General features: G+C 50.2%; 2 protein-coding genes across 2 annotated transcripts; one reads left to right on the top strand and one right to left on the bottom strand.

Annotated features, from left to right (window-relative positions):
* The first annotated feature begins 66,553 nt into the window (after positions 1-66,553).
* Positions 66,554-78,852, top strand: GNAT1 (G protein subunit alpha transducin 1). The gene is made up of 8 exons (XM_073354874.1): positions 66,554-66,659; positions 68,266-68,308; positions 68,827-68,968; positions 69,214-69,371; positions 70,448-70,576; positions 71,929-72,058; positions 73,026-73,179; positions 78,662-78,852. The coding sequence occupies exons 1-8, from the start codon at positions 66,554-66,556 to the stop codon at positions 78,850-78,852; spliced, it is 1,053 nt and encodes a 350-aa protein (XP_073210975.1).
* Positions 78,853-79,385: 533 nt separating this feature from the next.
* Positions 79,386-274,888, bottom strand: GNAI2 (G protein subunit alpha i2). The gene is made up of 9 exons (XM_073352601.1): positions 274,671-274,888; positions 167,336-167,378; positions 163,200-163,341; positions 158,973-159,133; positions 116,002-116,130; positions 100,180-100,309; positions 98,267-98,420; positions 82,237-82,461; positions 79,386-80,545 (listed from the first exon to the last, which is right to left on the bottom strand). The coding sequence occupies exons 1-8, from the start codon at positions 274,786-274,788 to the stop codon at positions 82,271-82,273; spliced, it is 1,068 nt and encodes a 355-aa protein (XP_073208702.1). The 5' UTR covers positions 274,789-274,888; the 3' UTR covers positions 79,386-80,545; positions 82,237-82,270.
* Positions 274,889-280,948: the final 6,060 nt, after the last annotated feature.

Here is a 280,948-nt window from a genome sequence, read left to right as displayed (position 1 = left end):
AATTGGTGGGGAGAGACCGAGCCTGGGGTTTAACCTGGCTCCCTTGCTCCCAGCCTGTGCTGTCCGGAGTCATCACTAGGGGCCAACCTCAGCCCTGGGTTGAGCAGGGGGTCCAGCTCCTGGGCTCACAGAGCTGCTGGCATGTTGCCCACACCACCCCAATAGTTCAGGCCAAGTCCGTGGCTGGTGCAAAGTAGCGTGGCGTCATGGCCTGCCGTGGGTATTGGTGGGGCTTCGCCCCTTCCCACCAGCTGAGGATCCGGCCCTGGCCCCTCCGGAGTCAGGTGCCCGTCCTCCCACTAGCGTGGCATGGTCCTCTTGCACATGGGCACTCCATGGCCACTAGTGGCTGTAGCGCTGCCCGCTGGGGAAATCCAGGCAGGCTGGAGCAGTGGAGCCAAGCAGGGCAGGAAATGCTACCCAGACAGCACACAGGGAGGTTACTCAGGCTCAGGGCAAGGGGGCTGGCCCAAGGGTTGGGGACACAAAGAGGACTAGGTACCAGTCTGGGAGAAGGCACCATTAGCCACCAGGGTCACTGCCCCATCCGAGCCACGATGTGTGGCTGCACACTAAGGAAGCCAGGGCAGTACTCACGGCACTAAGTGCTGATTCTCCCTGGGCAGGGGAGACTATAGCACGGAGATCAGCTCTCCCCAAGCAACTCCTGGCTTTCTGGGGCTTAGGTGGCAAGTATATGGGGCTATAGAAATTAGTGGCTAGCCCCATGGAGGTCTGTAATGAAAGCTAGGCAATACTATGGATAACTACCCATGATTTCAGATGAGAGAAGAACATGTGACAGGGTCATCATGCTGGGACACACTTCACCCTGCAATTCCACCACAGTCAGAGTGCCTGGGCGCCCTGGGGGCTGTGCCCATCTCTATTCACATGACAGGCATCCGAGAGTCATCCATTGGTTTTCCTCTGAGATAACAATGCCAGGTTCCTTACCCACACACACCCCTCATAGGGCTCAGCTCCCCCCAGCTGAGGGAGGGTGAGGGAGCAAAGCATCCTGGGGTCAGCTATGCAAATTCCAAAGCAGGAAATCAAGCCCTAAGAGCCCGCTCCCAGCTAGTTGAGACTCAAAAGGGTACACCATGGGCCATAGGGACAGCCAGGGAGAACTCACCCTTACCAGGCCAAGCCAGTGAGGCAGGAATTGTGCCCTTTGCTTCCCAATGCTGCTAATGCCCAGTGTTAACCACTTCCAAGCAGGCCACTCATGAGATTGAGTAGCCCACAGCTCATGTGGTGTTACTGACAGTTACCCGCTAGGGCCATGCCCCCCGTCCCCCACCCCATGGGACAGCTGCCTGTGCCGGTTCAGACCAAGCGCATCTGCTCTCTGGTGTAAATAGTTGTAAATGGCAAATGTAACGGAAGCGGAGCAGGCAGCAAGACTGAGCTCCAAGGCACATCACACCTGTACTGTGAACTTCCTGTGGCTGGGAACGAACTAATAAACAATGGCTTTGTTTATGGAGACGCTGCCTCTTCCTTGAACCTTCTCTCAGCCACGTTCTGTCTAGAAAGGCCTTGAGCTAGTGGGAGTTCTCTAGTGATCAGAGCAACCCATTGTCCAGCTGTGCCAGTGCACATGTAACCCACCGGCGCGCTGTGTTATGAGTCCCCCTCTAGTGGCTGCTCCCCTAGGAGGATAAGAGCCTACTACTGCTACTAATGCATGGAGTTGCTCCTTTAGCTAACATAATAGCAACCCAGGCTTTTAATGCTCACAGTTCGGGGTTTGATGTCCAGCAATGATTCTTAGCGGCCGAGGCGGGGTGGGTATATGTGGCCATGTGCCGTGCAGCCAGACACCACAGTCCTCAGCTAAGCACGTGTGTGGCATCAAGTGTAGCACTCAGGCGAGCCCGCTCCGAGCTCAGCAACCTAGAGGAGACAATTCACCACTCAGCCACTAGAGGGTAACAAACCCTGGAGCAGAGCCCATCCAATCCAGTAGAGGGCAGCAGCGGGTGTAATACACCTCAGACCCCAAGTCTAAACAGCTGGTTAGCACATATTTGTGCAGTGACACTGTGGGCAAACGCCAGTGAGAGGACTTCCTCCCCCCGCCCAACTGCTCTACATCAGACGGTGACACCCCAAGAGAGCTGCACAACCTGTCAGTAGTGGGCAGGGAGGCTTGGGAACTCAGAGCTGCTCCCAAGGCAAAGGGCTGGGCCAGCACCACACAGGTGGGCTTTTTCTGCATGCAAAAGAATTGCTTGGAAAAAAGCAGCTGCAAACAAAGCAAAACACTGCAAAACTCACAGCAGTTTCCTTTGTGAAAAGAATTCAAAATGAAAAATGTCAGACTTTGGGGGGACAGTCACTTTCGATTCATTGGGGACCGTTCACGGTTTGGTGCATATGAAATGCTCACACCATGGGCTGGGGCAGATGAGAAAATCAAAAACTCTGTCATTCCATTGAGATGGGGAAAGCACTTTTTGCTTCTCTCGCCCCACTTGTCTAGGCAGATGGGGGGGTCACCCAAATGCAAGGCCCTCTTTGACAATTATCGCATTGAAATTTTCATTTAATCCCCCCCACCAGGTAACAGCTAATGAAATTAAAACGTTCCTTTCTTCTGCTTTTTTCCCAAATGCTGAGTTCTGCACCAGTTCTAACACTGACCCTGATCTGGCGCATCTTGGTTCCGCTGGCACGGCCCAGGGGACGGGACTGAGGGGCCCGAAGCGGGGTCGCATGGGGCACACAAACCCTCAGGTGGAGAAGCCAAGGTCTACACCCTGGGCCATCGGCTAGCAGCCAGTGCTTCCTACGTAGTGCACCCCAATTTAATGCTGGGGACAAGGACTAACCCTGAGCCAGGGCAAGTGGGGGCCTGAGCCTGCTCCCCCCTTCCGCTCTGCCACCCCGGGCTAGTTCTGATTTTGTCAGGAGGGAGCTTGTAGGGAGCCAGGATGGCTCCCCTCCGAACCAGAGGGTAAAGAGCCACCCTTTCAGCCTGAGTGGGCGGGGCCAGGCCAAGCTTCCGCCAATCCCCGGAAGGGGAAGGGTGGGACAGGAAGTACAAAGGGCGGGGACCTCTGCCCAGCAAGGAGAGCACCAGGGAGGGAGAGAGACACAGGCTGCTCCCTCGCGATCCTGCTGCTGACCCAGGCGAAGCCCTGGGCAAGGAGGAGCCTGACCGGGAGGAAGGCCTGTAGCAACCAGGGCTGCCAGCCGCTGAATACCCAGAGGACCTGGAGGGGCCTGACTGCAGCCTGGGCCAGCGTGAGTCCGATACCGAGGGGGAGCGGGAGTGGCCCGCAGCGGAATACCCGGCGGAGATGGAGGGACCGGAGCGACCCGCCTGAGAGACCGGGTAGGAAGGAGCCCAGGGGCCGAACTGCACCGTGGGGTGGGTGTGTTTGGTCAGCGGGCACGGACGGCCCCGCTGACCCAGCGGCGGGACTTTAGCTTCCCTCCACTGTCAGGGCCCTGGGCTGGAAGGCAGTGGAGTTGGGTGGGCCTGCGTTCCCCGACCCCGCCCCCCCCGCCTGAGGGGCGCGCTACTGACTCGTCCCTGCACTCGTCCCTTCCCCGCTAATTCCCCAACGCCCGGAAGGTGTGGCTGAGGCCTGCCACGGAGACCATAGCTCTCCATCGCCCCTAGGGGCTCGGAGGACCAACCGACACCTGTCACAAGTGGTGGAGAATGTGGGCAGGCGATTCCAACCCCTGCCGAAAGGCGTTAGTGCGAGGGCACCTCTGAAGCTCCCCTACTGGAAAGATGGAGATGGAAAAGCTTATCAAGTTCCTGGCTGAGAGCCAGCAACAGCAGCAGCACCAACTCATGCAGCAGCTGGGCGCCCACCAGCAGCAGTTGCTTCAAACCCTGGGGGCCCAGCACCAGGAACAGCAAACCCAGTGTTTCCAGCAGCTTGCAACCCTGTGGTCGGGCCATGGTGGTGCTCAACCGGAGCGGGCAGCCACCCCAACCCCTCCCACCCCACCGATCCGCCTGGCCAAGATGGGGCCGGAGGATGACCCAGAAGCCTACCTAGTGACCTTTGAGCGGGTTGCCTCAGTGGCTGGTTGGGCGCCGGACCAATGAGCGACACTCCTCACCCCATATGTGACGGGGCTAGCCCAGAAGGCATACCGTGGGCTCCCAGATGATGAGGCCCGCATTTATGCTCGAGTGGAGGCAGCTATCTTGGATGCCTTCGACATTACCCCGGAAACCTTTCGGCGACGGTTTCGGGAAAAGGTCTACCTACCGGGCGCCAGACCCCGGGCGGTGGCCCAGGAACTGAAGGAGGTGGGTACCTGATGGCTCCAACCCGAGCGTCGAACTGCAGCTGAGGTGACGGAACAGGTCATCCTCGAACAATTCGTGCACATCCTCGCACCCCAGGGGAGGGCTTGGGTGTTACGGCACCGGCCACAAAGTCTGAGCTTGGCTGTCGCGAGGGGCCTGCGATGCCCGCACGCCCCTCGGCTTATGGAGGACTTTCTCGAGGCTGAGGCCCCGATAGGACTGGCCGCCTGCCCCCCAAACCCTGGACCCAATGCACAGAAACTTGAACGGAGGGGGCCCACCTCCCAAACCAACGCACCCCACCGTACCTGACGACCAGAAGGTGGCAGGACCGAGTTTTCCTGACGGCCTGAGTCAACACCACTCTCCGACCCTGGACGCTTAACCCGACCACCAGGCCCCGGCCCACTCTGCGGCCCCACTGGTGCCCCCACGCGGGTGGCACGCACAGAGGGACGACCTTGTTTCCGATGTGATGAGTATGGGCATCTGCAACGGGGCTGTCCTGCAATGGACTGCAACTTTGGCCTGGTGTGTGCCGGGGAGCGACGGGCCCGTCTGCCCTCCGTGGCCAAACTGACAGCTCCCATGGAAGTTGCCGGGGTCCCTGTGGTGGGTCTAGTCGATTCGGGCTGTGGGCAGACCCTTGTCTGCCAGGTGCTCTTCTCAGATACCAAGCGGACCGTCGGAAGTACGGATTCAGTGCATCCACGGAGATGTAAAATCATACCCCACGGTGCGGGTCTCATTGTGGCGCACGGAGTAACTCAGTTGATGAATGTGGCGGTGGCGTCATCCCTCACCTATCCAGTGATCCTGGGCCGTGACTGGCCAGACTTCATCGAGGTGCTCCAACCCCTACCCACCAAAGAGGCGTTCGGGGGAGCCCCGTCTGAGAAGAAGACAGGACCTGACTCGAGCTCCGACCCTGGAGCTGAACCAGGCCCCACCCCCGGCTGGGAAATGGCGGGTCCCCCTCCTGACCTGGTGGACTTTAGCCGAGATCAAAGGGAGGATCCTACGCTCCGGTTTGCCTATGAGCAGCTGGCCCGGGTGGATGGTGAGGTCGTGGAGGCGCAGCATGCCACCCAGTGGCCCAGGTTTGAACTCAACCACGAGCGGCTCTACCGCCTTGACCAAGACCCCCAGACCCAAGAGGTCCGGACCCAACTCGTGGTCCCCCGCATCCATCGTCGGGCTGTCCTGAAGCTTGCACATGACATCCCGGCTGCTGGCCATTTAGGGCAGGAAAAAATGGTGGCTAGGGTCCTGGCCAAGTTCTTCTGGCCCGGCATCCACCGTGAGGTGAAGGAGTATTGTGCGTTGTGCCTGGACTGCCAACATGCAGCCCCGGCCGGGGTACAGAAGGCCCCCCTGGTCCCATTACCAGTCGTAGGTGTGCCATTTGAGCGGGTAGCAATGGACCTGGTCAGGCCATTCCCAAAAAGCAAGGCAGGCCATCAATACATCCTCATCCTGACGGACTACGCCACCTGCTTCCCAGAGGCCATCCCCTTAAGAAGTATCACCGCCCGCACTATCGCTGCGGAGCTCGTGAAGATCTTTGCAAGGGTGGGCCTCCCACAGGAGATACTGATCAAGGGACTAACTTCACATCTAAGCTGTTCCGCCAGGTATGTGCCCTATTGGGGATTAAGAAATTGCAGACCTTGGTCTACCATCCCCAGACTGACGGATTGGTCGAGCGGTTCAACCGGACCCTGAAGGGGATGTTGCGGCGTTTCCCCACCCAGGACCTCTGCCAGCTGGACCAGCTGCTCCCTCCTTTACTACTGGTGATTCAAGAAGTCCCACAGGCGTCCACGAAGTTCTCCCCATTCGAGCTCCGATATGGGCGGTGATCTCTTGAGGGAGACTTGGGAACACAACCCATCCGCAACACAGGGTCTCTTGCAATATGTCTTACAACTGCAGGGGCGGCTGGCACGGGTGGGAGAACTTAAACACCGCCCAAAGAGCCCAGGAGCAACACTACAATCGGGGCGCCCAGGCTCGATCATTCGGGCCAGGGGACCGAGTACTCCTCCTGCTCCCCTCAGAGGAATCAAAGCTTTTTGCCTGCTGGCAGGGTCCGTATGAGGTCCTCCGCCAGGTCGGGCCGGTAACTTATGAGATTCGGCCACCTGGTCACCGTAAGGAAAAGCAGATTTATCATGTAAACCTCTTAAAACCTTGGCAGGACCGGGAAGGGCTCCTAGTGGCCCCATATCCCCCCGAACCGGAACTGGGGCCCCAACCACCCAAGGAGTCGGATAATGGTGAACCCCAGCTAGCAGAGACACTCACCGTCGAGCAGCGAGAACAGGCACTCTGCTTAGTGAGGGCATTCCCCAAGACGTTCACCACGAAACCCGGGCGGACTATGCTCACCTACCATGTGATCCAGACGGAACCCAGGGTGGTGGTCCGAGAGACAACCCGGCCATTGCCTAGGCAAATGCGGGAGGCCGTAGAGGAGGAAGTCCAGGCGATGTTGGAGCTGGGCGTCATTGAGCCCTCCCAGAGCGAGTGGCGGAGCCCCGTCGTCCTCATACCGAAGCCCGATGGGAGCCGGCGGTTTTGCATTGACTTCCAGAGGGTCAATGCCATATCAAAATTTGATGCCTATCCGATGCCCCACGTCAATGAGCTCCTCGACCAGCTCGGGGAGGCCTGTTATATTACCACTTTAGATCTCACCAAAGGGTACTGGCAGATCCCCTTGGATCCCAGGTCCAAGGAGAAGACCGCATTTGCCACCCCTTCAGGATTATACCATTTCACCTGGATGCCTTTCGGCCTACGTGGGGCCCTGGCAACCTTCCAGCATTTGATGGACCGGGTATTGCAACCGCACACGAAATACGCGGCGGCCTACCTGGACAATGTGGTCATCTATGGAAATAACTGGGAGGAACATCTTAACCAAGTAGGGGCAGTCCTCCGGGACCTCCGCGCAGCCGGGCTGACGGCCAACCCGAAAAAATGCCGAATCAGGCGGGAGGAAACCACTTACCTGGGGTACACCTTGGGCCGGGGACAGGTCCGCCCCCTCATCGGGAAGGTCCAAGCACTCCAGGAATGTCCGGTGCAGACCACGAAGAGGCAAGTACGTCAATTTTTGGGCTTAGCTGGTTATCGCCGGCAGTTTGTACCCCACTTCACAAGCATTACGGCCCCGCTAACGGAGCTCCTGACCAAGGACAGTCCCCGCTGGGTGCATTGGTCCAACGAGTGCAAAACGGCCTTTCGAACTATCAAAGAACAGCTGTGTAGCGATCCAATACTCTTCAGCCCCGACTTTCATCGTGACTTTACTGTCCAGACAGATGCCTCAGGCGTTGGGCTTGGGGCGGTCCTCTCGCAGGAGGTGGACGGGGAGGAACACCCGATTGTTTACTTCAGTCGGAAGTTGTTCCCCAGAGAACGGAACTACTCCGTCGTGGAGAAAGAGGCCCTAGCCATTAAGTGGGCAGTCGATGCTCTCCGCTACTACCACCTCGGGGCTCCCTTTATACTGGTTACGGACCATGCACCCCTGAAGTGGCTTAATAAGATGAAGGACAATAATGCCAGGCTGATGCGGTGGTATCTAGCTCTGCAGCCCTATGCCTTCACGATTCACCATCAGGCGGGACGAGACAATGGCAATGCAGATTTCCTATCCTGCCTCGGAGAAGGTGAGGACACCAGCTCCGAAGATCAGGAGCTGGATTTGAGGGGTGCGGTATGTAGGGAGCCAGGGTGGCTCCCCTCCGAACCAGAGGGTAAAGAGCCACCCTTTCAGCCTGAGTGGGCGGGGCCAGGCCAAGCTTCTGCCAATCCCCGGAAGGGGAAGGGTGGGACAGGAAGTACAAAGGGCGGGGACCTCTGCCCAGCGAGGAGAGCACCAGGGAGGGAGAGAGACACAGGCTGCTCCCTCGCGATCCTGCTGCTGACCTAGGCGAAGCCCTGGGCAAGGAGTCTGACCGGGAGGAAGACCTGTGGCAACCAGGGCTGCCAGCCGCTGAATACCCAGAGGACCTGGAGGGGCCTGACTGCAGCCTGGGCCAGCGTGAGTCCGATACCGAGGGGGAGCGGGAGTGGCCCGCAGCGGAATACCCGGCGGAGATGGAGGGACCGGAGCGACCCGCCTGAGAGACCGGGTAGGAAGGAGCCCAGGGGCCGAACTGCACCGTGGGGTGGGTGTGTTTGGTCAGCAGGCACGGACGGCCCCGCTGACCCAGCGGCGGGACTTTAGCTTCCCTCCACTGTCAGGGCCCTGGGCTGGAAGGCAGTGGAGTTGGGTGGGCCTGCGTTCCCCTACCCCGGCCCCCCCCGCCTGAGGGGCGCGCTACTGACTCGTGCCTGCACACCTTCCCTGCTAATTCCCCAATGCCCCGAAGGTGTGGCTGAGGCCTGCCACGGAGACCATAGCTCTCCATTGCCCCTAGGGGCTCGGAGGACCGACCGACACCTGTCACAGAGCTCTTACCCAAATCATCTCCCTGGCTGGAGCACACAGGCCCCGCAGACTCACTCTCCCCTCCGGCACAGGAAATCCAGTCAGTCTGGGACACTCATGGGTGGTTGGGCTGTCCCTGTGCTGCAGTGAGGTTTTTGGTCTCTGGGGCTGCTACTCAGCCTCTCACAACACCCCTATGTAATGTTTTAATGAATCTTGTCACGTATAGTATGAAGAAGTAGATGTAGAATGTTAAATATGTTAAATTTTCTTTTGATAATTGTTAATGGGTTTTTAATATGACATGATGTGGGTATATGTTGTTAATATGGTCCCGGATGTATCAGTTTGAATATTGTGGTTGCGGCAGAATTTTAGCAAGGGGGAATGTAAGAGGACTGTTGTCCCCTTACTAAAACTCAATGGGGGTGTTTTAGTTGGCTAGCTCCCAGTACCAAAAGGAAGCCCTGGCTGGGATGATTTAACTGGGAATTGGTCCTGCTTCGAGCAGGGGGTTGGACTAGATGACCTTCTGGGGTCCCTTCCAACCCTGATATTCTATGATTCTATGAAGGGGAAGGGTCAATGGGGAATCGGGACCCTGAGACTGACAGTCCCCAGGAACAATGGTGAGAGGCCAATGCTCCAGGTCAGCCTGAATGACAGGGCGGGCTGAGCTAAGGAGAAAGCAGGGTCCCGAGCTGAGCTGGGGAGCAGAGCCGTGCCAGATCCAGAGCGGCCAGAAAAGCAGCCCGGGAAGCAGGTCAGTGCTGGGAGCAGAGTCACAGAAGCAGCCCACAGAGCAGACCTGTCCTGGGAGCAGAGCTGCAGCAACCAGAGCCAGAGGGGTCCGAGAAGCCACCCAGGGAGCTGGAGACAGAGAAGCAGCCGTGCTGAGGCAGAGTAGAGCTGGAGCTGAGGCAGAGTAGAGCTGGAGCTGGAGCAGTCAGGAGCTGGGTGAGGTGAGCAGCTGGGAAGAGCGAAGGGGATCCTGGGCAGCAGGCCCAGCACCGGGAGACGCCTCCAGCCAAGACACCTGGCAAGCCAGACTTGGAGGGAGATTGTAATCCCGACAGGGCGGGGTGACACTGGGAAGAAGGGTCCTGCCACCTTGTGACGTTATTGACTTGAACTGATAGAACATTGTTGCAACCAAGGTCCTATAGCGGCATCAGATCTTGTATAAAGGGGTCAAATAAGGACTCCAAAAGGAGGTTATGGTTTGCTGGTTAGGATTATGCTATCTGTGTGCATGTATCATTTTTGTATTTAAAGATATAAGTATTGGCTCTATACTGCCTGTATTCCAAACTTATGCTATGCTTCTGGGTGACACCCCAGACAAGTTGGTGTCAGCTCTGCCTAGCCTGCTTGATGGCCCATTAAGGACCATCAGCTATACAACTGACCCATTGACCGAAGGCAGACACGCCTTGGGACTCAGCAAGGCACGCAGGGACCTGCCTATGGACAGAACGCTGAGGTTTTTCCAGGCCATGTGATGGACAGCTTGTCTTTGGGACACTGAAAGAAAGACCACCTGGTGAGAGAATATAAAAAGCTGCTGCAGCTCCTCCATCTTGTCTTCAATCCTGCTTCTTACCTGTGGAGGAACTTTGCTACACTGAAGCTCTGAACCAAGGACTGAAAGACCCATCCCAGCTGTGGATGTACTCCAGAGACTTGATTTGAACCTGCAGTTTATTCCACCACTGCTACAAGCCTGAACCAAGAACTTTGCCATTACTGTATGTAATTGATTCCATTTAACCAATTCTAGCTCTCATCTCTTTTTCCTTTTATGAATAAACCTTTAGAGTTTAGATTCTAAAGGATTGGCAACAGCATGATTTGTGGGTCAGATCTGATTTGTACATTGACATGGGTCTGGGGCTTGATCCTTTGGGATCAAAAGAACCTTTTTTCTTGGACTGGGGTATTTGTTTTCATAACCATTTGTCCCCATAACGAGGGGTACTGGTGGTGATACTGGGAAACTGGGGTGTCTAAGGGAATTGCTTGTGTGACTTGTGGTTAGCCAGTGGGGTAAAACCAAAGTCTTCTCTGTTTTGCTGGTTTGGTTTGCCTTGGTGTGCATAGAAATCCCAGCCTTGGGCTGTAACTGCCCTGCTTTAAGCAATTTCTCCTGAAATGGCACTCTCAGTTGGGTCCCGCCAGAACCAGCCTCGTTACAGTGTCGTAGTCATGCTTGGATCCACAGAACCAGGTCAATTAAACTTTGGGACAGAACCCCACGCTATCCAAATTTGCATTTTAGTATCGAGAGTTTGGTTGGTTAAAGAGCAGTTGCAATGGGTGAGCGAAGAGCATAATGAGGGCCTTGACAAAAAGGCCCTGGAAGATTGTGTTCAGAAAAGGGGATAAGCTTTAGAAAGAAAGCTACAAATCAAGAACTGAGAAATCTGTTAGTGGCCAGTGATCAGGAGGCAGGAGCACAGCCCTTACTTGAGGCTACAGAAGCTGCAGAAAAAATTAGAGTGCAAAAGGCAGCAAATAAACTGCAACTTGAGCATGAACAGAATCTAGCAGATCTTCAATTGCTAGAAAAACAAAAGAATGCTGAGTTCGAAAGAGAAGCCGCTGAGAGAAGAAAAAGCTCACAAGGGGTGTCTGGAGCTGCTGGCGGCTGAGGAGAAAGCTCAACAGGAGACTCACAAGATGGAACAGGAGACAGTCAAACTTTAGCTCCAAGTCATGGAAGAGCAGAGAAAGTCATCGCCACCTGGTACTCCACTTCCCCACCACCACGAGAGAAACTGGGAGAGGATGTTTCCCATTTACAATGATACTGAGGATATAGAGGAGTTTTTGTCTACCTTTGAACGCCTCTGCAATCTGTACTAGATCCCTGATGGTCAGCGAATGCCTGTCTTGCTGACCAGACTGACTGGAAAAGCCAGGGAGGTATTTAATGAACTGGGGGAACAAGAAGCCTCGGATTATGAGTGGTTTAAAGATTCTGTGTTGAGGCGGTTCAAGGTTACTCCCGATTCTTACAGAGTTAAGTTTAAAATGTCCAATGATTGTACTTTTGTAGAATGTGCTCACAGGCTGATGGGTTTTGTTAAAAAGTGACTTGTCTTGTGTGAGCAAAGGCCCATGGGAGTTTTGAAAAACTGCTGGAGTTAATAACTTTGGAACAGTTCTTGGACATTGTTCCTGAGCATGTGAGAGCAGGTGTGTGTGATAGGGACCCTGAGTCAGTCCTACGGGCTGCAGAGATTGCAGATGCCCATACCCAAAACAAGGCTCGGGAAGGGTATAAACCCCAGGGGGAAATTAATCACCATTCTCCCCAGTTCAAGAGGAGGGAAGGATTTAAAAGTAAACCTGGCCCTGACTCTTATAAAGGGGGCCTAGAGGGTAGGAACTCTCACTACAAGAATAAACAAGGTTGAATGCCATCACTGTGGTGTGCTGGGCCACATGAGACCAGATTGCCCAACCCTGAAGGGCAGCCCAAAACCAGCAACCCCAAATGCCATGGCAAATGCTAATCCTGTTATTATAAACTCACAGGCAAGCCACACAGAGCCCAGTGCTGGTGACCTGTGTGTAAATACTGTTTCTGTGGTCTTTGAAGAATTTGACCTTAAAGCTCATATTAAAGCTAAATATGGGAAAAATAATGCAGAGTTTATTAGCAGTGCAGAAGTGAATGGAGTAAGGTGTATAGCATGGAGGGACACCGCAGCAGATATTACTTTGGTTAAAGCAAGTCTTGTCAGGGAGGAAGATTACTGGCCAGATGAAAGTGTAACTGTTGTAGCCCTATCTGAGTATTTTGTCAGGGTGCCTTTGGCTAAAATCCACCTTAAATGGAAGGGATTTGAGGGCACCATGGTTGTGGGAGTGAAGAACACAATCCCTAAGGATTTTATGATTGGAAATGGTATTAAAGCTATGTTCAGTCAAGTTAACACAAACCAGGCACAGGAGAGGATTAATCCTGAACTTGTATCTATGGAGGGTTTTTCCAAAAATTTTGTCTGTGAATGAAGTTTCTGATTGTCTGTCTAATGTCTCAGAAGTGAATCTGGAATTAGGTCAAGCACAGAAAGATCTCATTGGTCAGGACAATGTTTCTCAGGAGCAGATTAAAGTGGATGGTCAGGTTGAAGCCCTAACTGAGGAAGGAAAGGGTAGATTTTTTTGATGGGTGATGGATTGTTGGCTAGTACAACTTATAAAAGTGAACCTGAAAAGCGTAACTGTGATTTGCCGGCAGTAGCTCAGGGTAGTGAGAAGAGCAGCAGTTTATCTGTGGGGAGTGGTAATGTGCCTGGGAAGGAAAGTCTGGATGAGCCTAGGCAGCCTTGTGAGCTGATGGCTTTGTCTAGTCAGGAGTTTGGGAAGGCAAGGATAGTGGAAGATGAGTGTCCCTATAACTTACCTGTTACCCATGTGGAGAAGTGTGACAGTGAAGGAAATGTGCCTGTAATGAGGCTGGTTCTGGCGGGACCCAACTGAGAGTGCCAATTCAGGACAAATTGCTTAAAGCAAGGCCGTTATAGACCAAGGCTGGGGTTTCTGTGCACACCAAGGCAAACCAAACCAGCAAAACAGAAGACTTTGGTTTTTCCCCACTGGCTAACCACAAGTCACACAAGCAATTCCCTTAGACACCCCAGTTTCCCAGTATCACCACCAGTGCCCCTCATTATGGGGACAAATGGTTATGAAAACAAATACCCCAGTCCAAGAAAAAAGGTTCTTTTGATCCCAAGGATCACACCCCAGACCCAGGTCAATGTACAAATCCAATCTTACCCAGAAATCATGCTGTTGCCAATCCTTTAGAATCTAAACTCTAAAGGTTTATTTGTAAAAGGAAAGAAATATAGATGAGAGCTAGAACTGGTTAAATGGAATCAATTACATACAGTAATGGCAAAGTTCTTGGTTCAGGCTTGTAGCAGTGATGGAATAAACTGCAGGTTCAAATCAAGTCTCTGGAGTACATCCACAGCTGGGATAGGTCTTTCAGTCCTTGGTTCAGAGCTTCAGTGTAGCAAAGTTCCTCCACAGGTAAGAAGCAGGATTGAAGACAAGATGGAGGAGCTGCAGCAGCTTTTTATATTCTCTCACCAGGTGGTCTTTCTTTCAGTGTCCCAAAGACAAGCTGTCCATCACATGGCCTGGAAAAACCTCAGAGTTCTGTCCATAGGCAGGTCCCTGCGTGCCTTGCTGAGTCCCAAGGCGTGTCTGCCTTCGGTCAATGGGTCAGTTGTATAGCTGTTGGTCCTTAATGGGCCATCAAGCAGGCTAGGCAGAGCTGACACCAACTTGTCTGGGGTGTCACCCAGAAGCATAGCATAAGTTTGAAATACAGACAGTATAGAACCAATACTTACAACTTTAAATACAAAAATGATACATGCAAACAGATAGCATAATCCTAACCAGCAAACCATAACCTCATCTTAGACACCTTATTTGACCCCCTTTATAGAAGATTTGGTGCCCCTACAGGACCTTGGTTACAACAATGTTCTATACGGTCCCAGTTCAAGTCAATAACGTCACACACCTAGAGCCTGAGAGTGTGTGGCCACCATCAGAGCAAGTGTCTGACCCCCAGCATCCCTGCAGAACAGCCAGGGCTGAGAAGAAGGCCTGGGACTTGTGAGGAATAGACTGAACTGCCCTTACTTTCCAGAGACGCTGGTTGTGATGTCCCCATGCCATAGAGCAGGGTGACGGGTTTTCCTTTAACCTTTCCCGTTTTTTCCTTATCTTTTTTAAATTGATTGCTGTTTAATAAATTGTATTTCTTTGAACTGTATGTAATGATCAGTGGGTCAGGGAAGCATCCAGTGCAGAGAGAGCACCCCAGAGTGGGGACACCCTAGCTCCTGCCCGAAGTGACCACAACAAGGTTGGGGGTCGAACCCCTCAGGAATCCTGGGCCCAGTCTTGTTGGGGTTATGAGGACTCTGCCACACAGAGTGGAAGGGGAGCCCTGGGGGTCAGAGGGGCCTCTGGGTAAAGGAAGTGGGAGTGAGGACTCAGATTCTTTCGCTAGCCCATTTCACCGTGTATAAGTCAGGAAAGTTCCCCACAATAGTGAGACCATTCCCCCACTTACACATGTCTGAGCCACTGTGTGGGGGGGTGTTCATGTTTCTCAGGCCTAGTTGCCCCCTTCCATCTCCACCACCCACAAACAAACTCTCCTTGTTCCCCCAGCTTCATACACCACCCCCCAGTCCCTCCCCAAGGTGGTGTGACAAAGCAGGGGGTTTTCTTGTTTGCAGTGGTTTGCATGCGGAGGACATGGGACTCAGTTTCCCTGTGTGTTATTGGTTTAACAAGGTGGTGGGAGAGGTGTTTGTTGTTACAGAGGGACAGCGAATGGAGAATGGATACCCCAGTGACAAGTGACCTGATGACCAGCCTGGAAAATGGATACCCCAGCGACTGTTGACCTGGTGACCGGGAGGCCCAGCTCGGGAGTCACAGCCGGTTCTGGCCAGTGGAAGGACAATGAGCTGAGGAGAGAGTGGACCCCCGAGAAGAGCTGTTGCACTGAAGGGGGTTCCTCCCAGGGACCGTACGGAGCCTAGAGAGAGCATGAGTCCTGTGAGTCCATGACAATATGGAAGCAGAGGCTGGTTTGTGGATGCTGATGGTTGGCTGCAAGCGCAGGCTCTTGGCAGTGAGTGGCTGCCAGCGATAAAATGAGGGAATTGAAGTAACCAGCGAGGAAATGGCCTATAGCAGGGGTGGGCAAACTTTTTGGCCCGAGGCCACATCGGGGAATAGAAATTGTTTGATTTCAGAGTAGCAGCCGTATTAGTCTGTATTCGCAAAAAGAAAAGGAGGACTTGTGGCACCTTAGAGACTAACCAATTTATTTGAGCATAAGCTTTCATGAGCTACAGCTCACTTCATCTGATGCATTCAGTGGAAAATACAGTGAGGAGATTTATATACACACACAACATGAAAAAATGGGTGTTATCCTACACACTGTAAGGAGAGTGATCACTTAAGATGAGCTATTACCAGCGGGGCAGGGAGAGAGAAAACCTTTTGTAGTGATAATCAAGGTGGGCCATTTCCAGCAGTTAACAGGAACGTCCGAGGAGCTGTGTGTGGGTTGGGGGAATAAACATAGGGAAAACTATTTATTTAAATCTCCTCACTGTATTTTCCACTGAATGCATCTGATGAAGTGAGCTGTAGCTCACGAAAGCTTATGCTCAAATAAATTGGTTAGTCTCTAAGGTGCCACTAGTACTCCTTTTCTTTTTGAGAAATTGTTTGGCGGGCCATGAATGCTCATATAATTGGGGTTGGAGTGCGGGAAGGCGTGCGGGCTGGGGATGAGGAGTTTGGGGTGTAAGAGGGTGCTCTGGGCTGGGACCGAGGGGTTTGGAGGGCAGGAGGGGGATCAGGGCTTGGGAAGGGGTGCAGGTTCCGGCCTGGGAGTGTGGAATCTGGGGTGGGCCTAGGTATGAGAGGTTTGGGGTGCAGGAGGATGCTCCGAGCTGGGATTGAGGGGTTTGGAGAGCAGGAGAGGGATCAGGGCTGGGGCAGGGGGTTGGGGCGTGGGGCATGTCCCTTCTCCAGCTCCAGTGCAGAGGCACGGCCAGGTGGCTCTGCACACTGCCCCATCCAATGCAGGCGTGGCCCCTGCAGCTCCCATTGGAGCACAGAGGAGCTGGAACGGGGCCATAATTTACCCACCCCTAGCCTATAACCAGCTACCTAAAAGGGACCTTGCACGTCTGCGCAGGGAGAGAGGGCTGAGCATTGGGAGGCTCACCAAGGAGCAGCTGATTTCCCAGCTGGTAGAGGGTGACCAGTGCAAGGAGCAAGTTCCAGATCCCAGCAGGGCTTCCGGGATGCCCGGAGAGCCTGGGAGTAGCCAGGGGGGCTATCGGTGTAGCAGCCAGGAGTCTATCAGACCTGACTCCCTGGTCAGCAGCTGGGATCCCACATCAGGTTTCTCCCCAGAGGAGCTGCAGAGACTGGAGCTGAAAGCGAAGGAGCTGGAGCTGGAGGAGCGGAGGCTGGCGGACCGTGCAGAACAGCAAAAGCATGAACTGGAGTTGGAGGAGAGGCAGGCCTAGAGGGCCTGCCAAGGGGTAAATGGAGAAGGATCCTGAGAGCCAGTTCTACGGGGAATCTGGACACCAAATTGTTGCCCCAGTTTAAGGGGGCAGGGTAGGGGGGGCTATTGATGCCTACCTCACATCCTTTGAGAAGCCTTGTGATCTGAACTAGACTGACCTCACAGACAGGCACCGCTGTCTACTCACTCCGGCTGGATCCCAAGGCCTAAGAGACATTCAACCAAATGGGTGGTATTTAGATGGGGACTATGACCTGTTCAAACAGGTTTTGCTGATGAAGTTTGAACTGACCCCCGAGGCGTACAGAAAACGATTCCAGGGTGTACGCAAGACCTCAGGTGTCACTTACAAGGAGGTCACCAACCTGCTGGGGGACTATCTCTGTAAGTGGGGGAAGGGCACAGGGGCCACTAGCACAGAGGCTGTGTGTAACCTGGTGGGGTTGGAGCAGCTGTATGACATCTGTCCTCCAGACCTTAAGATGTGGTTAGTGGACCCGAAGCCTAAAGATCTGTGCAGTGCGGGGGCACTGGCAGATGAGTTTGTGGACAGCAGATCGGGGGGAGGAGGGAGAGCCACGTCAGGGACTCAGAAGGAGAGTCACCCAGAGACTTCTCAAAGGTGGGACTCCAGGAAGCCAACTCAGGGGTTCCTGTGAAGGCCGGGGTGCGCTGACCCCTCTCCTGGGACTTGAGCAACCTGAAATGTAATTACTGTGGCCAAAAAGGACACACAGTGGCGCAGTGCCTGAAGATGAAGGAAATGGCAGCCAAAAAGAACTGAGAGGGGGCCCTGCTGGTCTAGGGGGCCACAGTCAGTAGGGCTGTGCCAGGGGGAGGGGACCACCAGGCCAGTAGGGGAAGGCGGGGCTCCAGCCCTGCAGTGCACACACTCAATTCACTGGGTGAGTGTGGGACAGAGCCCGGGGCACAATCACCACAACATCTCCATTGAGGTGGGGGGAAGGGGTTCTGGGGCACGGGCACAGAGGTGACACTGGCGCGGCCTGAGGTGGTAGACCCAGACCTGATAGTGCCCAATGCATACCTGACCCTGAGAGGGGTGTTTGGGCCCCCGTCAAGGTGCCTGTAGTGAGGATACATCTGAAATGGGTGGCTAAGGAAGGCCCTAAAGAGGTTGGGGTGCATGATCAGCTACCCTCGAAGATGCTAATGGGTAATGACTTGGGGGACTGTCCGGATGGCACTCAGAGCACCCTGGTCCTTACTCAGAGCCAGAGCCATTGAGGGACATCCTGTTCCCAATCCAGCAGTGTGGGACCTCCCAATGTGGGAGAGCAAAGCACTGAGGGTAGGGCTTGACAGTGCTGGGCCTGAGCCTCTGTCCCACGGTGGGGAAACCAAGGAACAGCCAGCCAGGACTGTGGCCCCAAACCCAGCAGCAGAATTCCAGACAGAGCTGCAGGAGGATCCATCCTTAAAGAAACTGAGGGCCCTTGCTGGCCACAGTGGTGCAGGACCCCTGCGGGAGCACCACTGGGAGATGTTCCTCTGGGAGAAGGGATTCCTGTACTGGGAATGGGCTGGCCCAGGGCAAACTGAACCTTGGAAAGCCAGGAAGCAGTTGGTGGTTCACCAGAGCTACCACTGCAGGTTGTTGTATTTGGCCCATGATATTCCCCTTTCGGGGCATCAGGGCATCCGGCGCACCAGGCAGAGGCTGCTGCAGAACTTTTACTGGCCCCGGGTCTTGGATGCAGTCCAACAGTATTGCAGGTCCTGTGACTCCTCCCAGAGGATGGGGAAGGCCTGGGATAAGTGTAAAGCAGCTCTGAGACCTTTGCCCATCATAGAGGAGCATTTTCAGAAGGTAGCTGTCATAAACATACAGCTACAGGTAGCATAAAATCCCTCCTTTACCTGTAAGGGTTTAAGAAGCTCAAATAACTAGTTGGCACCTGACCAGAAGGACCAATGGGCAAAGAAGATACTTTCAAATCTGGGATGGGGGGATGGGGAGAAGGTTTTGTTTGTGCTCTCTGTGTGTTCTCTCTTGAGACAAAGAGAGAGACCAAGCTGGTAATCCAGCTCCTACTGAAATGGTATATCTAAAATTACAGAAATTGTAATTAATAGCAAGGAAATGTGTTAGATTATCTTTTGTTTTAGCTTGTGAATTTTCCCTGTGCTAAGAGGGAGGTTTATTCCTGTTTTGTAACTTTAAAGTTACGTCTAGAGGGGAATCCTCTGTGTTTTAAATCTTTTTATTACCCTGTAAAATTACCTTCCATCCTGATTTTACAGAGGTGCTTCTTTTACTTTTTTTCTTTATAATAAAGTTCTGCTTTTAAGAACCTGATTGGTTTTTAGTGTCCTAAAAACCCAAGGGTCTGGTCTGTGCTCACCTTGTTTATCTATTTGGTTGGTATATTATTCTCAAGCCTCCCCAGGAAAGGGGGTGAAAGAGCTTGGGGGGATATTTTGAGAGGGATAGGGCTCCAAGTGGCCCCTCCCTGAATGTTTGTTTAAATCACTTGGTGGTGGCAGCAATACCATCCAAAGACAAGGAAAGGAATTTGTGCCTTGGGGAAGTTTTTAACCTAAGCTGATGGAATATAAGCTTAGGGTGTCTTTCATGTGGGTCTCCACATCTGTACCCCAGAGTTCAGAGTGGAGAGAGAACCCTGACAGTGGCTAGGGACATAGTGGGGCCCCTCAGCAAGGCAGCCCGGGCTGGAAAGAAAACTGATGATGGTATATTTCACTACACGAGGCGGTGCTCCGTCCTCGATCAAGGCAGACACCTTGGCAAATGCGCTGCTGACCATTTTCAGCAGAGTGAGGTTCCCCAAGGAGGTCCTTACAGACCAGGGGTCCAACTTCATATCAACCCTGCTCCAGTGCTTGTGGGAGAAGTGTGGGGCCTCCCACACTTGGGTCTCCGCATATCCCCCTGTCATAAATATAAAGTGAAGGGTAAACACCTTTAAAATCCCTCCTGGCCAGAGGAAAAATCCTTTCACCTGTAAAGCGTTAAGAAGCTAGGATACCCTCGCTGGCACCTGACCAAAATGACCAATGAGGAGACAAGATACTTTCAAAAGCTGGGAGGAGGGAGAAAAACACAGGGTCTGTATCTGTCTGTGTGATGGTTTTGCCGGGGACAGAACAGGAATGGAGTCTTAGAATTTAGTAAGTAATCTAGCTAGATATGCGTTAGATTATGATTTCTTGAAATGGCTGAGAAATTAAGCTGTGCTGAATGGAATGGATATTCCTGTTTTTCTGTCTTTTTGTAACTTAAGGTTTTGCCTAGAGGGATTCTCTGTTTTGAATCTAATTACCCTGTAAGGTATTTACCAGCCTGATTTTATAGAGATGATTCTTTTTACTGTTTCTTCGATTAAAATGTTTCTTTTCAAGAACTGAATGCTTTTTTCATTGTTCTTAAGATCCAAGGGTTTGGGTCTGTGGTCACCTATGCAAATTGGTAAGGATTTTTACCAAACCTTCCCCAGGAAGTGGGGTGCAAGGGTTGGGAGGATTTTGGGGGGAAAGACGTTTCCAAACAATGTTTTCCCAATAAACCCCGATAAATGTTTGGTGGTGGCAGCGAAAGTCCAAGAGCAAAAGGTAAAACAGTTTGTACCTTGGGGAAGTTTTAACCTAATCTGGTAAAAGTAAGCTTAGGAGGTTTTCATGTCAGGGTTCCTTCCCCACTCTGAACTCTAGGGTACAGATGTGGGGACCTGCATGAAAACCTCCTAAGCAAGATGGAATCTGCAGTCACATGGGCAAGTTACATGTCCATGCATGACTCAGTTTGCAGGCCAATGCCATCGTTCACATCTTAGTTTGAACATTCCCAGGAAAGCTCAGATGTGGATTGGCATATCCCAAAATCCTTTGTCAAGTAACTGTTTCTTGACTGGGCACTAACTTGCAAATTCCTTTCTCAAGAAGCTGACCAAATGCTTTACTAAGGGCATGGCTACACTTGCAAATGTGGAGCGCTTTGAGTTAAACCAACTTTTGTAGAGTGCAGTAGGGAAAGCGCTGCAGTCTGTCCACACTGACAGCTGCAAGCCCACTGGCATGGCCACAGTTGCAGCACTTGCAGCGGCACTGGGAGAGGTGCATTGTGGGCAGCTATCCCGCAGAGCACCTCTTCCCATTCTGTGGCTTGTGGGAAGGGGGTGAGAGGTGCAGGGCATTCTAGGTCCTGTCCCAACGCCCCGTGATGCATCGGTTCGCATCCCAGCAATCCCTCTGCTTCCGTCCACAATTGGTGCCATCTTTCAACGCTTTTTTGTACTGCGCACTCTGTCTTCCCTTTTGGTCTGAGGGAATGGAGCCCCAACTGCTGAGGAATATGCTGACGAGTCTCACCAGCACATCGCATTTGGCAGTCGAGTTACTCTTTATGATCCAAAGTGACAGTGTGGACTCCAATGATGATATCAACGCGGGTAACACATACAACATGAGTTTGCTTATGGCATTCACGGACATGCTCACCACCGTGGAACGGTGCTTTTGGGCTCAGGAAACAAGCACTGAGTGGTGGGATCACATCGTCGTGCAGGTCTGGGATGATGAGCAGTGGCTGCAGAACTTTCGGATGAGAAAAGCCACTTTCATGGGACTGTGTGAGGAGCTCGCCCCCACCCTGCAGCGCAAGGACATGAGATTGAGAGCTGCCCTGACGGTGGAGAAGCCGGTGACTATTGCAATCTGGAAGCTGGCAACTCCAGACAGCTAGCGATCGGTTGCTAACCAGTTTGGAGTGGGGAAGTCGACCACTGGAATCGTGTTGATGCAAGTTTGCAGGGCCATTAATCGCATCCCGCTCAGAATAACCGTGACTCTGGGTAACGTGCATGACATTGTAGCTGGCTTTGCACAAATGGGTTTCCCTAACTGCAGAGGGGCGCTAGATGGGACACATATTCTAATTCTGGCACCAGCCCACCTCGCCTCAGAGTATGTTAATCAGAAGGGCTATTGCTCTATGGTTCTCCAGGCGCTTGTGGATCACCGTGGGCATTTAATTGACATTAACACAGGCTGGCCTGGAAAGGTGCATGACACATGCATCTTTTGGAACACTGGCCTGTTCAGGAAGCTGCAAGCTGGGATTTTTTTCCCAGACCAGAAGATCACCATGGGGAAGTCAAAATACCCATTGTGATCCTTGGAACTATTTACAAATGAGGAGACCCACTTACCCTTTAATGCCATGGCTCATGAAACCCTACACAGGGTGCCTTGACAGCAGCAAGAAGTGGTTCAACAACAGCCTGAGCCAGTGCAGAATGACTGTGGAGTGTGCTTTTGGCTGTTTAAAGGGCCGCTGGTGCATCCTGTATGGGAAGCTGGACCTGGCCAATGACAACATCCCCGTGGTTATATCCGTGTGCTGTACCCTCCATAAAATTTGTGAAGGAAAGGGTGAAAGATTCACTCAGGCATGGAATTTGGAGGTTCAACACCTGGAGGCTGAATTTGAACAGCCAGAGAGCAGGGCTATTAGAGGGGCCCAGTGCGGGGCTGCAAGGATTAGGGATGGCTTGAGGGAGCAATTTGAGGCTGAAAGCCACCAGTAATGTCTGGTGCCCTGCACGGGAGTGAAGTGCAGTGGTTCCAATGTTAGGAATCTGTGTTTGCTATGTATTATACACTGACTTGCAGTGCCTGTTGTCTTCCTGGGCTAAGGTATCTTTTATGTTATGCAATAATAAAGAATGTTTTCAAAGCAAAAAAATCCATTTAATGAAAAGAAAATGCATTTATTGAAAAGAAACACAACTGCTTGGGAAACACAAAGGGCAAGGGGGTGGGGTGGAGAACAGTACAATCACAGGTTTGCATGTGTCCTGTTATCATACTCGGCCTTCCTGTTTGGCGTGCTGTGCAATGAGTGCTGCACTTCAGGATGGCTATACTGCATGGTGATGAGGGTTGACTGCAGTGGGTAAGGGTTGTAGTTTTCAGGGTTGAGTGGTGAAGCTACAGGTTCTGGAGGCAGCTAGTGGCAATAAGAACCTGGAGCTTGGGGAAAGTGGGTTGGAGGTGAAATTGGGGCACAAGGGAAAGAGTTTTGGGACAAGGGCTGCGGGGGAGCGGGGCAAGGCATGGTGGTGCTCCACCTGCATGGCTATGAGCGCCTGTGTCAGGGTTCCTTCCGCACTCTGAACTCTAGGGTACAGACGTGGGGACCCGCGTGAAGACCCCCTAAGCTTATTCTTACCAGCTTAGGTTAAAAACTTCCCCAAGGTACAAACTTTGCCTTGTCCTTGAACCCTATGCTGCCACCACCAAGCGATTTAAACAAAGAACAGGGAAAGAGACCACTTGGAGACGTCTTCCCCCAAAATATCCCCCCAAGCCCTACACACCTGCTTTTCTGGGGAGGCTTGAGAATAATATCCTAACCAATTGGTTACAAGATCATCAACGACCCAAACCCCTGGATCTTGGAGCAATGGAAAAATCAGTCAAGTTCTTAAAAGAAGGCTTTTATTTTAAAAAAAGAAAGGTAAAAATCATCTCTGTAAAATCAGGATGGAAAATACTTCACAGGGTATTCAGATTCAAAACACAGAGGATCCCCTCTGGGCAAAACCTTGAAGTTACAGAAAACAGGAATAAACCTCCCTCTTAACACAGGGAAAATTCACAGAAAACAAAAGATAAACTAATCCACCTTGCCTGGCTTACCTATACTGGTTGCAGTATTAGAGACTTGGATTAGGATGGGTTGGAGAAGATGGATTTCTGTCTGGCCTCTCTCAGTCCCAAGAGAGAACAACAATGTAAAAAAAGAGCACAAACAAAAGCCTTCCCGCCCTGCAAGATTTGGAAGTATCTTGTCCCCTTATTGGTCCTTTGAGGCAGGTGCCAGTCAGGTTATCTGAGCTTCTTAACCCTTTACAGGTAACAGGATGTTGCCTCTGGCCAGGAGGGATTTTATAGCACTGTATACAGAAAGGTGGTTACCCTTCTCTTTATATTTATGACAGCCTGGATCGAGTCTGCTTGGCGCTCCATGATGCTTATCAGCCACTCTGTGCTTTGGTGCCAGCGATCCGCATTCTGCTGGTGGACCCTCCTTTCACTCTCCTACCACTCCTGCACTTTTTGATTTTCATTAAGGGAGTGCTGCATGCCTTCATGCAGCATGTCCTCTTTGCTTCTACATGGCCTCTTCCTGATTCTTTGCAGCCTCTCAGCCAGTGATAACACGGATGGCTGAGATCTCAAGGTTGCATCTGTAAAGGAAAAATGCAACACTTAACAGAGGCAGCATTGTTCACACCAGACAGAGCAATGATCCCCCCCGTACTTAAGGAGGGCAAGTACAGTCTACACAATCACATATTTTGCCTGTCCCAAAGCAAGCGCACAGAACACCCGGGAGCCCCAAAATGGTGACAGGTTTCAGAGTGGTAGCCGTGTTAGTCTGTATCAGCAAAAAGAACGAGGCGTACTTGTGGCACCTTAGAGACTAATAAATTTATTTGGACCAAAGCTTATGCCCAAATAAATTTGTTAGTCTCTTAAGGTGCCACAAGTACTCCTTTTCTTTTTTCCAAAATGGTGATTGTTTCACAGCTGTACTATCCTATGGGTCTCTGTGCCTTGGAGAGAGCCAACAGCGGCAGGGGGCCCCTACACTGAACACTGTCCCCACATTTTCCACAGGAGTTCATCCTGGAAGATATCTCGCTGCTGAGAGTGACCTGGGAAGCAAGGGAGGGTCTTCTACTGCAATGCGGCTTCCACCCTGGCCCATATGCAGCTTGCCTGTGTGCAGCAATGGTCCCCCCACCCCTCACGGCACAGTGGCACAGACATGTTAGCCTTACTGGGACAAGGACCACAGTGGCTCTCCCACGAAACCTGCGCAAGCGCATTGCCCAAGTTCTGGATGAGACCTTTAAAGAGATCACTGAGGCTGATTACCGTGATGTGAGAGAGCACATCAACGCTCTATTCTGCATCTAGGCACGCATGCAGCCCTAACCCTCCTTGCCCCAAGAGCCTGCACTGAATAACTTCCTTCCCAAACTAAAAGCCATTTATCGGGAACCTCCTCTGGTGTTTGTCCTTCCCCAAGCACTGGCCGCTGCAACTGGCTACCTTCCTCCTGGCTGCATGCATCTAGGAATGCCGGGGTCTCTTCCTCCTCCTCAACACCCTCGCTCCCTCTTTGCTCCTCCTCCTCCTGCCTTGTTGCACTGGGTTCTGAAGTGTCCATGGTGGTACTCGGAGTGGAGGTGGGGTCGCCCCCAAGTATCACGTCCAGCTCTTTGTAAAAACCGCAGGTCACGGGGGCAGCACCGGAGTGGCAGTTTGCCTCACGGGCTTTGTGGTAGGCATTCTGCAGGTCCTTCACTTTAACCCTGCACTGCAGTGTGTCCTGGTCATGGCCCCTTTCCAGCATGGCCCTTGATATCTGCCTGAAGGTATCGTAATTCCTACGGCTAGAGCGCAGCTGGGACTGGACAGCTTCCTCCCCCCAAACACTGATGAGGTCCAGCACCTCGCCATTGCTCCATACTGGGGATTGCCTGGCGTGTGGCGGCATAGTCACTGGAAAGATTTGCTGAGAGCACTCCACGCCTGGCTGAGCAAACGGGAAGGGGATTTTCAAAATCCTCAGAGAATTTAAAGGGCGGGTCTGACGGTTGGTCACTTGAGGGCAGGGCAGTAGAGTTCAAAGTGATGACCAGAGTGGCTAGAATAGGCATTGTGGGACACTTCTGGAGGCCGATCAGAGTGCACTATAGGACCAGGGTGTCCACACAGGTGCCGGGGCGCTCCAGTGGGGGCGCATCAAACGTTATTCCACTCACCGAGGTGGAGTACCAGAAGCGCTCTAGCCGCGGAGTCAGAGCGCTCTATGTGCCTTGCCAGTGTGGATGCATCGTGAGTTAGAGCGCACTGGGCTGCTTTAATGCGCTCTAACTCACAAGTAGCCATGCCCTAAGGCTATTTCAGAATCAAAACACATTGAGATAGAAGTGTGAAGATGCTGGTTCTGGCAGGACTCAACCAAGAGTGCCAATTCAGGACCAATTTCTTCAAGCAGGGCAGTTACAGCCCGAGGCTGGGGGTTTTCCACCACTAAGGCAAACCAAACCAGCCAGCCAGAGAGGACTTCGGTCTCACTTCACTGGCTAACTGAAGCTTACAAGAAGTGGAAGGTTGGACATATGACCAGGGAAGAGTATAAAAATATTGCTCGGGCATGTAGGAATGAAATCAGGAGGGCCAAATCGCACCTGGAGCTGCAGCTAGCAAGAGATGTCAAGAGTAACAAGAAGGGTTTCTTCAGGTATGTTGGCAACAAGAAGAAAGCCAAGGGAAGTGTGGGCCCCTTACTGAATGAGGGAGGCAACCTAGTGACAGAGGATGTGGAAAAAGCTAATGTACTCAATGCTTTTTTTGCCTCTGTCTTCACTAACAAGGTCAGCTCCCAGACTGCTGCGCTGGGCATCACAAAATGGGGAAGAGATGGCCAGCCCTCTGTGGAGATAGAGGTGGTTAGGGACTATTTAGAAAAGCTGGACGTGCACAAGTCCATGGGGCCGGACGAGTTGCATCCGAGAGTGCTGAAGGAATTGGCGGCTGTGATTGCAGAGCCATTGGCCATTATCTTTGAAAACTCGTGGCGAACCGGGGAAGTCCCAGATGACTGGAAAAAGGCTAATGTAGTGCCAATCTTTAAAAAAGGGAAGGAGGAGGATCCTGGGAACTACAGGCCAGTCAGCCTCACCTCAGTCCCTGGAAAAATCATGGAGCAGGTCCTCAAAGAATCAATCCTGAAGCACTTGCATGAGAGGAAAGTGATCAGGAACAGCCAGCATGGATTCACCAAGGGAAGGTCATGCCTGACTAATCTAATCGCCTTTTATGATGAGATTACTGGTTCTGTGGATGAAGGGAAAGCAGTGGATGTATTGTTTCTTGACTTTAGCAAAGCTTTTGACACGGTCTCCCACAGTATTCTTGTCAGCAAGTTAAGGAAGTATGGGCTGGATGAATGCACTATAAGGTGGGTAGAAAGCTGGCTAGATTGTCAGGCTCAACGGGTAGTGATCAATGGCTCCATGTCTAGTTGGCAGCCGGTGTCAAGTGGAGTGCCCCAGGGGTCGGTCCTGGGGCCGGTTTTGTTCAATATCTTCATAAATGATCTGGAGGATGGTGTAGATTGCACTCTCAGCAAATTTGCGGATGATACTAAACTAGGAGGAGTGGTAGATACGCTGGAGTGGAGGGATAGGATACAGAAGGACCTAGACAAATTGGAGGATTGGGCCAAAAGAAATCTGATGAGGTTCAATAAGGATAAGTGCAGGGTCCTGCACTTAGGATGGAAGAATCCAATGCACCGCTACAGACTAGGGGCCAAATGGCTAGGCAGTGGTTCTGCGGAAAAGGACCTAGGGGTGACAGTGGATGAGAAGCTGGATATGAGTCAGCAGTGTGCCCTTGTTGCCAAGAAGGCCAATGGCATTTTGGGATGTATATGTAGGGGCATAGCGAGCAGATCGAGGGACGTGATCATTCCCCTCTATTCGACATTGGTGAGGCCTCATCTGGAGTACTGTGTCCAGTTTTGGGCTCCACACTACAAGAAGGATGTGGATAAATTGGAGAGAGTCCAGCGAAGGGCAACAAAAATGATTAGTGGTCTAGAACACATGACTTATGAGGAGAGGCTGAGGGAGCTGGGATTGTTTAGTCTGCAGAAGAGAAGAATGAGGGGGGATTTGATAGCTGCTTTCAACTACCTGAAAGGGGGTTCCAAAGAGGATGGCTCTAGACTGTTCTCAATGGTAGCAGATGACAGAACGAGGAGTAATGGTCTCAAGTTGCAGTGCGGGAGGTTTAGATTGGATATTAGGAAAAACTTTTTCACTATGAGGGTGGTGAAACACTGGAATGTGTTACCTAGGGAGGTGGTAGAATCTCCTTCCTTAGAGGTTTTTAAGGTCAGGCTTGACAAAGCCCTGGCTGGGATGATTTAACTGGGAATTGGTCCTGCTTCGAGCAGGGGGTTGGACTAGATGACCTTCTGGGGTCCCTTCCAACCCTGATATTCTATGATTCTATGATAACCACAAGTCACACAAGCAATTCCCTTAGACACCCCAGTTTCCCAATATCACCACCAGTGCCACTTGTTATGGGGACAAATGGTTATGAAAACGAATACCCCAGTCCAAGAAAAAAGGTTCTCCTGATCCCAAAGGATCAAGCCCCAGACCCAGGTCAATACACATATCAGATCTTACCCACAAATCATGCTGTTGCCAATCCTTTAGGATCTAAAATCTAAAGGTTTATTCATAAAAGGAAAAAGATATAGATGAGAGCTAGAATTGGCTAAATGGAATCAATTACATACAGTAATGGCAAAGTTCTTGGTTCAGGCTTATAGCAGTGATGGAATAAACTGCAGGTTCAAATCACATCTCTGGAGCACATCCACAGCTGAGATGGGTCATTCAGTCCTTGGTTCAAAGCTTCAGTGTAGCAAAGTCCCTCCAGAGGTAAGAAGCAGGACTGAAGACAAGGTGGAGATGAGGCATCAGCCTTTTATAGTCTTTTCCAGGTGTAAGAACACCTCTGTGTTCTTACTGTGGAAAATTACAGCAAAATGGAGTTTGGTGTCACATGGGCAAGTCCCTGCATACCTTGCTGAGTCACAAGGTGTATCTGCCTTCTCTCAATAGGTCAGTTGTATAGCTGATGGTCCTTAGTGGGCCCTCAAGCAGGCTGGGCAGAGATGACACCAACTTGTCTGGGGTGTCACCCAGAAGCATAGCACGAGTTTGAAATACAGACAGTATAGAGCCAATATTCATAACTTTAACTACAAAAATGATAGACAGCGTAATTATAACCAGCAAACCATAACCTTGTCTTAGACACCTTGTTCGACCCCCTTTATACAAGATTTGGTGCCACTATAGGACTTTGGTTGCAACGATGATCTATACGGTGACAGATTCTGTCAATAACGTCACGGCTGCGTCCACCTGGTCCACGGCCACGGTGGTGAACTTGTAGTGCACGTTGCTGCGCACGACCAGCGGCTGGCGGTGCACGGGGTACACGGCATGGTACATCAGCGGGTGCGTGCGCATGAAGTTGATCACCTCGTCTGGGTAATCCTTGGTCGACTTCATGGAAGGGGTGAAGGTGCCTCCCGGGCACTGAAACACAGAGCATACAGATGAGGCGCCAGCCCCACCTGCGGCCTGGCCTCACACCCCCCCCCCGCTCCTCCTCCAAGGCATGGCATCCCCCTCCCCACCTTGCGGCCCAGCTTCCCCCCTCTCCACCCTGGGTCACAGTCTTCCCCATCCCCACCCATGGCACGGCCTCCACCCTCTCCCCTGAAGCACAGCCCCCCACCCCATCGCATGGCATGGCCCCCACCCCACCCATCCTTAGGACAGCTCATGCCCTGGACACGCTGGCAGAACAATGTGCCCACTTTCCATTCCTGAAGGCATCGGCACACCCATCCTAAAGCCAGCATCAGGTGCCACGAGACCCCTAACCCATGGCAACCATCTCACGTGTGCCCACTTCGTGGGGACCCTCGGACGCCTCTGTTCCCCACCGCGCTACCCCTGTGCCCTGCCCCTGCCTCTGCCCAGGCCGGAGGTTGTGGTATAGGGGGAATCTCTCCCCTGGCAGAGCAGGCTGGGTGCCCTTGGTGCAGGGGCTGGCAGAGCCCTGGCATGATGCCAGCATGGGGCAGTGCTGGGCTGAGCTCCCCACACACTGATGCCCTCTCTCCACGCAGCAGGAGGCCAGGCAGCCACATGGCCAAGTTGCCCCTGGCCCTGCTGGGAAGAGGGGCTTGAGGCTGCCCAAGGCAGGGGGGGTCCAGGCAGGGGACCCCAGCCCACAAAGTGCTAGGCTGACAGAGGTGTTGGCACTGAGTGCACAATCTCATGGCCCTTCCCTCAGCCCCCCCAGTGCATCCTGCCATGGCCACAGCCTGTCTGCCACCCCCGGGTTCTCCTTGAGCCATGTGCCAGGCCTGGCTGGGGGATTCGCTCTAGGTGGAGCCTTTGAACATGGACCTGGGGGGGCGGGGGGGAGACATCACGTTATCTCTAGGGGGCACCTCTGTCAGATCCACCCTGAACCCACCCCACTCCCTGATCTGCTCGGGGACAACATGGCAGGGACCCCACTCAGTCAGACTGGGACAGCACCTTGAGCTTTCTGCTCATGTGGGGTCCAGAAACGTTCATCCCCAATGCATGTGAGGGGCCCGTGCCCAGGGCGCCAGGATCTCAGCCTGGCACGGGGGTCTCAGGGCACCACTAGCCGTGAAGGTGATGGCACAGCGATGCCTGGATATGTCCAGGGAACGGCCCCACACAGCTGCTTTGCCTGTGATCCTGGATCTCTGCAGAGGCAGATCCGGAGGGATCAAGGTCCTCAGCGGATGCCTGGCCTGGCTTCTCCCACTGGGACTGACTCAGTGATGCCTGCTAGCACACAGCAAGGCTGCCCGGGTGCTTACTGCACTGGTCTGGGGGCCAGGATACCTGGGTTTCATGCCAGGCTCTGCCACAGGACAGCACTGTGACCCTGAGCCAGTCACTACCCTCTCTGTGCCTCAGTTTCCCCATCTGTGAACTAGTGTGTGCCTCCCTGCTGGGGGTGGACTGATGCTTTCCAGGGCTCTGGATGACAATGGATGAATCCCCAGTCAGGCTGGGATCCCCTCCCCTGGGGCAGTGCAAGACCCCCCCAGACACCCCTGACCCCCTGCAGTGATCAGCTGGATGTGTGGGGCTGGTTTCTGTTGGAGGAAAGAGACCCCTTTGCGCCCACGAAGCCCCGGGGAGCGTGGGGCTAGATAGGGAGAGCCAGCCCCAGGCCCGTCCAAGATAGGGCAGAGCCCAGCATCACCCAGGCCAGCACCCGGTCCTGCAGGGTTCCTGAGGTGCGGGAGGGGAGCTGATAGAGGCGCAGGCAGGAAAGGGTGAGTCTCAGGCCATGGAGACCCTCCTGCCTGAGCTCAGACGGTGCGACGGAAGGCCAGGCCAGCCGGCCCTGGAGGGGGGCACCAGGGGGAGTGGGGAACAGGGCCCAATGGTGCACTGCTCTCACCTGGGGGGACCTGACCCCAAACCATCTCTGCCAGCGCCTGGATGGGCTTGACCCCAAACCATCTCTGCCCTGTGCTGGGACAGGCGTGACCCAGAACCCTCTCTGCCAGCGTTGGGACGGACCTGACCCTAAATCATCTCTGCTGGCGCCAGGACAGGCCTGACCCAGAATGCTCTGTCCCTGCCACAGAACAGGCCTGATCTAGAGAACCCTCTCTGCTCCACGCTGGGACAGGCCTGACACAGAGCCCTCTCTGCCGGCGCCGGGACTGGCCTGACCTAGATCCCTTTCCGCTGGTGCCAGGACAAGCCTGACGTAGAACCTTCTCTGACCATCTCGGGATGGGCCTGACCCCGAACCCTCTCTGCAGGTGCTGGGATGGGTCTGACCCACAACTCCCTCTGCCTGCGCCAGGACAGGCCTGACCCACAACCCTCTCTGCCTGTACTGAGATGGGCAGGGGATGCTGTGGGGGAGCTCCAGGCTACTCTGGCCACAGCCTCTCCTAGCAGGGTGTACTGTAAGAAGCCATGTGCATTCACGCTCCAGCACCCATGGTATGGAGCCTGCCTGGTGGGGCGCAATTTCCCCTTAGGGTGCAGAGCCCTGCACTACTGCATCCCACTGGCTCTGGACCTTGGCAGTGCTGGGGAGGTGGGGCATCTCAGTTTAACACTGCCTCTGTAGGGAGCTTCCCATTTCCCCTGTAACTCTTGTGTGAGGGGGGGACCCAAAGGAGCTAACATGCCTGGGAGAGTGAGGTGTCGGGAGTGTGACATTGCATTCCATATTCCTTATGAAAATATGCTTATGATATGAATATGACATAACTGTGAGATATGCTTTATGCCAGATGGCTCATGTGAGATATTGGAAAGATTATGATTTACTGAATGTGATTATCCAGTTTGTAAGCCTGTATCATTTCTGTACCTGAAGTTAGGAATATTGACTATGTATCTGTATTTCAGCTATGCTACTTTGGGTGACGCCCTCTGCTAACACTTCAGGTACAACAATGGAAAAGCCAGACTGGGCTGGTGGCCCATCAGCAAGGATCAGAAAAGGACCTAGGGGTTATAGTGGACGAGAAGCTGGATATCAGTCAACAGTGTGCCCTTGTTGCCAAGAAGGCCAATGGCATTTTGGGATGTATAAGTAGGGGCATTGCCAGCAGATCGATGGACTTGATCGTTCCCCTCTATTCGGCATTGGTGAGGCCTCATCTGGAGTACTGTGTCCAGTTCTGGGCCCCACACTACAAGAAGGATGTGGAAAAATTGGAAAGAGTCCAGTGGAGGGCAACAAAAATGATTAGGGGACTGGAACACATGATTTATGAGGAGAGGCTGAGGGAGCTGGGATTATTTAGTCTGAGGAAGAGAAGAATGAGGGGGGATTTGATAACTGCTTTCAACTACCTGAAAGGGGGTTCCAAAGAGGATGGATCTAGACTGTTCTCAGTGGTAGCTGATGACAGAACAAGGAGTAATGGTCTCAAGTTGCAGTGGGGGAGGTTTAGATTGGATATTAGGAAAACCTTTTTCACTAGGAGCGTGGTGGAGCACTTAGAAGTTTTTAAGGTCAGGCTTGACAAAGCCCTGGCTGGGATGATTTAGTTGGGGATTGGTCCTGCTTTGAGCAGGGGGTTGGACTAGATGACCTCCTGAGGTCCCTTCCAACCCTGATATTCTATGACTCTATGGTTCAAGGACAATACACCGTGAAGCCTTCCTGGATCCCAACAGGACGCTCCATACTGCCAATGACTCATGGATGCTGTAACCCTACAAAGTCAGCTGATCTTTTCCCCTGATACTAAACCGTTACCTGGGATTTCTTGTAACTTTCCACTGTAAGGGAGGGGCGGGGGGTCAAGTTTGGAAAACAAAGGATTCCCTCCTTATGTAAATCCTATTTAAGGGCGGGGAGGAAGGCAAACAGGACTGCCCAAGAAGAAAGACTGCAAAAGGAAAGGCAAGGGGGGAGTCCAGACTGAGACAGGAGTCCAGTCTGAAAAGGAATATAACTGGAACTCTGAACCACAGAAACTTTGCAAACTGCCTGTGACAATATCTATTTGTAACCAATTTCTTTAGTGAAACTAGCTTAGTTTGTGTGTTTGATTTCATTTGTTTAGTAATCTGCTTTGTTCTGTTTGTTACCCCTTTTACCACTTAATATCTGCCTTTTATAGTTAATAAAATTTGTTTTGTTTATTATTAAATCCAGTTTCTGTAATTTCTAACCTGGGGGATGAGAAGTTGTGCACACCTCTCTCCACATTGAGGGAGGGGGCGACTTTCATAATATACCTTTGGGTCTGCACTGCAAGGGAGGTGGACATCTGAGTGCTGGAGCAAGTCCCTTAACTGAGTCTTCCCAGAGCTGATCTGCAGCTGGGTATGGCCCTGGCTGTGTGTGTGTTAGAGGAGGTTTCAAAAGCCTGGCTCAGCAAGCCAGGTTAAAGGGGGCCCATGCTGGCAGAACAGGTCGACTCAGTGGTGTCTCAGCACATCAGGTGGCTTCCCAAGGGGCATAACCCTTCACAGGGAGCACAAATGCTTTGGTTATTTTCCCTTGGGAAATGATATCACTGAGCCCCCACTGCTGCCAGGTGTGGTTACGGTGGGAGCGCAGAGCAGCCAGCAGCTACTCCTCATTCCTGGACACATTCCTGACTGAAGGGAGGAGGGCTGTGGGGAAATCCCTCAGGGGCGTCTCTGGCACCGGCTGTGCCAATGGGCAGCAGATGTGCAAGGAAGGGTTGGGGTGCTACTGTGCTCCATCCATCCCTACCCAGCAGGACAGCCCTGTGGGGGTCACAGGCAGCCCAGCACAATCTCACACAGCCCAGAGGCTGCTGGGGGGCACACCGGGGAAGGGAAATGCCAAGAGAGCAGAAAGCCACCATGGTGCACTGAGCAAAGCTTGGCCAGACACTAGAACTGGGTCATGGTTTGCAGGGACTTGATCCCAGCCTAGTTCACACAATGCAACCAGCCCCGCATTTCCCTCCCCAGCCAGCCACCCTGACATACCTCCTGCGTTACTCTGTCCTCACAGCCCACAGTGCAATATTGACTCTGGCTCTCCAGGCAAGATGCTGAGCCCCCTCCAGTCCAAGGTTTGGTGCCGAATCATTCCATCAGCAGCTGTTTATTATTAACTGCATTCCCCGAGGGCCATTCATGGGACAAGGCATCTCCCCGCCTAGTGCAAAGTGCCAGTGAAGGCTCACTAGTGCATCTCACCAGCTTTGTATGGGACAGAACTGCACCTCCCAAACCCCATGCTCACCCCAGCACCCCTCTGTCCTCCTCAAGTAGTGGCTGGGGCACTGGAGGATGCCTACACTGCAATTAAAACCCCATGGCTAGCCCGTGCCAGCTGAGCTGGGCTAAAGGGTCGTTGAACTGCAATGTAGACATCCGGGCTCAGGCGGGAGCCAGGGTACTAGAACCCTGTGAGGTGGGAGGATCCCAAAGCTCGAATGTCTGCGCTACAATTAAACAGCCCCTTAACCTGAGCCTGGTGAGCCCAAGTCAGCTGGCACGTGCCAGCCCGTGTGGCCATACCCATCAAGGTTTTAAGAGGCCCCTACAGGCTGAGTTAACTGACAGGCTCCTCCAGTTCAGGCTGTGCTTTACTCTTGGGGTTCAATGACTCAGCCCAGCACTTGGTATGCTGGTCCCACCTATGGGCACACTGTCCTGCTCCACCAGGCATGCTGGTGACTGCCCATGACTGAGACACCAGCCTCCAATAGATGCACCACAGCATGGGACTGGGCCTGCTGGGCACAGATTGAGACCAGCACAACCTCATCCCCCTTGGCTCTGTGTGTGCTGGGAGCTCCAGGCAGCTGCAGAGGGGGTGATCACTGGGTGCTGTACTGGCAAACCACCAAGAGGTAAATGTGGACAGCTTCACAGCGTGGCTTTGCAGGGGTTGTGACACGGGATCTGGCAGGGACAGCTACATTTCCCTGGTGGGTTACAAGTGAGGCCCTTAGAAGAAGGCCATTGTGACAAAGTGGGAATGTGCTTAATGTTTCGGTTGAATACTGTGTGTGCCTCAGTTTCCCCTATGTGTTACTCAAGTATCTAGGAGGTAGGATGAGGGTCTGTGATCATTGCAGAGACCCCTCAAGTTAGGTGTGACTGCTAGCTGGCTGCCTGGTCACAGAGAATGGCCATCACCCTTTATCCTGGCACCTGATGGCTAGGGCCCGTTCTCTCTAGGATCCAGCCAGAGGCGCTGGAGAACAAAGTGAGAAGTGGAGGCCAGGTGACCTGCTTGTCTGGGAAAGAGACAAAGAATGAAGGAGGGGCCTCTGGGCGTGACTGAGGATGGGCTGCTAGAAGCCAGTCAGTCTCCTGGTTGGGACGCAGGGGGAGAGCCCAGGGCTCTAGGCTCTGGATCCCCCCACCCTTCCCCAAGATGGCCTTTGCTGTAACTTCCTGCTTACAAGCTTTGGTCTACACTGTGTTCCTGTCGACTAATAAACCTTCTGTTTTACACACTGGCTGAGAGTCATGGCTGACGGAGGAGTTGGGGGGGCATGTGCAGGTTGCTAGCATGTATGAGTAACAAAAGGGTCAAAAAACCATCGCAGGGATGTTGCAAATATTCCCCAAAAGCAGGCATTACAATCCAGGAAACTCAGAGTTAAGGTTGGTTGAGGCACCCAAAAGACTGATTTTCAAAACTAATGGGGATTGGGTGTTTGGATCCCTTTGAAAAGGACTCCCAGAGCGCTGGGGTCCCTGGGGCTCATTGGGAGGAGCGGGGGGGGAGAGGGGGACTGAATAGAAGCGGGCAACATTTTTGGCCAAATTTCTTTTGAGCCAAAAACACAAATGTGGCCAGACTGGAATATTTAGCAAATTCCTGTCAATTTTGACAATTTTGTCCTGGTGGAAAATAATTTTTTTAAGAAAAATCAAAATGTTTCAGTTTTCTGGTTTAGAAACCACGTTTCATTTCAAACCATCCTTTCATTGTGTGAAAAAGAGGAACCATGATGTGTAACAAAGGGCCAGACCTTGTGCTGGGACTGCCGGCTGCTGGAAGGAAATATTGCTCGTTTGACCATCACCTTTTCTCTTTTTTTCAATTTTCAATTTGTTAAAAATTAAAAAAAAAATCCCTTTGGGTTGGGCGTGGAACAACAAGGGGTTTTCCATGGTGTGGGGCTGCCAGCAAGCTAGGCCTTGCAGGCCGTCAGCCCCTCGGGCACCAGCCCTGTGGATACATGCAGTTGGCTGGAGGCTGTGGCTCTGTCTCACATTAGCCTGGCTCTGCGGAGGCTGCCCCCCTGACCCCGCTGGGCGACACTGGCCTGCCAGAGGAGGAGATTTGTGGCCACCTTGCTCTCTCTGGTGGCTGGATGTGGCACTGCCGGACAGAGAACTGAGCTCCCAGCCAGGACACCTGCTGCCTCCTAAGACGCACTCTGTGGGTCTGCCCCGGCATGGAGCAGGTACAGATCAAAGGGCTGTTTGTGAAGTTTCACTTGGCCATGCATCTTCCTGGGGGGTGGAGGAGTGTCATAGGGCGACACTGGCCCTTTCAGAGGGAGTAGGGACCGTGCTCCTGTGACTTGCCAGCTTACCCAAGGGGCACCTGGGCTTAGAGACCCAGTGAGTGAGTCTTTCGCAGGCTGGGCAGAGGCCCTGCCTCATTACAGCGAGTCCCCGGGCACCCACCTGCTGCCCAGCCTTCCGATCTGCCTTTGATCGCAAGTGAACTGAGTTCAGCAGCCCCTGCTAGGCACCCCTGTGTTCCACTGAGCGGAGGATGCCCCAGCCAGGCCTGCCATGTGGGGCAGCCCAAGCGAATGCTCCAGCCTTACCCACAGAGAGGCTGCTGGTGCTGATCCAGGACCCACATGCTCTACCCACATGAAGAGGGAGTCCCTCTCTCAGCATCCATCCAGCCCTGCCTACAGCCCAGTCTGGCCTCTCATGTATACTCCACCCCCATCCCAGCACCTTAAACAGTCCCGGGCCAGGAGATCTCAGCAGCCCACGCAAGCCAGGAGATCATTCATCACCCCCATGTGCACCCTGCTGGTAGAGCCGCAGACCTGTGCTTCCCCCCAGGTGGTGGTAAGTCCAAGCATGTCTCAGACGTGACGCAGGCTCACGCCATGGCTCTGGAGTTGCTGCTCTTCCCAGTCCCAGCTCCACAGACCCACCATGCACCTGCCACCATTCCTCCCCCTCTCTCCCCCCCAGCCATTCTCAGGGCTGTGCTTTCCAGTGGTGGTCGCAGTGGGCAATTAACCCTTTCGTCAACAGAGTCTCGGGCTCCATCTTCTGGGGCTCACACTGGCAATCAGCTTGGGGGACCCAGTGCACTTGCTCGTTTGTCCTTGGAGCACAACCATATGCTTCACCTCAGTCCCTGGAAAAATCATGAAGCAGGTCCTCAAAGAAACCATTTTGAAGCACTTGGAGGAGAGGAAGGTGATCAGGAACAGTCAACATGGATTCACCAAGGGCAAGTCATGCCTGACCAGCCTGATTGCCTTCTATGATGAGATAACTGGCTCTGTAGATATGGATAAAGAGGTGGATGTGATATATCTTGACTTTAGCAAAGCTTTTGATACGGTCTCCCACAATATTCTTGCCAGCAAGTTAAAGAAATATGGGCTGGATGAATGGACTATAAGGTGGATAGAAAGCTGGCTAGATTGTCAGGCTCAACGGGTAGTGGTCAACGGCTCAATGTTTAGTTGGCAGCCAGTATCAAGAGGAGTGCCCCAAGGGTCGGTCCTGGGGCCGGTTTTGTTTGCCATCTTTATTAATGATCTGGATGATGGGATGGATTGCACCCTCAGCATGTTCATGGATTACACTCAGCTGTGGGGAGAGGTAGATATGCTGGAGGGTAGGGAGAGGGTCCAGAGTGACCTAGACAAATTGGAGGATTGGGCCAAAAGAAATCTGATGAGGTTCAACAAGGAAAGTGCAGAGTCCTGCACTTAAGAACCCTGCACTTAGGACGGAAGAATCCCATGCACTGCTACAGGCTGGGGACTGACTGGCTAAGCAGCAGTTCTGCAGAAAAGGACCTAGGGGTTACAGTGGACGAGAAGCTGGATATGAGTCAACAGTATGCCCTTGTTGCCAAGAAGGCTAACAGCATTTTGGGCTGTATAAGTAGGAGCATTGCCAGCAGATTGAGGGATGGGATCGTTCCCCTCTATTCGGCATTGGTAAGGCCTCACCTGGAGTACTGTGTCCAGTTTGGGTTCCCACCCTATAAGAAGGATGTGGAAAAATTGGAAAGCGTCCAGTGGAGGGCAACAAAAATGATGAGGGGGCTCATCATCCTTAGAGGTTTTTAAGGCCCAGCTTGACAAAGCCCTGGCTGGGATGATTTAGATGGGGATTGGTCCTGCTTTGAGAAGGGGGTGGGACTAGATGACCTCCTGAGGTCCCTTCCTACCCTAATCATCTATGATTCTATGTAGTTTCCATGGGCCTTGGCTCCATATGGAGGATGAAGTGCACCTGAGGTCCCTTTCTCACATGATTCCCCACCCGCACTGTGTTTGTCTGTTTGGGCTGAGGCTGCATGCTCACACTAGGGAACAGATCGAGCTTGCTGGAGTTTCTGCCAGCCTCTTTCCCCTACCCGCTGGCCAGCAGATAGGTGTAAAGGGGACTTTACTTAACAAATGTAAGCAAGGTCAGGATGAGATCTACTGTGACATCTGGTGGAGAGTTGTGGCGGGTTGTGGAAAAGAACTTCAGGGGCTGATCTTATTTGCATAGGCACACCCACCCTGCCTAGATGGTCATTTTGGGGGCTGTGGGATCCCCAGTTTCTCTGTTATTTGGGCAGGAAGAATAAAGTGTTATTATCCTGATTATGTGAATCAAGTACAGTAGAACTGTACTTGGCCTTTTGTTATGATGGAGGGACTCGCCATCAACTAAGTAGCACTTGCTAGGCAAGGGACATGGGTTCCAAAACTTGGAATAAAGACAGGGATTGGGATCTTTCTTTCCTCCTTGGTATGGGTGTCTTTTAGGGGCCCTAAATGCTAATTGTTCTTCCTTTCTTCAATAATAGGGCTAATTTTGATTATACTAAGAGTCTGGTTGCAGAGCTGAGTTCACCTTGAGCTGCTGGGGCTCCCCTACTATAAGTTGAGATCACTGAGTACTGTGTTAAGTAGTAGGGGGTCTGAAGATATATTGGGAAGTCACTTGCAGGCTAGCTATTGGGGAGGAGCGGCTTGCAGCGAAGGCTGCAGCAGAAACCCACGGAGAGGCGGGGCAATTGGCCCTTGGAGTACGCAAGGTGCCCCTTTACTCTACCAGAGCCCTGAGACTGCACCAAGCCATGTCCTTTGGCTTGCCTTGCTGACGCAGCTTCCTTTGCGTTCTTGCTGTAGCTACCTGAATGACCTGGAGAGGATAGCCAGAGGGGACTACATTCCAACCCAGCAGGATGTACTGAGGACCAGGGTGAAGACCACGGGCGTTGTAGAGACTCACTTCAGGTTTAAGGATCTGCATTTCAAGTAAGTTGTAGCTGCAAGATATGCCAGCCCCTTCATTTCACCTCTCCTGGTGTCACTTGGGCTCATCCCATTCAACCTTAGCTTTCCCTAGGGAGACGGAAACCTGTCCTGCCAGCAAAGCAATTCTCTCAGCATGGTGCACCTGCAAATGCCTTAGCTTTTAACAAGGCAGTGCAGCCTCTGGGTCTGAGCATGCTCAGACCCAATCTTGAGCCTTGCAGACTTGAGCCAATGTGGGCTGTTGTATGCTGGGACTTGCAGCCCTTACGCGGGTCAGGCCTGAGAAGGCGTACAGCTTTAATTAGCTTCCTTATGTCAAAGGTGGGGCAACCCACTTGCTCTGGCAGGCTGCCTGCAAGAATACATCTTCACTGCACACTAAGCCCAGGTTCCACCCTTCCAGCCACACTCCTGCTAGGAGGTGGGTCAGAGCCCGAGTCCCGTCATTTTTGCAGTGTGAATGCGGCTCAAGCCTCAGCCCTGAGTCAGAAGGCCACGTAGTGCAGCGTGGATGCATTAGCACAGTGCAGTGTGGACACTCGAGCATGGGCTTGGAAACACTGAGCGCACAAACCCGAGTCCCCCAAACCCAGGTTTAGTGTGCTGTTGTAGACACAACATAGGTGCTGATAGTTTGGGCCGTGCTGTCTAATGTGTCTGTAGCTGAATCCTTGCCCAGCCTAACAGCCGGCCTGCTGGGAGCTAGGCTCGACTCGGCAACGCTGACTCTCACTGAGGAGTTCAGCCGGCCTGTGAGAACGTCCCCTCCATTTGTGTCCCGCTGCAACTGGCAGCCAGGCTGGAAAGTGAGGAGACATGTTGATCCCTCTCCCAGGGAGTCAAGTATCAGAGGGGTAGCCATGTTAGTCTGGATCTTTAAAAGCAGCAAAGAGTCCTGTAGCACCTTATAGACTAACAGACGTATTGGAGCATAAGCTTTTGTGGGTGAATACCCGCTTCGTCAGATGCATGTCCGATGAAGTGGGTATTCACCAATGAAAGCTTATGCTCCAATACGTGTGTTAGTCTATAAGGTGCCATAGGACTCTTTGCTGCTCTCCCAGGGAGGGAGCTTGTAATGTTGCCGTAGCCACAGTGGTGCAGTTAAGATCAGAACCAAGCCCTGTCCCCGTTTCCAGCTCCTGCCGTGTACCCTGGGCACCTGTTGGATTAGCTAATCAATGCTCCTGCTGTGCTGGCTGGAGAGGAGGGGAGGGGAGGCCAGGCTCAGCATGGGGCTGTGGCTCCGGTGACCCCCGGCCAAACTAATTCTTGAAATAAACAGCTGTAACATGTGTAAATTGGGAATAATACCTGCTGGGCAGGGTCAAGAGTTAATTTCCTGTTAGAGTGCTTTGAGATCCTCTGATGAATGGTGCTAGGGAAGGATAGCGTCAATAGCCGTGTCTTAGTGTCACTGGCTTGTAGGAGAGGAATTAGCACAGTGGAAACACACTGAACTACTCTGCCCTCCTAAATGTCTGTCTCCGTTTGCTCTAATGGAGGCTGAACGTGCTGTACCCTGGTGCGTGGTGTCTTGCAGGCAAATGAGTGGAAAACCGTTTGGTCTCAGCCGAGGCCACACATTGCAGAATCTTTCTAGAAGTTAGCACAGCTGTCTTTTCAGGGCTGGAATAGCTGGGGGGCTGCAGGTCAGGAGTGGGGAGCTTTGGCAGAGAGGGGATCTCAGATCTGGAATAGCAGGGGGCTGCAGGTCAGGACAAAAGTGCATTGGCACAGGGGTGTGAGAGCTGCGGGCAGGAGTGGGGGAGCGTGTCTATCCAGTGCACTTACTCTCTTTACTTCACAAGCACCAGACTGACCCACAGAATAGAGGTAGAAATAAGCATTGGCTTCCCATCTGTTGATACTTTATCATTCAGCTTTTAAATTTGTGGCTCCCCTAGCCAAATTTCTTCCCATTCCAAGAGGCTGTAGGGCAGCTAATCCCCGCCCAAGCACTGCGTGAGCATTAGCTGGGAAGGGGGGGATGCAGCTGCCAGGATGACAGCAGGGCTGAGGGTGGCTGCCTTAGCTCTTCACTAGCACTGCAGCGAGACTGGAAGGTTTTGGGGCCAGATGACAAAGCCCTGACTTATGAGAAGAGGCTGAGCGAACTGGGCTTGTTCAGTCTGCAGAAGAGAAGAGTGAGGGGGGGATTTGATAGCAGCCTTCAATTACCTGAAGGGGGTTCCAAAGGAGATGAAGCTTGGCTGTTCTCAATGGTGGCAGATGACAGAACAAGGAGCAATGGTCTCAAGTTGCAGTGGGGGAGGTCTAAGTTGGATATTAAGAAACACTATTTCATTAGGAGGGTGGTGAAGCACTAGAATGGGTTACCTAGGGAGGTGGTGGAATCTCCATTCTTAAAGGTTTTTAAGGCCCGGCTTGACAAAGCCTTGGCTGGGATGATTTATTTGGTGCTGGTCCTGCTTTGAGCAGGGTATTGAACTAGATGATCTCCTGAGGTCTCTTCCAACCCTAATCTTATATGATTCTATGATAATGGGCAGGCCCTCTCTGAGAGAGCAGGTTGCCATGGGCCAGAAGTCAGGTGAAGAGGCGGTGGCTAGAGGCCCAGGACTGGGATGGCAGGGGGAGGGGCTGTGGGTTGGGATTGAGAAGCGTGCCAAGGGTGAGGGTGCCAGGGCTGGGATGGCGAGGGGGAGGGGGGCTACAGGTTGGGATTGAGGAGCATGGATTCCTTCCCCAGTTTCCTCCTCTGGGCCCCCCTCTAAGACACATTTCTCTGTGCTCCCTAGGAAGGGTTCTATCTCTTGTTGTCTCTTGGCAAAACTCTGCCAGCTAACAACTGGGACAGTTTCCTTAATTACTGACAACACCTCTCCTGCCCCTGTGCCTGAGGGCATGTTGCCTTCTGCTGGAAAGAAGCTAGTCTCAGCCCCTCCCATGCTTGGAAGCCCCCTGCTTCCCTGTGTTACAGAGTCACAGCAATCCTCACTCACCTCAGTGGTTTCTGAGATTCCCTGCCCCTTCTCTGGGCTCTCCTCTGGGACACATTTCTCTCTGCTCCCTAGAGCCAGGTTTATCTCTGGTTCAGCTGTGACCTGCTGGCAGCTAACAACCTGGACTGGTCTCTCCCTGGCAGGCATTACCCTTTCCCTCAGGGGTCCCAGCATAACACTTCCTCCTGCTGAAGGCAAATGCTTTAACCTGAGCTACACGGAAAAAATCATTACCAAGAAGCAGGTCAACTAAGAGGTGTTTCATTACCCCCACAGTCAAAACACTTTCCAAACCTTCCCACACCACATGGATTTTAGCTAGTGGTATGAGGAATTTGCTTTCGCCCACCCCCACAATCTCTGCCATTTGGCCAGGCAACATAATGGCCTTTGGGACCCCACTCTACTTACCCAGAGAGATCTGGGCCCCTGTAACCCTCTGCCCCAAGTGCTCCCCGCCATGAATTTGGACAACCTTAATATGCTCAATATCTGGTTCTGCAGAGGCCTCACAAAACCAATATGATAGGTTTCAATTGCTTGGGGGGTTTCTGTGTTGAGGACAGCAGAACTAACCAGCTATTGGTTGTCTGCTTCCTCCTAGCACAGGGCATTTATTCCTCAGGTGATCAGTGGAATTACACTGATAGCACCTTTTGGGCTCTTCTGCTTTTACAGGAGATCTGGGATAGGAGTTACCAGTAGAGGGATGTTTTTGGGTAAGAGAATGTTTAAGCTCCCAACCCCCTTCTCTCTTCCCAGGGGCAAAATGGGATCCTCCTTTCCCACCAGTTCTAAACCCCTCTTCTGTGGCCTGCTCTCAATAGACGCTTGAGTCTGTTCAAAGGCATCAGCTAAAACAGCCATCTCATCCACAGACTTTACATCTTTGTCCCATAGACACTGCTTTACATCAGCCTTACACATGCTTAGGAAATGCTCTTGAGCAACAAGATCCAACATTCCCTCAGAACTTGCCACCTCTTTACCCCTCACCCATTTTCTTAACAAATCTTTCATTTTGTTTACATATTCCCCATTACTCATCCCAATAACCCTCTTAAGATTCCTAAATTTAGCTCTGTATGTTTCCGGGGCTAGTCTGAAAACTTCGCAAAACAGTATCTTTAAATTTACAATAGTCTAAAGCATCTCCAGTAGGCATTCCATTGAATACATTTTGAGCTTTACTAGTTAATTTCACAATCAGGGTAGGAACTCTCTTATCATCAGGGATTTCATGTATTACACACAGCCTTTCGAAGGTAGTCAGATACTCAGCAATGTCTTCCTCTTCACTGTATGCAGGACATAAGTGTTCCCATTTGTGGATTTTTGGAGTGATGGAAGTCGTTGGGGTCAGGGGGTTCTGGTTTTGCTTCTCTAGCAGGTCCAGTTGATGTTTTTGCTCTCTCTTTCTCCCCGCTCTCTCTTCTCTTTTTCTTCTCTCTCTTTCTCATTTTCTTCCATAGCCCTTTTGGGTGCAGCTTTCTTTTCTGCAACCTGCAGCCTAAAAAGCTCCAACTTCGCAATTGCTTCATTGCTTTCACTCATTTTCCTGCTTTTCTGTTCTGACTTCCCTTTCCTGAAATAAGCAAACAGAAAATAACAACACTGTGACTCCCCTCCTGACTGTTAGCCACTGCACTTAAGACTCACTTAAAATCATAAATATTAATGCTTAAAGTGTGAACCCCACTTGGAGTAATAAACTGTACAGACACCCTGCTCACTGCACCACTGTGACATTCCCCTCTGATGTCATCTGGACTGGTGATCTGCTTGGTCATTCCAATCCTTGACTCTGGGAGCCAGCCTTACCCTGCTCTGCTGTGAGAACCTCCACTCCTGGGCTGTTCTTGCACAGCCTCTGGCATGTAAGCTGCTCCTTGGATTGTGCAACCGAATGACACTAACCAATATTTCTGGTCCCAGACGCAACCCTAGGAACCTCCGTCTTGCAGTGTCCAGCGGGCATAACTGGACACTGCAAGCTTATATGAGTTTGTCAATTTAACAAAGAAATTGATATGTACCAGGCTTGTTATCCCAAGGGGAGTCTCTGACATGCTTCAAAGCAAACACACTGCTTCAGGTAGAATAAACAGATTTATTAACTACACAGATTTTAAGTGATTATAAATCAAAACATAACAAGAAGGATTTGGTCAAATGAAATAAAAGCGAACACATTCTAAGCTGATCTTAACACTTTCAGTGTCCTTACAAACTTTGATGCTTCTCACCACAGGCTGGCTGGTTGCCCTTCGGCAAGACTCTCCCCTTTGATCAGCGCTTCAGTCGCTTGGTGGTGGTGTCTGTAGATGGGGGTGGAAGAGAGGAAGGGCATGGCAAACGTCTCTTCCTTTTATCATGTTCTTTCTTCCCTCTTGGCTTTGCCCCCTACCCCTTCAGAGTCAGGTGAGCATTACCTCATCGCAGTCCCTAACTGACCAAGGGAAGGGGGGTGACTCACTCAAGAGTCCAACAGATCCTTTTTATTGCTGCCTAGGCCAGTGTCCTTTGTTTCTGTGAGGCTGGGCTGGGTTTGTCCCATACATGCCCTGTTGAGGTGTGAACTGCCCCTCTGCTCTTGGGGAGTTTTTGCCTCATTTTGTTTCAAGCCATGAGGACACATTTTCAGCCTCATAGCTATATACATGAAATTACAACCTATAACATTACTATAACAACAATGCTCAGTGCATCATAAGCCTTCTGAAGACACCCGACATAACCAACTTTGCATTGGATACCCACAATCATTTTATAAAGATGAACATGGGGGTGCAGGGGTTCCCATGAGGTACACAGCAGGTATATTGGGCCGCTGATCACTGGGATGTGGCAGGGCTAGTGCGGAATATGGCCTGGGGCTGGAAGGGTCGTGGGGAAGGTCTGGGAATGTGCAAGGCTTGGACAGGGCTGAATCCTGTGGGCCTGAAACTGATCCATTGAGCTCAATTTCACTGCGGTGTCACCCTGTCCCCTGAACCCTCAGGGTGGAGCTGGGGGTGACTCCAGGCAGCTGAAAGCATCCTCCTGGTAAGCGCACTGCAGTCCCTGTACTCCAGGACCCCAGCATGAACCCAGCATTTCACCCTCACTCTGTTAGTTACATGTCATGGGGAGTCCTCCAGACTCTTCTCTGCCTGTGTCTGCCCAACCGAGAGGACCCCTCTGCTGACTACAAGTGCCTAATTTTACAGAGACTAGCACCACCGTACACTACAGCTCCCTTTCGCCTTCAAACCCCACCCCTAAACAACACCTCCAACAGTCCAGGCCCTCAGCATGTGGCCTGCTTCCCGCACTGCTGGCCGCTGGCTGTGTAATCCTGAACTGTGCGGGTCAGAGGCTGTCAACCCGTAAAGCCAGGAACTCGTGCTTCCCCACTGCCTGAGGCTGCTTTTGCGTGGAGTTCCCGTCCAGACAGGGAACACACACCTCGGTACCCTGATGGCATGCGCACTGGCCGGCCACGTCCTGCGAATGGATTTTCTGATGGTCCGGCTGCAACCTGCGTCTCAAGAGATGCTGGCGTCAATGCTGATTGCTGGCTTGCAGGGACCGCTGCTGCTGTTGTGTATCCAATGTTGGTAGTGTCCAGTCAGGTCTTAGGCACCTTCTATTACTTCTGTACCTTTGTCCTGTGTGTCTCTCAATATGATAATGGCTGTCTGGACCCATCGCTACCACCCTTGCTGCCTGCCAACCTGCTGTGGTTCCCATACATATTGGATCTCGGTGATGGAACGCCCATAGCAGTGTAGCTGTCAGGCCACAGCATCTAGTCTGTTTTTCCTGTAGCTGCTTAATCAGGTGTGAGCCCTTTGGGTTGCAGCAGTGCATGTAAAAATGGAAGAGTAGCTCACAACATCCTCCCCATCATGTGCAGGGCCGCATTCCTGTCAATAATGAGTTTCTCAAGTCCAAAAGAGCCAAGGAGGGATCTTTGCCTGATGCAGTTGTTTTGCGAAACGTGGATTTCATCATCAGAATGGTTCACCCAGCCATTCTGTTCCATTGCGGGTATCCAGGGCTGGATGAGTTTCACCCCCCCAGATCTTGCGAAGTTACCCACTTCTGTACTTGCAAACAGAACTTGGTCACTCACTAACTCTTCCGGGTGACCTGGCATGTAAATACAGCTCTCAGTTACCAATAACAGAGCGCACCGACTTCTCTGGCTGACACAGAACTTCTGGACGTTTGGAAAAATAGCCACTTGGACAGGTTTCAGAGTAGCAGCCGTGTTAGTCTGTATCCACAAAAAGAACAGGAGTACTTGTGGCACCTTAGAGACTAACCAATTTATCTGAGCATAAGCTTTTGTGAGCTACAGCTCACTTCATCGGATGCTCATCCGATGAAGTGAGCTGTAGCTCACGAAAGCTTATGCTCAAATAAATTTGTTAGTCTCTAAGGTGCCACAAGTACTCCTGTTCTTTTAGCCACTTAGAGTAGACATATCTGCTGAAATCAAAACCACCTGCAGCTATCTCCTGCCACAGTAGATCAGGAATCTCATGAGATTATGATGATTCTTGGCCTACGTTCCTGACATCCTTCTATAAGTTGTCCTGTATGTTGGGTCATACCATTATCTGCCTAGTTCTTGCTTCAGTTCTCTGAATGCCTTGATTTGACTCATGGGAATGGTTAAGCATTTCCTGTTTTAGGGCAGGTCTGCACTACAAATGTACACCTGGGCAGGTGCGCTGCAGTAACATATCTGGTGAAGACGCTATAAGCCGACAGGTGAGAGCTCATGTCCAGCTTGCATTACACGGACTCCTTCAGTGTATTTAACAACTCTGATTCCACCACCTCCCTAGGTAACCCATTCCAGTGCTTCACCACCCTCCTAGTGAAATAGTGTTCCCTAATATCCAATCTAGACCTCCCCCACTGCAATGTGAGACCATTACTCCTTGTTCTGTCATCTGCCACCACTGAGAACAGCCAAGCTCCATCCTCCTTGGAACCCCACTCCAGGTAGTTGAAGGCTGCTATCAAATCCCCCCTTACTCTTCTCTTCTGCAGTCTAAATAACCCTAGTTCCCTCAGCCTCTCCTCGTAAGCCATGTGCCCCAGCCCCCTAATAATTTTCATTGCCCTCTGCTGGAGTCTCTCCAATTTGTCCACATCCCTTCTGTAGTGTGGGGACCAAAACTGGACTCAATACTCCAGATTCCGTATAGAGGGGAATAATCACTTCCATTGATCTGCTGGCAATGCTCCAAAAAATATTGCTCAGACATGCAGGAGTGAAATCAGGAAGGCCAAATCACACTTGGAGTTGCAGCTAGCAAGAGATGTTAAGAATAACAAGAAGGGTTTCTACAGGTATGTTAGCAACAAGAAGAAGGTCAAGGAAAGTGTGGGCCCCTTACTGAATGAGGGAGGCAACCTAGTGACAGAGGATGTGGAAAAAGCTAATGTACTCAGTGCTTTTTTTGCCTCTGTCTTTACGAACAAGGTCAGCTCCCAGATAACTGCACTGGGCAGCACAGCATGGGGAGGAGGCGACCAGCCCTCTGTGGAGAAAGAAGTGGTTCGGGACTATTTATAAAAGCTGGATGAGCACAAGTCCATTGGGCCGGATGCACTGCATCTGAAGGTACTAAAGGAGTTGGTGGATGTGATTGCAGAGTCATTGTTCATTATCTTTGAAAACTCATGGCGATCGGGGGAGGTCCCGGATGACTGGAAAAAGGCTAATGTAGTCTTTAAAAAAGGGAAGGAGGAGGATCCGGGGAACTACAGGCCAGTCAGCCTCACCTCAGTCCCTGGAAAAATCATGGAGCAGGTCCTCAAGAAATCAATTTTGAAGCACTTAGAGGAGAGGAAAGTGATAAGGAACAGTCAGCATGGATTCACCAAGGGAAGGTCATGCCTGACTAATCTAATTGCCTTCTATGATGAGATAACTGGCTCTGTGGATGAGGGGAAAGCAGTGGACATGTTATTCCTTGACTTTAGCAAAGCTTTTGATAGTCTTCCACAGTATTCTTGCCAGCAAGTTAGTCATAGAGTCATGGACTTTAAGGTCAGAAGGGACCATTATGATCATCTAGTCCGACCTCCTGCACAATGCAGGCCACAGAATCTCACCCACCCACTCCTGTAACAAACCCCTAACCTATGTCTGAGCTATTGAAGTCCTCAAATCGTGATTTAAAGACTTCAAGGTGCAGAGAATCCTCCAACAAGTGACCCGTGCCCCACGCTGCAGAGAAGGCGAAAACCCCCGAGGGCCTCTGCCAATCTGCCCTGGAGGAAAATTCCTTCCCGACCCCAAATATGGCGATCAGCTAAACCCTGAGCATGTGGGCAAGACTCACCAGCCAGACACCCAGGAAAGAATTCTCTGTAGTGTCTCAGATCCCACCCTACCTAACATCCCATCACAGGCCATTGGGCATATTTACCGCTAATAGTCAAAGATCACTTAATTGCCAGAATTAGGCTATCCCATCATACCATCCCCTCCATAAACTTATCAAGCTTATTCTTGAAGCCAGATATGTCTTTTGTCCCCACTGCTCCCCTTGGAAGGCTGTTCCAGAACTTCACTCCTCTAATGGTTAGAAACCTTTGTCTAATTTCAAGCCCTAAACTTCCTGATGGCCAGTTTATATCCATTTGTTCTTGTGTCCACATTGGTACTGAGCTTAAATAATTCTTCTCCCTCCCTGGTATTTATCCCTCTGATATATTTATAGAGAGCATATCTCCTCTCAGCCTTCTTTTGGTTAGGCTAAACAAGCCAAGCTCTTTGAGTCTCCTTTCATAAGACAGGTTTTCCGTTCCTCGGATCATCCTAGTAGCCCTTCTTGGTACCTGTTCCAGTTTGAATTCATCTTTCTTAAACATGGGAGACCAAAACTGCACACAATATTCCAGATGAGGTCTCATCAGTGCCTTGTATAACTATACTAACACCTCCTTATCTCAACTGGAAATACCTCGCCTGATGCATCCCAAGACCGCATTAGCTTTTTTCATGGCCATATCACATTGGCGGCTCATAGTCATCCTGTGATCAACCAATACTCCAAGGTCCTTTTCCTCCTCTGTTACTTCTAATTGATGCATCCCTAGCTTATAACTAAAATTCTTGTTATTAATCCCTAAATGCATGACCTTGCACTTTTCACTATTAAATTTCATCCTATTACTATTACCCCAGTTTATAAAGTCATCCAGATCTTTCTGTATGATATCCCAGTCCTTCTCTAAATTGGCAATACCTCCCAGCTTTGTATCATCCGCAAACTTTATTAGCACACTCCCACTTTTTGTGCCAAGGTCAGTAATAGGATTAAATTAGATTAGTCCTAAAATTGATCCCTGAGCAACTCCACTAGTAACCTCCTTCCAGCCTGACAGTTCACCTTTCAGTATGACCTGTTGTAATATCCCCTTTAACCAATTCCTTATCCACATTTCAATTTTCATATTGATCCCCATCTTTTCCAATTAAACTAATAATTCCCCATGTGGAACCATATCAAATGCCTTACTGAAATCGAGGTAAAGTAGATCCACTGCATTTGCTTTGTTTAAAAATTCTGTTACCTTCTCAAAGAAGGAGATCAGGTTGGTTTGACACGATCTACCTTTTGTAAAACCATGTTGTATTTTGTCCCAATTACCACTGATCTTAATGTCCTTAACACTTTCTCCTCCAACACTTTTCCAAGACCTTGCATACTACAGATGTCAAACTAACAGGCCTGTAGTTACCCAGATCACTTTTTTTTCCCCTTTCTTAAAAATAGGAACTATGTTAGCAATTCTCCAGTCATATGGTACAACCCCTGAGTTTACAGATTCATTAAAAATTCTTGCTAATGGGCTTACAATTTCATGTGCCAGTTCCTTTAATATTCTTGGATGAAGATTATCTGGGCCCCCCAATTTAGTCCTGTCAAGGTTCCTCCCCCACTCTGAACTCTAGGGTACAGATGTGGGGACCTGCATGAAAAACCTCCTAAGCTTATCTTTACCAGCTTAGGTCAAAACTTCCCCAAGGTACAAAATATTCCACCCGTTGTCCTTGGATTGGCCGCTACCACCACCAAACTAATACTGGTTACTGGGGAAGAGCTGTTTGGACGCGTCTTTCCCCCCAAAATACTTCCCAAAACCTTGCACCCCACTTCCTGGACAAGGTTTGGTAAAAAGCCTCACCAATTTGCCTATGTGACTACAGACCCAGACCCTTGGATCTTAAGAACAATGAACAATCCTCCCAACACTTGCACCCCCCCTTTTCTGGGAAATGTTGGATAAAAAGCCTCACCAATTTGCATAGGTGACCACAGACCCAAACCCTTGGATCTGAGAACAATGAAAAAGCATTCAGTTTTCTTACAAGAAGACTTTTAATAAAAATAGAAGTAAATGGAAATAAAGAAATCCCCCCTGTAAAATCAGGATGGTAGATACCTTACAGGGTAATTAGATTCAAAAACATAGAGAACCCCTCTAGGCAAAACCTTAAGTTACAAAAAAGATACACAGACAGAAATAGTTATTCTATTCAGCACAATTCTTTTCTCAGCCATTTAAAGAAATCATAATCTAACACTAGCTAGATTACTTACTAAAAGTTCTAAGACTCCATTCCTGGTCTATCCCCAGCAGAAACCAGCATATAGACAGAGACACAGACCCTTTGTTTCTCTCCCTCCTCCCAGCTTTTGAAAGTATCTTGTCTCCTCATTGGTCATTTTGGTCAGGTGCCAGCGAGGTTACCTTTAGCTTCTTAACCCTTTACAGGTGAGAGGAGCTTTCCCCTGGCCAGGAGGGATTTCAAAGGGGTTTACCCTTCTCTTTATATTTATGACAAGTCCCATTAAGCTGTTCGAGTTTGGCTTCTACCTCGGATGTGGTAATATCTACCTCCATATCTTCATTCCCATTTGTCATCCTGCCATTATTGCTCAGCTTCTCATTAGCCTCATTAAAAACTGAGGCAAAGTATTTGTTTAGATATTGGGCCATGCCTAGATTATCCTTAACCTCCACTCCATCCTCAGTGTTTAGCGGTCCCACTTCTTCTTTCTTTGTTTTCTTCTTATTTATATGGCTATAGGACCTTGTAAAGGAAATTAAAAGCAATAGTAAAAGGTTCAACTCTACATGGCTTTTGGCCTTTCTCACTTTATACCTACACGTTCTGACCTCAGTAAGGTATCTTTCCTTGCTAATCCCTCCCATCTTCCCACTCCTTGTAGGCTTTCTGCTTTTTCTTAATCACCTCTCTGAGATGCTTGCTCATCCAGCTTGGTCTACAACTCCTGCCTATGAATTTTTTCCCCTTTCTTGGGATGCAGGCTTCCAATAGCTTCTGCAACTTTGACTTGAAGTAATTCCAGGCCTCCTCTGCCTTTAGATCCACAAGTTCTTCAGTCCAATCCACTTCCCTAACTAACTTCCTTAATTTTTTTAAAGTTAGCTCTTTTGAAATCAAAAACCCTAGTCACAGATCTATTTTTGTTTATCTTTCCATTTAGTTTGAACTGAATTAGGTCAAGATTGCTTGAACCAAGGTTGTCCCCTACAACCATTTCTTCTATGGGGTCCTCACTACTCACCAAATCCAAATCTAAAATGGCATCCCCTCTTGTTGGTGCAGCAACTGCTTGGTGAAGGAATCCATCAGCTATCGCATCCAGGAAAATCGGAGCCCTATTATTACTACTAGCATTTGTCCTCCAGTCTATATCTGGGAAGTTAAAGTCTCCCATGATCACACAATTCCCATTAGTATTTACTTCATTAAAAGCATTAAAGAGGTCTCTATCCATATCCAGATCGGATCCCGGCCGTCTATAGCGCACCCCGAGCACTATCCCAGGGGAGGCTCTAGTCGCTTTCTTCCCCAGTGTGATTTTTGCCCAGACGGACTCTGTCTTATCCATTCCATCGCTTCTTATCTCTTTACCATCTACCTCATCATTGACATGCAGTGCTGCTCCACCAGCTTTGCCTTTATTTCTGTCTTTCCTAAACAGCACATTCCCTTCAATACCTGTAGTCCGGTCATGACGACTACTCCACCATGTTTCTGTATCCCTATGATATCTGGTTTCACTTCCTGCACCAGTAGTTCATCCATTTTGTTACCACGGCTCCTCGCATTAGTGTACAAACATCTTAATTTTTGCTTTTTGGCTTCGCTCACATTCCTTACCTGAAAAAAGAAAAGGAGGACTTGTGGCACCTTAGAGACTAACAAATTTATTTGAGCATGAGCTTTTGTGAGCTACAGCTCACTTCATCGGATGCATTTTTCCACTGAATGCATCCGATGAAGTGAGCTGTAGCTCACGAAAGCTCATGCTCAAATACATTGGTTAGTCTCTAAGGTGCCACAAGTACTCCTTTTCTTTTTGCGAATACAGACTAACACGGCTGCTACTCTGAAACTATTCTTTACCCGATTAGGCCCAGACAGTCTACCGCCAGTATCACCTATTAGATTGGTATGTACACTGCCCTTCCGTCTTATGTCCATTCTCCTACCCACGGCTGTATCCTTTCTTACTTCAGTTTCTTCCCTCTCAATGCTAAAATCCGGCATGGAGATTACTTGGACATCTCCCAGCCATCTCCCCCAGATTCCTAGCTGAAAGCTCTCTTAACCAGTTGTGCCAGCCTCCATCCTAGAAGTCTATTTCCCTCCCTACTCAGGTGAAGTTCATCCAGAGAGAACAGTCCTCTGTCCATGAATGCCTCCCAGTGGCCATACATCCCAAAGCCCTCCTTATAGCACCACTGCCTGAGCCATCTGTTGAGCATCATAATCTTGTCACACCTTTGTTGCCCTTCTCTAGGAACAGGCAGAATCCCACTGAAGATCACCTGAGCCTCAATTTCCTTAAGCGTCTTCCCCAGCCTGGCATAGTCTCCCTTGATATGTTCCAGTGAGAATCTAGCCGTATCATTTATTCCCACATGAAGGACAATCAGTGGATTCTTTCCACTCCCATTAGGATCCTCTTCAGTCTCAGGTATCTTAGCACCCAGCAGACAGCACCCCCTTCTGTTCTCTGGATCAGCTCTGGTTACAGGCCCTGTCTATCCTTCTCAATAAGGAGTCCCCAGTAATGTAGACCTGCCTTTTCCTGGTGATGGTGCGATTCTCCGGTCTATCCCCTGTTCCCTCTGGCTGCAAGTCCTCTTGATTCCTATTCTCCCTTGCAATCCTCTGCAACACATCCTGTATCCTCCTGGGGCTCATATTTGTTGTTGTTATCTCCATCAACTCTTGCCCTCTTCCTATAGAACTAGCTTCTCCTCTCTTCTTCCTTGCCCTCTCACCTTCAGTGACCACCTGCTGTGCCCCTTCTTCATTTCCCAACTCCACAAACCTGTTCCTGAGCTCTATTTCTCCTTCACTGGCCTGTCTTTTCCTCTGCCTAGTTCTCTTAGTCACGTGCTTCCACTGTCCACTTTCCTCACCCAGGAGTCTCCCCTCAGAGTTCTTTGGTCCTGCTTCTGTCTGCAAGTCTGAGCTTTTCCCTTCAGCCTCCTCATGTCTGTGCTCCATCATCTGCTTGAACCCCCTTCTAAACTCAACCAAAGTTTCCACCTGAATCTCCAATTCTCGGGTCTTTTCTTCCATCAGCTGTATCAAGTTAAAGAAGTATGGGCTAGATGAATGGACTATAAGGTGGATAGAAAGCTGGCTAGATCATCGGGCTCAATGGGTAGTGATCAATGGCTCCATATCTAGTTGGCATCTAGTATCAAACGGAGTGCTCCAAGGGTCAGTCATGGGGCCGGTTTTGTTCAATATCTTCATTAATGATCTAGAGGATATCGTGGATTGCACCCTAAGCAAGTTTGCAGATGACATTCAGTTGGGAGGAGTGGTAGATATGCTGGAGGGTAGCGATAGGGTCCAGAGTGACCTAGACAAATTGGAAGATTGGGCCAAAAGAAATCTGATGAGGTTCAACAAGGACAAGTGCAGAGTCCTGCACTTAGGATGGAAGAATCCCATGCACCGCTACAGACTAGGGACTGAATGGCTCGGCAGCAGTTCTGCAGAAAAGGACCCAGGGGTTACAATGGACAAGACGCTAGATATGAGTCAACAGTGTGCCCTTGTTGCCAAGAAGGCTAACAGCATTTTGGGCTGTATAAGTAGGAGCATTGCCAGCAGATGGAGGGACGTGATCATTCCCCTCTATTCAGTATTGGTGAGGCCTCATCCGGAATACTGTGTCCAGTTTTGGTCCCCACACAACAAGAAGGCTGTGAAAAAATTGGAAAGAGTCCAACGCAGGGCAACAAAAAATGATTAGGGGGCTGGAGCACACGATTTATGAGGAGAGGCTGAGAGAACTGGGATTATTAAGTCTGCAGAAGAGAAGAATGAGGGGGGATTTGATAGCTGCTTTCAACTACCTGAAAGGGGGTTCTAAAGAGGATGGATCTAGATTGTTCTCAGTGATAGCAGATGACAGAACGAGGAGTAATGGTCTCAAGTTGCAGTGGGGGAGGTTTAGGTTGGATATTAGGAAAAACTTTTTCACTAGGAAGGTGGTGAAGTACTGGAATTAGTTACCTAGGGAGGTGGGGGAGGGATAGCTCAGTGGTTTGAGCATTGGCCTGCTAAACCCAGGGTTGTGAGTTCAGTCCTTGAGGGGGCTATTTAGGGATCTGGGGCAAAAATCAGGGATTGGTCCTGCTTTGAGCAGAGGGTTGGACTAGATGACCTCCTGAGGTCCCTTCCAACCCTGAGATTCTATGATTCTAATGCAGCCCAATATGCCATTGGTCTTCTTGGCAACAAGGGTACACTGCTGACTCATATCTAGGTTCTCATCCACTGTAATCCCCACATCCTTTTCTGCAGAACTGCCGCAGTATCTGCCTAACCATGTGGCATGGAGGGCTCTGCTGTGTTCAGTTGGAAGCCACCTCAGGGAACTGACACCAACGATGGGGAACAAAGAGTTCCCTAAACAGGCTGGACTAGAAGGGGATGCCCTGTCCTCTGGATCCCCTGCATCCACTCTCTATCTGGTTCCTGGCTCCCTCCTTCCCCAGTGGGGAGGGGCTGGTGTCGTGTTGGATTCAGTTCCCCACACGGCAAATACCATCGGCCAATGGTTACATGTGGGTACCCTAAGCACGACTGCCCCGGGCTGTGACTGCATCTGGCTGCCCCCTATCGCTGCTGGCTGGGCGGCCAGGGTGGGAGAACCACACTTCCCTGGTGGGATACAAGCGAGTCCATCGGCACAAGCCCAGAACACTCGTTTCTTTTCAAAACACGCAAAAAACATGTGAAAGAGACATGGAAAAGGAGTGAACGGGGCATGGGAAAGGTGGGAATGGGGTGTGGGGAAGGGACAGCCCTCTTGTCTCTTTTAAAACATTTCCCACTAAATTATTTTTAACTGAAATTTTTTCATTTTCAAAAAATTGTAACAAACAATTTACAAACCATTTTTATTGTGAAAAACACGCTCACGTGACTAATCTGCCCATGCCGGGGGAGGGGATACTTAGAGCTGTGCAAATAATGGATTGTTTGGTTCCCTGACCATTCTGAAAAAAAGTGCAGGGTGGGAGGGTGATTAGTTCCTGACTGCACTGACAATGACGTTTTTTCTAAATTCATGGCAACTAAGAAAAATACTCTTTTGCTCAAACAAAACCATTTTGTTCCAATATCAACCCTCTGTATAAACTACACCAGAAAGCACACAGCCATCTATGCCAGTGGCCCCAGCTCTCTGTGACAGCAGAGGGAAATCACCAGTCACCACCCTTAATACTTCACAGCTAATTTGCATGGTGAGATTCACTAACTGCCACAGTTCTTCAGTGGCTGATTCTGTACAACTCAACCCAAAATCCTCAATGCAATCCACATGCCCAAACAAATCAACACAGACTCCCCCAGCACAACCCTGCAGACACAAATCAAGCTAACTGCCATGCTCTCTGGAGTGGATCACAGCCATGCGTGCCCTCCTCTGGGCAGACACCCCAAGCTGGTGGTCTGGTCATAACCAGATTTCACCAAGCCAGTAACAAATGTGAACTCCTAGATCACTCTCACAGTCTCACCATGGAGTCACAGACAGTCCCCTTAGACTCTCCAGTCTATCTTGCAATCCAGACAAACTGGACTTCATGCTAAATGGTCACTTATACCAAAAATCACACCACATTCAGGTTGCCTCCAGTCCCAAGAGACCTGTCATTTACCCCAGATCAGTTGGTCCCCTAGATCTTACACCAAAGACAACGCCTGTAGCCAGTCCTGTAAAAAGGGAGCTAAAGGGTTATTAACTAGGAAAAAGGAATGAGAATTATCCACAGGTTAAAGCAAGCGACCTGTAGCCTTTATTTTAATTTAAAGTTAATTTTTGTGATGTTCTATTACACCATGGAGGGTTCGGCTCTGGTGGCTACGGTCTCACATTCATCAGAGTTAGCTCTGACTGTTTTAGAACTAGAGCTCATAGGAACACAGGAAACGACAGGCAAGTAACACAGACAATCACAAAAACAAGGGCCACTCTCTTTGATCAATTGTATTAAAATTACTGTCACGGAGTCACCGGGGCGATGCTCTGGAACTACTCCATACAAAGTGAGTCAGGACTCCAGGGGAGCATGCCTCCTCCCTGAGCATACTGTCTCCAGGGAAAGAAGCTTACCCAGCTTTGACCGTCCTGGGTCTGACCTCGGAGCATTCAGCCTCCCCTTCCACACTGTGCGCTTCCCGCAGCGAGTGGGAAGTGCGGGGAAGCCAGAGGGCCCTGCACCCCAACTCCCCAGTCAGATGCGACTCTCAGCCAGCCGGTAAAACAGAAGGTTTATTAGTTGACAGGAACACAGCATAGAACAGAGCTTGTTAGCACAGAAATCAGTGACTTTCAGTCAAGTCCATCTTGCGGGGAGGGGAGCCCAGAGCCAGGGCTCTGGTCCTTCCCCAAGTCAGCTGAGGCTGATTCACTTCCAGCTGCCTGGCCCCTGCCTTGCCCATTGCTCCTCCTCTGGCCTTTGTCTTACTTCCCAGGCCAAGAGTCACCTGGTCCCCCTCCTGGGTCTCAGGTTACGAAGGGGCGGCCATAGCATCTGTGCAAGCTGGAGCAACCTCCACAAAAGTCTCACACCCTTATTCCCACCACCTAGACATTGGTGCAATACACAGGGAAACTGAGGCACACACAGCATTCATGCAAAACAGTAAAACTCACATAGGCTCACATACAACATAACAAGGGAAAATCCCCACTTTGTTACAGTTACCAACAAAGTCATGAATGTCATAGTATATACAACTCCTAGATCTATCCATGCACCAGTTCTAACTACAGCCACTCACATCCTCACTAGGTTGTGTTAGGATCTCATGGGTCTCTGATGTATTGATCATCAGCAGAGGGATAGCCATGTTAGTATCCGAGGGGTAGCCATGTTAGTCTGTATCAACAAAAACAACGAGGAGTCCGGTGGCACCTTAAAGACTAACAGATTTATTTGGGCATAAGCTTTCATGGGTAAAAACCACACTTCTTCAGATGCATGCAAGTGGGATTTTTTACCCACGAAAGCTTATGCCCAAGAAAATCAGTTAGTCTTTAAGGTGCCACCAGACGCCTCGTTGTTTTTGTTGATACAGACTAACACGGCTACCCCCTGATACTTGGCACCAGTAATGGGATGGCTCTTGCTGGAGTTTCCCATAGGAAGCTCAATTTTCCCACTGCAGGCACCCCCTTTTTATAATGTGATTCTGCCTATACCTACATTCTGTGCATGTACATGAAATTGTCACCCCTCTTTTCCCTTAGTGGTCTGTGTCCCCTAGAAACTTGAGGAACTCCAATTCCTACAGGTTATGTAGGTTCTCTTTATGCTCATTAACACTGACACATAACTTGTATCCTGTAGTTAAGACACATGTGAGAAACAGATATGCCTTTACAGTATTTTTGTGCTTTAAAATTAATCTTCTGGCTAATTTTTCGCAATATTACCCCTTGGTACCTCTTTTCCCATAATCGTAGGGCATCAGGTTATTCTTTGCTCACTTACTTATGTTAACATTTCTTATTGGCAAGGTCTAAAATAGCTAAGCTAAATCTTGCAGGCCTCAGCCTACAGGTCTTGTGTTTCTGCCTTTCTTATTGTAAGCAGAGTCAGGATGAGCTCCACCCTGACATCTGGTGGTGAGGTGTGGCAAGTTGTGGAAAAGAACTTCAGGGGCCAATCTCATTTGCATAGGCACACCCACCCCACCTAGAATGAGGCCATAGCTGCCCAAATGGTCACTTTGGCTGCTGTGGGATCCCCAGTGTCTCTGTTATTGGGGCAGGAAGAATAAATTGTTATTACCCTGATTATGGGAATCAAGGACAGTGGAACTGTACTTGGCCTTTTGTTATGATGGAGGGACTCGCCATCAACTTAGTAGCAGTTGCTAGGCAAGGGACATGGGTTCCAAAACTCTGAATTGAGAGAGGTTGGGGATAGGTATTAATACTTATGGTCCCCTGTCCTGGTGAGGGCCTTACATGCTAATTGCACTTCCTTCTCTCTCTACTGTGGAATATCAGAGCTAATTTTGATTCCCTTAGAAGTCTAGTTACAGGCTGCTGAGCTGAATTCACTTTGGGTTAATGGTGCACCAGCACTGAGGCTCCCCTGCTACAAGCTGAAATTGCAAAAGAGCTGAACTGACTAAGAGCTGAAATCACTGAGTGTTGTGTTAAGTAGGGGAGGAGCCTGAAGATATATGGTGGAGCAGTTTGCGGGATGGTGAGCAGAGCAGCTTGTGGAGCAGAGCGGCTGGTGGAGCAGAACAGAGCAGTTTGTCGGATGCCTAGAGCAGCTCATGGGGCGGCTGGCAGAACGGACCCCCCCATGGAGAGGTGGGGCCAGCAGCTTTGGACCATGTAAGGTGCCCCTTAACACATACACCCCCCATCTCCACCCAGGTTGGGAAGTAAAACTCTGCAGATAAACTTTTGAACTCTGGGGCTGCCCTGACCAGGGACAGAGACTTTTGGGTCGTTGGACTTTTGGGACTTTGGGTGATTTGGGGTTGCTGGACTCAAGAACCAAAGGGAAAGGACATGCCCCGATTTGCTTGGGCTGGGTTTTTTGCTCATGGGTTGTGTTATGAATCCTGTTGGTGGTGTTTCCCCAACATAATGCCACATTGTTCCTCTCTGTTATTAAAAGGCTTTTTGCTACATTCAGACTCTGTACTTACGAGAGGGGAAGTATTGTCTCTTGGAGGCGCCCAGCGGGGGTGGTATATATTTGTCCCAGGTCACTGAGTGGGGGCTCGAGCCGTTTTGCATTGTGTTATTGGTATGGAACCCCTAGATATTGAACCCGGCCCCTGTTGCTACCAACTCTGACAGGCAGAAGGGTTACACTTACTTAGATATCTGATACATGATTCCCTCTAAATACTGATCAATCTTATACTTCTATAATCCTACACATTAATTCTATTTAACTTACAATGATTCTATATCTCATGACATGTTAATTAATCATAACATCATACAGTAACTGGATAATAAACTCAAATTATTGGCTACAAAACATATCCACACCAATGAGTTCCCATCTAAACTCGAAGGACAGGTCTACCCTACAAATGTGCATCAGCGCAGCTGCCACTGTAGTGCATCTGCTGAAGACATGGCATGCTGACAGGAGAGAGCTCTCCTGTCAGGTTCATAACTCCACCTCCAGGCGAGGCAGTAGCTATGTTGGTGGGAGAAGCTCTGTGTAGCACAGACCTGGCCTACGAGTGACAGAGTTGTAGTGAGATCTGTCGATTCAAAGTGTCTCTCAGGACGGCCCAGGGAGGCAGCCCCTGGGAGTCTCTGGCTTCAGTTTGGGGTCTCTGGCACCTCAGAGTTCAAACAGATGCAGTTTCTTACTGTCAGGGATTTTTATTCCCCTCTGCCAAGATAAAGGGAGGTGTTCACACGCAGGTCTCCTCTTCATGGAGGATGGGGAGCAATCAAGGGAGTAATTTGTCCTTTGCTGTTCCACAAGGGTTGTCTGAGTTCTAGGGCCCTTCTCCTGTTGGATAGGAGATGGCACCTCCTGTGGCAAACTAGCATTTCATGCTGGTTTGCTCTTGCCTGTGGGGTTTTACTGTTTCAGAGCAAACACTTAAATCTTACTTAATAGCCTGGTTTACAGACATCACAAGTGAGATGAACATAGGCTGCAATTTACAAGCATTCTGTGGAGTCTAAACCAGGCGTGGGCAAACTTTTTGGCCCACATCTGGGAATAGAAATGGTATGGCTGGCCATGAATGCTCACAAAGTTGGGGTTAGAGTGTGGGAGATGGTGAGGGCTCTGTTTGGGGGTGTGGGCTCCAGGGTGGGGCTAGAAATGAGGAGTTCAGGGTGTGGGAGGGAGCTCTGGGCTGGGGCAGGGGAGTAGGGTGCGGGGGGCCAGGGGATGTGAGCGCTCCAGCTGGTGGGGCAGGCTGTGGGGTGGGGCTGGGGATGAAGAGTTTGGGGTGTAGGACGGTGTTCCCAGCTTGGACCAAGGGGTTTGGAAGACGGGAGGGGGATCAGGGCTAGGGCAGGGGGTTGGGGTGCAGGAAGTGGTACAGACTCGGCTGGGGCTGTGGATGAGGGGTTTGGGGGTGCAGGAGGGTGGTTCAGAGAGCAGGAGGGGGATCAGGGCTGGGGCAGGGGCTTAGGCTGTGGGGAGGGGCTCAGGCTCTGGGCAGCACTTACCTCAAGCAGCTCCTGGAAGCAGCGTCCATGTTCCCCCTCTGGCTCCCACGCAGAGCCACTGTCAGGTGGCTCTGCATGCTGCCCCATCCACAGGCGCTGCCTCTGCAGCTCCCATTAGCTGCAGTTCCTGGCCAATAGGAGCTGCGGGGGTGGTGCTTGGGACAGGGGGCAGCGTGCAGAGCGGAGCCCCTGGCTGCCCCTACGCATAGGAGCTGGGCAATGCCGCAGCTTCCTGGAGCCACGTGGAGCAGCCCCAGACCCTGCTGCCTGGCTGGAGTGCCAGAGCAGGGCAAGCCCCAGACCTTGCTCCCCAGTGAGAGCTCAAGGGCTGGTTTAAAATGGCTGACAGGCCAGATCCGGCCCGCAGGCCGTAGTTTGCCTACCCCTGATCTAAACACGAAATAGTTTCTCATAAGACTAATACCTATTTTGAGCAAAACTACCATACAGGTGACATAAGAACATCCAGACTGGGTCAAACCAAAGGTCCATCTAGCCCAGTATCCTGACTACCAACAGTGGCCAATGCTAGGTGCCCGAGAGGAAATGAACAGAACAGGTAATCATCAAGTTAGTGATCCATCCTCTGTCACCCATTCCCAGCTTCCAGCAGTGCTCTGGTCTCCAGCTATGAGTTTGTCAGTTCTGAGCTAATGCTTGCAGCCTGGGTAAGAGTTGGCATCTGGTCTGCCAGAGTCACAACAACCACTCACACAACATGACAACCCCAAACTCGCACAGCCCCTCGCTGCAGCACACACCTTCATTCGCCACCTGCACAGACCCAGACAACTCTTAATCCAAACTCTCTGGATTAAGTTTAGAAGTGTGAGCAACAGGAGTGATGTAGTGGTGGGAGTCTGCTATAGACCACCGGACCAGGGGGATGAGGTGGATGAGGCTTTCTTCCAGCAGCTCACGGAAGCTACTAGATCGCATGCCCTGGTTCTCATGGGTGACTTTAATTTTCCTGATATCTGCTGGGAGAGCAGTACAGCGGTGCATAGACAATCCAGGAAGTTTTTGGAAAGCATAGGGGACAATTTCCTGGTGCAAGTGCTAGAGGAGCCAACTGGGGGGGAGCTTTTCTTGACCTGCTGCTCACAAACCGGGAAGAATTAGTAGGGGAAGCAAAAGTGGACGGGAATCTGGGAGGCAGTGACCATGAGTTGGTTGAGTTCAGGATCCTGACGCAGGGAAGAAAGGTAAGCAGCAGGATACGGACCCTGGACTTCAGGAAAGCAGACTTTGACTCCCTCAGGGAACGGATGGGTAGGATCCCCTGGGGGACTAACATGAAGGGGAAAGGAGTCCAGGAGACCTGGCTGTATTTCAAGGAATCCCTGTTGAGGTTACAGGGACAAACCATCCCGATGTGTCAAAAGAATAGTAAGTATGGCAGGCAACCAGCTTGGCTTAACGGTGAAATCCTAGCAGATCTTAAGCATAAAAAAGAAGCTTACAAGAAGTGGAAGGTTGGACATATGACCAGGGAAGAGTATAAAAATATTGCTCGGGCATGTAGGAATGAAATTAGGAGGGCCAAATCGCACCTGGAGCTGCAGCTAGCGAGAGATGTTAAGAGTAACAAGAAGGGTTTCTTCAGGTATGTTGGCAACAAGAAGAAAGCCAAGGAAAGTGTGGGCCCCTTAATGAATGAGGGAGGCAACCTAGTGACGGAGGATGTGGAAAAAGCTAATGTACTCAATGCTTTTTTTTGCCTCTGTCTTCACGAACAAGGTCAGCTCCCAGACTGCTGTGCTGGGCATCACAACATGGGGATTAGATGGCCAGCCCTCTGTGGAGAAAGAGGTGGTTAGGGACTATTTAGAAAAGCTGGACGTGAACAAGTCCACGGGGCCGGACACGTTGCATCCGAGAGTGCTAAAGGAACTGGCGGCTGTGATTGCAGAGCCATTGGCCATTATCTTTGAAAACTCGTGGCAAACGGGGGAAGTCCCGGATGACTGGAAAAAGGCTAATGTTTTGCCAATCTTTAAAAAAGGGAAGAAGGAGGATCCTGGGAATTACAGGCCAGTAAGCCTCACTTCAGTCCCCGGAAAAACCAGGGAGCAGGTCCTCAAAGAATCAATCCTGAAGCACTTACATGAGAGGAAAGTGATCAGGAACAGTCAGCATGGATTCACCAAGGGAAGGTCATGCCTGACTAATCTAATCGCCTTCTATGATGAGATTACTGGTTCTGTGGATGAAGGGAAAGCAGTGGATGTATTGTATCTTGACTTTAGCAAAGCTTTTGACACGGTGTCCCACAGTATTCTTGTCAGCAAGTTAAGGAAGTATGGGCTGGATGAATGCACTATAAGGTGGGTAGAAAGTTGGCTAGATTGTCGGGCTCAACGGGTAGTGATCAATGGCTCCATGTCTAGTTGGCAGCCGGTGTCAAGTGGAGTGCCCCAGGGGTCGGTTTTGTTCAATATCTTCATAAATGATGTGGAGGATGGTGTGGATTGCACTCTCAGCAAATTTGCGGATAATACTAAACTGGGAGGAATGGTAGATACGCTGGAGGACAAGGATAGGATACAGAGGGACCTAGACAAATTGGAGGATTGTGCCAAAAGAAATCTGATGAGGTTCAATAAGGATAAGTGCAGGGTCGTGCACTTAGGACGGAAGAACCCAATGCACAGCTACAGACTAGGGACCGAATGGCTAGGCAGCAGTTCTGCGGAAAAGGACCTAGGGGTGACAGTGGACGAGAAGCTGGATATGAGCCAGCAGTGTGCCCTTGTTGCCAAGAAGGCCAATGGCATTTTGGGATGTATAAGTAGGGGCATAGCGAGCAGATCGAGGGACATGATCATCCCTCTCTATTCGACATTGGTGAGGCCTCATCTGGAGTACTGTGTCCAGTTTTGGGCCCCGCACTACAAGAAGGATGTGGATAAATTGGAGAGAGTCCAGCGAAGGGCAACAAAAATTATTAGGGGTCTGGAACATATGACTTATGAGGAGAGGCTGAGGGAACTGGGATTGTTTAGTCTGCAGAAGAGAAGAATGAGGGGAGATTTGATAGCTGCTTTCAACTACCTGAGAGGTAGTTCCAGAGAGGATGGTTCTAGACTATTCTCCGTGGTGGAAGAGGACAGGACAAGGAGTAATGGTCTCAAGTTGCAGTGAGGGAGGTTTAGGTTGGATATTAGGAAAAACTTTTTCACTAGGAGGGTGGTGAAACACTGGAATGCGTTGCCTAGGGAGGTGGTGGAATCTCCTTCCTTAGAAGTTTTTAAGGTCAGGCTTGACAAAGCCCTGGCTGGGATGATTTAATTGGGGATGGGTCCTGCTTTTGAGCAGGGGGTTGGACTAGATGACCTCCTGAGGTCCCTTCCAACCCTGATATTCTATGATTCTATTCTATGAACTCACTCCACAGGCAAACCAACACAACACAACCAGCACCCCTCATTTGCCACCTGCCCAGATCCACACAACTCTCCCAGCACAACACAACCTGCACAGAATTCAACACAACCACCCACATAACAATACAACCAAAGCCCCAAACACATGTAGCTTCTGACTGCAGCATCCCCCACCCGCCATCTGCCACCCACACAGACCCACACAACACAACCCACATGCTCAATCACATTTACCATAAAACAGAACCTCAAGCAGTAAAGTGCTGGTTATTGCTTTTTTCTAAATGGTTTTGATTTCTTTTTAAAAGTAAAATTAAAGGGAATTTCAATACACTGAGTCCTTTCAATGCTCAACTAGCAAAATGTTCTGATTTTTTTCCTAAATTTTTGTTTAGAGGTTTTTCAGCCAAAAAAATAATTGAAACCGTGAATATTTTCCAAACAGGATCATCACTTTCCAACGGTCCTTTCATTGTAAAATGCTTGAAATAATAAAGAACACGACACAATACTCAAACATGGTTAAAAATGGTCAAAAGCAAAATGAAATGACTTTGTTGAAATGAAACATTTCAATGGCCCAACCCCTAATTCCCCCCTGCACCCGTTTTTCAATTTTCCCCAGACATGCTCCTCCCCAACAACTCCCTTTGCCCACCCTTACTCCCACCCTCACCCCCACTCCCGAGCTCTGATTCCCTTCAGCCTGCTCTCCCCAGGTCCCAGGCTTCCCCTCTCATGGGGCTGGGTGGCTGGGGCTGGAGGCCATAGGCCAGGCTGGTGCAGTGGTATCCATCATATCTGATCTCCAGAGCCCCATATCTAGGGGCAGGCATGTTGGTTGGGTGGTGGTGGGGATAGAGCAGCGTATGGTCTGTTGGGCACCCTCAGACGGATGGTTGGGCAGTGGAGCAGGTCAGGGGATCTACAAGCCCTGGGCAGTTCCCAGGGGTAGGGGGGGTTGAGTCCCTGAGGGCCGGAGAGCAGGGCTGAGACAGGGAGCAGGAGGGGCCTGATGAGATGAGCTCAAAGGTTTCCCTGGGGCATCACCCTGAGCCCAGATGGGGCAGCAAGGGATGGTGGCGCTGGGAGGGAGCAAGGAAATCCAGCTGGCATCCAGCAGCTCCGTGCCTATGTGGCAAACTCCTCCCCCAGCCAGCTGGGCCATCTCCTGAAGCCCCCCCTTGCTCCTGTGCCAGGTCATGGTGGCAGCTGCCCACATGGATCTAGAACATGGCCACACAGGCAGCCTGAGATTCAGGCTAGGTGCCCCGGCCGGCAGTGCCCCGCAATGCTCACAGCACTGGCTGATGACGAGGGCGGTCCTCAGAGCCCCTGGACACTCAATGTCCTGGTGCTGGAGCTGCAGGTCCAGTTGGGCTGAGCTCAGCACAGGATCCAGCAGCATATCCCTTTGTACCCCATGCCCACCCATGCTGCTCCCCATGCCGGGGTGGGGGGGGAAGGGGTGCAGGGCTGTGGGGAAGGCCCTTCCGGTATAACCTGCTGCCCCATCGCTGGCCAGGATCAGATGAGGCTTGAAATCGCTGGGCTCAGCAAGGGGGAGATTTGAGGGGCTTTAGCTTAAGCCAGCGGCTCACTGGCTGCTTGCCATGCTGAGCGCAGCAAGTCAGCTCCAAGCTGGGCGGTGGGGGGAGGTGGAGTGGGTCTGCACCTGCTCCTTGGCCACCTGTCCTTGCCACAGATTGGGTGGCCGGGAGCACCTGACGGCCATAGCCCGCAAAATCCTCCCCAACTGGCGTGTGGCTGGCACTGGGGCCAGGGCGGGGGCAGTCGGCGCCTGGGGAGCGGTGGGGAACGGTGCCGCTTCTCGCTCCTCGTGGGCGAAGAGGGAGACTGGCGGGGGGTGCCGGACATTTAGGGGTTGGTCTAGGGTTCCCCCTGTCGCTGAGCGCAAAAGAGCAGCTCAGCGGGTGCACCCGGACCATGGGCACTGGTGCCAGCGCAGAGGAGAAACACTCCCGCGAGCTGGAGAAGAAGCTCAAGGAAGATGCGGAGAAGGATGCCAGGACGGTCAAGCTGCTGCTTTTGGGTATGTGTTGGGCTATGGAGCCTGCCCCCCCATCCTAAGCCTGCCCTTCAGATCCTGAGCCAGCCCTCCATCCTGACCAGGCCCCCCATCCTGACCAGCTCCCCCAGAGCCTGACCAGTCCCCCCAGTCCTGAGCCAGCCAGTCCCCCACATCCTGCCCAGCCCCTGCAACTCCTGACCAGCAAGCCTGTGGTACTGGGCCTTCCCAGAGGGCTCTGCACCAACGCTGGCAGGTCCCGTGTCACGGCACTGGGGGATCCAGCTCAGGGTGGTGCCAGGCAGGCAGGGCAGGTGGCACTGGGCTTCAGTTCAGACTCCCTTGGCATTAAACACACAAGCACAGACGCCCAGCACCCCGCCCTTGAGCGCCCCCAACTCTGCCCTCCCAGGGGCTGGGCCTGGGGGGACTGTGTGTGACCAATGGATCTGAACCCACCTGGCTCCCCCACACTGACAGAGATGGGGCTGGTGCCTTAGAGACACCGCTGGGACCAGCTGGGGTAAATCCACAGCAGCTCCTCCGACCGCCATGGGAACAGACTCCCGGCTGATGGGACTCAGCTTTGCTGGTTGACTGCTGTGGCCCTTGCCTCACTGATGTCATGGCGCTGCGCCGGGGAGGGTCTGGCCCGCTGTCGCTGGCTTTACACCCCGCTGTTCCAGCCCTCGGGGCGGGACCCAGCGGACAAGGTCTCTGAGGTTCTGTTGCGCTGTCCCGGGGGCTCGCAGGGTGCCCCAGGCAATGCACATGTACGCTGGGCTGGGTGGTACCTTTCCCTCCACCCCATTGCTGTGGCTGCCCCATCTCAGGCCAGGCAGACAAGGATCAGGTCCGGTCACCTGATAACAGGTGCTGTTCCCACACGGCAAGGTTGGGGCAGAGCCTCCAGCTGTCTTTGCATCCACACCCGGCCCACAGATCGCTGGGGCATCAGTGTCCCCTTCTTCTGTGGCTAGCATCTGCATGGGCCCTCCACCTGGGCCCAGGCGGCTCTGCCTGGGGCGTGGATGCTTAAGCTGAGCTGTGGTGCAGATCGCATTAGCCAGAGCCCTGTGTCTGCAGAGAAGCGATTAGGGCTGTACCTGCCCCGCCCCCGTTCTCAACTCTCCAGCTTGCTTCGCAGCCATGCGCTGAGTGCAGCCAGGCGACTGTGGGCCAGGGCGGCTGCGTGAGGCTGCCACCATCTTGCCCAACACACCAGCACTTGAACTGGGGCCCTCCGGCGCTAAAAGCAGGTTCTGGGACTGTGCCTGCCTCCGTGGTTCTAGCACAGAGGGGGGCCTGTGACACATGTGGCCCAGTGGGCTCCAGTCCCACCCCAGGGCCCTGCTAGTCCATCCAATGGGTTGGTCCATCCAACCAGAGCCAGGGAGGGATTTGCAGCAGAACTGTATGGGCACAGAGGATGTCAGGCCACGTGATGCCCAGACCACCCAAGGTGGCTCTCCATCTCCCTTGCCCCCTCCGCTCCCGCTCCATTGGAGCTGATTAGCAGCGGGCTCCCTGTCGCACCCACCCAGTGCCCCACGGCATGGCGACCCAGGTGGCTGCGTCGGGCTCCACACTGGGCATGTTCCCTGCCATGACTTTCCTTTCTGTCCCCCAGGAGCTGGCGAATCCGGGAAGAGCACAATTGTAAAACAAATGAAGTAAGTGGGTTCACACCGCACTGATGCCTACCTTGCTATCCACAGTGCCCCTTACTGGGAGAGGCTGGGTCTGGAGTAGCTGGGAGCTCCCCATAGCCAGCTCCTGCCCCACCCTGGACGCCTGGTTTTTGAGACAGGATCTCCCGCAGCAGCCTTTACTGGCAGTGGCATGCTACCCCCCACCGATTTCTGCCTTTCCAGGTGATGCCCAGCTACGATACGCTAGGGTGCAACCTCTGGGGCTCCCCAATACCCCTCCTCACCCCCAGGGAATTCTGCCCACCCACCATGCCCACTGCAGTGTGCTGAGACTGTCCCTCAGGCAGCACATGCCATCGCGGCATGGCTGCCATACTGCCAGGCTCATGTTGGGGAAACTCACTGGAAGGGAGCGAGCCGGTGGCAACGCCTCCAGCCCATTGGGTGCCCTCTGTGCTTGGCCAGGCATTGCCAGGGAGTGCCCAGCTGTGGAGCCCGCGGCCTCCCTCAGGCTCACCACCTGCTCCTGTCTCCATCAGGATCATCCACCAGGATGGATACTCCCTGGAAGAGTGCCTGGAGTTCATCTCCATCATCTACAGCAACACCCTGCAGTCCATGCTGGCCATCGTGCGGGCCATGGGCACGCTGAGCATCCAGTACGGGGACTCGGCCCGGCAGGTGAGCGGCTGGGCACAGGAGGGGGATAGGTGGGGTTCTGCACCCCTCTCGACCACATATAGCAGTTGATGAGTCCCCTATGGCCCCAGACAGCAGAGCTGGGTAGTTTAGCTCATATGTTTAGATCCAGCGGGTCCAGGTTCAATTCCCACTGCTGACAGGGCTTTACTTCAGAGCATCCGGTGCCTCCTGGTGAGCCTGGGCCAAGCCAAAGCAACTGATCTTGCTGCACCCTGTCTCCCCAGGACGATGCCCGTAAGCTGCTACACTTGGCTGACACCATTGAAGAGGGCACCATGCCCAAGGAGATGTCTGACATCATTGCCCGCCTCTGGAAGGACACGGGCATCCAGGCCTGCTTCGAGCGCGCCTCGGAGTACCAGCTGAACGACTCGGCCGGCTAGTATGAACCTTCCTGTGTAACCTCCTAGGGCACAGGCCGCCCAGGCAATACCCCGGCTCAGGTGCCCCCACAGACCTCATCACAGAGGCATTAGCAAGGGAGTGGCCTGCCAGTCCCATGGGAGATGGGCTAGGAACTCCCCTGGCTTTGCACTGACCTAGAGGCTGGGAGGAGTTTGGGGAACATCAGAACAAGTGGTTTGACTGTTCCCCAGTATGTGAGGGAGAGTGGGGGGGGTTCTCCGCAGCCCACCCCCACCTCACCCCAGCACCTAGTCCCATTCCTCTGGCACAGGCAGCCCTCTGCTGAGCCCACACGGGTGCTGGCACAGGGAGGTGGGTACAGGGCCAAGAGGGTGCAGGCTGAGGAGGCATGGCACTACTGGGACTCAGAGCAGCTCCAGAGGCCAGTGTGGGGCCAGGGGAAGAGGAGACCGGGGCCCCTCTCCTGGAGATGCAGAGAGGGGGTGGGAGGCAGGAGGCGGGTTGCTGTCTGGGTGCCCGTGAGGAGGTCTGTAGCTATAGCGTGCCAGCCCTTTGCTGTGTCCACACAGCACCCGATCTCAGCACCATGGCAAGAGGAAGAAGTAACAGCAGCAGCAGGTGGTTCTAGGCACTGGTCACCCTAGAATATAGCAGCGTGTGGGGTGGGTGGGGTCCAGCCAGCTCCAAGGGGCCTCTCGTGCTGGGCACTACCCAGACACCCAGCGAAAGCCAGGCCCTGCCCCAGGGAGCCCACAGCCTGGGGCGAATGGGCATCTGAGCTGGAAGCTAGTCCTCTCGTGGTGCCCACTTGAACTTTGCCAGCTTTGGTGAAGCCGCTGCCCCCCTCTGAGCTCCTTCAAAGCTACCAAGCTCAGCAGCCAAAGAGACCCCAGTCAGTGGGATGCAAGCATGAGGCAGCAATGGGGCTAGATCCCTGACCCCCATGCACCTGCTTGAGCTGTCCAGGGCCACCCAGCCAGAAGGGCACCCAGCCTTTGGCTCCAGCCACTCTGGGCCTGGGAAGCATGGAAACCATCCCTTGCCATCCCCGAGGTGATGAGTATTTCAGGCCCTTCCTTTCTGCCTGGGCAGCTACCTGAGTGATGTGGCGCGCCTGGTGGCACCCGGCTACGTCCCCACAGAGCAGGATGTGCTGCGCTCCAGGGTCAAGACCACCGGCATCATCGAGACCCAGTTCTCCTTCAAGGACCTCAACTTCAGGTAGGGCATGGTGCGGGAACGAGGCCCTGCTAAGCACAGACAGCCCGCGGGATGTGGGGGGGGGTATCAACAGGGGTCCCAGCAGCCAGCTCCAGATGCGTGTGTGGAGAGCCGCCCCAAGACCTGTGGAGCACTGGAGAAGGGGGTGCTGGGCTTGGGCAGGACTCTGGGGCCTGGAGCACTGGAGACCCAGTCAGGGGGAGGCTGGGATTCGAAGGGTTAAGGCAAGGAGGAGATTTGGGCAGTGGGAGGGATGGGAGCAGGCGTGCAGAGCTGGGCACAGGGCCTGGGGCTGGCTGGGCCAACGCTGCGCATGCCCTGGGGTGGCAATGCACCGACATGACAGAACAGGGCGGTTGGGGCCCTCTGCTTTCCAGGGCTGTTTTCCCATTGAGCTGATACAGTCTCCAACAGCCTCTGGCCCCAGCCCCCTCCGGAGACTGGCTGAGCACGCTCAGCCCAGGCCCCTGCCCTGGGAGGAGGCCTCTCCCACCTGCTGAATCTTGGCACCGTAATCTCACCAGGGCTCATCCTCGTCTTCATTTGTTATTGGCTGGCGCCATCTAGTGCTGATGCACCCAGGCTGGGCGCGGTGCCGGCCGGGGCTCTCAGGGCCCTGCTGTGCCGGTCAGGCTGCAGTCTGCGGCCTTTCCATTGTGGGCAGAGCAGAGGTTTTAACTCCCCCCCGGTGAGAACCTCCAATTAGCTCTTGCTCCCCCATTACGGGAGCTTTCCCGTCTCATTCCGCGGAGGCTCCTTTCCCTGCTCCAGCCACCTCTCCCCAGTCCCAGCTGGGTGGCCCTGGCCAGCTGCAGCCGGAGATGCCACATGGACACTGCCCAGGAGCTGGGCAGCCCAGAACGCACCTATCCTCAGCATGACACTCTCAGCCCATTTCCCCTTGGGTGGGCAACACAGCTGGCACTAACCAGCCCTGCCAGCGGCTGTGCCAGCCAAGCCTGGACTGGGGGGCATGGACCACAGCTCCTTGGGGGTTGTCCTTCCAGGTAAGAGTGTTGAGACCCCTTGCCCAGTGCCGGACCTGCTCCGTGGCTAACCCAGCACCGTTCTCCACCACACTGTGCCCACACTGTCCGTGCCACCAGCTGTGCCCAGGTCTCCAACAGTCCCTTCCTTGGCAGCCGTCACCCCAGCTGTGGCCAGCCCCGAGCTGTGGTCAGCCGCCCATGGCCAGGTGCCCCTGCAGAGATGCCCCCAGCCCAAGCAGTAGCAGAGGCCACAGGGTCCGGAACAAAGCTGTCCCCTCGGGAGGTCTCTCCCCCCACGCTAGCAATGCGGCCCATGCCCACTTTGGAGCCTGGCTGCTCAAGGGACCCTCTCCCCGGCCCCAGGATGTTCGACGTAGGCGGCCAGCGCTCTGAGCGGAAGAAGTGGATTCACTGCTTCGAAGGGGTCACCTGCATCATCTTCATCGCCGCCCTCAGTGCCTACGACATGGTCCTGGTGGAGGACGACGAAGTGGTGAGTGGAGCCTGGCTATTGGGGGGGGGGCGAGGCCCTTGGCGCTTAGCCAGAGGGAGCCGGTCAGGCCCAGGTGCAAGCAGAGTACCGACCCAAGCACTAGAAGAACCCCAGAGGCCTCAGATACATGCTGAACTCCGCCAAGGCCAGCCTATCACAGAGCGCTTCCAAAAACATCCAGCCAATCAGCTCACGCCCCTGAGACTGGCTAGCCAATCGGATCCTCTGTGCAGACATGGAGTCCGGGGAGGGAGCATGGGGCTGTGGTCACAGCACAGGGTGGGGACTTTAGCAGACCTGTGTTCTGGTCCTGCCCTGCCTGTGACCTTGGGCGAACCGTCCTGCTGATGGCGGAGACCGTGGGGTGGACGTGGGGAAGGGGAGGTTTCACAGGGGTTTTTAAGCTGCTGATACAGCGAGAAATAATCTACCTGGAGCAACAGCAGCCACCTCCCTGGCCTCACTCCGAATGCCAATAATTGGCGAATAAGCAGAGACAACAGCCCGTTGGGAGGCAGCGTGGCCTGGGGTGGGGTGGGGTGGGAGGGAGCATGACTCAAGGTGGGGGCTCTGTGCCTGGCTCTGCCACTGGCCTGCTGGGTGACCCTGGCCATGTCACTGCACTGCTCTGTGCCTCAGTTTCCCCAGCTGTAAAATGGGGATGATGCTCCTAGATTCTGTAAAGCATGCTGCGATCTCTGGATAGAAACCTCTCTGTGTTATAACAGGAGCTAGTGGGGCTTGGACCCACCAGGCAGCAGGGGCTAGGGATCGCAGGAGAGCAGCAGAGCACGCACTCAAAGGCTACAAGGGTTACCAAGCTAGACAGGGTAGGAGACCCTGTAATCTGTCCTCCACTGGCTCAGCCGGCCTCCCATTCACACCACAAACACTCCAGGAGACGAGGCAGGAAATTGATGCTTGAGATGCAACTAAAAGCCCCATTTGGCCCCTTATTCCTCCCCAGAACCGGATGCACGAGAGCTTGCATCTCTTCAACAGCATCTGCAACCACCGCTACTTTGCCATCACCTCCATCGTCCTCTTCCTCAACAAGAAGGATGTCTTCCTGGAGAAGATCAGGAAGGCCCACCTCAGCATCTGCTTCCCTGATTACGACGGTAAGTGCCCAGCCTGCTGCGGGTCCTCTGCTGCACGTTTTGCGTGGGGTGGGGTAAAGAGGGTGCAGGGGAACTGGGTTTTGATTCACAAGTCAAATGGGTTTTCAGGGACAGACAGACACCCAAAAGAGCCCGGATCCAAATGCCAGCGACCAGCATGCAGGTTAGTTATGCACAAGGTGACTGAGGGGGGACCAGTTGCAGGGCACATCTCAGAAGCCAAGCTAAGTACCAGATCAGCTACTTACACTAAACACGCCCACCGGTTAGCTTTATGGCTGCATGTACCTGTGCTTCCATCACTGGCCACCAGATCTCCCCACGCTCCGTGCAAAGGCTGCTACCCCTGCAGGGTCAGTGCCCCTTCCCCCCGCCAGGCAGAAGTTGGGGGTTAGTTTTTATGCTGTTGACAGTGGGATTGATGTTCATGGAGCTTTTTTATTTTTAAAGATTTTTTTATCAACTTACATTTTCGCAGTTATGCACAATTCGGAGTTTTCAGCGGTTTTAACTTTTCTCTCAGTTTAAATGTTCGTACTCGTGGGAGATTGCGGGGGGGGGGAGGGCAGACAATAATTATTTAATGCCAGCAGATGCTGAGATTCAGTTATAGCTGTATGAGCCATCACCGCACCATTGTCACCATCACCCAGCCAGCCATCGAAAACAGAGCTGCTTAAATGGACAAAGCAGGCCTGGCTTTACTGTCCAGGCGTTAGGCCATTGGTCCAGAGCCTCCGTCCATCCCCAGCGTTGGCTGGGCCCCTGAGAAGGTCTCATGAAGCAGTTTTAATCGCTTGCCCATCTGGACATGCCGAGCCTTGCCGATGGAAGTAGGGTTTCGTGAGTTTGGGCATGCAGGTGAAATCGACGTTTAGTGACATTCACCGATACAAATCAAACCCTGCCAAACCTGCTCAGAACTTAGCATCTCTTCCCTGGTGCTCAACGCCAGCTGGGAGAGGGTGGAGCTGCTCAGGCAGGTTAGAGTCCTCCTCTGCTGTACTAGGGTGTGAAAGGAGGGGGCCCAATGCTGGTGGGGGGGTCTCTCCCTGTTGTTCCCTAATGGCTAGAGCCATATAGGGATTTGGGCACCTTGCTGCCACTTAGATTCACTGCCATCAAGGTCAGAAGGGGCCATTGTGATCATCTAGTCTGACCTCCTGCACATTGCAGACCACAGAAACTCACCTGCCCGCTCCTGTAACAGACCCCTAACCTCTGGCCGAGTTACTGAAGTCCTCACATCATGATTTAAAGACTTAACGTTACAGAGAATTCACCATTTACACTAGTTTAAACCTGCAAGTGACCTCTGCCCCATGCTGCAGAGGAAGAAGGTCTCTGCCACTGTGACCCAGAGGAAAATTCCTTCCCGACCCCAAATATGGCGATCAGTTAGACCCTGAGCATGTGGGCAAGACGCAGCAGCCAGACACCTGGGAAAGAATTCTCTGTAGTAACTCAGAGCCCTCCTCTCTAGTACCCCATCACCAGCCACTGGAAATATTTGCTAAGGGCTGTCATGGATGGGCCACATGCCATTGTCCTTCATCAAACCATCATCATCATCCCTCAGCAACCTCAGCATATCGTCCCTTCCGTAATCTTTTCATGCTCAGTTCTGGACATCAGTTAGGTGTTTTTGCCCCCACTGCTTCCCTTGGGAGGCTGTTCCAGCACTTCACTCTGATGGTTAGAAACCTTTGTCTAATTTCAACACTAAACTTGCTGATGGCCCGTTTACATCCATTTGTTCTTGTGTCCACATTTGCACTTAACTTAAATAACTCCTCTCCTTCCTTGGTATTTATCCCTCTCATGTATTTAGAGAGAGCAATCATATGTCCCCTCGGCCTTCTTTTGGTTAGACTAAACAAGTCAAGCTCTTTGAGTCTCTTCTCATAAGACAGGTTTTCCATTCCTCGGATCATCCTAGTAGCCTTTCTCTGCACCTGTTCCAGTTTCAGTTCATCTTTCTTAAACATGGGAGACCAGAACTATATACAGTATTTATTCCAGATGAGGTCTCACCAGTGCCTTGTGTAATGGTACTAACACTTCCCTGTCTCTACTGGAAATACCTCGCCTGATGCATCCTAGGACCAGGGATGAAAGTAACTTAAAGGACTTACTGGTACGCCGGAGTCCTGAGGGGGGGGCTTTAAATCCCCAGGCCGGGGCTTCAGCTGTGGTAGCGGTGGCTGGGAGCTCTGGGCCGTTTAAATCACCCCTGGAGCCCGAGTGCTTGGGCAATGATTTAAAGGGCCCGGGGCTCCGGCCGCTGCGGGGAGCCCCGGACCCTTTACATCGCCAGCCTGGGGAAGCTGCGCCCTGCTGGTATGGTCGGCAGTGTACCGGTACGCCGTACAGTACTGTATTGGCTTACTTTCACCTCTGCCTAGGACCGCATTAGCCCTTTCACGGACGCATCACATTAACGGCTCAGAGTCATTCTATGACCAACCAATATACTCAGGTCTTTCTCCTCCTTTGTCCCTTCTAATTGATACATCCCCATCTTATAGTCCAAATTCAGTGCCGCTTAAGTTCAACATTTGGGTGCACTCAGCTGCTGCCAACTCTCCAGGTGCCTGAGTTTCCACCGTTAAAGTCCCCATGGTGCCTAGTGGTTTCTGAGAGTGAGCATGCACAGAGGTGCCTTGGTCCAGATGTGGCAGGGAGTGGGATGCCGGGGGGATGGCCTGGTGGCAGAGCCACCCACGGGGGGGAGCAAGTGGGGCAATTTACCCCAGGCCCTGCAGGAGCCCCCATGAGAATGGCTGAAGTCTGAGACAGGGAAGGGGCCAGTAGCATAGCTAGGGGGGAGTGGGGCAGCGGCAGCTCTCCCACGGAGCACAAGTGGTGCCTTTTTAATTTTTACTCACCCGACGGCGCTCCGGGTCTTTGGTGGCGGGTCCTTCACTCGCTCTGGGTCTTCGGTGGCGGGTCCTTCAGTGCCGCCAAAGAACCGGAGCAAGTGAATGACCCGCTGCCAAAGACCCGGAGCGCCACTGGGTGAGTACAAGTGGCTGGCACCTTTTATGTCCGCTCCCCCTGGCTATGCCACTGGAAGGGGCCCCCGAAATAGCTTTGCCCCAGGCCCCCTGAATCCTCTGGGAGGCCCTGCCTAGTGGTTGGAGCAGGAGTCAGCAGTCAGGAAATGAAGCCAAGGGCCAGAGCCAGGTTCCCTGGGGCGAGCTTGGGAAGGGGCCATGGCAGCTGTGGACGAATGCTTTGAGCAGTCAGCGCCCTGCTGCTGGGCTTGAGCTGATCGTCTGAGCAGGCCCCACCATGTTCCTCAGGCAGCCGGTTGGTGAAGCCAGCAGCTAAGCAGGCGGCCTGCAGGTCCTCACACCTCCATGATGTCCCTGAAGCCCTATCTCACACTGGGGGCCTCCCCTGAATTCTTGAACCAGATGTTGCTCAGCCTGGTAGGCCAGCCTGCGGCGTCCAACCTGGGGTGGGCCGTGACCCTAACTCACACCAAGGCCACCACAGAGAAGGAGAGCTGCCCAGGCTTTAGGGTGCAGTGGGGGCCATTGCCCAGTGGTTGAATTATGGGGGCCACACTAGAACTGACCAGGTTACACCCCCATAACTCCAGAAGAGGGCTCCCAGCTGAAGATCCCAGGGAGGCAGGGTGGGGGACCAAGTCACTCTGAGGGTCTGGGGTTAGCTCCCTGCCCCCAGTATTTCCTACTGGTTAGCAGCTCCACCCACTGGCCAGGGGGGTCCAGCACAGGCCTGTGAATGCAGGTAGCTGAATGCCTTGCAGCACTAAATCCCTTGGGGGGCCAGCCCTGAATTCCGCAGCCTGGGGAGCCCAGTGGGGGCGGTTTAGGTTGGATATTAGGAAAAACTTTTTCCCTAGGAGGGTGGTGAAACACTGGAATGCGTTGCCTAGGGAGGTGGTGGAATCTCCTTCCTTAGAATTTTTTAAGGTCAGGCTTGACAAAGCCCTGGCTGGGATGATTTAATTGGGGATGGGTCCTGCTTTTGAGCAGGGGGTTGGACTAGATGTTGTCCTGAGGTCCCTTCCAACCCTGATATTCTATGATTCTGGGAGAGCCCCCGAGGGAAGCATTGGGGAGGGGGGAGCAGGGAGGCTGGGGATGGGGACTCTAGGGTCTCTCTCTCGCCAAGCAACCCAGCAAGTGAAGAGCTCATAGCCCAATGCCTTGGGACAGCACTGCCCTGGCTGGCAGCATGATACCCCTACCACAGGACAGGGCTCACCAGGTCCCCAGCTACCCTGTTCAGACGAGCATGTGGGCAGGCGTTTCCCAAAGGCAGGTGCTGCACTGCTGGGGAGGAGATGCTGGGGCCCAGATTCACAGATGCTATGACATGCCAAACTCCCACAGAACTCACTGGGGAGGGGTGAATCCGGCCAGTGCTCTGCACACCCAGCAGAGGGGGAACCTGGGCACAAAGCCAGCTCAGCTGAGCTATGAAGCTGGGACCAGGCCCTCTGTCAGGATCCCCCCTTATCCTGGGGCAGGGTCAGTGCTTCCCTCCTGCCCCGCACAATCCGCAGACCCACCGTTAGTGCCAGGCTCCTACGTGGGAACACTGCAGTGGGCAGCGGAGGGCAGCTTGCGTCCAATCCTCGAGCCCAGGGACACCACGGCCGTGTGCCTGGGTCCAGCATGCCACGTGGCACCAACTTAGAGACTGCCCCCCAGGTCCCTGCCACCCATTGCCCATCACACTCCCAAGCCCCTGCCCCACCAGAAGAGCCTTAACTGTGCCCTCAGTCCTGGCCCTGCCGTCCATACCCCTGCCACACAGCCAGTCAGTCAGTCGACTGGCTCCCCTCAGTGCCAGGCGGAGCAGGATGTCCTGCTGCTGCCAACTCTTGGGGCATCTCTGCCAGTCCCGCATGGCAGGTGTTTGCAGGAGCTGATCATGCTGGCAAGATTCTTTGCCCACACTAGGAGTGGCTATGGCCATCTCCCTGCGGGAGCAAAGCTACGGGCTGCCCTCAGTAAGGAGTCTGGCTGGGAGGCTAGTCCTAGCAGAGCACCATTGTCCACCAGTGGTTCTGGCTCTTTGCATTTACACTGGGGACAGGGGGTGCCAGCCCCCATGGCGCCTCAACTGGGGAGGGCACAGAGGTGGCAGAAAGTCCCCTTTGTCTCTCTTGCGGGGCAGCTCAGCCCTGCTGTTTAAGCTGACCAGGGTATTTTCAGGGGGGAGAGGGAGGATCTGAGACACGCATTTGGACTAGACTGTGGAGAGGAGAAAGGGGAGCAAATGGAGTGAATGGGGTAATGAAGCTTTGGGGGATCTCAGCAGCGGGGCCCCCGTAATGGCCTGGGGTGTCTGGCTCCTTGGCCAGTGGCCCTCACAGCAGGTTTGGGGGTGGGGGCAGGGAGCTGCTGGCAGGCTCTAGGGTGTCCACGCCTCCCCACAGAGCTCAGCCAGTTCAGCAGCTGAGCCACCCCCTGACCCTGTCCTGGCACTGGTGCCTCCACAGGACCCAACACGTTCGAGGACGCAGGCACCTACATCAAGGTCCAGTTCCTGGAGCTCAACATGCGCCGGGATGTAAAGGAGATCTACTCACACCTGACCTGTGCCACCGACACTGAGAACGTCAAGTTCGTCTTTGACGCCGTCACTGACATCATCATCAAAGAGAACCTCAAAGACTGTGGCCTCTTCTGAGCCCCTGGTGCCGCCCCCCCCATCATCACCCCCCAGTGCCGCAGCCCCCACAAATCACCACGTCCCTCCCAGCCACAGCCACCCCCCCCACCAGCCCCCAGTGCCACATCTGCAGCTCCCCATCTGTACCACATCCACATCCCTCCTCCCGGTACCACGGCTGCGGCAACCCATCATCCCCTAGGTATCACAGCCGCAGCTCACCATCCAAATCCCCCCATTGCCCCCTGCCACCACAGCTGCTGCTCCCCCTCTATCCCACATCCCCATCCTCTTTTATTAATAAAGAGTCTAGCCTCAGCCTCTCTGTTCATCGCCCCGTGCCGAGGGTTCCGGATCCCTGGCACCGAACAAGCCAATCTCGTGGCCTCTGCAGCCCCATGCTCAACAGAGAGCATTGGTCCTGCAAGCACAGCTCCCCAGGGCTGGTGCAAAGCTCACAGCTTCTTTCCATGGGGTTTCCCTCTCCCAACGGATCCCCAAACTTCCTTTCGCTGGGGACAGAGCCAATCAAAACAGCACAAACGGGGGGGTTTCTTTCTACATTTTATTATTTCAAACCATGTGAACAATTTGGTAAAACATCCTGTGATAAAAGCTAGGCTGCGTCCGTCGCTGGCTAAGGGCCCCAAGGAGCTCGCCCTGTGGGGCCCGCTTACGTACAGCAGTGTTTCCTCAACCGACGCTACAGTTAGAGCTAAGAAACTACGTTTAAAACAGAGTTGACAGTAGAGCAACCTCATGAGCAATCCCCGCCCACTGGGGCAGGGGAGGAGAAGGAACGGGAAAGACACGGACGTGATCACCATCACTTAGTCCTTCGCTGGCGTCTTAGCCCTTAGAAACCTAGTTCTGCCGATGGGAAAAGATGCGGCTCGAGGTTCTGGGCCGTGTTCTCCCCATGCTGGGGATCGAGTCTGGCCCGGAGATCTGAAGGGAAGAATTTATTTGAACCCAATTCTAAACACAACTCATGTTGGAGCAAACTACGGAACAGATGTAAACGTACTAACACCCCTCAAGGCACAATTTATTTATTTATTTAAGTGTAGAAGATTTTGTGAGGACAACTTGACCATTTAGTACTGGACTTTGTTAAATAGTTTTAAAAAAAGATCTCCTTTAAAAAGCAATGTAAAATACAATTTTATTTTCTTTTTTTTTAATTGATTTTTTTTTAAAAGGAATGTTGATTTTTTCTCTTGCTGGTCTGTGCAAATCACAGAAGCCTGAGGGACTTGCTGGAGCCCCCCCTGCCCCAAATGAAAGAGCAACGGTTCGAATGTAAACATTTGGAAAGCGATTTCTTAAGCGAGGATGGCCGGGAGCAATTCCAACCACAGTTTCAAAAAAACAATGACAAATGTGGGTTTCCCCCACCCCCAAAATAATTTTTTTTGTTTTGAAATTGCTGCGCTTTAGTTTAATGGGATGAAAATGCCCCAATCTACAGCCACTGATCTGTCCTTGTGGGGGTGGACAGGGGGGAGAAATACCAGGCAGGTTCAGGTAGAAACACGGTCTGCAGCAGGCGGCTTGCTGCCTTCATGTCATGATCATTAACCAAAGTCTTTTATTAGGAGAGGAAAAAAAAAACAAAACACAAAAAACCAAGAAGCAGAAGTTGTTAAATGGTGCAGTCCTTCCTTCGTCGGCAACAGCCTCTCCTCCGGTACATGCAGTTCAAGTAGTCCTAGAAGAGAGACGCACCCAGGAGTTATGCTGGTGAGCCCTGCAGGCCACGGCTGATCACCACATTACCAGGCTGGTGGGACTCTCCAGGCTTAACAGGAGATTCTGGAGTATGGAGAGACCAGACAGGATAGACACGTGCAAACCAGAGCAGGGGAGGGGGGGGGGCACTGCCATCTGGCCCATGGGCAGCACTTGAGCCCTGCTGCAGCCCCCAGTGGGACTGTAGGGGGAGAGGCAGAGAGATGGGAAAGGGGAAACAAAAGGAGGTTCCTTTGGTGCCAATTTAATACCATGCCCCCGGGTCATCAGCCACGGGGATCGAACCGGCGACCTCTGGATCTGAGCACCCGCAGCTCTGGCAGTCAAGGCTACAGCAAGCTCAGCAATGTGTGTGTGTGGCCCCCCTGCCACAGGAGGGGCAGGGCCCGCGTTCCACCTATCTGCCAGGGCTATCAGGAATGGCAGCAGCCTGGCCTTATGCAAGGTGCCTGGCTCACAGTGCCGTGAACATGCCTTCAAACACAGCCCTTGAGGGAGCACATCTCCCCGCCCCAAGGGGAAACTGGCATCACCGGGAGCTGCATTCAGAGCGGAGGCTGAGGGCAGTGGGACTGTGAGCACAGGGCACAGCCATTGAGAGGCACGGGCTACCAAACCTAGGGCACAGCTTCCCAGAGTTGCTGCTGGAGTCCCTCCCCCAGGAGCTACGCGTGAGTCCCAGGCTCCCCAGAGCCCAGTGTCCCCCAGCACAGCTGGCTTTGTAAGCTGTGTGTGAGCCACCCCGGGAAAGGGAGCTAGCTGGATGCTGACTGGAGCTGCCCTTCCCATGGCCTCTCAGGCTGGTCAGAGGACACGGGCACAAGCCCCATGTCCCGGCAACACTGGGCCCTGTGTCTGGCCTCAGGCATGTCAGCGTCGCTGGCCATGGGTGCTGCAAAGGTAAGAGCCCCCTCACACCTACTGGCCTCCCCAGGGAGGGCCCAACACCTGGGCCTGCTGCAACCTGTGCCACCTAGAGCCAGTCCTCTGCTTCTGCAACCCATGGGCCACCCCTGGGCTCCCCACCATAAAGCATCAGGGCAACAGCTTGATGCTTAGGAGGTGATGGCTGGGGGCCAGGTGGCTTGGATTTCACCACGACTGGGCTCCAATCTGCCCCACATGGGACAGGATCACTATGCGAGGTAAAGAGGCTGCAATCTCCAGCCCGCCAAGGCCTGCAGGCCCCACCCCATGAGGTTGCTGGCCCCCATTCCCCTCCCCACAGGCCTGAAGGCCCCCCAAGCCGCTTCCTCATAAGCCTGTGGCTCCCTTCCCCCAGCAGCAGCCCACAGAGTGAGGTTCTACCATCTCTGGGAAATGTCGCCCTGGCCTATACTCTGCCTGCCTTGTACATTACTGAGAGGCACCCCCTTGGGCCGATGCATGCAGTGGGGCTGCCCCACCCCACAGCTCAGTGGGGCTGTTTGAGAAGAAGCAAGGGCCCGTTTGCTCACGCACCCGTGGCTGAGGGGCTCACAGGAACATGGCGAGAGAAGGACCCTGGCTTCACAGCCAGCCCCAGAGCTCCCCAGCCTGGCCTCCTCCAGTCCCGGCATCAGTGCCTCTCCTACACAGGCTGTCTCTGGGCACCAGCCCCGCCCCTTTTCCTCAGCCTCTATCCCTGAGCCCTTGCTGGGTCAGCCTCACCTTCCCCCATTCCGTAGCAGGTGCCGTTCCACCATTAGAAGAGCCCACAGTCCTTCAGGTTGTTTTTGATGATGACATCGGTGACGGCGTCAAAGACAAACTGCACGTTCTTGGTGTCGGTAGCACAGGTGAAGTGCGTGTAGATCTCCTTGGTGTCCTTCCGCTTGTTCAGGTCCTCAAACTTGCTCTGGATGTAGCCGGCCGCCTCATCGTACTTATTGGCCCCTGAGGAGGAGGAGAGGGAATGAGCCACTTGCGTACAGGGCACAATGCTAAGAGGCAGCCCCCCTGAACACTGATCCCCGATTGGTCCCTTCCCCTGGCAGTGCCTCGGTTTCCCCAGGCAGAAAGCAAGATCCTGACCTGGTGCTCGAGCTGGGTCTGTGCCATGGATACAGTCACACTTTACACCACAGGGATGTTTGCAAGCAGCCTACAGATCGTTAATAAATGAACAACAGATACTTTAATAAATGGCTATTAGACTGCTAGAGTGCGCATAGGTTGCTTATAACCACAGCTTACAACAGGAGTGGGCAAACTACAGCCCGTGGTCTGGATCCAGCCCCTTAGGGCTTTGGATCCAGCCCGCGGGATTGCCACCACCGTGGTGCAGTGGGCCCCGCAGCGCTCTCAGAAGTGGCTGGCACCATGTCCCTGCGACCCCTGGGGGCAGAGGGCTCCCTGCGCTGCCCTTACCTCTGAGTACCTCCCCCGAAGCTCCCATTGGCCGGGAACGGGGAACTGCGGCCAATGGGACCTTTGGGGGAGGTACCTACTGGCAAGGGCAGCATGCTCAGCCCTCTGCCACCCCTCCCCCAGGGGCCACAGGGACATGATGCCAGCAGCTTCCCAGGGCCAGGGCCAGGGCCAGCCCTGGTCGTGCTGTTGCCACACCGGAGCCTGAACCCCTCCTGCAAGCAATTTCCCCACCCAGATGTGGCCCTCAGGCCAAAAAGTTTGCCCACTCCTGGCTTACAGCCATCCCAGCACATACCCCAGTCTTCATTCACTAACCCTTCATCACTGGCCCCTTCTAGAAAGTGTGACCCCCAAGACTAAGCCTCGTCCATGCTTCTCTCCTGGCCAGTGTAAATGTGGAGCTTCTCAGCCATACACATGCCCCCAACCTTGGTTGAATCCTGTTAACCTCTCAGCTTCAGGGAGATCTTGAGGCAATGAGTTCCACAGGTTAAATATACACTGTGAAAAAGCACCCTCAGCAGTATTCAGCATGTTGCCTTTCAATGTCCCCAACTGTCCCTGTGAGCAGAACCACGCCACCGACCATCCATGTGCTTGTGGACCTTGTCAGTCACGTCCCCCCTTACTCATCTCTGACCCCATCTCTCCACACCTCCTTGCTGGCACTTGTCTCTGAAGTCCCTTTGTCTTCTGTGCACCATGGTAGAAACGGGGTGAAGAGAGCTGGGCCTGGTGTACCAGGAATATTTCCTCCATTAGTCTGTCTTAGGGGTACCTCACACCGTGTTGTATTTACCTCTCATCCCTGTGCAGAAGGGCTGTGCTATTATCCCCAGTGTACAGATGGGCAAACTGAGGAACAGATGGGGAACCAGGGAATTGAATCGGAGTCTGCTGAGTCCCAGGTTTGTACCCTAACCATTGGACCAGCCTCACGTAGTCTCCCCCTTCGTTAAAATGACCCAATTTGAGCGGCTCTGTTGACTGCAGTTGTACCCTCCATTCCCCCCCACCCCTCAGGCTCCCTCCGCTCCTGCGTTAATGCCAGCTATGCTGAGGGGAGGGGGATGCCCCAAAGGAGAGTGCTCCCACACCTCCCCCAGACGCTGGATAGTGGCTGGCGAAGTTCAGAGCCAGGCCAGAAGTCCCAAGCAAAGGAGACGCTTCCACTGGCTCCAAAAGCCACCCAGTCACTAGGGGATTTGAATGTAACTTAACCAATCACACGTGTTCTGCATCAAGACTAGTCCGGGGCGTGGAGGGGGCTGAACAATGGGCGCCTCCAGTAATTGCTGATCTGAGGAGACTCCCAGCCATGTCGCCACTGAGATGCTGTTGTACTCACAGCTCATTTCTCACCCCACATGTGGCCACAGTTGCTTACAACATAACTTTAATCCCCAGCCTTCAGTGAGCAGCTCCCTCTACTGGAGGAGGCAGATTTCACACACATAGGACAGTGCGAGTCAGCCTTTCGTCCCCAGCACCGCCAGCTCTCATGAGGAGTTGTGCCATTGTATGAGATCACATCTTCCTTAAAAAAAAGTGTCTTGCCCTCCCAGCCGCAGAGGAAAGCTTGACGAGTGAGCCTGACTGCTCAGACATCAGAATCAAAGAAACAGAACTTAACAGCTGCTGGGTTTTAAATGCTCAGGAGTTTTAAGTTGCACTCGTGATTTCTGGGGGTTGGGCCCAATGTTTGAGTCTTCGGGCACCGATGCTGTGCCCCGGGATCTCACTCCATGACAATGCAGTGAGTGCCATGGGTGAGGGAATGTGGAGAGGGACAGTATCTGGCTCGGAGAACCTTCCCCACCCACCTTGGAGGACTGACCGGGTCTGTTGAGCCATGTGTCGAACTGGGTCCAAAGGAAGTGCCTGTTCGTCATGCACATTTGGATGGGCCCCTCTGCACCACGGCTCCGAGTTGGACGCATTTTAGTGCGGGTGTCCACCCATTTACAAGTGACAAACCCATGCGATCAGCTCCGCCTAGAACATGCGGGCCAGTATACACACACTGCAACATGTACACCACAGGGCCAGGTGTGTTACTGGCCCCTCTGCCTAGCCCCCAGAGGATGGCACCTGGTACAGGCCCACCTGAGGACTCAGTCATTTAGCTCAAGCCGTAGCAGCTCCTACTCTTAACTCTGAAGTGCCCAGTTCTATCCCTGGTGCGTACGCCAAGACAGCAGTTGAATGACAAACCTCTGGACACCCCCAAATCCTCTTCTGGGGGCTCTCCAGTGTTCTGGGATAAAGGATGTCGGAAGCCCACAATAACAGTGCATGGAGACAACTTGTTGCCTGCTGTCCTCAGGGAAAGTCTTATCCATGTCTGTGGTTGGAGAATCAGAGAAATGCCAGGCTGGAAGGACCCTAGAGAGACCATCAGCTCCAGCCCCCTGCGCTAAGGCAGGACCAAGTCACCCAAAACCAGCCCTGACAGGGATTTGTGCGACTCGGTCTTAAAACCCCCCAATGACAGGGATCCCACAACCCCCCTTGTAGACCTGTTCTAGAGCTTCACTCCCCTGAGAGTTAGAAAGTATTTGCTAATATCTAACTTCTATCTCTCTTGCTGCCGATTACGCCCATTGCTGCTTGTCCTTCCTTCAGTGGAGGTGGAGAACAATTGATCCCCATCCTCTTTCGAAGAGCCCTTCACAAATTTGAACACTGGTATCAGGCCCACCCCCACCTCAGTCTTCTTTGCTCAAGACCAAACATGCCCAGGTTTTTGACCTGTCCCCAGCAGTCAGGTTTTCGAAACCTTTGACCATTCTGCACTCTCTCCAATTTGTCCATATCACCCCCGAAGTGTGGAGTCCAGAACTGCACACTGCTCCCACTAAGGCCTCTCCAGATCCCGGGCTGTCACCCAAAGCACCCTACCAAGCCAGCCTAGCCCGCTGCCAGGAGACGTTGCTATTCAATTTGACTGGGTCCTGGCACTGGTACTATAAACAGACTGAAGAAGGGGAGAGAGGGAGCAGCACGGCTTGAAAGACAACCGCTTGTGCCTGACTGCTGGCGACTCCAGCTGGCTCTGGCCCGGGCGGTGCCATGGTAGAGCCTGCCGAATGCACCCTACCTTGAGAATCTCTTCCCGGTCTGCACTCCCTGATTCCTCAGCGCACTGCGCAGGAAGGTGGCACTCATAAGTAGCAGACTGAGGTGGCAGCTTAGATTGGTGGCCAGTTGGGGGAAATGCCCAGTATTGGCTAAGGACTGGCAGGCCAGGTGCATGGCTGGGGGATAAGACCGGAGGGTGCTACTCCCAGCAAGACACAGTGGTGCATCGGGCCCACCCACGGCACTTTGTTTGTAATAGGGGCACTGGCTGCATCAGCTCTTCCATTTTCCTCAGAAGCCACGCTGAGGTAACCTGCAACCTGAAAGGCGGCAGTAACCGGACTAACTCCCACCTCCAGTCACTTTCTGCAGGGCTGGTGGAGCTGCGTCAGAGCACACAAAATGACTGGGAAAAAAAAACAGTTATTCACGTCTCGTAACTGTTGTTCTTGGAAATGTGTTGCTCCTGTCCATTCCAACAGGTGTGTGCATGTGCTGCATGCATGATCGCTGGAAGCTTTTCCCTAGAGGTACCCATCGGCAGTGGAGACCCCTGGAGTGGTGCCCTCATGGCGATGTATACAGGACCCTGCCGACCCGCTGCCTGCTCAGTTCTTTCTTGCCAGAAGACTCTGACAGAGGGGAGGCAGGCGGGATTTGGAATGGACAGGAGCAACATATCTCGAAGAACAACAGTTACAAGAGATGAGTAACCGTTTTTTCTTCAAGTGATTGCTCACGTGCATTCCAATAGGTGACTTCCAAGCGGTTACCCCGGAGGAGGGATCGGAGTTCACCTGACTGTCGACTGGAAGACTGCCAAACCAAAAGCAGCAGCATCCCTCGCCTGCTGGGTCATGGCGTAATGGGAAGTGAAGGTGTGGACTGAAGACCACGTTGCTGCCTTGCAGATGTCCAGGATAGGGACCTGCGCCACGAAAGCTGCAGACGTCGCTTGTGCTCTGGTGGAATGCGCTCTAATGGGTGGAGCTGGAATTGTAGCCAGGTCATAGCACGCCCTGATGCAGGACGTGATCCATGACGACATTCTCTATGATGAGATAGGAAACCCCCTCATCCTTTCTGCAATTGCAATAAAGAGCTGTAGTGATTTACGGAACGGCTTTGTGCGTTCAATGTAAAGGGCTAAGGCCCATCTAACATCTAAGGTGTGAAACATGCGCTCCCTGCTGGTGGCATGGGGTTTAAGGAAGAACACAGGCAAGAATATGTCCTGGTTCACATGAAACTGGGAGACCACTTTGGGCAAAAAAGCATGGTGGGGGCGTAGCTGCACTTTGTTTTTATAAAACACTGTATACGGGGGTTCAGAGGTCTGGGCTCTGACGCTCTCCTTGCAGAAGTTATAGCTACTAGGAAGGCCACCTTTCAGGACAGACAGGAGAGAGGGCAGGTAGCCATAGGCTCAAAGGGGGGCCTCATGAGAGAGGATAGGACCAGGTTTAAGTCCGGGGGGGAACACGCTGATGTAAAAGCCTGGGTAAAGTCAGTCAAAGCCCTTAAGGAACCTACCCACCATAGGGTTACTGAATACTGATCCCCCCAGTGTTCCTGGGTGGAAGGCCGAAACAGCCACCAGATGTACCCTTAGGGATATCGCCAACCCTTGGTGCTTTAAGTCCAAGAGGTAGTCTAGGACAAGGGGAACTGGGGCTGATTGTGGTTCAGATCCTCTTTGTCGGGACCAAATGGAGAAACACTTCCACTTGGCCAGGTACGTGGCTCAAGTGGAGGGTCTTCTGCTTCCCAACAGGACTTCCCTGACCGAGTTCGAACACTGAAGTTCCAAAGGGTTCAACCATGGAGTTTCCACGCTGTGAGGTGGAGGGACTCCAGGTTGGGGTGCTGCAGCTGGCCATGGTCCTGCGAAATTAGGGATGGGCAGATGGGGAGCACCATTGGTGTGACCACTGAAAGGTTCAGCAATACGATGAACCACTGCTGGCGGAGCCACGCTGGTGCTATCAGGATCAACGAGGCCCTGTCCTGGTGAACCTTGAGGAGCACTCTGTGTATGAGGGGGAATGGTGGAAATGCATACATCAGGTGCCCCGCCCAAGATAGGTGACAGGTGTCTGCAACAGAGCCTGGGCTGTGGTTCAGGAAGGAGTAGAAACTCTGGCATTTCCTGTTGCCCCGTGTGGCGAACAGGTCTGTATGGGGAAAGCCCCACTTCTGGAAAATTGAGTGGGCGATATCCAATCTGAGGGACCACTCATGTCCCTGGAACGAGTGGCTGAGGTGGTCTGCCAGCTCGTTCTGCACCCCAGGAAGGTATGACGCCTGCAGGTGTATGGAGTGCGTGATGCAAAAATCCCACAGGGTGAGGGCTTCCCGACAGAGGGAAGAGGAGCGAGCACCACCCTGTTTGTTTATATAAAACATCTCTGTGGTGTTGTCTGTGAGTACTGATAAGCACCTGTCCTGGAGATGGCTCTGGAATGTCTGGCATGCCAGGCGAACCGCTCTCAACTCTCGTACGTTGATGTACAGTGACAGCTCTGCCTGGGATCTGAGGCCTTGGGTTCTGACACTGCCTAGATGAGCTCCCCAACTGAGCGCCGAAGCATCCTTAACCAGGACAATCGTCAGTTGGGGCTTTGTGAAAGAAACTCCCGCACAAACCATCTGAGGTTGGAGCTGAGTGGAGGGAGCTGAGTATTCGCGGAGGGAGGGTCACTATTGAGTCCAATGGGTCCCTGCCCTGCCTGTGCAAGCCACGCTTGTAGAGGTCGAAGGCGGAGCCTGGTGTGTTGCACCACATATGTGCAGGCAGCCATATGTCCCAAAAGACCTATACAGTTTCTGGCTGTGGTGGCTGGGAAACGAACGAGGGTATGAATAATGTCCGAGAATGCTTTGAAGCGTAGTTCTGGGAGGAACACCCTCGCGACTGCAGAGTCCAGGAGGGCTCCAATGAACTCTATCCTTTGAGTGGGGGTCAGGATAGACTTGGGTTCGTTCAATATAAGGCCCAGCCAGAAGAATGTGTCCCTGACCAGGGATACGTGCTGCGCTACCCTTGTTTGGGATTCTGCCTTGAGAAGCCAGTCGTCCAGGTATGGGAAAACCTGGACCTGGCGCCTGCGGAGGAAAGCTGCCACTACCCCCATACACTTGGTGAATAGCCGAGGGGTGGTGGGAAGACCGAACGGAAGCACCCTGAACTGGTAGTGATGGCCACTGACTACGAACCTGAGAAAACGCCTGTGGGAAGGGATAACTGAAATATGGAAATACGCGTCCTTCAAGTCGAGGGCAGCGTACCAGTCTCCCGGATCCACTGAGGGAATGATGGTGGCCAGAGAGACCATGCAAAACTTCATCTTTTTTAATGTATGAGTTGAGGTCTCACAGGTCCAGGATACGCAGAAGCCCCCCCTTGACCTTGGGGATAAGGAAATAACGGGAGCAGAACCCTTGCCCTGAATTCCTGAGGGACCTCCTCTATCACCCCTAGTGCTAGGAGCAGTTGAACCTCCTGTAAAAGAAGTTGCTCGTGAGAAGGGTCGCTGAAGAGAGACGGGGCAGGCGGGTGGGAGGGCGGTAGGGAGCAGAATTGGATAGAATATCCCGCCCCTACCGTGCTGAGGACCTAGCGATCTGATGTGATCTGAGCCCAAGCCCGGTAGAAGCGGGAGAGTCGGTTCACAAAAGGACGGGAAGGATCCAGTAAGGCGACTGGTGCGCTGTCCTCGTGCTTAACTTCAAAAGGTAGGCTTAGGGCCAGGGGCTGTTTAGTCGAGCTCTGGCCTTGGCCCGAAGAGGACTGTGGGCACCTCCTATTGTTTCTGCCCCTCCTTCTAGGTGGGTCCCATCTCGGGGCTTCTTGGTAGAAGCGAGATGGGGACTGAGGCGTAAAAGATCTTCTCTGAAAGGCAGGGGTGTGCAGCCCCAGAGATCTCAGCGTGGCCCGAGAGTCCTTGAGGCTGTGTAAACATTTGTCCGTGTTTTGGGCAAACAGGCCCTCACGGTCAAAGGGAAGGTCCTGTATGGTATTTTGGACCTCGGGAGAGATACCCAAGACCTAGAGCCATGCACTACGTCTCACAGTAATGGTGGTGGCCATAGTTCTAGCTCCCAAATCCACCTCATCAAGGGCTACTTGAAGAGCAGTTCTAGAGACCACCTTGCCTTCCTCTAGGAGTGCTCCTTACTCCCTACATGTGTCAGTCGGGATAAACTCCTGGAACTTGGCCAACACCTACCAGGAATTAAAGGCATAACAGCCTAGCGCTGTCTGTTGGTTAGCTATTCGAAGCTGGAGACTCCCCAGTTGAATAGACTTTATGGCCGAAGAGGTCCAGCTTCTTTGAGTCACGTGACTTAGGAGCGGAACCTGGTTGACCCCGCCACTCCTTATGATTTACTGCATCTACAACCAACGTACCCAGTTGGGGGTGTGTAAAAAGGTGCTCACAGCCCTTTTGTGGCAGAAAGTAGTGTCTCTCCACACCCTTAGCCATCAGTGGTATAGAGGCTGCAGTCTGCCAAAGCACATTGGTGGTAGTCTGGATAGACTTTATGAGGGACAATGTAACCCTGGAGGGACCCTCTGGGGCAAGGATATCTACTGTGGGGTCTAAGTCCTCAGCAACTTCCTCCACCTGGAGGTTAAGGTTACTTACCACCCTCCTAAGTAGGTCCTGGTGGCCCTTGACATCCATTGGTGGTAAAGCAGTGGATGTGCCCTCCACAGCCTCATCAGGCGAAGAGGAGGAAGACATTCCCGGAACCGGGTCCTCCTGCCCCTCCAGTTGTCTAGAGGCTGGACATGGTAACTCAGGAGGCCTGACAACGACCGGCTGAGTGGCCTCCACCGTGAGTGGAGTGGGAGCTGTGGCTCTGCGGCTGATCGACAGACACATCCCATGTAGGGTCCTCTGGTGCCCTAGGGGAGCGGTGTGCCGTCGATGATGCTGATGGAGGGGCACGGGGATGTTAAGAGTAATAGCAAGAAATGTTAAGAGTAATAAGAAGGGTTTCTTCAGGTATGTTAGCAGCAAGAAGAAAGTCAAGGAAAGTGTGGGCCCCTTACTGAATGAGGGAGGCAACCTAGTGACAGAGGATGTGGAAAAAGCTAATGTACTCAATGCTTTTTTTGCCTCTGTCTTCACGAACAAGGTCAGCTCCCAGACTACTGCACTGTGCAACACAGCATGGGGAGGAGGTGACCAGCCCTCTGTGGAGAAAGAAGTGGTTCGGGACTATTTAGAAAAGCTGAACGAGCACAAGTCCATGGGGCCGGATGCGCTGCATCCGAGAGTGCTAAAGGAGTTGGCGGATGTGATTGCAGAGCCATTGGCCATTATCTTTGAAAACTCATGGCGAACGGGGGAAGTCCCGGATGACTGGAAAAAGGCTAATGTAGTGCCCATCTTTAAAAAAGGGAAGGAGGAGGATCCTGGAAACTACAGGCCAGTCAGCCTCACCTCAGTCCCTGGAAAAATCATGGAGCAGGTCCTCAAGGAATCAATTCTGAAGCACTTAGAGGAGAGGAAAGTGATCAGGAACACTCAGCATGGATTCACCAAGGGCAAGTCATGCCTGACTAATCTAATTGCCTTCTATGACGAGATAACTGGCTCTGTGGATGAGGGGAAAGCAGTGGACATGTTGTTCCTTGACTTTAGCAAAGCTTTTGACATGGTCTCCCACAGTATTCTTGCTAGCAACTTAAAGAAGTATGGGCTGGATGAATGGACTATAAGGTGGATAGAAAGTTGGCTAGATTGTTGGGCTCAACGGGTAGTGATCAATGGCTCCATGTCTAGTTGGCAGCCGGTATCAAGTGGAGTGCCCCAAGGGTTGGTCCTCGGGCCGGTTTTGTTCAATATCTTCATAAACGATCTGGAGGATGGAGTGGATTGCACCCTCAGCAAGTTTGCAGATGACACTAAACTCAGAGGAGAGGTAGATATGCTGGAGAGTAGGGATAGGATACAGAGGGACCTAGACAAATTGTAGGATTGGGCCAAAGGAAATCTGATGAGGTTCAACAAGGACAAGTGCAGAGTCCTGCACTTAGGATGGAAGAATCCCATGCACCGCTACAGACTAGGGACTGAATGGCTCGGCAGCAGTTCTGCAGAAAAGGACCTAGGGGTTACAGTGGACAAGAAGCTGGATATGAGTCAACAGTGTGCCGTTGTTGCCAAGAAGGCCAATGGCATTTTGGGATGTATACGTAGGGACATTGCCAGCAGATCGAGGGACATGATCATTCCCCTCTATTCGACATTGGTGAGGCCTCATCTGGAGTACTGTGTCCAATTTTGGGCCCCACACTACAAGAGGGATGTGGAAAAATTGGAAAATGTCCAGTGGAGGGCAACAAAAATGATTAGGGAACTGGAACACATGACTTAAGAGGAGAGGCTTAGGAAACTGGGATTCTTTAGTCTGTGGAAGAGAAGAATGAGGGGGGATTTGATAGTTGCTTTCAACTACCTGAAAGGGGGTTCCAAAGAGGATGGATCTAGACTGTTCTCAGTGGTAGCAGATGACAGAACGAGGAGTAATGGTCTCAAGTTGCAGTGGTGGAGGTTTAGGTTGGATATTAGGAAAAACTTTTTCACTAGGAGGGTGGTGAAGCACTGGAATGCATTACCTAGGGAGGTGGTGGAATCTCCTTCCTTAGAAGTTTTTAAGGTCAGGCTTGACAAAGCTCTGGCTGGGATGATTTAGTTGGGAATTGGTCCTGCTTTGAGCAGGGGGTTGGACTAGATGACCTCCTGAGGTCCCTTCCAACCCTGATATTCTATGATTCTACCACCGACACAGGTCTAGACCCTTGGCCTTGGGCCTGATGATAGGCCCAGGGGTCCAAAAGGGTCATTGTACTGGGCCCTACCACTGGGGTGGCCAAGTGGCTACGGTGCTGCTTGCTCCGCCGGCTGATGGTGCCGGGACCGATGTCGGGACCAAGATCGGTAATGACTGCGTTGGGACTGTGAAGATTCGGCCTCTGACTCCGACGCCAACCACAGTGTAGCAGAGCCCGATGGTGTCAGAGAATGGTGGCGAGGGGACAGAGACCGGCGCCATAGCATCATGGGTTTACCACGGTGCTGGATTAGTGGCGGTGCCATCATCGGTTCTGGCATCGCTGTCCCCAATGGTGCCGTAGCCATCGGAACTGCCATCGTCGGTGCCACCGACATCGGTGCCGAAGTCATTGGTGGCATAGCGGCACCCCTCGGTGCCGGGCACACTGTTGCCATCAGTACCGATGCCGGTAGCTGATTTTGCAGGCCTGGATCTCGCACATGCGGGTCCAGGTACTGCAACGTCATATCAATGAGATCGCGGGCTGCCTCATAAGTGTCCAGAGTGGAGGGGAGGTCGAGCTCTTCCTCTAATTCCCCATGTGTAGGAGACTCTGTTCCCGCCAGACTCAAGGGCTCTGCAGCCGGGGCTGAGGCTGACAGCGTTGGTTCTTGATGGCCTTGCCAGGGGTGTCCAACTGGAGGACGCACTCCACTGTGATCACCCTTCGGCTTCCTGACAGGGGAACGACCTCTGTCCAGTTTTTTTTTCTTATGTGGCACCGGAGACTGGGATCGGTGCCGACGTGAGGCACTGGCATTGTGTGCCGGAGAATAGTACTGGTGGCTCCTTCCTCGGTGCCGGGACATCCCACACTGAGGCCAGCGCACTGCGTACCGAGGAGACCGGCGCCGGTTCAGTCTGCAGCTGAAGGGCCGACTCCATCAAAAGGAGTTTCAGGCGGTAGTCCCGCTCTCTCTTTGTTCTGGGTTTAAAGACCCTGCAAATAGGGTACTTATCTGTTTGATGGCCCTTGCCAAGACACCTGAGACAATTGTGGGAATAGGCTTCCCACACCTCTCGCACGCTTTAAACCCCTGCGGCCGAGGCATGCCTTGGCGCCGGGGAAAGTAGAACGAAGGGGGGAGGGGGGAACCCCTTGGAAGAATAATAACTACAACTATTAATAACTTGAATAACTATCTACACTGAAGACAAAGGAAACCACTAGGCTAAGTAACTTGTGAGCAAGCACTAAGCTGTTCCAACGACCATCACAGACGGTAAGAAGGAACTGAACGGGTGGCAGGGTCATATATACAACGCCATGAGGGCGCCACTCTAGGGGTCTCCACTGCCAAGCCGACGGGTACCGCGAAGGAAAAGCTTCCAGTGATCGTGCATGTGGCGTGTGCACACACCCCTGCTGGACTGCACAGCAGCAATCACCTGAAGAAGAACTGGCTGTTCCAAAGTTACCTTGGGCTGGGACTGAGAGCAGCTGTGCTGCAAAAGGGACGCGGACGTGCACGTGGGGTTAAAATCCAACATATTTTCCCCTCGATCACATGATTTCCCCTCCCCCATGTACCAATTTTTCAGAAAGCCCCAGAGCTAGACGTTTACAGCTATTATCCTCCTGAACGTCACTTCTCCATCAGATCGACGCACTGCTGTTCCAGGAGGGATGGGGCACCAGGCTCTATGCCCTGATTGTTCACACAGCATCACTTGAGAGGAGTAGATAGGCCATAGGCCCCGGTTTGTTATTGTAGGGTTGCTACAGACCAGCAGGCTGCTCCAACCCTGGCTGCAGGGTGTGCCCATGCTGGCTTGCTATGGCAGGATGCAGCTGGGTGCTGGGTTTGAGAGGAGCTGCACAGCAGCGGGTTTGTTCTGCTGGCATGGGGCAGAGGAAGGGGTTGTTGTAGGGTTGCCGAGGACAACTTTGGTTTGGTTTGGGTTTTTTCAAGAAAAGGCAGGTGGAATTTTAGGCCCGCCCAACTCACAAGCGGAGAGAGGGGAGGCTGGGCCAGAGCTTAGAGCACCAGCCTAGAAGGGGAGACCTGGTTCAATCTCCTCCTCTCCCAGACTCGGGGTGCGACCTTGATCCTGCCACTCACCACTCAGGCCACGACCTTGAACCTGCCACTCACCACTCAGGCCCTCACCTGTACAACAGAGTGACAGCCCTGCCCTGCCGCTCGGGCGGCGTGTGAGGATCACAATGAAGACAGTGAGGTGCCCAGATACTACAGCCAGGTAAGTGCCTACGGGAAAGTCAATACTGCGAAAAAAGATGGGTCCTTAACTTAAGTTAGGTCACTCAAGTCAGGGTCCATCCACTCTGCAGTGGGAAGAGCCTCTGATCCCAGGCAGACAGACTCACACTAGCAGGGCATGAGCCTGTTTCCCCGGGTTGGGACGTGCGCTCAGAGCTGCAGTGTAGACCAGGGGTTCTCAAACTGGGGGTCAGGACCCCACAGGGGGTTGCAAGGTTATTACATGGGGGGTTGCAAGCTGTCAACCTCCACTCCAAACCCCGCTTTGCCTCCTGAATTTATAATGGTGTTAAATATATTTAAAAGTGTTTTACATTTATAAGTGGGGGTCGCACTCAGACCCCTTCACAGCTATGTGAAAGGGGTCACCAGGACAAAAGTTTGAGAACTACTGGTGTAGCCAGACCCCTAAGACAAGGGGACAGTATCCCTTCTAGGTCAAAGCTACTTACCCCCGAGCCAGGCCTGGGCGCCTGCACATGGCTGGTGGGGTGGAGACCCAGACAGCCCCATACAGAGTCTGAACACAGCATTCTGCCCACAGCCAGAGCAGGTCCGAATGCTTGAACTGGCTGGTCAAAAGGTATTTCACCCCCTAGCCCAGTCAGAAGCAGGTCTGTCCACTGGTTCCCTTCTGTATGGAAGGCAGTCACGATGCGCACAGCTGCCAGTAACCCCAGAAGAGAGCAGCTCAGCCGCTGTGCGGTTAAACCCCAGCCCAACGTGCTGCTACCCTGTACAGAGCCCCCCACTGCTGGAGACTCCACTGAGCCCAGCACGGGAACCTCGCTAGAAGGAGCCAGACACAAGCTACTGGCCTGGTAGCTTATCAGCAGGGACTGAGCAGGTCTGTAGCTTGCTGTTTCCTGTCCTCCTGACCTTGCATGCCTCTGGCACTTCCTCCGTGCAGAACAAGCGTCACGGAGGAGACACCCTCAGGTTTTCAGTCTCACAGCAAGGGCCTGATGAGGGTTTGCCAGTGCTGTCAGGAGCTGCTGACAAAACAATGCAGACTAAATGGAGCCTGCATGCTGCTGTGCTCACCTTCTCTTCCCTGCCTCTCTGGGGCCCCTGGGGCTGCCCTGGAATCAAACCCCCATTTCAAGAGCTCACAGGGATTAGTGACCAGGGAGAGTTAACGACAGTCTGTGTTTCTACAGTACCTAGCACAGTGCGGTCCTGTCTGGCACAGAGGTCCCAGGTGCTACGAGCTGGCACTGCTGCCCTTCAATGGACAGAATGAGACATGCTCCCAGAGCTAAACCCAGCACAGGGCCGTAGCTGGAGAGGTCAAGGCCTCTCAAGGAGGATCCAAGTGCTATGCTTCTATGCCAGGGATTAAACCAGAAGCAGGAGCTGCTATAGCTTGAGCTAAAGAGTCAAGCTCTGTAGCTGTGGCTGGAACAGACTCACCCTCTGTGGGCTGGGCAGAGCAGGACGTGGAACTTGGCCAGTGGGTTGTACTCCGAGCTCATAGGGGCCCTGGAGAGCAGTGTAGTGACCATCACTCTCCGTTGGGCCCAGGTTTGCTACAACTTACATGGATTTTCAAAACCGTCTCTCCTCCACCACGGACACAGCCACTGGACTGAAATGGTACACAATAGGCAGGCACCCCAGTTTGACAAGGCAGAGCCACTATGTGGAAGAGGCCAGCTGGTCTCCACCTTGGAAGCCCCAGCTTCCCCCCAGGGCTGGGAGAGGGCAGCTTCTGATGGAACGCCAGGGAAGCTGGGACTCCAAGATGCGAGTAAGGGACCGGCTTTGCGCATCAAGCGCTGGGGCTCAAGCAACTCCCCGATCGTTTGAAGTACATTGGGGCCAGTGTTCAACTAACATGACCACCTCAAATAGGTAGGATCTCAATGAGCCCAGAGAGCGCGTCTCCTAGAGTAACTCTGGCAGGCCTGGCTTGGCTTGCATGCTCCCAGCCTGACGGCACTGAACAGGGCAGCTCCATCGTCCCCTCTGACAATGGGATTTGCCTTGAAGTTTGCAGTGGCTTCATCCAGCCCCTGAACCGAATTCTCCCTGAGATCCAGGTGTTGTGACCACCTGGGCTGTGATGCAGGAGGAGTTGTGCTAACAGCTGGCCTGGCAGGAAGCAGCTCACAGGGCCATTCCAGGGTACCTGGAGGAAGCGAGAGCTGAGCAGAGATCTCCCCAGCACCTCAGGCCTGCTCAAGCACACAGCTCCATGATCAGATAAGCCCTCAGCATCTTGTGCATGGAACCCACGTCGGTACTGCTGGAGCTAAGCTCCCAGACAGCAGCAGCCAACTCCAGGGCCTGACTCAACTCAGCTGCCATGTACAACCACAGGGTCTGGATGGGCTTTATACCCAACCCTGCCCCACAGCTAAATATAGCAGACAGCCACCCTAACTCAGGTAAGACCCCCTTCCAGGAGGCTCGCCCTCCGGTCAACATCTCAACAGAGCTGCCCTCTCTTACATCCCTTCTCACATCAGCAGAGATCAGGGCGGCAGGAACAGCGACAGAGCTGGATTTTCCCACTGTCTGTCCCATTCACAGGGGGAGGCAGCCCCACTGTCAGTCACAGGAGTTTCCTGGTCTAGCTGCGGCTGCACAGACTTCTGGGTTCAGTTCCTCTGGCACCGCCAGGAGCCTCTCAGCTCTTGGCGCTATTCTCAGTCTCTTCAGACCCCTATGTATCTTGCATGAGACCTACTGCATCTGACCTAGTAGCTGAGCCTTTATACCACACTCATCTCTGTACCGTCCACATGCTCATTTCACGCATTCCTAAGCAGATGCCTCTCGTGAGATCTGCAATGGCACCCAATTGCTCCTGACAACACAGGACCTCCCATTTGAGGTCACCTGCTCCCAGCCATGACCCGTACTAACAGGCAGAGATCTCAGCGCAACAGGCTTAGTAAGGTCTAGGTATAAACAAGATAATTGAACCCTTGGAGTTTTCATTTCTACCTCCTCCCCGTGGCCTGTGAGTGCAGCCTAAAATACCAGGGTGTGGCCACATGATCTTCAAATGGGGAAGGTCTGGGATGGAAATTCTAGGAGCTACAACTTTATCCTCCACCCACAGCAGGTGCTGAGCGACAGACCACATCCCAGAGCCATGTGGAAGTGGCTGATTCGCCACCCGTTGGGAGCCAGGATGGGTTTCACCCTGGCAAGAAGGAGCACATTACCTGTGTACTCGGGGAAGCAGATGGTCAGGGGGCTGTGTATGATCTTCTCCTCAAAGAGGTCCTTCTTATTCAGGAAGAGGATGATGGATGTGTCTGTGAACCACTTGTTGTTACAGATGCTATCGAACAGCTTCATGCTCTCATGCATCCGGTTCTGTCAAGACAACCAACCACAGGCATTCAGTGAGCCAGACGGGACCCAGACAGAGCAAGAACTGGGTTAGGAGCTGGGGAAATGGCAGGGGGAAAGGCTGCCTAGTGGTTAGGGCATGCGACTGGAATTCAAAAGACCCAGATTCAATTCCCTTGTGCCCCAAAACTCCCTGTGTGACTTTGTGCAAATCACTTTGGACCAGATCCTCAGAGGAGTTTAGGGGGTCTCACTTCCACTGGAATCAAATTCCTTCATGCTGTAGCCAAGTTCAGCCAAAATCAACGGAAGTTTGGTGCCTAAATACCTTTGAGTATTGGGCCTCAGTTTCCCATCTGTACAATGGGGCTAATACTACTCCCCTGCTCACGGGTGAGTGATGGGGCCATACAAGGACGTCAGACAGACCGGCATGAGTTGGGGAAGGTCTCAGGAGCCAGCACAGCCAGAACCTCTGCCTTTCACACAGAGGAGATCACTGGATTTTGGGGCACAGTGTCTCAACTCTGGAGAAGTTTGGGCACCAACAGCCTCATGCATTTCCGGTGTTTCCTGGATGGAACTGCCTCCAACCATTCTCACTGGAGTCTAGCTAGACGGGAGTGCTCATGTCTCCTATGTTTATGGGCCTAGGCACCCAGGTTAACTCAGTTCTAAGAGAATTCTGAGAAGCTTTAAAATGTTTTAAAGCCATAAATCTTATTGCAGAGCAGTTTTCAGAGTAGAAAGCATGTGGGGAGGGTCACGATCAGCTGGAATTCCTAGAAGCCACATGAAAGCATCAGAGGGCAAGTTTATGACACTTGCACACAGGTTTAATCATCATCATCATGTGGAGCCACAGAAAGCGGAAGAAAGGGAAGAGATAAATGTGCTGGGGCATTGGAACGAAAAGGGAGGACCATTTGGCTGTTAGGCTATTATCATATCCCAGCCTGGCACAGGAACACTGCACTGCTGGTGCCAAATTGCCAACATTACAGAGCACTGAGACAGCACCCTTCCCAAAACGCCAGCCTCATCACTGTGGAGTACCGGAATTTTGGGACAGAGATGGTGTTAACCAAGTTATGCTCGGCATGCCTGCAGGACCCATGAGCTTCCCAGTGTGTCGCTGCAATCACTAAAGACCTCGTGGAACTACAGAACAAACCATGGCTAGAAGGCAGAATTGTTTAGCAGTGAGTAATGAGCCACTGGAGCAATTTACCAGGGGGCGTGGTGGATTCTCCATCTCTGGAATTTATCTGTCAAAACTGGCTGCTCTTTGGATTGTTTGGGGGCAGGTCTTTGGCCTGCTCAGACTAGACATACCCAACGGTTCCTTCTAGTTTTGGCAGGATCAGGTGGCTAGGAGGCAAACCCACAGCTTTCTACTGCCCCAGATGAGGGCTAATGAGTTTGCTGAGATGCCCAGTTCCTGCATGCATCTAACCTACAGACACCCCTCGTTTCTGTCCCCCGTGTAAGAGAGGTGATGCAATGGTAGCCAATGAGGGTGGGGGCAGGTGAGGAGAGGATGCCAGAGAGGGATAGAAGCATCCAGTGGGAGCAAGGAGATTAGAGTGCCGGGGGGGGGAGGGGGGGCGATGGGATAGTGGAGAGAGAGAGGCCTGGAGCCTCTTGCAGCAAACCCCCTCCCCACTGAACATGCACGGATCCGGGGGATTGAGCTGGAGACACCCAGCCCATGGTCCCTCATGCTCGTGCATTTCAGACTAGCTCCGACGCTGGGCCAGATCAGCCCCTCTCCTGTCCTTACCATCTCCTCGTCCTCAGCCAGAACCAGGTCGTAGGCGCTGAGAGCCACGCAGAAGATAATGGCTGTCACGCCCTCGAAGCAATGGATCCACTTCTTCCTTTCCGACCTCTGGCCGCCCACGTCAAACATCCTGCAAGCAAAGAGCCAGCGTTACAGCAGGGCAGCTCCTCCCCCACTCCGCCCATTGCTGAGCCTCAGCCTGATCAATGACTCCCCAGTCCAGAGAGGGAGAGCCGGCTAGAGCTGAGACTGGGAGCCACTTAGCCCTACTACCAACTGGCTGGGACACCCTAAAAGGTCTCGTCACCTGCACGGGCCTCAGTTTCCCCATCTGTAAGACCAACCTCCCAGAACTGAGAGGCTCAATTAATTAATTAGGCCCAGATCTTCAAAGAGTGCTTGGTAGCTGTGATAAATGAAGGGGGGTAGCTCCCTTTTATGGACACCCAGCAAGCCAGTTAGCTATAAAAATCTCTCTTCGTAACTGTTCTCTACTTGCTTTACCTGTAAAGGGTTAAAAAGTCTGACAGCTATGCATAGGTAAAAGGAAGTGAGTAGGCACCTGGCCAAAAGAGCTAATGGGAAAGCTAGAACTTTTTAAAATCGAACCTTTTGTCTGTCTGTGGTTGTTCTTCCAGAGAGGAGGCACAGAGCAGCAATGCTGTAAGAAGTTTAAGCCAGGTATGAAAAATAAATCTAATCATACCTAGAAACTACTCATTTGAAACCCCAGATATGCAAGTAGATCAGGGAATGTCTAGGAAGACACGATTAGGTTTCTCTCTTATTTCTTTATGGCTTGTGGACTCCTCTGTGCTAACCCCAAATGCTTTTGTTTTGTTTGTAACCTTTAAGCTGGACCTCAAGGAAGTTATTTTGATGCTTAATCCTTGTAAGTGGTTCTTTTTAAAATCTAGCAATAGCCTGAGTTTCCAGATGTATTTTCTTTCTTTTTGTTTTTAATAAAATTTACCTTTTTTAAGAACAGGATTGGATTTTTGTGTCCTAAGAGGTTTGTGCACATGTTGTTTAATTAGCTGGTGGCAACAGCTGATTTCCTTTGGTTTTCTTTCTCAGCTCTTCCCCGGAGGGGGGTGAAAGGGCTTGAGGTTACCCCACAGGAAGGAATTCCCAAGTGTGCCTTCCTGGATTCTCAAAGGGATCTTGCACTTGGGTGGTGGAAGCATTTACCCATCCAAGGTCAGAGAAAAGCTGTAACCTTGGAAGTTTAATACAAGCCTGAAGTGGCCAGTATTAATTTTTAGAATCACTTTAGACTCGAAGTGCCAGAGTGGGGAATCAGCCTTGTCAGCAATTAAACACCACTGAGGACCTGAGCCTAGGAGTCCGCAGGCTGCCTGGGGATGCTCAGGACTGCAGAGTAAATCATTCTTATTGAGAATCATTTGCTCACATTACTTAGAAACCCCTTTGCCATCTCGGAAGGATTAAGTGGCGCGGGCACCAGCCCAGATGACTAGCTGCTGTTCTCTTGGCCAGCCCGATGTGCCGTTCCCTCTGCTAAGTCAGCAAACTCCTGCCTCGGGTCCCGGGCACAGCGGCATCGCAGCAGCAGGTCGGACACAAGAATTTTAGCTGCATTTCGGCCCTGACCCCACTACAATGTCTAAGCAAGTCTGTAGCCAGCTGGTGACCTAGATGGCTCTAAAATTGGGGTTTGAGTCCTGTGCCCTCCCGGAATTCCCTCCAAAGGACAGGTAAGTTCTCCTGCAACTGACACAACTGACTGGGGGGAAATCCTAGAGCGTCTCTAGCACAAAGAATCATGGGATGTTCCCTCAGCACACATGGGCGAGTGCAGAGACCGTGAGGATGCTAACAGAGGTAGGGCTCTGTGGTGGGACACGCACACCCAGGTACAATCACCCAGGCTGGCTGTGCAGTGCAGACATAGGATTCTAACACTGGATAGTTAACTTGGGGATAAAACTGCACCTTCACTAGGAAAAAAAAAAAGTGTGTTCTTAACACGAGTTAGCAAGTTTAACTGGTTAAAATCCCAGTGAAAACAAGTTAGCAGGTCTACTTGGCTAAATCCTAGGTTGCTCCAGTCTTTATCTCAACCTGCTAATTCATGTGAAAATGCCTTGCCTTCAATGCAGTTTTATCTCATGTCAGCTAACCTGAGTTAAGAACAAACCTTTTTTCCCTGGAGAAGACAAGGTCTCACAGACAAGCCATTTAAACAGCCACCTCCGTTCCTGGGAAGTGTAAACTTCCCTTTTTCCTTCCAGCATCCATGCCTCATGGGAGGTATTTCTGCAGCTTGCAGGCAAGTGGGAAGTGCACTGTGGCAAGCAAGGATGGATCTCTGGGAAGACGCTGTCGGCAAGCACTGGGAAGCAGAGGCTGAGGCCTCAGTAGCCTTGCACACATTCAGACAGCTATCCTAGCAGTGCAAAGGAAATGCAAGGCTCGGGAGTGGATTACACTCATCACATGTAGCGTTGCTGAGCTAAATAGGATAAGAACACGCTGTTACAGCACAACGCGCGAGGGCCAATGGGGTCAGCATCTTGCTTGTTTAGAGTGAGTGCTCTGAACGGTAACTTGCCAAGCATACGCAAAGGCACCACTTCCCCTGGGCATCAGTGGAGACTGGGCAGGGGATCAAGACCTGGGAGCTCTCGAGTTTTATTCCTGGCTCTGCTGCTGAGATGCTGGGTGGCGCTGGGGTAGTCACCTCTGCTTTCTGTGCCTCAGTTTCCCCATGAGTGAAAGGGGAATGATCAGACTCACTCATGACTGGGATGTGGGATGGCTTCCGTAGTTAAGATACAGAAATCATTAAGATTGCCAAGTGGTGCACATTGTCAGATAACGACAGCACCGCTTCCTGTGTGTCCAGCAGGCACCTGCTCACATTAAACTCAGGGACTCCGGGTATGTGAGGCCTGGAGGACACACCAAGTGGCCCTTGTGTAATTAACAGTGTGATTTGAAACCAAATCGGTTTCAGTTTGTAATTGACTCAGGCTGTGTCTACACTTAACCCGCAAGAGTGGTGCAGCTGAAGCGCTTCCGGTAGCCACTCACTGCAGTGATGTGAGGGGCTCTCCTAACACCAGACTTAACCGCTTCCCTGAGAGGCCATGGCTAGGGAGATGGACGAATTCTTCCTAGTGCTATTTCACTGAAGGGTAGGTCAGCTTAACTACATGTCGCAGGGGTGATATGTACAATATTTCCAGTGTTTTATGATATGTACAATATTTCCAGTGTTGCTGTTAGTGGCCCTAGGTGCTGAGAGAAGCACTTACATGGGCATTGCTCGCCTTAGATCCTCTTCAGAGGACTAAGTATGCTGTAGTCCAGTGGTTCTCAACCTATTTATCATTGTGGCCCCCACAAACCCCTATGCCCAGCGCCCTCCGCCCAGAGACTTCTCCACAGAGTGGGGCCAGCAGCGGAGAGCTGTGTGCAGGGCAGGGGGCAGAGACCCCGAACCTGGACCCTGCTGTACATGGCCAGGTGGCAGCCTGCAGCTGGCAGCAGCCGGCTGGCCGGACCCCTCTGCATGGAGCCAGCGATAGCCGGCAGCCCAGAGCCCGTGGCCTTTAGCACACAGCTGAGCTGGGCTGCAGCTGTATGCTAATATGATCGTATGTGGCCTGTGGGCCACAGGTTGAGAACCACTGCTGTTGTCTTTCCAGCTAGGATGAGGAGTAGCCAAGATGTCCTAATCTATATTCCATGGACTCTATGAGCCACCTTTGACTGCTAGGCTCCTTCTGCAGTGAATCCTAGGCCCAGTCTCTTTTGGCGCACACAGCTGGCTCTCTCTCCTTGCCCACAGAACCTATGGAGCAATAAAATACGAAAACTGGCAAAACCCACAGAACTGCATTCCAACGTCCCCTGCAAACTGCTCGCTATTCAAATCCTCTGGAGATGTGTTTTTCTTTGCTTGGCGACTGATCGGCATTTCACATCATCGTTTCAGGCACACAGATAACAGGACTGGAACTCTGTCTAGTCTCCCCACAGTTCCTGCTGGAATGAACGTACTAAAGCAGGGATGTGTCAGCTCTCTCTGAACCACCATGTACACCAAAGGAACAAGGACCCTCTCCCTAAATCCTTGTCTTCACTACACAGGAGGGTTTTTAACCTGTGGCGACTAAAATGTGCGAACAAGGCAATTTGCACCCGTTAGCAGGTCAGGGTAAACATTGAGGGAGCGCATGGTTCACCTCAACACACTGATGCACGTGAGAACCACGAAGTGCCTAGTACACACTAGGATGTTACCACGTGTTTGCTGCCACATGGATAAAAAAAAACCAAACCAGATCCTTCTCTCTTCCAAGTGTGTGTGTGTGTGTGTACACACCATGCCCACCGCCAGGGGGTTTGACAGACCCCACGCTAACACTCAGTGCTGCTGGCCAAAGGAACTGGCCCTGGCTATGTGCAGTGGGACTCTAGAGCTCTACTCCTTTTGATCTTCAGTCACCTGTCCGGAGTTCAGTAAGGCATTTGATACAGGTCCACCAGGGAAATCATCAGTTAAATTGGAGAAGATGGGGCTTACTCTGAGAATTGAGAGGTGAGCAAGGAACTGGTTAATGGGGAGACTACAAAGAGTCCTACTGAAAGGTGAACTGACAGGGCGCAAAGAGGTTACTAGTGGAGTTCCTCAGGGATCAGTCTTGGGACCAATCTTATTAACATTTCTATTACTGATCTTGGCACAAAAAGCGGGAGTGTGCTAATAAAATCTGTGAATGACACAAAGCTGGGAGGTTTTGCCAATACCAAGGAGGACCCGAATAGCATACAAGATCTGGGCAACCTTGAAAACTGGAGTAATAGAAATGGGATGAAATTTAATAGTGCAAAGTGCAAGGTCACACACTTGGGGACTAAACAACAAGAAGATTTGCTGTAAGCTGGGGATGTATAAGATGGGAGCAGCAGAGGAGGAGAAAGAGCTGGGTGACTATAAGCAGTCAACATGGTATGCCCATGAAAAAGGCTAATGCGGTCCTAGGATTCATCGGGTGAGATATTTCCAGTAGAGACAGGGAAGTGTTAGTACCATTACACAAAGCACTGGTGAGACCTCATCTGGGACACACTGTGCAGTTCTGGTCTCCCATGTTTAAGAAAGATGAATTGAAACTGGAACAGGAGCAGAGAAGGGCTATTAGGATGATTCGAGGAATGGAAAACCTACCTTATGAGAGGATAGTCAAAGAGCTTGGCTTGTTTAGTCTAGCCAAACGATGGCTGAGGATATGATTGCTCTCTATCAATACATCAGAGGAATAAATACCAGGGAGGAAGAGGAGTTAGTTAAATTAAGTGCAAATGTGGCCACAAGAACAAATGGTTGTAAACTGACCATTAACAAGTTTAGGCTTGAAATTAGGCAAAGGTTTCTAACCATCAGAGGAGTAAAATTCTGGAACAGCATCCCAAGAGGAGCAGTGGGGGCAAAAAACCTAACTGGCTTCAAGACTTAGCTTGATAAGTTAATGGAGGGGATGGTACGATGAGACTGCCTACAATTGCATGTAGTTGATCTGCGACTGCTAGCAGCAAATATCTCCTATCGGCCAGAGATGGGACAACTAGAGTGGGAGGGCTCTGAGTTGCTACAGAGTATTCTTTCCCAGCTGTCTAGCTGCTGGATCTTGCCCACATGCTTAGGATCTAACTGATCGCCATATTTTCCCCCAGGTAAGATTGGCAGAGACCCCGGGGTTTTTTCCACCTTCCTCTACAGCATGAGGCACGAGTCACTTGCAGGTTTAAATTAGTGTAAATGGTGGATTCTCTAACTTGAAATCTTTAAACTAAGGGTGGACAAATTTTTTGGCCTGAGAGCCACATCTGGGAATAGAAATTGTGTGGAGGGCCATGAATGCTCACAAAATTGGGGTTGGGGTGCGGGAGAGGGTGAGGGCTCAGGTTGGGGGTACGGGCTCCGAGGTGGGGCCAAAAATGAGGAGTTCAGGGTGCGGGAGGGGGCTCCAGGCTGGGGCAGTGGTGCATGGGGAGTGCGGGCTCCAGCTGGGGGTACGGGCTCTGGATGAGGGGTTTGGGGTGCAGTAGGGTGCTCTGGGCTGGGGCAGGGGCTCAGGCTCCAGGCGATGCTTACCTCAAGTGGCTCCCAGAACCAGCAGCATGTCAATTCTCTGGCTCCTACGCAGAGGCGTGGCCAGGCAGCTCTGCACACTGCCCGGTCCGCAGGCACTGCCCCTGCAGTTCCTGGCCAATGGGAGCTGGGGGCGGGGCAGGCCTTTGGGCAGGGTCAGCATGCAAAGCGGAGCCCCCTGGCTACCCCTATGCGTAGGAGCCAGAGGAGGGCCATGCCGCTGCTTCTGGGAGCCACATGGAGCGACCCCTGACCCTGCTTCCCAGCCGGAGTTTGAAGGCCAGCTTAAAACAGCTGGCAGGCCGGATCCAGCCCACAGACTGTTGTTTGCTCACCCCTGCTTTAAACCATGATTTGAAGACATCAGTAACTCAGCCAGAGGTTAGGGATCTATTACAGGAGCAGGCGTGAGAGATTCTGTGGCCTGTAATGAGCAGGAGGTCAGACTAGATGATCATGATGGTCCCTTCTGGACTTAGAGTCCATGAGTCAGTATGGTGCTGTGGCAACCTCCAGCAGCTCTTTTTAGCTAGGGCTGCCACAGACCCACTTTCCAGGCGTGTTCAGAGTTGCAGTTAGTTACTGTAGGAATGAGGTTCTTGCTCCTTTTTCTAACCTGGGGGCCTGCAGGGTCAGCACAGGTACAGCAGGGCGAGGCGGAATCCAGCTCACGCAGCAAGGGAATTGTGAGCCCAGCTCAAGTGCAGTGTGCCCGAGTCACTGAACAGACCAAGGCATGTCTTCAGGGGCATATGTACTCAGTTAGTAGTGAGCATGCACGAAGGGGAGCAACCCAGCTTGACTCTCAGACCCCAGGGTGGCCAGCACTTACTCCCACCATTTGTCTTATGGAATAAGTGAGACCTGAATTAGGAACCCCAGGAGGCCGCCTCCTTCCCAGGCCCACTTAGAAGACTTGAGCCTCCCTACGCAATCGCAAACTCTCCAATGGGTAGAACTCTGCACGGATACACAAATTGTATCCGTAGATAGATAGATCTATATATCCGCACCCGCAGGTATAAATTGTGTATGTGTGCAGGGCTCTATCAATGGGTCAGGAAAGACATCGCTCCCTCCGTTGCCCGAGCCAGGAGCCGAGACAGGCTCCAAACCCAGCCCTTTTCCTGCTGCTTGGATTTCATGGTAACGCTAAGCAACAGCACAGACACCTCTGCCCAAGCTTCTTCCCTGAGAGTGGCTGTCCCTCAGGTTTTCCTCCAGGCCTTCCTCTGGCCCAGCTTTCCCTGCCCCAAAGACACTCCCCCACCCTCTCTAGCCGGAGGCACCTGACTCAACAGGAGCCACCCATGGCTTTGGCACCCCAGCCGCATGTGACCCCGCAGAAAAGCACGGCGTTCCCACACAGCACTGAGTAGCTGATGCCCAGTTACCATGCATGCAAGGGCCAGCACTTGGGTATAAACACGGAGAAGGGACAGTGTCCTCTACCAGAGCCACGACTGAGCTCCCTTCCCCAGGGCACGCCCTCCCCTTCTTGCAGCCCAGACCATGGAAAGTACGGAATTGGCACAGTTGTCAGGTGCTGGATTAAACATGAAATCAGTCTCACCAGGATGGGGTCGTGTCCCCACTCTGCTCCACAGGGCTCCTCATTACTGTGGTATGCTGTCAGCGCAGGACATGAACCAGCTCAGGATGAGCTCTGCCTTGCCAACATCAGCTGACGTGACCCTGCTCAGCAAAGGCAGGAGGGCTCCCCAGCCTAGCAAGGACTGAGGCAAAGCATGTGATTTTCATTTAGGTCAGAAAACTGGGATTTAATTTGTTTGACCCCTTTTATGCCTCTCTCTCTCAATGGCTTCACGTTAGAGCCTCCTAGGCCTGTAAAAACACAGGAGTTTGTATAGAAGAGAGTTCGAAACCTGTAGCAATTATGAGGGCACAGGAGCCAGGATCCCCTCTGGCTACATCTGCCTGCAGAAAACAGGCTACCCTTGATCACAGACACCGAGCCATAAATAGGAGTTTGCTTCTCTCCCAAACATTTCTAGCTTCTTCAACACAGCCACTGATGGCAAAAGAATGTAAGTGATAAAAGAGAGGAACATTCACATTGTAAAGCTATTGCACAGGAGCTACCTAGCAGCTGTTGAGTAGGATCAGACGTGGCTGCTGTTAACCTAGGCGATCATGTACGGGGCCCCTGGCAAAATGGATCGGGGTGGTTAGGCCTTCTGTATGGAAGTGGTGGAGCACCAACAGTTTGCTGTTGTAATGGATTTACTCACATAGTCTGTGGATTTGCACACTGGCCAGGAAATAACTGTAGTGTATCAAACTTGCACAAAGAGAGTTAGGGGTGTGTGGGGGAGGAAAAGAGAAGGGGGAAGTGGGGAAGGAGCGAAGCCATTCAGCCGCTGCAGTTTTACAACGCTCCCTGCCTGCCAATGCTAGGGCCCTGAAGGAAGAGCTAGCTCTGGGATATTCCAGAAGTGTGTTGCTGTCACAAATAATGCTTCACATTTACACCTGCATCCACAGAACTCGGGGCACTTTACGAACAATGGGCCCTGTAAATATGATTTTCCATGCTGTGTGGATGGGGAAACAGAGGTGCAGATTTGGGGACAGAAGTAGACCTAGTTTCCAGTCCCACACCCTGGCTGCAGGACCATGGTTCTTTGTGATCAGCTGGGGCTAGACTTTACTGCTGTTTCGAATGGTCACTGTGAAGCGGTCACCCCCCCTCCAGGAGCACAGTGCTCTTGCCACGTGTTCTCCTTCTGGACCGGGTTCACTTGGGCGGTTTGGCTCTGTCCCCTAGGTACAGTCAGGGCGGTAAAGTCACTTTAGCCCGTTCGATTCCCTTGTGTGCTCTGGCCTGCGTGAAGCAGTAGGTCAGACCAGATGGTCAGAATGGTCTCTCCTGGCCATTAGGTCTATAACTTACCAGCCCAAACCCTTGAGAAGGAAGAACCCCCAACCATCCCATGTGAAAAGTCTCCTGGTGCAGCACTGGCAATGAGTGGCTAGCTCTGGGACAGGAGCATGGAAAGGGGGACACTGGAGTTAATGGGCTTCTCTCTAATCAGCCAGCAAGAATTTCATTACAACTGAAATCTAGATCCTCCTCCTAGCCCACTGCCATGCTGCTAGCAGGGGTGCACGGCCTGCTGCGATGGGCCCTTTCCAACGGGCTGAGCAATCTGTTCAACAATGTGATGAAGCGGACCCAGGAGTTCCAGCTCAGAGACAGAGAAAGGAAACCCAGCATCCCAGGAACGTGTAAACATGCAGAGCCCGGCCAGAAGATGGGGTGTGAAATAATTAGGGTGCCTTAGCGCACTCACTGAAAAGCTGCTCCACCTTCGGCAGCACACACCACTCCTGCAGTGCGCGTTGTATTCCTATTCCTCCCAGAGCTCTCCTGCTGGGGGTCTCCAGTATGGCACTGTGGTAGCCCCCTGCACTGGGGCCATGCCATGGCAATCCCCAGCAGCCCTTTTTACCTACCCAAAAATTAAGTATTTTGGAGCGTTCATCATGTTTCTCTACATTTCCATGGGGGCGGGGAGGCTGGGAAGAAATTATAGCCAAGTATTTTTTAACTTAATGTTCTTAAACTCCATAAAAGCTCAAAGCCACCACCATGCCACATGGACTGAGCTCCTTCATACTGGGCAAACCTTAGTTCAAGGGTGGGCAAACTATGGCCTGTGGGCCGGATCCGGCCCATCAGGGATTTGGATCCAGCCAGCGGGATTGCCAGCCCTGTCGTGCAGCGGGGCCAAGGCAGGCTCCCTGCCTGCCCTGAGCCACTCACGGAAGCGGCTGGCACCACGTCCCTGTGGCCCCTGGGGGAGGGGAGGGCAGAGGGCTCCGTGTGCTGCCCTCACTTGCAGGCACCGCCCCCCTGCAGCTCCCAGTGGCTGGAACCAGAAAACCGCGGCCAATGGGATCTGCGGGGGAGGTACCCACAGGAGAGGGCGGTGCACGGAGCCCTCTGCCCCTCCACCTCTTCCCAGGGATGTGGTGCCTGCAGCTTCTGGGAGTGACGCGGGGCCAGGGCAGGCAGGGAGCCTGCCTTAGCCCTGCTGCACACCGCTGCCACCCTGGAGCTGCTCAAGGTAAGCGGCGCCGGGCCAGAGCCTGCACTCCTCTTGCACCCCAACCCCCTGCCCTGAGCCCCATCCCGCACACCACACCCGCCCCCCTCCACACACACCCCGCACTCCCTCCTGCACCCCAACCCCCTTCCCCAGCCCTACATTCATGGCCCTGCATGCAATTTCCCCACCCAATTTCCCCTCAGGCCAAAAAGTTTGCCCACCCCTGCCTTAGTTCACCTGCCCCATGCTGTTTTTTGGAGGTGCAACCATCTGGTTTACTTTCTTGGCTGTACACCGTCTCCCCTCTGGGAACTCCACCTGCTCATCAAAGGCTGGTCCATGACCAGCACTGATGTCTTTGCACATAGGACTCAAGCTGGGTGACTAATTCCCACTAGTGAGACAAGGTAGGTGAGGTAATGTGTTCAGTTGAACCACATTTTGCTGGTGAAAGAGACAAGACAAGCTTCTGAGCTGTCTCTTCAGCTGTGAGACGGGTACTCAGTGTCACAGCTACAGACAAGGTCAAACAGATAGTTTGCCCTTCCCCACAACATCCCTGTATTTTGTCTGGTTCTCTGCAACAATCTGCATCTTCCTTAAATCTGATGTACTGATCTCAGAGGATCTAAGAAACAGTGAAGCAGACATTTAGATTCTTGATGACATTTTCTACGAAACCCCTATTATTTTAAGAAGGGCCTATATTTTTGGGTCTAAATTACTCCTGATCAAGCAAGAAAGCCTGAAAGTGACTGAAGTGCATGAACATCACCCACAGAATTATTGCGCAGACTTTTCTGGAGGAGGATGTCCCTGAAAGCACAAGGCAACTGAAAATCCGATCTACAGTCTCCAGAGCTTTTCTCTAGCGCAGTGTCATATACCACTAAAAACCATGAAGGCCAGATCCATTGCCAGACAGACAGATATATAGGTAAGTGACTCAGGGTGGAGGAACCAGATTCCTGGGCAGGCTGAAGCCCCTTTTTCCACAGCTGAGCGGAAATCCCACAGGACTGTGATACACAGGCACCGCTTCACTAGCTCTCTCGCCCAACACCTCCATCTCCCTACTGTGCTCCCACTGGGACACAGGGCACCAGAAAGCCACTAGCATTTTAAGCATGGGATAGTTGAACTCTGCTCAGAGAAGGTGTACAAAATGTCCACGGCCACTGGAGCACTGGGTACACTAGCGCTGCTATCAGTGACTCAAGACCTTTGTAAACTAGATCTCTGAGACACAGACAAGCTGGCACTTCAGATAGAAGGAGCATCAAAGGGACTTTGACTATGTCTACACGTAAACTGCTGCAGAGCGTCAGTCTAGACACTACACCAGAGGTGGGCAAACTACAGCCCGCGGGACCCTCCTGCCCGGCTGGCTAGCCCCTCTCCCACGCAGCCTCAGCTCACTGCGCTGCCGGCCCGACCCAGTGCTCTGTGCTGTGCGATGGCATGGCTGGCTCCAGCCGGGCAGCACAATTGTAGCACCGCCAGCCACCGGTGCTCCAGGCAGCGCGGTAAGGGGGAGGAGGGATTGGATAGAGAGCAAGGGAGTTCGGGGTGGTGGTCAGGGGGCGGGGGGGTGGACAGGGGTCAGGGCAGTCGGAGGGTGGGGAACAGGGGGGTTGAATAGGGGCAGGGGTCCCGGGGGGGCGCAGTCAAGAAGGAGGGGGGTTGGATGGGGCGGCGGGGGGCAGTCAGGGGTTCCTGGGGTGGTCAGGGAGAAGGGGTGGTTGGATGGGACAGGGGTCCGGGGGGGGTGGAGGGGGGCAGTCAGGAATGAGAGGAGGGGTTGGATGGGGTAGGGGGTCCAGGGGGGGATGTCAGGGGACAGGGAACAGTGGGGGTTGGAAAGTTAAGAGTCCCAGGGAGGCCATCAGGGGGTGAGAAATGGGGCAGGGTGGATAGGGGTCAGGGGCCAGGCCACACCTGGCTGTTTGGAGAGGCACAGCCTTCCCTAACTGGCCCTCCATACAATTTTGGAAAACCGATGTGGCCCTCAGGCCAAAAAGTTTGCCCGCCCCTGCACTACACTGATGGGAGGGGTTCTCCCATTGCTGTGGTTAATCCACCTCCCTGAGAGGCGGTAGCCAGATTGATGGAAGCATTCTTCTGTAGACCTAGCGCGGTCTACACCAGGACTTATGTCAGCTTCACTGTTTCTCTCCGAGGTGTGGATTTTTCACATGCAGGAGATGCAGCCCTAAGTCACCGAGGTGATGATTCCATCCTATTGAGAGGGACACGTGGTATCCCTTTGGTAATACCACTGGCTGAGCAGGGGTGCTCACCCTCCATCTCGTCATTGGTCCCCGACAAGATACGACCTCGCACCACACTCCCAGCTAAAGGGAAGGGGAGAGCAGACTGTTCAATTACCCGATACAGGTTTCTGCTGCTGGGGATCAAAGTCCAGGCTCAGTCCCCAGTAACCACCATGATGCAGGTGCCTACAATGAAAGGGACGCTGCTACTTCCATCTGACGCGAAGCAAAGGGGGGCACTAAACTTGCTTACCCCGATTCAGGCTCTCACCGTTTCAAGCCAGTGTAATCTCATTCAATTCGATTTCATCGTCCCCTGGAATGGTGGGAACATGAGGACACAGTAACCCAATGTCAGGCGGCTCTGGATTTTGCTATTTGTTGAGAGTGATCGTCCCATTAATCTGTTTTTAAAGTCACCCCAATAAAATTTGCTAGGAGGTTTCACCAGCAGCAGCAGCGACCATAGGGACTCAGATGTGATACGCTTAGCTAAATAAAGTGCATTACAAAGCCACAACCCTGCTGGCAGGCTGAAGATCCTGGGTGAAACAACAGAATATAAACACGCTCCGTCTTTAACAGCCATGTTCCGACTACAGCTGCAGCCCAGGAGTGCGGGGGAGGGGATGGCGACTAGGACTGGTGTCAAAGGGACAGACCAGTGGATTTTATTACTCTTTACATTCTCTAATTTCTATGGTCACAGACAGGAAGAACGGCCCAGTGGTTAGGACACCAGAGATATGGGTTCAATCTCCTGCTCTGCCACAGACTGCCTGGGTGACCTCAGGCAAGTCATCTGGACTCTCTACCTCCGTGGAACCAGGGGTGGCCCTTCCCCAGCCAACAGGTAACTCAGGAGGAGAAACACTTTACAGAGCGTGAAGCAGTCAGACACTACAATGAGGGGAGCTATAAGCCACAGCTAGATACCAAATGGCAGGCCTAGTCTGGGCGTGATGTGAACGAAGAGGGTACACGATCCTTTCCAGCTACTTTCACGTGATGAATTACAGTAGTCCCAGCCAAAGGTGGCTTCCCAGGGTGCATCGTGCTGTCAGGCTGAGTGTGCCCAGATAGCAGCAAGCTGGTTCTGTAGCAGCACGGTCCAGGAGTACATTGGCATCAGCTGGAAATCTGCTATGCTCAGCAGCCAGTAGGTCTGTTGCGTCACATTCTTAGCACCGACGTGCGCATTCAGCATGTTCTCTTCCCACTCCTCGTGCAGTACTATTTGGGGGCTGGCATTTGGAAAGCACAGTTTTACTATGCACAGGGAGTGGAAGGCTGGGCTGCAGCCTGGCGAGATGACAGGGACAGGGCAGCCTCTGAAGCAACGGATCCATCTCCGGAGCTTCTTGACTGATTACAGAGTTTTATTCCAGTGGCGAGTTTAGTTTTCCTGCAGGTTTCAGAGACCTGCGAGTGCCTCTTTGGTGCGTTGAAGTAAAGCTGGACCACTTCAAACGACAGGAGGCAGGGCTTTGCCATCTGGCCCCAAAACCTTCCAGTCTTGCTGCAGTGCTAGTGAAGAGCTAAGGCAGGTACCCTCAGCCCTGGCAGCTGCATCCCCCCCCTCCCAGCTAATGCTCATGCAGTGCTGGGGGGGGGATTAGCTGCACTGCAGCCTCTTGTAATGGGAAGAAATTTGGCTAGGGAAGCCAAAAATTTAAAAACTGAATGATAAAGTATCAACAGATGGGAAGCCAATGCTTATTTCTACCTCTATCCTGTGGGTCAGTCTGGTGCTTGTGAAGTAAAGAGAGTAAGTGCACTGGATAGACACGCTCCCCCACTCCTGCCCGCAGCTCTCACACCCCTGTGCCAATGCACTTTTGTCCTGACCTGCAGCCCCCTGCTATTCCAGATCTGGGATCCCTGCACCACGCACCAGGGTACAGCACGTTCAGCCTCCATTAGAGCAAACGGAGACAGACATTTAGGAGGGCAGAATAGTTCAGTGTGTTTCCACTGTGCTAATTCCTCTCCTACAAGCCAGTGACACTAAGACACGGCTATCGACGTTATCCTTCTCTAGCACCATTAATCAGAGGATCTCAAAGCACTCTAGACAGGAAATTAACTCTTGACCCTGCCCAGCAGGTATTATTCCCAATTTACACATGGGGAAACTGAGGCACGGAGGGATGAAATGACCTGGCAAGGTCACCTAGTAGGCTAGTGGCACAGCCCCGAATAGAAGCCAGGTAACAGCTGCAGCCCAGGCCCAGCTCTGATGAGGTCAGTGGAGTGCAGCTGTTTATTTCAAGAAATAATTTGGCCGGGGGCCACCGGAGTCACAGCCCCATGCTGAGCCTGGCCTCCCCCACAGCCAGCACAGCAGGAGCATTGATTAGCTAATCCAACAGGTGCCCAGGGTACACGGCAGGAGCTGGAAACGGGGACAGGGCTTGGTTCTGATCTTAACTGCACCACTGTGGCTACGGCAACATTACAAGCTCCCTCCCTGGGAGAGGGATCAACATGTCTCCTCACTTTCCAGCCTGGCTGCCAGTTGCAGCGGGACACAAATGGAGGGGACGTTCTCACAGGCCGGCTGAACTCCTCAGTGAGAGTCAGCGTTGCCGAGTCGAGCCTAGCTCCCAGCAGGCCGGCTGTTAGGCTGGGCAAGGATTCAGCTACAGACACATTAGACAGCACGGCCCAAACTATCAGCACCTATGTTGTGTCTACAACAGCACACTAAACCTGGGTTTGGGGGACTCGGGTTTATGCGCTCAGTGTTTCCAAGCCCATGCTCGAGTGTCCACACTGCACTGTGCTAATGCATCCACGCTGCACTACGTGGCCTTCTGACACAGGGCTGCGGCTTGAGCCACGTCCACACTGCAAAAATGACGGGACTCAGGCTCTGACCCACCTTCTAGCAGGGTCAGACCTGAGACAGACTGATTTGTGTGTGGCTGGAAAGGTGGCTTGGGCTCAAACCCATGCTGGAACCTGGGCTTAGTGTGCAATGAAGATACTCTGGCAGGCTGCCTGCAAGGATACAAGCGGGTTGCCCCTACCTTTGACATAAGAAAGCTAATTAAAGCTGTACGCCTTCTCAGGCCTGACCCGCGTAAGGGCTGCAAGTCCCAGCATGCAACAGCCCACATTGGCCCAAGTCTGCAAGGCTCAAGATAGGGCGCCACATGCTTAGACCCAGAGGCTGCACTGCCTTGTTAAAAGCCAAAGCATTTGCAGGTGCGCCACGCTGAGAGAATTGCTTTGCTGGCAGGACAGGTTCCCGTCTTCCTAGGGAAAGCTAAGGTTGAATGGGATGAGCCCAAGTGACACCAGGAGAAGTGAAATGAAGGGGCTGGCATGTCTTGCAGCTCCCACTTACTTGAAATGCAGATCCTTAAACGTGAAGTGAGTCTCTACAATGCCCGTGGTCTTCACCCTGGTCCTTAGCACATCCTGCTGGGTTGGAATGTAGTCCCCTCTGGCTATCCTCTCCAGGTCATTCAGGTAGCTGCCAAGAGAACACAAAGGAAGCTGAGTCAGCAAGGCAAGCCAAAGGACGTGGCTTGGTGCGGTCTCAGGGCTCTGCTCTCTCAGCTACTGCACAGACCGGGTGCTTTGGGGGAAAACAGGAAAGTGGGCCACATTGCAGCATTGGTTCCAGAGGGACTCAGACCCACCGGTATGGCAGGATGATGGGAGTATAGCTGCCCAGGGAACATTTCCATGTTTGTTAAATAAAGTCCCCTTCACACCTACCTCCAGGCCAGCGAGTAGGGGAAAGAGGCTGGCAGAGATTCCAGCAAGCTGGATCCGTTCCCTAGAGAGAGCATGCAGCCTCAGCCCAAACAAACTGCGGGTGAGGAATCATGTGAGAAAGCGACCCCAGCTGCGCTTCATCCTCCATACGGAGGCATGGCTCATGGAAACTACACAGAATCATAGAAGATTAGGGTTGGAAGAGACCTCAGGGGGTCATCTAGTCCAATCCCCTGCTCAAAGCAGGACTAACACCAACTAAATCATCCCAGCCAGCGCTTTGTCAAGCCAAGCCTTAAAAACTTCTAAGGATGGAGATTCCACCACCTCCTTAGGTAACCCATTCCAGTGCCTCATCACCCTCCTAGTGAAATAGTGTTTTCTAATATCCAACCGAGACCACCCACACTGCAACTTGAGACCATTGCTTCTTGTTCTGTCATCTGCCACCACTGAGAACAGCCGAGCTCCATCCTCTTTGGAACCCCCCTTCAGGTAGTTGAAGGCTGCTATCAAATCCCCCCTTACTCTTTTCTTCTGCAGACTAAACAAGCCCAGTTCCCTCAGCCTCTTCTCGTAAGTCACATGCCCCAGGCCCCGATCATTTTCGTTGCCCTCTGCTGGACTCTCTCCAATTTGTCCACATCCCTTCTGTAGTGGGGGACCCAAAACTGGATGCAATACTCCAGATGTGGCCTCACCAGTGCCGAATAGAGGGAAATAATCACTTCCCTCGATCTGCTGGCAGTGCTCCTACTAATGCAGCCCAACATGCCATTAGCCTTCTTGGCAACAAGGGCACACTGCTGACTCATATCCAGCTTCTCATCCACTGTAATCCCTAGGTCCTTTTCTGAAGAACTGCTGCTTAGCCAGTCAGTCTCCAACCTGTAGCATGTCCCAGCATGCAGTGCAGCAGGCTCCTCAATCAAGGTGGAGCACTGCATGGTGGGATGTGTAGTCCAGGCAGGCTGGGGGCTGAATATGTAGACTGAACTTTGGCTCCTCCTGCATTTTTACTCAGTACTTTCACTAGTGGGAGTCATCTGCACTAGCTAAAGGATTTTGCTCCCCATTGAAACCCGTCAGAGGTCTTCTGAGCTATTGAAATAGTGAGGCTGGTACAGTCAAACCAAGGGCCATGGCTGCATCATTCTGAAAACAAGCCCCATTTGTAAAGGTGGGGGTCTTGTGCACCATTACTGTGTTATGCTGCTCTGCAGCATGTATCTGCCAGCCTTGTGGATTTCCTTGCTCCTGGCTGGGTAGAGTGCAGTCCCTGGGTATAACTGGAGCTTTTCTGGAGGAGTAGATCCTGTCTGGTGCTCAGGGCAGGGCTGTTTTTTCCCCACCCCATTCTGAGCTAATCACAGCTACGGAGCTGCATTGATACGGAGCTGCTCTCAGGAAAAAACGAAGAAAGGAAAGTATTCATCACTATGGCAACAAACCACACAAAGAGCGGAAACAATTGATGGTTGTGCACCATTTATAGTCAAAAACACAAACCCCTCCATCCTGGGAGGAAGAGGGAGGTGCCGACGTAGGGGAGGAGATGGGAAGGCAGTGCTGCAGCCCAGGCAGAAATACCCTGATGGGGCAACTGCCTCCGTTGCCAGCTGGAGATGATCAGCAAACACTCCCTACCCCTTCCGCCCCGGCACAGTTCATAGGGCCCTCGCTGCGTGCAGCACAGCTGCGCGGGGTCCTGTTGGAGGAGTTGGGAGAAGGGCTGACAAGATGCAAAGAGTGGCTTCCCCAAAACACCAAGAGCGTGACGATCCTGTACTGCTCCTGGTGCGATTCAAAGATCCCCCCCGGATTAAGTCCTTAACTAAGCATAATCCCCACCCCACAACAATAGAGATGTGGGGTGCTGAATCCACAGGTCCTGGCATGCCTTGCGTCCAGGCTGCTCAGATCAAGGCATAGCATTCATGCTGGGGCCTACAGCCCACCCAGGCTGCACCTCTGGGGGTACCTACACCACAATAGGAGGTGTGGCTGCAGCATATGTAGACAGACCCACACTAGCTCTGATCTAACTAGAGCAGTGGTTCTCAAACCTTTTTTTTTTTTTTTATTATTATTATTATTAAGTGGACCAGTTGAAAATTGCTGAGGGTCTCGGCCGACCACTTAATGATCTTTCCAAATGTCGTTTGTACCGTTAGCTAACTATTGTAAAGCACTTTGGATAAAAGCACTACATAAAAAAACCTTAAACATTTTTTTGTTCCACAAATAAAAGCACACAACTCATATTTTAATATCCCTAGTCTTACCTTTCTAATGCAATGGATGTGCCCTCGGAGGCTGGGAAGGAGTGGGGGGTCTCTCCCTCTCCTCCCTACTGGGGCTGGGAAGGAGGGGGTGTCTCCCCCATCGCAGCAGCCCCAGACCAGAGGCTGGGAAGGAGAGCCATCTCTCTCCTGCAGCTGCAGCCTTGGAGCTAGGGAAAGTTGCCTCTTTCTCTAACCACCACAGCCCTGCACATACCAAATTCCCCCCACCCCCTCTTCTCACCCCACTACCCCCTCCCACCTACCAATTATTCCCCCCAAGGCCACCACCCCACCTTACACGTGCATCTTCTCCAGGGTCCAGGCACCTAATTAGTGGAGCCACGCCTGCGTAACTCCACTAATTAGGTGGGTGGCCCTTTATTCTCTCGTGTGCACCTTAGACGGAACTATCCACGGACCTCCTGAATGGAGAACGGACCACAGTTTGAGAACCTCTGAGCTAGAGCAAAGCTAGCTCAAGTAACAATAGCAGTGATAGGCAGGGGCCACTCGAGGATGTTTAGGGGTTCTGGGTGGGCGAGGCAAGCCCATACAGCTGAAGCCTCACTGCTATTGTTACTTGTGCTGGCTAGATCAAAGCTAGTGTGAGCAAGTCTACACATGCTGCAATCTCACCACCCAACTGCAGTGCAGACAGACCCTCTGAATTACAGGGAAGGGCAATTCAGTGCTCCACTGGTGACATTTTGGGGATCCCGATCAAGTGTTGGCTGCTAGATTTAGCGTAAGTCACTCTTTTACCAGCAGGACAGTGGGGTGGGAATAGGTATTGTTTCATATTCTCTGTGTATATATAAAGCCTGCTGCAGTTTCCACGATATGCATCTGAAGAAGTGAGCTGTAGCTCACGAAAGCTTATGCTCTAATAAATTGGTTAGTCTCTAAGGTGCCACAAGTCCTCCTTTTCTTTTTGCGAATACAGACTAACACGGCTGTTACTCTGAAACCTGTCTTTAGAGTCCTGATCTTTCCAGCAGAGGGAGCAGTCTGTGACAGAAACCTAGCTCAAGGCTTTCTCCCTCAGCTGAGACCTGTACAATGACTGGTGAAAATGGCCTTAATCCAAGAGATCTCACAGACAGGACAGCAGATTACACCTGGAGATGTAGCCCTGTCGAACGCACGGGAAGCCCTGGTGGTCCCAGAGGCGGTGACAAGGGAGAGGCAAGTATGCTGTCTCAGCTCATCAGACTGGCATCATGGGGTTTTAAAGCAAAGGCTCTGGATGGGTGTGGTGCACAAATCAGAGCCCCCAGCAGGATCAAGCCTGCACATCTGTACTCCAACCTTACGTACTTCTACTGTGACCGCCAGCTCCAGTAGCCTGGCATCAAGTATCTACAGAACTTTCATCTGCCAAGCAAACTTCAGGGCCAGTCCTTTCTCTCTGCTTCAAAGCCGTTGGGGATAAGTCTGAGCTCTGGGTAGCACTGGCAGTTACTGTGGACTCAGTCTAGGAAGCAGTCTACAAAAGCAGTATCCGAGCACAGCAGCACCTTTGAACATTTGACGTTGCAGGCTCAGGAATCCTGCCCAGGACACTGCCTGGGAGGTCAGCGAGAGTTTAAATTGCCCCAGCTCAGTTGCTTAATTCGATTATTACACTCAGGCATCCTTTAAGCAAATTAGAACCATGTTAATCAGGGGATTTGCAGCACCCTAATCTGGTGAGAGCTAAACTTTGAGATGACAGATTCCCCTCCATCACAGAGGACAAAGGGGACTGGGCTGGGGAATGGCAGGTGCAGCGCAGTTATTACATGGGAAAAATCACAGAGTAACACGTATCCCTCAGGAGAGCTCCTCACTTTCCCACTGTGCTAATTAACATCCATTTCCCTTCCAAGGGAGTTTTAAAGGCTGCTCTTCAAGAGCTGGGGAATGGAAGTTGCAGCTTGCGTCACAAGATGGGTTTGTGCCCCCAGCAGAGAGCAGCCTGCAGCAAAGCAGGGACAAGTCCCAAGTTTGGGCCCACACCAAGGAGCACATGAAAGGCCTTGCCTCCTGATCAGCCACAGCATGGCCCAAGGAGATCCTGCCACCTGCAAACATTTGCATGCAGTGCAAGTCTGCCTACATGAGGCTTTCCGGGCACTGCTCCCAAGAGAGCACTGCAGGCAAGTGGGATTTGCATAGGTGAATCTCAGCCAGAGCTCAGGCATGCTGTCCATCCCTCACTCTGCCAGATGCACATGCTCCAGGACATGTCAATACCCGACACATGGGAAAGCTGGCAGGTGCTGGGCACACTCATCTCAGAGAAACCTCAAAATGTCCAAGCCCCAGGTCTGGAGTCTGCTGAAAACCACATTTAAAGCTAGACCTCTAGTAGGGACCGAAGACTGGAATGCTAACCTTCAACACGGGTCCCTACCCTGAGGCTGGCTGGACGATGCAACAGCCACCAGCTCCTTGCGGTGCATCCACCTGGCTTCCACATGAGCTGTTCCACTCCCTGAGCTCCTGGCAGTGAGCACGCCCATGGTCATTGTGAGATAGAGCACCTGCATACGAATGGTAAGGGAGTGGCCTCAGGGCCACCAGGGGAACACACTTAATGTGAGAGGGAGAGCCAAGGGATCAAAGGGGAGCCTGAAATACCAGTGCCAGGCAGGGAGCCAGTGGCTCTGGCCAATGGCTCAGCAGCAAAGACCATAAAGTGATGTTGATTTACACCAGCTGCGCATCTGGCCCCCAGATTTTTTTCTGGTCTTCAGTCCAGTGAGCAGGTGCGCTTGCAGGAAGACACTGGGTGTTCTCTGCACCCTCCTAGCCCCAGAGATCCCCGCAGGAGGGGATGCCGGCCCTGCCCAAAGCCGGAGCTTCACCCACTCCGAGGGCATGGCTCCAGCATGCTCACTCTCTTCTTTAAAAAGAAAGGCCTGACCGCATTATGCAAATGAGCTGGCTGCTCAAAAACAGCCGGAAACTCTTTCAGCCTCACAGTACAAAAACAGGAAGCAAAAGCCAGGGGCTGGGCTGGGCTGCACAAGCTGAACTGCTATTGTGGCCTTTCGTACACCTCCCCCCTTCCCCGCCCTCCTCTCCCACTGGGGACCAGGCTGTCATGAGGATTCCAAGCTCCGCTAGCACAGGGTGCGCCACATTGGGTTAGAGATCAGAAACTCCCTTTTCCCACCTGCTGAGTGTCCTTAACCCTCTGAGTCCCTGAAGTGATTCCTTAGCTGGCTGGAGGGCCAATAAGCCCCGTTTGCGGCTTGGTGCTACACAAACAATGCATTAGCCCTGGGGCCGCTGAGATGACAAGGCCTGAACTCAGAGAAAAGCTTGTGGCAGCTCAAGTCTTTCCTGACGGCTGCTGCTTTGCATTCGCAGTAAAGATTCGCTAGTTCCAGGGCCACAGGGGGTCCCAGCATCCTTGGCAAGGCGAGTTACCCCCGTTTGTCCTGCATTAGAGCCCCAACACCATGACAAAGGGGAAAGTGAGGCAAGGAACGCTGCAGCTCAGCCAGTGGGGAACGAACCGCTGCGTGGGCAGCACTGCAGCTCCGTGCTGGGGCAATGCAACCCAAGAGCCCTGCTGGGGAGGGGGGCGGAGGGTGCTGCACTTTCCCCACTTAACAAGACAAAGTGAAGTGCTGCCAAGGCAGCCGTGGCTTACACACACTGGCGGCTCCAGAGAGCAGGGTCTTGTGATCTGTTTGCACCACCCCCTCCTGGAGACCCCCAGGGAATGCTTATTAGAGGGCTTGCAGCCCTACCGGCACCCTAAAGACTAGGGCACATAGGCACCGAGTTTTATTTTTTTCCCCTGGGGGATGCTCCACCCTCACTCCGCCCCAAGGTCCCACCCCACTCTGCCCCCTCCCGAGGCCCCGCCCTCGCTTCACCACTTCCCATACTGCTCCGCCCTTTCCCTCAAGACCCTGCCCCCACTCCACTCCACCCCACCCCCGAGGCCTCGCCCTCACTCCAGCTCTTCCCACCCTGCTCCAACCCCTCCCCCGAGGCTTCCGGCCACTGCTCTCCCCCAAGTGCCTCCCTCAACTGCCGAACAGCTGTGCCCCAGGTGCTTGAGCCCCAGAGCACCCACAGAGTCGGCGCCTATGCTAGGGCAACTCTCCAGCGAGGGGGATGGGCGCTGCGGAGATCCAGTCTCCTTCCCAAAGGCTAAAGCTCTCAAGTGGCAGGCTTATGTTTCACCAGAGCAGCAACGACCACCAGGGAGCAAGGGGGGGGGGGGGAGGGGAGGAACAGGCCATCCTGGTCTCCCAGCCTTTGGCTCATCTATTTCACTGGTAAGCTCTGGGAGGCATGGACAGTCTCTCGCTGTCTGGAAGTTAAAGGCACCTAAGGGAGTTAGGAACACAGTGCCCACTGATCCCAGCGAGTTAGTGTACATACAGTACCTAGCACCGTGAGTCCCGATCTTGACTGGGACTTTACACACCATCCAGTTACTTATATGTAAGGCTACGTTTTAGTCCTGGGTATTTTTAGTAAAAGTCATGGACAGGTCATGGGCAATAAACAAACATTCACGGCCCGTGACCTGTCCATGACTCTTACTATATACCCGACAAACTTGGGAGCAGGGAGCTGGGGTCCATGGGTAGCAGCGCGCAGCCGGGGACCCCCGCTGCTGCTGGGGGGCGCGGCCAGCAGGCTCCCTACCTGGCTCCGCACCTCCCCCACCAGCAGCAGCACAGTTTGGGTGTGGTAGGGGAACGGGACAGGGTGAGGTGGGCTCTGGGAGGTGCTTACCTGGGGGGCTCCCCAGAAGCAGCGACATCCCCCTCGCTCACCTGCTAGGCAGAGGTGTGGCCAGGCAGCTCTGCGTGCTGCCTCCGCAGCTCCCATTGGCCATGGTTCCCAGCCAATGGGAGCTGTGAAGCCAGCACTCTGAGCCAAGGCAGTGCTGCCTGGCCACGCCCCCACCTAGCAACTGTGCAAGGGGGATGTTGCGGCTTCCGGGGAGCTCTCACAGGTAAGTCCTGACCAGAGCTCACCTCACCCTGTCCTGTGCCCCAATCCCCTGCCCCCTCCCACACCCAAACTCTGCTGCTGGGGGGTGGGAGAGGGTGGCCCAAGACTGCCCCAGCAGCAGCCAGTGCTTACCCGCAGCCTTACTTATATGGCCCTAATCTCAGAGTCATCTATGGATTTTACCACCCCCGCACACGTGTGGGCTAGGCAGTGGCATTATCCCCACTGTACAGACGCGGAGCTGAGACTGGGGAGAATTAGGCCAGGTTTACACTAGAAATGTTTGCCGATTGAGCTATGTTGCTTGTGGGGAGGGTGACATTTCAGCACTGACAAAGGCCTTCGTGCAGACAGTTACACTGGTGAAAGAGGGCTTATGGCTTATTTTGTTTGGGGAACCAAGATAAGCTGTACCAGTCACCCTTCCCCAAGGTAGACAGGCCCATGGTCACCCAGGAAGCCTGTGGCACTGCGAGAAATCAAAGCATAGTCTCAGTGCCACACCCTACCCACTAGCCCTGGCAATACAAATCAACAACAAATGAATCAACCCTGACGCTAGGGCCACATCTAGATTTGAAGAGTTTATCCGGGATGATCAATGCAGTTCCCTCACCAAGGGGATCTCTAGCTTCCCTTGGCTGCTCCTGGCAGAAACTGAGCTTTTCCTGTGATGCTGGTGACTGGGGGAGGAGTCTGCAGGATCCCACACCCATGCGGGACTGTCTGGGTACAGCCAGCACACACTGTGCCTGCCACTTTGTTCTGATTGCAGCCCTCCCATGGAGTGGTTCCATTATCACGAGCATTACCGAGTTCCTTCCCGCACAGCTACAAGTTCCCTGCCGCAGGCCAGGCGGCCTTTCTACGTAACACTGGCACAACAAAGCAAGGAAGGGTGGAGAGCTCCTGGACTCCTGCTCGGCTGAGAAAAGCTTATGCAAGATCATCCAAAGAAACACAGCCTTTGCCCTGTGCTTATCGTTAGATGCAAAGAGATACCAGCTTATTGTCACTGTCCTATTAGCTGTGTGCTGACAATAAGCCCTGGGAAAACAAAGATAATTAAGGTGGCTTATTTGCAGAGGTAAATCGCTGGCTGTGTCCTACTTCTTGGGCTGTCTTGGCTATACACACACTAGCCATGCTTTACCAGTACAGCTATACTGGCAACGCTCCTAGCGTGGGTGCAGCGGCACTGGGGAAAGCTGCACTTTGTCCCTGGATAGTGAAACCAACCCCCACAAGCGAATCAAGCTCCACTGGTGAAAGCACAGTCCTGACAGCAAAGCTGCATCTCCACTAGGGCCTTCCGCTGGCACAGCTACGATGGTCGGACTGCTTCACACCCTGCCTGGCCCAGCTCTGCAGGCAGACACCATAGTGTAAACCTGGCCTTGGTCATCACTCTGTCTAGCCACCGACCCACAGCCTCCGGCGTTGGGTACTGTGACAGGGTCGGGCCAGATGGCTACAGGAGAGTGATCCTATTGGGATCCGGGAAGTGGGCGGGCAAAGCCCACCCACTGCTAAAGGCTCCCCCACAGCCTAAGAGGGGGATCCACAGGACCTGGACACCAAATAAATCCAGGGGACAACTAATGAAATAACAGGGACAGGAGTGTGGTCAAAGGGTCAAACGAAGAGAACCGGATGGGGACACCGAGCAGAGAACCCCAGACAGCGCCCACTGCTCCTCAAAGGCGTCAAGGGAGTCAGTGGACGCCGCCCAGAGGAACTCTGCCCGGATACGTGAATTTACGGAGGATCGGAAATAGGCCCCACAGTCACAGGAGACTCCATCGGCCAACCTCCTCACCCTGGTTTTATAGATGGCCACTTTAGCCAGGGCCAGGAGGAGGTTGACCAGGAGATCCCGTGACTTTGTGGGGCCGCAGATAGGGAGTGCATAAATAAGAAGGTGAGGGGAAAGTGCAACCAAAAACGTAATAAAATATTGGTGAGGAGCTGGAATAGGGGCTGCAGCCTGGCACACTCCAAATATGTGTGTGCCAGGGTTTCCCTCACGCCGCAAAAGGGGCAGGTGTCTGGGATAGGAGTGAACCGTGCCAAGTACATGCCCTTACTCAAGGCTCCGTGAAGGAGCCGCCAACGGATATCCCCGGCGGTCCTCGGGACCAAGGTGGAATATAGGCTGGCCCACTGGGGCTCCTCACCCTCCAAAGGTGGCAGGAGGTCCCGTCATTTTGAATCGGGGCAGGACATGAGGGTGAGAGCGTGAAGGGTGTGGAGCATGAGCATGTGTAGATGTTTCCTTGGCGCGGTCTGGAAGCAGACCGGCTGCAGCTCGTGCAGCCGGCTCATGGTGAAGGGGTGGGGGAGGGTCGGTTGGGTCCACGGGGCAGGGGCCCAATGAAAAGGTCCAGCGGGCCTGGGGTGGAGGGTGGGCGGGGCACGCCCTCACGCAGGACCCGGTCGAGGTAAACCCGAGCAGCAGGTGGCAAAGTGGCTTTCACCTCCTGAAGTACGCGCCAGGGAGTATGAGGTCTGGAGAGCCCCATGTGCTGAGCGAGCGTCAGGAGATCCAGCCAGTCTCTCCGGTCGTAGTCCAGGAGGTCTCAGACTCTTGTGACCTCTGCCAGGACCAACCTCTGGCGCACCGAGGGGGACTCTGCCACCTGCACACGGAGCTGCAGGGGCTCTGCAAGGAGATCTTCCCCCATGGAGGCCGCCAAGGACCTAGTCACTGTAAACAGTTTCCAGGTCTGGAGGAGGTCCTGGTAGAAGACCGGCAGCCCAGAGAGGTCTCGCGGAAGACCTCTCGGATGGAGGTAAGGAAGCTGCCAGTCACATTGGAGCCCTTGGAAGTGGCGCAGGAAGGCATGCGCCAGTACGCTCCATACCGGATTACCTGCACCATAAAGGAGCCTCTGCAGGGCCTGGAGGTGGAAGACATGGACCTGAGTGTGGAGACACTTCATGCCCTGCCCCCCCTCCTCCAGGGGTAGATGGAGAACCCCTGCAGAGACCCAGTGCAGTCCTGACCAGAAGAACTCCAGAATCGATGTCCGGAGGTTGGCCAGGAAACCCGGGGCCGGGACCAAGGTGTTGAGCCGGTACCAGAGCATGGACAGGACTAGTTGATTAAGCCCTCGAAGGGAGAGGCACCAGAGTAGTCCTATCCATTTCTGGAGCCGCTCTATTACCCCGCCCTCTAAATTGTGCCAGTTCTCCGGCGGAGAGGGATGCGTGGCAGAAAGGTAAACGCTGAGATAGAGCAGTGGACCCGCGGTCCACCGGATGGCCTGAAGAGCGGGTGGGAGGGAGCTCGCCTGCCATCATTCCCCTACCACCAAGCCAGAGCTCTTGACCCAGTTGACTGGGGCAGAGGAGGCTTCCGAGTAGATGGTCTGGCAAGCCTCCACCCATGTCAAGTCGTTCTGGTCCTGGACCACGAGGAGCACATCATCAGCATATGCCAACAGGACCAGCCGCAGCTCCAGCTCCTGCAGCACCAACCCCATCAACCTCCTGCAGAGGAGACAGAGGAAGGGCTCGATCGCCAGAGCGTACAGCTGGCCCGAGAGGGGGCACCCCTGTCGTACTCCTCACTTGAAGCTGACCGGTTCGGTCAGGGTCCAGTTGAGCTGGACCAGACACTCTGCGGAGGTGTACAGCACCCAGAGAAAACCTATAAACTGGGGTCCGAAGCCAAACGCTTGCAGAGTGCTCAGGAGATACCCGTGGTCCACCCTGTCGAACACCTTCTCCTGATCCAGGGAAAGGAGGGCAAATGACAGACCATCCCTGCACCCGAGTTCCAAGAGGTCCTGGACCAGATACAGATTGTCAAAGATGGTGTGGCCCGGGAGGGTGTAGGTCTGGTCTGGGTGGACCACGTCCGCCAGCACGGACCCTAGGAGCAGCAAGATGGCTTTCGCTACGACCTTGTAGTTAGTTCGTGCTGAGGAGCGAGGCGGGACGCCAATTTCGTAAATCGCGGAGGTCCCCCTTCTTCGGCAATAAGGCAAGCACAGCTCACCTGCACGAAAGAGGGAGAACCCCGCTCTGTAAAGACTTGGCCCAGACGGTGACTAGGTCTGGGCTAAGGAAGTCCCAGAACACACGGTAGAACTCCACGGTCAGCCCGTCCATGCCCAGAGATTTATTGGTGGGCATGCAACGGAAGGCTTCCGAGAACTCTGCCAGAGTGAGAGGCAGCTCTAGCCGGTCTCGGTCGCCCGTGCTGACCGTCTGGAGTTCATCCCAGAGCACTCTGCAAGCGTTAGGATCGGTCGGATCTGGGGAGAAAAGGCTTGCATAGAAGGCGCTGGCCCTCCCGCACATCTCTGCCGGATCCTTGAGGGGGGTGCAGTCCTCTGCTAGGAGGCAGGCGACATGCTTCTTGGCCCCCCTCTTTTTCTCCAGGGTGTAGAAGAAGTGGGAGCTGCGATCCATCTCCCAAAGGAGGCGGATGCGGGATTGAACAAAGGCACCCCGGGCCTGATGGTCCTCGAGGGCCCGGAGCTCCTCCCGCTTCTCCCGGCATGCCCCGCAGAGGGATAGATCCTCAGGGCTGGCGGCCAGAAGCCTCTTCAGCCCTAAGACCTCCCGTTCCAACTGCCCTATCGCCGCATCCCTCCGTCGGCTGGCACCCCAGGTGTAGTCACGGCAGAAGAGCCGGGCGTGCACCTTCCCTAGGTCTCGCCGCTGCCCTCGCCACGCCAGCCAGAACTCCCAGAAGGACACCATGAAGCCCACATCCTCCAACAAGCTGTTGTTAAAATGCCAATAGGCCGGCCCCAGCCTCTCTGCGCAGAGAGAGGCCGTCATGGTGACTAAAGGATGATCGGAGAACGGGGCCGGCCAGATGCTGAAGGAGTGGGCCCGTGAAATGTGGAAACGTGATAAATAGATGTGGTCCAACTGGGAGTGGCACGACCAATGGGCCTCCACCTGGACAAAGGTGAACGTCGAGACGTCATCTGGGTGGTGGTCATGCCAGACGTCCACCAGGGAGTGGTGTTAGACTATCTCCCGGAGGACGTCCGCTGCAGCCGGGCACTGCTCGGTCCCCGAGCGGTCCCGCTTCTCGAGGGTAGCATTCAAGTCCCCGCCCAGGACCAGGCACTCGCGAGGATCCAAGGTGCCGAGGAAGGCAGACCCCTGCTGAAAGAAACGCAGCCGCTCCAGGCCCAATGTCAGGGCATAGACGTTAACAAGATTGACCAAGAGCCCCTCAATACGGACCCGGAGGTGCAGCAGGTGGCCTGGCACAGCCTCGGCAACCCCCAGCACTGTAGGCCGGGGGAGAACAGGGTCACCACTCCAGCCGTACGAACTGTGAGATGGCTAAAGTAGACCCTGTCCCCCCAGTCCAGCCGCCAGCTGTCTTCAGCGGCCGGATCCGTATGGGTCTCCTGTAGGAAAACCACAGGAGTATCCCCACTCCCGAAGGAAGGAGAGCACCTGGCACCTGCGGAGATCCATCCTACAGCCCCGGGTGATCAATGTTGCGATGGTGAGAGGTGCCATGAGGAGGGCTGGGGGGGATCCTCGCCAGCAGGGACGCTTGCGGCTCCCAACAGACCGTGCAAGAATCCGTGACCTACCCCGTAGGTGAGTAAGGAGTCACAGAAGTGGTGGACCTGCTGATAGGCCACAGCGGCCTGCTTCCCAGTCCTTTTATCCTCCCCCATGAGGGCCCTCGCGGCCCGGAGGATTTGATGGAAGTCCCCCCATCGCTGGAGAGCGAGCTGCACCTTGTTACGGGAGCCACGGACGTCCTCAAGGAACTCCCGCAGCTCCTCTCGCAGTGTATGGGGGGCCAGGGTCACTAGACCCTGGCTATCCTCTGGAGGGACCCCCGACAGCCCTGTGGCCCACCGAAACGGGCAGGCAAGGGGCGGACCCCCGACATGGCCCTGATGGGCTGGTGCCACGTGGCCCCCCTCAAACCCTGGCAAAAGTGGGGGCAGCGGAGGGAAGATAGCAGCCCCTGGTGAATCGAGACAGGGAAATATAGAGGCCGCTCCCTGGGGGCTATCCTCTGGGAGTGAGGAAATGACGGCCCCAGGAGCAGCAATGGCATCACAGGAGGTGGAGGGGATACAGACGGGGTTGGCATCAGGGGCAGGGCAGGGATCCATTGTAGGAGCAGGGCAGGGGTCAGGAGTAAAATCAGGGAGAGGGGCAGAGGCAGGATCCTGGGCCCCAGTAGCCAGGCCGCTGGAAAATGGTCTCTCTCGGGCAAGCTCAGGGATCTGGGGGGTGGGAAGGGGGCCCTCCGTGATGCCGGGCTCTGGCTCCATGGCCGGCATAGTAGCCACGACATTGAAACGTGGACAGTCTTCAGTGGAGTCCCCGCCCAGGAAGGAGATCGGTTGCCCCACGCCCACGAGGGACATCCCATGGGGCTCGGGTCCCAGCCGCACATCACCGGCTGTCGCCTCAGTAGGCTCGACAGCCATCAGCAGGGTGCCACCCGCGGCCGGGCAGATGGAGGAGCCCAGGGAACCCTCGGAGGTGGGAGTGGAAGCAGCGGTTGGGGGAGGGAGCATGGAGAAGGGGGGCCGGGGTGAGGTCGCTCAGATCGAGGCCTGCTGGCAGAGAGTTGTCCTCCCCCTGGGTGACCGGGGTCAGACCCAGGGCCTTGATCCCCTCGTAGATGGAAGGGAGCTCTCCTTCCACCACCCCGGAGGTCTCCCCGCCAGTGCCTGAAGCGACGCTCGCCTCGGGGCTCACAGGGGCTCCAGATGGTAACAGGGCAGGAGGGCCTCCATCAGGGGCCTTGGAGGGGCGGGACTTCATTGGAGGGATGGTACTGCTCTCCCGTGCTGCCACGCCTTCCCCAGCTGGCACCAGTGGATGGAGCGCACCCGCAGGCAAGGCAGAAGGCTCGGCATCGGTGCCCCCCTTTCTGGTCTTCCGGAGGGCTTCCGCATCGGTGGAAAGGAGCGGAGCTCGAGCCTTCCACTTGCCCCACTTCCCCTGGACTAGGGCCCAGGCCTCCATGGCGGCATCTGGGGGCCGGCTAACAGGAGTCGGGTCGGGGGGCAGGGGCGACGGCTCAGGGACTGTGGGAGGCAGCGATGGGCCGGCATGAGGGAGGGAAGATTCCCCCTGGGGTGGGCCCTCTCCCATGCTTGGCGGTATCCCTGCCGCAGCCTCCTCTAGGAGCCCCGCCGGATTGCAGGCAGCAGAGTCGGGGCTCTCCCGCTCATCTGGGTGCGCTGGGGGAAGTACCCCTTGGGCCCGAGCGGGAGCACTGGCGGACTGAGGAGGAGGAGGGGCGCTCTGGGCGCCGGGCAGCCTGGGGCACTGGCGATGACAGGGCTGGCGCCCTGCTGGGGCTCGGGGGTCCCGGATGTCCCCCCTTGCCAGGTCAGGGGGCAGTCCCTCCGGATGTGCCCCATTGCCCGGCAGAGGTAGCACTGGGCCTCCCCCATGGAATAATGCACCCGGGTAATGGCCCCTTGATAGGGGACCAGGAATGACCCCTCAAGCGCCTCTCCATCACGTGCAGGGGGCGGCAGTTGAAGCTGCACTTGCCGGCGAAACGAGAGGACATGACGGAGGGCGAGGTCTTTGCAGCCCAATGGGAGAGGGCTGACAACGGAGATGGGTTTCCCCAGGGTAGAGAGGGCAGGTAACAGGGCGGCATTGGGAAGGAAGGGAGGGACGGAAGTCAGGACCAGGCGGACGCCCAGGCTGTCCTGCGGCTCCAGGGGGACGAACACCACCCCCCCCACCACTACCAGGCCCTTCTCCACCGCCTCCTGGGTGGCGGCCTCCGATGCTAAGAAGTAGACAACCTTGCCATACATTTTGGAGGCCGTCACAATGGCCGTGGGTCCCACTACCCTCGCCAATGCCCGCATGTAGGTCTCCACATGGGGTGAGGCGGGCACCAGGAGGCAACGGACGCCGTGCTTCCTGGTCATGGTGGGAAACGGGCCCCGGCCGCTATAGCTGGTAGCGGCAGCGATGGGCAGGAGAGATGATGTAGCGGCAGGCAGAGGGGCTGCCACCACCTGGGCGTACGCCCTGGGGGCCGAGGGAGGGACACCTGCAGAGCTGGTGGAGGGAACAGCGGGGAGGGACGCCGCGGCCAGTGGTAGGGCCGCGGCAGTGGGGACAGCCCCTGCCATGGAGGGCCTGGTCTTTTTAGCAGGGCCCTTCCCCTTCTTCTTACCCTGGCCCTTCCCCCCAGCTGGGGGCGCTCCCCCAGAATCTGAGGGGGCGAGGGACATGGCAGCAGCGGAGGTCGCCCCACCAGGGGCAGTGGCAGGTGGTTTGGCAGCGGCAGTTGAGGAGAGGCTTGGGGGGGTGATGGAGGGGCAGACGGTGGAGAGGCAGCCGGGGCTGCTGGAGGGGCTCCACGCGCTGCGTCCCCCGCCACAATGAGCAGGGAGGAAGGGGAAAAACACCAGAGAGAGGAGGGGAAGGGGGAGGCAGGTCGACCATTCCTCCCCACTAGGCTGCAGGCAGGGGAGGAAGGCACCAAAAGGGTTGGGCTGGACAGGGGGCTACCAAGGGCTCATGGGGGGCAGTCACCGACTCAGGATGGGAATCCGGCTCCCCTAGCTGCACTAGGGGAGGGGGGGGTCATAACTTTAGGGGGGTGCAGTGAGATATGGGCAAACTCAAACAGGGAAAGAGCACAAGCGCATGGGAAGGGGCATGGGCGCACTGAGTAAGGGGCCAATCAGGGCAGGGGAACAACCAGGCTGGAAGTAGGACAGGGAACGAAGGGGCTAGGGGCAGAGGCTTGGGCAGGGCAAACAAACAAGAGCTGCAGAGGGAAAAGGGCGGGGCAAGCAAACAAACTGAAGCTAGCAAGGTGTTGGGGTAAAAGGGGGGACAAAAGGCTGCAAGGGGCAAAAGGGTGCAGGTAGCAAGGGACAAAGCTGGGGGGCTTGCTGAAGGGGGCACATCTAAGGGGGGGGCACGTGCGCTCATGTGCGCTTGCACAAGAGAGTCGGTATGGGCTGGCTGCTGCTTCAGGCCCAAAAAGGTGGAGAAAGGGTGCGGCCAGCCAAGCAAGCAGCAGAGTCCCAGGGGCAGGAGCTTGAGGCAGATGGTAAGTGTCCACTGGGGGTGATGGAGGGGGCAGCGACAACAGTGATGGTGGGGGTTGGGGGGGGACGGGACGACACAGATGGACTGGGGGGCAGGCTCCACGCCACACCCCCTGTGTCCCCACAAACACAGTCAAAACCCCCACCACAAGAGCACAGTTCAAAAGTTACTCAGCCTTAAGGCCCCCTCCACAGTGGTCTGCAGAGTCCCTGTGCGCTCCCCCAGCAGCAGATGGCCTCTTCCCCTCCTCCTTCAGGGTCCAGCAGCTCCCAGGCAGCAGCAGTTCCAGGAAGCAGCCCAGTGGCCAGGCAGGCAGAAAGGACCCCTCACAGGTGGTGGTGATGGTCATGTCTGCAGCAGCACTGCTGGGGCTCGGGTCCCTCACTCCCCCCTTCTGAGGAGCGGGCCAGCAGCCCCCCCCCCCCCCCCAGGCTGCAGTTGGAACAGTAGCAGAACCTGAGGGTGGGGGGTCCAGCAGCTGGCCAGCAACCAGGTAGCAGAGAAGGGAGATGGTATCTGGCCCAGCCAGGGCAGCAGCTGGAGCAGCAACAGCAGTAGCAGCAGGGAGAGCCCAGGGCCTAGCAGCAGCAGGACCAGCAGCCCTCTCCCTCCATCTCTCTCCAGGCCAGAGGGCTACAGGAGAGTGATCCTACTGGGATCTGGGAAGCGGGCGGGCAGCTACAGTAGAGTGATAGAAGACAGATATATTAGCCCCAGGTTAAGCAGGTCCCTTTTCCCTGGGTAAGGTAACAGGGAAGGTTCTAGAACAATCAGGAACTTTCTGGAAACAATTAAGGCAGACAAGCTGATTAGAACATCTGCAGCCAATCAAGAAGCTGCTAGAATCAATTAAGGCAGGCTAATCAGGGCACCTGGGTTTAAAAAGGAGCTCACTTCAGTTTGTGGTGCGTGTGAGGAGCTGGGAACAAGAAGCTGAGAGTGAGACGGCATACTACTGGAAGACTGAGAAGTACAAGCATTACCAGACATCAGGAGGAAGGTCCTGTGGTGAGAATAAAGAAGGTGCTGGGAGGATGCCATGGGGAAGTAGCCCAGGGAGTTGTAGCTGTCACAGGATCCACTGTAGACAGCTGCAATCCACAGGGCCCTGGCCTGGAACCCAGAGTAGAGGGTGGGCCCAGGTTCCCCCCATCCCTCCACCCCCCACAACTCCCGACTTGATACCGGAGGAGTTGACCTGGACTGTGGGCTCCACCAGAGGGGAAGGTCTCTGGCCTGTTCCCCGATCCACTAGGTGGATCAGCAGAGACTGTGGGGATTGTTCCTCTTCCTTTTCCCCAGACTGGCCAGTGATGAGGCTAACTGAGTGAATGGCAGATCTGAGCCATGAAAGTGTCCAAACTGAGGGCTGTCGTGAACCTCTGAGGCAAGCAAATCCGCCAATAAGCACAGGACCCACTAAGGCAGAGGAGGAACTTTGTCACGGTACTTATTTGTTGGAGCCAGAATTTGACAGTCACGTTCACAACAATTTTAGAACAAGCCCAAGATCATGAATCAAACTGTGTAGAGACAGGCCCTGGTGACACTAATAATCAGAGCAGCCACCAAACGTGTGTTCAGTTCAGACCGCATTGGAAGCTGCCCTATGTCGCAGGAAGCTGGCAGCTGGGGTCCCGTTTTAACCTTCCTGCCTAGACAACCCCTTCTATTTCCCTCGTCTACCAGAATCGGAGCTGAGCTTCTGGAACTCATTTCTCCCATTGCTCTCCCTGGGAACAGATCCTCCAGAGGGCTTTTACTCATGGCAGGAAGTGGTTCTGGGCAAGCCCCTTTTTAGGAAGGAAAGATTATCTGATGGTGAAAACACTGGGTGGGATCAGTTCCCGGTTCTGCCACAGGAGTCTCTGCTGGACCTTGGGCAAGCCACAAAGTCCCTGTGCCTCCGTTTCCCATGTGTAAAACAGAGCTGATACTGCCCTACCACACCAGGCCCGGGGAAGAGCAAGGCATTCATTTGGATTGAGGCCATTGAAAAGGCTAGAAAATTCTGTCCTCAAACCCATCACCCATCAAAGAGAAATGGCTGGTCTCTACCTCCCCCTCACCACTTGGGACACCTGCTTTCCTTCTCCTCTTTGCTCATAACTGTGCCTCATTATTAAGCTCCTTCAGCGGTGTTATCGCCTTTGCTCCCACCTCCTAGGCAATGCAACAGCAACCGGTACAGCACCAGATACCCTGGATGGGATCCAGCGTGCATCTTGCACACAGTGACAGTGCAACCTTCCCCCTCTGACTGCACACGCTCTATTCCAGACTGGGTCTTCCAAGGGCCGTCTAGAGGAATGGAATCCATTTTGGTTTGAACCCTGTCCCTTTGACAATACAGCTAGTCCCTGGATTTGTGGCCCTGTGCTAACAGGCCCAAGAGCAGCACAGAAATGCATCACACTGCTAAGGAAAACCCCACATGTGCAAGTAATAAGGGATATGGAACAAATCTGATTAGACACATCAGTGTGATGAGCCTTTGCCTGTGACCTATTTGAAAGCTCCCGGAACAAAGCAGGCAGACCACCAAGAGCTACTCTATCATATCAACAAAGGGGGCTTTTGTTTTATACACTGCATAACCACCACCTGCATACTTCCATCTTGCTATACTGCTGCCCATCATCATCATGTATAAGTGCCCGTTAAACTCATTAGCAACAGGGGAAAAGATCCGACCCCAAATTCCTGCCTGCTCTAGACAGTTAGAGATACAACTCTGAGGTTCTAGCAGTGTGGTACAGCACTACCCCAAATAAATGTACATAGACAGTGCTACACCAAGTCACTGAAGACATAGCTAATACCACATCTAAAACCTACTACTCCGGATCTCCCCAATATATCACACTGTTTTTGCTAGTGAACACAGCTGTAACAAACCAAGAAATTACAAAGTAGACACTGCAACTGAACTTGTATAATGCACAATAATCCTTGAACTGGGCCGTGGGTACTTCCACTCATAAGCTATTGCTGTACTTTGAAACATTTCCCTCTCCAACACTCCCAGTGTCTCCTAGTCTAAGCAAGTTCTTGCTATAACCCCCACTTCCCCTTCAGATCCATGACTTTTTTGCCCTCTGGCCATTTGTCCTGGAGGTGAAGCCCCAAATACTTTTCAATGCAGGAGTTGGCCACGGGGCATGTCTTGACGGATACATGATGAGTCTGAAATGATGTCACATGCCAGAACTGAGGCTCTGAGGTTCCAGGCTGTCGGTTGGATTTCCCAACACCTGTGGTTATCCTGGTGCCTCACAGGCATGACGGACATTTCTTCCTTTTAGTGCCTTTTGCAAACCTAGCCTTAAACTGAAGCTTTCAGCTTAACTATCCCCCTTGGGCCCAGCTCTGCCCAGTATGCTGTTGCTGCTATTTATTATTCGTATTATCATCGCACCTCGGAACCACACCCACTGTGCCAGATGCTGTACAAACAACAAAAATATGGGCCCTGCCCCAAGAAACTTGCAGCCTGAGTGTTAGACAGGAGACAACAGATGGATACAGACTGACAGGCAATTGCTCCACAAGTCCCAAGTGGGTGGATTGAGAAGAGGTAGGTTCTCTCCAAACCACGAGAGATCAGATGTCTGAAGGCTCACTTTGTGTCCAGTGACACAACCCTCTTGCTGATTCTAACCTGCCTACATAGCTTCCACTTCTCGCTGAGGTGGAGTAATTATGCCAACAGGAGAGCGCTCTCCCATTGGCCTAGCACTTCACCAGACGGGGTGCAGCTATGCTGAGGTAGTGCTGTACTGTAAACTTGCCCTCAATAAATCGCTTCAGGGATAAGTGGAAACAAATTCATTAGATTTATGGATCTACACACACCAGCACTGAATTGCCCTCCGACAGGCCAGTGCGATGCCAATTTCTCTCATGAAAACTTTTTAAAAAAAGTCTTGTGACCAATCAACAGCAGGAAGGCTGGACTTGCAGCTAGGGCACTGGACTGGGATTCCAGAGAGAGACAGACAGACACTGGACAAACACCTCATTCTCCGAGCAATTTAACACCCCATCTGTAAAACGGGGATCACACGGATCCTCAGGATGGTGAGAGGATAAATTCAACGTGAGAGACTGCCAGATATCCTGGTGATGGGGGGCAAGACAGGCCATCGTGACTCACAAAAATTGCACGAGATTAATTTCAATTGTTCTTTAAATGGATTTAGTTAAACCAGCGCAAACCCTGTGTAGATGCTCTTATTATAGTGTAAGAATGGCTTATTTCAAGTTAGCTTCAATCTGCTCCTAATCAACTTAACCTAAGTAGCCTAAGTACATAGAGACCTGGTTCAATTTCTGGTTCTGCCACTGGCCCCTGCTGGGTGACCTTGGGCAAGTCACTACCTCACCCTCTGCCTCAGTTTCCCCATCTCTAAAGAGGAGCTAATGATACTGACCTCCTTTGTAAGCACTTTGAGATCTACGGATGAAAAGTGCTAGATAAAAGCTAGGTGGTGTTATTAAAACCACTCGACAGGTTTATATCTATTTAAGAGTGTCCACATAGCCTTTTGCACTGGTTTCACTAAACTGATTTTAGATCACTCCACCAGTTCAGCCAGAGTCATGCTGCGTGTAGACAAGCATTGCGTGTAGACAATGTTACCAGCTCTTGTGATTTTATCATTAATCTTTCAATAGTTAGTGCTCTTCATGTAACAGAATATGCTGCAACTGCCTGTTTCCTGGAACAGCCGTGGCTCTCACCATGAAGCACGCATTTGTAGTAACTGCTGGGAAACCTTATTTCTTGCCATTGAGGGGGCTAGGAAGAAAGAGCCACTGCAGAAAACCTAAAGCTCAAGTCACAAAGGCTTTGTTCAAGTCCCATGGACTTGACCTGCATTCCTAATGCCTCAAGGTATTTATGTGCTAACCAAAATTCTTCCCCTAGTTTATCTTCTGTTCTCCTATGTGGCTGAACAGTCCCACCCAGGGGCACTGGAACCAGTCCCTGGAGAAGTTTGGGTTCATGACAGTAGTGTTTCAAGCCTAAGAGGCAGACAAAAAAAAAAATCTCATTCCATAGGCCATCTCAGATGCAATCGAGGGCAGGGCTAAAGGGAAACCAGTTCAACACAATCTGCAAAGGAAACACAGTTGGGCTTGTGCCATTGTTTGTTTCTCGATAACATAAAAGGAGACCAGGAAGGTTGTTTCCCTCTCCAGATAAAACTGTTTCAGCTTGTTTTATTACCCACATTTGAAATTCAGGTCCTCCCCCTTGTTTCTCCTAGAGGACTCTAGTGGTATGTCTACATTGCAACATAAGCCAAGGGTCAGTAGAACTCGAGTTAGCAGAGCCTGGATTTGTTAAGCTAGGGCTTGAGCATCTACATTCATCTGTAACCCTGGGAATTAGGAATTGTTGAACCCTGGGTCCCAGCCTGCGGCTCCAGCATTTACACTGCATTATGCAGTCTGAGTCCAACCACCCATATCCCAGACTTCCCAACGCTTTCCCAAAATGTGGCCACTCTAACCCTTTCTTCATGATGCAGCATAGGAAAACCTGACTGTCCGGAGGGCAAAGAAAGTGAGCCTGTCGATACTTTTGGCAGACTCCCAGAGTGAGAGTCTAGTAGGGCTGTGTCTACACTGAAAGAGGTTTGAACCCTGGGTACGGGCTTGACTCAGGCTTGGCCCCTCCACCCCGTGGGGTCCTGGGATCCTGGGTCTGCATGCTGGGCTAGTGTGATTTGTGTAGACAGAAGCGGAGCTAGGCTTGAGCCTGAGTTCAAATGCTGGGCTTACACTGCAGTGTAGACATACCCTTAGGATGCCTAGAGAACTCATAGGATCATGAGAGCCAAGAAAGCCACACCTATGGAAATGAAAGGGGAAGGGATTTTTGTTTATAACTCTAGCTTGAAATAGATGGTATAAAACCAGCTTCTGAGTAGCAACATCTGGTACAGAAGATCTAGATTAAAGATACAGCAAGCTCCACCTCTTCATCCAAGCTTTAAGAAAGCTACCTCTCCAGTTCTCTTGACCTCCAAGGATACCTCCAGCAAAACCTGGGAACACATTGATAAGCCTAATATTTATAAGCTAAAAAAGCTAGAACAGTGGTACTCAACCCGCGGTCCGCTTGTGGCCCAATCAGTGCACAGCTGCGGCTCATGTGACATCTTCAGGGCCATACAGGCAGTATATATATTGTGTGGATGCAGCCAACCTAACACAAACTGCAAATATGGCTCACAATGGGACATAGGTTGAGAAGAGTTAATAAATACAAACATTCCTTTCAGGCTCTCTGTATACATCATAAAGCACCCCCCAAAAAAACCCTGTTACTCCTTTTGTAGATCACTGTTAAATCCAAACTGCTTATGCTTTGCAACTACACCCACCACATTTGAGCTCACCAGAAGCACAGATCTAATCCCTTCTTATCAGGTCACAAAGTAAGAGGATTAGTGCAATGGATCTGCTTTACCATCAGGCTCTTGGAACATCACAGACCCTTCCCAACCAACCACCCCCCAGCCCTATCATGTTCTCTGTCTGGAGACACTCCCTCTTACGTGCTTCTCTGCGCGGTGGTGGTGAGCACAGTGCCCAACATGCCACTCCAGCAGGAAGGAACCTATCTCGGCAAGGCTACCGACCCCAAGCAGCTCCCGGAGCTGTGCCTAGCTCAAGACTCAAAGTGCTGGTTCTTCTACGCAGAAGCGAGCAGTACTGGCTGAGTCTCCTTGGGCCGACTGGATGGTCTCAGACTTGATGGGACAAACACTCCTCTTGCTTTGCAGTCTCTTTTGGTCTCAAATTGTTCATGAGAAATCACTAACAGAGAAGTGGACCAATTCCTCCTCTAGGGTGAAGTTAAAAGACTGCGAATACAAAGCCAGGCCCAGCCCACTCCACAGCTCCCACCAAGCTCCACAGGTGGCATCACCGCCCTCAACAATTGCTTCCCTTCAAAGAAGCTAAATTGGGAGCGTGAAGCCTCAGTGACAAGCAGAACAACAGGAACTGAGGGGGCGAGTCCACAAGCCTCCCGTTACAGGCAGAGTCTTGGGGTGAGCTCACTAGACAAACAAACTCCAGCTAGGGGAGCTACCTCCAGCGCACACCCCCCGCCAGGGACTGGGGGAAGTAATGCCAGGAATAGAAAGGGTTTATTTCAGAGTATAATTGAGCAGAGTTTGCCTCCTCTTAGTTCCACATTTTTTAAAAAGCTAAGGAAAGACCAATGTGAGTGACACTGACACAGCACAGCAGCTGGAGAATTTTCACTCCCAGAAATCAAGATATCCACCGGAGAAAGTCTTAAAAGCCACTGCACCCCAGCCAAAGCGAATAGAGATATTTAGGGCTTGTCTTCTGTAGCAGCGTCCACACAGGACATGACTGCGTGGCAAGTTAGCATGCTGTAGATTCACACCCTAGCTTGCCACGCACTAAGGTCCCATGGACATGTTATGAGCTAGACAAAATAGCACGTATGCACAACTGGAGAGGGATACAGATGTTATGGGAACCATAACAGCTATTTGGATTGCGTAGTGCCATGAACTCAGTCCCCACTGTGCCAGGTGCTGCACAAACACAGAACAAAAAGATGGTCCCTGCCCCAAGGGGCTTGCAGACTAAGTGTGACAAGAGATGGAGACGGACAGGGGCGTACAAGTGAACAATAAGAGAGTATTGGTAAGCATGGCAAGAGCACAAAGGGCCTTGTTTGAAAACAACCAGTGAGCAGTGGAGGCGGCATCATGGGCTGATCCAAGGTGAGAGCTGACTGACAGCAAAGGGGAGAAGATAAGCAGGGTGGGGACTGACTCTGAAGGGCCTTCAAAGGGAAGACAAACAGCTTCTGTTTGACGTGATAGGGGGCCAGTGGAGGAATGCAAAGGGCAGGAGACCATGGTCAAAGCAACCAAGGGGGGAAAATGATCTTTGCAGCAGCATTCTGGCTGAATATGAGTGGGGAAAGCCTACATTTATCAAAGTCAGAGAGAGGGATGCTGCAATAATCAAGATGCATGATGAGAGCTTGGCTGAGCATTGCAGCTGTGCAGATGGGTAAGAAAGGCTGTATTTTAGAGATGTGATGCTGTTGAATTTTTCAGACCTGTGGGGGTTTAAAAACTCACCCTTAATACTGCATTAGCATTGATTTTTGCACTGAACACACCTGATGCTGTGAAGCTGCAGGGCTTGTCTGGAAAGGGCATGGAAATGAATTAATGGTAAATGGACCTTTTCTGAAAATACCTGTGAGGCTCCTGACAGATTCTTTCCTTCTCCCACCGATTTCCAAGCCGTTCTTGCATTATATACACAGACAGCTCTATTTCTCCTCCAGCCCGATGAGACCATCATCAGCTCGTCATTATATAGTCTAATGCCACCTCAGGGAAAAGCACATCTTATGATAACCAACTTCCTGCTTGTTTAAAACAAAAATACACACAGCCTTAAATGGTAGAGATAACGTCAGAGCCAGCCCTCTTCTCTCAGAGCCTGGCCAGCACAGATGATCCACCATATGGGCACGCAGGAGTGGGAGAAAAATACTAGCCTGACAAAGAAGCCATTCTTCTTGGTGAAAATCATCCTTTAAGATGTTCCTTCACGAAGTGAAGACACTGAAGCCATCCAAGGCAGGAACAATGACTATCCTGGGGAAAGTAGCCAATTACTATGGACTGAGCCTCAGAAGCCTGGTAGCAGTAGCTTGTTTCTATAGAGATTTCCCAGTGCTATACAAACATGCCTAGGATTCTTATCCGTAAGTTAATGGTTATTCAGCCAGCAGTTAAGGAAAGCAGCTCTAGATCTCTATTAGGAGAACCAGGTACACAGGGCTGGAGAGTAAATGAAAGCACATGGGCAGAATGATGATGGCGGCGGCGGCGGCAGCTTACTTACCAGCTTAATACCCACCAGGAGCTACCACCACCCAGCTAGTTAATGCCTTTGCGGCTGTGTTGTTATCCAATTCAGTCTATGGTTATGGGCTCGTGTCCTGCATAATACCTTCCATCTCTCCCCCTGGACTTCATAGCCAAGACTGTCACTTCTCTGGGATAGGGGCTGTGGGGGGATCTTCAAAGTGTCCACAGGAGTTTGGAGCATGAGTCCTGTTGGAAACCAGTGGGACCTGCGCTCTTAACACTGTTAGATCCCACCCTATGTCCATACAGGAGCAAAATGCACAAATCTGGCACTTAATACAAGTGTTGATGAATAATTTGACCTGTAAATTGACTCTCCCCCCACCCACCCACACCGTATTATGGTTTTGAAATCAGATTAAGCCAGGAATCCCAGCAGTGACATGACAGCTCCACACAGTGAACAGGAACAGCGCATACAGTCCAGAACTCTCAACTACCTCAGCTATCCTCAGCCTGAATACGGAGGTTGTGTCTACGGACAAGTGCAACTCTCCATCATCATCTGAGGCATTGGCAGCTGCATTATGTGCTGGGGTCAGAAATACCATCAGGAGGCATCACTGCACTGAAGACCCAGGCAGCTGCAGTTGCTCTATTAGATACTTATCTACTAGATAAGTTTTTAAGGTCAGGCTTGACAAAGCCCTGGCTGGGATGATTTATTTGGGGATTGGTCCTGCTTTGAGCAGGGGGTTGGACTAGATGACCTCCTGAGGTCCCTTCCAACCCTGATATTCTATGATACCCACTAAACACAGCTATGGGCTCCTGGCAAGTTTCCAGACTCTCAGCTGGGCACCACCTAGCAGATCAGTCCTTGGGAGGCAGTCAATGTGTGCCATGCTCCTGCCACGTGCCAGGATGCGAGCCCTGTCGGCACCGCAATGTACTAGGGCATCACAGAATCATAGAAGATTAGGGTTGGAAGAGACCTCAGGAGGTCATCTAGTCCAATTCCCTGCTCAAAGCAGGACCAACACCAACTAAATCATCCCAGCCAGGGCTTTGTCAAGCTGGGCCTTAAAAACCTTTAAGGATAGAGACTCCACCACCTCCTTAGGTAACTCATTTCAATGCCTCATCACCCTCCTAGTGAAACAGTGTTTCCTAATATCCAACCTAGACCTCCCCCACTGCAACTTGAGACCATTGCTCCTTGTTCTGTCATCAAACACCACTGAGAACGGCCGAGCTCCATCCTCTTTGGAACCCCCCTTCAGGTAGTTGAAGGCGGATTTCAAATCCCCCCTTACTCTTCTCTTCTGCAGATTTAACAAGCCCAGTTCCTTGTAAGTCAGGTGCCCCAGCCCCTGATCGTTTTCATTGCCCTCCACTGGACTCTCTCCAATTTGTCGACATCCTTTCCGTAGCAGGGGGCCCAAAACTGGACGCAATACTCCAGATGTGGCCTCACCAGTGCCGAATAGAGGGGAACTATCACTTCCCTCGATCTGCTGGCTGTGCTCCTACTAATGCAGCCCAATATGCCATTAGTCTTCTTGGCAACAAGGGCACACTGCTGACTCATATCCAGCTTCTCATCCACTGTAATCCCCAGGTCCTTTTCTGCAGAAGTGCTAATTAGCCAGTCGGTCCCCAGCCTGTAGCGGTGCATGGAATTCCATCCTAAGTGCAGGACTCTGCACTTGTCCTTGTTGAACCTCAGATTTCTTTTGGCCTAATCCTCCAGATAGTGAGTTGGAGCCATTTCCCTTCTTAAATCAAATACTGGAAGCATCAAATACTACCTTGCTACACCTGCCATGCTTCCTTCCAATTTTGACTCCAAGTGGGGCTGATCCTCCCGGATATGGATAGCATGTGTGGGATGCAGTCTTTCCTATAGCAACAAGCTCTGAGGTACTGGGCTAGAAAACCCAAGGAATATTGGTGGTTAATTTCCCACAATAGCAAGAAGAATCTCTTTGGGAGTCTGCTTTCCTCCAGAGGCAATGCCCTAGGGTCCCAGAGTCTGTGCAGACAGCAGGAGCTCTCAAGCGCTATGTAAGAAGGGGACAATCTACCAACAGAATGAAGTGCTCTTGGCCAGTGTTGTTGGCAAAAGGCCGCCTTCAGTTTGCTAGATTCCAAGGGGGCTGCATAGGAAGCCAGGTCAATAACCCTTATTCTTTCTTCTTATTCAGATTCTCAATGCAGTGTTTTTAAATAGGGTCTGTTCCTGGTTCTAACGCAGAAGTGCTAGTTCAGACAACTGAACTGCAGATATCTGGAAAAAGCAGATTTTGCAACAGAGTCAACTTTATTCTCAGAACTCCCTCTGAGCTCTCCCTTGCCAGTAGTGGAGTATGCTTGAACTCGTTTGTTACTGCTGCTTGGTCAAATTTGTAGCGGTGTTCGTTTTGAAGAATGAAGTGGCAGGGTATATAGGTGCTACTTCTGAAGATCTGTGCATAGACCCTCAAGCATAGAAACCATCTCTCCATATATCCTGACTGTGAGTTAAACCCAATCCTAGGTTCAGACCCTAATGCTGAAATTAGAGCTCAGTGTTTCTAGTATCAAAACTACATTCAAATCAACACTAGGTTCTTGTCTGGACCCTATCACTGTAGTATCTGAGCACCTCAGAACCTTGAAGGTATTTGTTCCTGTGCTGTTTTCCCCAGAGAAGATTAAGGCACAAACTGAATCTGGTCCTCACTGCCCTAACCACAAGCTCATCTTTCCTCTTAGGTACTTACACACCAGCATCTGCTAACAATTGAGAGAAAAGAGAGCATGTGTCTGCTCCCATTAGCATGTACTTTCCAAAGACCCAAGAGAGAAATTCTTTGCAGGACATACCATGTTTGCACATGAACTCCATTTCACTGCTCAGACAAAAGGAAATGGACTCAAAGAAATCTGCAAACTTTTTGAAGACCTACTATTCCCAGCTGCAAGGCTGTGCCTGGTATTGTATTATGGCTTTCCCTGGGTCTCTGGAGTGTGCTGCGTCTGGGAGGAGAGTCGGTCAACCCTACCTAATTTGGTTCCACCAGCTGGGATTTTCATTTGTCATTCTCGCTTCCATGTACGCAACTTGACAGTGTCAGCTTTAAAGTGAAAGCCCAGATGGAGTTGCTGTAAATAAACACTGTGCACAATTTTAACGATTTCCACCCCACCATCAACCTCAGCCTGGACCAGTCCACACAAGAGATCCACTTCCTAGACACTATAGTGCTAATAAGCAATGGTCACAAACACCACCCTATACCAGAAACGTACTGACCACTATACTTACCTACATGCCTTCAGCTTTCATCCAGACCACATCACACGATCCATTGCCTACAACCAAGCTCTAAGATACAACCGCATTTGCTCCAATCCCTCAGACAGAGGCAAACACCTACACCTACAGGATCTCTATCAAGCGTTCTTAAAACTACAATACCCACCTGGGGAAGTGAAGAGAAATACTGAGAGCCAGAAGGGTACCCAGAAGTCACCTACTATAGGACAGGCCCAACAAAGTAACAGAATGCCACTAGCCATCGCCTACAGCCCCCAACTAAAACCTCTCCAGTGCACCATCAAGGATCTACACCTATCCTGAAGGACAATCCCTCATTCTCACAGATCTTGGGAGACAGGCCAGTCCTCGCTTATAGACAGCCCCTCAACCTGAAGCAAGTAGTCACCAGCAACTACACACCACACAACAAAAAAACTAACCCAGGCATCAAACCCTGCAACAAACCCCCGGTGCCAACTCTGTCCGCATATCTATTCAAGGGACACCATCATAGGACCTAACCACCTCAGCCACACCATCAGTACCAATGTGATATATGCCATCATGTGCCAGCAATGCTCCTCTGCTATGTACATTGGCCAAACCAGACAGTCTCTACGTGAAAGAATAAATGGACACAAATCTGACATCAAGAATTAGAACATTCAAAAACCAGTAGGAGAGCACTTCAATCTCCCTGGACACTCAATAACAGACTTAAAAGTGGCAATTCTTCAACAAAAAAAATTCAAAAACAGACTCCAATGACAAACTGCAGAACTGGAATTAATTTGCAAACTGGACACCATCAAACTAGGTCTGAATAAAGACTGGGAGTGGATGGGTCACTACAAAAGGTAATTTCCCCCTGCTGATACTCACACCTTCTTGTCAACTGTCTGAAATGGGCCACCTTGATTATATTGGCCTCATTAGCACTACAAAAGTGATTTCCACCCCTTCTTGTCAACTGTAGAGAATAGCCCACTTCCACCTTAATTGAATTGGCTCGTTAGCACTGACCCCCCACCCACACACTTGGTAAGGCAACTCCCATCTTTTCATATGCTGTGTATTTATACCTCCCTACTGTATTTTCCACTCCATGATCTGATGAAGTGGGTTTTAGCCCACGAAAGCTTATGCCCAAATAAATTTTAGTCTCTAAGGTGCCACAAGGATGACTCGTTTTTACTGTGCACAAAGCGTCCTTAGCACAGACTGCCAGGTGAAGGTGCATCCAGCACAAATTTGAGGTGCTCTTGTTGTGTGTTAATTTCCTCCTGACCCAATCTAGATTTGTTCAGAGAAGAAAAAAGAATGTCTCTGGAAAACATTCCCAGGTCTTCATCCAAGACCCGGGAGCTGCATGGATTGGGAACTGTTTGTCCAGTCCTTTATGTAAACATTTCTTCTTCCCTTTATAGTCTTTCACCTGAGAAATCCCAGAGCAGCAGGACATCTATTAAGCTAATTCAGGGAGCAAACAATCTGAGAGCTTGCTGGGTTGGTGAAGACAGAGCCTTTGCCTGGAACCAAAGGGGAGCGATTAGTCACGCTGACTGAGAACAGGAAGTACAGACTGATGAACAGTGCAGGGAAGAGATTGCAGCTCTGCCTAACATCACAGCCTTCACTGCAGATTCAACAGACTCAGAGGTGGCAACAGGCTAAAACAGAAAAATGCAGCCCATCTGCAAGCTCTCCCCATGAGCTCTACATATCTCTGTCCTAAGGAATTATCCTCTCATCAACTTCCCGATTCCAGTGGGACTAGACACTATATAAAAATATTGCTCAAGCATGCAGGGGTGTAATCAGGAAGGCCAAACACAACTGGAGTTGCACCTAGCAAGGGATGGGAAGGATAACAAGAAGGGTTTCTACAGGTATGTTAGCAACAAGAAAGTGGCCAGGGAAAGTGTGGGACCCTTACTGAATGGGGGAGGCAACCTAGTGACAGATGATGTGGAAAAAGCTGAAGTACTAAGGCTTTTTTTGCCTCAGTCTTCACAGACAAGGTCAGCTCCCAGACTGCTGTTCTGAGCAACACAGTATGGGGAGGAGGTGAGCAGCCTTCAGTGGTGAAAGAACAGGTTAAGGACTATTTAGAAAAGCTGGACATGCACAAGTTCATGAGTCCTGATCTAATGCATCCAAGGGTGCTGAGGGAATTGGCTGATCTGATTGCAGAGCCATTGGCCATTATCTTTGAAAACTCAAGGTTTTCCTCCCGAAGAGGTCCAGCTTCTTTGCATCCTTAGCTTGAGGGGTAGGCCCTTGCCTTTCCCGCCCGTTAACAGCTGCCATTACCAGTGAGTCCAGCGGAAGGTGTGTAAACAAGTATTCATAGCCCTTGGAGGGCACAAAGTACTTTTTCTCAACTCCCTTAGCTGTAGGAGCCAGAGAGGATGGTGTTTGTCACAGGGCTTGTATGTTCTCCTGAATGGTCTTTATCCGGGGAAGGGCCACCCTGGTGGGTCCTGCCAGAGATAAAATGTCTACCATTGGGTCTGACACCTTGGTGACCCCCTCTATCTATACCCCAAGGTTCTGAACGACCCACCTCAGAAGTTCAAGGTGGGCTCTGCTGTTGGGAAGGGGAGGCCCCAAGGATGTTCCTGCCACTGCCTCATCTGGAGATGAGGAGAAGGAGCCTGGAATATGGGAATGCTCCGCCTGCCCATCAAGTTCCTCAAAACGCTGCAACTCTGTCCCCAAGTCCAAGTTCACTTCGGTGCCGGCCCTGGTACCGGTTGCAACGGCAGCATCGTCCATGGTACTGAGTGTAGCCGTGGTGCCAGGCCTGTCATCGGTGCCGGGCGTGGTACCAATCATGGCGCTGGCAGCAGTAGTGGTGACTGATGCCCAGGAGAAATCCTTGGCACCAAATGCAGTCCTTCTCTCAGACGTGACTGAAAAGGAGCATACCGAGGCAGACCCCTGGAACTGGTGGTAAGCCCACAGGGTCCAGAAGGGCCACTGGATTGGCATCTGAGCTGGTACCTGCCATCGTGGTGGCCATGGTACTGAGGGGAAAGTTTGGGTCATTCCTGCTGACTGGGAGTGCCAGTGGCTACAGTGTCGGCTTCTCCGGGACACATGAATCAGTGTCCAGTGCAGATTCTGATGAGTCCGCATGCGGGGACCATGACGGTGCCATGCCTGTCATTGCTGGGGATCGGTGCTGGGGCGATGTAGATCATTGCCGAGCCATAGCTGGCTTGCCCCCTGGACTTCACCAGTGGCCTCTGGACCGGTGCTCTGCCACTATCAATGCTATCAGGTCCCGTGCCGCCTCATAAGTCTTGGGTGTGGATGGGAGGTCCAAATCCTCCACCTAGGTCTCCTCCGGTGGCACCGGACTCAATGGTCACTCCCGTGGGCCCGGAGTCAACAGTGCTGGCTGCTGACTGGAGGGGAGGTGGGGTACACCTCCGTTGGGTTCACGTTCCTGTGCACGGGAAGGGGAGCGCCCTCTATCAATGTTCCTGTACCACTACTTCGGGACAGAAGACTGAGTGGTGCTGATATTGATCCCATCCCGTGCTCTGCGCTAGGGAGTGCCAGTGCCGAGGGTCTCTGACCCCAGAGTCCTTCCTCAGCACCTCCTGGACCGAAGCCAGCGTGCTGTGCACCGCCATGGAGGAGCCCAACACTATATCCATGGGGCTCGACTCAGACTCAGGGTGGAGATCTGCTTCCATTAACAGCAACTTTAGTCTGTGAACCCTCTCTTACTTCGTGTGGGTGCGAAAGCTCCTACAGACAGGTGCAAGATCTGCTTGATGGGACTCCCCCAAGCACTTTAGACAAGACGAGTCACCCTTGGGCACAGGCTTCTAGCAAACCCCGCATGGCTTAAACCCCTGGGTCCGAGGCATGCCCCAGGCCTGGGAGAGGGACAGGGAAGTGGGGAAGGGAAACACTCCCCAGTACCCCAGGTCCAGATGTCTAACTACCTACAATTTTTTAAACGATCTGTAACTATTTACAGAAAATATGCTAGGAGGATCACTCATTGAAGACTAGAGATGAAACGCTCCGACAACTGCAACTGATGGTAAGAAGGAACTGGAGAGGTGGTGGGTTGGCAGGGCCCTATATGCGGCGCCATAAAGGCACGACTCCAGAGGGCTCCAGAGCCAACCCGACGGGTGCTGCTAGGGAAAAACCTTCCGACGAACTGTGCAACCGGCACGCACACACCTAATTGGAATAGATATGAACAAGCATGAGCTCATCGATAAGAGCAATCAAAGAACGATGCCTGTCACCAGCACAGCACACATTCTTGTCTGGTTAGACATCAGCATAAACCTGTGTCAGACAATCTGGTCTTAATCATAGAATCATAGAATATCAGGGTTGGAAGGGACCTCAGGAGGTCATCTAGTCCAACCCCCTGCTCAAAAGCAGGACCCATACCCAATTAAATCATCCCAGCCAGGGCTTTGTCAAGCCTGACCTTAAAAACTTCTAAGGAAGGAGATTCCACCACCTCCCTAGGCAACGCATTCCAGTGTTTCACCACCCTCCTAGTGAAAAAGTTTTTCCTAATATCCAAGCTGAACCTCCCCCACTGCAACTTGAGACCATTACTCTTTGTCCTGTCCTCTTCCACCACTGAGAATAGTCTAGAGCCATCCTCTCTGGAACTACCTCTCAGGTAGTTGAAAGCAGCTATCAAATCTCCCCTCATTCTTCTCTTCTGCAGGCTAAACAATCCCAGTTCCCTCAGCCTCTCCTCATAACTCATGTGTTCCAGACCCCTAATCATTTTTGTTGCCCTTCGCTGGACTCTCTCCAATTTATCCACATCCTTCTTGTAGTGCGGGGCCCAAAACTGGACACAGTACTCCAGATGAGGCCTCACCAATGTCGAATAGAGGGGGACGATCACGTCCCTCGATCTGCTCGCTATGCCCCTACTTATACATCCCAAAATGCCATTGGCCTTCTTGGCAACAAGGGCACACTGCTGGCTCATATCCAGCTTCTCGTCCACTGTCACCCCTAGGTCCTTTTCCGCAGAACTGCTGCCTAGCCATTCGGTCCCTAGTCTGTAGCTGTGCATTGGGTTCTTCCGTCCTAAGTGCAGGACCCTGCACTTATCCTTATTGAACCTCATCAGATTTCTTTTGGCCCAATCCTCCAATTTGTCTAGGTCCCTCTGTATCCTATCCCTCCCCTCCAGCGTATCTACCACTCCTCCCAGTTTAGTATCATCCGCAAATTTGCTGAGAGTGCAATCCACACCATCCTCCACATCATTTATGAAGATATTGAATAAAACCGGCCCCAGGACCGACCCCTGGGGCACTCCACTTGACACCGGCTGCCAACTAGACATGGAGCCATTGATCACTACCCATTGAGCCCGACAATCTAGCCAACTTTCTACCCACCTTATGGTGCATTCATCCAGCCCATACTTCCTTAACTTGCTGACAAGAATACTGTGGGAGACCGTGTCAAAAGCTTTGCTAAAGTCAAGAAACAATACATCCACTGCTTTCCCTTCATCCACAGAACCAGTAACCTCATCATAGAAGGCGATTAGATTATACATACATCTTCATACAACAAAGAATTTGGGACCATGAAAGCAACACAGAATATTCTGGATATTGTCCTCTCAGGACTTGTCTACATGGAGGAGTCGTACTGGTAGAAGATAGGTGTGAATTTAAACTGCTAGAGTTTATATTATATATGACTCTGCATGTGGACACTTTTACTCATGGCCTTTTTATTAAGGGCCCTTTTTCAGTTTAGTTTATACCACATTGGAAGTGATTTAAGCTAAATTGAAAAAAAGAACTTATACCAAGAGTGTCAACATGGGGTGTTCTACTGGTACAACTACAGCAGTTTAACTTTACCAGTATAACTGGGAAGATACCCCATATTGCCAGCCCCTTATTCTCCTCTCTAACTAAAAGCCTTCTGGGAAATCCCTTGTACTTAAATGCTGGTCTGGTGATATAGCTCCAGTGCAACACACCATCATCTCAGGCAATCAGAAGCTGAGGCGGTCAGGCTCTGTCAGACCCTTGCTATCAAAGGATGCTCAGTCCCAGGAATGAGACACAGCAGCACATCATGCCACTTGCTAGTGACCCCTTGCTGGTCTGAGGGAGCAGCTGGAGCCATGTCCGGCTTCTCTAGATGGCCATGTTCATGCACCACAGAGTTACAGTGAAGACAGACCATGGAGGTTCCCCCAAAAGAAACTTTAAAACAGCATTTTAATACAAAATTTCTTGGGGAAAACTAGATAAACTGTCGGAGTTCTCTGATACATCACTGCCAGGTTCTGGAGTGGTCCTGCCACGGAACGGAACGCCTGATTCTCACATGCACGGTGGGCCCTTTCCGCTGCTCTGGGTCGTCAAGGGGGTGTCCATTAGACTCACCGGAGCAGTGTCAAAGAGTCTTAGTGCAAATGAGAATCAGGGCAAGAATATGCACTCAGCCACATGGTACTGATTACAGACAAACCCACTACATCCAGTCTGCACTGCTGGAATTAATGTAATGGGGTTTCTCCTGGAGTCCCAGTGAGGGGGGGGAAGTGATAGAGATCCCTCTGGTCCAGGGCCAGGAGCAGACATTTCTAGTCTCCCTTTCCAGGCAAAGGGAATGGCAAATGGTTAGGCTATGGCTAGAATTCTGACCTTCACAGAGCTTAGAATCCCCTCCTCACAATTGGGTTAGAAAAAAAGAAAATGGGGGGGGGTGTCTGGTTCCCCCCTAAAAAGTATGAACTGCAAGTTAGTGAATGTCTAAATTACTAGTACTCAGCGCTCTCCCATTTCTCTTCCATTAGGGAGCTCTCCCAGCAAAGGGGCTGGCCATTCTCGGTGCAAAGCACACACACACACACACACACACAGCTGATCAGAGTGCAACTGAAGCACTGTTGCGGCTGGTCCCAGTTGTCTCTCTCTATTGATTGGAATAGCTGGGGGGATTGGAAGCCTGCCCTCACAAGCTCAGATGGCTCATTCGAAGAGTGTGTTAGCTGAAGGCTTTCATGAACTGAGCTACTACTGCAAGGTGATGTTCTGAAGACTCCAGTTGTCAGGATGGGATGCTGTAAGAAAACGCTGTTTGCTCCGGGGGGAGAGAATTCACTATTTAGAGATTGAAGCCACACCTCTGAACTGGGGAGGCCTCCCCAAGAGGTAATTTAATACTACCTAACTCTTATGTAAACTTTCAGTCAGTACATCTCAAAGTGCTTTACAAAGGAGGTCAGTCTCCTTTTTACAGTTAGTAGTTTATAGTGCTTTACAGAGGTGGTAAACCCTTTTTTATAGTTGGGGAAACTGAGGCACAAGGGAAAAGTGACTTGTTTAATGTCACCCAACAGGCCAGTGGTGAAGCCAAGGAAAGACCCTCATCTCCACAGCCCCAGACCAGTGCTCTCGCCACCAGACCATTCTGCTTGTGTCCACCATGTGCCGTTTCAGGGGCGGATTTTCTCGTTACAGTTGTTTTGCAAGCGAAGCTACTAGGATTCAAACAGGCTAAGGTCTCCAGGTTTGAACATTAAAAGTATACCCTTTATTTTCAGACTGAAATTGTCTAGCTTCAGCTATCAACCACTGGCTCTTCTTATGCCTTTCTCTGTTGGGTTGAAGAGCTAATTAGCAAATATTTGTTCCCCAGCTAGGTACTTACAAACTGAACAAGTCACCCCCCGAACCTGCTCTTTGTTAAGCTAAGTAGATTGAACTCCTTGAGGCTACCATTCTCAGGCAGGTTTTCCAATCCTTTAATCGTTCTCCTGGCTCTTCTCTGAACCCTCTCCAATTTACCAACATCCTTTTTGAGTTGTGGACACCACAACTGGACACAGGATTCCACCAGCGGTTGCACCAGTGCCAAATAGAGAGGCAAAAATATCTTCTCTGCTTCTACTGGAGATTCCCCTGTTTATACACCCTAGGATCGCATTAGCTCTTTTGGCCACATGGTTGCACTGGGAGCTCATGGTTCACCTGATTATCCAACCACAACCTCCAAGTCTTTTTCAGAGTCACTGCTTCCCAAGACAGAGTCCTCCATCTTGTAAGTATGGACCACATTCTTTGTTCCTGGATGTGTAACTATATTTGGCTGTATTAAAACACACGGTTTGCTTGCATCCAGCTTTCCTAGTGATCCAGACTGCTCTATATTTCAATTCCCAGTCTCAACTTTTGAAGGTGGTTGTACATGTTTTCTTCGAGGACAAGGTCAGTCCTCATCCTCAGAGGAAACCTGTACAACACCTCCAAAAGACAAGTCTGGGAATTTAAGTGGAATTGGCTCAGTCTTCTGAAGGTTTCTCAGTGGGTTATGCCAGGTGCTCAGCTTTCCAAGCGGCATTTCTTGCATCCCCTTCGTTATGGTAAAATGGGAGTCAGGACTCTCAAAGCTGTCAGTGTGGGTTTGGAACAGCTGCTTTGAGCCAAGGCAAGCAAAGAATGCCCAGCTTTCAGAGTCTGCTTTTGCTGTGCGTGGATGGCACAAAATCTGACTAGCCTTGTGACCACAGAGCTCCAACACACAAACCACATGGGGCATCGCAGGCAGGGGCCATTTCCAAAGGTTACACCAGGCAACTCCACAATGGAGTATTTTCTTTCCCAGGCTAATTGACGATGACACCGAGGCAGTTACCAACTGAAACCTCTTCCTGTAAAGTGTGAGTTTCCAAAAAAGCCATGTCTGGCATAATTTGAAAAGCATCAGTAACGGGAAGCCTGAGGGACATATACTGACAGTGTCAGAATCAGCAACTGCCTCCCCTGGAAGGAACACATCTGAGTTGGTTCCAAAAGGAGGAGAGGAGGGATACCTCAGTGGTTTGAGCATTGGCCTGCTAAACCCAGGGTTGTGAGTTCAATCCTTGAGGGGGCCATTTAGGGATCTGGGGCAAAAATTGGTGATTGGTTCTGCTTTGAGCAGGGGGTTGGACTAGATGACCTCCTGAGGTCCCCTCCAACCCTGATATTCTAGGGTAAGAATAGTTTGTTCAGCTGCTCTGCTGTTTGTGGTTCCTCCTCTCAGAAGTTCTAAAGCTAGTAGTCTTGCGACTCATGCCCAGCCCAAGCTGTGCCCAAACTGTGCTGGTCTTGGGTAAGACCATAATACAGATGGATGCGCATTCTGCTTGAAGATGTCCTCACAAGCTGTTGATCTCGATCACAGCACCTAATTCTTTTCTTACCGTTCATTCTGCAGCTTCCCATATTTCCAACTTGAAAGCCTACCTACTAGCACTAATGGAGTGTACCGGAGGATAGGTCCAGATAATGCCATGATGGAACTCAATCAGCCCCTTACAGGCTCTTGCTGACTTCTGGAGAATTCAAGTTCACCTAAAAAATTATTGTTCTTGTGTTTAACATGCTCTTCTCTTCAAAGCAGACATTTTCATTTGTGGGGGTTTAGTCTTTCAAGCACTGAAATGTAACAGCAACAAGAAGGGATAGAATTTATCTTGTAAGGAGATACAGAAAGTCTATTTTCCTTTATCTAAAGCCCTTGCCCAGGGCAGGAGAAAGAAAAAGGCTGAAATAAAGCCATCCTCAAGGAGAATTGTTGGTCTCAGGACACTCTTCTGTAAAAGCTGAGGATCACATGAAGTGAACACTCAGTGGCTCTTGGTGCTCCACGGGCAGCCAGAAAAAAGGCCATGAAGAAAGACACTTGCCATGTGACTTGGAAGGGCATGCTTTGCTTTGTAAGCTGTAGCTGCAGACATACTCCAGCGGATCAGAGCTGGAGGAGTTACATGACACGAACACATCCTCATTACTCAGAAAGACAGCGAGTGCTGCAGATTGTTCTATACCATATACAGCCCAGCAGGCTCAAACCTGGAGCTTCAAGTTAGGATGTTAAATCCTCATTTAGGAACCTAAACAAAAGTGGCTTAATTACCAGGAGTGCTGGGCAAATGCATCTCCCTCTTCAGTGGGATTTAGGGATACTTGGCGTGTCTGAAACGCCCCCCACTTTGATTGAAGTGTGTAAACAGGGATTTTGAGAGCTTAATTCTAGGCACCCAGGTCTGAAAATGCTAGGCCTATGTGACATTTCCCCTCTGACTTACAGTCCCACTTACAGAGGCTATTTCAGCAGGCAATACGCTGTGCTGGTTGCAGAAGCCCTGGGGAGTGGCTGTGACTGTAAGGCCTGCTGAACAAAGGTTATTCACTGTACTAATCAGTCATGATCTGGTGTCTCACCCCAAAGCTTGACTCTCCCTCTCCCGAACAGCAGATGAGCAAGACTGTTACATTTGTTTCTGTGACTGCCTTGACGGCCCTTTGTCAAAGTCCCATGAGGGTTGTGTAAGTTAGAGATGGAAAAGAGCTTGGCTCATCTGCCTGCCAAGGCAGAATTTGTTCTCTCTAGACGAAGCCCTGGAGGATAGACTGAACTAAGTTTAAATGTACCGTGGGGCTTTCTGTCCCTTTCCATGGAGAGACTATTCCACAGTAAAATAGATCTCACTGTCTGCAAGTTTTCCTATGCTCTATTTCACTCATTTATGCCCCTTCTTGGATCACCCTATCTTTTTTATCTGCATGTGTCAAATATTTGGAGACAGATTTCTCCCACCATTAGCTATCGCTTAGTCGAGCTGTACAGCCTTGATAATTTCTCCCCATCAGTCAATTTCATGATACTTTTTGTGCCTCTCTGAATTCCCTCCAGCCTCTCCACCTATCCGACAGGGCAAGGGAAGCTGGAGTTGTAAGTGACTATGCCAGACAAAAGCCTTTTTTATATAAAAGCAACAAGGTCTTAAAGCAAAAGTATATGTAATTTAAACTGCTGACAGACAGGGCTGAGCAGAAGTGCTGCGGTCCTATCAGCAGCTGTGTTGATGTTTGGACCAAGAGTACATCAGCTTTTAAAATTCTATTTCATTCAACTAGGGTGGCCATATGTCCCGTTTGGCCAGGACAGTCCCTTTTTTAAACACTGTCCTGGCCATCCTGACAACGTTGACAAAACTGGGGCATTTGCCTACAGTCTCTGTGCTGGAGCCCAGGGACACATGAAGTGTGAGGCTCTGCTGAGGGTGTTTCCTTAGTCAGCCCAGCCAGCCATGGCTCCCAATCACTGTAATGAAATATTTGCTCACTAAGTGAGAGGGACAATCTCCTCTCACACACTGACTCCTCTGGCAGAGGAGAGGAAGGGGAGGGGGCAATTCAGAGACCCCTCCCGGTCCAGAAAGACCAGCTGGGACTCTGAGGGCAATCCACAGATCTGGATGTGCCGGAGGCAAAAGGAACCGGGAGGGCTGGGTGGGACTCAGGCACACCCCATCCTCTGGCCTGACAGCTGGGCCTCACCATTGCAGTCAGGAGACTGTTGGGCACAAGAGCTGCAATATGAGGACATGGTTTTGAAACATCTTCCTTTCTAGCTCTGTTATCACCCGGGGGGGGGGGGGGGAGAGATGCTCCTAGGAGCTGTGGGCATAGCTTCAGCACCTTAAAGAGAAGCAACTGCAGCTCTGGATTTGCAAATATGCCCTCTCCAAAAGAGTGCCGGGGACAAAAGGGTACATCTTCACTGCAGAGTTAACCCAGCCAGTCAGCCTAGCCTGGGTGTGCAGCACCCCACTGCAAAGCCCTGCCTATACTGCTGCACTCCCCTGTGCATGTGGCTGGAACTCCTGGAGGCACATCCCAGGGGGCTCTGCACTACAATCAGCCAAGCCGCTCTAGGATGTTTTCCAGTCAACAGTGGGGAAACTTGGCTGTCCTTCTGGGTGTGGGGGGGAACTGTGGGAAGGCACTGGAGGACTAGCAGCACTGCAGTGGTTTAGCCTGTGTCCTCACTGCAAAGTGGACAGATTACCAGACCCAAAGAAAGTGGCACCTAGGTTCAGCCCCAGCCAGCCCGGGGTTAAAAGCACCACTAAATGCAGATGAAAGTTTTGCACAGGAGTGGGGGAAGTGAGTTAATGGCAACACCTGGCTAAGAGCTGGGGCTGGCTGCAGCAAAGACTGACCAAAGAGTCAATTTCATTTCAGTTGTTTCCCTTCTCCCCCCCCAACACACCCAAATTGTTTGCACCCTGGAAGTCCCAGAGCACTAAGTGGGCTGGCCAGTTGAGCTGCCCTGGGGTAGCACCGGGTAATACACAGAGGGCCTCCACCGTGGAAGAACAGCTATGGCTCCATCTCCTCACGTGGTGAGTGGAGTGCATTAAAAATCCCACAGCCCTTAGAAAGGAGAGGCTGACCCAAAGGAGAGCCTGCAGTCTGTTTACCTCTCCCCCGGTTACCCTGCCAACAAGCTCATTGTAAACTCGTTAAGCACATTTGCAGTGGGTTTGTGAAATGGAGTGCATGATGCAGTGACGCACTCCTGTTCCAAGAACAGCCACAAGAGCAGGGCAACAGCAGCCCGCTTACCAGGATGCTGGTGAGCAGCAACACAGAGGCAGGTTGTCTTAGTGGAGCCCCTTGTTTCAAGGCAGGCTCGAAACCTTCACTGCAACGCAGCAACAAGCAACTAATCAAACCCTGCCAGCCTGCAGCCCATCAGGGCTCTAGGACTGGGGGGCAGGAGAGGGGGAGAAAAAGGTGGGAAGACACCATGAAGCAGGCCATCGCAATATGCCATGGAAAAAAATAGTGCCGTAAATATTCAGACCGTTCCTCTCTGGTGCTCAGGGAGAAGAGGGACCAAGGTACCACATGGATCTCACGCAGCGTGTGTTCTCCTGGCAACCCATTGGGGTGGGGGGGACCACAGGCACTCATCTCTTCCCCCCCCCCCTTCCCCCATCACATCCACCCCACACTGCCAGAGCCAGGATATTTTTTTGCCAGAAACACCCACATACTCAGATGCAGGAAAATGCATTACAGCCAGAACTGGAGCCTGGCTCTCCTTGCTGAGGCTGACCCCAAGAACTCGAGCAGCGCCTTCTAGCCACCCCCCAGCCTGTGGTTTACAAAGACACCCAAAACTACTGCACGTGGGAGGACGACATGGGGCTGTACTTTATGATAGCAGACGGGAAACAATCCAGAGAGGATGCGGTGGGAGACAGACACCGTCACAACTGCGATATGCTCCCAGGAGGTGGAGAGGTTACCACTGCCCCCTACAGCCAATGCCTCAGGGCCAGCCACGCCAGGCAGGAATTTCTGGGTGAGCTTGTGAGAGGGAAGGTGCACCAGGTGCTGCAGCAGGCTGGGGACAAAGGATGAGTCTGTGCAGCGCGCAGGGCAGGGCCTGGGACAGTGGAGCATTCTGCACAGGTCCCACAGGATCACCTAAACATTAAACAAGGGCAAGGGGTCATAGGAACGTCCCCTGGGGAATACACCTGGCTGTGTGTCCAGGGCAGTCTGCTGGGATCCAACCCTTGGGCTGCATTAGCAACCAGGCTAGCCTCTGTGTCACAAACCAGGTGGCAATGATGAACAGTTCCCCAGCTTCCAGCTAACCCATTCGCAAGGCTCATGGGAGGGCAAGAAGGGGCAACCCAGCCCAGAAATTCCAGACCCAAGCGTCCCACAATGCTTGGACAGTTCTCATCCAAACTGTGCTCAACTTGTACTAGAATTACTCTCAGAGGATGTGGCATACCCTTCCCTGAACTCCCCCTCCTCTGGCCAGACTACTCCCTCTGGTCCCAAGGGGCCCAGGACAGTCCCTGCGAACAATGGTTGGTGAGGAAGCCAAAGAGCCAGCACCAATGACTAGTTTATCTTGCCCAGTATTGACATGCAACCACAATTCAGATTATTTTAAGATAACACCAGAGGAAGCAATGGAGACCGCTGTGTTACATGGCAAATCTAGCAGAGTGATGGTCAATGTTTCATTATCCTACACCTGCCCCCTTTGTGCTTACAGCAGTGCCCACACTCATGACAGCAGCACGCACATGTGTCCAGCTCAATGCACATAGGTCATTTTGACAATGAACAAGACACCATCATCAGGGTGCAGCTCCCCATCAGATTTCACACACTGTACAGGCTGGCCTTTGGCACACGCCACTTGAAGCTGTGGCACATTTCAGCCCCAGGTTAAATCTGCCTGAGGACAGTAAAGGAGAGGTACTCACTATGCAGCAGAGTCATTCAGCTGGTACTCTCGGGAGCGGTTAAAGCAGGCCTGGACACCGTTATCAGCCCACAGCCTCCGAATCACATTGGCAAGGTCCTCTGGCATGATTCCCTGCTCCTCTGCAGTGCAAGAGAGTGCAAATAACTGACGAGCATCGTCCTGCAGGGAACAGCAAACCACAAACATCAGTGAAGTTCCTGAGCAACAGCTGCTTCTCACGTCTGCTATGTATGAAAGCTGATCACACTAAAGTTTGATGGCCAAGCCTTGTACTAGAGGAACATAGTGCTCCAAAACCCAGGAGGTTTGCACCTACCATGTACTATGCACATACCACTAAGGCTCCCAAGAAACCCCTCCCCAGGGAGGTTCACTTCTTTGAGTAATGGGGCAAGTGGCACTTCAAATCTTTGCAAAGAAGCCAGCAGAAAAATCCACACTTTGGGACTCCACTGATTTCCTGCAGGGCTGATGGCAGGCAAACAAACTAGATGTCAATTTAAAAAATATGCAGTCATGGCTTATCATCGGTTACTTAGCCCTGGGAACAGCAGTACACCATTTGGATTAGCTTGTGACCCGACAGCAAGGAAACTCGGGCAGGATTGTTCAGGAACCATTGCATTTACACAGAGATCTCCTCTCATTCCCTTGCCCACGCACCGAAGTTATGACACTGGGGGAAACTGGTGACCAACTGTCAAGTGTCTGCAAGGCATTCTGGTGACTAAGGCACAATGTTAGACATGAACAGGAGCCCTACAGAGATGGCCAGTCACAGAGATGGCTCGATCAATCCATCGTTTGGAGGAGCGGGAGCATTTCAGGCAGCGGAATAGATGCCGCACTGTGACTGTTCTGCAGGGTCTCCCAGTGCTGAGCAGAACTCTAAAAGCAGGATCAAAGCGTGTTGCAACACACAAATGGGGAGAATCAGACTCCCCAGCCAATCAGCTACTGGCAGGTACACAGCTGGGCTGCTGCAGCTCCAGATTTTCAGGCCCAATCGCAGCACTGTCCCCAAGACACCCTGCACTTCCAATCGGAGGGGCTCTTCACAACAGCACATGTGACGGCCACCTGCTTGAGCATGCCCAGGGACTGCACTGGGGACCTCCAGCACTAAAAGAGCCTGGCTCCGTAGTGGGGGCTGTAACAGACTTGCATCCTCTGTGGTCAGGCATGGAAGGGAATGCATAAAACACACTGCCCAACAGTTACATATACATTTACTTCTCTGGAACCCATAGAGGTCAGAAAGGAAAGGCACAGGTCCCCTGCCATGCCATGGTATTAGGGATGCTCCTTGCTGAGGACTCCTCCAAACAATAAGCTAGATTTCATTTCAACTGGCCTCTGTTAAACCATGGAGGGGACTGGGGAGAGGAGAAATACACCTGCTATACAGTGCTCATTTGCAGTCACCCAACCAGCTGATGTTCCCATAAGCAAACGAAATGCAGAAGCTTTGTCTCCCCTGCCTTTTATGACCCCAGTGACAAACAGAGAGGTAGCAGGAAGGCCAAGCTAGGACAATTTCAGCATTCCCTGCTGGGAAATGGGAGGGATGGAGACTGGAGCATCAAGAATTCCTTTGCCTCAGCAATTGTAGCTACTCACTCAAGATAGCCCTCAAGGGAATAAGTCTCCAGCAGAGCCCAGCTCATCTGAATTGCTGAGAACCCTCTGCCACATCAGCCCTGTGTGGATTGCAGAACTTTCCTTGTCGACTCCTTTGTGCTGGCAGTTCCAAGCACAACCTCCTGTCCTTGGCCCAGGAATACAGAAAGCACCAAGGAGGTAAACTGGGTTCGGCCTCTAGCACTGCCAGCCAGCTTCACACTGCCAGGAGGCCATAGGCAGGGCTTAAACATCTCTTTTCCTGCTGGGAGCTCTTCTGACAGGTACAACCGCCTCCAGGGTTTAAGGAGAACAGACAGTTTTGCTGCTGCAGTCACATTCTCTACTCATAGCTGGCTTGGCAGGAGGATCAGCTTCCTCAGCTGTACAAGCCTCTTTGTAAGCCTGTGTTTTAAACCACAGCATCACACTATGGCCCAGTGGCCACCTGGGCACTTGCTACATGCTGCTAGGGCTCTCTCCATCGACCTGCAGGGCAACAAAGCGGTACACAGCAAACAAGGAAGAATGCTAGAGCAAGTACTTGTCTGTCCTGCACACTGCATGCATTTATAAGGAAGTGAGTCATGCTGAGCTTGGTTTGCCTGCTCTTGTCGTACTAATAAACCTGAGCTGAGCCGAGTCAAGCCAAGCTGGGAAAGCAGCCCCTTTTCCCTGGCCTACACATAGCCTGGGAGATTTGAAGCTACCACAGGACCCTAGTAACCTCAGCAGCTTTAAGGTCACCTGGAAGCTAGCAGCTAGGCCACGGTGAAGCACTGCATGATAGGAACTGTACTGATTACAGCACTTCCACTGCATTCATGAGGAGAGTGGCTGCGACCTGCTCTATTTCATGCACATAGCTGGAGCATCAAAAGTCTGGCCATCTTGTCTGAGTGATTCTAGAAGCCGTATTTTGGGATGGGGGGAGCCATCGAGGCAGATCTGAAGTTAGAGACTCCGTGCACAGACACATTCAGCATTTTATGGCTATCATGAGACATTTCCTCTCCCCCCATCCAACACTACAAGCAGTAACTCATTACAATGGAAGTTAATGAAAATCGGGCTCAGACATCTAGTGCATGTGGCTTAATTCTGCCACCACTTACACTACCTAGCACCAAGCAAACCTGCTCGGACTGTGGGCTGCAGGGCTGCTGTTAGGCCAACCATGCATTAAAAGCAGTCCCCCATGGCAGTGCCTGCTCTCGCTGGCAGAGAGAGCATACAATCACTTACGCAGGGTAATCATCATAGAACCCTCCCCAAGCACGAACTCCCAGCTCCTCAGAGGACCAGAGCAAGGTAATTAGCACTGGTCAGCAGCAAGGACCCCACTTATTAAAGCACCTTTATGGAAGTCCCTAGAAGATTTCAGGGCATTACCAGTTGACGACTGGGATCGAAAAGTGGTGTTAGAAGATCTATTCTGTGCCCTCATTAGCAAGGGGGAGCTTCTGAGAGCGCAAAGCTAGTTCATTAGCCTTCAGACCAAAGCATTCCTCAGGAGTCAGGTATGGTAGGACATCACCACACGCGTGGTCATTAGGCAGATTAAGGACACCTGCCATCTCTCAGATCTTGCTACGCATGGTTTAAGCAATTGAGGGACATTGCTGGGGGCTGAACAAACAGCGTCCTACTTCTGATCCCCAGGTAATGACCAACCAAATCAGACACACGGCTTTGCAAAGTGAGCAAACCCTGAACGAGGGAGGTCCCAGGCAGAGGAAAAAAAACCATGATTGCTGCTGCTATTGTTAGCCCCCCCCCGCCCCCAAAACCTTACTTAGCCCTTCCACAGCCCCCTCTCGCAGCATCTCGATGCGCCATACATGGGGAGTGCAGCATTATCCCCAGAAGGCGGCACAGGGAGGCAACTTGCCTGATGTCACACAGGAAACCTAGGGAGCCAGGAATAAAACCCAGCTCTGCTGAATGGCCAGCCATTGCTGTAGCCATTAGACCACGTTGCCTCCTATCTAGATCCCCTTTGCTCATGCTGGCCCTTAGCTTGCTCTTGGTGGTTACAGGGAGGCAGCGAATGGAGGAGTAGGTCAGGGCACGTGCCTGGACCAAGCCTGAGTCGCTTTGATTCTCTGCACCTGAAAGCTCACGCTCATTAAAGCTTGTGCCCCAGAGGCACCTCCCCTCGCTACTGCCCCATCCCTCAGGCTGGGACCCAGCAGGATGGAGGACAGGTCACACACAGTGCTCAGGTGGGAGCTGAACAAGCACTTGCAGTGCACAGTGTAGCAGCACATGCCCATGCCTGGAGTCCTCAGGCTAAACATAACCCCCAAGGCCTTAGGGGCTGGCTGGGTTATGTTGCTCAGGCCTCACCCACTCAGAAGCACAGCTCTTAAAAATCTATTGACTGCAACTGCTGCTGGGCGTGGCTAGCCTCAACCTCCCAACGGCCAGCGAGATTCTAGGCACCAACAGTTCTAGGATTCAGCTATTCTTGCTCCTCTGGCAAGAGTCACGACTCCTCGAATGCCGCATTCAGACAGGCAGCAGGCAGAAGAGCTCTGACTCCCCACGCCAGGGCTAGCAGTGAAAGCAAGGACAATCCTCAGGCACAGAGAGGGTAACTCACCGCTCTTGCAAGGTCTCCGAAGTCAATCTGCAGGTTGCCCATGGCTTTGATGATGGCCATAATGGACTGAATGGTGTTGCTGTAAACCACGGCTTTGTATTGCCTGCACTCCTCTTCTGAGTAGCCATCCTCATGGATAATCCTTGAAGAGGAGTCAGGAACAAAGTCAGACCATCACCGAGCTGACCATGTCCTAGCGGAGCTCCCCAGCAGAACCCACCCTCACCCCCTGCTCCCTCACTAGGATTCGCATTGCTCGCTGGGAGCTGCCCCCATTCAGCTCTGTGCAGCAGCTCCCTCTCCGGAGGGCAGGAAGCATTCCCCCGAGATGCACTTCCCAGTGGAGACGGTCTCTGGGAGCAGCACCGCTAAAGAGGGCCATGTTACCATCATGGGAGCCCAGCACCGGGGATGAGAAGGACTGTGGTAGTGCTGCCCGACTCCGAGGGGAGAAGACAATCACACAGACGTTTGCCAGATAATGGCTGCTATGAAAGACGGGGTCCTCAGCCGCTCCAGGGCAGGGCACTCAGCCTGCAGCGAGCATAGGGCACTGCATGCTTCCCACCTGAATGCTGTCCCTGGACCCAGCTTTCAGATTAACCTACTAGGGTTGTCACCAACATCCCTCCCAGACACCCCAGCCAGAGCTCCCCCACCATCCCATCCTGGCTCCAAGAGGGTTGTCCCCCCCACCCCCCTTCCCACCTCCCAGGAGAGGAGGTGAGAAGTCTGAAGATTCAACTACTGCAAAAAAAGGGAACTCCCCCCCGCCTTCTCTTTCCCCCCTCACCCACTGGATTCTGGGTCCTAAGTTCTTGCCTTCCTGCTGCTGGTCATCCTGAGACCTCAGCCTCTCACAGCTTTCTACAGCAGCTGATCAATTCCAGAATCACTGCCTGGAGTGAGCTCAGCAGCCGTGAAACTAGTCAGGTTTAGTCAGCTGCTGCAAGAAGATTTTTTTTTTTGGAGGGGGGGGGGAGAAGAGGGGAGATGCAGAACTGAAGAAGAGACTCTTCTCCACTAACCACCACCTAGGGCAGTGTTTCTGAACTGTTTCCCTACCAGGAGGCCATGTTACAACAAGAAAGAATTAGTCAACATAAAAAAGGGAAGGTGATCACAACCCCTTGGCCGTGCTGGGACTCCCCTGGCCTGGGACATCCCACAGCAGCAGCTGGTTTGTGATCAAGGCTTGCCTCTGCTGCTGTCCCCAACAGCAATACTGAAATCCACTCAACTCTGCTCGGGTTCCCTGCAGCTGAAAGGACTAGCCAGCATAGCAACGGTGAAATTGACCAGATGCTTATCAATTCCACCTGTAGCAGCAGAGCTCTCACTCACCCACCAGCCACCCAGCAGGCAGGGAGTTTGTTACCTGCCACTATTTTTTCAAGCCTGAATGTGCCAGGACAAATGGAGCAAACGCAGCCAACCTGTTCAGCTCCAGCATGTTGTGTTGATTGACAGCATAGAAATGCCCAAATAACCAGATTCTGTAGCCCTTTAAAACTTAAGCATTTTATTGACTCATTAAAACAGCTCTTCTTGTACTCCAGTCTCCACCCCACCTTAATCTAGCAGAACAATCTATTGTGTTTGGGCTCCCACATCGCAGGGGTTCACAAACACATTTCAGCAAGAGGTTCAGACACATACAACGTAATTAAAGGATCTGGTTTTAAATACATTTGAGTATTATTCTGAGTAGCAGATTTTTGTATTGTAGCAACATTAGAAGCCCCAACCAAAATCAGAGCCGCACTGTGCTAGCTGTCACATAGCATGGGATTGTCAGCTCTTTGGGGCAGGGACTAGACAGAGCAGAAGAGGGGAATTGAGGCACAGAGTCTCAGTTATTTGCCCACTCAGGAAGTCTGTAGTAGCACTGGAAATTGAACCAAAATCTTCTGAGACCCAGTCAAATGCCTTAACGACAAGACCAACCTTCCTCTCTGTCTGCAAGAGAGTTTCTTCTCTTCAGGCCAGGCAGGAAATCTCCCCCCGCCCCCCCCCCCCCGGGTCTAATTCTCTTGTGGAATGCTCACTTGAATTATGCCTACTGGGGATTTGGCTGTTCTTTAGCTTGGCCATGGGTCTTAGCTTGGGTCTGGATGCTCAGATGTTAAGGAGATATAGCCCGTCTGAACAGAATGATTATAAAAGCTCTCTGTAAACCCCAGAGTTCAGAAGTCACTCCCCTTTGACAAACAGCTCCCTCTGCTTTTAGAGAATGCCTTGAACCTTCCCCTGAAGGTTTATTTCTATAGGGCCCTGTTCAGCCAATCATCGTTTTCCCTCCTCACTAGAATGGATCTGTCAATTCTTATGCAGCAGATTTCTACTAGGGTGGTTTCCTATCAGGAGGTTTTAGTTTGTGATGCTGTGCAGGGGTCTCTAGGCTGCCTCTCCCAACACAAACCATTTTTGTGTATCCTCATTGTGTGATACCTTTCAGCATTGCTCTTTGCTATTTATGTAATCACTGTCATATGCATTTTTGATGTCACTTTCCATGTTTAATTGCAAGTCACTGAAATATTCAAAAGGCAATTTGCCCCAGGCTGCCAGAAGAGTAAAGTTTTGCTCAAATTAAGCAAGTTCTGGGTTCATCATGCCAGCCAGAGAGAACATTGTGCCCAAAATTAGAGGGCCTGGCTATGAGAGGTGGTTTTAATCAAAAGGGTTTGTTTTTTAAATCCTCTAATCTGCTCTGCCTCCCTAATCTTTTTGCGGAATCCATAAAGCATGTGGAGTCTGAATGCTGTCCTGTAAGGCTGTGCAGAGGTGCTGCTAGCTTTATGTGGATGGACTGCTGAAACTGAACAGTGTTATTAAAAAGACAAAAATAGCAAGCATATAAACAGAGTCCCTTCTCCTCAGACACTGCTAACCCCAACCGAAGCTAGACTGCGGCTCAGTCCCAGGAATACAGTGAGCCCATGGCACTCCCACAAGCAGGAGCATGGGATGAGGAAGAACTCAGCTGCTCAGAGCAGCTTGCCCAGGAATTGTCCTACCACATGGAGTGAAAGCAACTCTCTGCTCTATCCCAAGATGCAATACGGAGGACTTATCGTAAAACTGAACAGGAAAGGTCTCTCGGGCATTCAGAGGGAGCGACAGCCATAGCACAGACCCATACCTCCAAGATAATGGACAAGAGACACAAATGGACATTTTTCAGCACAGGTAATCACATTCGAGTGAGTTCATGGCAGCGTGGGAAATGTGTGTCCCTTTGAAAGACCCAGAGTGGGACCGTTTTGCTGTGAGCAGATGGATGCGATGCAGGAACATAAAAACTGCCCGGCTGGATCAGACCAGTGGGCCAGCTAGTCCAGTCTCCTGCCTCCAACGGGGAAGCAACTGGTGCTGGCTAGAGGCAAGCGTGAACAGCCCTCTAACCAGTGGTTCTGTCCGAGCCAACGCACTGGGGAAGTTCCAGCCCAACCTCCAGGCAGTTCGGCGTTGGCTTTGGGCAAAGCTGAAACAAGCCACCCTGCGAACTGAACAGGGGAACAAGTGTGCTGAACGGGAGACTAGCAGAGAGAGTGCAGACACCAGTGACCACACAGTTCCCCAACAGAGCTAACAGGGTCAGCAGCCAGCCAGTTAGGCTACGACACAGCAAGCTCTCTAGGGTCTGGATGTGGTCAATGGTGCAACGCCAGAGCAGCCATTCTAACTGATCACTGGCCCCACAGCGTGGTCTGCCCTGGCTGTTCAGATGAAAAACTCAAATACAAAAAGGGTGTTTTTAAAACAAGAGCCCTAAGAACATGGAAATCGTATCACCCAAATGCAGTGCAGAAAAGCCTGCCATAACTATCCCCTGGAAGCGCTTTTTCTAGATCTCGCTAATGGAAACTAAAGCATCTATAAAGCATGGATGACTTTTGTTGAAATCACAGGCTTTGGATCGCAATTTTTAAAAATTATTATTAATTATTATTAAAGGAGTTCATACAAAACGTGGCACCACCGTCCCAGTCCCTAGCTGCAGAACGCAGCACCCACGTGGCACCCTGGTCCCTGGCTGTAGAACGCACACTCCATTCTCTGCAGTGGGGTGAAATAGGGAGGCAATTGCTGAAACTCAGAAACAAAAGCAAAGGAGGGGAGGCATTGCTTACTTCATCTGCTTGACAATTGTGCTCTTCCCAGACTCTCCTGCACCTGTAGAGAAAGGAGAGAGAGAAAAGCCATGAGCTGCAGTGTTTGACTGGAAATTGCTGTGCGGCAGTGGGACACTGTGGTGTGATTAGGGTCAACAACAACAGAGGATGTAACCCACCTGCTGCCGCATTAACATCCAGACAGGCCTCCCAGCAGCAGAGCCTCAAAGAGTCTGGCCCTCTGGGCTTACAAGTACTTCTCTGGTCATCAGACACTTTAGCCCAGAGACGTACAGAAGCTTACAAGAAGAAGCTTGCAAAGGGATGCACTGGAGTAGACCCTGCTCTCCAGGGAGCCCTAGGATAAAGGGAAGGTGACTTTTGGCACCACACACTTTAGTGGGCTCAATCTCACTGTGCAGCATGCCTCAGCCCTTCACATGCCCCGGTGATCCCACCTAGGGGACTTTGGAAGCCTTGCACACTGGCAGAAGCTGCTAGCTGGACTGTACCAGCACACCTGTGGACACGAACAGGGGGTATGAATACTGAGCAGTACAAGGCCTCTGGGCCAGTCTGATGGGGGAAGCTGGGAACAAGGGGCCCTCATCCCCACCCTGGAGCAATGCAAACTCAAAGCAACAAGCACGTAGGCCCCGCACTGTCAAAGTGACGAGAGACATTGGCTGTCCAGCTGGACACACCTTAGCAGAGCCCGATTTGCAGAGGCCGCAGTGTGTCCAAAGGCAGGGAAGTAGACACAGCACACCCAGCTCTCTCATGCACCACTGGCTGGCAAATGCTGACCCTCCCAAGGACTAAGTTACAAGGGGTGGAGGGATCCTTCCACCTTGGGAGAGGAGAGAGTGCTCTTTCAGGAGGCTGAGCTCCTAGAAAAGCTGTCTGCCCTTGGAAAACAGCCCCCTTCCGCCGCTTGAAAGTCCCCTGCAAACAAGACACCTCATAGGGACGGCGAAGAAGTCTAACGGAAGCATCAGGGTATAGAATCGTGCACGTCCAGACAACACCGCAGCTACAGCATTACTTCATCTCGCAAGGACAGCCTGAAACTATACCAACAGCTGCAGGCAAGTTCAGGGCTCCCACTCAGGTATTATGGGAGTTCCCCAGAGGATGGTGGGAGATTTGCCACCACTTTTTCCCCACAAGTCCTCTCAGCCCTCTAGAAATATCCCTTTATGCTGAGCAAAGATTATCGAGAATGCCCCAGGCCAGAGAGCAGCGCCCAGACAACAGGCTACATGCTCAGAGGGCCACAGGCCACAACAGGCGCTACGCAGCACGAGGGTGGCTGCAGGGCAAAATCACAGGCTGCTTTGCAATGGCGCAGCATGACCTGCATGAACGCGCATGGCTGGGCCAAGTGAACTGGTGCAGCGTGGATCAATTCCTTGAACTAGACGTGGCCTTGGTTGGATAGGGGAGCCACCAAGGCCTGATCTTCATTGACAAGCCCATCAGCACGGCCTGCTTTCCCAGGCAGGCTGCAAGAACCGGTGTCCTGCCTGACACTTAACAAGGGCCAGGATGGTGATGAACAGCGAGACTAAGTGGAACGTCCCTGGCGTGGTGCAAACTCTGAATCATGTTGGGGGGAAGAGGGGCATTCCAGGAAGCCAATCATGCCTCTCCCCATCCCACACATGTGGCTCCAGACATCACAAACCCCTGGACAGCAGAGGCCAGCTGGAAGCAGTTACTCTTTCAGGGACTACCATGATCACGGGGGACAAAGTCGAGTGAGTGGGCTCTCTCCTCCCCCACCCACAGGAAACCTCCTCTTCCTCCTGGAAGCTGGCAGTGGAAGTAGGTACCACGGCATACTATCCTAGCCAGGCAGTATACATGCCCATTGCACGCCCCACTCTAAGCACAGCTATTGTTATCAAGATGGGTCCAATTCCCTGTTCTGCCAAAGGCTTCAAGTGACCAAAGGCACGCTCTGAGCCTCAGTTTCCCATCTGTCAAATGGTGATCCTGCTGCCCTACCTCATGGAGAGAAGGAGGGGGCTATGAGGAGGAACTCACCAACATTTTTGAAGTGCTCAGATACAGTAGCGTGACGGGGGCCTGCAAGTACACGGATAGACCTGATCAATGCAGACGGGGCATTCTACCTTACAACCACGTTCTAATCCGCATGACAGCAAGTACTGGCCAGAGAAGCCATGCTAGGATGATGCAGGCCCCCTGCTACATCTCTGAACAGGGGGCAGTGCCTGGATCTGCCCCCTAGGACACGGCTGGATCTGATGAGTGTCTCAGTTTCCTTACCCATTGCTCTCAGATTCATTCCTATAGCTGGCTGTCCTCACGCCTGCAAACACTGGTTCATCTGCATTGTCTAGCACCAGTTGGCTCCGCGCAGCCCGAGAGGAAAGCCGCACAGATTCCCCTTCCTCTCCCTGGAAGGAACCCCTGGAGGCGAAGGCTAGGTTGCATGGCTTTCAGCAGCCTGGGGAGATTTGGTGCCAGCTTGGCCTAGAGCCATGCTGCCTGGGGGCCAGCCAACTGAGAAAAGGAAGCAGAGATGCAGTGGCAGATGCAAGCTGCAGCACTACGTAACACGGATAGGAAGTGAAACATTACAAGACTTTTAGGACATAAATGCCCCATAATGAATTCAGAGGCATTCTCCCTATAATTTAAGGCCTCCTGCTGGCCAGAGTGCCAGAGCCATGCCAGCATCCCCACTCTCCTTTCCACTTGCTGCCAGCTCAGATCCTGTCATCTCCAAGCTCTTGGGGCTGGGGTGGAGCGTGTTGCCTTTCCTCAGAGCGGAGGGTACATCACTCCCAACAGGGAGTCACGTTCCTTGTCACCCCACAGAGGTCCTCCAGAGCACCCACAAGACATCAGTTCAAAACCAGCATCCCCCCAACGGTGACCACCCTGTCCTGCACCCAGACTGCGACTGGGCTGGCCGGGATGGGATCTGAGCAGCACCCACAGCACAGTGTGTGACAAACCCACCTGCTGTCCGTCACGGAGGTTGGGCAGCGATCGGTCACCTCGCCCTGCCCTCCAGCTGGCCCACTAGCCCACGATTTCGGAGACAGGGGTCCTTTACCCACCCAGCCATAGCCATTGGACAGCACTACAGGCTGGAGCTGGTCTTTCTGCCCTAGCTCTCATCAGTGAAAACCCTCCCTGGATTTGGGTCACTGATGGCAGCAGTTGGGATGGAGAGTGTGGAAAGGTCAGTCTAGCGGACAGGACTGCTGCATGGCCAGGAGGGGGCACAAGCCCTGACCTTGGCTGCTCCCTCGCAGCATGGTCTGGCCCAAGATGGGAACCACCAGCGTTCCCAGATGGGAACCACTCAAGGCCCCTCGGGCAAGACCACCAGGGTGTGCACACGTCACACACAGACAGACAATCAGGGGGCAGTTCTCTGGCCTGTTACACAGCAGGTCGGACGAGGTGATCACAGTGGTCCCTTGGAATCTAGGAATTCCTCCTCACCAACAAGAGGCAGAGTGTGCTCAGATTGCTGCCTCCAGACCCCGCCTAGCTAATGGAGGCTGAGCTCCTGTCTAAGACAGAGGAGCTAATCAGGCAGAATTAGTAAAAAGGAAATGCACTTTAGAGGGTTACATACAGTCAAGGCTCCTATCAGCAGATGGAAACATCTGCTGCCAAATACAGCGCAAGCCATTTGCCCTTCAGCTAATGAGGTCTGCCCCCAGGAGCTAGTGTCTCCAAATGGCACAGCTGCTCCAAAGCCTCTCCAGGTCCCTCCAGCCCCCCTACTTCAGCTACCCCCTACCGTTCAGCTAGCCTCAGCTGGACTGACTGGTTCTGAACGGGACTGGCATAGAATCATAGAAGATGAGGGTTGGAAGAGACCTCAGGAGATCATCTAGTCCAACCCCCTGCTCAAAGCAGGACCAACACCAACTAAATCATCACAGCCAGGGCTTTGTCAAGCCAGGCCTTAAAAACCTCTAAGGATGGAGATTCCACCACCTCCTTAGGTAACCCATTCCAGTGCCTCATCACCCTCCTGGTGAAAGTGTTTCCTAATATCCAACCTAGACCTCCCCCACTGCAATTTGAGACCATTGCTCTTTGTTCTGTCATCTGCCACCACTGAGAACAGCCGAGCTCCATCCTCTTTGGAACCCCCCTTCAGGTAACTGAAAGCTGCTATCAAATCCCCCCTCACTCCTCTTCTGCAGACTAAACCACCCCAGTTCCCTCAGCCTCTCCTCATAAGTCATGTGCTCCAGTCCCCTAATCATTTTCGTTGCTCTCCACTGGACTCTCTCCAATTTGTCCACATCCCTTCTGTAGTGGGGGGACCAAAACTGGACACAGTACTCCAGATGTAGCCTCACCAGTGCCAAATAGAGGGGAATAATCACTTCCCTCGATCTGCTGGCAATGCTCCTACTAATGCAGCCCAATATGTCATTGGCCTTCTTGGCAACAAGGGCACACAGATGACTCATGTCCAGCTTCTCGTCCACTGTAATCCCCAGGTCCTTTTCTGCAAAACTGCCGCTTAGTTGGTCCCGAGCCTGTAGCGGTGCATGGGATTCTTCCATCCTAAGTGCAGGACTCTTCACTTGTCCTTGTTGAACCTCATCAGATTTCTTTTAGCCCAATCCTCCAATTTGTCTACCTCACTCTGGACCAACATTCCCTCTAATTTTTGACAGGCCGTGTGTGCAAAAAATTTCTTCTGTGCAAATTATTGTGCGCACAGTGTTTCGCCGTGTGCGCGGGGTTTAGGATCTGTGTGCATGTGCACAGCTTAGAGGGAACAGTGCTCTGGACCCTATCCCTACTCTCCAGCGTATCTACCGCTCCCCCTAGATTGTTGATCTGTGAACTTGCTGAGGGTTCAATTAATCCCATCATCCAGATCATTAATAAAGATGCTGAACAAAACCAGCCCCAGGACCAACCCCTGGGGCACTCTGCTTGATACCAGCTGCCAACTAGACCGAGCCGTTGATCACTACCCATTGAGCCCGACAATCTAGCCAGCTTTCTATCCACCTTATAGTCCATTCATCCAATCCATACTACTTTAACTTGCTGACAAGAATATTGTGGGAGACCGTATCTAAAGCTTTTCTAAAGTCAAGATATATCACATCCACCGCTCTCCCCATATCCACAAAGCCAGTTATTTAATCATAGAAGGCAATCAGGTTGGTCAGGGATGACTTGCCCTTGGTGAATCCATGTTGACTGTTTCTGATCACCTTCCTCTCCTCCAAGTGCTTCAAAATGGATTCCTTGAGGACCTGCTCCATGATTTTGCCGGGGACTGTAGGTCCCTGGGTTCTGTTTCTTCCCTTAAGTGTGGGAACTATATTTGCCTTTTTCCAATCGTCTGGGACCTCCCCAGATCGCCACAAATTTTCAAAGATAATATCCAATGGCTCTGCAATCACATCAGCCAACTCCCTCAGCACCCTTGGATGCCTTAGATCCAGCCCGAGGGACTTGTACATGTCCAGCTTTTCTAAAGTCCTTAACCGGTTATTTCATCACTGACAACTGCTCACCTACTCCCCATACTGTGTTGCCCAGTGCAGTAGTCTGAGAGCTGCCTTTGTCTGTGAAGACAGAGGCAAAAAAGCATTGAGTACTTCAGCTTTTTCCATATCTGTCACTATGTTGCCTCCCCCATTCAGTAAGGGGCCCACACTTTCCCTGACCACCTTCTTGTTGCTAACATGCCTGTAGAAACCCTTCTTGTTCCCCTCACATCCCTTGCTAGCTGCAACTCCATTTTGCCTTGGCCATCCTGATTACACCCCTGCATGCTCTAGCAATGTTTTTATACTCCTCCCTAGTCATCTGTCCAAATTTCCACTTCTCTTACGCTTCCTTTTTGAGTTTAAACTCGCCAAAGATTTCACTGTTAAGCCAGGCATGTTGCCGGCCATATTTGCTATTCTTTCTGCACTTCGGGATGGTTTCTTCCTGCGCACTCAATAAGGTTTCTTTAAAATACAGCCAGCTCTCCTGGACTTCTTGCCCCCTCATATTAGCCTCCCAGTGGATCCTTCCCATCAGTTCCTTAAGGGAGTCTAAATCTGCTTTTCTGAAGTCCAGAGTCCGTATTTTGCTACTCTCCTTTCTTCCTTCTGTCAGGATCCTGAACTGGACCATCTCGTGGTCACTGCTGCCTAGGTTGCCACCCACTTCTACTTCCCCTACCAATTCTTCCCTGTTTGTAAGCAGCAGGTAAAGAGGAGCACAGCCCCTAGTCGGTTCCTCCATCACTTGTACCAGGAAGTTGTCCCCATCACTCTCCAAAAACTTCCTGGATTGTCTGTGCACTGCTGTATTGTATACTGCTGGCTTAAGGAGCTCTCAGATCACCATGCGTCCAGCTTGTCTCTGGCTATAGGGTATTGCTCTGCACAGAGCAGGAGGTCTGGAAATGGGATCTGAGTGTGAACCTGGCTTTCCAGTCAGTAATGCTGAAAGACGCCCAAGTCCCAGCAGCCCAGCTCAGCTTTGGTCTGAAAGAGTGAGTCATGTGGCTTGCTCAGTGATTTACAACCAGCAGCAAACCCTGTTGCCCCAGGGCTGAACGGATCACAACTGGGTTGTGCAGAGACAGCTCACTGATAGCAGCGCCTGCCCTGCTTAGGGCAGAGCTCAGCTATGCTGTTCACAGGGAATGGGGGGGAGGGGGGGAGGAGAGGCACCTTAATGTTCGGCTGTGAAAATATGCCTAGGGCTGAAACTTGGCACATGAGGTCTCAACCCAATCACAGCCTTCTGGGGAGCGCCAAAAACTCATCCGCTCAGCCATTTTAAAGGTCACAAAAACACAGAAGATACTGAGCACTCAGAGCTTGTATGCCCCATGGTGTCCTGGAATGCAGGGAATCTCCTGGGACTGCACTGATTTGGTGTGGCTTGGTTACAGCAGAGCAAGTTCGTGCTCCCACCAGCAGGGACCACACTGCAGCCAGGTACACAAACACTAACTCAATCGGAGGCTTCCGTTTGGAAGAGGAAGTTTGGCAAGCCTAGAAAATGGACCCATCCGGTTGGTAAGAGACAAGGAAGCTTGTTCACACATGCAGTAAATATCCTCCAAAAGGATGAGCTCAGGCTCCGATCCTGCAGTCAGCTGCACACTCAGACTCCCACTGATCAGCTGTCTAACTGCAGAGATCCGGTTCAGGGCTTTGATCTGTGACGCTGGAGATTCAAGTACTTCGGTTCTCATGTGGCATAACTAACTGGCTCAGACCATATTACCCCAACCACTAGGATCTCCCTCCTTTTACTGCAACAACCCACTGCCACATATGGTTTTACCAACCTACCTCCATTTGAAACTGCCCTCAATTTAACATCCCACAAGGCTGATTTGTTTGATTTTATATCCAAACCCTGAAGTTCTCTCTGATTACTGCTATGTCTCACCAACCCCTTGCGAGCAGTTGTGTAAATGAATGAAAAAAGGAACATACACAAAATGATGCATCACAGAATGAGCTCAGCTCCTTCATTTGATCAACAGGAGCAGAGTTTTATTTAGGGGCTTTGTTTTCAGAAGCACCCTGGAGCACACTTCACAACCATAGCGAAGGCTCAGCAGTCTGGATGCTCCAGTATCATCTCCGAGATGGCCATTGCTGGGGACAGATTTCCAGGTGGTAGCAAGTTGCTACTGTATGTGGATTAGGGAGAGTCTATTCAAAACCCTTCTTAAACTCACTGTTTCCCAGACGCTCATCACAAGGGACATTATTAAGGCTCCCCCACCCCCCAGATTCTTTGTGTGCTTTATTATATGTGCACTGTAGACTGAAAGGACATCAATTCTGAGGTGCACCCCCTCCAATAACACTGCCATTGTTACAGGTTTCAGAGGAACAGCCGTGTTAGTCTGTATTCGCAAAAAGAAAAGGAGTACTTGTGGCACCTTAGAGACTAACCAATTTATTTGAGCATGAGCTTTCGTGAGCTACAGCTCACTTCATCAGATGTTTACCGTGGAGAGAAACACCCAGAGTCACAGCTGTGTGCAGAGCATTGCATCTGACCAATACACTGCATGTATGGAGATGGTCACCACCCCACTCTAATCCATAACTAAGGATGGTAATTAGCAGGCAGCAACTGACTTTCCATGCTCCCTCGGAGAACCAGGGGCAGGTTTGTTATGGTCTCTCAGTGCGGAAGAGGTATGGAATTTGTGCCTATTTAAGTTTCTGAAGCCCCAAGCAGCTCTCACCACACACACTGTTGCAGTCTGCTGCATCCCAATGGGACATGCGTTGTCCAGAGGGCAAACTCTTTACCTCTGGATGCCCAATGTTCTCTTTTAAAGACTGGCAAGAGCCTCTCCTGCCAACATGTGCCCGGCACAAGTGCACGTGTTCATACAGAGGATCCCTCTCCCCCTCAGAGATCTCTGGTAACCCCAACAGCCAGATGGCCCTGGGGAGGTGCGCTTGGGAGCAATAGCTTGTCAGCCCGAGATGGACTCTGGAAGGTCCCCAACATATCTAGCCACCACCCTGACAAATATACCCAATGCACATACTGTACCAGCTTCCTAGGAGAAGGCCTCTTCCCTGCAAATAGCCTAGCCACTCCCTGCCTCAGAGTGCAGGCTAAGAGATGGAAGTCAAAGAAATTCAACATCCTAAATAAAAGCAATGCAAGGGCCCTGGATCAGAGAGTTCCAGGGATCCCTCTTCCCGCCCCTGCTAGTCAAAAGCTGAGAGAGCTCTCTACTAGCCAACAGCTTTGCAAAAGTAAGTTAAAGGGAGAGCCACCGTGCACAAACAGGAAGACATCCAGAGCCTCCAAGCTCTCCCTGCAATGAGCCTCTACAAGCAAGGCTGGCGCCTGTCAGAAGATATTTTAATAAGCCGGTGAGACGGTGCAGACACTCTCCAGGCCACCGTGTCAACTCGGCAGAGCAAGCCAGCTGGCTTGCTGGTGCCAGTGCTGAGCTACAGCTGTACCATCCCTTTCACAGACAGCAATTGTCTCTAATCATGGCTAGGTACCCAGCGGGGACACCTGCTGAAGGACAAGGGTCTGCAGATGCTCTTCTAGGTATTATTCTGTCACAGTCATTGGGCTTACGGAACATAGCATGGAGAGCAGCCAACTAATAAGGAGGTTGGCCTCTAAAACGGAGGAACGCTCCCGCCTGGGACTTGGCTTTTTCTTGAAAGGCCTGACTGGCGTCTTGGCTCTTCAAAGGAGCCACTAAGCTCAGCGAGTGGAACTTGGAAAGCGTTTCCTGTCTCCACTCCTACTTTGCTACCCTAGTAGGGAAATAAAACTAAATCTGATCACCTTATTCTCCTGCTATGTGGTGCAAAGAGTCATGTGTTTCAGGAACATACAGCTCGGAGACAGTTCCACCCCAGGACACAATCAGGTTCACGCTGAGCAGGCCAGATGGGGTCCAGCCCAGGGTGTCAGACTTCGCCAGGCACTGCAAGGGGTTAGCATGCACACCATTGTGTAAGGGCTTGCCACTCCTCAGAGCAGGTTCTTCATGCTAACCCTCTGCCTTTTAACCAAGGTCAGGCCCTGTCGCCTGGGATCCTAGTGCTGGGAGGGGACTAACCACTGGTATCTCAAAGCAGCAGGGGTGAAGCTCTTCTCCAGCTGGAGAAGAGCTAAGTCACCCAGCCGCCTCCTGAAGACTGCTCCCTAGCATCAGACAGCACTGTGCTTGAGTCTCTGCCAGGCCTTCCAGAGAGGGAACTTAACCCCATAAAGAGCAGATCGCTCAGTCTATGGCCCAAGCGGCCATTTTTCAACCTGTATTACAAACACTATAATATTCCCACGCTCCTCTCTAGCATGTCTCATCAGTAGATCTCAAAGCACTTTACAAGAGAGGTCAATATCATTATCCCCAATCTACATATGGGGAAACTGAGACACAGAGAGGGGAAGTGACTTGCCCAAGGTCATGCAGCAGGCCAGTGGCAGAAACTGAGTCCCAATCCAGTGCTCTATCTACTAGGCCACACTGCCTCCCACTAGTCAGAAGCACTCACAAGACAACCCTCTACCAAGATTAGATACTAGGCAACAAGTCTAGTGGTTGGAGCCTTACACAGCAGGTCACAAGATCTGTGTTCTATGCTCAGTTCAGCAAGGGACACACTCAGATTTTGGGCAAGTCACTTCCCCGCTCTTTGCCTCCGTTTCCCCATCTATTAATATGGGGAGAATCCCAACCATCTCCAAAAGCTCTCCAAATAACCGACACAAAATAAATGGTGTATATTATTACAGTTATCCTGATTCTGTCTACCACAGCTCATTACCCCTCCAGGCAGCACTAGACAACTGTGGCTGAGGTAGTGTCAGGCTGAAAAAAATTCTGCTCACAGGTAAGCAAACATAAAAATGGCCACACTGGGTCAGACCAATGGTCCATCTAGCCCAAAGTCCTGTCTCTGACAGTGGCAAGTGCCAGGTGCTTCAGATTGGAATTTAGTCTGCAGAAGAGAAGAATGAGGGGGGGATTTGATACCTGCTTTCAACTACCTGAGAGGTGGTTCCTGAGAGGATGGTTCTAGACTATTCTCAGTGGTAGAAGAGGACAGGACAAGGAGTAATGGTCTCAAGTTGCAGTGGGGGAGGTTTAGGTTGGATATTAGGAAAAACTTTTTCACTAGGAGGGTGGTGAAACACTGGAATGCGTTACCTAGGGAGGTGGTAGAATCTCCTTCCTTAGAAGTTTTTAAGGTCAGGCTTGACAAAGCCCTGGCTGGGATGATTTAATTGGGGATTGGTCCTGCTTTGAGCAGGGGGTTGGACTAGATGACCTCTTGAGGTCCCTTCCAACCCTGATATTCTATGATTCTATGAACAGAATACGGCAATTTTGAGTTATCCACCCAATCGTTCAGTCCCAGCTTCTGGCTGTTGAGGGTTTAGGGACACCCAGAGCATGGGGCTGGGTCCCTGACCATCTTGGCTAACTGTCATTGATGGACTCATCCTCCAGGAACTTATCTAGTTTTTTTTGTTTTTTTTAAACCCAGTTATACTTTTGGCCTTCATAACATCCCTGGCAATGAGTTCTATAGGTTGGCTGTGTGTTGCATGAAGAAGTCCTTCCTTTTGTTTGATTTAAAACAGCTACCTATTAATTTCAGAGGCCGACTCGTGGTTCTTGTGTTATGTGAAGGGGTAAACAACACTTCTGTTTTGCCATCTTCAATGTAAGCAGGTAGATTGTGCCTAGGCTGGTAAATTTTCACAGTGATTTACCAAAACTAGCTGCATGGACACATTGTGTGCTGGTTTTAGAACAGACACCACTAACAAGGTAAGGACTACTGGGGACAGAGCTCAGTATGCATTTTGCTATGAAAAGAGACCTGTAAGGAGGACAGAAATAATAAAAGCAAGTCTCAAAGTATCCAACCGTACACCGGAAAGGGGCATCTGCACTAGGAGTTTCTTGGTGTTTTATCCTAGGGATCACTCCCTTAACAGCCTCGAATTCAATCAGAACCTAACTGGGAAGATGCTAGCGCTAGGTTTTGGAACCTCTAACCTTTGGCTTCCATGTGTACCATCTAGCAATGGTATCACTGTATGCGCAGTGAGGTAGAGCAGGGCTTTATAACTACCAGCAGGTGACGTCCTAGCATCTACTCCTCAAGAACATTCCAGTTCTGCCCTATATTTAACCTGGCGAGTTGAACACAAGCCCCAGCTCTGTGCAGACACTCCCCAAAACAGCACTGGAGAAGGAAGAATGGACATGGTGGAGGATGACATAAGCCAGGGGAGTTTTCAAGTGACAACATTCCTGAAATGGTAATTTGACTTTGGCCGACCATAGCTCCATGCAGATGGCAGGATCAGAGCCTATCTGGCTAGGGCTAGCTGACATATCCACACTGAGATGCTAGGAGACACTCGCTCATTTGGGGGGCTAATCAGGAAAAGATCAGAAGGAAAGAACATGAAGGCCCAGTTGTTAATACAACCGAACAGCAAACCTGCTATCTGTTTCCCAATAGGCATGGAACCACAAGACACCTGGTCTGCTGGAGGAGGTTTCCAGCCACAAGGTTTCCTATGAGAAAGCAGAGCAGCCTTTTAATGCAAGCCAGATGAGCCCAGAGTCAATGTGACCCAAGAACGCGTACACCCAAGGCTCGAAGGAAACAGATTCCACATCTACAGATGTACCGCTTTCACTGTGGAGGCAGCTCCCTGCTTCCCTGCACTGCATTTTTTTTTTCCTTTTGGCTAGATGCTTGGGAAATTGGTACCTTAAAACATTTAATAAAAAAGGGGCAAAGTGATGGAAGAGCTTGCCTTAAATATTACCCACCAGGCTGCCCTGAACTGTTCTCAAGTGCTGCAGCATGTTGAAGGCCAGCTGCACTCTACCCTAGAGGCAGTCGCATTTTCAGTTGTGGCAGAAGCCCATTATTTTGACGGATACTGTAAATGTTTTAAAGCTACTACAGCTGCTCTAAATACACACACCCTCCGAGGTCCAAGGAGCACAGATTTCAAGAGAATCCACATTTTTTCCTTACACAGACAGGCAATGGTAGCAGATGACAGAACGAGGAGTAATGGTCTCAAGTTGCAGTGGGGGAGGTTTAGATTGGATATTAGGAAAAACTTTTTCACTAAGAGGGTGGTGAAACACTGGAATGCGTTACCTAGGGAGGTGGTAGAATCTCCTTCCTTAGAGGTTTTTAAGGTCAGGCTTGACAAAGCCCTGGCTGGGATGATTTAACTGGGAATTGGTCCTGCTTTGAGCAGGGGGTTGGACTAGATGACCTTCTGGGGTCCCTTCCAACCCTGATATTCTATGATTCTATGATTCTATGAACCCCACCTCATCCCACCCCCAAATCTGTGTGTCTCCCTTTCTCCCCTTTTCCTACGGGAAACTAGGACAATCCTCAAACTCAGCAAGCACATAATTTTAGTCCCAGGACAAAGCAGCAACCGAAGAAGCCAACATCAAAACCGAGTTCTGATCTCTTCATCGAAAAACACCAGCCTTGACTCTAGCACCCACGGAGCCCAGACAACAAGCACAACTGCCAAACTGTTTTAAAAGCCCATTTTTAGCAGTCAAACGACAGTCAGGAAAAAACAAATCTGGTTTTCCAGAAGCCTATGACAATCGAAAGCCAGTCTGGGCAAAGGAAATATATCCCACTGATTTACCCAAGATTTCCAAGAGCAGGCGTATCAGCTCAGTGACACTGGTGTATGTCCAGAGTAATTTCACTGGCTTCAAAGGAGTTACTCCCAGTTCACACTGTTATGACCGAGATGAGACTCTGGCATTGGTTACCTGAGACAAACGGGCCTCTCTTTTAAAAATCCTAATAAATTTAAGAGCTGGAGACTTCAAGAGGGGAGAAACTGTCCCTTTGCACAAACAGGGCCCAAAGACTAGTGAGCAAAACAAACGAGCTGTTTGTGGGCGAGTGACCAGAAAACAGAAGTTTCCAAAACAGATAAATCCATCAGGCTCTAAAATGACTTGTCCAGTTTAAAAAAAAAAAAAAAAAAAACATTTCCCCCGCTGGCCAGGGATAAGGCAGGAGAAGTGCTAGACAAAAATGGCCTTTTCCAGACAGAGTCTGGAGTATGTTTTATCATGTAAATTGGTGCCATTGCTTAGCAGTCTGTCCTCCACAGTTCAGAGAAGCGGCTAACGCACTTTGAAATCCACGTGGATAAAAGATGCTAGGTAGGGTCCTGCCTATAAACTCCACTGTACGACTCCCCTGCCTGCTCTACAGCCTTTAATTGTGATGCTCCCATCTGGTGAGACACCTGGTCACCTTAGCCAGGTATAAAGAACCCAATTTGGTGAGTGTTCATATCATAACCACCACAGCTGGGGTTGTGCATCTGAACCTACCATGCATCTGCCTGCACTCCAGGAAAATCCAGGCAGCAATCACTTGGTGCCTTGGACCCCAGCAGAACATGGGGAAATTAATTCTGAGACGTCCTACTGCCCAGACAGCTGGGAAGGAGGACTGCCCTAACTTGATTTCCTACTGGGCTCTGTGTAACATGTCCAAACTGCAAATGAATCCAGTGTGCTGATCCAGTTTCATGAGTCACGTGCCGAGCTAGGCCTCTGGCAGGGACCACATGCTTCGCTGCTACAGCTTCATTTTAGTACATGATATGCAGACACAAATCATGTTTACAGCCAACTGGGCCATAACTGGTTACAAACCAGAATGGACAAGGCTGAAAGCTAAAAAGCCATTGACGTAAAATGCTGCAGGCATGGGAAAGAGGTGCCTAGCCAGCCACTTCAGTCTGCAAGAGGAGAGGAAAGGAACAAAGACAGTTTAAAATGCAAGAGGAGGAAAGGCCTGTTCCAAGGAGAAGCAGCAGCTATAAATAAAAGCCTACTGTGTCTGCAGTGCCTTCAGTGTGAGATCAATGAAATAAAAGGGTCTGACTTCATAAAACTAAGATGTAATTAACGGTTACATCTCAAGCATGGCTGCAGCTGCTTGGCCTCACAGCGTTTCACACACGGAACATGCCCAGCCCTGGAGTCAGCCAAACCTGAGTGATGGAACGACAATCTGGTCTCCATACAGAGGCTGCGCTGGCAGACAGGGTAATTGGGATGCAGAGCGAAAGTGGGAGCCAAAGCCTGGGCTCATACAGAAAGGAAAGCCATGAGGTGTGGGAATTCAACCCAGATCAAAGCCCTCCCCCCTTCTCAGCAATACTTGGGTTCAGTGGGAGTCACCAAAGTGCATCATGGAAAACAGATGGAAGGTCAAACTCCAGTGCAGCAGCTTCTTTGATGTTAAGGTGTGTGGACTCCTTCCTGGTGTTTTGAAATAAACAGTCAGAGGAACTGGATTTCAGGCCCCATGCACAGGACCGTGGGTACTTCCTCTGGTGAATACAAAAAAAGCTTATCACTCAATGCCAAAGGACTACCCTGCCATGCTGGGACTCCAGCAAGGCCTTTGCCACACTGGGCTTTCTGCATTTAATTTATTGAAGGTTTCTACAAGGCCAAGGGCTCAGCTTAGCAGGTGTCATCTAGTTAACGACAATGCCCTGTTTTCAAGCCAAGAGCCTCTGCCTTTTAACTTAGCTACCCGGGACACCACAACAAATCCAACAGCAAATGAGAAATACTTACACCTCCAATAAATCAGTGCAGAAAGAGCTGAAGCCTCTCAATAGATGGGCTGTGCTTACATGAATGTTTGTTGTCAAATGGAAGATCTTGTGTAGGGGTGATTCAATTACCGGGCTGCTCTTGCCCGAGCAGTGCTGTATTTGTTATGTATAAAACCGGATGTATAATTATGTCAGTATTGTAATTAGCAAACTAACAGCAGAGCTGGTTCCTGAACAATGCGTGGATTAAACTTTGCCTCCCTGACATGCGAACATCTGCCGAGGTGATGGCAGACAAACTTCTAGCAACTATCCTGCTGCGGCCGCGCACAACACGGATCACCCGTGTCCTCAATGGGGACCATACTGCAGCAAAGAGATGCAAAGTTTAAAGGTCAAACCATCTAGTCTGACCTCCTGCACTTCACAGGCCACTAAACCCCACCCAGATACCCTTGTATTTAGTCCAATCTAGATCACTGGGCTCAAGCATTACAGCGATCAGGAGACAACTACTGGACACCACAGGCAGAGAACCGAGGTGCACCCATGGCTGAGGCCTCTGCAGTGGCAGGGAATTGCAGTAGGGTGCTCAGACAGGGAGCTATGGGAGTGAGGAGGGTCCTTAGATCCCATGCCTCTGCAGAAGCTCTGGGGTTGAGGAGCAGCTGCCCCCTCCATAGCCTGTGATCTCAGACTGAGCTTGGTCAGGCCTGGCCATTATTTCAGTGGGGGGCTCTGCAGGAAACAGCGATTCTAAAGACAGAAGTGCCACCTCCATTAGTCCGTACTGCACCTGTGGCCCAGCGCAAATTGAGGGAGCGCTGGGCAGCTGGAGGCATCCTCTTCCGAGACCCCACAGAGCTCTTCAACACTTGTAGCTATCAATGGTCCACTTCCCCCAGGGCTCTGGGGTATACACTCAACACATCTAAATAGACTCACAGCACTCTGACCTGACAGCAAGACAGAATGGCTTGGAACCTAGAGAAAAGGGTTTCTACTTCTCTGAATAGACCACACCCCTTCACCAGGTATACAGTCACCCAACCACTTCTCTGGTCTAGCCTTTGCTTATTTTTAAGCTCTATACAGAAAAACTGGGTAACTCAGCAGTGTCCAGAATCGCTCACGTCGTCCCCGCCTCCCCACCTGCGCACACAGTCACTCATTTAGTGCCCTCCCACCCCCATTTGTGCACATTTCCCACAACTGAGATTCATTAGGTAAATAGAGCCCTGGGCTTGGCAGCAGGAGACCCAAATACGAGATTCATTAGCACTCAACAAAGGGGGCTCCTTACTCCCCTTTCCCACTAGACTTCAGGTGTCAGGAAGATCGAGCAGATGGCAAACCAGGTGTAGTACAGCGGCTCTGTGCAAGCCATGTCCCCCTCGCAGCTTACTTTAATTGAGGTGTGGACATTCTGGCTGGTGCATGAGCCCAGGCTCTAGGACCCTCCGAGCCTGAATGTTCACACACCACAATTAAACAGTTAGCTTGCCTGGGCCAGCCACGGGTGTCTAAATGCAGGCAAGAAGGAAAAACTTAGAATACTAATTGAATTCTCTGCAGCTCCATCCACTCCAGTCAAGTTAGGCATGGCCAAGAGAGCTTAGAGAGAAGGGATTCTCACATGGTATTGAGACACAGATGGCCAAGTGCCACCATTACAAAAGCAATCTAAAAAGAGGCAGGGCTGCAAACCTCATGGATGCCCTTCAGCTGGCTACACAGTGCCTCAGACCAGATTCCCATTTGCCAGGAGTGGTGAACAGATCAGAGCAATCACACCCCATAGAGGGACAGCACTTTGCTATGTTCTATGGAATAAGAACTGAAACCACACTGTCTGTGCACATGCTCTGAGTAGGTACCTGAATAGCAAGTAGCATGTTCTGAGATGCTGGTAACAGATGGTACCAACAGCACAGAACACTCAGGTTGCCAGCAAGGCACAACTCAGCCAGCCCAGTCACACATGGACTTTTAATTGATCCCTCTGGGATGAGAAGCCAATGGTTTTCTGCTAAACAGAACGTACTAAAAAGCCTCTTAATTAGGCATGGAAACCAACAGAGCACAAGACATTTTACTGGAGTGTATAACACTGCTGTAGCTGCTGCTCTAATGACAAAATCCTTTACAAAGTCCATGTGAGGATCATAAGGTTTTAACATTTCCCTACCGGAGAGGAGCCAGTGTTTTCACATCCTCTGCAAAGGAAACAGCTACTCTGAGCAAACTCAAAGACATTGTTCCAGCCCAACCAGCAGGCAGAATGGGCTTGTATGCTAGTTTGCTTATTCCTGTGAATTTGGAATCAGAGTCCAAGGAACATGACAAAATTGTGTCAAAAGGCCACATTAGCAACATGAGATCAAGCACTTGGAGACTAGTGGTCCCAGCATGCAACTGCTCAAATGGGGATTGCATTACATGCTGGGATTTGTAGGCTCCCTGGGCCATGCTTTGGCCTCAGAGACAAGAGCTGCCTTCTAGACCCTGAGACACAGTTAGGGTACCCCTTCCTCTCAGCCCCTTAGCCCGGAGCCTCCAATCCTACCTGCAAACAAAGCTTTCTGATCTCCTGACACTGCTACTGGTGGTGACCTGGGCTCTGTCGTTTCCCCATACACATGTGCACTACCAGCCTTTCCCCAGTTAATGAGAGATTGTGCTTTCACTCCCTCCTCTTGTACATTAAATCCCCTAATCCCATTTATAGGCCAAATCCTTCATGCAGGTCAAACAGACGCTCTTGCTGCTAAACAGAGTGCTTTACAACTGAGCCTCAGAGGCCTGTCATCTCCTCCAGGGTCCAGCCCTAGCAAGAGCTACCCGACTTTTCTGCTTTGCTTGTGCCTGTAGCATTCCATTGCGAGATGGCTGGCTGGCTCACCCTCTCCGGAAACGGTGAGTGCTACAGAGCCAGCTGCCGTTCAGGTTGCTCTGACAAACAGACATTGACTGTTCCTACAGCATGCAGCAGACTTTGCACCAGCCATCCTTCATGGGTCAATAGGTATTCATTGGCACTTGGTTGTCAATTTCCTCTCTTCCAGCAGCAATGCTCTTAGACCAATACATTCACACCAATCATGCGAAGAGGAAAAGTCGTTAACAATTGCCTTACAATCCTAAACTCATAGGTCACTGTACAATAAGTTATTGACTTCTGTTGAGGTGAAATCAGATTTAATAACCCAGAAAATGTTACCCTAAGCTAAGATCAAGAGTAATGTCAAGGGACAACAAATCTTGATGTTCACTGAACTACACAGTGCAAACATGTATTGTGACATATGTTCTGAATCTATAAACCTAAACTCACATCCCCTCCCATTCACAAATTCAGGCTGTAAATTCAAAGGTTTCAACCACCAGAGAAGTGAGGTTCCGGAGCAATCTCCCAACAGGAGTTGTGAGGGAAAATATCTTCGTTAGCGTAGAGAGTGAGAGAGACAGAGAGAGAGACAGAGAGAGAGAGAAAAATTTCTGAGTGAGACTGAATGATGGAATACATTGGGGAAGGAGAAATCCCTTCCCGACCCCTGCAGGTGACGGGGCAAGCCATCAAAGCCCTGATGCATGGGATGCATCATGCATATTAGGTCACATCAATGCCATTTTTCAGGGCTGGGTTATTTCCAGGTGTGTATATCTTCCAGTGCAGTATCCAGTCCAGTTTAAGTGCTCTGAGCCATGGGGTTACCATCCCAATCCTTGGGAGACCATTCCAGAGTCTAACTGATCTCAGGTCTTCCTGATCTTTAACCCACATTTTCTTTCTTGTTCTTAGCATTATCCCATTACCCTAGATAAATCATCACTAATATTAATTTAGAAAATTCAAGTAAATTTAAACAACAGACATATGCAGTCCACCAAGTGTTCACCTATTTTTGTTGCATGCACACACCAGTCTATTCTTCAACACAGACTTGTAGAATTCATTCTGTCCTGGAAACCGACTAGCTAACGTAATTTTCTGTATTGAAGACTTTGTTGTAGACATTTTCCTTTTAAAAAAAATATTTAAAAAAGATCATGATTTGGGGGAGCATATTTACAATTTCCGTGCACTCCATGAAGTCATAATTTATCCATTACACCCTGAAAAATCCCTTTCCCTCTTCAGTGTTTACATCCTAAAAAAACATTTGCAGAGCTGTGTCTAATCCCCCTAGGCAGCACTTTGCCCGGCTATGCACATTTAGCTCTTTAAGACCCCAATCCAGCAAAGCACTTAAACAGTGCTTTAGTCCCACTGAAATCAATGGGTTAATTTAAGCACGTGCTTCAGAGCTTTGCTGAATCGGTGCCCCAATCTCTCCTCATGACTCAAGCTTTGCAGCACTTGTGTTGCTGTTTCCTAAAAACCCCCAGTTGAGCCACACCCTTGGAGCTGAACACAATAGCATAGGTGTAATATACACAGGGCCACACATACTACAAGCCAGGATGGGACCACTTTTTCACTGCAACTTCTAAATTCGGCAGCAATAATTATTCTATTGTTAAGTAACATTCTTCACTCTTTGCCACCACTGCCCCCTCTCAGGGGCAGTTGGAAAACACAGCTAAAATTCATTAAAGATGTGGTTTTTGTTAGGATATCGAGGCAGCCTGACCCATTCCCAGATCTTTACTCCTTAGGGTGGGTCTACACCTGTGGCAGCATACAGATATTGCACACCCAACTAGCATAGATACAACAACAACAGAGACGGTTAGGCACGGCTCAGGCGAGTAGAAATGCCTAAACCTTATGGTATATACTCTACACAGCTCTCTACACACCCAAGCAGTGCCCCACAAGTCTACACTGCTAAAAATAGCAATGTAATGTCCCACGGCCTGCCTGCGTGCTGCAGGAGCCTCTCTCTGCTGCAGTGAAAGACTCCGGCAGCGGGAAAAAGCTCCAGCAGCTCCTGGCTGCTGGAGCCCTTCCGCACTGCCTCCTCCCGCAGGAGCCTTTCACTGCCATATGCATAGAGCCCTGCAAATCTGTGGATATCCACTTTATATCGGCAGATATCCGAGCACCACATTTGTGGATAGCGGATGGATGCGGATCCAAATATATCTAGAGCCCTGAAAACTGTGAAATCCACTTTATGTCCATGAACCGTGTTTGCAGATCAGATGCAAATTTTATTTCCACGCAGGGCTCTACACATGCAGTTAGACACCACAGTGAGCATGGACGCAGCCTGCCTTTCCTTGTGGTGTGTGGCTACACGAACCCTATGCACTGCTGCAAGCATAGAGAAAGCCTGAGATGTTGACCAGGTAACCCAGCTCAGAACCTCCTTCCCCACCATGTGTCAGGGAAAGGGGAAGACTAGCTGGCTGACAGACTCGCCACACTTCAGTCCCTGCACTGTTCTCCCCACTGCCTTGCTTGGCAGCATACACTTCCAGCTCCCTTTGCTTCCAGACTGCAAGCTGGGTTCTAGCTCCTCAACTCCCTTGTGACAAGGAGCAGGAGCTGCAGTCTGTAAAGGGTTAACGCATCCCTGCTTGCCCCCTAGCCGCAGGGAGGGGAAGCTGGGTCAAAGGGGAACTAAGTGCAGAGGAGTGTTCTCGGCTCTCCTGGCTGTCCACAGCAGGGAACGCCTATGGGAATTATGCCCAGTTTTGATCAATGGATTTGCTTCCTGTTCTGTCAACCATAAAACAAGCCCTGAGGAAAAGGCCTTAAAACAGAAGTGGGCAAACTACGGCCCGCGAGACCCTCCTGTCTGGCCCCTAAACTCCTGGCCTGGGAGGCTAGCCCCCTCGGCCCCTCCCCCCGCTGTCCCCCCTCCCTTGCAGCCTCAGCGCCTTGTGCTGCCAGCGCAACGGTGTGGGCAGCGCAGTTGCAGAGCCGCGGCCTGACCCAGTGCTCTGACCAGCGAGGCTGTAGCACCGCCAGCCACCGGTGCTCCAGGCAGCGCGGTAAGGGGGCAGGGGGCACGGGGGGTTGGACAGAGGGCAGAGGAGTTGGGGGGGGTGGTCAGGGGGCGTGGATGTGGATAGGGGTTGGGCAGGGAACAGGAGGGTTGGATGAGGCTGGGGTCCCGGGGGGGGGGGGGGGGCAGTCGGGGGTGGGGGGTCTGGGGGCAAGAAGCAGGGGTGGGGGTTTGGATAGGAGGCGGGGGATGGGCCACGTCTGGCTGTTTGGGGAGACACAGCCTCCCCTAACCAGCCCTCCATACAATTTTGGAAACCCAATGTGGCCCTCAGGCCAAAAAGTTTGCCTGCCCCTGCCTTAAAAGGCTAATGCTTCCCCCACCCCCTCTCCCGGCTGATGAAAACCCTCACTAGCTCACACCTCTGTGCCTGGCTCCACAGAACAGTGCAGGGAGCATGCACTGTAAATCCAATTAATTCCCCATTATGGGGAAAGCTGGAGAGCAAGAGGCAGCAGCAGGTAGGTCCCAGCAGGCAGGGATACAAAATGAGTGCCAAGCACCTGCCTGCAGTAAAATGCCAAATTCTGGGGCAGAAACATTGAATTGCAGAGTGTCATGGGAAATGCCAAATCCAGGGGCCCCAGACTCTAAGATGAATAAGACAGTTCACACCTCTTCAAGCCATCTTTTCATGCTGTCTGCAGATTCAGGCAGGTGACGCTGCATGGCTTCACATGCAGGCCATGTTTTCGAGGTTCTCTCTGAAGCCACAAGGACTAGAAACAACTGAAAGCTGAGATTCTACAGCACAATTCTGCACCATGGAATTGTGGACTGCACAGGGCCCTGTTTATAGAGTTCACTGTGTGGGTATTTATATTTGCACTTTGCCCTGTGCTTGTATATCTTGTGCTACTGCCGACATGTGTAAGTGATCTGCAAAAAGCGGGGTTCATCAAATGCAGATGCATCAAAAGCAAAGTATACACGAAGGCTTCTCAGGCCCTGCACTGTATTTCATCATGGTAGCAGCTGCCCCAGTTTGTGAGCACATGGTTGGAATCCCATGGAGGAAAGGGGAGAGAGAACTAGGAACTGATGTGACTAGAAGCGACAGTAAAACAAACAGGCATGGAGCATGGGAAGACTACTTGGAAATGCAAATAGTTGACGTGCAGACAAATCTGTTGTTCTCCAACTGATACTGATTTTGCATCAAACACACATGCACACGCATTCCCTAAGCTACTCACCACACTGGCTGGCTCTGTGCAGCCAGCTCCTGACCAATAGCATGCCCTCATGACAGCATCCTAAACCACCATTGCTAACCCCAGCAGTTTCCTTGAAGAGCCTGGGTTTTTACTTAAAAGTTCCAGGAGGTCTCTGTAATTAACCAATTGCAAATAAATGACTTCAGAACAAAGAAAAGGAGTACTTGTGGCACCTTAGAGACTAACCAATTTATTAAACAAAGGAGTATACATGATATAGTGAGGGGTTTTGCACTCCTATGTATGCACACAAGGGAAGAAGCTGAAATGGTTTAAAAGACCCACCATTCATCTTTATAATGCTCTTTTATAATTCGTGTCCCTTCAGTAATGTATCAGAGTTTCTTCCACCTCTTGTGGTGGTCTCTCCTGCAATACATTCTCCCCTGAACTAAGAGCTACCTATAATTAAACAGATTTGCAGAAGAGCAGTTTCTAACCACAATAAGGCAGCAACTTTAAACCTATGGCATAGAAAAGTATTTCCTTTGACGGTGCACTTAAGTCCATGGTACTCATTACCACAAGCCAGCACTGAGACTAAAAGCCTAGCAGGATTCAGAAGAGGGCCGGCCATGTGAGGCCATCCAGAGTGACAACAGTAAGGAAAGGCAAGAGTTCTGGAAGGAAAATTGACACCTCCCAATTCAGGGCATAAGCCAATCATTATCTATGGGGAGAAGTAAGGGATTAAGAAAAAATCTCTCTATGGGCAGGTTATTCCACCACTGCCCACTGCAGGGGTCTTGGACCTTCCACTGAAACATCTGTTGCGGGCACCTCCCAAAGACCAGATATTAGAGTAGAGAGGGACAGTGGACCATCCCCATTTTACAGATAGGGAACGGAGAGATTAAATGACTTTACCGAGGTCACAGAGGGAGCAAGGTATTGAACCCCATTCTCAAACTAGTACCTTACCCACTGACCCATCCTTCCTCCCAAGAAACACAAGGTTTGTGACACACTAAGGTTTTTCTATTTTGTTTTTTTCCCTCTTCTCCACTCCATGCATCTGAAAAAGTGGTTTTTTACCCACGAAAGCTTATGCCCAAATAAATCTGTTAGTTTTTAAGGTGCCACCGGACTCTTTGTTGTTTTTACTCAGTATCACATCATTCAGTGACGAGAACAGGCCCGATCAGAGGCAGAGGAAGCTACCATAGTTTGTGAAGTACTTTCAGATCCTTCTGGACAGAAAGCTAGAGAAAGATACTCAATTCTTTCAGAAGAATGTTCCCCACTTAACATTTTATCCTGATCTTACCCCCTCCAGCTGGCTCCCTTCCCATCATTGTTACAACTGGATGACACGGTCCTAAACTGGTAGGCTCTGGACAAGACATTCCACCACATTTAATAACACCTTCTCATTCCCAAACAAGTTGCACTCATGAATAATGCACCCTAGAGAAAATCTGCTACTGGTAAAGAGAATTAAGTGGTTCAAAGACCAAGTGGGTAATTATTGTGGAATAAAAACACTTTTATTCCAGAAGAATGTGTCCACACACACTGATTTATACTTGTAGAACTAGAGGAACCATTCTGGTATAGCTAGTCCAGGAAATTTCTCCGAGTGGACAAGCCCTGAGACAGACAGACATGGAGAGATCTCAAGCTCAATCACTAGTAGTCTCAAACGTATCAAGGATTGAGATGCAACAGCACAACCATAACTCTGAGAAGCAGCTTGGTCTAAAGAGAGAGGACACTGCTCCAGGAGTCAGGAAACCCAGGTTCCACCTTGCACAAGTCACTTCAACTTAAAACGCAAAGAGATTCCAAAGAAAAGAAGGCAACAGCTGGATAACTTCGGAATTCATTTATATTCTAAGCAGCAGGGCAGCTTCCGTTGAAAACAACGCATCATCCACAGCAATACATCACTTTCAATATGTCAGCAAAACAGGGCCTGAGACATGAAACAATAAAAAAATACCATTTCCAATTTGAAATAAAGCCTTCCCTTCCCTTTCACAGCCTCATGTTGCTACACATTCGTTACATGTTAGAGGCAGTGTTGCAAAAGGATCACATATCCTGACAGTTATTTTTAAAAAAATCTTTTGCGGTCTATATTTTGATTAACTGAATCTCTCGACAATGCATTGGGTATTTGTAGGTTTTAACAGCCTCAGCTATTAGGGCTCCATTGACAGACCATTAACTGATCGCTAGTGTAAGAAAAATCAAAGACTAGAGCACAGTAGAATCCAGTTTGCTAGACTAAGCAGTTATTTGGCATTACAGTCACACTGTGTACATATCTGAACTCATTACACACACAGAGAGGAGATGGATTTTTAAATGGCTTCAGTATACCCCCGAGACCTGGAGATGGGGGAATGAACCACATGGAAGTTCAAACAAGCAGCCTACCTCCTCAGATGGGGATGAATGGAACAGCCAACAGTCAAAACTGATGAGCAGATCAAGGATTCTACTGGGTCCTACAGCCAGCAATGTATTGTAGCGTTTTCAGCATTTCAATTTAAAAATGAGTTGGCTGTTTGTTATGCCATTGCTAAACACTGAGGCAGAGGAAGGAATAGCCTAGTGGTCATGGCACAGGAGAGAGAGCCAGGAGACATTGTGCGCCTTCACGCCTCTTCTAGAAAGCCTCTGTGCAACTTCAGACAGGACAATTCACGCCCAGGGCCTCAGTTTTCCTATCTGTAAAACGGGGATTATACTACTTTCTCCACCGCCTGGGGGGGGGATTGAGGTTTGATACGTTAGGGCTTGTGATGCGCTCAGATACTAGAGTGATGATACATTTATATATGTAGGCGGGCCCACTAATACACATACAGCAATTAGTTCTACACTTATGCAATTCTAGTGTCAAACCTGCATGACTAGGAGTGAATTTAACACTGATGGTTTTTTCCTGAAGTGGTTTATTTCCTGCAGCCACAGCATGAAATGTGGTTTAGTAACTTGCAAGAAGAGACTCCTTCACAACAGCAAGGCAATCCAGCACTCAGATCTCTCTGGAAAAACAGCTCCATGGACTTAATCATCACCCGAACACCGGTCAGCTTTGTTAGAAAGCTCTGGTCTGAATGAAGCTCAGTTCAGGTCCCCCCAAACTGGGGATAACTGTGGAGATGTTAGGCTAGTATAGAGATGGGAATGGAGGGAATAAGGCTTTCAGGAAGGCTCCAGCAGGCCATAGCATCATACAGGCTAGGCCTTGGGTTTCATCTCCTTTGGAAGGCTTTCAGTTGACTGAGATCTGAAGCTATGCCACAGGTGGGGCTGGACAAAGGGGTACTGGCTGGAGAAGGAATGATCAGAAGAGCTCCACAGGCCTGCTCATGAAAGAAGCCACAGATGGGCGGGTGAGGAAGCTAGAGGAGAGAAGGAAGATGGCACTGATGCCAGGGCACTGAGTGACCTGCTGGGGACAGGGCACAGCAGGCTGCCAGGAGAACTATTGCAGCATGACACTCTCCAGCTGTTCTGATGGCATCAATCAGAAGGCAATCTTCTGGAATAAAAGTCTGGCAGAGGGCAGGAGCAGCCGTTTAGCTGAGAATTTTAAGCTCTACCACAACACGATCTCATTTACTTCATGTCATAATGCAACATGAAAAGGAGTACTTGTGGCACCTTAGAGACTAACCAATTTATTTGAGCATAAGCTTTCGTGAGCTACAGCTCACTTCAAAGCTTATGCTCAAATAAATTGGTTAGTCTCTAAGGTGCCACAAGTACTCCTTTTCTTTTTGCGAATACAGACTGACACAGCTGTTACTCTGAAACCTGTCATAATGCAACATGTAATCTATAATTCATGCACATACACTGGTCCTTGCTGGCTTTGGACTGGTTACTGAACCTGACCCACAACTGCCCCCCCCCAAACCCCATGGGGCACCTACAACAGTAGAGCCCAACATAGGCTGGGCCCATCTCATAAGCTAACCACCAAGAAAGAGAAGTTATTTTAAATCCAACGTGCCTATGTTTAGCTATTGCACAGTTGTGTTCCCGACCTTTCAAATTGCATTTTGCACCCAAGAGATTTGCTAGAACAAAAGCGTCCCTGTGGGGCACACGAGGTGGGTCGCTTCAGAAAGAGTCCGACAGCAGCGCAGAGCGCCAGCCCATCCCAAATGACAGCCCCCAGCACTGTGATTGAGGTCAGACAGAAGTGGCACCCTGTGTTTAAAAGAAGCCTTGCACAGAACTTAAAATGGACTCTAAATGGCTGATGGCAGAGTTGACCCATCACATGCCACAGTGGGGATGAGATTACAGGGGGGCGGGGAGAATAAAGATTATGCTAAAATTAACCTCTCAAAACACAGGGAGTGATTCAGCTGAGAGATGTCAACTGGGAAAAATGCACCACGGCTGGCAGATGCTGACACAGCAGCAGGACAGCTACGAGAGTGCTGACAATGACTGATGCTGGAGATTATTGCTGCCATCTCCATGTGCCAGGCCTTGCCACTACAACAACTAGATCTTTCCTCCTGCTTGGGGAAGGGGCATGCCATTAGGCTCCACTCCAGTGCTGCTGCCAGAAGAGCTAGGGGAGCCAATCACACTAAGGGTTCATCTACGCTGCAATCAGAGGTATGACAGCCACACGTGCAGACACACTTGAGCTAGCTAGATCAAAGCTAACTCAAGAAAGCATAGCAGTGAAGGTCTGGCAACATGGACAGCTGCACATGCTAGCCCCACCCACCCAGGACTCTGGGCACATCCCCGCGAGCTAGCGCTGATCTAGCTAGATCAACACAAACTCCCGTGCATGTACGGTCCTGCAATCACACCTCCGACTGCAGTAGAGACAGGTGCCAAGAATGTCTCACTGGACATGGCTTATATTAAACACTCCTTTGTCTGCTTGGTCTGGGTGACTTTATGAAGCCTGGAGAAGGGGCACCCTTAAGCAAGACAGGGTTTCTTACCAGCCTGTTCTGCAACTCGGCAACCTCAGAACTGGGCACCCAGTTTGTGGGAACTTTTAACTGGTTCTAATTCCTTCCCTGCGTAGGAGGAACAGGTGGCCAGGCTAGCCTCGCTGGACACCTCACTTGCATGACAAGGCCTCTCTGTGGGCGCTTTTCCTAGCAGGGTTTTATTTTGTAAATATACTTGCTAATCTGAGCATGTCAATCCCCAGAGCAGGCGGTTGTTGTCTCAGATTACTTTGTACACCAGGAATATCACCCCAATGCGTACGCTCTTTGGGGAGGATGCTATTTGCCTGGTATGCAAACAAGCTGCCACTCCGTTGACTGATGAGCCTGCACATCATGTTTGATCTGGGCACCCACACTATGCCCAAACCAAAGCCATTGGCCACCCTCTTTAAATGGAACCACAACCTGCAGAAACTAGAAGGACGCATGCAATGGTCCCAGTCACTCCACTTCACATGACAACTGCAGCACTGTAGAACTACCCAGGGCTTGCATTGGTCCACCCTACCTGCATTTAAAACTCTACTTCTGAGAAGCAGAGCATGGCTTAAAAGGTCTTCATGGTGGTTCAAATCACAGCATGGCAGGTAGGCGATCACATCAAACCTGTAAGGTGCTGGCTATACTCACTGCGGGAAGTAGGATTTGTTTTTCAACATTTAGGGCCAGCACAATTCCTTAAATTGCTCTTAAAATTTAAGCAAACTGCAATTACAGGGCTCACAACCTCCAAAACACTAGCTTTTGCTCAGATGCTGGTTCTCAGAAGAGGGAATCAAAGTTATTCCCTTATCCCCCCAGAACGCAAATCAGGAATATGTACACTTATTGTGGTTCAGAGGGAGGAAATTCCACGCACACTAGGAACACATTGCTCAGCAGCTTTACAGAAACCAGCTTTCATCTTAAAGACAATAAAGGCCACACCAATCCTAAGAGTTCTGGAATCCAAGATACTCACGTCTTCAAACGAACACGGAAACCGTTTGAGCTGCTGTGGCAATGACAGAAGGCTAGTTTCATTCCTGGTCCAAAGGCAAGATCCAAACCAAACAGTGATGAGATTTCAAAAGCCCCAGCCAGGCAGAGATCGAGGGAGAATAATCCAGCTTTGTTTTTTCACGTTTTACTGCCGCCAGCAGGAGACGGGCCAGCATGTGTCAAATCAGAAATGCAGTTTGCCAAGGTCAGCACTAACCCCAAAGCTATATTTATCTCTACATCCGATCTTTACTATTACAGGCATGGCATAGTTTCCATGACATTCACGGGTTAGCTTCTCTAACCCCCAACAAAATAAAGGAAACTTCTAAATGAAAAATGTAATGGCCAGCTCATCACGGATGGGACATGATGGAGCCAGCCCAAGACTCCTTTGATTAGAACCGCCTCCATGGCTGCATGCCAAGGAAAGTGCCATGGCCTCAGAAGATGATCATTACGCAGGAGACAATTCATCCCACTGACTTCTCTCTCGGGAGCCGCACAAAGCCACATGAGGGATTCCACCCATTTTTGTACATGGGAAGCCCCAGGGACACAAAACTGACCACAGTGCTTTCCTATAGACTGGCAGCCTATACTTCTACGGCTCAAAGGTCCTTCTTGGCCTCATGCACTCAGGGCCCCAGTAAGGAGGCCAGCTGCCAGAGGGAGCTGTCTCCTCCACAGCCTGCCCTGCCTCTCAGATCTCAGCCTGTTTAAACCAAGAGTTTAAGGGCAATTCATCAGTGCTGCCTCATTTCCTCCACTACCACCAGGAACGTCTGCTCCGCTGTGCTAACAAACGGGAACGTAATAGGAATCCAGTCTCTGCTAGAGCTTCCAATGCTGCCCAGAAGCGTCCGAACCCTTGACCTGCCCCAGCATCCTCTGCCCAGCTGGGAATGACACTGCCAATTTCCCCAGAAACCCGAAGCTCAGCATGGTCTTGGATAAACTATCTGCCCTAATCTGCAACATGGAAACAAGCCCCACAGAGAAGAAGGGTTCCACCCCATAGTGCTTACTGATCTTTATAGGTCCCACTTCCATAACAGAGATGTGAGGGGTCATGCTAAGACTGTGGAGCAGTCATTGGGGTGCATGCTGCACTTTGCTACTCTCAGAGGAGACACAATCTGGTCTCTAACATCCCAGAATAACTCTTCAACCCATTCGCTTACCAGTATCTGACCACAGATTTGCAGAGATCAATGGGGCACAGGACTCTAAGGTGGAGCAACAGTTCACCAAGCAGCCACCACTACCACTGGCTTTTGAGAAGCTGACTTCTCACCCAACCCCGCATAGTTCCCCTGATCTTTGTAGAGACTTTCCAGGAGCGTCTCAAACAGGCGCATGTCAGAGGATAGATGAACTAAAGATCAATTAAGGAGATAAAATCATTAGCTAGCAAACTGCATGGAATGGGGTTTATTGGGCTACCCTTCCCAAACCTGCTGACACAGTTAGCAAGGATTTTCAGGACCCAGTTTTTCATTTCTAGCTTTTGATTCTATGTTGCCACCATGTTTTTCTGCTTCTAATTAGTAGGCATATAAAGGCTGGAATCCATCTCTCTTCCTGCTGAGAAACTGCTGAAACACAAGGTGACAGGTGCTTGGTATCCTTGGCAAAGCAGGTTTGGGGAAGCAGATCAAGAGTATCCCCCAGTCGCTCATAGGCAGCAAGAGCCACACCACCTATTGCATGAAGTCGCCTGTCTCCTGGAAGGTTTGAGAGGAGAAGTGTGCAGTTTCTGCTTCTACTGACACTCAGATTTGGCCCTTAAAAGTTAAGCAATCAGTGCACAGAGGGGTGTAAAAGAAGGTCAAATAAACAAAGTCCAGCCCTCCTGAGGTTTCTTCCAACCCGAACATTCTATGATTCTAAGAAGAGGGCAGCATTATCTCCTGTAAATGTAAACAAACTTGTCTGTCTTAGCGATTGGCTGAACAAGAAGTAGGACTGAGTGGACTTGTAAACTCTGAAGTTTTACATGGTTTTGTTTTTGAGTTCAGTTATGTAACAAAAAAAATCTACATTTGTAAGTTGCACTTTCAGGATAGAGAGATTGCACTACAATACTTGTATGAGGTGAATTGAAAAATACCATTTCTTTTGTTTATCATTTTTACAGTGCAAATATTTGTAATAAAAAATATACACTTTGATTTCAATTGCAACACAGAATATAATACATATGAAAATCTAAAATATTTAATACATTTCAATTGATATTCTAATGTTTAACAGTGCAATTAAAATCGTAATTAATCACAATTTTTTTTGCGTTAATCCAGTGAAGTAACTGCGATTAATCGAGAGCCCTAGCCATTTCCCTTGCAAATTACCCTCTGCTCATCTTCAGGATAGCGGCCAGGCAGGGACATAATGCCGGCTGCTTCCTGGAGCAGCGCAGCATGGGGCCAGGGCAGGCAGGCAGGGAGCCTGCCCTGGCTCCGGTGCATGCTGCTGCCACCCCGGAGCCACATTAGGTAAGCAGTGCCGAGCTGCGTTAGGTAAGCGGTGCCAAGCTGCACCCCGTAACCCTCCTGCACCCCAACCCCCTGCCCCGAGCTCCCTCCCGCAGTCCACACCCCTCCTGCACCCCTGCCCTGAGCCCCCTCCTGCTCCCCAACCCCCTTCCGAGCCCCCTCATACACCCCACCACCCCTCCTCTGCCCCAAGCCCATTCCTGCACACCACACCTCTTCCCACACCCCGCACTCCCTCCCACACCCCAACCCCCTGCCCGGGCCCGCATACAATTTCCCCACCCAGATGTGGCCCTCAGCCCAAAAAGTTTGCCCACCCCTGTCTTAGACTGAGGAATGACTAATACGAAGCTAATTCCTGTTAATGCCCTCCAAAAACACATTAATTTAGTTACACTCTGAGAAAGGCCAGGTCAGTCCAATAGCTTGAAGCATTTACTCTAACAAATCTGGACTGGAAACAGAGTAATATTTCTAAAATGCCATCTAAACAGGAGGGGAAATTCTTCATGGGCGGTTTTGTTCCTCAAGCAGATTTCCCATCAGAAGTCACTACATACCAAAAACTAAACTAGGCCACCAGGTACTCTGCCACCATCTGAATATCAGCTTTGGTAGTTCAGGATTAACTGCTACCAAAGTTATGTTAGCAAAGTGGGAAGCCTCTGTGATGGAAGTCAGTGGATTCATAGGTCTTACCACTACACTTCCATCTCCTCAGGGGGTGGAGTTGTGTAGCATACAAACCAGGTTGTTGGCCACGCCCAGGGTGGGAGCTGCATTTCAGACCTCCTAGCGATCCAAGTGACCATGGAGGTTCAGATGCCAAACTGATCACTGCTGCTGTGGAAGAAGGTAGGAATATTGTCTCAGGCAGGTTTCTCTTCCCACTCCGATCTCCCAGACCTGAATTACTCCCAGATGCAGTTTCACAACAAATTGTGCTAGAAGAACACTGAAAGCAAAGAAAAAGGTGCCGAGGTGACGAAACAGTAACTAAACCAGCACTTGTAGGCATCAGCAGCCATCTGGGATGCGCCCTCCAGCTCCACCAAGGGCATGGTAACTGCACAGCCAGCAGGGCGAGCACAAGATATTGCCACTGCGTTAGCTCCACAAAAGTCTTCAGTATTTCTCAGCCCCACAGCAGTGGATTAAGAGAGGAAATGCTCCTGAATATTGAGAACTCAAAAACATGGTTCTCTAGATTACAAGTCTACTATTGCAAAGGGATGTCAAGTTCAGACCCCACCTACTTCATTGTTCTCAAAAGATTAAAGCACCCACCAGACATACAAGAGAGTGGGGTTATTTATATTTTTAAAGGAGAGTCTTTTCTGGATTGAAGCTGGCAAACAAAGGAATCCAAAGCTTCCATCCCTGTCCCCACCACCTTCCATTCCTCACAAGGAACCTGAAACAATTCTGGTCCCATTTTCAGAAAAAATCTTCCCCCGGTGGAGAATGGCGATAAGTTTAATCCTGGAAAGAAAGTTATGGAGCCCTGAGCCTCTGGCCTTGCAGACAACTTTAACCACAGCATCTCAGACAATGAAAAGAGATCTTAGCAACTTCAAGGTGAGGAGAACCGCTAGGGCTGGAGGGAGGCTCCAGGTCACTGAGCCCTTCCTCCAGAACAGATTTCATTACCCTTGAACGGTCTGCACAAGACAGGTCTCCAGACTCAGCCTGGGTTACCTCTGGGACAGTCAGCTGCTTAATCTGCCTTGGCAGCTTGTTCCAACCAAATATTTAAATGGTGATAGCATTTTTCCAGATACTTACCTCAAATTCTCCCTGCTGCACTGACTGCTCATTTCTTCTCATGGCCTAAGGGGAATAACCAACCTCTGTCCTTTACAGAGTATTTTAGGCAGGCTTCATACTCCTTTCAGCCACCTCCCCCACAGCCATCGCTGGGCTTTCTCCCATACAAACCTTGACACGTGGCATGTCCTTCCTGAGCTGATCTGTAAAGACACGGCCCTGTCCGCACTTTAAGCCCTGCTCAAGACCCATCTCCACCACCACAAGAAGCTCACCGAACAGGCAAGGGCAAGGGACACATGGAAGTTTATAGCTCTAATATCAAAAAAACCTTTGATGAATCAAGACCTATGGCAATACAAACAAACAAACATAGAAGACCACTGTTAGATCGCCCAAGGTCATTTTTCCTTCCACACTGAACACGCCAAGATCTCTTGATGGCCAACTGCTGGGGGCCACATTATTAGGCTATAAAGCACCTAGATGATTTTGAGATCTACAGAAATAATAAATAAGAAAATACTTTTCCTCAAATATCTCATTTGCTTGCTTGCTCGCTCATCTCTTCCTTGCTCTCCCATGGACCCAGGAGACCAGGTGCAAGTCCCTGGCTCTGCCACAACCTTCCTGTGACCCTGGGCAAGGCATTTAGCCTCTCTGCACCTCAGGTCCCCATCTGTGCAATGGAGACAACAGCCCTGCCCCCCAGGGTGTTGTGAGTAGGAAGATTGTGAGGTACTCAGACACCATGGTAATGGGGGCCAGATAAATACTTGAGAGACAATTGAGTAACCTCATTGAGGGGCCACAAATGCCAGAGAGGATAGAGGCCCAAACTGAGAGGGCAGAAATAGGGTGCAGGAAATAAAATGAGATTCAGTTTGGGAAAGCCCTAGATGTAAAGCTATAATGGTGTAGGAATCACAAACCTGTTCCAAGGCAGAGAACCAGCAGCAAAGCACAATGCAGACAGCAACACCAAGTTTGATCCTCAGCTGTACGCATGGAGATCTCACACCACAGATGGTCCCTGGATGCTCTGCAGAGACCACATCTGCAACACTGAGCATGGTGCTGGGCACCTCAATACCAGAAAGATACTGAACTGGAGGAAATGCAGATGTGCAACAAAAGTGATAAAGGGACAGGAGAACTGACTCATGTGGAGGGAGCTTTCCAGAGAGCTAGATATCTTGACAAGGGTGATGATCGAAGCGGGAGAGAAGGGTCCACCGGTATTTGAAAGATGCGAGCACCAGCTTAGAAAGGAACAGTTAGCCATGCCCAACCAAGCAAAGAGAAATTTAGACCATCAGGAACGATTAGACTAGGCAATAGTCCAGGAAAAGCAGTACTACAAACTAGGCCGAGCAAAGTAATGGAGCAGATGGACTTAATGAGCTTAATGAGGAACTGTCACTAACCAGGTTATCCCAGTGTCCTTCTATTTAATCAGGCCTCACCAGTTCAGCTCAGCAGCTTTGTTAGAAGAATTATTTTGAAATGGAAAATAAAAAAAAGAAAAAGACGTATAACTATTCCATTCAAGGCTGTTTCACAGCAGTATACCAGCAGCTCCACTTTAGGCCTATTGAAGAGGCACTGAATTGTAATAGCACACCACAGAGAGTACCCTCTGCAGTCACAGTGCTAAGGAGTCACTTCACAATCACTGCCAGCAAACACCTAATGAATTGATAATCTGAGGGCTCTCAGCATTACCTGAAAGGTCCTACAGTTTGATAAGAACTAATAATGTATTCCACTCTCCCCCGAGGGCATGGCTGTCCCCTCTTCATCTCCAAGATTGTTTCCCTGCCAATTACAGAACGAGCATGCTGCACTGTGACTGTGGTACCATAGTCCACTCACTGAAGACAACTGCAGTGGCAGATGCTATGCAGCTTCTCCCCAGTCAGCCATTTCATTACAACTGTTCACAAGTGTCCTTATCTAAAGGCCGGGCCCATGGTCACTCACCCCATCACAGGTTCAAGCTGCTCAAACTCATCCCTTGTAAATACTGTGAGTCAAGCAGCAGCACTGAGGCCTTGTCTACACTGCCACTTTACAGCACTGCAACTCTCTCACTCAGGAGATGTGAAAACACACAACCAAGCGCTGCAAGTGGCAAGGTAGACAGTGCACTAGCGCTGGAAGCCCCGCTCCCAGCACTGGCAGCTACTCCCCTGGTGGGGTGGTGTTTTTACAGCGCTGGGAGAGCTCTCTCTGTAGTCGCTGGTGCTGCAACTACACTGCCACATTAAAGCGCTGTTACGGCAAGGCATTTAGCCTCTCTGTACATTAAAGCGCTGCCATGGCAGCGCTTTAAACATTGCTAGCGAAGACATACCCTGAGTTTTACTGATGGCTTTCCAGATATTTACAAGTCACCTCTTTCAAGAGTCTAATGTGGCAATTGTGTCTTTTAAAGCTTTCCGTTGACTGAACAAGACGGGTCTCCAGACTCAGCCTGAGTTACCTCTGGGACAGTCAGCTGCTCAATCTGCCTTGGCAGCTTATTCCAACCAAATATTCAAATGGTGACAACATTCTTCCTGATTCTTACCTCAAAGTCTCCTTGCATGGCTTTTTGAGAGCACACATTAGAAACATGGATCATCATTCCTTCCAACTGCGCTTTGATATGTACCTCTAGATTTGTAATGTACAGCTGGAAGGAACAATGAGCGCAAAGCAATGAAGCTTTTGATACTGTCTCCCACAGTATTCTTGCCACTAAGTTAAAGAAGTATGGGCTGGATGAATGGAGTATAAGGTGGATAGAAAGCTGGCTAGATTGTCAGGCTTAATGGGTAGTGATCAATGGCTCCATGTCTAGTTGGCAGCCAGTGTCAAGCAAAGTGCCCCAGGGGTCAGTCCTGGGGCTGGTTTTGTTCAATATCTTCATTAATGATCTGGAGGATGGCACGGACTGTACCCTCAGCAAGTTTGCAGATGACACTAAACTGGGAGGAATGGTAGATATGCTGAAGGGTAGGGATAGGATACAGAGGGACCTAGACGAATTAGAGGATTGGGCCAAAAGAAATCTGATGAGGTTCAACAAGGACAAATGCAGAGTCCTGCACTTAGGACGGAAGAACCCCATGCACTGCTAAAGACTAGGGACTGAATGGCTAGGCAGCAGTTCTGCAGAAAAGGACCTGGGGATTACAGTGGATGAGAAGCTGGATATGAGTCAACAGTGTGCCCTTGTTGCCAAGAAGGCCAATGGCATTTTGGGATGTATAAGTAGGGGCATTGCCAGCAGATCGAGGGACGTGATCATTCCCCTCTATTTGACACTGGTGAGGACTCATCTAGAGTACTGTGTCCAGTTTTGGGCCCCACACTACAAGAAGGATATGGAAAAATTGGAAAGAGTCCAGCGGAGGGCAACAAAAATGATTAGGGGACTGGAACACATGAGTTATGAGGAGAGGCTGAGGGAACTGGGATTGTTTAATCTGCAGAAGAGAAGAATGAGGGGGGATTTAATAGCTGCTTTCAACTACCTGAAAGGGGGTTCCAAAGAGGATGGCTCTAGACTGTTCTCAGTGGCTGCAGATGACAGAACAAGGAGTAATGGTCTCAAGTTACAGTGGGGGAGGTTTAGGTTGGATATTAAAAAAAACTTTCACTAGGAGAGCGGTGAAGCACTGGAATGCGTTACCTAGGGAGGTGGTGAACTGTCCTTCCTTTGAGATTTTTAAGGTCAGGCTTGACAAAGCCCTGGCTGGGATGATTTAATTGGGGATTGGTCCTGCTTTGAGCAGGGGGTTGGACTAGATGACCTCCTGAGGTCCCTTCCAACCCTGATATTCTATGATTCCTAGCTCAGGCTCTCAAAACATAATGCACAGAAGAATGCTTGAAGGACACGTACCTACGAAGTCCATCCTGGGCAAGTGGATGAAGGAAACCACCATGGCTGTGAGAATTCTTGGTTTCTCACTGTGCTGCCAGTAGTCACTATTACAAGTGAACATTTACCACACCCCACAATACCCAAGATGCTGAAAGTATAGGACACACTATATCATACCACCCTGGGTATGATAGTGACTTTTAATGGTGAATACGGAGCTTAAGAAAATTGAGGAACCTACATTTGCCATTTCAGTGACTCAGATTCAACTTGGAGGTCCAAAGGTTCCAAGATTTTCTCTACTGGTGCCTCCAAAACACAGCCAAGGTGGTGAATGCATTTCCCGTAGACCGTTCCCATATAAAACAAGACAGATATGAATAAGATAACAAGCACAGAGTTTAGACATTCCGCAGAAGGGTTACTGAGCTCTAAAGTTTGATTTTGCACAATGTGTCTATGCTGTAAGAAAGTAAGTACAGGTTATCTACACAGCAATTACAAATCTAGGATTACTCTTACATTTAGTCAAAACTGCTGCCAACTCACTGTATGATACGTCTACAGTAATCCATTCCACTCCTACTTCCTATTGTTACCAAGAAAAGCCTCAATAGTCAGATATGCAGCTCTGCAAGTCAACAATCTTAAACAAAATCTTTAGTCATAAAATACTCTACCCCAAGTCTGTTTAAGGGTCTTAGGTCTTCATGCTGCATTACGTGCTGGAGAGTGTCACTTCTCCTTGCTAGTCTCCCCCTCATTCAACTCTTGATTGTGCTTCTTTTGAAATGGTTATCCAGTACTTCAACTCATCCCCTTAAGCCTCAATTCCTTAAACGTCAATCTGGCCAAAACTTGTCTTCTCAAGCACACTCAGGAATGGGTTATCCATTCTCAAATCTCTAGTGACCTCTAGCTCAGAATCCAGTACCTTACATCCTTCCCTGATAGATCTCAGAACCCTTCATGGATGAAATCTTGACCCCATTGATTTCAATGGATGACTTCCTATCAACTTTAATGGGGCCAAGATTTCACCCAACATGTCCCATGATGGGAGCGTATTTATTACAGCAGATGATGGGAGCACCATTCCACCACTTCTCCAGTCCATTCCTTATGGAGTTACCAGGGCTTTGTCCTTCTCCCTAGGTAGATCGTTCTCCCACACAATGTTCACCATCTCGGACACTCTTCCTGCACCTAGTTAGAGAACCGGGGAGTCAGCATCCTTCAGGTAGGGTGTTGAACCACCTGACTCGCAACGCAGTGACTCAATGTTCCTGAGGACTCCCAAGAGCATTATTGATCACAGGGGAACCGGAAGTGGGCCACTAAACATTCCTTCCCCTCTACTCCTTCAGCTGCTGCCTATTTTGTGCCCTACCAAAGCCCACCCTCTTATTTCAACCCCCAATGTTTCCCACTGTTCGCACCAGCCTGAGCATCTCCACCATTTGCAGCAACAGTGGCAGCCCTGGTACTACAAATGAACAACCAGTTTGTAATCACGTTATCTAAACCTTCTCTGAGCAGGGTGAGGTAACGTGCTGGTTAGAATGCCACTGATGCTGCTACTCTAGCACTGCTGCAGCTACTGATGGAGCTGCTCTGGTTGGTACCTACCCTGGGAAATGTACTGAGACATTGCCACACTGTCCCCTTGCATCTGCCTACATGGACTGGAGCCTTTCAATATCTTCTTCCCTCCCAAGCTAGCTTTCCTTATAGGCCCTTCCAGGAGAGAACCATTAGGAGGAATTGGCCAAGGAAGCAGCACCTTACCCCCATGATGGCACTCGCCCCAGTGAATTGGATCACATGTTTTTAACTTAACTTGAAATATACTGTTTGACTGAAGTTGTGTGTGACTGATCGGAAAGAAAGAAAAATCACATTGGGTTTGCAAACAAGAACCGGGGGCGGGGGGGGGAGGAGGCAGGAGGGATAGCTCAGTGGTTTGAGCATTGGCCTGCTAAACCCAGGGTTGTGAGTTCAAATCCTGGAGGGGGCCATGTGGGATCTGGGGCAAAAATTGGGGATTGGTCCTGCTTTGAGCAGGGGGTTTGACTAGATGACCTCCTGAGGTCCCTTCCAACCCTGGTATTCTATGATTCTGATTTCTTTCCTTCACTCAGCACCGCCATGGGACTTTTAAAGGCCATGTCACTAACAAAGCCTTTTCACAGAACCAAATATATGCCTCATACACTGATGGAAAGAACACTGTATATCAGAGTCTCTTCCTTCAGGAACCAATGAGGCCAAGGTGATCAAAAGGCAGCCAGTAAGTGAAACTCAGTCCACTGGGAAGCCACCCCAAATCTTTTATGCAGTGCTATATTCTATCCAGAGGCCACAGGGACCCTGGAATATTGAGATCAAATGGAAAGAGGACTGGACTATTCTGAAAGGCAGGCAGGGAAGAGAGTGTTAGGACATTAGTGAACACTCAGGGATCACCAACACAGCCAGGTGGCTACTAGAAGATCAACACAATTGGACTGGAAACTTTGAGGATATACTTTGGCCACTTAGGCAGATGGGATCACCTACTGACAGTACCACGCTAAGGACTGCTTTCATTTTCATAATATTGTTACCACCTACCTCTTACACAGCACATCCAATCAGCAGATCTCAAAGTGCTTTACAAAGGAGGATAAGTGCCATTATCCACATTTTACAGATGGGAAACTGAGACACAGAGCTGTAGTGGAGACTTTCTAGCTACAAGGGCTGCTGAACTTGAGGTGCTACAGTCATCCTTAGGGACACAAAGCCCAGTTATGTGTCCCTGAAGCACGTTCAGACAGCTGCTCAGTATTAGGGGATACATGACAGATTGTATAGTTCTTGTGCAATTATGGTACTAACACCCTCACCTGTCAGTATTTCAGCTATAGAGTGGACAGGCTCTAAAGGGTGGACAGAGAAAACTGTCTGAGGGTGTGTCTCCCCATCCGGCAGGAGGTGCAATTCCCAGCTCCAGCAGACGCACTGTGAATGTTTTCAGTGCATCTAGCACCACTCTTTAGTAAGCCTATAGAGAGCTTCTCTCAGACCAGTAAAGTATTTCAAAATTGTAAGAGCTTTAAGGGCACCCTCTCTAGGTGATCCTTCACTGTCACTCAGCTCCACCCCTTGCACTACAGGCTGAAGAAAAGACGGCTGACCCCCACCCCCAGTCAGCCTCACCTCAGTCCCCGGAAAAATCATGGAGCAGGTCCTCAAGGAATCAATCCTGAAGCACTTACATGAGAGGAAAGTGATCAGGAACAGTCAGCATGGATTCACCAAGGGAAGGTCATGCCTGACTAATCTAATCGCCTTCTATGATGAGATTACTGGTTCTGTGGATGAAGGGAAAGCAGTGGATGTATTGTTTCTTGACTTTAGCAAAGCTTTTGACACGGTCTCCCACAGTATTCTTGTCAGCAAGTTAAAGTAGTACGGGCTGGATGAATGCACTATAAGGTGGGTAGAAAGTTGGCTAGATTGTCGGGCTCAACGGATAGTGATCAATGGCTCCATGTCTAGTTGGCAGCGGTGTCAAGTGGAGTGCCCCAGGGGTCGGTCCTGGGGCCGGTTTTGTTCAATATCTTCATAAATGATTTGGAGGATCATGTGGATTGCACTCTCAGCAAATTTGCGGATGATACTAAACTGGGAGGAGTGGTTGATACGCTGGAGGGCAGGGATAGGATACAGAGGGACCTAGACAAATTGGAGGATTGGGCCAAAAGAAATCTGATGAGGTTCAATAAGGGTAAGTGCAGAGTCCTGCACTTAGGATGGAAGAACCCAATGCACCGCTACAGACTAGGGACCGAATGGCTAGGCAGCAGTTCTGCGGAAAAGGACCTAGGGGTGACAGTGGACGAGAAGCTGGATATGAGTCAGCAGTGTGCCCTTGTTGCCAAGAAGGCCAATGGCATTTTGGGATGTATAAGTAGGGGCATAGCGAGCAGATCGAGGGACATGATCGTTCCCCTCTATTCGACATTGGTGAGGCCTCATCTGGAGTACTGTGTCCAGTTTTGGGCTCCGCACTACAAGAAGGATGTGGATAAACTGGAGAGAGTCCAGCAAAGAGCAACAAAAATGATTAGGGGTCTGGAACACATGAGTTATGAGGAGAGGCTGAGGGAACTGGGATTGTTTAGTCTGCAGAAGAAAAGAATGAGGGGGGATTTGATACCTGCTTTCAACTACCTGAGAGGTGGTTCCTGAGAGGATGGTTCTAGACTATTCTCAGTGGTAGAAGAGGACAGGACAAGGAGTAATGGTCTCAAGTTGCAGTGGGGGAGGTTTAGGTTGGATATTAGGAAAAACTTCTTCACTAGGAGGGTGGTGAAACACTGGAATGCATTACCTACAGAGGTGGTAGAATCTCCTTCCTTAGAAGTTTTTAAGGTCAGGCTTGACAAAGCCCTGGCTGGGATGGTTTAATTGGGGATTGGTCCTGCTTTAAGCAGGGGGTTGGACTAGATGACCTCCTGAGGTCCCTTCCAACCCTGATATTCTATGATTCTCTACCAAAGGGGAACAGTTAGGAGATTTAGCCTGTCCCATATACAGTTTTTCCACCTCTGAAGGCTATAGTATCCCATGTTTAAACAGAATCTTTGAAAGCTGCAGGGAACTTCCCAATCTGTCTCCATTTATTTCAGGGTCCCCTTTGACATACTAGTACAGTTGGTTATTGGTAATTTCCACTTGGTGTTAAGCACCAAGATACCCCCACTATCTTACAGGGTGTCAGAGACCGACTAGTGACCCCAGGAAGTAGAGCAATACTTGGCAGGAAATTTCTCTGGTTCCTTCCAGCTGTATGTGAATTTCTTCATGCATTACACTATGCAGATTAGACTGCAGTCTTAAAACACAAGGATAGGATAGGCATAAGCTTCATTCCATGCTAACAATTCTCTCTTGATTTCCAAAGTACAGCTGAGGGAAAACTAGATCACTAGACCCAATCACTGCCTTCAGGCTGAAGAAAGTGGGTCTAGAAGAAAGCGGGAAAGAAGGATCCCAACTCAGAGGTATCAGTGTCTCAGAGAAGTTACAGAGCACAATTTAAAGACAGTTAACATTTCAGCTGCTCAAGTAAATCTAGCGAGCTGTTCTTGAGCGCTGGAACAGGGAAAAGAAAAGTCAACATTACCCTTAAAAGCTTCAGTAACAGGTATGTGCTCCCACGGCATACAAGATTCTCATCAGTAAGAACATAAGCCAGGCAAACATGGTCCCTTCAATGCTGGGAAAATAGACCGCAAAGCTCCAGTCAGACACCAGGTACCAATTTGAAGCAAGCCTGTTTTCACAGTACTGAAACCCGAACAGCCTGAATTGATCACTCCCACTAGCTGTAAAAACAGAAGCATCTGTTTATAATCATTAACTTGAGCAGTAATTACAACAATCACTTCTGTAAAAAATAAACCTGCTCTTCATTAATGCCGCTATGTGTCATCCTCTACCTGTCTATATTAGGCTCAATTAAAGAAAACAATTGCTCTTCACTCCAGCATCCCCACCCATGGCAATTCTACAAGGCCATACAAGCCTTCACACTAGGATTCCCAGGTTTGCATAAGCCAGTTTACATAGAACTGATTTCCTTTGAAACTAAGATGTGATGAGAACACCAAACAGGTCTGAGCCACCTTGAGAACAGGGGAGGAAAGGCAGAGAATAAAACTGAATCCTTTGCAGACGGGGAAGATGCAAGAATTGAGATGAAGTGTTGAGAAGTGCCTTTTAGCAGCAAAAAGAAAAGGAGTACTTGTGGCACAGTGGCTGCTTACAGGAGTGCTGGAACTGGGGGACGGGGGGGAAGACATAACTTTTTACTGGCCATAAGGGGGAACAATTGGCATGGAAGGGGGAGGAGAAGAGCAAGCAAGGGGTGGGGCCTTGGGGGGAGGAGGGCAGCGCGGGTGTGAAAAATCCACATACCTGAGAGATGTAGTTATACCAACCTAACCCACACTGTAGACAGCGCTATGTTGCCAGGAGGGCTGCTCCCATCACCACAGCTACCCGCCTCCCAGGGAGGTGGAGTACCTGCGCCAATGGGAGAAGCTCTCGTCGGTATAAGTAACGTCATCACTGAGCACTGCACCCGCGCTACTGCAGCGCTGTAAGTGTAGACAAGGCCTAAGAAATCACGCTCTAAGGGCGCGTCTTCACAGACGACGTTAAAGCGCTGCCGCTGGGTTGCGGCACTGTGCTGGGAGAGAGCTCTCCCAGCACTTCCTAAAAAAAAAACAAAAAACAAAAAACAAAACACACACACAAACCCACACACACCACCTCCATGAGGGGCATAGCTCCCAGGGCTGGTGCACTGTCTACACTGGCACATTAGAGCGCTGAAACGTGCAACGCCCAGGGGGTGTCTTTTCACACCCCTGAGCAAGAAAGTTGCAGTGCTGTAAAGTGCCAGTTGCTGGGTGGTGGAATTGTGATGTCAGAAGGAACTGAGCTACAGAATTCCCTCACCTTCATTTGCAAGTGACATTTTAACTAAGATGCAGTAGAGCTGTCACTGCAAATTCCCTTGACTGCATTCACCCTAGTTGTGTAAGTGGCTTTTTCTCTGTTTTGAGCTCTTTCAATTAGTCTCCAAGGCTTAAAAGCAAAACAAAACAAAAACCACCTTTTTGCCAACTCGAAATCCCTTGCTTTTATTGACACTGTCCTGCTTCCACTGGAGTTCTCTAACTCGGGAGATTTGTCCCTTTTGACTCCAATTTCCAAACGAAAGCTTCTGTTTCAGAACTAATTTTTTCTAATTTGTATTACGGCAGCACCCCAGTTCAAGACCAGGGCCCCATCGTGCTAGAACTGTACGAACAAAGTCAACAGCCTCTGCTCCAGAAAGCTCAGCCTACATGTCTCAAAGGACATACAAGATGGATGAAAGACAAGCGGGATGAGAAAGATTAGTAACAATCAGACGAACAGCATATACAATCCCCTGTCACACATACAGCACCATGCACTCTGGGGATCCCAGGCAGTGCTTTTACCTTTGCAGAAAGCCTTCTTCTTCATGCTGTCAAGTATCAGAGGGGTAGTTGTGTTAGTCTGTATCCACAAAAACGACAAGGAGTCCGGTGGCACCTTAAAGACTAACAGCTTTATTATTCAGGGTTTTTACCCACGAAAGCTTATGTTCAAATAAAGCTGTTAGTCTTTAAGGTGCCACCGGACTCTTCTTGTTTTTTCCAATGCGTCTTTCACACCTAGGCTGTTCCCAGCCGGGAATGAACCACTTCAGCATTGTCTATTCTAAGAAATTTTAGAGACTGTTTCCTACCATCTGCTCCATTGGACCAGTGGGATCCATAGTGCAGAAAAGCACCCTGCAGCTTCTACGTTTTTAGAACCACATCAGTTAACCAGGGTGAGCTGACATGGTGTAAAGCTTCTGCGGCGTTGTCTTAATGACAGCTCCCATCAGTACAGCTGAGACAGCAGCAGACACCAGTGGGAATCTCTCTAAAATTCCCTGAAGTAGACGACATTCAAGATGGGCAATGACTCATCTGCTGTAGCAGCTGGATTTCTAAAACGCTCCCATCATTAAGAGAACGACGTTTGAATAATATGGCAGCAATGGCTGGAATCCAGGATTGTCCCCTTGACTCCAGAGGGTACTGGCCCCATCACCCTCACTTCCAAACATATTCCTTTCCCGAACAGCCCCTCTTGAATTAGTCCAGTCGCATGACTCAACAACCAGTTCTCTTTAAATCCATTTGGAAAGGAAGGGGAAGGAGGAACTTTACTGAAAAAAACCCATTTCACAGCTGAGAGTTGGCAATACAGGGTCCCAAACCAGAAAGCAAGGGAGCACACAAGCCAACCTAGCTTCCTCTATACTGGGATAGAGCACACAGAGTTCAAAAATGTGTTAATTAACCATTATTTCTCCCTTAGTGCAGGCAAGGACAGTCACGTCCTGGTTCATACTAATGCAAAATTGTGAACATGTTTTCTAACCCAATGCTTTTCCCTAGCATAGATGAGGCATTGGAGGGGCTGAGCCACAAACAGATGGTTTAGAAAAAATTAATGCATTCTTCAAGAACCCTCCCACCACACTGGTGTAAGTCAGAAGCAACTCCAATGAAGTTAGATAGCTGTAAAGAAGTTCAGAATCTGGTCCCAAATCTTCATACATACATGCCCATGGAACAAGGGAAGATCAAGCTCTTTACACCAATTTTGAATACAATATGGCCCAGCACAGACAACGAACAAACCATATTGGGAACAGATTCTGAACTTGTCACAGCCTAATGGTGTTCAAACCCTTTCAGAGAAAGCAGAGTTTACACCATATTCTAAAACGGTTTTCAATCTAGCCCTGCAAGTTGTACAGGGATTGGTGGGTTTTTTTTAAAATCTCCCTTTATTCATTACAGTGCTTTAGTGTCTCATTAATTTTGAGAGCACAGTCCACCCTGATTAGCCAGGTTAAGTGTCCATCTTCAAGTGCTAAGAGAGTGCAAAAACCTATTCTCAGGCCTCAAATGTGTTATATGAATGTAGTTAGCACCTCATCAGGCACTAAGGCCTTGTCTGTAGGGGGTAAATAAATGGTGTCTCAGCAGAAGGCAACCCTCTGTGGAGCCGTTGGGCAGAATTCAAATCAGGCTTCTTTGTTAATCAGAGCGATCACGGAAAATGGATATTTCATTTCAGCAGCAGCAAGTCCAGAACCTGCAATTCTTACCCATGGAGCATCACATGCCACAACAAAGTGGCACTTAACATGAAACAGGTGGTGGGATCTGGCCTCTAGCAACAGAGCAGCTTCCAGTATTAAAGCATGTCACCATTTTCAAAACGGTGAAAACTCCTCATTCTTACCCTCAAGGCCTATGCTGTATCGCAACTCTCCCACCTAGGCCTTATCTATACTCCAACATGTTCACCATACTTCCTTCCACCTCCCTGACCCTCCAGACTTGGGGCCTTCTCTCATGCAGTCCCTGTACTTGAAAGAACCTCCCTGATCCTGCAGGTCATGCAAATTCTCTCCCCTCCTTCTAAACCCTCCCCTACACCAGGACCTGAATTTGGTGCTTTTTTTCCCTAGCAGGCTGCCATCCCATGCTCCAGAATTTAACCAACTCCATCTCATGCCCTCTTGCAAAAACAATATTCACACTGTGAAAATGGGGTAACCAGTGAAGTGATGACTGCCTGGCTCTGCAGAGAGCCTGAAACAATAGCTCTGAGAGGAGCACGAAGAGTTTCTGTTCTTCTCCATGGGGCATTATTAGCAAATATCTCCAATGGCTAGAGATTGGACGCTAGACTGGGAGGGCTCTGAGTTACTACAGAGAATTCTTTCCCAGGTGTCTGGCTGGTCTCAGCAGAAGACAACCCTCTCACCCACACACTCATGGTCTAACTGATCACAGTGTTGGGGGTTGGGAAAGAATTTTCCCCAGGATCAGATTGGCAAAGCTCTGGTTGTTTTTTGCCTTCCTCTGCATCATGAGTCAATTGCTGGTTTCAACTACAGTAAATGGTGGATTCTATGTAACTTGGTCTTTAAATCAAGATTTAAGGACTTCAGTAACTCAGCCAGAGGTTGTGGGCCTACTAGAGGAGTGGGTGGTGAAGGCTTCGTGACCTGCAATCTGCAGGAGTTCAGACTAAGGCCAGGAGAAACCATCATGATCATCTAAAGTCTATGGGTCAACTCTGAAAGCTGATTATGATCATTTTAATGTCACTGTTGCTAACTATTTTAAGAAAAACGAGAGTCCTTGTGACACCTTGGAGACTAATAAATGTAATTGGGCATAAGCTCACGAAAGGACTCCTCGTTGTTTTTGCTGATACAGACTAACAGGGCTACCACTCCGAAAACTATTTTAAGGAGCATCATATTAAGAAAGTCTACGTGACCTACAGTGAGTAGCATTTTAGTTCATTATTATAAGCAGGCAGGGCGAGGAAGATTACACAGGAATTGTGCCAAACTGGATCAGAGAAGAGGTGCAGCTAGTCCCATATCCTGTATCTGACAGTCGGAACCAGATGCTTCAGAGGAAGGTGTCAGAAGCCCACATTAGCGGATGTGGGATAATTTGCCCCAACACTGGGTTGCATCCTGGTCTCTAATGGTCAGAGATCGGCTTAAGCCCTGAAGCAGGAGGGTCAATAAATATCTTGCCAAAGGTTTGTTACGTAGTGTAAATCATTCTGGATGTTCTCTATCGGATAGCCACGTAAATAGCAAGTTTAAAACAGCACACACACACACACACTCCTGTTTTTCCCAAAATGTGATGCCCCTATTAACAATTCACCTCCAATGACTCCTTTTACTCTCCAGCCCTGGAAACGCACATTAAGGGCTAGTCTATACTGGCAATGTTAAAGCACTGCCTCTCCCAGCGCCCTAATACCACCTCCATGAGGGGTGGCTCCCAGCGCTGGTACATTGTCTACAACGGCGCTTTAGAGCGCTGAAACTTGCTGCGCTCAGGGGGCGTTTTTTCACATCCCTGAGCAAGAAAGTTACAGCGCTATAACGTGCCAGTGTAGACAAGCCCTAAGAAAACTGGAAAAAGAACAGCATGCTACTGAGGGCGTGTCTATGCTACATCGGCACAGCTGAAACACTGTAGTGAAGGCACTTCCCACATTGACAAAAGGGATTTTTCCGTCAAAGTAGCTAATCCGTCTCTCCAAGAGGCGGCAGCTAGATGGGCGGAAGAGTTCTTCCGTCAACCTAGCAGTTTCTACACCGGGATTAGCTTGACCTAACTGCATTGGCCAGGGCGCAAAATTGTTCACGGTCCTGAGCAACGCAGCTAGGTCGATCTAATTTTTAAGTGTAGACCTGGCCTGTAAGTAAGACTCAGTTCCTTCTCTCCCCTTGCTTATTGCCTTCTCTCCCTGAATCAAACATGCCATACCCATCTATATTGTGAAATCCCCAGGGCTGGGCAGTGATCATCCCTAAAATGCCAAGCACACTTATGGTGCCAGAATAGAACATGCAATGTTTTAAACAAATGACATCATTTGGAAGCTAGGCTGCTGACAATTCTATAAAATAAACCTACAATACAGTTTGCATGGAAAACTTTTCATTTGATTTGCCTTTCAAATCATCCCATTTGCCTAGTAAACATACTGGCTCCAATTTAGTTTGTATGGGGTTGCCAGTGGTTCGAATTGCCAGGTGCTGGCCAGGGTGGCCCAGTGGTTCGGGTGCTAGCCTACTACTTACAACAAAAAAACTTCAAATCCAGACTCCAGCGAGAAACTGCTGAATTGGAATTCATTTGCAAATTGGATACTATTAATTTAGGCTTAAATAGAGACTGGGAGTGGCTAAGTCATTATGCAAGGTAGCCTATTTCCCCTTGTTTTCTGCTCTCCCCCCCCCCCCCCGACGTTCTGGTTAAACTTGGATTTATGCTGGAAATGGCCCACCTTGATTATCATATACATTGTAGTGAGAGTGGTCACTTTGGATGAGTTATTACCAGCAGGAGAGTGAGTTTGTGTGTGTGTGTGGTTTTTGGAGGGGGGTGGGGGGTTGAGAAAACCTGGATTTGTGCTGGAAATGGCCCACCTTGATTATCATACACATTTTAAAGAGAGGTTTCAGAGTAACAGCCGTTGTTAGTCTGTATTCGCAAAAAGAAAAGGAGTACTTGTGGCACCTTAGAGACTAACCAATTTATTTGAGCATGAGCTTTCGTGAGCTACAGCTCACTTCATCGGATGCATAAAGCGAGCTGTAGCTCACGAAAGCTCATGCTCAAATAAATTGGTTAGTCTCTAAGGTGCCACAAGTACTCCTTTTCTTTTTGCGAATACAGACTAACACGGCTGTTACTCTGAAGCCTACTACTCGAAAGACCAAGGTTCAAATACCTGCTCTAACACAGACTTCCTGTACTATCCTTTGGCAAGACCCTTAGCCTTTCTGTGCCTTTGTTCCTGAATCTGTACAATGGGGTTAACAGCCCTGCCCTATCTCACAGGATCAGTGCATTAGGGATTGTGAGGCAGTCAGGTGTTACAGCAACAGGGGCCATATACATACGTACCTAAGAGACAGATGCTAGATAGATTCTGGACTCCTCCTCTGAACACCAGCGAAGGAGAGGAGATAATAGGGATGCGAAAGTAAGGCCATGCCTACACTCTGGGCACTACATGGCACAGCCACAGCACCATGGCATACATGCTTCATACAGCAGTGGAAGGGATTTTTCTGTAACCCAGCCCTCCAAGCGGCAATAGCTAGGTTAACAAAAGAATTCTTCCATCACCCTTGTAACCCTGTAGCGTGGACACAGCCTACATCAGTGGAAGGGGTTTTTCATTGCTATAGTTAATGCACCTCCATGGAGCGCCGCAGCGCCAGTGTGGATGCCCTGATCTATTAATGCGCTCTTATCAGCCTCCAGAAGTGTCCCACAATGCCTGTTCTAGCCACTCTGGTCATCACTTTGAACTCTACTGCCCTAAGGTGACCAGCCATCAGGCCCACCCTTTAAATTCTCTGGGAATTTTGAAAATCCCCTTCCTGTTTGCTCAGCCAGGCGTGGAGTGCTCTCAGCGAATCTTTCCAGGTGACCATGCCTCCACGCGCCAGGCGATCCCCAGTATGAAGCAACGGTGAGGTGGCTAGACCTCAGTGTTTGGGGGGAGAACGCTGTCCAGTTCCAGCTGCAATCCAGCTGCAGGAATTACAGTACCTTCTAGCAGATACCAAGGGACATGATGGAAAGGGGCCATGACCGAGACGCACTGCTGTGCAAGGTTAAAGTGAAGGAGCTGCGGAATGCCTACCGCAAAGCCCGCGAGGAAAACAGCCACTCGTGCTGCCCCTGTGACCTGTCATTTCTACAAAGGGCTGGACGTGATACTTGGGGGCAACCCCACCTCCACTCCATACCACCATGGACACTTCAGAGCCCAGTGCAACAAGGCAGGAGGAGCAGCAGCAAAGCAGGAGCGAGGGTGCAGACGAGGAGGAAGACGCCACAGCATCCCTAGATGGACGCAGCCCGGAGCTGTTCTCAAGCCAGGAGGAAGGTAGCCAGTCACGGCGGCCGGTGCTTGGGGAAGGACAAACACACACCAGAGGAGGTTCCCGGTAAGCAGCTTTTATTTTGGGAAGGAAGTTATTCGGTGCAGGCTCTTGGGGCGAGGAGGGTTAGGGCTCCATGCATGCCTAGATGTGGAATAGGGCGTTGATGTGCTCTCTCACATCGCAGAAATCGGCCTCAGTGATCTCTTCAAAGGACTCATGCAGACGCCGGGCAATCTGCTTGCGCAGGTTTCTTGGCAGAGCTACTGTGGTCCTTGTCCCAGTCAGGCTAACATGTCTGCACCACTGTGCAGTGACGGGCGGGAGGACCATTGCTGCACACAGGCAAGCTGCATATGGGCCAGGGCAGAAGCCGCATTGCAGTGGAAGACCCTCCCTTGCTTCCCAGGTCACCCTAAGCAGCAAGATCTTTTCCAGGACGAACTCATCCTGGGGAAAATGTGGGGACAGTGTTCAGTATAGTGGCCCCCTGCAGCACAGAACCCCAGAGAGCAGTATGGCCGAGAAACAATTAGTCCACCTTGCCCCTGTGCTCACCATTGTGGGGCTCCCGCGGCTTATGTGCGCTCGCTTTGGGATGGGCAATTTCTGTGACTGTGTACACTGCTCGTCTAAGTACAGTCAAATCATTGCTCTGTCTGATGTGAACAATGCTGCCTCTGTTAAGTGTCGCATTTTGGCTCTACAGATGCAGCCTTGAGATCCCAGCCGTCCTTGTTATCACCGCCCAAAAGACTCCGAAGAATCAGGAAGCAGTCTCGTAGAAGCAAAGAGGACACGCTGCATGAAGTCATGCAGCACTCCCTTAATGAAAATCAAAAAGTGCAGGAGTGGCAGAAGATTGAAAGGAGGGTCTGCCAGCAAAATGCGGATCGCCAGCACCAAAGCACAGAGCGGCTGCTAAGCATCATGGAGCGCCAGGCAGACTCGATATAGGCACTTGTAACAATGCAGACGGACCATTTCCATGCCTGCCCGCCTCCCGCCCCTGCAGACCTTGTCCCAAAACTCTTTCCCTTGTGCCCCCATGTCACCGCCAACCCACTTTCCCCAACATCCGGGTTCTTATCGCCACCACCTGCCTCCAACACTTGTAGCTTCACCACCCAGCCTTGCAAACTACGACCCTTACCCACTGCACTCAACCCCCATCACCATGCATTTTAGCCAGCCTGAAGCACAGCACTCATTGCACGGCACTCCAGACAGGAAGGCTGAGTTTGATAACAGGACATACGCAAATCTCTGATTGTCCCGTTCCCCTCCCCACCCCCTTCCCTCGTCCCAAACAGCACAGATGTGTCATGCCCTTTCTGTTTCCCAAACAGTTGTGTTTCTTTTCAATAAATGAATTTTTTGGCTTTGAAAACATTTAATATTGCAGTAAGTAAAAGATACCTTAGCCCAGGAGAGCAACAGACACTGCAAGTCAGTGCATCATATGTAGCAAACACAGATTCCTACTAACGTTGGAAGCACTGCACTTCAAGCACTGCACTTCACTCCCGTGCAGGGCACCAAACATTACCAGGGGCTTTCAGCCTCAAATTGCACCCTCAAGGCACCCCTAATTCTTGCAGCCCCGCACTGGGCCCCTCTAATACCCTGGCTCTCTGGCTGTTCAAATTCAGCCTCCAGGTGTTGAACCTCCAAGTTTCATACCTGAATGAATCTTTCACCCTTCCCTTCACAAATGTTATGGAGTGTACAGCACGCAGATATAACCGCAGGGATGCTGTCATCGGCCAGGTCCAGCTTCCCATATAGAGAGCGCCAGCAGTCCTTTAAACAGCCAAAAGCACACTCCACTGTCAACTGACTCAGCCTGTTGAACCGCTCCTTGCTGCTGTCAAGGCTCCCTGCATAGGGTTTCATGAGCCACGGCATTAAAGGGTAAGCGGGGTCTCCAAGGATCACAATGGGCATTTCAACTTCCCCTACGGTGATCTTCTGGTCTGGGAAGAAAGTCCTGGCTTGCAGCTTCATGAACAGGCCTGTGTTCCGAAAGATGCATGCATCATGCACCTTTCCAGGCCAGCTGATGTTAAAGTCAATGAAATGCCCACGGTGATCCACAAGCGCCTGGAGAACCATAGAGAATTTGGTTCCAATTTCTTCCAATTTATGTACTCTGAGGCTAGGTGGGCTGGTGCCAGAATTGGAATATGCATCCCATCTACCGCCCCCCTGCAGTTAGGAAAGCCCACTTGTGCAAAGCCAGTCACAATGTCATGCACGTTACCCGGAGTCACGGTTCTTCTGAGCAGAATGCGATTAATGATCCTGCAAACTTGCATCAACACGATTCCAACGGTCGACTTTCCCACTCCAAACTGGTTAGTGACCGATTGGTCGCTGTCTGCAGTTGCCAGCTTCCAGATTGCAATAGCCACCTGCTTCTCCACCGTCAGGACGGCTCTCAATCTCGTGTCCTTGCGTCGCAGGGTTGGGGCGAGCTCCTCACACAGTCCCATGAAAGTGGCTTTTCTCATCCAAAAGTTCTGCAGCCACAGCTCGTCATCCCAGACTTGCATGGCGATGTGATCCCACCACTCAGTGCTTGTTTCCCGAGCCCAAAAGCGGCGTTCCACTGTGGTCAACATGTCTGTGAATGCCACAAGCAATCTCCGGTCGTATGCGTTATGCGCGTCAACATCGTTGGACTCCTCACTGTCAGTTTTTAGCTTAAGGAGTAACTCGACTGCAATGTGTGACATGTTTGCAAGACCCATCAGCATATTCCTCAGCAGTCTGAGATCCATTCCCACAGACCGAAAGGGAAGACTGAGTGCGCAGTACAAAAAATGTTGAAAGATGGCACCAAATGTGGACAGAAGCACAGGGATTGCTGGGATGTGAAGCGATGCATCACGGGGCGTTGGGACAGGACCCAGAATGCCCCGCATCTCCCTCCCTCCCCCTTCCCACAAGCCACAGTGCCAGAATGGGAAGAGGTGATCTGTGGGATAGCTGCCCATAATCCACCGCTCCCAATGCTGCTGCAAGTGCCGCAAATGTGGCCATGCCAGTGCGCTTGCAACTGACAGCGTGAACACACTACAGCGCTTTCCCTGCTGCAGTCTCCAAGGGCTAGTTTAACTCATAGCGCTCTACATCTGCAAGTGTAGCCATGACCCTTGTCCGCACTCAGCAATAGCCCCATTTCAGCAATGGCTGGCCTGCAACAATGATCAGGATTAAGGGCAAGGCAGGATTTGCCTTTGTCTGACGAGGTGGCACCGATTCAGGGACAATGACCAGTGAATGAGGGCTCAAGAATGGTCTATACCTCACACTTAAGTCAACACTGCTATGATGCTCCAGGACGTAGATTTATGGTAGCTAGGCCGACCTAACCCCCAGTGTAGACACAGTCTGGGTGACAGAAGAATGAGTCCTGCAACTTGTAGAGGTGGATTACTACAGCACTGGAAAAAATCCATGAGTTGGTGTAGACTGTGTCTGTATGACAGGGTCACAACAGCATAGCTACCACAACACACAGTTGTGCCGCTGCACACCCCATAGTGTGCCGTTGCACACACCCTACGCCTGTGTTTCCTCAACGCAAAGACAGCTCTCTCTGCGCCATGCCTTCAGAAGTGATGTTTGAAGCTATGATTTATTCACAGAAAATTTTAACAATTTCACAGAAGAGGCATGGGAAAACAAGATCATCACAGAAAGGTGAGGAGTGGGGGATCCATAGGAGGTGTTTGTGGGGTGGGCTTTGCCCTCAGTGACGGGTCCTGTGGGGCTGGCTCCCAACTCTGGGCATAGTAACCTGGCTCACGTAGTCATAGAATCAAAAGAATATTAGGGCTGAAAGAGACCTCAGGAGGTCATCTAGTCCAGTGGTCTCCAAACTGGGGTGTGCACACCCCAGGGAGTACGCGAGATTATCCCAGGGGGTTTGCGGCAGCAGGAGCGCCACCGGATGGCGCTCCACCATTTTTTTCCTTCGGCAGCAGCTCTGTACATCCACAGCTGATGTTCCCCTCCGGCGGCCCGCCTGCGGTAAGTCTTCCCGTCTTCTTCCGTTGGCGGCACGCCTGCAACTGGTCTTCCAGTCTTCACCCTGGGGTTGCGCGAGCCAAAAAGTTCGGAGACCACTGATCTAGTCAAATCCCCTGCTAAAAACAGGGCCAACACAAACTAAATCATCCCTGCCAAGGCTTTGTCAAGCCGGGCCTTAAAAACCTCCAAAGGATGGAGATTCCACCACCTCCCTAGGTAACCCATTCCAGTGCTTCACCACTCTCCTAGTGAAATAGTGTTTCCTAATATCCAATCTAGACCTTCCCCACTGCAACTTGAGACCATTGCTCCTTGTTCGGTCATCTGCCACCATTGAGAACAGCCTAGCTCCATCCTCTCTGGAACTCACCTTCAGGGAGTTGAAGGCTGCTATCAAATCCCCCCTCACTTTTCTCCTCTGCAGACTAAATAACCCCAGTTCCCTCAGCCTCTCCTCATAAGTCATATGCCCCAACCCCCTGATCATTTTCATTGCCCTCCGCTGGACTCTTTCCAATTTGTCCACATCCCTTCTGTAGTGGGGGGACCAAAACTGGACACAATGCTCCAGAAGTGGCCTCACCAATGCCGAATAGAGGGGAATAATCACTTCCCTCAATCTGCTGGCAATGCTCCTACTAATACAGCCAAATATGCCACTGGCCCTCTTGGCAACAAGGGCACACTGCTGACTCATGTCCATCTTCTTGTCCACTGCAGTCCCCAGGTCCTTTTCTGGGGAACTGTTGCTTAGCCAGTCGGTCCCCAGCCTGCAGCGGTGCATGGGATTCTTCCTTCTTAAGTGCAGGACTCTGCACTTGTCCTTGTTGAACCTCAGATTTCTTTTGGCCCAATCCTCCAATTTGTCTAGGTCACTCTGGACCCTATATCCCTACCCTCCAGCGTATCTACCTCTCCCCACAGTTTAGTGTCATCTACAAACTTGCTGAGGGTGCAATTAATCCCATCATCCAGACCATTGATAAAGATGTTGAACAAAACCGGCCCCAGAACCAACCCCTGGGGCACCACTTGATACCGGCTGCCAACTAGACATCGAGCCATTGATCACTACTCGTTGAGCCCGACAATCTAGCCAGCTTTCTATCCACCTTATAGTCCATTCATCCAATCCATACTTCTTTAACTTGCTGGCAAGAATACTGTGGGAGACTGTATCAAAAACTTTGCTAAAGTCAAGATATATCACATCCACCTCTTTCTCTATATCCACAGAGCCAGTCACAATGCCACTCAGGTTTGGTCCATCTGCTCCTTTGTAGATGGAGGGGTTAAGGGCCAAAATTCATTGGCACTGCATCTGCGTGCACTAGGTGACGATACCACTCAAGTTTGGCATGTCCACCCCCCAATCTCCATCTGTGGAGGAGCAAGCACATCAAACCTGAGTGACATTGCGACTCCGTGGCACAGGCTGCAATGCCTAGAGAGAATAGGAGACATTGTTACGGGGGTCATGGAGTTTATTTGAATTCATGATTACCATGAGCACTGGGCCCATCAGGCCAAAATCAGAGCCTCAGTTATGTGTATTAGGAAATCTGAGAGGTCAAGACGAACTCAGTAGAAAGCCAGCAACTGACAAAGCCCCCACCCATGGCCTTAGGATTATGGGAACAACAAACATGCAGCTCCTCCTCACCACACTGAACACTTTTCAGAGTAGCAGCCATGTTAGTCTGTATTCACAAAAAGAAAAGGAGTACTTGTGGCACCTTAGAGACTAACAAATTTCTTTGAGCATAAGCTTTCGTGCTCACGAAAGCTTATGCTCAAAGAAATTTGTTAGTCTCTAAGGTGCCACAAGTACTCCTTTTCTTTTTACACTGAACACTGGAGTTATTCTTGTCTTGCTGCATCTCACATGGCTACTGTCTGGCCAATCCCAGACAGACAAGATCTATCACTACTGGATCTAACACTACTAGTGTTTAGACTCTGCCCCTGCACTGTCACACCTCGAAGATTTACTTGGATAATTATGCTGCCGCACAAGCTATTTTACTGTTGCTTTGGTCCACTGCTTTATGACACAATATTTCCTTTACTACACTTCTAGCTCAGCTGAAGCAGTACCATGCCTGGGACTGCACATGATTGATTGCAGCACAAAGGTAAAGCAGAGAGTAAGTTTTTCCACAGGACCTCCATTTCCGCATAAGCATCTGTTTACCACCTATAGTGACCTCCTGGCCTCTTGGAGCTCAAGACTCCCATTTAACCCCTGCACAACCAAGTTCTCCAACCGTGGAGATAACACTGTAATCCATTTTCCCCTGATTTGACAGGCAGCATTCTGCCCAATCCATTCATACCCAGCCAACACATGCCAGGAAGAGGAGAGATTTGACTGGCTGGCAAAGTTTCTACCAATGCAGGTATTCGATATAACAAAGGATACATCAAGTGTGAGCAGCCAAACATTACTCAAATAGAACCAGCCACTTTCTAAAGCAATGCTGGCTACTTTCAGTCCTCAGCTGGCTGAAGGTACCTGGCCTCAAAGTTTGTGAGTTATCTGAGAGCACCTGTAACAGCACATCTAGCGTTATAGAACAAATCAGCTGGTCAAGGAGAAAAATGGAGAAATAGCCCCCTTAGAAGGTTTCTGAATACTCAACCAGCAGTGTCCTTAGGCAATTCAGGGGCTCTGTTCCCAGTGTGTTAACAGCACTCCCAGTATACCACCACACCCTGCTGTATTGGTTCAAGCACAGAGCTGGGAACAGCAGGCCTGGGTCTATTCTTGGCTCTGCCATTAACTCACCCGGTGAATGTGAGGAAGTCACTTAGGAAAACTGTGGCCCAGAGAAGTTATCTATGTAATGGGGATGATAAGACTCACTTATCTCAGAAATAAAGGCCCTGACGAGAAGATAGCAGCAGCAGCCGCGGCCCTAGAAGTCATGTGCAGGCTCCAGAATCAAACGGTTTCATTTCTCTCAGTTTCAATAGCTGTAGACTCTATTTTCATCATTAGCTGGAGCTTTATCAAAGCTCCTTCCCGACTCAGCTCACCTCTACCGACCCAGCAAACCACACACACACACACAGGGCATCAGGGTCACAGTGGCTAAAATCATTACTTCTAAGGATGAAAGCAATGAGAGCCACAGGGGGAGGGGCAGGAATGGGACAGGACTGACTCTATGCAGGCTCCAACATCTTTATCCCTCACTAACCTATCTTCTCCCTTCCTTTTCCTGGTTCCCTGAGGCTCACATTGAGTCCTGGGAGCACGAGTAGGAAAGAATGGGATAAAACTGAGCAACATTTACACTTGGGGGGGTGGGGAGGGGGGAGAATCTATTAGATGGTGAAAGTCTCTGCAGAGAAGCAGAAGAAACCCCACTGATTGCTACAGAACAGAGCATTAGGAAAACATATGCTGACCATTTACCCTTCTGGGGGGTGGACCAGACGAGACCTGACTGATCTGGCTCTTTCCTTCCTTCCTTCCTTCAGTCGTATGCAATACAGTCATGCTGGATGAGTACATTAGCTGAATATTTCTGATAAAATTGGAATAGTTTATTTGTATTATATTAGCATCTAGCTGCCCCTACTGAGAGCAGGACCCCATTGTGCTAGGTACTACTCATGCATAATAAGAGAGACAGGTCCCTGATCCTTCTTGAGCTTACAGTTTAAACAGACAAGACAGTCAATTCCCATTTTACAGGTGAGGACCCAAAATCATGCGTTAAGTGACTTGCCCCAGGTTGCATAGGGAGTCTGTGGAAGAGCTAAAACTGAATCCAGGTGTCCTGAGTCCCAGTCTAGTGCATTAGACACATCATCCTCTCCAGAGAGAAATACTGTTAACACCGATATTTTGCATCAGTAGGCTTCAGGGTCAACATTCTACTGAGCTGAATGAGGCTGTTCGCACCTTTCTCAAGGAGGTACCATATGGAAATGCCTGCAGGCTTGGGAAGACCAAAAAAGGGAAACCCGGCCACTCAAAGGTTTTTCCTCCAGAACCACCCCACCTCTGAAATAAAGTGCCTACAGCTCTGCCATTATTGATTAAGTCACCAGAAAGGCGCTGGTTTGGCATCCAAACTCCTGGATGAAAAGCACATCATTTCCATTTCAGTGGATCTTAATGCCAGCACTCTGTCTGAACTGATGCTTGCAATCCAAGTGGCAAAAGGTGCCTGTGGCACTGCAGAACCCAGGAGCAGGTCATGGCTAAAGGCAGAGATTGGCTGAAGAAACAGCCTTCCCTGCAAGTGGGACTGCTTTGCCATGCCCACCGCTCTCCCTCCTCAGTCAGGCCCCGACTCCCTATGGAGAACAAAGCTCGCCACTCCTCCTTCTCCTCCCCTTTCTGGCCCACGGCTCATCCCTACAGCACTGTGAAACGGAATGGGTTCCACTCCCAGCGGCTGGAGAAGATCAGCATTCCAAGGGAATTAAGTCATCCTAAATCCCCACCAGACAATACACTCAGAGGCTCCTCTGCTCAGAGGGCTTCAATGGATTATTCTTTTTTGGCTTAGGGTTTTTTTTTGGCTCCGGGGTCACCAAGCTGGAGGTAGGAGGGATACCCCACTGTACAAGATCTTTCACGAGTGACTTCAGTTGCCAGGTTCTTGGTGATGGTCCCCATGCCCCCGCAAGAAAGGCATCAATGCAAATCAGCTGTGAAGCACGGAATAAACTTGCTTGGCACATTTTGCTACTGCACAACAGTATGCAACATTCCTTTTCAACCGCTAATTTTAGGGAAGATGGTCACTGGTGGAGGAGAGCTCAGAGCCCTCACCCTGCACGAATTCTAGCCAGCCAGATGTTAAAAAGAAAACTGTCAGCTAGCACACAGCAGCCTTCTGCCTCAAAGGTGCTGGCAAACTAGAGTAGTCCTCTTCCAGAGGCTGTGAGGAACTTCCCTCTCCTACAGGAGACCTTAGGGCTTGTAGGCAGACAGACAGGTTGTACTGCTTTAAATATAATTAAAGGAATACAACTGCCCTAGCGCAGACATATTTGTACCAGTATAAAGGTGCTTATAGCAGGACAGCTATTCCTCTACGGGAAGGGGAATAAAGCTACGTCAACATAACTATACAACTGCACCCTCACTAAGTGTAGCTATTTCAGTAAAAAGTCATCTAGGGCTCTGTCCCTAAAAAGGGAATAAGAGCAATAAATTCTCCTCAATCTAATTACATTGACTGGGCTGGGACTCGTGGGACCTGGGTTCTATTCCCAGCTCAGCCACTGGCCTGCTGGATGACCTTGGGCAAGTCACCTCTCTGTGCCTCAGTTTCCCTCATCTGTAAAATAGGAATAACGATACTGAGCTTCGAGTTCTACTAATGAAAAGCACCAGACAAGAGGTGGGTATTGTTAATGCATCTTTTCTCTGATTCAGTCCCGTACTTGTATTAGTGAACAATAAAGCTTCTGACGTGAGGGCAGAAAAGGACAGAACAGTTCCACCATTTGTGCCTGTCTCCATAACTTATTGCTACATGTTTAGTTCCTACAGTAGCATGTATTGGATTCCCTGACAAGCAAACCCCAACAGCCAGCATGTTTCAAATTTTATTTCCTTACATAAGAGGTTTGCAAGTTCTAGGGGTATTCAAAAATTTTATAATGTCTGCATCACAACATTTAATAAAGATGTATTATTAAAAATTGAAACCCATCTCTCTGCATTGCAAGTTCTACCACTTGTTTGCTCATGTTTAAAAAGCAGGACACAGCATCCACATAAGCTGTATTATTTCAGATGAAAACAAACTAAGATGCCTGCAAAGTGACTAATGCTGGGGGTTGAATCCCAGGACCTTGCCAGGTGAGTTTCGGTCTCTGCCCGCTCTAGCCAATGTGAACCTTTCCACCCTCCACTCACTCAGCTGCACTTCCTGGTACCACTGGAACTTCCATAGCCTCTCCTCTTTCACATGGGAGTGCAAGAGAAATGAGACACGCTCAAAGCACTGCCCAGATCCCCAGAACACAGTAAACGACATCCATTCACTAAAGGGAACAATTGCCTGGATGGCTGCCTGGGAGTGGAGGAAAAGGCAGTATTTCCCGGATTTTAAGCAGCCCTGTCTCAGAAGAAAAAGGCATTTCCAACTCAGAGAAAAGCCCTCAAGCAAGCAGAAGTATAGAAACCCCTTTTGCCGGTTTTTCCTTTTCCTGCTATTCTTCCTCAGTCACAGGTGTGGGGCCTTTTTAGGACCAAAGCGTTCAGCCAAGACCAGTAGGAAAGAAAGCTATTTCCCTTCCATTGAGCTTCAGGCCCCAACTACTCCAGCGCACAGAGAAACTTAGGCAGGAAGGGTATTGCAGTGTGAACCTGCAGTCTGAAAGGTAAGAACTGATCAAGTGCCAAAGCAGGAACAAGTCCTCCAGGCAGGGCCGTCCCTAGCAATTCTGGGGCCCTACGCAGCCCCCCCCCGCCGGGGGAGGCCTCCGCATGGGGGGGCATGCGGCTGGCTTCGGGGGCAGGGGGAACCACCCCCCAGCACTCACCAGCGGTGCAGCTGAGGCCAGGTCGCTGCACTCCCACTGCCAGTGAGTGCAGGCCCAGCCCGGCTGCAGAGCTCAGGGGCGTGGGGGCAGGGCTGGGGCTGGGCCCGCACTCTCCAGCACCAGGAGTGTAGTGACCCAGCCTCAGCCGCGCCACTGGTGAGTGCTGGGGGGGGAGGGAAGGGGCGAGGCCCAGGGGAAGAGGCGGGAGGGGAGGGGGCGGAGGCCTGGGGAAGAGGAGAGCAGGGGCTGGAGCAGCATTCAGCTGCACAGGGCACAATTTCCTGGCGCCCTATGCAGCTGCATGCTTTGCGTATGGGTAAGGACGGCCAGGCTTCCAGGGTCTGTGTTCACTGCACATTTAACCAGGGCTCTTCCATGGGTTTTAGCTCAGCACTCCCTACCACTTTCACAGAAAAACCTCTGACCCAGGCTTGGAGATACTATAGGCTCAGGCTAGCTGGCCTGGCTGGGGATGCAGGTTAGAGCCCAGGCTCCACTTGAACTTGGACAGCAACCCCACCCTCTTTTCAGTGAGGACTCAGGCTAAATCATGATCTCTGTGTGTATATAAAGTCTGCTGCAGTTTCCACGGTATGCATCCAATGAAGTGAGCTGTAGCTCACGAAAGCTCATGCTCAAATAAATTGGTTAGTCTCTAAGGTGCCACAAGTACTCCTTTTCTTTTTGCGGATACAGACTAACACGGCTGTTACTCTGAAGTGCTAATAGTCTTCCAATGCCTTCCCACAATTCCCTCCCAAGGGCAGACAATTCTCCCACAACAGACTGGGAAAGAATCCTAGAGCGTCTCTGCACACAAAGCCAAGAGATATGCCCCCAGGCACATACACAGAAATGCAGAAACAGTGAGGACACATTTCAGAGTAACAGCCGTGTTAGTCTGTATTCGCAAAAAGAAAAGGAGTACTTGTGGCACCTTAGAGACTGACCAATTTATTTGAGCATGAGTTTTCGTGAGCTACAGCTCACTTCATCGGATGCATACTGTGGAAACTGCAGAAGACATTATATACACAGAGACCATGAAACAATACCTCCTCCCACCCCACTCTCCTGCTGGTAATAGCTTATCTAAAGTGATCATCAAGTTGGGCCATTTCCAGCACAAATCCAGGTTCTCACCCTCCGTGCCCCCCCCCCACAAACTCACTCTCCTGCTGGTAATAACTCATCCAAAGTGACCACTCTCACTACAATGTGCATGATAATCAAGGTGGGCCATTTCCAGCACAAATCCAAGTTTAACCAGAACGTGTGGGGGGACGGGCGGGGGGGGACAACAAGGGGAAATAGGCTACCTTGCATAATGACTTAGCCACTCCCAGTCTCTATTTAAGCCTAAATTAATAGTATCCAATTTGCAAATGAATTCCAATTCAACAGTTTCTCGCTGGAGTCTGGATTTGAAGTTTTTTTGTTTTAAGATAGCGACCTTCATGTCTGTGATTGCGTGACCAGAGAGATTGAAGTGTTCTCCGACTGGTTTATGAATGTTATAATTCTTGACATCTGATTTGTGTCCATTTATTCTTTTACGTAGAGACGGTCCAGTTTGACCAATGTAAATGGCAGAGGGGCATTGCTGGCACATGATGGCATATATCACATTGGTGGATGTGCAGGTGAACGAGCCTCTGATAGTGTGGCTGATGTTATTAGGCCCTGTGATGGTGTCCCCTGAATAGATATGTGGGCACAGTTGGCAACGGGCTTTGTTGCAAGGATAAGTTCCTGGGTTAGTGGTTCTGTTGTGTGGTATGTGGTTGTTGGTGAGTATTTGCTTCAGGTTGTGGGGCTGTCTGTAGGCAAGGACTGGCCTGTCTCCCAAGATTTGTGAGAGTGTTGGGTCATCCTTTAGGATAGGTTGTAGATCCTTAATAATGCGTTGGAGGGGTTTTAGTGGGGGGCTGAAGGTGACAGCTAGTGGCGTTCTGTTACTGTCTTTGTTAGGCCTGTCCTGTAGTAGGTGACTTCTGGGAACTCTTCTGGCTCTATCAATCTGTTTCTTCACTTCCGCAGGTGGGTACTGTAGCTGTAAGAATGCTTGATAGAGATCTTGTAGGTGTTTGTCTCTGTCTGAGGGGTTGGAGCAAATGTGGTTGTATCGCAGAGCTTGGCTGTAGACGATGGATCGTGTGGTATGGTCAGGGTGAAAGCTGGAGGCATGTAGGTAGGAATAGCGGTCAGTAGATTTCCGGTATAGGGTGGTGTTTATGTGACCATTGTTTATTAGCACTGTAGTGTCCAGGAAATGGATCTCTTGTGTGGACTGGACCAGGCTGAGGTTGATGGTGGGATGGAAACAGTAAAACAGGCCACAGTAAAACAGGCAAAGCTTTGCAGTGGGGATACCTGTACCCCGGCTCAGCTAATGTGGGTGCTCAACGTGCAAGCTACCTCCGTCGTGAAGATGTACTCAGTCCTCTTCCATTCTCATGTACTTACAATGAAGATCACATCTATGATCCCAGTGAAGACTGCGCTGGAGGTCCCAGGTCCCGATTCATTTCTTACACTGCTTTACACCAGTCTCCTTCCACTGATATCACTTTGAACCAGCGCATGAGAGGTCAGTGAATAGCTGTTCCTTAAAATTAATTTGAAGCTGGCGAAAGTGCCAGGTCAACATGATTAGAAGCAAAATACTTGGCACAAAACAGATAAAACAGTGGTTGTGCAAGATTTCCTCTCAAACCTGTCTCCCACAGATGGGAGGAGATCAGCTCCACAGGCTAGCACGAAGGAGTTCAGGATCTACAGGACCACCTTGCTGACAGTCTCAGGAGCCAAGAAGACAACGGTGCTGCCAACACCGGCTCATATCCCACCAAGGAACAAAAAGAGCTCTGGATTCAAAATGGCTACTAGAGGTAAAAGGCCCAAGTTTATGAACGAGAATCTGTCCATAAGGTAGTCAGAGAACTAAGATGGCTGCTCTAAGTCCTCTAGAAAAGACTCTCTCAGGGCAGATTTTGCCCTGATCCTGCAGTGAAATCTGCCCAGGAGGGACCGCTGCACTCCTATGTGGGCTCCTGTGTGTGCGCGCACGGGTCCACCCACATAGATCATTCCCCAGGATCAGGGCCTTCACCATTTCCACCAGCTGGCACGCCACAGTTTTCACCACCCAGATCGACCTCTCTCTGAAGTACAAGGAATTGTTTTTGTGTGGGGGTTTGTTTTTTTTTTGGCGGAGGGGGAAGGGGGGTATTTTTTAAAAAACATTGAGGAAGCAGATGGCTGGATCCGAAAAGCAACGTTAATCTTTTAACAACATTTTGTCAGCAAGATAAATTATTTAGTTCCAATATATTTTGAACACTGATTTAAGCTTTTAAAGCTTCTTTCAATATAGTCATGACATCTAATGTAACATTTATATACTCACACTTCCAATGGCCCGATGCCAAGATCCGGTTGGAGTGGAGCTCCTCCGAAGACCTTATCTTGCTACCTAATTAGCAACTCAGTGCATCAGTGAGCGTTCGCCCCTCGAAGAATTGGGACTTACCTATTTAGTGAGAGATGCAGGGTGAAGTTTCCATAAAACCTCCACAGAAGTTACTGCCAATTCATTCCCCCCCCGCCCCCTCCCATAACTTGGCAATTGGCGTACATAACCCTTAACCCTTTCCTGCCTGTAACCAAACCACGTGTGGTAAGTTAAGCAGCATCTGGATCATGGAAAGTCTGCATCGTCAAAGCTAGACACAACCTTGGTTATAAGGTAGACTGACCCTCCCACTCCAAGTGTGCCAAATCTAGACCAATCTGCCTGGAGTTTCTCATGTGTGACTTTTCAGCTGAACTGCAGAAGTAACGGGAAGAGGGACTGGAGCTTGACTACTGCTGATGTTGGAAGGGGTGCCTCAGATCGCATTAGAACTCCTCAGCTGCTAATCACATCGCTCTGAGTGTAGCTGCAGTGCTGTTTTGCAGTGTGGTTGCTCTCACACGAGCTAGGCAAGCTCAAGTGGAGTAAATCCAGCCAGCTGTTGCAGTAAAGATAAGCCTCTGGAAAGTTTAGTTGGTGCAGTGTTGCATTTGCCTCTCAAATACATGGGATATTCTCTTGGTATATAAACAGTGCTGCAATGTCCTTGGCTTGGACTCACTTGGAGTTTCTAATTGCTTTAGGATCCAAGGACCCTCCAACAGCTTCTGAAATGAGGCTTTTTAACTTCTACAGGACCAGAGAACCCTTAGTGCCTAGACCTTTACAAGAGCTACACGCTTCTGGGATCTAGTGGCCTGTAGGGTTTGGAAAGGACCAAAGAGCTCCATCTGGGCCAGAAAGCATGGAGCACTTCAGTACTTCACTGGGTTGGGACTCCTACAGATCTTACATTCACCCAGGAGTCAAGGCTTAGCTTTGCAGAGCAAGACAAGCTGTATGTCTGTAAAACAAGTGGAACTTCTACCAGAAGCAATGAAAAGCGTTAACGAAACCAACTCTTCCATGGCAAATGACTGAAATTTGGAAATGAACAGTCACATACATTCACACAGCATTCCAAGGTCCCTGTCCTGTTTACCATCAGATGGCTAAGGCACACAGCCCAGGACAACAGTCCAGACATGGCAAAGGGTGGAGACACCACAGCTAAAGGGAGCAATGTGAGGAAAACTAGGAAAGGAGCAGGAACCTACTGTAAAAGTGGCTGTTCCGAGAAGGCAGCCTGGAGAGGAATCAAAGGGAGTGACTGAGAGGGGATACAAAGGAGCATAATGGGATGGAGGGTTGGACAAAATGAGAACAAATGAGATGGGTCAGAATCATTGAGAGCTTTGAAAGATGAGGAGCTTGGTGTGGAACTGGATAAAGGGATTTTAGGAAGAGAGGAAGCCAGCTGGGAGGCAGGTAATATGATTGGCAGAGCAGGAGAGGGGAATTATGGGAAATCAATCTCAGTTCATTGCTTTGATAGAACAAATGCCTGGCTGAGGGACTGATCTCCATTCATTCACTCCCAAGACTGAGTGGAAGGGTGACATGCTGTAACGACCAACATGATTTTAAACTTGACCTGGGAATGCATTAGCAGATAAGCAAAGGGGATAATAATAGAAGGACTCAGGACTAGAGAGGATGTTGAGAAATAAACCTGGCAGTGCAGCTCTGTACAAGCTGGAGGCAACACATGCAGGGAGACCAGAAGGAAGACTATGCTAGAGGTGTAGTCCGGATACAACACACAAAATTAAGATTTTGTAATGGAAGAAGTAAAGAGTCTGCACATCTTGCCCATATTAAACAAGTGCCGCAAGCAAGCCTGGACAAAGGCCGGAGCAGGGCACTAGCCTAGGACTTGGGAGACCTGGGTTCAAACCCCTGCTCCACCAGAGACTCCCTGTAAGACCTTGGACAAAGTCACTGAGTGCCACTGGGCCTTAGCTCCTCATCTATACAATGGGGATAATAGCCATGCCCTGTCTCACAGGGGTGCAAGAGGAGAAATATGCTAACGACTACATGGTGCTCAGATACTACAGTAACAGGGGCCATATACATGGGATCCTGTGACCCCTGTCAGAGGGTGGGGAGGCCCAGGACAAGGGGAAAGCGGCTTTGAGACCTTTGCCCATCATAGAGGAGCTCGGTACCGTACCACCATGGACCTTACAAAGGGCTACTGGCAGGTGCCGCTGGATGCAGATGCCCAGCTGAAATCGGTCTTTATCACCCCTCTGGGGCTTTATAAGTTCCTGACCCTGTCTTTCGGCCTCAAGGGAGCGCCGGCCACCTTCCAACGCTTGGTGGACCAGCTCCTGAGGGGGATGGAGAGTTTTGCCATGGCGTACATTGATGACATCTGTGTCTTTAGCCAGACCTGGGAGGACCACGTGTCCCAGGTTAGACAAGTGCTGGACCGACTCCAGGGGGCTGGGCTAACTGTAAAAGCGGAGAAGTGCAAGGTGGGGATGGCTGAGCCATCGGGTGGGGAGCGGCCGCCTAAAGCCAGAACCAGCCAAGGTGGAGGTGATCAGAGACTGGCCCGCTCCCCACACCAAAAAGCAGGTCCAAGTCTTTATTGGGATGGCAGGATACTACCGAAGATTTGTGCCCCACTTTAGCGCCATAGCCACCCCCATCACTGAGCTATGCAAGAAGGGGAAGCTAGACAAGGTGGTCTGGACCGAGCAGTGCCAGGCGGCTTTCCAGGCGCTGAAGGAGGCTCTGGTCAGTGGCACAGTTCTGGCAAACCCAGACTTTGACAAGCTCTTTGTGGTGTTCACCGAGGCCTCGGACACGGGACTGGGGGTGGTGTTAATGCAGGAGGATGAAAAGGGGGAGAGACACCCCACCGTGTACCTGAGCAGGAAGTTGCTACCCCGGGAGCAACACTACGCGGCCATCAAGAAGAAGTGCCTGGCCATGGTGTGGGCCCTCAAGAAACTAGAGCCCTATCTCTTTGGGCGACACTTCACCGTGTACACCGACCACTCTCCCCTTTCCTGGCTGCACCAGATGAAAGGAGCCAACACCAAACTCCTGAGGTGGAGCCTGCTCCTGCAGGATTACGACATGGACGTGGTCCACGTGAAGGGAAGTGCCAACCTGATAGCGGATGCGCTGTCCCGGAGAGGGGGCCCCGAACTTCCCCAAGTCACTGGTCACAGTGACCCCGCTCAGTTCAGTCTCGAAGGGGGGAGAGATGTATGATGTGACTCAGCAGGGAGGGGGGAGTGTTGACCTGGGAATGTGCCCTGGGGATGGGAGACCTGAGAGCCTGTCACCTGAGCCAGGAGGGGGAGGGGGAGGTGACACCTCTGCCAGGAATGTGGACGGAGACTGCAGCAGGGAACCTGCTGGGTGGGTTTAGTTTCAGTTTGGGGCTGGGTGGAGGAACACAGGGAACCCCAGGGCTGGGGTCTAAGCTCCCTGCTCCCCCAGAAGGACTTGACTGAGGGGTCCTGGGTGTACCCACAAGCTCTGTTTTGGACTGTGTTTCTGTTGTCCAATAAACCTTCTGTTTTACTGGCTGGCTGAGAGTCCCAGTGAATCCCAGGAAGAGGGGTGCATGGCCTGGACTCCCCCACACTCCGTGACAACTGGCCACATACCCAAGATAGAAAGAGAGAGGAGCCAGCTATGCAAGCTGGAAGAGATTATTGCCAAAATGGCCCTCCACATTGCTCCCCGCAGACATTATAAGAAGGTTGGTCATAATGGTCTTATGACATTACAAGTGTATGAACTGCTAGCCAGCATCCTGCCCCCATATCCATCTGGGCTCCCCATACTCACAGGGGCTCACGCAGGCCAGCCAGGTCCTCCTGTACATTGGACGGCAAAGCAGTTGTCTTAGGTAACAGGAGTCACAGAACAAATTCATGGCAATAAAAGAAAGGAAGCAGCAGCTGCTAGTGGATGAGAAAAGACTATTTTCTGGATTGCCTTATGGTGCATTAATGTTTTCCCTGGCATGATACTACTACAAAATCCAGGCACAGATGGCACTGGTTGCAATGCAAAACTGAAAAATATTTCTTATTTATCAGCTACAAGTTCAGGTTAGACTGTGGAGCATATGGCGGGGGGGAGATATAGTAGATAATGAATTAACATTTTCAGATATGATCGTGCCTTTGCATGTTTTTATCAATACTTCTCCAAGATTAGTTTTTGGATTTCTAATATCAGGGATGAGCTGAAAGAACCAGAATTAAACACTTAGCAAGTCATCTGCTTCCATTTATGGGAAAAGAAATTACTAATGCATATTTTAAATCATTCAATGTTTCCTTTAATTCTTAGACATAAATCTTTAGATTTGTATTTCTCTGGAAAAGGACTGGAATTTAATCTGCCAATGATTTAGGACCCTGTCTTAATGCACCGCATAAAATTACTCTTAAATTTTTGCCATATCATAAATATCCCCTGAGCAGAACTTTTCATTCTAGATCAGAAATAGCTACAGAATGCTATATGGAAGGGAGTTTATGTCCATCATGCAGTTTGGAGTACTAGGACAATCTGGGCTTAATTATTCAGATTTATTAGATGCAGCTGGTTTAAAAATATAATAATATTTGGAGGAAACATCTGACCAGACACTGGGAGAATTTTAAGGCCCTGTTATCTATTTCATGCCAATGAATAGCAAAGCACTAGACAGTAGATTTAGTACCACCTCTAGGTGATTGGAAGATAGACAACAGTGTCTCATGGACCACCTTCATCACTTCCATGGTGATCAGATATCCATCCCTGCGTCAGAGCAATTGCTTACATAGGGAAAAGTAGTGTCTTTTTAGGAGATTAAGCAATTGGAAACAAGGAGAGCCAGTACCATATGCCCAGTCAGCTCGCCATAGATCACAGTTTGGAAATCCCTGGACAGGGAAAATTGACATAGTATTATATTGTTTTAGCAATCAGCCAGATATTTTTCTCATAATTAATTCTTAGCTCAACTGTAGCTTATTGATTACTGTTAACTGAACAGGGTAGATATACTTATTCATTACTGTAAATTGATTTATTGACAACTTTACTTCCTGTATATTTAGGAAATACTAAAAAGGTACACATTTAAAAAACAACCTGTGTATCCATCCACAGGAGCTCAGTAACATAATACCCACTTACCCCTTTGGATCAGGGTTTCAAAAACATACCAGAAACCCACTAGCCAGAGGTAGACCTGAAAAATAGGGGAGAGGATAGAATAATAGGGTTACGCAGCCAGAGACCTGACTGCCCAAGCAGGGTGAAACTGATAAAAAGCCATGTCTGTTTCACAGCAGAGTGAAACTGACTAGTGTGGTCTCAATTTCACTCCATTGCCCCAGGGGAAAGCTTGAGCAGCAGTAAAAGCCCTGGAGTTGCTTGCTTGCAAACTCAGGAAGAAAACACTGTTTCAGTTTATATTTGGAAGAGTCTCTTCACAACCATGAAGGCTACAAACCCTTTTTTCCCCCACCTCAATTAAAGCTTTGTTTCTGCAGGAATTGCTAGGGATCTTCATTTGACATGGAAACGTTTCCAGCATGCCAAATGGATTTTTCAAGCCCCACCTTAGGAAGATAGCTACTGAACTGGGGGAAAACAACTTGCAAAATAAACATTCCTTTGGACTGCCCGTTGTAGCAACAATAAATGGAAAATTACTTTTAAAAATAATTGCATTTAAAAAAGGAATGTTTTCACAAGTGGCCATCTGATTCCCATACAGAGCTGGCAGTCTTTCAACAGGATTCTGTGTTTCTAAAATGACTAAGAGAAAACGATTGGCAGGCAAGGCTCCCCATACTTCTCTCGCCTCCTCTCAAAATCACAGACTTGCGGGGAGATGCTATCATCTTTAAATGAAAGCCATGACAAGCTACCATCTCTGTCACCCATTTAAAAGCAGCATTCAAAATCCTCCTGAAGAGTGACACCATCTAGTTCACATCCTCTGCACTGAATTAGAAGTAGTAAAGCAATCGCTTGAATGCTTTCTTGTATAAATCAAGCAGCTGTATTATCCCCAGCTAAATGGTGGGTCTCCAAAGAAAGCATGCATTTCTTTGTAGCAGTCAGGTTTCCACTAGAACACACCACAAGAATTCCTTTGAATTTAAAACCTGCCCACCATTGTAGTCAGATTAGAACTTGCCCTGAGTTAGTCAGAGACTTCAATACCAAACCATTCTTCCACGGTAGTAGCTACCAGGAGAGGCTGCAATCCTGTACAAGGTCTAAGGGCTGGGTGATTGAGTGGTTAACAAATCCAGAAACTTTACATCATCCATTCTAATCAGCTGCGACTGAAGGCAATGGTCCACAGGAAGCAAGTTCCTAGTTTCCATCTAGTTTTAGTCACTAGCTAGTTTTAGCCACTAGCTAAAAAGTTTCCATGTCAGAGGAGCTACCTTACAAACAGCAGCCTTGCTGAGAAGCCAAGGACTGAATGAGCCTTGAATAACTCCCCAACATACATCGGGACTTCCTACATAGGTCAGGGTTGAGACGTGTTGAAGGGAAGCTTGCCAGTGCTGCTGCCATCACCATCCTTGTTCTTTAGATGGAGAGTTTCACTCTAGTACCTTTCATTGGTACTAAATCAGTTGGGGGGTGGGGGGAGCCTTTAAAAACCCCACCAAACAGGAAATTAAAAAGCCTTTTGTTATTTTACTACATTCCCCCTCTGGAACAGCAATAAAGCACGGCAACTCAGTTGTCATTATAATGCAGCACACAAGGCTCCTTGTTCTCAAATATTGACTGGCGGGGAAACATACTCCCTGATATAACCTTACAGGCAGGAATTGGATATTCTGGTAATACGCATTATTGCAACTACGCAGCCAAGTGATGCTCTCAGCTGTGCTAAACCTCCTTTAGGACAAGGTGACCTCTGGTAGCCCCAAGATTTCAGTGATTCAATAAACCTTTGGGGACAGGGAGGTGGAACTGATATGTAGACACTGCAAATGGGTTACTGTTTACCAAGCCTGCCTCTCTGCTGCACCACATGAAGGATCTGTGGCAAGAATCTAAGCAAAAAAACAATTTTTAAAGGTGGCCTTCGAAGTTTTAAACAGTCTAAAAAAAGATCTCTTCCTTCTCAGCTGCACAGCCTTTGCTCTCTTGAGTCTCGTGAGGGAATATTTTCACAGGTTTTTACAGTCACCATACAGTCTTCCAGTGCAGCCAACAATTGAATTCCTAATGGAAATAAACTGGCAAAACAAAACAAAAAAATTTGGAGTAGGAACCCACACACCTTTCAGGCAACCTCTGTACATCAGGAAGCAGTAAAAAAGGGAGTAAGCCTAGTGTTGCTCAAGTCACAGGCCTGCAGGAAGGACTAAAAATCCTGCCGCTTTAGGACATAACTATTGGGAGTTAGAAGAAAATTTTTCCTGGGGGCTGATTATCCCAGAGCTGCTTACTGTGGGGCTTCTTGTATCATCCTCTGAAGCAACTAGTATTGGTCAGTGTCAGAGGCAAGATAATGCACTAGCAGGATCACAGGCCTGGTCCAGCAGGGTAATGCCTTATGTTTTCTTAGCGTGAGGCTGTTGTGTAACCAAGGGTTATTTTGTCCCAGTTTTCAGTCATTCCTACTAAATCCAAGAGACTAAGTTTAAAATGGCAATGTAAATGTCCTCGCTACTGTTCTTTCTCCACCTGCCCCTGTTTGTTTTCAAGGAATTTCTGTAAGGCTTATATGAAAACTGGATTTTGCAAGTCTCTAGAGTCAGATAACAGCTTGAAAGTACCTTGATGGTTCGGAGCCTTGATCTCAACTAGTGACTCCTGCTTTGGAGAGGATCATAGCAGCAAGGAAATTTAAAAAAATCAAAACCATCGTGAAGACACCAGTCTGAAAAGCTCGGCGAGCTACTTACCAGTACCCAAGAATGCATCATCTTTGTAACCCCATAAGCTGCACTGGGAAACCTTTTCCTCAGAGTTATTATGCTTTTGTGTCCTCCAGCCCAGAAACTGGGCCACACGGCATGGTCACTGAAGAGAAAGGTTGTTTGTTTGTTTTTTAAAGTAGATGGTGTCTACTTTAAAGTAAAGTAGAGTCCCAAACTGAGTCTTTGATTGAGAAAAGTCAAGCTCTGTTAGCCTGGGTCAAAAATTATACTTCATCAGAAGTTTAACAAACGCAAGTCATTTAATAGACAAATGGCTGAGAACAGACTTCCTGCAATATATTTAAATAAGCTTTAAAAACTGATTTATTGGGATGCTTCTGAGATCCCATGCTGAATAACAGGGGTAGATGGATGTGGATTTTTTCAATTACATGTACAACTGAAGTAGAATTAAAGACCAAGGGCAATCCACGCTGAAAACGTACTTGCCTGAACGTTAACTTTTAAGTCTCCATGCACAAATTCAGATGCATGCAATCAGATGCAAATAAAGCACAGAGAAACATCTGCATGCTGATCTGCCCAAATCTGTCTGGATATGTGAACTAATTAATCTCCCTCAACCCTAAGACTCCACTTTTCCTGCATCAATTTTAAGGTAGATGGTGCCATGGATGACTGACCTGCAATGAGGACTGGGTGCTTTAAGCTAACTAGTGGCCTCCAAGGAAACAGTCTTCCTGTATCTTTCTGCCCACAGTACCCAGCAAGCTCATTTCACCACAGCACAGCCAGCAAAGGATTTGAGGAAGGATTTTAAAAGAGAGACCATTAACTTGAATTCAACTTGAAATTAAATCAACTTCAAGAAGTGAGTTCAGTTAGTTTCAAGCAGTAAAACTGCCCTCAACATTTGACAATTTTTGTAATGACTTTACAATTAACTTTTCCAACTCAAGAAATACTTTCCTCTTCCTTGTTGCTGAAGGAAAGACCCACACAAAGAATATGAGGAAACTGACTGAGTGGGGAGGGGGCACTGAAATTGACTCTACATTGCAAATGCCTGCAAACGCACAAAGTAAACACACTGAAAATGAGGGAGGAGGCGAAATCTTTCTGTAATAAATTATTGCACCAAAGAGTTCTGGAGCATTTTAATAGATAGTGTACAAATAAGAAAAAAATCAGTGTGGTTCTTAGTTTTTTCTCACCACATTTTGCTTGTGGGTGGATCTCCAAAGGCATATGCCTCACATACCTTTGGCAGTGCATCAAGTTAACTGGAACAGGTGATGAATTTACTAGGGAGCAAGTTGTGAGCTTGCCTTTGAAACAACTTATGAAATACACTTTCATGCACGCAGTAATTTAGGTGTTTCTTACAAGAGAGACAAGGCCCTGTCAGAGAAATGTTTGGGGTTTTTTTGTTTGTTTTTTAAGTCAGTTGTATCCCTTTACCCTCTGATGGCACAATATTACTGCCCAAGGATTGAAGGAATTCTCCTTAATGGTAATCAGAGTCCAGGTATGGGAAGGCACCCAGAAAAATTTAGCAAGATACATGATTTATGGAGATTCTTCCTTATATATGCATCCTCGGGGATTTGCTACGTGAAACCCTCAACAGCTGGTATTAAGGACATTCTATTACACTTCTCAGCTCACAGAAGTGCATCTATTAACCCAGTTCTACTGAGTCAAATCCTCGAGATCCCTGCTCCACAGATCTCCCACTGATTACAAGTGTTTGACTAAGGAGCTCAGGCTGGGGCTCACTGGATGAGATTCTGCACTGCACTTCCTAGAGAGGCAGCACAGAACTGGCAGCCAGGGGGATGGAGCTACAGCAGCTTTAAGCCACCTTTGGGCCCTCCTGATCCTGGCCTGCTCCAGGGACCTGTCTAAACTATGGCAGTGCTGCATGGAATCTTTGCAGCAGTGGGCGCTGGGCCTTGTCCCAGTCCCTATGCCATGGGGAGTCTCAGAAGGCACGCTTATGGCAGATTCTGTTTTGTTTAAATGGCTGAGGAAATAAGCTGTGCTGAATGGAATGTATATTCCTGTTTGTGTCTTTTTGTAACTTAAGGTTTTGCCTAGAGGGATTCTCTTGTTTTGAATCTGATTACCCTTTAAGGTATTTACCGTCCTGATTTTACAGAGGTGACTCTTACTTTTTCTTCAATTAAAATTCTTTTTTTAAGAACCTGATTGCTTTTTCATTGTTCTTAAGATCCAAGGGTTTGGTCTGTGTTCACCGATGCAAATTGGTGAGGATTTTTATCAAGCCTTCCCCAGGAAAGGGGGTGTAGGGTTCGGGGAGGATCTTGGGGGGAAAGAAGTTTCCAAGCAGGCACTTTCCCTGTTATATATTTGTTAGACGCTTGGTGGTGGCAGCAATAAAGTCCAAGGGCAAAAGGTACCTTGGGGAAGTTTTAACCTAAGCTGGTAAAAATAAGCTTGGGGGGGGGTTTCATGTACCCTAGAGTTCAGAGTGGGGAAGGAACCTTGACATGGGCAGACCAAAGACCTTTAGTGCCCTTTATGCCACTAGAACCCTTTTGTCCAACATATAGGAGGGTGGTGTGGTTTTTTGGTGCTTTTTTTGGGGGGGGGGGATGGTTCTCCCACTGTATATACAATCTCCAGCAAAGCAAACATATAGGTTAGAGCTTTTGCCATTCCTTTTCTGAAGGGGAGGAGTAATTATATACATTTTTAATTAAAGCAGGTCAGCATAAGGGCTTGGAAGAATCTGCAGCAGTTTCTCGACTGTTCCTGTGTGCTTGCAGTGGCATGCACACACCCCCTCTGGTGCCTACTAGAAAAGAGAGAGAAATGTACTAGTGCCAATGCTGTGCTGACATCAGTGCTAAACTTTTCATGGTAACTTTCCATATAAAACCAGCAAATCTCTGTCCCTCCCCCACCTCCATGTCCAACAGCTGTAAACACCACCTTCAACCTAAACTCAGAATGATAGGAAATGTAACTCCAGCAACACTCCGAATGACTTAGCCCCAGACGCTCCTCCCTCCCACCCACAGGAAATGAAGGCATTGCTCGTTGTTCTTTAATTCCGTTCCTAGATTTTTGCTATTCATATCTGTCACAAGCCGAATACGACTCAGGCTCAGACAGCCAAGGTTTTTTGTTCTTGAACTGACACACTGCAGCATTCTGTATCCATCTGGATAGCATCTAATTCATCTGGATTTCATCAGTAAGCAGGACAGTGACCCAGAAAACTCCTCTAAAGCCTGTATGAAGAGTGTTCAAGAAATGGGCAGAATACCAGGATGGGGCATCATCAGGAAACAGCCAGCTGCCCCACTAGCCAGATCTGTCGCTTATTGACCTTCTAGCTGAAACGAAGAAATAGAAAAGCAGGAGCTGCCTGCATTCATGGCAGTCCCTCCAGGAAGCTTGCAGTGAATCACCCCACTATCTTTAGACACATGCTTTATGTTTGCCAAATTATTATTCAGAGCAAGATGGGATTATTTTGATGAGGAGAATGTTTAAGTGCACAAATTCCCTGTTTTACAGCTTATGCACCATATTATTTTATTGTATACATGCCTCAAACATCTGTCTCAACTGAGACACTCAGCAAAGTCACAAGCTATTATACAACATGCAATCATCAGGCCCTTTAGATAAAGAAGTTTTAAGCAGTCTACAGAGGACCCAGCCACAAACATAGCTGTCACAACTGTCTAGAAAAGGAGGACTAACCAAGTCAATCCCGAAGGCTTCTCTTTACTGCCACGAGAAGCTACACCCTCCCAGAAATGCTTTTTTCCTACTGGAAAAGGGGATGATCTAGAATATGTTGCATCACATCCTCTGTCCTAACTTCCAATGCAGCAAAGCAGATCTCGGAAGTTTCTTCAAGTCTTTTTTTTTAAGCTTGCAGTGTATATAAGTATGAGTTTTCATAATTATGTATAATGCAACTTAAAACTAGAATAAAATCACTGCTTACAAGTTCTAGCAAAAACAAACGTATTGCTTGCTCCTACAAACTAATCAGCTGTCCCAGTATGCTTGAGAGACAGGCAGTGAGTTGGGGGGGGGAAGGGAGAGTAATGATATTTCCACCACCACCCCCCATTCTGAAATCCATCCCTAAGCAAAAGGTAGATAAGACAAAAAAAAGCCAATGTCATGACTTAGATTGTAAGCTTTCTGGGAAGGGACACCCTTTGCTCTGAGTTTGTGTAGGACCTCGCACAATGGTGCAATGCTCTATGACTGGGGCTCCTAGAAGCTAAGATAACAAAATTAATATATTAATGATAGTAAATAGCATAAGGATGAAAATCTATTAAAATGCTCTGGAGACTTCAATTTTCTTGCTCAATATTTATTGGGTCACCCACTTCAAATGTGAACACCAAACCCTGCTACAGCCAACAGATTGAAAAACTGACTAATTGCACCACAGATTTTGCATCCTCTGTGGAAACGCTACTTAACTCCCTACGAATGGTACTCAGTGATTCACTGTGGATAGCTCTATGCCACAGATAGAAAACATGCTTTGCTAATATATGGGGGGTGGGGGGGGGAAGGGGAATACAATCCACAACTGTCAGTGAAGTCTGGGCTATAATCAGGATTCAGATCTTTCCACCACTGAAACCTAACTCTGCCGCAAGGTCTAAAAATCACAGCCATCTGACACCGGCTCAGCTGGTGACCATCTCCAAGTCCCATCACCATCAAGATGACTTACGTATATAAACACACCAATCTTTACTGTAACTTGGAGCCCATCACTGCTTGCCTGTTTATCCACCTGTTATTGTCCTAATCTCAGACTGTAAATCTGTTACAAGGACTGTCCATTTTGGTCATCTATACAGTTTGTATAGAACAGTGGGCCCTGATCCTTGTTGGAGGTCTTGAGGTGCTACCACAGTGCAAACAAACATTAACTGCAAAATCTACTGATATGAAAGCAGATATACGTTATTTTTAAAGCAAATAGGTTATACACCTTGGAGTGAAATATTACAGACAGCAGCCACTTTATAGTTCAAGTCAGAGGCACTGCTATGGATACCCGCACGGCCCCACAGTATGCTAACATTTTTATGGCTGACTTAGAACAACGCTTCCTCAGCTCTCATCCCCTAATGCCCCTACTCTACTTGCGCTACATTGATGATATCATCATATGGACCCATGGGAAAGAAGCCCTTGAGGAATTCCACCATGATTTCAACAATTTCCATCCCACCATCAACCTCAACCTAGACCAATCCACACAAGTGATCCATTTCCTACCTACCCATTTCCTACTACCTTGCTAATAAGCGATGGTCACAAACACCATCCTGTACCGGAAACCTACTGACCACTTACTTACCTACATGCCTCCAGCTTCCATCCAGGACACATCACACGATCCACGGTCTACAGCCAAGCTCTAAGATACAACCGCATTTGCTCCAATCCCTCAGACAGAGAAAACACCTACAAGATCTCTATCAAGTATTCTTAAAACTACAATACCCACCTGCTGAAGTGAAAAAACAGACTGACAGAGCCAGAAGAGTACCCAGAAGTCACCTATTACGGGACAGGCCCAAAGAAAATAACAGAACACCACTAGCTGTCACCTTCAACCCCCAACTAAAACCTCTCCAGCACATCAAAGATTTACAACCTGTCCTGAAAAATGATCCCTCACTCTCACAGATCTTGGGAGACAAACCAGTCCTTGCTTACAGACAGCCCCCCAAACTGAAGCAAATACTCACCAGCAGCCACTCAACAAAAACACTAACCCAGAAACCTATTCTTGCAACAAAGCCCGATGCCAACTCTGTCCACATATTTATTCAAGTGACACCATCATAGGACCTAATCACATGAGCCATGCCATCAGAGACTCGTTCACCTGCACATCTACCAATGTGATATATGCCATCATGTGCCAGCAATGCCCCTCTGCCATGTACATTGGCCAAACTAGACAGCCTCTATGCAAAAGAATAAATGGACACAAATCTGACATCAGAGTAACAGCCGTGTTAGTCTGTATTCGCAAAAAGAAAAGGAGTACTTGTGGCACCTTAGAGACTAACCAATTTATTTGAGCATAAGCTTTCATGAGTTGTAGCTCACGGAAGCTCATGCTCAAATACATTTGTTAGTCCCTAAGGTGCCACAAGAACTCCTTTTCTTTTTACAGTTTGTATGGCAACTTCCAACTTAGAGTAAGAAGATATCGTATATGTGTGTGTATATATGTTCCATTCTATGCATCCGATAAAGTTGGCTGTAGCCCATGAAAGCTTATGCTCTAAGGTGCCACAAGCACTCCTGTTCTTTTTATAGTTAAGGTTTCCACCTATGTTTCCATAACAGCCCTGATTTGGATCTCCAGATCTAAAATTAAAGTCAGATTGACCTCAAATTAGCATCCTAGATCTGGATGCTGAGGTAGAATTTTTCAATAAAATCTGAAGTGAGATGGATAAGGGTTTCTTGAATTAGGACATCCCAAAAATAGAGGTGGCCACCAGGTTTCAAAAAATAACTTTGTAGGGTACTTTTTAGCATGATCTGCCTCACACGTGTGCACACACAAAGCAAGAGAGAAATTAAGGTTAGCTTCCCGGACTCCAAACACAGATCTATGGCACGGAACCAAAACTGTGATCATAAAGACTATTTCAGTTAACTTTTGACTTGGGAATATTGCTGGGGATCTTTGGCTCCTACAACCTTATTTAAGCAAATCCAAGAGCTGCTGGACATATAAACACTCATTTCAATAAATGTCTCTAGCACCTTCTCCCATACAAATAAGGAAAGTTGACAAGGATTCATGTCAATTTCATCACTGCCCACAAGATTCTGAACAGATGCAGTGAAACGGACAAGAATCATGTCAACTTCACTATGCAGCTGCTGCTGTTTGGGAAAGCTCAGAACAGCAGGTTCAGAAGGTACTGGGGCTATTCAGAGAGCTGAGGGAACCCAAAGAATAGAGAAGAGGGAGAGTGAGAGAGAGAAAAAAAGAGCCCACGCCTTTCAAGAGAGATGTAGAAAAGCAGGCCCTGTCCCCACCCTCCACCCCAGTAAAGCAGCCAGGATTTTCCTCAAGCCTTGTACTAGACCAGGATGCACAGATGAAACACAAGCATCAAACAGGCTCCTCTTGCCAATTTAAATCCACTCACTCCTGTACCACAGGTTAGTCTCTCCCCTCGTCAGCTGGCCACAGAGAGAACAGAGCTGGTCAGAGTGCAGCCCACAAGCCCCGTGGTCCCTACACTTCAGCATTCCCAAGCCCCTTGCTGTGGTGCTGAGCACTAGGCAGCATGCTAACAGAAGAGGCACCAATTTCACAGTGCTGCAGTCAAAGCTGCAGTCATCCTGCTGCTGCCAGTGGATTAAGTTAGGAGAAACCACCAGCGCAATTAGAACTAACTGGCAGCCTCATTGCATCAAGCCTCCTTGCTCATCACCTCAACAAGCAGGAGCCCCTTCCCTGGTGACAAGCAAAACTCAGTGGCCGATATGTAGTTCCTCGCCCACCATGGCATACCCCTTGGCATGATTCCCACCCACAGTGTGGCAATCCATCCTACTGTACTTTACTGTAAGGAAGAATGGTACGTGCCTTCCTCTAAGTGAGCAGACACCAGACATGCTTGGCAGAGAGCAGACAAGAATTAATTTCCCAAGACATTTCTATCTCGAAGAAACAATTAGAGAGGCCGTGTGTTTACTGACCTGCTAAGTGGGAGCGAGGGATGCAATCAGGACTTTAACCAAAAAAAAAGAAAAAGAAAATAAAATAAATTTTAAAAAAAATCAATTAAAAGGTCAGTCATTGCCTTTTTTCATTATCCCAGAACTGAACTAACAGCTCTGCTGCTTGAAAAAGGTAGAGAGGCGGTCTCAGTTTAACCTCCTCACTCCTGCAGCACAGGACATGACGTGGCCCCAGAAAGAGACTAGTTCTGTTCAATAAAGCATAGTCCATTAAAGCTGAAAGATACTTCCTTCTCCCTGCTGCTACTGGGACTGTAACAGATACACGAAAGCACTGGAACACTGACAGGCTTGCCTCAGGAACTGGAGTCTCTCACTTTGAGAGCGCTGGCTTAGATTCTGACTAAATGGGAAAGGATTGAGTAGGCCTGGGATTTTGCACATGGATGTGTGCACATCAGATACCACCACAGGGAGTCAAGAGGGCACAGTTAAGGGCCACAACTCGTGTCCTTGGATTTGATGCCAACTGTTATTCAACTGCACTGTTGTAGACACAAAGCCCAGCAGCTCAGAACACTCAGCCTGGATTTCAGAGGGGGCCACATCCCCCATGCACTAACCCCTTTATTTCCACTGCTGACACGTGGCTCCAGCCCTGCATCAGATGGCTGTGAGGCTGCTTCTGTAAAATGACTGAATGTGTGTATAAAGCAGACACCTGCCCACTAGGAACAGAAGCCTCTCTCCCATCTTTAGCCATCTTGCTGGTGCTCTCAGCTGAAAGCCCATGGCAACTGAACTCCCCTGCTGCCCCCAGGGACAGTTTGCCCACACTGGCATGGCAGCATGGAGAACCTTGTGCTGCACCTACCCTGGGAAAGGTAACACCGGCCTCCTGGGATTGCCTATGGAGTCCTTTCACCAACATCAAGGTGAATTTTGAGTGCTGAAGGCAATATTCTGTACTCTCTCTGTGTTCGCAAAAAGAAAAGGAGTACTTGTGGCACCTTAGAGACTAACCAATTTATTTGAGCATGAGCTTTCGTGAGCTACAGCTCACTTCATCTGATGAAGTGAGCTGTAGCTCACGAAAGCTCATGCTCAAATAAATTGGTTAGTCTCTAAGGTGCCACAAGTACTCCTTTTCTTTTTGCGAATACAGACTAACACGGCTGTTCCTCTGAAACATCTCTCTGTGTTGAGTGCAGAGGACCAAATCCAGGTTTTGGCTTCCATGGAGGCCTGAATTGCTGCAGAGCGCACCACAGTTCTGACTCATTTCCAACAGATGTGGACACTGAGCTGCTGACAGGCACTCTGAGGTGTGGCTGGAAAATCCAAAGAGACAGACTCATTTGTTTTAACCCAGAGTCCCTCATCCCTGAAGTCACTGGGCAGCCTCTTCCATTCAGGTCACTCGTGGTCCTGACAGGAGTAACCTGCATGACAGGCTGCTCAGGGGACTCCCAGTCAGGCAGAGTAGGGGCACAAATTAGTACTGTTTTAGGAGTGTTGCATATGCCCAATTCTAGGAACGAGTATGAAGAGAAGAAAAATTCTGCTTCCCCCACAAAAAAAGGAAGTCTATAAATTACCACTAAAAGAAAACCCAACTCAGCCAGATCATTGTTTGTCGCACAGTTGTCGAGTGCTTCCTCCCCCGGTTCAAGGTATTTTTGTTCATATCTCTTCCTTTGTCTCTTTTAAAAAACAGCAACAGGAAGCAAGTATCACAAAGGAAGGGAACAATTTTGAACTTGCAAAGTAATGATCCAAGACTATCCTGAAAGAGCTGCACTAAACACCAGCTCAGGTGGGTCCTCAAACATGGGTCCATAGTGTCTGGTCTACACAAGGAACTGTGGTTGGTAAAGGGCTGGTAAAGTATTAATAGCTGGGTGGGAGGTGATTTTTTTTAATTACATTTTTAGAGCAGCAAAACTTGGCCTGCTGAATGGGAGCGTGGGATGCAAAAAATGTAGATCCTAAAGTGTAGATGCAATTATGCCAGCAAAAAGGGCCTTTGCCAATATAACAACATTCTACCGCCATCTCTTACCTAGCATTTTTCATCAGTAGATCTCAATGCACTTTATAAAGAGGAAAGTATCATCCCCATTTTGCATATGGGGAAACTGAGGCACAGAGAGCAGAAGTGAGTTGCCCAAGTTCAATAGTAATACGTGGCAGAGCCAGCAATAGAACCCAGATCTCCTGAGTCCCAGTCCAGTGCTCTATCTACTAGGCCCTACGCACCCTTTTGCTGGTATGAGCTGTGTCCCCACTAGGAGGATTTGCCAGTAGGGCTATACCACCAAACCCTTTCTATTGCAAGCAAGGTTTCAGAGAGCTTGTCTCAACCACAGCTCCCCAACAGACTTGCGATCACAAGCCACCTCCCCTTCCATTTACACAATCTCCCTGTGGCAACTTAGTGAGAGGTTATATGGAAAAGTCATACTGGGTAAGTATTCTCTTCTAGTAGTGCTGGCTCATAAGGGAAGCTTCTATTTCCTCACCTCCTCCTATGCAGCAGCAATCACTAGCAGAAGCAGCTTGATTCCATGTTGCCAACTCCTGTAATTTTATCACAAAGTCTTGCAGCATTTAGCGTTTTAAAGCCCCAGTTCCAGGAGCCAGGTAATTACTTGAGACTCTCAGCTTGCACTGAAAAAAAGGTCCCAGCCCTCGTGCTTGGAGAAAAGGTCACCTTTAAATAAAAGACTTCTCTCAGTTTTTCTTATTGATTGATCCTGCAGCAAAAGCCAAGTGGGATGTGTCATCCATGGCAAGGGAGGCCCTATAAGCAGAAGACTTAGGTCTTCAGAGCAGAAAGAGAGCGGGGGGGGGGAAGAGATGGGAGGGGAATGTGGTCCAGTGGGAATCAGAAGACCTGTGTTCTTCCATGGCTCTGCAACTGACGTGCTATCCTATACTGGGCCAGTCACTTTCCCTCCCACCCTCAGTCTGCCTTGACTGTAAGCTCTTGAGGGCAGGGCCTTTTTTTCATGGGGCCTCTAGCCACTGCTATGATACAAACAACAAATATCTGCAACAGCAACTACACAGAAGGCAAATTGAGACTTGGGACACCCAGAACCAGACAGAGACCATCAACTCACTTCACAGAGGCCACTTAACAGCCTTCCCATAGGAACAAATTTTGGTTATTACCAGCCAGGACAGAATTTGAACCAGCCGCCTTGAGGCAAAAAGCTCTCTCCTGCATTAGCTGAGCCATCCAACACTGAGTCCTTCAAAGGTATTAGCTGGCACTGAAATTATACAGCACTGTCTTTTAGGAGACTATTGTTAATGGCACCATTTTAATGTTGGGACAAAATATTCCAATTATTGTCATTCCCACTAAATTTATTGCAAACCTCTAGTGTAAAGGGTTGTAAGAGTTAGACATTCCTAAACAGAGCTTTCAGCAGACAGGCTGATGCAGCAATCCATTTCCAAGTTCTCAAGGGGGAAAAAAGGGGTAGACCACCGCCCGCTGATCTGTTGCTACAAGGTCAGACACTCACACCAAAGTGACTCGAGGCCGACTCACCGAGAATCAGATTCCCCCTGCCAGCCTTAGCTACATGTTAAAGACAGCCTCAAAAGATGTAAGGCTAAAAAAGGTCTCCCTACTTCAATGGATGACAAAGCCTGAACAGACATTACTGGCAAATGCTAATATGGCTCCAAAAGTCCTGGGGTCAGGGCTTCATAAGTGAAATCAACCAATGTGTTGGCTTTAAATTCAGAACAGAAGAGATTCTGCCCTGTATTAAAAATCACCGTGTGTCTTCTGAGCAGCCCAAGTACATGAGCAAGTGTTTTAATGGCCCATCAGGCTGTGTCTGATCAGCCAGCTGCAGAGGTCAGACACATTTCTGACCAAAAGGGGCATTCCAGAGCAGTAATTGGGCCCAGTGTACCTCCACCTTCAAAGCAGGAGAGGTTTGTTGAGACCCCTGAATTCACTCCCCAAGACATGGGTTCTTAAGTAACAGATTCTCTTCCACCATGAGTATGGCAAGTTAATGGCCTGAGACATGGCAGATTTGACTTACATCTCACCATATACTTTTACAACATGGGAAATAACTGGAAAGTCAGACAAAAAGCCCACAGAACAAACTAAGCATGGAAGCAAACTCAACATGCCACATGCCAATCCCAGCCCCTAGACTCCTTACAGCCATACAGAAGAGGAAGGCAGTTCTGCTGGTGGCTCAGCATACATAAATTGTACTGCTCTGCTGGAAACAAAGGTTTTTGCATATTCAGTAACCAGGACATTCCCAGCCTCCTGTAGTAAAGGAGCAGGGGGAAGGTAGACCAACCACACACGATCGACCATGCTCTGAAGCCCAAATCAGGACCATACTATTTTGCTAAGTATGCAGGTTAGAGGCACCAAGGCCACAGTTTCTGTTTTCCCATTCTTTATGAGCTCTGTACTGAGATTTTCAGGCAGTTGCTAGAAATAGGTGAATAGGTAATCAGCAGAATTAGTCAAGGGGATCTGTAGACTGGGTATACTTTGTGTTACCAATCCAATGCACTTTAGATCATGCCTCCATTTACCCTGCATAATTAGGTATTAAAATTGCATCTGTTAGCAGCAATTTGCCAATGCTTGGTTCCAGCTGTTACAGATTTCTCAGCACTTAATACCATGAATAAAGCATATGCAACAAGCAGGGTTTACAGCTTGAAGAGCTTGCATTTATGCTGGCTACAGAAGATCAGATTAGTTTTTAAACAAAATTATCTACTGCAGTGCCTTGTGTACATTTCAGTATGTCACCCTGACATATGTACCAATTAATGGCCAACTTTATCAAGGCACAATAGGAGGCCCGGGGCCTCACACCGCACACGCAAACTGATGCAAGCAGATTAGTCCAGCCACATATTTTAGATTCTGTTGTTGGCCACCACGACTAGACACAGTTAGGCTGGCTCCAGAACCACACCTTACCTCACACCAGGTGACCTCTAGGGTTATTATGGTACATTATGCAGTTGACCTCTTTTAGAGATCTTTATCAGGCTCTCCCATCACTGCAGTACCTGAGCACATCACAATCTTTAATGTATTGGTTCTTGCACAGGGAGGGAAATGCCAGGAGCTAAGGCAGTGACTGGCCAAGATCATAAAGAAAATGTGTGATAGAGCTGGGGCTTGCACCCAGGTCTCCCAAATCCTAGGCTAGTACTCTAACCACTGGACCGTCCTTCCTCCTGTTCAAGCTAGTCACCACTCATACTGTAGAGCACACAGTGACAGCTTGTATTCTGTACAAAAGAAGAAAGGTCACCACTGACCCTCCTGTAACAGCACTCCATCACTAATAGCACTGAATAGCAGAGACTCAGTGGAGTGGAAGAGTGGAGTTCAGAGACCCCCCCAGAGATGATCATTAAAGCAGATCAAGGAGGGTTTGGGGACCAATTTGGTGTCCATGTCACAAAGGAAGAGGACTTGTGCCTTCTCTGAGACACAGTCAAAGCTACACTACAGAAGAGGCTGATCTCAACTGAGCAGATCTGAATTGCAATGCGATGATACAAATCACAATTTCAGAGCAGATGAATTGTACATTAAGTGCAGGTGACTGATCTGAGACATAAAAATAGACAATCTTAGGAATTAAGTGAAACTGATTTGGTAAATGATACATGGCAGTAAAAATTCAGTGCAGACACTTACAAGGAATGTTGGTATCCGGCTGAACCACACAAAATGTTAAAGAACGAACTAGCTGCATTAAAAAACAAATGGAGCTGTTCTTCAAGGTGCAAAATTACTAATCATCTGAACGCCTACTGCCCTGGTAGGCCAATTCAGCCACTGGTGAGAGGGTTATAACGAGCTAACTGATGGAAGGAATCCATTCAGACTTGCATGGCAGGCTCAAGTCTCCACACAGCTTTGTATGAGAGCAGCACTGTCACATTCAAAGCACAAGCAGTGATTTTACAGCAGGCTCTGCCTCTGGTCACCACTAATAGCCTTTATCATATTCATGGCATTTCAAGGCTCCCAGTTGGGGTAAAATATTACTTTCCTTTTGGAAGGGAACATAAGATTGCCGTGGGTGGGATCCTGATAGAGCACACAGACACAGCCTGAGGCAGCTGACAAACTGGGAATAAAAAGTTACACACAAACAAGTTCTACTTATTTTCAGAAGAACCTTCATTTTGGCCGGGCTCATATACAATGGTAATGAGCATCTTATAGTGGGATGGACAGGGCAGACCAAGTGCTTCCTTCTCTTGGGAGCAGTAGCGCTCATTGGTGCTCCCGCCCAACCTCAATTCTTCTGTGGGGCTAAAGGCCACATACATTCAGCTTGCTAGCCTGTGCCCAGATCCCGAAAGGTTTTTAGGCACCTGAAATCAGTGGGGATTAGGTACCTAAATACCTGTCAGGGGCCAGTCCTTAGTGACCCCTACAGCTGTCCTGAAACAGGTGCTTTAACCCACGCATTCCCTTGGACACCTCCGACAGCACAGCCCTTGTTTCTCATGTCGCACCCCAGCAGTACAGTCCCCACAGTTCCTTATTAACTGGCATTAGTCACAGTAGCATTTGAGTGTCTTGCAACTGTGCCTGAATTAAGCCTCACACGGCAAGTTTAGGAATAGAACCCAGGGCTCGCAGTCCAGTCCTATGTGCCAACCAGCCTGCTCCTCTGATCTGAAAATCCTCCACATTCAGTGGCCATTTGACAAAGAAGCAGAAACAAACAAAGGAGACTAAAGAGATGGATGGTAAGAGGTGAAATGAACCAATCACCCCCTCCCCCATCACTTCACTCAAATGGAGGAAGCGGGATTTGTCACAACAGCACAGCTTGATACTAATGCTTCCCCTTCCATCTCTCATGCCTGAACAATCAGCTAGAGCAACCGCTAACAAGAGCTAGTAAATGGGAGCTTGGCCTAGTGGCTACAGAAATTAATGGAAGAAAAATAACCTTGTCAGATATGTTAATTCAACAGCCACTGCAACATGGACACAACGGGAAAACACAAACAGCACGAATTTAACTAGAAACTCCACCTTCCAGAGAAGCCTCATCACACAAGAAGCTGAACCAAAAATGGGGGGGGGAGGGGAATTAATGAGGAAGATGAATTGGACTCTCAAGAGGCAGAATTGATCCTGCTCATAATTCAGAGCAAGCACAAGAAAAGCTGTTGCCCGGGGATTCTACATACAACGCACAGTCATATATTCCAATTCAGAAAAACACTTGACAGCCAAATCCAGATGCAGACAAATTAGTGCTAGCTCCTGATTAGAATCAGCAACAATAGAGTTATACTAAGTCTTCATCTGTGTCATGTGCAAGGGTCTCTTTTCCTGGTCTTGGCATTTAGATTGCCCCAGTAAAAGCCTAGCAGTGTCATAACTCACTAATTCTCCTCGTTTGCGAATGATCAAACGAGATTTAGCAGAAAACAAAAGGCAAGCCTCAACCCCTAAAGAAGCAAACCCTGTTTGCAATGGCAGAAGTATTTCCTCTGGGATGGCACTGCCTGAGGAATAGCCAGGAAAAAATGTATTTTCTTCACTTGATATGAAATTAGCTCCTTGATGCTTCAACACTTTAGCAAATGACTCTTCTCAGGCTGAAATAAAAACCTTGGTGAAGACACTATAGGGAATCTAGAGGGAAACTGCCTTTGCAATCCCTGTAGCAGAACAAACTTTTCCTCAAGAGGAAACTCAATCAAGGGAGTGAAAGTGTTACAGGGAAGTAACTTTCCCAGCCCCCCTTGGGGAGACTGAGCACTTCCAGGTTGCAATTTATGACAGACCTAGCTTTCAACATTAATTATGTATTATCCTTAATTAGCAACCCCTCTCTTTTCTATGTAAATGGTTTAACAGACCCCTCTACAGATACCATTTTGCTTCACAAACCACACCCTGAAAGACTGAAGGCAGCATGTTCCCTCCCCAAAGTACTGAATGCAGTTTGAAGAACCTCCTTGGCACATAAAGACTGTAGCCAGAGAAGCTCCCCCAATACTCAGCGGTTCAGGACAGGCATTCTGACAGGATCTACATTCATTATGTCTACCCAGGGCTTTGAGATCTTTTGATGGCTGAACAGAGCTAAAAAACGGCAGATTACGTGAAGTCAGTGAGAAGCATTCAGCCAGGCTGGTGAGGTTCCATTTTTACAGTTCAAAAGGTATCCGACTAGCTTCCCCCAACCCACCACTAATCTGAAGGACTAAACTACAATGACGGTAGCTCTGTTGCATTATTACCAGCAGGACAGTGGGGTGGGAGGAGGTATTGTTTCATATTCTCTGTGTATATATAAAGTCTGCTGCAGTTTCCACGATATGCATCTGATGAAGTGAGCTGTAGCTCACGAAAGCTTATGCTCAAATAAATTGGTTAGTCTCTAAGGTGCCACAAGTACTCCTTTTCTTTCTGTTGCATTATATCGGTCCATCAGCGCCCTGAAAGGAAGTTAGGGCACTGTGGTCATTTAATTGCAGTTGCATATTACAACTATGACTCCTGTCTCAAGGCCAGAAGTACGTGGCTGCAAGCCCCCCAGAGCTCGCAGAGAAAAGGTGCTGGCTATCAGATGAGCAGGTAATAAACCAGAGATCCTTCCTGCCCATTGCTGGTGCACGTTACAGGTCCCACAGTGCTTTTCCCCAAAGGAGACAAGGATAACCCATGTCCCAGCCAACATCTTACAATAGACAGAGCGCATGTTCTCACATTGAAGGCTCTGCAAGCGCTATCACTCAACACTGAACCACTGTCAAAACTTGCTGGAGTCAGCATTTGTCAGCACCCAGCTCTCCATCTGTAACACGCTCTGGGATACAGCACAAATGAAAGGAACTTGACACACAGCTTTGGGAACAAGGAGGCGGCCGGCTCATGACATTACACTGCTAGGGCAGTAGCTTAGTCACCTTCTCACTTAGCACAGCCACAATGATTCAGACCAGACAATCACAGCACTGGAAACTCTGGGTGCTTTTCAGCTGCAGCTCTGAGGTGGGTTCAGAGCAACCCACAGGGAGAGTAACTAAAGCAGGTGTTCTCAAGCACTCAGCCTTCACCCCCATATCCCACTTCGCCTCTAGCATTCATAATAGTGTTTAATATAAAAAATTGTGCATTGAAATTTATAAGGGCAGTCGCACTCGGAGGCTTGCTGTGTGAAAGGAGTCACCAATACAAAACCCCTGAACTAAAGAATTGGAGATCTAACTAAAACACCAGGCAGGTTCCAGAGAACTCCCCCAAGCGCAACTGAGCATGGTACAGAGCATTCAGATGGACCGGCTCGCTAGATCCCAGCCATAGAGTGCTCTCAAGCAGGACTCCTGGAGTTCAGTACGAGGAATAAATGATTTTTGTAGAGAACAGCTCTTCCTTAATAGATCTCAAAGCATTTTAGAGATGGGTCAGCATCATCTCTGTTTTACAAACGGAGAAACAGAGACACAAGGACATGGAGCAAGCCTGTAGTAGAGCCAGGAGTAGAACCCACATCCTCCTAGCTCTAGAGTCATAGAATCATAGAATATCACGGTTGGAAGGGACCTCAGGAGGTCATCTAGTCCAGTACTGGATGGACCAACCCCCTGCTCAAAAGCAGGACCAATCCCCAATTAAATCATCCCAGCCAGGGCTTTGTCAAGCCTGACCTTAAAAACTTCTAAGGAAGGAGATTCCACCACCTCCCTCTGGGCCAAGCACAGAGGACAAATCCCCATCTCTGCTACAACAGAATCTGGAATGGCAATGTCTACCCAGCCCTCCCCATGGCACGGGGAAGTCTTGGAGAGCAGGTATTGGCAGGCCTGTTTTCATACATAGGGAAAAATGGAATTTAACATCTTGGGGAAAGAACTAAACTGGAGTCAGAGCAGAACGTTCACTGTGTAGTTAGCGCACAATTATATTCAGTAATTCGATGTTTAAAATGCCATTCCTCAGATAAAGCTCTAGCCATTCACAAAAATCAGGGTCAATGGCTCCTCAGGATTTTCACAAGCAAAGTAGCTCCTCCCTCTCAAGCTGACATCACAAGATGGGCCACCAGAGGACAATGTTCTTGAAGCTGGAGAAGACAGACAGGCACAGGTCTTGCTCTGTGCAAGACCTGAAAATTCGCCAGGAGAGGAGGAACTCTGGTACCAAGGACAAACTGCACAGGGTATTTGAAGTTAGGCAACGTCACCAGCCCTGCACTCCAGCACCAGGCTGCAGTAAACCGAGTCACTAGAGAAGCACTGAGGGAAGCAACTGAGCACTTGACAGGTGATTCTCCTCTCTAATGAGCAGCCTGGGCCTGCTCTATATTTCCCCTTGTACACAAATGCATCCTCTTCCAAGTCAGGGTTAACAACTGCTTAAAAATTAAACACAATGGACCTGATTTACCCCAGCTGGCGCAGAGGCATTAAACACACACACTCCACCTGCACTGGCCGACTCCCCAAACTGTGGGGAGGGCAGTCAGTAGTCCCCCCACTCCCAATCCATTGGGATTTCTCACCAGAGGAGGGCAGCTTTACACTGTCCTGAGAACTCTAAAAGACCCCGCTAGAATGGGGTGCTAATTTCACTATGCCCCATCATAACCTAGCAGTGAGGAGGCTGCCAGGCCTTCCAGTCTCCTGAATCATAGAATATCAGGACTGGAAGGGACCTCAGGAAGTCATCTAGTCCAACCCCCTGCTCAAAGTAGGGTCAATCCCCAATTAAATCATCCCAGCCAGGGCTTTGTCAAGCTTGACCTTAAAAACCTCTAAGGAAGGAGAATCCACCACCTCCCTAGGTAACCCATTTTAGTGCTTCACCACCCTCCTAGAGGAAAAGTTCTTCCTAGAATCCAACCTCCCCCACTGCAACTTGAGACCATTACTCCTTGTTCTGTCATCTGCTACCACCGAGAACAGTCTAGATCCATCCTCTTTGGAACCCCCTTTCAGGTAGTTGAAAGCAGCTATCAAATCCCCACCCATTCTTCATTTCTGTAGATTTAATAATCCCAGTTCCCTCAGCCTCTCCACATAAGTCATGTGCTCCAGTCCCCTAATAATTTTTGTTGCCCTCCACTGAACTCTTTCCAATTTTTCCACAACCTTCTTGTAGTGTGGGGCCCAAAACTGGACACAGTACTCCAGATGAGGCCTCACCAGTGTCGAATAGAGGGGAATGATCACGTCCCTCAATCTGCTGACAATGCCCCTATTTATACAGCCCAAAATGCCGTTAGCCTTCTTGGCTACAAGGGCACACTGTTGACTGATATCCAGCTTCTTGTTCACTGTAACCCCTAAGTCCTTTTCTGCAGAACTGCTGCCTAGCCATTTTGTCCCTAGTCTGTAGCAGTGCATGGGATTCTTCCGTCCTAAGTGCAGGACTCTGCACTTGTCCTTGCTGAATGCCTCAGGATCCAGACATTTTAACCCTTTGTTTAATACATTAAAGCTATGTGGAGGTGGGTTTACAAGTTGCCAAGTAAGGGTGGGACAATATCACTTTTCAAGGTTGCACATTCCATCTTCAGCCCGCTCCACACACACATTTTGTATGGGGTAACAAATACCAATACTGGGACAAGCCCAGTTGTGGATGCACCAATATGAAGTTTCTTTATACCAGTATAGCATAGTCCCCTTCCCAATAACTACACCAGCAGAAAGCACCTTTCAAGTGATGTAACTGCCCCCATACTAGGGGAAGATTTTACTGTTAAGTCTCTGTGTAGACAGCACTAGGTCAACAGAAGAATACTACTGCCTCCTGGGGAGGTGGATTACCTAGTGGTGTGGATTTTTCACACCCCTGACTGACATAGTTAAGCCAAACTAATTTTCTCATGTAGACCAGACCAATATCAGTATATTTAAAAGGCCCATCTTTCTAGTGTAGGCAAGTCCTTAGGCTCAGGAGTGTCAGAGATGTACCTTTTTATTTAAAAAAAAAAAAATGTATCTATGATAAGCAGAGCTCCTCCAGATGAGCTTCTAGCAGGAAACAAAAGTGAGCCAGCTGACATTTATTTTTTAAAATAGAGAAAACACATAGAACCTAAAGTTGTCTATTTAGACTTAACATTTACTAATCCGTTTTGATACACTTGTAAGTCACCTCCCCTTGCCAAGATCCAAGTTCACAGCTCTTTCCCGCATTGCTAGGTTCCAAAGCCCTGCTAGGCATACAGCTCCCTGCACCGCTATAAGCATTAGTGAGGCTCTCAGCTCTTGCAAGGTAAGCACAGAAACAAACTCAATGGTTGCTATTTTATAAGCCCCTCAGTTTGCTGTGAATTTCATATCAAGGATCCCTTCAGGTTCTAAATCCTAAAGGTCTTTTTAGGCTGCCTCCCATTTCTTCCAAATCCATCTTTGTCCTGGAGTTGAAAACCCCCACTGATCATGACCAAGCTTACTTTTAAAGGGACACCACATGGTTAAAAATCCCATTAAGAAAGCAGTTCGTTTACCATTGTCAAACACCACAGCTTATTAATGTTATATGTTCTCATTTACTTTTCACTAGCTTCAGAGTAGCAGCAGTGTTAGTCTGTATCCGCAAAAAGAAAAAGGAGTACTTGTGGCACCTTAGAGACTACCCAATTTATTTGAGCATAAGCTTTCGTGAGCTACAGCTCACTTCATCAGATGCATGTATTTTTGCTGTATTTTTGACAGTTAGGCATTTTTATCGGCTCACTACACTGAAAACAGACTAGTGAGTTTGTCAATTTCACTTCCTGGGTCACCAGCATAAAGCAGCCAAGGTTAGTTTACAAACATTGGAGGGGGGAGAAAGGAAACTTTCCAGAAGTTTCTAATGGAAACATTTCTGTTGGTTTTTAAGGTTCTATACATGCTTAGACCTAGGGAACCTAACTGTGGAGCCAAAACTGACCTGACAGATGTCCCTGTAACATCTGGATTCAACACAAAACAAAAGCACAGGTTAAACCTTTCAGTGTGCTCCCAGGGATCAGACTCCCAGTGATAGAACAACATAACTGTAAGCTGGAGAAGCATCCTGGGTAATGTTGTGAGTGCAACCCTCAATGCCTCAGAATTTCCTCCTTTGCTAACAGCTACTGCGAGGGGACTGGCAACAGGACGGGAGGGATGCCTGGAGCCCTCACTTAGGCCCTGATCTCAGAGTCTGGCAAAAAGACTTTAACATTGCAACAAAATCTGTGTTTAACAGAAGTTCAAGTATAGTAGGGTGCTTGACTGGGTGGAGGGGGGGGGGGGGGGGGGAGAGAGACGAAACTTCAGTCAAAGATTGCAAACCTCAGTGGCCTCAGGTTAAGCAACCAGAGTAGGTGACCTGCTTTTCAGAGCAGTTGAGGGCTTCCAAACCCCAATGGAAAATAGGGCAGCTGGGAGTGTTCAGCACTCCGAGGAGGGGTGGGAGAGTTAGGACCAATTATGTGCCTCCCTATGGATTTAGGTGCTTCAGGGCAAACACCTAAATTTGGAAACATTTTTCAGTACTACTACTGATGAATTTCAGAGCAGGGGAGGGGGCACCCCAGTCCGTTAACCATAGCGGAAAGTCACTCAAGTGAAATGCAACAAATGGACAGCAACACACACACAACCCACCCTAGCTCCACCTACTGCCCTGGGAAAACGAAGCCTCAGAGAGTTGCAGCCGGCCCCTCCCTTCCTCTATTTTTATGCAAGCCTCGAAAACAGAAGAAAAGGTTGCTGAGTAAATTTTTCCTGCAAGAGGCCAGTTCACAAGAGGTGGGGGAGGGGCCTCCAAAAAGGTCAGTTACAAACAAAAATAAAAGCCACACACACAACCCACTCATAGCCCCCTTGATCCAGGCACCAGGAAGGAACTGTCACATATCATTTACTCAGACCCAGTGAGATTACTGGCAAGGGGTCTGTTTTTTAAAGACACACCCACAGAGAGCTTGTAACTGTTCGTGTAGACAACAAAACAAAAGCAGCCACTGAATACAATTCCAAAAAATGTTCTGAAGTAACCAGATAGTGGACATTTCAGACTCTTATTTTTAAGTATGATTTTTATACTTGTTAAAAGATCAAACTCCACATACTGAAGACTACTTGTACATCTAATCCATCAACTATGTCAATTTCTCCCATCTCTCACTTTCACCTCCCCCCGAAAAGTTATGCAACTAACTGCCTAAGAGTTCATTCTTATTGTTGGTAGGACACGACATCTCAGCCAAGTTATCAGAGTGATAACATCCTAAGAACAGGATTGGTTTTTTTTTTTAAAAAAAGTTATTTTGGCATGCATTCAAACAATCAAGTCCAATATAACATCAGAAAGCAAATAAAAATTATAACAGGCAAAATTCTACAGAAAAATGTACGGCAGGTGTGAAATTAATCTAAGTAACGTATTACTGCACAATATTTTTCCCCCCACCCAAACATAGAACCACTTGCCTCACCACATGCTACAACAGAAAACCTTCACAATCTAAAAATAACTTGGGTGTCTGGGAGAAAGCCAATATCCACTTACTTATGGTCACTGTCATCTGTAAACAAAATGGACCAAAGACAACTCAGAACTCCAGAGTAAACTGAACTTTAGCAGCTGGGCTGGATTTTTCCTCCTCTCAACTCAATATGATGTTTTGTTTTAAATGATGGAACTTCATGTGGGGTGCGGGGGGGATAGAGGAAGTATTGCATTACTGGGAGACCCCAGAAGGACTAGTTTTAATTAAAATAACTAGAAAAATTCTCTGCAGCATTTGCCGAGTCCTAAAATCTGTTCCTGGAAAAATATACCTGCTGCTTTCTCAATCATAAAGAGTTATACTTGGCAGAGGGAGAGTGATAAAGAGAAAAATCTATTTAAAATCCTAAGTGGGAAGTTTAAGAAGGCTACAGTAGCTTGGGGAATGAAGCTGCCAGAAGATTAGAGGGACACCACCAATTTGAGATTTAGTCAACTGAAGGGAAAAAAAAGGAAAAAAAAAAAAAGACTAACATAGTTTCCACGATATGCATCTGAAGAAGTGAGCTGTAGCTCACGAAAGCTTATGCTCTAATAAATTGGTTAGTCTCTAAGGTGCCACAAGTCCTCCTTTTCTTTTTGCGAATACAGACTAACACGGCTGTTACTCTGAAACCTATAGTTTCAGGTACTGCACTTTACCCCAGAAGAACCTTGCCAGTTTTTTGGGATTTACAAGCACCTTTTCCTATTTTTAAAAATATATTTCCTCTCCCTGTTGCTGTGGAAAAGAGCCACACAAACAACGGACTATCCAGCTCTGCACTGACAGTTTGCATCTAGTCTGTTTCACTACCTTAAAAAAAAAAAATCTGAAAACTGGAAAGGGAGAGAACAGCTCATCAGTTCCAGAATCTTAGGTGTTGATATAACAGTAGCTCCATTCCCTACATGCAGCCGGACAGAAGCATGTGCCAGCTAACTAACTCTTCTATCCCAGAGAGGATCCCGGCTGCCACAGAGGAGAATGGGGGCTGTCCATTGCCCCACTCCTCCCTCAGACTCTTTTCTGGGTCCTCCTCCCCATAAGAAGAAATTCCAATCCCTTCCTCCACTGCTACTCATGACCTTCCCAAGCAGCTGCATGAAACTGATGTGACCAATAGTTTCACTTCTGCCCACAGGGTTCTGAGCTGAAGCATCTAAACGGTCCTGAATTAACTTCAGCCTGATGCAGCTTGGCAAAGCTCTGAGCAATAGCAAAAGTACTGGAGCCGTCTGCAGACTGAGGAAAGCAACACACACACACAGAGAAACGTTTCCTATTAAAAAGGGGATTTTTCAGACACTGATGATAAAATTTAACATGAGAAACAATAACTCAGAGGGTGTAACAGATGCAGTGGTGTTTGCCTGAGTCTGCAGAGAGCCTGAGACAACAGCTCTCAATTGCTTATGTCTTCACTGCAGAGTTAACTCCAATTACCTATACCCAAGTTAACTGAGTTCAAATGAAAGCAGCAACCCTGCAAACTAAGCAGTGACTTGCTGTGTCCACACAGGCACTGCACTCACTTATGGGTGGCGTTACGACTTCTAGGAGCACATCCCATGGTTCGTTGCATGGAATTATGTGTGGGAGAACTTGTCTGTCCTTTCTGGGCACACTGGGAAAATTGTGGGAAGGCACAGCAGAATTAGAAGTGCTCAGCTGGCACTAGCCTGCATCCATACTACAAAGTGGTCAATCAGCAGCTGACTAGATGTACTCACTCAATTTTGGCCTATATCCCCTCTCAGGCCAGCCACATAATTCAGCATGCTTGTAAATTAGGGGCAATACTTGAGTTCACTATGCAGTAAAGGCAAATCCTTAAAGGGAGGAAGCTGCCCTGGGCGTAACCAGCGCAGCAACACATGCCTGAGGTTGCAAAGAGCCTGAGACAATTGCTCTGAGCCCCAATTATGCCTAGGAGGTATGACATCTAAAGAAATCACTTGACTACAAGAACTATACTGGATGGAGACCATTTAAAAGGTAATAATTTAAAAAAAACACCAAGAACTCTTCAGTCAGGGATCAACCAGAAATTAAATTACTTGTTCATTTTTTTTTTTTAAATCACTAAAGAATATGTTAACAAAACAGAACAAATGTCACAGGACAGTGGTCTGCTACTGCTAGACAAAGGGTGATTCATTTATTTGAGCGAAAGGTTGAGGCATAGCCAAGATGTTTATTTTTACAAGCAGGAGACAGATATGCTGCACTAATACGTTCAGTTTCAATTACTTGAATTCTATTATTCCAAATGATTGATGAAGATACAATTATTTGCCGGATGGACGCTGGAACAGTGAAGTGAGGTTTTTCCTACTGTATCATTATGGAATAGTTACACTGAGATTGGTTTAGACATGGCTGGATGTGTGACTAAAGAAAGACAGCTTAGCCATTAAACAAAACCTTTAAGTACACTATACTTTTTGAACAAGCAAATTTCTGAATGGTAAGAAGAATTAAAACTTACTAGTGGCTGTCAGCCATCCAGTAACCTTAATGACCATCAGATTTACATTCTAAGGCCAGAAGGGACCACTGTGATCATCCAGTCTGACCTCCTGTGTGACACAGGCCAGAGAACTGAAACCTGCCCCCAAATAATTCCTGTTAGAACTAAAGCAGATCTTTCAGAAAAATATCCAATCTTGGGCCAGATCTACACTATACACTTACATTGGTATCACTATACATCACTCAGGGGTGTGCAAAATCCCTGAGTGATGCAGTTATACTGACCTAACCCCCTTTGTAGACAGTGCTATGTTGACAGAATAGCTCCTCCCCTTGACATAGCTACCTCCTCTCATGGAGGTGAATTAATTATGTTGATGGCAGAGCTCCCATCGGTGTTGGAGTGTCTTCACTGAAGAGCTGTGCTGCTGCAGTGTTTTAAATGTACTCCTGCCCTTGATTTACAAATTTCCAGTGATGGAGAATCCACCACAGCTCAGGATAACTTGTGCCAGGGGTTAATTACTCTCCCTGAAAAAATTTACACTTTATTTCCAGTCTGAATTTGTCTAGCTTCATCTTCCAGCCAGTGGATCTTGTTATATCTATGTATGCTAGACTGAAGAGCCCATTATGAAAGTTTAGTTCCCCGTGTAGGTACTTGCAGACTGTGATCAAGTCACATCTCTTTGTTAAGCTAAATAGATTGAGCTCTGGGAGTCCAACACTTTAAGGCATGGTGGACAAGGGAGTATCTTTTATTGGACCAACTTCTGTTGGTGAGAGACAAGCTTTCAAGCCACACAGAGCTCTTCCTCAGGAAGAGACCTGAAGAGCAGTTCTGTGTGGCTTGAAAGCTTGGTCCAATAAAAGATATTATGTCACCCACGCTGTCTCTCTAATAACCTGGGACCAACACGGCTATCAGCACTGCATATTATAAGGCATGTTTTCCAATCTATTCATCATTCTCCATTTGTGGAACTGTAGATCTCAGACCATCTAATAGAGACAATATTATTTAACTATTTTGCATATGTTCATGCCTTACTCAGCTGTAGGAAGTATATATATTGTATACACACACCCACTCATTAACTGTGTCTACAGACCAAAGATTTTTTTTCCAAAATAAGCAGTGACAAAAATCTACTATCTGATAGCAATGTTCTAGAACAGAAGCATAAGTTCTTTAACGTGATTAAGTCCATGAGTAGCACTGTGTATGTTTGATGCTGCTCTGCTATAACTAGTTATGTTCTCCTACTGGGTAAATGTGCCAAAAAATTTAGTTATCCTTACAGTAAAATTTGAAAACACTGTTTGGCACACAGTTTGGTTTGCACTGCCACTGAAATTAGCCTTGATGAACTGTTGAATTCCAGAGGTCCTGGTGGTTCCAGTTTTCTCCCATTGTTGTTTTATGACAACAATTACTATCGCTGCTCCAAAATGTTAATTCTGCTACAATATTCCACTACCTTCACAGTTGCTGGAGAAACAATGTCTCCCATGCTTCTGGAGAGCATACTTGGGCTGAGATGAATAGCTAGGGCCTTTGCTTTCGTCAACTCCTCGTCAGCAAAATACGTTTTTGTTTTTTTTAAGTTTCTCTGGTAAATGAAGCCAACTTTCACATCTGAACTGATAAAAAAAAACCCTTGGTCCACAGAGATATCAAAAACTTCTGGGCACAATTAGAGTTACTAAACTAATTATAAAGAAGCCATTAAGAGAATGAAATTATTTCCATCACTCCTCCCCAGAGGCAGAGCTTAGATCTAAATTAAAATAGCTCATACTGCTCAGACACAAAAGGGACTACCCTACAGGGAGAGCTTGCATGTCAGAGAGTCAAGGGCTGGTTTTCTGAGAATGGAAATTTAACAAGAGAATGCATCTAGATCTGCAGCAAGTAATAGCACAAGTGAAACTCTCCACCCTACTTTCAGGTCAGCAAAATTCGGCAACGCTTTTCTCTTTGGTAACAGGAGGGTATTTCTCATTGGCTTTGGAAATAGTTTCCAAGCCAGCTGAACAGTCTTTAGTTGTACTTATTTTTAGCTAAAGACTCAACCTTGGAACAAAGCTGCATAGCCATTTTTTTCTAATGCTAACATTCCTTAAGGAGAAAGATGGAAAGTCTTACAATAATTTAGAATTACTAACCAAAGTTTGTCTTTTTTAAAAAAACATTTTTCCCCTTGTGCAGCAATCTATTTTTGACACTAAATGATGGGCAAATTCAAGGGTGAATCCCACCAAAGGAAGCTTCTGGGACTGAGCGCGCTTGATTCAAAGCGGCCACAAGTTTTGTTTTGGTAATTTATGGCCCACTGGAATAAGCCATTCAAACACTAAAACTTCTAATTAGGGCTCTCAAGCAATTAAAAAAATTGTGATTAATCGCACTTTTAAAAAAATAATGGAATACCACTGACATTTTTGATGTTTTCTACATTTTCAACTTGCACTTTCATGATAAAGAGATTGCACTGCAGTACTTGTATTTGATTTCAATTACAACACAGAATACAAAGTGTACAGTGCTCACTATTTTTTTTTTTACAAATATTTGCACTGTAAAAAATAATAGTATTTTTCAGTTCACTGAATACAAGTACTGTAGTGCCATCTCTTTATCATGAAAGGTTTCAGAGTAGCAGCCATGTTAGTCTGTATCCGCAAAAAGAAAAGGAGTACTTGTGGCACCTTAGAGACCAACACATTTATTTGAGCATAAGCATCCGATGAAGTGAGCTGTAGCTCACGAAAGCTTATGCTCCAACTAACAAATTAATTGGAGCATAAGCTTTCGTGAGCTACAGCTCACTTCATCGGATGCTTATGCTCAAATAAATGTGTTGGTCTCTAAGGTGCCACAAGTACTCCTTTTCTTTTTATCATGAAAGTTGAACTTACAAATGTAGAATTATGTACAAAAAATAACTGCATTCAAAAATAAAACAATGTAAACTTCAGAGTCTACAAGTCCACTCTGTCCTATTTCTTGGTCAGCAAATTGCTCAGACAAACAAGTTTGTTTACATTTGCAGAAGATAATGCTGCCTGATTCTTGTTTACAATGTCACCTAAAAGTGAGAACAGGCATTCTCATGGCATCATTGTAGCCGTGAAATTTTTTATGATATTTATGCGCCAGATGCGCTAAAAATTCAGATGTCCCTTCATGCTTCAACCACCACTCCAGAGGGCACGCATCCATGCTGATGATGGGTTCTGCTCGATAACAATCCAAAGCAGTGCAGACCAGCACATGTTCATTTTCATCACCCAAGTCAGATGCCACCAGCAGAAGGCTGATTTTCTTTTTTGGTGGTTCAGGTTCTGTAGGTTCCACATCGGAGTGTTGCTCTTTTAAGACTTCTGAAAGCATGCTCCACACCCCGTCCCCATCAGATTTTGGGCAGAACTTCAGATTCTTAAACCTTGGGTCGAGTGCTAAGCTATCTTTAGAAATCTCACATTGGTACCTTCTTTGTGTTTTGTCAAATCTACAGTGAAAGTGTTCTTAAAACAAACACCATTGCCGAGTCATTATCCGAGATTGCTATAACATGAAATATATGGCAGAATGTGGGTAGAACAGAGCATACAACTCTTCGCCCAAGGACTTCAGTCACAAATGTAATTAACACATTTTTAATGCGTGTCATCAGCATGGAAGCATGTCCTCTGGAATGGTGGCTGAAGCAGCATACAAATGTTTAGCATATCTGGCATGTAAATACCTTAAAATGCTAGCTACAAAAGTGCCATGTAAATGCCTGTTCTCACTTTCAGGAAACATTGTGAATAAGAAGTGGGCAGCATTATCTCCCATAAATGTAAACAAACTTGTCTGTCTTAGCAAGTGGCTGAACAAGAAGTAGGACTGAGTGGATTTGTAGGCTCTAAAATTTTCCATTGTTTTTGTTACATAACTGTTTTATTTTTAAGTGCAATCTACGGTTGTAACTTGCACTTTCACAATAAAGAGATTGCACTGCAGTACTTGTATGAAGTGAACTGAAAAATACTATTTTATCATTTTTACAATGAAAATATTTGTAATCAAAAATATGAAGTGAGCACTGTACACTTTGTATACTGTGTTGTAACTGAAATCAATATATTTGAATATGTACAAAAACATCAAAATATTTAATAAATTTAAATTGGTATTTTATTGTTTAACAGTGATTTAAACTGCTATTAATCGTGATTAATTTTTTTAATCATAATTAATTTTGAGTTAATCCCATGAGTTAAACTATGATCAATCAACAGCCCTACTTCTAATGAATGTTTGTGTGAAAAATCTAAGCAAACATCCATGATTCAGAGAGGAAAGAAGGACGGAGAACACAGGGCACCATTTAAAATCAAGCCAACAGAAAACATTAGCTACTGCCTCCCTAACATGTTTGTTGGAGCTGAAATGGCAGATTAAATTTTCCAGGCAAGTGGTGCACACTGAGATTTAGGGCTAGTCTACACTGGCAGCGCTTTAACGTGGTTTGTGTGATCATGGCAGAGCTCTGGGAGAGCACAAGGGGGGTGCAGCTCCCAGCGTTGGTGCAGTGTCCACACTGACGCTTTACAGTGGTGAAACTTGCTGCGCTCAGGGGGGTGTTTTTTCACCCTGAGCAAGAAAGTTACAGTGCTGTAAATTGCCAGTGTAGACAAGCCCTTAGCTACACGACTATTCTAGTTTGCCAACGCTCTGGTGCAAAAGATTCGAGACAAGAGAAGCCTTTTAAGCCTGTTTGAATGCACATGAAGAGCAGGAAGAGAGAGAGTTCTGATTTGACAGAGGATTTGTTGAGACCTCAGTCCAGTCTTTAGCCACAACAGACAAAAGCCACCGTGTTTGCTGAAAAGTACTAATTTGAGCTTGTACAAGAAGTTGGTTCTCCGATGACTGCAGCTGCTCTCCCCAAAGCAGACAAATGTCCTGATAAAACGTGGTACTACCATCTGCTCCAGAGGCTCACAAAGCAATAGCTCACAGCAGTTTGATAGAGTAAGAACTTTCATCAGAGCACAGCTTGTGTTTTTTTTGTTTGTTTGTTTGTTTTTTTTTTGGGGGGGGGGGATCCATCTACAGTGGAATGTTAAGGAGTAAGTAGGTAAACTGAGTATTAGAACCATACCGGTATCACTTTGTAAAGACAGCAAACCTGGTGAAAAAACAAATCCAGACTTCAGAGCTATTGGTACTAGAAGGCTTACATCCATTTTCCCCTCAAACAACCAACAATAATGATCTCATACCACAGGCGTTTCCCTTGACTTATCTTTAATGTACATATAATACATCTGCCATTACCAGCCTGCCTGGGACAGTCCATCTGCAAGCATCACTTAGACATGCATACTTTCAGCCTTGCAATGAGGAACATCTTCTAGCATACAACTAACAGACCAAACGTCAGATTCTCTTCACCACTCATTTCATCAAGGTCAAGCCAGTTTTCATCTTGAAAGTGCTTGCTAAGTCCCAGGGACTCCTCAGCTATACAGTCACTCTTCAAAAGTCTATTAAAATTCGTGCTTGTTATACGAATTTACTGATGAGATTCACCCTGTTGTAACTGACCCGAAATTGACAACTGTGCTCAGAAATTACAAAGTTAACATTACCATTAGTCACAATCTAGGAAGTAAGGTGTCTTACTGCTGTTCTCAGTAAAGAGCAATCTGTTTGTGCAATGCCTTCAAATTAATTTGAAAGTATTTTGCAGACATGTCTCAGCTTAAATATAGGGCAATAATGACTCAAGTCTTCAGCACTATTTACACTTGAACAGCTGCTAGAAAGAAAAATTGTCTTGCTCTACTTTTGAATTTAGATCCCCACACCAAGATCAGAATTGTATTTTGTAAATACTCTCCACTTCAGAAGTCAAAGATCATTTGTATGCTTCCCTTCCTCCCACCTCCCATCCTTTCCAACATAAAGATACAATTTGGGAATAAATAATTCATTCCACAATGGACATCCAAAACCAAGCACTGTACATACAGCATGACAGAGGGCAGAATACACACATTCATCCTCCACTCAAAGCTGCCAAGACATTTTCTTCCCTTTAATTTTGTAGCCAACAGGTAGCACTCAAAAACAGATTGTCATTTTGGCAGCAATCCTGCAAATGTGACAGCCAACATCTTGGCCAATACACCAGGGACTGAACTGGGTACCTCCAGGGATAAAAACAGGAGATTTTACAGCTTGAGCTACAGAGCCAAGGCTACCTAGCTAGGGGCTGCAACAACTCAGATCCTCAGTGACAGGCATGGGGGAGTGAGGGGGGCATGGGACATGACCTGTAACACACATACTGGACTAGCCCTTACACCAATGCGTGCCCCGATGCTTAACTTTACATATCAGTAGTTCTACTAACTCCAACAGCAGTCATTGTGTGAATAAAGTGAAGCACATGAATAAGTGCTTGCAGGATGGAGGCCTTTGTTACTAAATAAGTTACTTTAAACAGCCACAGCAAAGGACATGGCTACAGCCCCACCTAAACTGAGAAAACATACAGTAGTGAAGCATACAGAATATTATTACCTGTAAATTAACCATGTGCATCATTTGCATTTTGAAAATCTCATGCCCTTGTTTCACATTTAATATTCAGTGCAAAAGTGATTATCCAAAAAAAACCATTTGCTGCGAGTATCCATTTCAGCTAGAGAATTTTACCAAAGCTAGCAAAAATGATACAGTAGCGCTCTACAAACAGGTTTCCTGTTGTCTTTACTCTAACACAGGTGGAAATCCAAATCCAAAAGGTGTGTCGACCTTGTAAGTTATTTTTAGTTTATGGGTGAAGCTGCTGCCCTCTGCCTTATTTATCCAGTGAATTCACCTAGCCAGCTGTAAATCCACAGGCTATCACAAGCATGTTTATGTTACAAATTATGCAGGCCAACAGATGCTAGACTCATACAAAAGAAAATTCACTGGGGGGGTTGGAAGAGAGAGAGAGAGTCAAGCATGGGTTTTTGTTTTGCTAATAAAAGTAATACAGGCACCTCATTCTGCAGCTTTATTATTAAATATTTAGGAGTTATGGGGAGCAGGGGGTTTAAAGAGGCTACAAGAAACAATGTTTTAGTGATGCTGCTTTACTTGACTCATTTATTTCTAAAGGGGAAAAAAAGATGCAAGACTAGGCCTGGATCCTTCACACCCAAAAATAAGGTTACATCAATACGTGTAGGACTTCTCCCCACCTAAGTCCCCAATCCTGTAAACAGATCCCCATACCTGCACAGAGCCCCATTTAAGTCAATGGAGCTACTCTGGTGTCTACCCACATAGATCCTGATTGCAGGATCAGGGCCTAAAATATTAATAGTATTAAGAAATCTTGCATTCCAGTTGGTCAGTCCTGATATCATCAGCACATCACACCAACACAGGAATCTGATCTAATTTGTTTACTGAAATCCTTCTAAAAAAGCATCAGTGTATCTGCACTGTCTTCAAATAAGCCCACGGACTTTCCTAGCGGGAGTACATACGTTGTTGGCACTTAACCAATATTAAATAAGTCAAGAAGTCACTGTTATTTTATCAACACAATGCTGTATTGACTAGAGCTGCTCAGATGTTAATTATGTAGTTATTAATGCAAGGTTGTGTTTAAAGAAATGAGCCTGCCTGATTTCATCATTGCTTCCTGCCACTGTTTCCTCTATTTAAAAAATCCACAAGACAGACATTTTCTCAACTGCTGTGCCATCACATGCTTCTCTCCTTCCATCCTATGTCTCCTAATTATCTCTTGTCCGAATCCACCCCACATCTTCCAGTTTACCACCCCATCTGGGCTTCCCCACACTGTGTGGGAGTATCACATAATATGGCATTTAAAAGGCTAAATGAGGAATTGCTCTTCCTGGGAATTTCAGAAGCAGAATAAAATCCAGTTAGGAGGTCATTTAAAATTTTTTAAAAAATCTGCTTTCTTCCCCAAAGCCAAAGGACAGAGAGCAGAGATGTCCGAGTTTTATGTCTGTAAAGTGCTTTGAACACAGCAAGTGGTATGCAAACACATTATCATTCTCATCATCATCAGATGTCCATAAGGCACAAATCTTCAATTTGGATTAGAGCTTCATTAAAAGACGGGCAGAACACGTGGAAAAATATTTGAGGAGCAGTAAACACAGGCTGGACTGGTGCAAAGTTTGCTACTGAACTAAACAAATAAGAGCATCCAGTATCCACACATACTGGATCCACATTGCTGCTTCTTGTCAGGGTATGCTTTCCACCATTCAAGTCACACTAAGGGCTGCAGAAAACACTTTCTTTCAATACCCTGCTACCTTGGCACTGAAGATCAATTTACTTCCTCTCCCGCCTCAAAAAAAAAAAAAAAGTGGGGGTATTTGGGAAAAAGAAAAGCAAGAAAATTTGAGGATTTGAAATAGATGTTTACTTTCCTAGGTTACGGGGCCCCATGATGAGCTCAGAGAAAGGAGGGAAGAGAGAAATAGTGCGGAACACTGCTGAATGCTAAAAGCATAAAGCGACTGACAGAGCCCTTTGACCAGTAACCTGGGACTGCAGACACAAAGCTACCCACCCAGCTCACTCTGTGCATCTCCTGGAAGGAGATGAGCACACCATCTGGTCTCAGTCAGAATGCAAGGGGTTTCAAAAAGGGGAGACTAAGAATCAACAAAAAGCAGTTCCGCCCCCAAATCAAGCAGGATGAAAGTGTTTTCAATTTCCCCCCTCACAAGTTCCATCACCCTGAGCAGCAGCTGTCTCCAACTCTCCTCCCAAACAATCCATCCCCAGCCACAGTTGACAGGGATCCTAACTCTTCTCCATCATCATCTGTATGGATGTGGGAGGGGGCATGGGCACCCTCAAAGCTCTCCCCTCCATACATTTACTCCGCAGAGTGGCTGGAAAACACAAGGCAGGGTGTATAGCTGTACAAGGGCAGAGTTCTGTAACTGGCAGGGGGTATTTGGGAAGGTGCATGCGAATGGGTGCAGCTGAAGAACATGTTTGGAGGGGATGTGGTAGCTGGAGTGTGGACATGGCTTCAGGGAGGGTGGTGGCTTTGGACGGGATGGGGTGTTTCAGAATGTGGAAATGTTGGGCTGACAGAGGAATGGGGATTCTTTGCAGATACATGGACAGCTGGGGCTGTGGAGATGAGGGGTTGGCCTTTCCAGAGGAAAAGGGTAGCTGAAGGGAGGGAGTGGAGTAGTAGGCAGTTTGGGGGAGGAATGGAAGGGTTTCATTCGGGGGATCTCTGGGGGAAGATGCGGAGAGGGTGTTCACAGAAGTTTGTACAGGAATTTGTAGGGAAGGATAGGAGTTTGTATTTAATGAGGGTGGGGAGCTTAATTGAGGGGTAGTGAAGAAAGCTGTGAGAGACACTTGGCAGTTGGGGTACATGTAGGGCTGAGGTACATGCCTCCATATGCCATACATAGGCGCCCAGGGTATATGGGGCTGAGAAAGAGGTGGGGGCCTGTGGTATCTGAGGATTGGAACAGAGGGTTTTCATCTACAGTGGGGCTTATGGTATCTAGGGAGAAGTAGAGGTATCTGGGAGGACTGTCATGTATGGGGGTGGAGGCTCGAGTTGTATTTAGCGGGGTCTGTTATATGGGGGTGTTACTAGGGAGTCTGTTTCAGAGTAACAGCCGTGTTAGTCTGTATTCGCAAAAAGAAAAGGAGTACTTGTGGCACCTTAGAGACTAACCAATTTATTTGAGCATGAGCTTTCGTGAGCCACAGCTCACTTCATTGGCATCCGATGAAGTGAGCTGTGGCTCACAAAAGCTCATGCTCAAATAAATTGGTTAGTCTCTAAGGTGCCACAAGTACTCCTTTTCTTTTTAGGGAGTCTGTGATATAAAAGATGTGTGGATTGTGGCATAAGGGGTGTCAGTGTATGTAAGGGGGTCGTGGGTTCAATGGTCTGTGCAATGGTGTATTGAGAGAGTCTGGGTGGGTGGGATTTACTGAGGGTGTATATTAGGGGAGCTGTATGGGATGTAGGCTGTACCCAGGGGGGTATATCATAGGGTTGCTGGGGTGTACGTAGGCAGCCTGGGAATGCAGTCTGGAGGTCTTGGAGTGTCTCTGGGGTGCAACATAGGGGAGTGCAGGAAGCCAGTAGGGGGCTCTTTGGGAGGGTGCACTGGGCTGTACCTTGGGGTCTGCTAAGCAGGTCACTGGATGGGACAGGCTAAAAGTATGCAGGGTCTCAAAAGGCCCTTGAGAACCACGGAGGGGGGTGTTCTGTGGGAGGTAGCAGACTGGGGGGGGCTCTCAGACGCTGGAGAATCCCAGGAGTGTAACCGAGAGTTCTCGGTGGGCCCAGGAGGAGGCTACCAGTGGTGGGTAGCTCGCTGGGCCAGGTGGTACCAGGCCAGGAGGGTGTTGCAGGGCAGGGCCAGAGGAGGGTCGCTGGGCCAGGCAGTACCAGGGTACTGGGGGGGACGCAGGGCTGGGTGGTATCATGGAGGCAAGGTGGGCAGGGGGAAGATGGCAAGGGTGTCGCTGGGCAGGACCAGGGGGCTGGGCCCAGGCAGTGGGGCAGACAGTACAAAGGCAGGGTGTCATTGGGCAGGGTGGTACCAGGAGGGACTGGGGGGGGGGGGATACAGAGCAGCACCACGGGACCAGGGGGTTGCAGGGCAGGCTGGACAAGGGGCTGGTGGGTGGTACTGGGCACGGGGGGGGGGGTCACAGGGCAGGGTGGTACCAGGCAGTACCGGGGGTCAAGGACAGAGCAATACCACAGGGGCAAGGTGGGCAAGAGCCTGGCAGGGTGGTACCAGGGGGTGGGGGTGTCACCAGGAGGGATCCAGGTACTGGGGGGGATAAAGGGCAGGGCGGTACCGCCGGAGCGAGGCAGGCGGCTGACAGGGTGGTACCGGAAAGCGGGGCAATGGCACCGCGGGGGCCAGACGGGCGGAGCAGGGCGCTGACGGGGTGGCAGCGGGGGCTGAGGGTATCGCTGGGCAGGGCCGGCCGGCGGGACCAGGAGGGGCGGGGGCTGGCGAGGTGGTAAGAGGCGGACCGGGGAGCCGCGGGGCGGGCGGTACCGGCGGGTCGCAGCGCGGGCCGGGGCCGGGCCGTGGCGGGGGGGACCGGGGCCGGGCCGTGGCGGGGGGGACCGGGACCGGGACCGGGGCCGTGGCCGTGGCGGGGGGGACCGGGCGGGCCGGGGCTCACCCAGCAGCAGCAGCTTGACCTCCCGCGCCGCCTTCTCGCCGTCCTCGCGCAGGTTCTTGTCGATCATCTTAGAGCGCTCGGCCGCCGCCTTGTCCTCGGCGCTCACGGTGCAGCCCATTGCGGGGCCGGGCTGAGGCGGATCCCGGCCGAGTCGGGCTGGTCGCGCGCCGCGCTGCGATGCGTCCCCTCAGCCTGCCGCCGCCGCTCTGAGCCCGGGGCCGCCCGGCGCGGGGGCGGGGCCTCCGATGGCGGGGCGGGGCCGGGCCGGGCCGCGGGGTGGCTCTGCCTGGGGTGGATTTGGGGGGTAAGGGATTTGGGCTCTGTAGGGGGTGGGTTTCGGGTGCAATGGGTCGGGTGGGTGGTTCTGTAGGAGGTGGGTTTAGGGTGCAGTGGCTCTTTATGGGGTGGGGTTGGGGTGCAGTGTGTGTAAGGTGACTGTATGGGATGGGCTTGGAGTACATTGGGTGGCTGTGTAGAGAGTGGGTTTAGGGTGCAATGGGTGGGGGTGGAGTGGGTCTGTATAGGGTAACTTTGGGGTGCACTGAGGGTGGGGTGGCTCAGTATGGGGTGCGTTTGTGGTGCAGTTGGTGGGGGTTGGGTGTCTCTGTTTGGGGTGCAATGGGTGGGGTGGGGGGCTCTGTTTGGGGCAGGGTGGATAAAAATCCAATGATTTTTAAAACAATTAAAAATTGAGGGTTTTTTATTTAAATAGGTTTTTCCTAAAAAAGCATTTTACCAAAAAAATCTGATCTAGAGATCATTTTAATTAAGATACATTATAGCTCAAAGATATCTCATCATGAAAGAGTGACTATAAATTATAATTCAATAGTATGAGACAATAGATTCATGTAATGTTTAAGAAAAGTTTTGTAAGTGAGTTCCAAATAGTTCATGGATTAGGGACCCAATCTTATGGGGTTCCAGGGGCTTCTGCCTAAATTATTTAGGTTAATCTTTCTATCCTCCCAACGGGACTCAGTGCTCAGTCTACAAGACATCAGAGATACTTAGTTTTGCAGTTCTCAAACTGTGGATTTGTCTCTCCAGAGATAACATGCTTGTTAACAGCAAAAATGTTTTTAAATACATAATATAGAATATCAGGGTTGGAAGGGACCCCAGAAGGTCATCTAGTCCAACCCCCTGCTCAAAGTAGGACCAACCCCAACTAAATCATCCCAGCCAGGGCTTTGTCAAGCCTGACCTTAAAAACCTCAAAGGAAGGAGAATCCACCATCTCCCTTGGTAACGCATTCCAGTGTTTCACCACCCTCCTAGTGAACAAGTTTTTCCTAATAGCCAACCTAAACCTCCCCCACTGCAACTTGAGACCATTACTCCTTGTTCTCTCATCTGCTACCACTGCAAACAGTCTAGATCCATCCTCTTTGGAACCCCCTTTCAGGTAGTTGAAAGCAGCTATCAAATCCCCCCTCATTCTTCTCTTCTGCAGACTAAATAATCCCAGCTCCCTCAGCTTCTCCTCATAAATCCTGTGTTCCAGCCCCCTAATCATTGTTGTTGCCCTTCGCTGGACTCTTTCCAATTTTTCCACATCCTTCTTGTAGTGTGGGGCCCAAAACTGGACACAGTACTCCAGATGAGGCCTCACCAATGCCAAATAGAGGGGAATGATCATGTCCCTCGATCTGCTGGCAATGGTCCTACTTATACAGCCCATAATGGCATTAATCTTCTTGGCAACAAGGGCACACTGTTGACTGATATCCAGCTTCTCATCCACTGTAACCCCTAGGTCCTTTTCTGCAGAACTGATGCCTAGCCACTCATGCCCTGGTCTGTAGCAGTGCATGAGATTCTTCCGTGCTAAGTGCAGAACTCTGCACTTGTCCTTGTTGAATCTCATCAGATTTCTTTTGGCCCAATCCTCTAATTTGTCTAGGTCCCTTTGTATCCTATCCTTACCTTCCAGCATATCTACCACTCCTCCCAGTTTAGTGTCATCTGCAAACTTGAAAATATACAGAGGTGAGAAATAACAGACCTCAACCCTATTGTCTCTCTGCAAATTTGTGTGCACAGAGTCAGTCCCTTACCTCTCTCTAAAAGTGCAAAGTTTCAAAAAGTTCAATGAATAGAAGATTGTTGGGGTTGGAATAGATCTGGACAAGGAGAAGTCAGGAGATAAATGTGAGAAGGGAGGGACAGACAGTAGAAACAAAAGTGAAACTGTATGAGCAGCATATTCCAGAAGTCTTGAGGTCTTTCTGAGTGTAGCCTTCATTGATTTGAAATCTACCATATCATTCTCTCACGAGAACAGAAAACCTATAATGGCAGCAGCCCGTAAAAGAGACCCAGTTTGGGTCTCATCTATCTCTGAGTTGTGAAGAATACGTATTATAACAACCAACAAGAATGCACTTTTATGGAGAAATCCAGGATTAAATCGAGTCTTCCTGACTAGTGATTTAAATCAAATCCACACTGGTTTGGAGTGTAGTTGGTGGGGATGGTGTGGTTCTGTATGAGGTGGGTTTGGGGTGCAGTGGGTGGGGATTGGGTAGTTCTGTATGGGGTGGGTTTGGGGAGTAGTAGGTGTAGGGAGACTGTATGGGATGGGTTTGGGGTAAAATGGGTGGGGATGAATTTGGGGTGCAGTGGGTGGGGTGCAGTGGCTCTATATGAGTTGGGTTTTGGATGCAATGGGTGAGTGTGGGTGGCTCTTTATGGGGTATTGCCATGGGTGGGGTGGCTTTGTGTGGGATGGGTTTGGGGTTCAATGGGTGGGGGTGGGGTAGCTCTAAATGGGGTGGGTTTGGGGTGGAATGGGTGAGGTGCAGTGGGTAGGGGTGGGATGGCTTTGTATGGTGTGGGTTTGGAGTGGAATGAGTGGGGTGGCTCTATGGGGTGGGTTTGGGATGCAGAGGTTGGGTGCTCTGTATGGGGGGGTTGGGTTGCAGTGGGGGGATGGTGTGGCTCTGTATGGGGTGGGTTTGGGGTGCAATGGGTAGGGGTGGGTGACTTTTTATGGGGTGGGTTTTGTATGCAGTAGGTGGGGTGCGGTGGCTCTGTATGTGGTGTGTTTCGGTTGCAGGGGATGGGGGTCGTCTGGCTCTGTATGGGGTGGGTTTGGAATGAAATGGGTGCGGGTTGGGAGGCTGCATATGGGGTGTGTTTGGGATGTAATTGGTAGGGTGGAATGGCTCTGTAGAGAGTGGGTTTGGGGTGCAATGGGTGGGGTTAATTAGCTCTGTATGTGGTGGGTTCGGGGTGTAGTGGGTGGGGTGGCACTGAACGGGGTGGGTTTGTGGTGCAGTGGAGGTTGGGTGGCTCTGTATCGGGTGGAGATGGGGTGGCTCTGAATAGGGTGGTTTGGGGTGCAGTGGGTGGGGTGGGTTTTGGATGTAATCGGTAGGGTGGGTGGCTGTCTGGGGTTGGGTTTCAGGTGCAATGGTTGGGTGTGGGGTGACTCTGGGTAGGGAGGGTATGGGTTGCAGTGGGTGGGGTGCAGTGAATCTATATGGGTTGGGTTTGGGATGCAATGGGTGGGGGTGGGTGGCTCTGTATGGGGTAGTGCCATGGGCAGGGATGGGGTGGCTCTGTGTGGGGTGGGTTTGGGGTGGCGCTGTATGGGGTGGGCTAGATGTTCAATGTGTGGGGGTGGGGTGGCTGTGAATGGGGTGGGTTTGGGATGCAATGGGTGGGGTGGGGGCTCTGAATGGGTTGGATTTCGCTTGCAATGGGTGGGCGTGGGGTGGCTCTGTATGGGGTGGGTTTGGGATGCAGGGGTTGACTGGCTCTGTATGGGGTGGGTTTTAGCGTGCGGGGATGGGGGTGACTATGGGGTGGGTTTGGGATGCAAGGTGTGGGGGTGGGTGGCTCTGCATGGGGTGGGTTTGAGGTGCAGTGGGTGGGGGTGGGTTTGGGGTAGAGTTTGGGTGGGGTGACTCTGTATGGGGTATGTTTTGGATGCAATGGGTGGGGTGGTTCTGTATGGGTTGGGTTTGGGGTGCAATGGGTGGTGGGGTGGCTCTGTATGGATTGGGTTTGGGGTGCAATGGGTGGGGATTGGGTGGCTCTGGGATGAGTCTGAGGTGTGGTGGGGTGACTCTGAATATGGTGGGTTTGGGGTGCAATGGTTGGGGATGGTGTGACTCTGTATTGGATGGGTTTGGGGTGCAATTGGTGCAGAGGCTCTGTATGGGGAGGGTTTGGGGTGCAATCAGTGGGGGTTTACAATGTTGCCAACCCCCATACATTTAAAATCAAGACTTTTAAAAAGCTACACATTTGGGGTCCCTTTTAATTACCTTCTGGATTTTGAACCTTTAGGTCTCACTTTTCTTCACAAACTCCTACAACTAGAAACTTCCATTTTTAAAAATAAATTTCTTATATAGTCACTTGAGTCCAGGAGCTGGGGCTTTAAGAAACAAATCACGAGACTGACAATAAAATCACAAGAGTAGAAAGAACGTGGTCTATTCTCTGTGGAGGTGCGTTGGGGCAAATAGTGGGGCAGCTTTGAGGTTATTGGGGGTGAGTGGGGTTGGCTGTGTGTTGAGATGGTGGCTTTGAGAGGTGCTGGGATATGATGGAGGTTGTCAGGATGTGGTGGCTCAAGGCTGTGATGGAGGGAGGTTTTGGGGGGCACTGGAAGAGCTAGTGGGGATCTCATGACTCCTGATGGGGCCTGCAGCAGCCTTGAAGGGCTGGGCGCCTTTGGACCTTCTCTGCCTCTGAAAGCACCAAATGTTACACCAAATTTTGGAGAAGAGGAAAATGCTCCTGATTGCAAATCTCTAGGATTCTGGCTTATGAATAATGGTGGAAACCTTCTGTCATCACAAGTGCTTGGAGAAAGGATCCCCCACGCAGGGATAAATCCATCCCTGCTCTTTCTGCAGTGAACTCAATAGAACATCCTCAGTGATGAATTTGGCTCAGTATTTTTACTGAGCTGCAGAAAGGACCTTTGGGGGCAGGTTTAATGAGAATCACTGGCCTAATAATCTATAGGAGTAAATCCCAGACAGTGCTTGTGCTGTTAGTTCATTACTATCGGGGCCACAGCTCAGAACCCTCTCCTTTTAAAAATCCAGAAACTGTATTCACCCTATAAGCCAGAGATGCAGCTCTACTAACCAACAGAGGAGGAGCTCATGTGCAGGGTCACACATTCTACCAAATAGAGAGAGAGAGTGCAAGCATGCGTTTATGCACACAGACAGGGGGTATAGGGGTGGGAAGCCCCCCTGCTCCAGGTACCTTGGCTGATTAGATTAATGGGTGAGAGGTGGGAGCAAATGGGATTTGGAAGCTATTCTGCATGTAGCCCACCTTCCAAACATTGGCACTTTGATTGTCTGAATTCTGCATTTATCAGCTAGTAAGTACATCAATTCCCTGGATGATTGCAGCTCAATATGACAATCATCATTGCCAAAAAAACTAAGGCCTTTGTACCAATATAACTGTTTCAGTTGGGGGGGGGGGAGGTAACTGAAATAGTTATACCAACACAACCCCTATTCTGGACGCAGTTTTATTGGTAAAAATATGCCTTACACTGGGACACCTTATTCCCCTTCCCATACAGGAATAATCTATAATAGTATAAGCACTTTTATACCTATATAGCAGCATCCACACTCCGGTAACAATTTGGGATTAGTTAAACCAGGTAACTATAAGGCCTAACCCTCTGGTTTTTGCAACCCCCAAGTGTAAGTCTGAGCTCTCATGTTTGGAAAAGCTGTTAAAATGAATTGAACCCCTGTAGTTAATTTAGCACAAATCACTATCAGCTTTTTTGCTGAAGAAAAAGTTTTGACATCTTAAAAACCATGACTCAGGACTGATTGCTGTGATGTTTAATGTAATAACACCTGTTGCTGGTGCACAGCTGGGGCTAATCTGCAGGCCAGAACGACATCCAAAGCATTTATATTCAGCACCCTCTAATTGGAGCATGATTTTCAAGAGGGACTAGTTGAAGACCTCTAGAAAGGTAATTATTTTCGAACAGATGGAATCCTGGGGTTTGATGGCCACAGAGGTGGGATTTGGCTTGGCAGTGCTCTGTACGTATGCTCAACCCTGAACAGAGAGTCAAGCCCCATAAAGCAACATTTACCACCAACAAGCCATCCACCTGAGAACCTGGAGAGAATTTTTGTACATGTTTTGTTTATTTTTTCATGTGATCATTTTGGATTCCATCACTCCAGCTGTGCAGGGCAAACTATTTGTAATAATCAGTTTGCTTCTCAGCCTTTTCCAAATTGGGACTCCCTTTTCTAGACTGGGAC

The sequence above is a fragment of the Lepidochelys kempii genome, chromosome 7, assembly GCF_965140265.1.
Source record: "Lepidochelys kempii isolate rLepKem1 chromosome 7, rLepKem1.hap2, whole genome shotgun sequence".
Lineage (NCBI taxonomy): Eukaryota > Metazoa > Chordata > Testudines > Cheloniidae > Lepidochelys > Lepidochelys kempii.
The sequence above is the reverse complement of the archived record's forward strand: the minus strand, read 5'-3'. Positions and strand labels throughout refer to the sequence as shown.

Excerpts from the sequence above, each read along its gene's own strand:
- GNAT1 (XM_073354874.1), top strand. The coding sequence starts at position 66,554 with ATGGGCACTGGTGCCAGCGCAGAGGAGAAACACTCCCGCGAGCTGGAG. Across the intron at positions 68,309-68,826 it reads ACAATTGTAAAACAAATGAA|GATCATCCACCAGGATGGAT; the intron begins GTAAGTGGGTTC and ends TGTCTCCATCAG. Across the intron at positions 70,577-71,928 it reads TTCAAGGACCTCAACTTCAG|GATGTTCGACGTAGGCGGCC; the intron begins GTAGGGCATGGT and ends CCCCGGCCCCAG.
- GNAI2 (XM_073352601.1), bottom strand. The coding sequence starts at position 274,788 with ATGGGCTGCACCGTGAGCGCCGAGGACAAGGCGGCGGCCGAGCGCTCT. Across the intron at positions 116,131-158,972 it reads CTGAATGACTCTGCTGCATA|CTACCTGAATGACCTGGAGA; the intron begins GTGAGTACCTCT and ends TTCTCTTGGCAG. Across the intron at positions 100,310-116,001 it reads TTTAAGGATCTGCATTTCAA|GATGTTTGACGTGGGCGGCC; the intron begins GTAAGTGGGAGC and ends CTTTGCTTGCAG.